General features: G+C 41.5%; 1 protein-coding gene across 1 annotated transcript; it reads left to right on the top strand.

Annotated features, from left to right (window-relative positions):
* Nucleotides 1–47,864: 47,864 nt before the first annotated feature.
* Nucleotides 47,865–234,282, top strand: LOC140482086 (uncharacterized). The gene is made up of 51 exons (XM_072579024.1): nucleotides 47,865–48,073; nucleotides 87,889–88,091; nucleotides 91,327–91,353; nucleotides 96,652–96,741; nucleotides 109,783–109,851; nucleotides 109,975–110,019; nucleotides 111,546–111,599; nucleotides 118,685–118,738; nucleotides 123,267–123,320; nucleotides 123,954–124,007; nucleotides 126,003–126,056; nucleotides 126,395–126,439; nucleotides 127,732–127,785; nucleotides 132,765–132,809; nucleotides 132,937–132,990; nucleotides 143,328–143,426; nucleotides 143,543–143,587; nucleotides 146,226–146,324; nucleotides 157,240–157,293; nucleotides 157,816–157,923; nucleotides 161,602–161,655; nucleotides 161,763–161,861; nucleotides 161,971–162,024; nucleotides 163,281–163,379; nucleotides 164,279–164,332; nucleotides 164,434–164,487; nucleotides 166,112–166,165; nucleotides 169,552–169,605; nucleotides 190,673–190,717; nucleotides 190,809–190,907; nucleotides 191,008–191,115; nucleotides 191,386–191,439; nucleotides 191,535–191,588; nucleotides 193,137–193,190; nucleotides 194,469–194,522; nucleotides 195,316–195,423; nucleotides 196,450–196,503; nucleotides 198,399–198,452; nucleotides 199,575–199,736; nucleotides 200,740–200,847; nucleotides 201,988–202,095; nucleotides 202,329–202,382; nucleotides 202,505–202,612; nucleotides 203,625–203,678; nucleotides 209,761–209,868; nucleotides 212,644–212,697; nucleotides 215,874–215,981; nucleotides 219,771–220,065; nucleotides 225,242–225,432; nucleotides 226,162–226,404; nucleotides 233,200–234,282. The coding sequence occupies exons 1-51, from the start codon at nucleotides 47,998–48,000 to the stop codon at nucleotides 233,344–233,346; spliced, it is 4,329 nt and encodes a 1,442-aa protein (XP_072435125.1). The 5' UTR covers nucleotides 47,865–47,997; the 3' UTR covers nucleotides 233,347–234,282.
* The last annotated feature ends 54,076 nt before the right edge of the window (nucleotides 234,283–288,358 follow it).

Here is a 288,358-nt window from a genome sequence, read left to right as displayed (position 1 = left end):
AAACTTTATACTTTATTTTAAAATTCGAAGAATATCTGACCCTCTTTCATAAAATGTCTGCAAGAAATGTCCATCACGGGAAGTAAAATGACCAATTTGTGTGCTTACCCCTCTCATTGATTTGTCCAGCATGTGCTGGTTGATTGTTGATTGTGTCTTAACTGTCTATAAATAGACATCAATAACAAGAACAGAAATTGCTGGAAAAATACAGCAGTCTATGGAGGAAGTCATATTTGCTGACTGTCTGCCCCACTTCCACGACTGCTTTTGATGGGCAGTGTCTGTGGAGAGAAAGCAGAATTAACGTATTGCGTTCAGTGACCTTTCTTAAGAAACAGATGCTGCCAGACCTGCTGAGTTTTTCCAGCAAAACCTGTTTTTGTTTTTGATTTCCAGCATCTGCAGCTCTTTTTTCTTGTTTCCTATAAATAGGTACGTTTGGTAATCCAGAACTATTCCGTAAATATTTATTGTGACTGGCGTTAATCATGCTCTCAGTCTATGAGCAAGATCATAGTGAAAATTACATAATCTAAACGCCATTCTTTTGATTGCTTGTCTGGGGCAGAGAAGAACTTCCTTCCTTCTCAGTCAAGGATTCATTTTATTGTTTGTTGTGACTCTTTTCAATGAATCTATAATGGGAACCCAGCTGGAGGTATAAGAATAGATGTAGACAATGCTTAATCATCATTTGTTATGCACATGAGGCAGACTTGATGGAACAGCTTGTCTTTTCCTACTCAAAATGCTAGAATGGTGGAAATCCCAGCAGCATCTCTGAACAAACTAAATTGATTTATTCATTTACCCAGGGCATGTCATGTCAGATTATTTGTGCACAAGGTCAGATTCTAGCTTGCCAATGGTACTACACTGCTTCTGCTCTCTGGCCTTTGCAATGGACTGATTTAAAGCACCCGGGAAGCTCAAATCTTAACAGTCACAACAAAGCTACAGCAGAATTTACAAGCTACATTTATACCATCAAATGTAGTCCAAATACCAGATAATTTTGACTCTGTGATTAGAATAAAAGTTAATACAAATTATTAAACTGCTGCTACAAACAAATATCAACATACCCTGAAATTGTTTCATATTTTCAGCCCTGTGATGCACCAGCTCTATATATATGATCAATTCTATGAAATTGTATGTAAATCTTAAACAGGATGTTCGATACTAAAAAAGCTGCTTTGCTGCAAAACTCCAAATTTGGCAGCGAGACTGAGTTGTTGAAGTGGCATGTCAGAGGAGATCACCTTACCTTGACAAGCACTTCGACATGTGAGTCTGAATATTTCTCTCGAGGCTGAAGTCCCATCACCGGGGCAGAAAGCCGAATGTTAGGCCAGCATTCGGGCAGCAGTGCCAACTAACAGCACTGCCCCAGAGTAGTCACCTAATTAAGAACAGTGGCCTGTCCTCAAGAGCTGTCAGGAACTCTCAAGGTGAAGGCAACCTTGAAGACATGGAGAAGCTGGGGCAGGTACATGGCCCCAGGTAGTTGGGTATGTGGAGCATTATTATAGCTCAGCTAAGCTCTCCTAGCCTAGAGTGTACCATATAGTTTAGGTGGAGGCCATAAGTCCATGAGGCTGTGGAAACGACTGTGCCCCAGAGTAAACATAGCTTGATTGATACTTTTCCTTTTGGATCTATCCAAAAATTGTGCCATATTTATTTATAAGATTGAGCGATCAACTGCTGGCAGTGTCTGTTACTGATACTTTAAAGAGCCTGAATGACTGACACTTTTACTGGGTTGCTGTAAAAGCAAGTTTTATGAATGGATGACTAGGTTTTTAAAGCCTTTCTACATATGCTACAATTACCAAAAGTTCTGTCATTCTGTACAGAGTGGATGTGGGGTGAGTGGGCATGGATGTGCCATAAGCTAGAGTGAAGGATATTGGCAGGGTGGGCCGTGTGCGAATGGAGAGGGAACAGGTTTGCATGGAAGGTATGAGGGGCCATTGGGAATGGGTGGGCATGAGACATTGTGAGGAAGTATGACAGGTAAGGGCTGGAAGCTTGGAGGACATTGCTTTTAAAAATGATTTTGTTGTAATTAGAATTACGTACAAAAAGGGATGCCGGTTAAAGAGTCATCCTCTGTATTGCACAGCCATGAGACTACCTCTGAACTCTTTTTATGGATGGCATGCCTGATTCCAGTTCCCACCAGCACCTACCTGCCCCCACCACACCCCACCCCAGAAAGAGAATCCCATCAATGCAGATACTTTTGTTAAAGGCTTTTTGGGATATTTCCTGATTCCTACGAAGTGTCTTGACCATAGAAATTCAGCCTGGTGTCCCAGTCAATGTGGGTGGCACGGTGGCTCAGTGGTTAGCACTGCTCCTCCAGGGTTCCAGTTTCGATTCCAGCCCTGGGTGACTGTTTGTGTAGAGTTTGCACATTCTCCCTGTGTCTGAATGGGTTTCCTCCCACAGTCCAAAAGTGTGCAGGTCAGATGAATTGGGCCATGCTAAATTGCCCATAGTGTTAGGTGCATTAGTCAGAGGGAAATGGGTCTGGTGGGTTACTCTTCAGAGGGTCGATGTGGACGAGTTGGGCCAAAGGGCCTGTTTCCACACCAAAGGGAATCTAATCTAATCAAATCATTTAAGTATAAAAGGGAAACTATATCTGGGACCACAGGAAGAGAGTGTTGTGATTGAGAGAGAAAAGAAATTCAGGAAGGTGAATTCCCTGGGATGGGGGAGTCCAGAGCTGGAGGGCATAGGTTTAGGGTGAGAGGGGAAAGATTTAAAAGGGACCTAAGGGACAATGTTTTCACGCAGAGGGCGGTGCGTGTGTGGAGTGAGCTGCCATAGGAAGTGGTGGAGACTGATACAATTACAATACTTAAAAGACATCTAGATGGGTATATGAATAGGAAGGGTTTGAAGGGATATTGTCCAAATGCTGGCAAATGGGACTAGATTAGGTTAAGATATCTGGTCAGTATGGATGAGTTAGGCCAAATAATCTGTTTCCTTGCTGTTCATCTGTATGAGTCTATAACTCTAATGAAGGGTTAAACTAATTTTGGGGGAGCAGGAACATTTATTTTACCTATAGTTTCTTTTTAGTTCTAAAAATCTATTAATTGTGAAATAATAAACATGTTGTCATTTAACAAGTAGAGTCTTTTACAATGTGTCCAAAAATGAACTGAGGAGGGGTAATATTTGGAAGGTTTAAAGTGTCCTTTGTCATAACCTTGTAATCATCGTTGAAATATTGTGTAAAGTTCTGGCCAAGATATGCAAAGCAGTTTCGCAAATTCACAGCAAATGTACTTGCATTTTAATGTGTCAGAATTCTTTGGGATCAATCTTTGATTTCTACAAGAACAGTTGCTGCTTATTAACTCTAATAGCAACAAATCTTTCAAACTACCTCTTGCTGACTGATTCCAATGTCCAGTGCACCATCTCTGCTGCTTTCCTGGTTCCGCCACTCATCGTCCTGTCTGTCTCCCTTCCCCCTCCTCACCCTCTCCCTCTCACTGTCTCTCTCTCTTGCCTGTCTTTGGCTGACCACCTCACATGTTCGCCTTCTCTCCTCTTTCCTGTTTGCTGCTTCACTCACTTGAATCCCTGGTCTGAGTGCTGCAGCAAGGGGGAGAAAGCAGGTGATGGAGAGTGAAGGTCTACAGTTGGAATGGAGTTACAGAGAAGTGATGAACTGGAGGAAGGTGAGAAAGAGAGAGACGTCAAGCAGGTCAGAGGCGGTTTGTGCAAAGGTGTGGGGGGGGTAGGGGTGCAGGGGTGTTCTGCTACTGACAGAAAAATGGGTCAGACTGGGTGGAGGAATTACCTTTCTCCATGCTGCACTCCTGCACTTTCTTCCTCTTGTCCTTGCAGGAGATAGTGGGCATGCAATACAAAGGAAAGAGCCAGACTAGCTCTTCTCCCTCATCCTGCTCTGCTCCTCCTCTGATGATGATATGGGACTTCCCTTGTGTTCCATCTCCTCAAGTGTCACTCTCCTTTGCGGTGTTGTATTATCCAGCTTACTGCATTCTGCCACCATGTATATTACAAAGCTTCACCAGAGCAGTCAAAGCAATGTAATCTCTCTCCTTGATTGCAAGTGGTTGTTGTTTAAATGGCAATCAGTCTCAGTTTATGGACCTTGCAGGGGTTTCAGGAGCTGCTCCCAATAGGTTTCCCTTGTCACTCAGAATCCAAATGTGTAGCTGGTGCCAGAGAGTAGGGCTGGAGTGCTGATGGAGTGATAGTCCCAAGATGGACTTGAACCGGTCAGTGTAAAATGGTTGAGATAGCTGCCTGGAGAGTACTCATAGAGATGCAACAAGTTCTTTTTGTGATCACATGCCAACTGGACATCTATGGAGTTGTTGGCCCTCTTATTGATGAATGGATCAAGTCTGTCTGGGGGTGCGTTGAGGGGAGCATGGATGCAGTCAATCACCCTATGACTGTGGGGGACATCTGGCTCCTCTGATGAAATTCACTTGGAAGGCCATGTCCAATTGGGAAGGTGAAGAAGTCAGCTACCATTGCAAGGAGGGTATCTGTGAGGGCCTCAAAGAAGCAGTAAGGCTGAGAGACCCCACACTGAAATAATCCCTCTACAACTGAGGGCCACCATCACCTCCCGTACTACCAGCAGGAAACATTCCCACTAAACCGCACGGATGCTCCACTGGTCCAGGCATGCCGGTTGGCATGGTGATGCATTCACTTCTGTATGGCTTCTTCAGCTGCTCACAACCACAGATGGATCGCAGAGGTCTTCAAAGTGGCTGGAGAATTTTGACGGGACGTAGCTGGCAGATGCTGTAGGTGAGTAGTGCAGACTGAGGGTCCATCATTAAAGGGAGACACAGTCATTCATTTGCACTCCTGGGTCAGTTGCAGTTTCTTCCTGCTCTGGTGCTTGGACAACTTCAGGCAAACAAACCAGTTGCAATTACTTGAGGGTTTTGATTGACAGTCCTTCTTCTTTGTCCTTGGCAGCTGAGGTTTAGCTTCTTCGTGACTGGGAAATCTTCCTCTAGCCACACAATACTGCAGCTGCATGGCCTCCATAGTCTGTTGTTGGATGGAGCTGGGTCTATTTTCACTGGCACTTGGTGCATAAGGAAATGTATCTGAAAGGGGGAAATGTTGAAACTGACATTAAGCTCTGTATAGTCTGATGATGTTATGTTGGCTAGTGTGGGAATAACACAGAACGTCCGAGGACATCATGGAGTGAAAATCTTCATGTACAGGCCTCCTCATAGTCATAGGATAGAAAAAAATGGGACAGCATCCATTTTGTCTACAAAAATAAGGGAAAGCTACCATTAAGCTACCAGTACAAAGACATACATTGCTATAATTGCACAATGTTTATCTTACCAATGTAACTTGTCATTGATTGCTCTCCTGCAATAAACTACCTCATATTTCAGATTCAAGCCTTTACCAGCTAGAATTCAATTGATGGCAGTAACCTACCCCATCAGTGGATATCAATGCTAAAACCTCAAGGAAACAATGAAAAGAACTCCTGTGGACTTAAGAGAATTCCCATATGTCTGGAATATTTACAGCTTTAAACACTTCCTGGCTTTCAGTACTGCCTGTAACCTTTTTAGTAGCTGCAGCAGCAGGAAGTGTGAAATAATTGTGCAATGAAACGACCTGCAGAGGAACTCAGGGGGAAATCCATAAAGGAGAACACCAATTGATGGAACAAGTGAAAATTGCGACCAGTAAGAAGTGCAATAGGAAGAATGCATTAAGGCTGCAGGCATAAGACATTCTGTGGGAAAGTTGTAGAAAAGAGTGGACATTAGTTATTAGATCTCAAAAGGTGGGAAATTATGTATTTTGCCCATGAATAAATGGGCAAGTTCCATTTTGTCTACAAAAGGCAGACCACAGAAAATCAAGAAATCCCCATCTCATCTGTAAGAGCTGGGAAGCCTCCATAATGACCATATAAAAAGCGAGGAAAGACTGAGTATCTTAGTAGAGAAGCAGGCCATTCAGTCCAAATAGTCCACACTAACCTCCAAAAACCATCCCATCTTTCTCCCCTCCATATCCAACAGCTAACCCATCTAGGATTGGACAAAGGCAGGATGTACAAACTCCATGCAGATAGTTGCCCAAGGGTGGGATTGTACCCAGGTCCTCAGTTTTGTGAGGTAGCAGTTGCTCACCACCGAGCCAGTATGTTGCAGTAAGCAGGCCACTGATAGAACATTCCCATATTGCGTTGTTTAAAAGCCCTTAAGGCAAAAAAACTTGAACAGTATTGCTATATTATAGAGATAAAAATCTTCCAACCAAGAGAATAAAGAAACATCGATACATTTCCAGATTGAAAGCTTTCAAAGAAAGCAGAATAAAGCAGCATTAAAATCCTGCAGAATATAAAGGTTTTAAAGTAAGAAGAAATACATTAAGAATAAATGGCACAGGAAATAATATTATCCAATAGATCTACTTTCAGAGATGAACCAAATAGAACCATTGGACAACTTAGAAATAAAATAAGGCACAGAATTGCTTCCAATTTAAATTCTACATCACAAACAGAACAAATAAACACTACTAAATTCAATAGGATGAATAGATCCCTTGCTATTGGTAGCAAACTGTGACTACAGAGCATTGAAATCAGAATTCATAGGAAACCGAATTCTGGGTGGAATTACTGATGTACTTATTGCAATCCAAAAGATTTGACTTTGAAGAGAACTATTCAGATTGTACAAAAAAATAGAAACAAAGTAGAATCACAGAGAGATACAAAGAGAAGAAGCCAGCCTTATCACAGGAGAGCAAAGGAATCCATTCAGTTCATAATGTATAGATATTCCTAAAGATACATTTGACAGGTGAAAAGTTGACAGCAGATATTAACATTCAGTGCCAGTGCTATAGATCATAAAAGCCCCACAGGCACAAGGCATACCAGATATTTAAAAAAAAATAAGGATATGTGTGTAAAACTATTGGCCCTTTCTAAAATACGTGTCAAAGTAAGTCATAGTTACGGAGCAACAAAGCACCAAATAGCTACTCTAAGTGAGATGTTGATATGGTATAGCCCCTGGTATTAGAAATGCATTCTTTGTGGGAAATAACCAACTTGGATTTAACAGACCTGTCCATGTCAATGGACATCTCATTAATTTTAAGATTGATATAGGGGTTGGTGTTCTTGTTTCACCTGTTTATTTAGAGAAGTTGCCCTCTACAGAAGTGAATGGTCCAGCTGAAAGAGCTTTGAAGATGGGATGTATGGTGCAACCAACACTGTAACACAAAGGATAAAAGATAGTGGATGTTGTACACGTACATCATAACCGAAAAGCAACACGCTTGAGCAAGAATGTTTGTTTTAACCCCAATCTTCTTTGCAAAGTTGAAAAGGTTGAACAGCACAAGAGTAGAAGTTCCTTTGAGAAGGGCTACCTTTAAATGTTCATATGGTTAGGGAAATTTAATATCAAACACAGCATTATGTTTCGACACACACAGAAGGATTATATACTGCATCTGTCCATAAAACAGATCTCGAAGCGACTTCAGGAAATGATCAAAATGGACTTCATTTTTAAACCAATTGACTGGTGTTTGGATATCTTTCTTTATCCTAAACCAATGTGTCCATCTGAATTTTTGTTGACCTGACAGTTCAACTCCATCATATTTCTACAGCGGTTAAGATTTTAGCCAAATTATCTCAAAGTAGAGATTCCACCAAAGTGGACAACAATAGTGGATTCTGGAAAGTGCTATTAAATGAGCAATCAACATGGTTTCCTGCATTTATATATCCACTTGGGAGGTTTTCCTTCAACAAACTGCTCCAGAATCTTTACAACTAAATATATTCAATCTGTCAGAAGGGTTTGAGGGTATTGTTTGCCACCTGCATGACATATTGATACATGGGGAGATGATCAAGGGACATAACCAGATGGTTCACACAGCTTTAGATTCTTTACAAGTTGCTAGGTTTGCTCTCAAGTATGAATTTTCCATGAAATCTGTTTGTTTCTGGGAAATATTGTCAAAAAAGATGGAGTAATGCTAAACCCACAGAAAATTAAGGCAGTTCAGGAGTTTCCCACTCTGAAATCTGTTCATGGCCTCCAGAGATTTCTACATGAAGTAAGCCAGTTGGCCAAATTCTTGACTCATGTAGTGACAGTGACTGAATAATTGAGGCAACTATTAAGAGAAAAAATAAACAAGGATGGAGCTGGAACATATGTCAGGAAGAGACTTTCCAATCACATGCTGCTGGCCTCAGATGTCAAAAGATCACTATAATCCATCTTTTCCAATTATCAAGGCTGCTGTTAGTTCAGCTACAGGGGAAGGAGCGGTTTTCTTTCAGCAGAACGAGATTGGTGACAAAGCTGGTATATTATGTCTCCAGGGCATTGTCAGACACAGAGACAGCACATGTAATTGTAGAGAAGAAGACTGTCAGTCATATGGGTGTATGAGCGATTTTCATAAAGACATAGAGACAAACCATAAACTGTTGGTCACATCTTCCTTCAGTCCAAAATATACCCACCAACTATTACTCTCTATTTCCTATTCCTCAGACAATTGTGTCTTCATCTTGTTGTTGTCCATTTTATTCCATGATTTACAACTTCTGTCATAAATCTGTTGTGTGGTCCTTTTCAAATGCTTGTTAAAACGCCATACATTTTTTTTCTTTCTGTTACTTCTTCAAACAAACTCTTAAAAGTTAGACAGATATGATTTTTTCTTTAGAAATCCATGTTGGCTCTTCCTATACAACTCAACTTTTTTACATGATGACTAATTCTGTCCTGAATAATTATTCCCAGCAGCTTCCCCATGACTGTATTTTAACTGACTGGTCTAGCATTGCTCAACTTATCCTCTTAACCTTTTTAGAACAAGAGTGAAAGGTTTGCAATTCTTCAATCCTCTGGCATCTTTGCTGGGCCTGAAGACTGAAAGTTTATGACCAGCATCCACACAATTTTCACTTTCACTCCCTTCAAACATTTTGGATGCATTTCATCTGATCATGGTGCCTTATCAACTTTATATATTGAAAGCTAAACAAACCATTTATCTCTATCAATTTTGAACCCATTGGTGACAGAGCATTGTCCCATTTCACCTTGGGTTGGGTAGCATCAACCTCCTTAGCAAGGGCAGTTATATAGAATTCATTTAACATCTCAACTATGCCTCTTGATTCCCTGTCCCTAATTAGCCTTACCCCTCCATTTACTACCCTTTTATGATTGATATGCCTATAGAAGACCATGGAATATAATTCCTTTATATTGGCTGCCAGTCTTTTTTCAGAATACTTCTGTGTTTCTCTAATATGCTCTTCCATTTCACCTCTGAACCTTCTCAATTCCTTTTGCTTCACAATTGTATTCTCATCCTGGTACTTGCCACAAGCACATTTTTTCTTCTTTATCTTAATTTCTATTTCCTTTTTTCATCCAGGGAGCTCTGGATTTGTTTGCCCTCTGTACTTTTTTGAGGGAAGATATCTTAACTGTACCTAAACCCTTCCAACCATGAAGGTAGCCTATTGTTCAGCTACAGTTTATTCTATCAACCTTTCATTCCAGTTTATGTTCTTGCCCCATTGATGCCAGCTCTCCCCAATGAAATATTCTTGTTCTGAATTGCGTATTGTCCTTTTTTAATATTACCACAAACCTCATGATAGAATGATCAACTGTCTCTTAAATAAGAATGAGGGTGGCATGGTGGCTCAGTGGTTAGCACTGTGGTCTCACGGCACCAGGGACCTGAGTTCAATTCAAACCTCGGGCAACTGACTGTGGGGAGTTTGCATGTTCTCCCCATGTCTGCGTGAGTTTCTTCTGGATGGTCTGGTTTCCTCCAACAATCCAAAGATGTGTAGGCCAGGTGGATTGGACGTGCTAAATTGCACATAGTGTTAGATACATTAGTCAGAGGGAAATGGGTCTGGGTGGATTACTCTTCGGAGGGTTAGTGTGCACTTGTTAGGCCAAATGGCCTGTTTCCACCCTGGAAGGAATCTAATCTGAATTATCTTCAACTGACACGTAGCCCATCTCATTTCCTCAAATCAGTGCATCCTTTCCATTGCATGAGACTCATACTTCTGTCAGAAACTTTGCTTACTACAACCTAGAAACGCTTGCCCTTCTCAGCCTTTGCCACTACCACTGTCCTAGTCTATATTCAAGTTTCACACTCTTCCGTTGAACTTCATCCATTAATTTGTCGTTGAATACCATTATGCCTTTTCTTTGCTGCCTCTTTCAAGAACCTAGTCTTTGTCTTGGTGCTGAGAAGTTTTTGATAAAATGATCTTGCATGTTTTGCTTTTTTTTTACACTAATCCCACCATTGCTAACTTACACCAAGATACCCTAGCTTTCTAATTAGAATATTTCAATAGGAGTCAGGGTGAATTAAAGACAATGTAATTCTTGCTACAGTATATTTATATATATAACATGTCCTTATTCTGTGGTTGGAGATTATAATTGAATATATGAATCACACTCAATTGAATTATGTCTTTTTGGCGAGTGAGGAGCTGAATTACTTGGTAAAAACTGCCCAGCTTTTGATCTGTTCTTGTAGCCACAATATTAATGTGGCCCTCCATACCCCAAAGAATAATGAAGAAACAGTGGACCTGAAACATTAATTTTGCTTTCTGTCCACAGATGCTGCCAGACCCTGCTGAGTTTTTTCCACCAATATTTGTTCTTGTTGTTGATGTTGATCGTGATGGATTTAGCAATAGAAATGCCATTGAAATGAAAAAAAAGTTCTCATAGCATGGCAGTCTGCATTTGATATGGTTATGTTGGGTACCTGTCTCAGTTTGAGCTGTGAGTATCTGGGAATTTCAGCTCTTCAGTCTGGTCATTGAGCACCTCTATGAACTGTTTTCATTCATAGATAAGCAGCAGCAGAGAGTCAGTTTTGTCTAGACATCCAAACCACACTTACTTTGATTCAACTCGCAGAGTTAACGTAATCTGATTGAAACATGATCAGCACCTTCCTCTGCAAGTATGCCTGTCCACACTTCACCTCAACCATGTTATATCTTTCAAAGGAACAAAGTGTAAGACATATAAACTGAACACCTGATGGATTTTTAAAATCCATAAATCACATCACTAATGCACCTCCAGCACTATTATTGTTTAGCCAATTTGCTCCTCTTTTCTACATTTCAATGATAACAATGGAATGCTGCAAAATCTGTGCCAGAATAATTGAGTAAACTAGCCCATTTTAATGTAGGGTTTTAGATTACTTACAGATTAGATTACTTACAGTGTGGAAACAGGCCCTTCGGCCCAACAAGTCCACACCGCCCCGCCGAAGCACAACCCACCCATGCCCCTACATCTACCCCTTACCTAACACTACGGGCAATTTAGCATGGCCAATTCACCTGACCTGCACATCTTTGGACTGTGGGAGGAAACCGGAGCACCCGGAGGAAACCCACGCAGACACGGGGAGAATGTGCAAACTCCACACAGTCAGTCGCCTGAGGGAATTGAACCCGGGTGTCTGGCGCTGTGAGGCAGCAGTGCTAACCACTGTGCCACCGTGCTGGTATGTGGCCTAAGAAAGTAATTGAAGTTTACATTGTGCAAACTGACTGCCTCATTTGCAGGATTACCAGACATAAAATAACTATTCAGTCAGCTGACTGTTGCAACATTTTTCTCACAATTTTAGCAAGTCAAATGAGGTTATTTTATTAAATAATTTCAAAGAAAAGCAAGGTCATACATGCACGCATGACTTGTATAGATTGTTTTCTTCAAGTAGATGATGCACATGTTTTATCAGAATGATAAGAATTGTAGGTCTTTTACTTGAGGATGTTTAACCCTGGTTCTGATTTGTGGAGGATTTCACTTCTGGGGAATATTTTGTCTCACAGTTATCCTTCATGGAGGGTAATACTTGCCATAGACATTGTTGCAGTTCCATTATCTTCTCTGGAGGTCCTTAATATCCTGAAACTTCTTCCTGGAAGACAATTGTTCTGTTGAAACAAGTGTTTTCTTCTTTGTTATATCTTGGATTTTTGGGTTAGGCATCACTTTCTAATCGAAAGAGATGATTTTTTTTTTACAATGTCCTCGATGCTAAGACCAGCGAGGTCTTCTTCTTGACCATTGCTGGTCATTCTCTGGATATTGATCTGGCTCAGTAGAGTCAGATGCAGCCCATCTTCCTCGAGTTGTTGATCAGGTTGAGCTTTCTCAGTAACCATTATGGTTGCTTGACTGGTGAAGCTCAATCATGTTGCTGAAAGATTGCTACTTAGCACTAACTCTGTCACTAGCATTGACTGCCTTGTTTCAGAAGACTCAGAATTGAACATTTCCTGCTATCCTGTGAAATCTGTGATTACCTCTATTTTGATATAAAATACTGGATGTTTTCAGGAAAAAGCTACATATAATTTTTAGGACAAAGGCAATCAAAGTATAAAAAAGAGGAAATGGAAAAAGGGTATTGACTTGGATGATCAGCCATGATGACATTGAATGGTGGAGCATGCTCAAAGGGCTGAATGGCCTACTCCTACTTTTATTTTCTATGACATTATTTTGTTTCCATGATACTGTTAAATAAATGTCTTAGGCTGACGTAAGTGACTTCACTTGACTATTTCCTTTTGTTGGTGCTCCACCATGAGCCTAGAAACTCCATGACCGATTGTTCAATAAAAATTTAATTCATGGACCACATTTGGACTGCAGTTTATTTCTGGAGCAGTTGTTCTCCTTGGGGTGGAGTGGCGGGGGTGGGGGGGGGGGAGCTGATGCACCCCTCCAATTCTTCTAATGAAGTTCAGGTCAAGACATGCCTACAAGTTCAAAAATGAAATTGGTTGATTGTGGACAATGTACAGATTTTCAGTCATTTATGTGTAGTGCATTGTGTGTTATATGGCATTCATATACCTTTGTCAGTTACACCACCTGCACAAAATAGTCTTTCCTATGTGGAATCTAACTTCTTTGGCCATGGTAACTGGTCTGATAAGACAGTAGCATTTACTCCTTATTATACTCAAAATCAACAGGATATCCATTGTTATAGAAGTGTTTTGTCCCTTCTGGTCTAATTGGATTAGTTAGTTTCCCTGCAATGCTTCAGGTATCTTCTCCAAAAGAAGCAACTGATTAAATGCAGATTTATTTTCTAATGATTTTGGGTACTCTACAGTGTGGGCGCCTTTGTGTGTATGGCCATTTATATTTCTGCTGTTTTAAAACTGTCTTGCTCGTGCACATGTTCTCGAAGTGAACTTCAATATCAAAAATGTAGCATTTCTTTGTGATGGCTGGGCATTGCCTGTGCATGTATGGCTTTGTTACTCCACAGCTGATATAGGTTTGTATCATCTTTTATTTGGCTTACTCTCTATGTAAAGATATCACATGCCTCCTAGGAGGGTCCATTCCTTAGAAAGTTAATAGATTCTGTTGCCTTCTTAATGTAGTGTAGGTCTTTACCTCTCAGGACATGCTTATTCTGCCTTCAAATCCATTTGAGTAGCTTTCTCTGAAGTAAGATATTCCATGGAGTGTGAGAAATCTGATAACTTTTCATCAAGAATTCCAGCAATGATACTCCCTCTTATGAATTATAATTTTGAAGCTCCAATTTGTTCACCTCTCCTAACCTACTCATAACAGATGTATGAGAGAGGGAAAGTGTCCATCTTACAAATCTGCTTTAAAAATATGGAGAAGCTGAATTTGGAAAGTACAGAAAGCCAACTTGTGATTAATGGATACCGGGTGAAAAGTAGCATGAAATGACAGGACAGAAATTCGTTTGTGGGTTATCTGTGGACATTTCAAGGATTGGTGTGTGGCAAATGATAATAAACTTGCGGCAGGGAAAGATATAGAAATTGAGAGGGAGATTCAAGGGATAGGACATCGAAGTAGTGGTGGAAGTGAAGGATTCTTAATATCAGGAGGGGTAAATAAGAAAGCAAAGGAGTGCAAAATATATTTGGAATGAAGGGGTGGAGAAGATTAAGTTAGTGCCAGAGAATGAGCACAACATCTTCTTCTTACTCAGATAAAAATTAATCAGTTCTGGTCCTTATGAGTCACTGTCACAATGCAGGAGCCACAACAATCAATTTGTGCTCAGTAAGTTTCAACATTCAGCAAAAATGAGTTGGATTTTATACACCCCTGGGGTTGGGAAGTCACATGAGAGGAGCTAAAAAAATTGGGTGCCATGCAATGGTGCCATGCTGTTGCTTGAACATGCCCACTCACTCCTGCAGGGATTTTATCCATATCAGGGAAGGTAGAGGGCAGCCTGATTGCCCATGAGCCACTTGAGGCCCTCAAATGGCTAATTAATGGCCATATAAAGCCCTTCATTTGCCACTACTTGAATTTTTCCCATGGAAGGAAAGGTCCAAACCAATTGTTTAGGTTACTCAGGAAAAGCAAACTGCTGGCCTTGTGACTGGATTAGAAGTTGGTACTTGTGCACCATGCACTCAACAGAGCCCACCCCTCACCCCCAACATGCAGACCCCTCCCCCCCCAACCACCCAAAACTAAAGAATTTGCCCCTTGACTAACTCCTACCATCCAGTTGACCTCTGCCAACCTGGCCTGAGCAAGACTCCAGATTTGCATCATTGGCTCCATTCACTGTAGTCCCAGCAGTGGCCAACACTCCGGGATAAATTCTCAAATAAAAGAAAGCTACCAGCCATCAGATAATGGCTCTCTGATGAGCGGTTTGGAAGTCTCATCTCAAATATGACAGTTTTAAAATTCACCCTGATATTAAATTCACTTGAAAAGCAGGGCCACAATTTAAGATTTCATTGCAGCAGGCTTTCAGCACTGTACTGCATTATTAGCCAAGATTATGCACTCAACAGTTGTAATGGGACTGAATTCACCTTCTTCTGTCTTAGAGGTCAGTGTTATCACTGAGAAATAAAAGAACACAGGAAATAATAATAGGGTGCCAAGAACATAGATTGTACTATTGGCTCATATTGTTCTGCCTTCTTTACTTTTTCTTTGTACTCCGACCAAGACTTGGCAGATCTGAAACTTTACAACTGAAATGTACTTTGATCTTAGCAAAGCTACCTACATAGCTTAGATTTATGTTTCAGAATGCACTTTAAATTTATGAGCTCATCAAATCTAGATTAACATTAAGCTTCAACTGCTATATATAAAACAAGTTTCGGCATCTGTTGAAAGTCTGGTATTTTTCACTTTGTTTGGTCAATAGAAAAAGTGTGCAGCCACATAGATATGACCAAAATAAACACTGTTAAAGTTATTATGTGAAAATTGGTGTAAAATCTTACTGGGTGCAGCTGCATGAGAATGGAAAGCTTTCAAAAATTACAAAATCCCTTTTCCATGATTCACCCACATAAAAATTGTTTGAATGAAGTTATATTAAACTAGAGCCATAATTACGTCATTGCTGACAGGGGCACTCTCTAAAATGGGGAAGAGTCTCGTGTGTGGATTCCAATCACCTGTGGATTCATGGTTAGAACTGTATTGGTGACTGAAATTTCCTTTCAACCATGGCAGAGTGAGGCCTGGCTTTTTGACAGCACAGAGTAAGTGGCAGAAACCCCAGTCATAAGAACCCATCCACAAGGTTATAGCAGGGTCAACTTCTGCTGCAGCTTATGCAATCTCGCATTTGGGTAAGTAGGAGCGAGTCTGAATCAGGGGATCTGAAGCTTTCCAAGTGGGAAATGACTACTTCCCCAAGAGAAAAATGCTGAAAAACCAAAGGAAGGTAAAAAGACTGACTTGTTGACTATGCGAGGAGAAACAGTTTGGTTATGAAGAGTGTGATGATGTGCAGAGAGCATACTGATGAAAATCTACATATTAACAAAAAATGAACAATTTTAGAAAAGATAAGTTGGACCTCAGCAACAGGAAAAGAATTCTTAGTCAAAGCCAAAATAATTATCCCTGACAAAACGAACAGAGGGGAAAGCAATGTGAATTTGTTAAAGAGACAGTGAAAGCTGAAGAGTGCTGGAAATCTATAATCATAGAGTCACACAGCATGAAAAATACACTTCAGTCCAACGAACCCATGCGGAAAATATTCCCAAACTAAACTAGTCTCACTTATCTGCATTTGGCCCATATGTTTCCAAACATTTCCTATTCATGTCCTTATCCAAATGTCTTTTAAATGTTGTAACTGTACTTGCATCCACCACTTCCTCTGGCAGTTTAATTCACACACCAATCAGTGTCTGTGTAAAAACGTTGCCCCTCATGTCCTTTTTAAATCTTTCTCCTCTCACCTTAAAAATATGCCTCCTGGTTTTGAAACGCCCTGCTCTAGGAAAAGGACTCTTGCTATTTACCTTACCTGTACATTCATGATTTTATAAACCTCCAAAAGGTCACTCCTTGACCTCCTGTGCTCCATAATAAGTCATAATAGAAATTTTATGTTATGTCCAGAACATTGACTGGCATCTGGAAGGAGACAAGAAACATTTTGGCTGTTAACTTTCAACAAACTGATAAAGCAGGTAATATGATTTAAGAGCAATTAGGTTTTTTTGAGATACTAATTAAAAGTTGTGCTAAAATCACAATCAACATAATCCTCTGAGGATGCAGTAAAATTAACCATCTAACAATTGATCTGTAATCAATCAACTCTGCATCATGTCTGAATGAGAAGGCTTAGCCTTCTGATTAGATTAGATTCTGTACAGTGTGGAAACAGGCTCTTCGGCCCAACAAGTCCATACCGACCCTCTGAAGCGTAACCCACCCAGACCCATTTCCTTCTGACTAATACACCTATCACTGTGGGCAATTTAGCATGGCCAATTCACCTGGCCTGCGGGAGGAAACCGGAGCACCCGCAGGAGACCCACGCAGACACCAGGAGAATGTGCAAACTCCACACACACAGTCACACACAGCTGGAATCGAACCTGGAACCCTGGTGCTGTGAGGCAGCAATACTAACCACTGAGCCACCGTGTTGCCCTTATTGGACTTATTTTACTGTCATTTAAAATCAAAAGCAATTTGGGTTCCTGTCATTAAAATAACATTAATGATAAGTCCAAGCAATATCTGGTAGACAACTAACAGGAGCTAGTGAATAATCTGATAATGATCAATTCCTCCAATGTCCCTTGGAAGTTATTGCTGCATCTTAAATCTATGTTCATCTTTCCCATTTCCCTGTTTGAGTCTCACCTTCCTACTACAATAGCTTTAACCAAAGTAGTGACTTACCTCATCTGTGACACACCACAAGGCAGACATTTTGTTAACAAGGCCAATACGTGGTACTTCATCAGACACTTCCTCAAAATCCATTTCAATAACATTCCTTTCATCAACATTTCCTGTAGATTCATCAAGAAATTCAATTAGTTTAGTCAAGCACAATCTCCTAATGCAAATCCATGCTAACTATCCTCAACTCAAACCTTTCCAGGACTCTTTGGAATCCATTTGAACTGAATACTGTTTCTAAACCTACTCACCACTAGTGATAAACTAACTGGCATGTGGTTCCCAGGCTTGTTACTCTCCCTGAGTAAGATTCTCTTTTGAATTAAAGATTTTTTTTTAAAAACTACACAGATAGTAAACTATTCAATATTAGGGGAGGCAATGCCCTTGTGGTATTGCCGCTAGACTATTAATCCAGAAACCCTGACAATGGTCTTAGGTCTGAACCCAGCCATGGCAGATGGTGGAATTTGAAGTTAATTTAAAGTAGTCTGGAATTAGGAGTCGAATGGTGACCAAGCAAAACCATTATTGATTGTTGGGAAAAATTCATCTTGTTTATTAATGCCCTTTAGGGAAGGAAACTGCTATCCTTACCTGGTCTTGCCTATGTGTGACTCCAGACCCACAGCAATGTGGTTGACACTTAACTGTCCACTGGGCAATTAGGGATGGGTAATAAATGCTGGCCCAGCCAATGACACCCTCCTCCTATGAATAAGTGAGAAAACAGTGGCATTTGCACTGACATTTTCCTCACTACTATTCCAGCCCTCGGAGTTACAATTCCAGAAACATAAATGGCTGAACAATGCAAGTTGGATAGGAAACCTCGGTTGCCGTCAAATTTTATTCTGTGATAACACTTATATGAAACAGTGAATTTTTCTTTGTTCTTGTTCTAACTGGATCTTCCCAGGAAGGGTCTGGATGGCCTGCACCTCAGTATTCTGACAGCAGTTCATTAACGCATACAAAAAGGAGACTGGTGCTTATTTCAGGTGAACTACACTCTTAAAATTATTCACAATGCGACCGACAAAAAGATGAAACAACACCCAATTTACCAGGTTATTCACGCGAAATATGGAAAAAGGCATGTCACACTCAAATTTCCATATGATAAACACCCTCAATTTCAGGTGCAGGACACAGTTTCATCCAAGTTACATACAACTCAGGGACACCCATGACCCTCTGGAACCTTCCTTCCCTCCTCTTCCGTCTGACTCCATCCCCTGCCCTAACCCCACCTCCTGTTAGGTATTCGCTATCCCTCCCAACATTCCATTTTCCAATGCTGAATGTTCTCTACTCAGCAAAGGTCTCAGCTTTATCTAACTGCCTTCCCAACTTAATAAATTTCAGGCATGACATGACATTGAGCTCTTCTTCCATTGTCTTCACCTCTGTACCCATTTCTTTAGACAAAAGTCGGCTCCCCGCTGCACAGCTCCAATACTCTCCCTCCACCTGGACCCCACTTGCACTCGATCTGTTCATTGAGAACTGTCAACTTCAATTTCACTGCGCCCCACCCCCCCCATCCTATCCAACCTATCTCCCTCCAAACTGACTGCACTGTGTATGCTTAGATCCAACCATGACTTTGTTATTAAATCTGCTGTTGTAGTCTGGAGTACTGACCTCTACATTGCAGAGGCTGAGCGCCAGCACTCATACCTCCTCCCATCTCTCCCTGGACCATGACCCCACCATGACACATCAGGCCATTGTATCAATGACAGTCACTGACCTCATTTCTCCCACTGATCTCTCCCCCACTGCCTCCAAGCTGATAGTCCCCAGCCCCACACAGCTTGCTTCTACCTCCTTCTGAAAATCCACAAACAGGCCTACCTGGGCAGACCCATTGTTTCTGCTTGCTCCTGCTCCACAGAACTCAGCTCTTCCTACCTTGGCTCAGTCTGTTCTCCCTTAGTCCAGTGCCTGCCCATGTTTATCTGTGCTTTCTCTGATGCATTATGCCAGTTTTGGAATTTCCAGTTTGCGGGCTCAAGCTGCCTCCTCTTTACCATGGACAAACAATCCCTTTATGCATCCATCCCCCACCAGAATGGGTTCAGGGCTCTCCCCTTCTTCCTGGAGCAAAGGCCTGAATCGTTCCAACCCACCACTCTCCCCCACCCAGCTGAGCTTGCCCTCACCCTCAACAACTTCTCTTTTAACTTATTTTCTTCAGGTCAGAGGGGTGGCCATGAGTACTCACATGGTCCCCTGTTATATCTGTCTCTTCGTGGGGTACATAGAACATTCTTTGTTCCAGTCCTTTTGTGGGCCCCACCCAAAGCTCCTCCAATATATTGATGATATTGATGCTGCTTCCCGCTCTCATCTGGAATTGCAAAAAGTTCATTGATTTTGCTTCCAAGTTCCACCCTGCCCTCACCTTCACCTGGTCCATCTCTGATTCCTCCCCTCCCCTTCCTCAACATCTCTGTTTCTATTTATGGGGTTAGACTAGCCACTAATATCTACTGTAAACCCACTGATTCCCACACCTACCTGGACTATGCATCCTCACACCCTGTTTCCATTAAAGACTCTATTCCATTCTCCCAGTTCCTATGTCTCCGTCGCATTTGTTCTGATGAGGCCAAGTTCAACAAGGGAGCCTCTGAAATGTCCATCTTCTTCATCAACAAGGGTTCCCCAGCACCGGCTTTCAACCGGGTCCAACCCAGCTCTCATATTTCCCCCCTCATCCCCTCTCCTCCATCCTGTAACAGTGATAGGGTTCCCCTTGTCCTTACCTACAATCCCAGCAGCATCCACATCCAGAGGATCATCAGCTGCCATTTCCGCCAAGTCCAGCGAGATCCCACAATCAGACACATATTCTCCTCCCCTCCCTTGTCCGCTTTCTGCAGGGTCCATTCTTCCTTCACTCCCAACACCCCCCAACAGCCCCCGTCACCTAACCCTGCAACTGCTGAAGGCGTAACACCTGCCCATTTACCTCCTCACTCCTTAGTATCCAAGGTCCCAAACACACCTTCCAGGTGAAGCAGCACTTTACCTGCACTTCTCACAATCTAGGCAAAATTGAGGACTGCAGATGCTGGCGATCAGAGTGGTGCTGGAAAAGCACAGTAGGTCAGGCAGCATCCAAGGAGCAGGAAAATTGACATTTCAGGTAAAAGCCCTTCATCAGGAATTCACTTCATCACTTCATTTGTTATCACATAGGCCTTGTTATCACATCGTCTGTCATCATACACTACCCATTGTTAGCCACTAACGGTTTCCATTAACAACTATTCACCCTCCCAGCCAGATCATTATCAACTCCTTTGTCTGTCCAACTGTTCTTCTCTCTCTTTGGACATTATCCCTACCTATCATTTAGTTCTTATCCCCTCTCCTCAACTTAATTTCTGCATACAAAACGCACATTTTCTTAGCTACCATCAGTTCTGAAAAAGGGTCACCAGACCCAAAACTTTAATTTTGATTTCTCTTCACAGATGCTGCCAGACCTGCTGAGCTTTTCCAGCAACTTCTGTTTTTGTTTCTGCATACAACAAATGTGAGTTCACTAACTTTGCAGTCCAGCTACAGCTTCTAATCATTTAAAACCAGCTTGATCTAGCAGGCCATGCTATTTGATGCCTGAAAGCAGATTCTTGGAACAATCGCTCTACTTTGAGCATGATCAGGGCAGGAGACAACCAGGAGACAATGGAAATTCCTTTGGGATTTTCTCAGAGCATCTCCGAAAATGTCAAACATCCCTGCTGACTGATGGGGACATCTTGCTTGTGACCAATCAAAATGGTAAACATTTTTTAAGAAGTCATTGGGCACATATGGGGAGGAATGTCAAGGGATTTAGTCAAAAATGTGTTTTTGCTTGCACTTGATTTGAATTTCGCTCGTGCTCTTTTATCCAAAATTACTTTATTAACACTGAGGTCTTGGAATTTGTGTGCCTTCCAAAAATTGTATCATATAATTAGCCATTGTGTGGAGTGAAATTACACTTCTTTTGGAGATATACATAAAAAAATAAACAAAGAGGCTGTATTTATTTCACACCCTTCATGACCTGAACTGTCTATAATAAATGAATGGTTTTATGTGAAGTATTGCCATGGTTGTAGGGTAGGAAATGTAGAAGCCAAATCATATACAGGAAGTTCCCATAAACAGCAATGAGATAAACACCCCGACAATATATTTTAGTAATGTTGGCTGAGAAAGAAACATTGGCCTGATGATCAAGGGAAATTCCTCCTCTCTTCTTCCAAATGATAGCATGTGCTCTTATATATCTTCTTGAACAGTGAGATTGAATGCAGGATCAACGATTTATATGAAAGACATGAGTATCAAAAACAGCATACATTAATATATAAAGACTGTGCTAATTTAAAATATCTTATACTTGGATTTTTTATTATGAAATAAATTTGATTTTGAATTTAATATAACAGGGATAATTTAGCCTTGAGCAATGGAAGATAATAAATTCGCATTTTGACAGAAGTACTGCATATTTACTACTTAAATACTTCTATTAGTTATGTTAAGCATGCTATTTTTACTCTAAAAGGTTATAATAATAAGCCATTAGAGACATAATAAGTGTTTGCCTCTGGTAGAGGAACAGACATGTTGTGATTTTAAGTGTCTGTGTAACAGAATGCCTGGTAAATGTAATCAAGTTTAAAGTTGAGGATGTGCTATTAGAATTCCTTCAGTCCATACTAAGAATGACACCCTGCTGAGGTATCACTAGGTCATTTCAATTGGTCTGTAGAAGTTGTATTCATGAATCTATTTAACACGACCAGCAAGTTAGAACAAAGCACTGCTTTAACCTTCCATTTCATCCTCAGACTGCAGTTTTCTTTTATCTCGTGTGATCTTCATACTATTGATACTTTTGACCTCGATGATAGAATTGAAAAACTCTCATTGTGAGTCTGATGGTTTCCTAAGTATGTTATTAACCTCAACCGCCTTTCTGTTTTTCTAAGTGTTTGACTTGTACTTGAACTTATGAAGATGTTCTCATTCCTTCACATTTAGACTAATGCATCTAAACTCTGCTCTGTTGGGTCAGCTGCAACAGGTTGAATCCTATTAATTATTTTCAATTCTTAAGATACAGCATCACTTTGTGCCGCACTTCGTGAAGTGTGGAAAGTTTGACAAAAATAAAATCGGCCAATGACTGAATGATAAAAGACTCATGGTTGCAGAATTATGGGTTGCAAAATATTAAGTCATGTCAGATCATTGGAAGAAATGCCAGGTAGCTATTTCACAATACATTCTGGGAGGACCAATTTAAATGGAAAATTTAAGCATCATGAAATTGACAAGCAATCTGGCATAAGGCAAATTATTTTCCTTGCATTTGTGTGGCAACTACAATGTAACAAACTGGATTCCTACATATTGCAAGTTGTAGGACATTTGAATAGAATTCAGTAGAGAAATTATTGAACTGTAATAATTATTAAAGTAAATCCTTTAAACTCAGTTTGAAAAGTGTATTGGCATGTAACCTAAGGCTGGTTATTATCTTCTGATACATTGCCCTAGGATTTCCAAAGGCCTGTTAGAAGTTTCTGAAGCATAGATGAGAGTAGGTGGGACCATGTGGGATTTCCATTATATCAGACTCTGAAGAAATTGCGTGGGAAATTGAAGATTCCATACATCGATAACCTTTTGAAAGTATCCATTGAGCTGATTAATTTGAAGGATTCTACTGATTAATAAATAGTAACTCAGGTAAAGTTAGATAATTAAATACCTAGTCTAACTCCAGAGTAACTATTGAACTGAGACTCCAGTTTACCTCACAAAACCCCCAACATACATCTCCCAGAACCTAACCCCACACCTCCCTGACTACCACATCCCAAACCCAATGATGCATCACACTCCTGCCCCTGGACCTGACACCATTCCCAACCCCTCCTATCCTCAGACGTGAATGCCCTTCACCTGCCATCGAATCTGATACCTCTCCAAGCCACTGGACTGTGCCACATGGTAGCACTGTGGCTCAGTGGTTAACACTGCTGCCCCACAGTGCCAGGGACTCGGGTTCAATTCCGGCCTTGGGCAACTGTCTGTGTGGAGTTTGCACATTCTTGCTGTGTCTACAAGAATGTGTAGACATGTGTCTACATGGGTTTCCACCGGGTGCTCTGGTTTCCTCCCACAATCCAAAGATGAGTCGGTTAGGTGAATTGGCCGTGCTAGATTGCCCATAGTGTTCATGGATGTGTGGGTTAGGAGCATTAGTCAGGGGAAGTGTAAAGTGATAGGGTGTGGGAAATGGGTCTAGGTGGAATACTCTTTGGAGGATCAGTGTGGAATGGCCTGTTTCTGCACTGTAGTGATTCTATGATTTCTCCACTACAGGATCGAATGCTACTTTCCACTTCCTCCAGACCTGACACTCAATGGACAGAAATGTGACAAATGTTGGTGGGTCTGGAGCAGATGGGGGTGAGGCGAAGGTGAAGGAGAATTGGCCCAGTGGTGAAAGATGGTTCCTGGAGAGTGGTGACTTCTACATTGGTTTGATCTGATGTAGACAGTGGAGAGACGGTGGAGGAGGGATGGCAGCACAGATGATGTTGGTGATGAACTGGCTCAGAACTGATGAATTCTCTTTAAGCTAGATCTTGCTTTTTTACTTCTTATTCTTCAATCATACAAGGTGGTGCTGGATCGTGGTGACAGTGGAAAAGTTTTTTACTGCATTTTTTTGTTTTTCTCACTGTAAAATACACATGACAATAAAATCATTCATTCATTCATTCATTGCTGCCATGAACCATAAGACTTGGAACAGGCCTTCCAGTACATCAAGTCTACTCCAGATTCATTGAGATTGTGGTTCATCCTTGATGAACAGCTTACGCTCGAAATGTTGACTCTCCTGCTCCTCAGATGCTGCCTGACCGGCTGTGCTTTTCCAGCACCACACTTTTTAACTCTGATCTCCAGCATCTGCAGTCCTCATTTTCTCCTAGCTGATCTAATAACCGTTAACTTCACTTTCCTGCTTTTCCCTATAATCCTTGAATTCCTTACTCATTAAAAATCTGTTGATCTCCAACTTGGTGATACTTAATAACCCATCCTCAATGGCCCTCTGCAGTAATGAATACCTCAGATTCACAACCCCTGAGGGGAGAAATCCCTTCTAATTTCTGTCTTAAATGCGTGATCCCTTATTCTGAGATTATGCCTTTTGGTTCTAGTCTCTCCCACAAAGGGAAACAACTTTTCCAAATCTATTCTGTCAAGTGCCCAAAGAACTACATTTGTTTCAGTGAGGTCTCCTCTCATTTGTCTAAACTACAATAAGTACAGGCCCAACCTATTTAACTACTCCTCATTCGACAGTCCCTGGTATTAACCTCGTGAATCTTATCTGGACATCTTCCAATGCCAATCTAACTTTCGTTAGATAACAAGACCAAACTGTTCATTGAGTTCCAGCTGAAATCTGATTAGTGCCTTTTATAGTTTTAGCAAAACCTCCCTGCTTTTATACTACATTCGCTTTGAAATAAAGGCCAACATTCTATTTGCCTTCCTTATTACCTGCTGAATTTAGATGCTAGCTTTTGTGATTCACAAACATGGACTCCAAAATCTCTCTGTGCTTCAGCTTTCTTTAGTCTCTCCCCAACTAAATAAGATTCAGTTATTCTATTTGTCCTGTCAAAGAGCATGACCTCACATTTTCCCACATTATACTCCATCTGCCAAATTGTTGCCCACTCATTTAACCTACTTTTATAACCCTCTGCGTACTCTTTATGTCATCTTCGCTACTTGCTTTCCCATATATTTTTGTGTCATCTGTAAACCTGGTGATAGTACATTCACTTTCATCATTCCAGTCAATAATATTTACAAATAATTGTGGACTCAGCACTGATTCCTGTGCCACTCCACCAATTACAGGTTCCCATCCTGAAAATGTTGCCTTTATCCCAAATCTCTGTCTTCTATTAGTTAGCCAATCTTCTATCCATGCTAATATAATACCTTCAACATCTTTGCTCTTAACTTATTAAGTAGCCTTATGTACAGTACCTTATGCAATGCCTTTTAGAACTCCAATAAATAGAAGTATTTCTACTTGTTTCCCTTTATCTATCCTGTTTGTTAAGTCCTCAATTTTTCCTTCATGAAGCCATGCTGACTCTATGTGATTTTATTATATGTTCCTAAATACTCTGTTATTGCATCCTTTATAAGAAACATTAACATTTTCCCAAAGACAGATGTTAAGTGAAATAACTCCACAGAGGCCAGCATCCTGCCTCCAAGTCACATTTTATTCACACATAGAGACTCCATGACACTGATCTAGCTCCATCAGAGCCAGCTCTCGGAGGGAACAGAACCTCTGACACTCCTGTTTATATATCAGTCAAAGAATCCCTAAAGTGTGGAAACAGGCCCTTCAGCCCAACAAATCCATACCGACCCTCTGAAGAGTAACCCACCCACTGGGGTGGCACGGTGGCTCAGTGGTTAGCACTGCTGCCTCACAGTGTCAGGGACCCAGGAACGACAACTGCCTCGGGCGACTGTCTGTGTGGGGTTTGCACATTCTCCCTGTGTCTGCTTGGGTTTGCTTCAGTTTCCTCCCACAATCCAAAGATGTGCAGGTCAGGTGAATTGGCCATGATAAATTGCCCATCTCATTAGGTGCATTAGTCAGGGGTAAACATGGGGGAATGGGTCTGGGTGGGTTACTCTTTGGAGGGTCAGTGTGGATTTGTTGGGCCATTCTTCTACCCTATTACCCTCCATTTACCCCTGACTAATGCACCTCACCTACACATCCCAGAACACTATGGGCAATTTATCATGGCCAATTCACCGAACCTGCACGTCTTTGGACTGTGGGAGGAAACTGAAGGAAACCCATGCAGACACGGGGAGAATGTGCAAACTCCACATAGACAGTCACCCGAGGCTGCAATTGAACCTGGGTCGCTGGTGCTGGGACGCAGCAGTGCTAACCACTGAGCCACTGTGCCACCCTAAAGCTCCATAACTAGACCAGATTAACAGCCCCAATCAGGTTCAATGATGTCTACATGGATGACCTTGTTACAATCAGTCCATTCCTCCCCCTCTGAATCCAAAATATAAGCAAATTCTTTTTTTTTAAAGCTTCTCCTGAGGCATTTGAGCACCAGGTCAGGTTCCTCCAACCTTGTCTAGGATACGGGCGATTTGGGACACACAGTGGCTTGCCTTTTGTTCCTGGAGCCTTTTGGAAGAAATTCATTCTCCTCTTCAGGCAACAAAGGTGTCAACATCTACCATCCTCACTACGGCACTATGGTGATTCTCAGATTCTGAGGGATCTTCAACACTTGATGAAGAGGGAGAACTCATGGATTCTGGAACAGTCGGAAAGGCTGTTGAGGAGCTCTGCACAGCTTTGCACTGCACTGTTTGTAAGTTTGCAGCTTTCATATGGTTCACATGCTTGTTCAGGACCATCACACCCACATGACCTTTATATGTCACTGGACCTGACCTCACTTCAACCATTCCTCGTTCCCATGCAAGGCCATTCCCGTGGTTCCTACACCAAACTTTATCCCCTTCCTCAATTAGTGGAGTCTTGTGTGCGGTGTTGCTGTTCCTGATTCCATTACACCATCTTGCCCAGGTCCAGGAAGATTAGATTTAACCTGATGTGGAGCCTTCTTCCCATTAGCAACTCTGCTGGAGCTATCCCTGCAGATGCACAAGATGGTCCTTTAACCAAATAGGAACTGGAACAGTTGGTGTTGAATGAAGCTGTAGGCTGTTTCTTTAAGCCTGTCTTCAAAGTTTGGAATGCACTTTCTGCCAGACCATTGGATGATGGATGGTATGGAGTTGCCCTTATACTATTTGACTGTAAGAAATACTCAATATCCCTGGTGGTAAATGATAGCCCATTGTCTATGATCAATAGTTCCCGAGCCTGTGCATTGCAAAAGATGTACACAGTTTTCCATTATCATTCCCGTGTTTGATGAATGAACTCTTGACACATCCAGACACTTTGAGTGGGCATCCACAATGACTAAGAACATGGAACCCATGAAACGCCTGGCATATTTTGTAGGGTCCAAGTTTTACCTGGCCATTCCCACAAATGTGGGGAAGCTGCTGACAGTAACCCTTTGTCCTGTTGGCACTCTGGGCACTGCCTCATCAATGAACTGTGTCTGCAACCAATCCTGGTTACCAGACATAGCTTTTCACCAACATCTTCAGTTTGAAAACCCCTGGATGATCCTGGTAGAGGCCAGTCAGTATCTGGCAGTGGCCTTTACTCAAGAGAATCACTCTTGTTCTCCATAATAATGTATCATCCTCAACTGTGATCTGGTCTCCCTGGGTGCAAAAAACGTTTTAGTTCTCATTGTGATGGCCTGTGGGTTTTTCCCATCGTTACCAGTTGTTTCAGTTTTGCCAGGACTGGATCTTTCTGTGTCCAAAGTCTGATCTTGTCAGCTGTGACTGGAAGGATGTCCAGAAAATTTAAAGCTATTACAGACTGTTCCAGTGACAGGACCACAAGTGGCATATCTGCCAGCTGGAGGCAACTCAATGCATTCACATTTGCTACTTGGCCTCCTGGATGGTGTTCCAACATGTAATTTATGCATTTAGTATTGGGACTGACAGCTGAATTCAGCCTGAAGCTATAGTGGGGACTACCTTCTCCTCTTTAATTAGACTGAGCAGGGGTTTGTTGTCTGTTAGTATTACAAATTTACGTCCATAAAGGTATTGGTGGAACTCCCTGACTCCAATTATGACTGCTGTACCTTCCTCCTCTATCTGGGCATATTTCTGCTCTGTATTTTCCAAAGATAAAGCCTGTCAGAGTGCCTGTTTGAAATCCACTTGGGCTTTAGCTGGACATGGATTAGTGGTGCTGGAAGAGCACAGCAGTTCAGGCAGCATCCAACGAGCAGCGAAATCAACGTTTCGGGCAAAAGCCCTTCATCAGGAATAAAGGCAGTGAGCCTGAAGCATGGAGAGATAAGCTAGAGGAGGGTGGGTTTGGGGAGAGAGTAGCATAGAGTACAATGGGTGAATGGGGGAGGAGATGAAGGTGATAGGTCAAGGAGGAGAGGGTGGAGTGGATAGGTGGAAAAGAAGATAGGCAGGTCGGACAAGTCAAGGAGACAGTAACTGAGCTGGAAGTTTCAAACTAGGATGAGGTGGGGGAAGGGGAAATGAGGAAGCTGTTGAAGTCCACATTGATGCCCTGGGGTTGAAGTGTTCCGAGGCGGAAGATGAGGTGCTCTTCCTCCAGGCGTCTGGTGGTGAGGGAGCAGCGGTGAAGGAGGCCCAGGACCTCCATGTCCTCGGCAGAGTGGGAGGGGGAGTTGAAATGTTGGGCCACGGGGCGGTTTGGTTGATTGGTGCGGGTGTCTCGGAGATGTTCCCTAAAGCGCTCTGCTAGGAGGCGCCCAGTCTCCCCAATATAGAGGAGACCACATCGGGAGCAACGGATACAATAAATGATATTGGTGGACGTGCAGGTGAAACTTTGATGGATGTGGAAGGCTCCTTTAGGGCCTTGGATAGAGGTGAGGGAGGAGGTGTGGGCACAGGTTTTACGGTTTTCCGCATCTGCAGTCATTGTTTTTACCTTTTAGCTGGACATAGCAACCATTCTCTTGGCATCTCATTAAGGGTTAAACCAAAATCACATCCCACTTTGGTCACCACTGAAATAACTCCACAGAGGCCAGCATCTCATCACCCTTCATTTAGAGCTGGAGAGTCCTTGGCACTGACCCAGCTCCCTGAGAGCAAGCTCTCAAAGTGAACAGGATGTCTCACATTCCTGGTTTTATCTGTCAGCCAGGGTTCCCTGATTGATGCTGGTAATCTGGTCCAATCAGGGAACTCATATTCCATGAGGTCCACATGGCTGACTTTGTTACAATCGCTACATAAAGCGAACTGGCTTACCTGTTTTGTTTGTCTCCCTCCTTTATGTACAAAAGTGTTATGCTGGCAGATGTCCAATTGTCTGGATATATTGGCATGGAGGCAGTTCAAAAGAGATTTACTCGTTTGTTTCCGGAGATGAAAAAGTTGATTTATCAAGAACAGCTCCCCTATTTAGACTTTTATTCAATATGGTTTAGAAGAATGAGGGGTAATCTTATTCAAACATACAAGATTCCAAGGGAACCTGACAAGGTAGATCTCGAGAAGATATTTCTACGAGTGGGGGGATCTTAAACCAGGGAACATAGTTAAAGAATAGGGTAACATTTAATAATGTTAAATATTTCATTATTAACCCCATCTCCAAATTCTGGCTCTCACTGATAGACAATTTATCTGCCTCTGCTTTACAATATTCAAGAACTCAGCATCCACTAACCTTTTCAAGAAGACCCCTTCAAAGGCTCATGAATCTCTGACACATATTTAAAGCCAAGATACAAAGGAACTTCTTCTCCCACAGGGCAGTAAATATTTGGAATTCTCCACCAGAGAGTTGTGGAGGATCACTGAAAGAGGTCGTTGATAGAATTTTGAAATGTAGGTGAGATGAGAACTACACTGAGCTGACATGAAAGTGGAGTTGAGACTTGGGGCAGGCCGGCCATGGTCTTAGCGTATAGTGGGGCAGATTTGTGGAGCCAAATGGCCTACTCCTTCTCCTGTCTCTTACGGGTTCATAGAGTCATACAGCACGGAAACGGACCCTTTGGTCCAACCTGTCCACGCCAACTACAATCCCAAAATCAACTAATCTCACCTCCCTGTGCTTGGCCAATATCCTTCCAAGCATTTCTTATTCACGTGCTTATCGAAATATCTTTTAAATCGTGGAACAGTATTTGTATTCATCACTTCCTATGGATGTTCATTCCACACGCAAGTCACCTTCTGTGTAAAACAATTGCCCCTCATAACTTTTACAAATCTTTCACCTCTCCTTAAAAATATGCTCCTTACTTTTGAAATCCTCCACCCGAGGGAAAATACATTCGCTGTTCACCTTATCTATACCCCTCATTATTTTATAAACCTCTATAAGCTCACCTTTCAACTTCCAATGCTCCAGCGAAAAATATCCCAGCCCATCAACCTCTCCCTATAACTCAAGCCATCTATTCCTGGCAACATCCTGGTAAATCTCTTCTGAACACCCTCCAGCTTATTTTCATTCTTCCTATAACAGGGTGACCACAACTGGACACAGTACTTCAGAAGAGGCCTCACTAATGTCGTGTACTACCTCAGTAGAATGACCCAACTCCTATACTCAAAGGTCTGAGCAATGAAGGCAAGCACGATAAACACCTTCTTAACTGCCCTATCTATATGTGACACAAATTTCAAAGAATAATCTACCTCAACTTCTTGGTCTTTCTGTTCTGCGACATTATCCAAGGCCTTAATTTTTATTCTGTAAGCCTTGCCTTTGTTTGTTTTACAATATTCAAGAATTCTGCATCCACCAAGCTTTTCAAGAAGAGCGCTGCAAAGACTCATGAATCTCTGACACATATTTAAAGCCAAGATACAAAGGAATTTCTTCCGCCGTGGGGAAATAAATATTTGGAATTCTCCACCACAGAGTCGTGGAGGTAGATTACTGAAAGAGGAGGCAGATAGAATTTTGAAATATCAGCGAGTTAAGGGCTACACTTCACATTTGTCCAAATTAAACTCCATCTAGCACTCATCAGCCCATTGACCCAATTGATAAAGATCTCTTTATAACCCTAGGTAACCTTCTTCACTGTCTACTAGACCACCAATGTTGGTATCATTTTCAAACTTACTAACCATGCTTTCTATATTATATTCTTATATTCCTATCTTCTGAAGCAATACACACATTATAATGATAGTGGTCACTTTGAATAGATTGTGGAGTATAGAATATATGAACATATTAATTAGGAATTTGAGTGAAGCCATAAACCATTTTTGTATCTGCTGCTTCATTTAATACAATCATGGATGATTTAAACCCATATCCAAATTCTGTCTACCTCTGATTATCTTTCACCCTTTGCCTACAGACAATCTATGTGCCCCTGCTTCAAAAATATTCCAGAACTCTGTATCCATCAATTTTTTCAAGAAGGGCATTCCAAAGGGAATTTCTCTGAGAGAAAAACTATTGACTAATCTTAGTTTTCAATTGGTGACCTGGGATTTTTAAACAGTGACCCCATAGTTCAACATTCTCAAATAAGTCAATACAAGGTTGCAAGTCAAAGCCAAAATGAATAGAGCTTCATCCAGTTCCTTCTAGCTGATGTTCCTCTTGCTCCAGGATAAATATTGCATGATTCAACAGTGGTTGCAGCTTTTCATTTGTGTAGTTAATGCACAACAGTTCAAAAGAGTTCAGCCTGAAGAGCTCAAAGCCAGCAATATCCAGAATGCCCACAAAATTCTCCAATACATGAAAGATCCCATCCATATCCACTTTGTCAAGGCTCCTCAGGATTTTATATGCTTCAATCAAGTTACCTCTTGCTCTTCTAACCTCCAGTGGATACAAACCTATCATGTCCAAACTTGCCTTGTAAGGCCATCCTTTCATTCCAGGTAAACCTTCTCTGAGCTGCCTCCAACCCATTCATATTTTTCCTTAAATCTTGTGCTCATTGCACCAAATGCATTCTCACCAGTGGCCTGTATTAGTAGAGTAGAATGGGACTAAGTCCCCTTTCAGAAAATTTGAATAATTAGGTATCAACAACCAAGAAAAGAGCTAAATGGCATGCGAGCCACCTTCTTCAAGATTATTTATTCTCTGCGGTACCATTAGGAAAGCAAAAGATATTTTTATTCATTTATTCTTTAATGAGTTGAGGGCTTCATTGGCTGGGCCAGCACTGAATTTGCATCCCTAATTTCCCTTGAGAAGGTAATAATTAGATAATTAGCCGCAGTGTTGAACCATGGCAGTCCAAGAGTGCAGCTGGACCTACATGACTAAGAGGAAAAGAGTTCCAAGATTGTAACCCAATGCCAATTAAGGAACAGCAATTTATTTCCAAGTCGGGATGATCAGTGGCATGTGGAAACTTTCAGGTGATGATGTTGCCAGGCATCCACTGCCCTTGTACCAAGGGTATTCAAACTCAAGGGTTTAGAAAGTGTAGTTTGAGGAGGCTTCCTGGTTTGCAACCATGCATCTTGTGGACAGTCTGTACTTCTACCAATAGTTGTCACTGGTGGAGGGGCTGAATGATTAAGGTGAGGAATGGGTTGCCAATCAAGTGAGTTACTTTGTCCTGGTTTGTGTCAAGCTTCTTGAGAGTTATTGGAGTTGTTCTCCCGCATGCTAGTAGAAAACATTCCACTAAACTTGTGCCTCGTGGATAGCAGATAGGATTTAATGAGGCAGGAGTGAATTATTTGCCATAAATTTTTTGGCTTCAGACCTGCCCTTATTTCGTCAGTGTCTATATGGCTACTCCAACCACATGGGATCAATGTGGATTTCACCAGTTTCCTCATTTTCTCTCCCCACCATCTTATCCCCGATCCAACTTCCAACTCAGCACTGCCCTCTTGAACTGTCCTACGTGTCCATCTTCCTTCCCACCTATCATTCCATCCTCCTCTCTGACCTATCACCTTCACCGACCTACCCTGGGACTGAAATAATTGATCTCCAATAACAACTGCCTTTGAGTGAGGTATGATTGCAACTAGTGGAGAGTTTTCCTTTTGATTATCATTAATTATAGTTTTGCTCGGAATCCTTGATGCCATATTGGTCAAATGCTACTTTGATGTCAAGGGCAGTTCCTCGAAAGTCACCTATTGAGCTCATGTCTTCTGACAATGTGTGGATCAAGGTTGTAATGAGGCCAGGAACTGATTGGCCCTAGTGGAAGTGAAATCGAGCATCAATGAGCAGGTTATTGTGATCTAAGTGCTGATTATCCTCAATGATATTTTTCATCACCTTGCTGAAGATTAAGTATGATCTGATGGGGCCCTTATCTATGGGCACCCTATGTGGAATGGGGGATTGGGTGACCTGATTGAAGGGACTTCAATCTGGGCCTGGCCATGGTGACCATTGAAATGGTCCAGGCAGTGGGCAGTGGAGGGGGTGGTAGGCCCTGACTGTCTGCCCCACTTCCATGTCCAGTATCTATGGAGAAGGAGCATGCAGAGTCCACTGGAACAATAGAGGCCTTCAGGATTGAGTGATCTCCTCAGTGGCTCGGGTGCATCATGCATCCAATGGTGGCATTTCAATCGAATTTCAATAGGTTTCCAATACAGTTCTGTACAATTCCATTGACTATGCAATTCCTATTTTCGATGCATGTCCCCAGCTAGCATTATCTAACTTAGAGTCATAGAGGCATAGGGTTAGAGAGATGTACAGCTCACAAACAGACCTTTCGGTCCAGCTCGTCCATACTGACCAGATATCCCAACCCAATCTAGTCCCACCTGCCAGCACCTGGATCATATCCCTCCAAACTCTTCTCATTCATATACCTATCCAAATGCTTCTTAAATGTTGTAATTGTACCATCCTCCACCACTTCCTCTGGCAGCTCATTTCATGCATGTACCACCCTCTGAGTGAAAAGGTTGTCCCTTAGACCTTTTTTATATCTTTCCCCTCTCACCCTAAACCTATGCCCTCTAGTCTAGACTCCTCCACCCCAGGGAAAAGACTTGTCTATTTATCCTATCCATGCCCTTCATGATTTTATAAACCTCTATAAGGTCACCCTTCAGCCTCCGATGCTCCAGGGAAAACAGACCTAGCCTATTCAACCTCTTCCTATAGCTCAAATCCTTTAACCTTGGTAACATCCTTGTATATCTTTCTGAACCCTTTCAAGTTTCACAATGTCTTTCTGATAGGAAGGAGACCAGAACTGCATGCAATAATCTAACAATGGCCTAACCAATATCCTGTACAGCCACAACATGACCTCCCAACTCCTGTACTCAATACTCTGACCAATAAAGGAAAGGATACCAAATGCCTTCTTCACTATCCTATCTACCTGCAACTCCATTTCAAGGAGCTTTGAACCTGCACTCCAAGGTCTCTTTGTTCAGCAACACTCCCTAGGACCTTACCATTAAGTGTATAAGTCCTGCTAAGATTTGCTTTCCCAAAATGCAGCATCTCGCATTTATCTAAATTAAACTCCATCTCCCACTTCTCAGCCCATTGGCCCATCTGATCAAGATCCCATTATAATTTGAGGTAACTTTCTTCACTGTTCACTACATCTCCAATTTTGGTGTCATCAGCAAACTTACTAACTCTACCTCTTATGCTCACATCCAAATTATTTATATAAATGACAAAAAGTAGTGGACCCAGCACCGATCCTTGTGGCACTCCACTGGTCACAGGCCTCTAGTCTGAAAAACAACCCTCCACCACCACTCCCTGTCTTCTACCTTTGAGCCAGTTCTGTATCTAAATGGCTCGTTTTCCCTGTATTCCATGAGATCTAATGTCAAGGTTTATTTAAAACAGTACACTGATGGAGTAGTAATTGGCTGGGTTGGATTTATCCTGCATCTTGTAGACAGATCAAATCTGAACAACTTTCTTATTGGTTTGAAGCAAACTGGATCAGTTTGAAAAATGTCAAACTATTGTATACCACAAAGCACAGACAACCTTTTATGACATATTATATCAATAATATTGATATTATTTCAACAAACTGACGTGATGTAGGTTTAATTATGAATGCAATAATTAGGAAGGAATTGTTTGCTTATAGCATGTAATTTGACTCCCTGGTCTAGTGTCTGACTCCATTAATTGCCTCAAATTAGATTATGGCTCCAGATTTACTAGGAATTCAACTGAAATACTTAATTGCCTGTATGATCCTCCCTATCAATTTGATGATAGATAAAGTCAAGTTTTGTGATGGGTAATGAATATAAATTCAAGGAGCTGGATTTGATGTTCTCTCACCATTGAGTTTGGGGGTGTGGGGCATGGTGGGGGGTGCAGAAGTGGGGCAGGGTGTGTACACAGCACAGGTAACCTGACCACTCCCACTGCCTCCATCACAACTGTACCAGTAGATGGTGTGGGGGGTGGGGTGAGAGTAGCGGATGTGACCAGCCTGCTAGTGGGTCAATTGAATCCTTAAGTGAGGAATTGTGCCTCAGCAACCAGAGTGTAGCCAGCAGTGAGTGAGAGAAACTAATGCCAAGCAGCCAGCCTTGCAGCTTTCCCTGGGGGTGGCTGCTAGAGAGAATAGAAAGGAATGGTCTCTCCTACACTAATCTACTGAGAATATCAAGGGAACTCCCCAGGGTGTTACTCCTCTTAGGTTCACTTCCGTCAGGATCTCTCAAATCCTTCCTGCATCACCTCCCTTGGTGAGACCACCAACTATTCCCAAGCCCTAATGAATATCACCTTTAGCCCCGAGTACAGTACCAATCATGACCATCGCTCTCAGTGGCACTGCCAGTTTTGGAGAGCTGTGGGCTTCTGCTCAGCTGCAACCTCCTATGGTGGGACATCTAGCCTAGGAGGGGAGAGAACCCCATTTCTGGTCTGTAAGCTCTTCAACATTGGCACGTTCTGCCAGACAGGTTGCTGCAATATAATTAACCAGAGATGGAGGAATCATGGTTTCTGAAAAATCAAACCAAAGATGTTGTTACAGTGATCAGTTCCCTACGTTATTGTATTTCAGTTGGCTATGAGAAAAATGATGTGAAATGGTTGGAGCTCTTCACTAAAGGAACTTCCACTTCTCACCCTTTGCTCTCAGTGATTCTATTGTCGCTATGTTGCCCCATGGCTTGATGAAAGTGTGCCTCAAACCTCAAAGGTTACCATTTAATAGCAAAACTAGAATACATATGTATTCTCGCATATGTGATTCTACAGCCAACGGCTAGGATACAGGATTTATGCCTGAAACGTTGACTCTCCTGCTCCTCAGATGCTACCTGACCTGCTGTGCTTTTTCAGCGCCACACTTTTCGACTCTGACTCTCCAGCATCTGCAGTCCCCTCTTTCTCCTAAGACCTAAGTTCTGTAGGCCTGTCACTTCCGGTTGTGAATGGTGGTGGACAACTCACTGGAGGATGAATTTTGGCAAATGTCCCCATCCTAAATGCTGGGGGTGCCCAACACATCAGTGCAAAAATAAAGTTGAAGCTTTTGCAACAGCAAAAAGTGCCAAGTAGATAATCCATCTTGGCCTCATCCAGTGGTTCCCAGTGTAATAGGTTCTGGATTAGTGGTGTTGGAAGAGCACAGCAGTTCAGGCAGCATCCAAGGAGCAGCGAAATTGATGTTTCGGGCAAAAGCCCTTCATCAGGAATAAAGGCAGTGAGCCTGAAGCGTGGAGAGATAAACTAGAGGAGGGTGGGGGTGGGGAGAAAGTAGCATAGAGTACAATGGGTGAGTGGGGAAGGGGATGAAGGTGATAGGTCAGGGAGGAGAGGGTGGAGTGGATAGGTGGAAAAGGTGATAGGCAGGTAGCGCAAGTCCAGACAAGTCATGGGGACAGTGCTGAGTTGGAAGTTTGGAACTAGGGTGAGGTGGGGGAAGGGGAAATGAGGAAACTGTTGAAGTCCACATTGATGCCCTGGAGTTGAAGTGTTCTGAGGCGGAAGATGAGGCGTTCTTCCTCCAGATGAGGGAGGAGGTGTGGGCACAGGTTTTACAGTCCCTGCGGTGGCAGGGGAAAGTGCCAGAATGGGAGGGTAGGTAAAACCTGCGCCCACACCTCCTCCCTCACCTCTATTCAAGGCCCTAAAGGAGCCTTCCACATCCATCAAAGTTTCACTTGCACATGCACTAATATCATTTATTATATCCGTTGCTCCCGATGTGGTCTCCTCTACATTGGGGAGACTGGGTGCCTCCTAGCAGAGCGCTTTAGGGAACATCTCCGGGACACCCGCACCAATCAACCACACCACCCCGTGGCCCAACATTTCAACTCCCCCTCCCACTCTGCCGAGGACATGGAGGTCCTGGGCCTCTTTCACCGCCGCTGTCTCACCACCAGACGCCTGGAGGAAGAACGCCTCATCTTCTGCCTCGGAACACTTCAACCCCAGGGCATCAATGTGGACTTCAACAGTTTCCTCATTTCCCCTTCCCCCACCTCACCCTAGTTCCAAACTTCCAGCTCAGCACTGTCCCCACGATTTGTCTGGACTTGTCCTTCCTGCCTATCTCCTTTTCCACCTAACCACTCCACCCTCTCCTCCTTGCCCTATCACCTTCATCCCCTCCCCCACTCACCCATTGAACTCTATGCTACTTTCTCCCCACCCCCACCTTCCTCTAGCTTATCTCTCCACGGTTCCGGCTCACTGCCTTTATTCCTGATGAAGGGCTTTTGCCCGAAACGTCGATTTCACTGCTCCTTGGATGCTGCCTGACCTGCTGTGCTCTTCCAGCACCACTAAACCAGAATCTGGTTTCCAGCATCTGCAGTCATTGTTTTTACCCAGTGTAATAGGTACCAGTCTTCAGCCAATTTGATTCACTCCACATGATACAAAGAAATGGCTGGAGACACTGGATACTGCAAAGACTATTTGTCCTGACAGTATTTTGTTCAATAGTATAGAGGAATTGTGCACTAGAAGGTATCAGATCTCCAGGAGAAAGTGAGGACTGCAGATGCTGGAGATCAGAGTCGAGAGTATGGTGCTGGAAATTCCTGATGAAGGGTTTTGCCCGAAACATCAATTTGCCTGCTCCTCGGATGCTGTCTGACCTGTTGTGCTTTTCCAGCACCACACTCTTGACCCTTTTATATCTCTAAGCAAGCTGTTCCAGTATAGCTACAACACTGGCTTCTACTTGACATTGTGAAAAATTGTCCAGGTATCTGCTGTACACAAACAGTAGGACAAATTCACCCTGGCCAATTTCAGTCCCAGCAGTCTGCTCTCGATCACCTGTAAAGTGATGGAAGGTGTTCCATCAAGCAGCACCTGCTCAGCAACGCCAGGACCACTTAGCTCCTGGCCTTGGTTCAAATATGGACAAAAACAGCTGAATTCCAGAGGGGAGGGGACATCAAGGCTGCGTTTGAGCGAGTGTGGCATCAAGGAGCCCTAGCAAAACTGGAATCAACGGGTATGAGGGGGCAAACTGATTGCTGGTTGGAGTCATACCTTTCATATCGGAATATGATTGTGATTGTTGGAGGTCAGCCATCTCAGCTCCAGGACAAGTCTGCAGGGGTTCTTAAGATAGTGCCCTAGGCCCAAGTACTTCAGCAATTACCCTCCCTCTATCATAGGAATGTCAGCCATACCAGTTGTGTGCCATGAGCAATGTGGCTTTGTGGCTGGTGTGCTATTACACTACTAGTGAAGGGTAATGCTGTACTGCAAGTGTTTGTCTGGGTGCACAATGGCTTTTTAGAGCTGGCCTGGGCACCAAGGGTGCTGGTCTTTCAGTGAATATCCAACGAGTCCCAAATTCTTCTGGGAAAAGTGGATGGAAAGAAGGGGCTAGAATCAGGTGAGAGCAGTGCTGTGGTGTGAAGCAAGTCATTAATGTGGTGAATTTGGTAAGATAGGGCAAGTGATCTCAATAGGCCTTACAGACAGCAACCATCTATGAAGCTTACCAAACTGACATGTAGCCAAAAGAAAATAACCCATTCAGTGTGATTTACTGTAATATCAAAAGCTAAAAACCATTCTAAATTAATAGTAATCATGTACAGTCATTAAAAGGAAAGATTTTTAAATCACAAAAATTAACTGATGAGTGCTTTTCCCAGCAAGCTCAAAAGGTAACATTAAATAAATTGTTCCACATAGGGCTTTGCAATTTATTAGATTAAAATTGCAGTTTTGAATTTGTTCTGAAGAAACAATTGCAATTTGTACTATTATATTTAAATTTGTATAAATTAGAATCGAATTTAAATACATATACAAATCATAACCCCTTTGCTACAGCTAGACACTACTTTTTCATGGTGTTTTGGCAATAGCCAATGTTCTCACTGAGTATGTATTTCTGGCAGTTGATTGAGTGTATTTTTTTTCCCGATGGGTTATTTGTTGGATTACAGCACTGTTGTTTATGCTCGAGCCTGAGATAACTCGATTGGTTTCTGAGTAAATTTAAAGCAGTATCAAAATCTGACCAGCCCAGCTCCTTTTATGTTTTCTGACTGTTTTTTTGTTGGCAGAGTTTACTTTTTGCATTTTTAACTGAACACTGGTGTAGGTGCTGCTGCAAGACTCAACTTCTTTGTTTATAACTCAGGTCGTGTTTTGGAAAGGAGATACAATCTCTCAGGGAACGTTACGAGGCTGGAAAAGGCTGAGATCTGGCCATTACAATTACAATGCTTCATATCACATTCCCTATTTCCCTACAGAGAATTCTAATCAGTCTTGTTATAACTCAGGAATTCCACAAATGTTCATGTTGATTTCAGTCATAGCCTAACAAAGGACCCAATATTGGACTGTTATCTGGATCTACACCAATTGAAAATTGAATGTTTCCTGGTTCATGTTTGATAGTGCTAAGATAACCAGAGGCAAACATCCTGTGGGTGATGAATGCTTTTTCTTTCAACTAGGGTTTCAATTGCCGTGCGTATTGTTACAAAAAGATGTTCCAATCAAATATTAATTTTTAATTCATTGGCTGGTGACAGACAAATTTTAAGAAAGGGTTATTTTAACCAGCTCAAGGACTTTGACTGAAACTAAAGGAAAAGTTGACAATCTGTGTTACTATGGAAACCATATTACACTACATTGGATTCCAAATGCAAAGTTTATGTTCATCCAACCAGAGACAAAAAATTGTTCGACAGTTGTAAGTAATTTCCTTCTTACCTTGTCAAAAATAAGGATCTATAGCATTTAAACATGGATAAGTATAATGAACCATTTAGCAGTTAATTTCTCAGACAAAAGACCCTGATTTCATTATTTTGACTATGCGGACATGGGTTAATCAAAGATACCTTTTGGAATAGGTAATGGATTTTCGAACTGTAGTGACTGTAACAAAGTTATGATGTGGAGATGCCGATGTTGGACTGGGATAGATAAAGTTAAAGATCACACAACACCAGGTTATAGTCCAACAGGTTTATTTGGAAGTACAAACTTTCAGAGCACTGCTTCTTCATCAGGTAGTTAGTGGGGCAGGATGATAGGTCACAGAATTTATAGTAAACAATCATTTTGATCTTTTACTATAAATTCTGTGTCTCATGATCCTGCCCCACTAGCTACCTGATGAAGGAGCAGTCCTCTGAAAGCTAGTGCCTCCAAATAAACCTGTCGGACGAGAACTTGGTGTTGTGTGATTTTTAACTTTATAACGAGGTCAGCCAGATGGGCCTCATAGAATATCAGTTCCCTGATTGGGGCTGTTAACTTGGTACAAACAGGAGTGTCAGAGGCTCTGTTCACTTTGAGAGCTGATTCAGAAGAACCTGGATCAGTGTCAAGGATTCTCCTCAAGTAAATAAGAGGTGACTTAGTGACAGGAGACAAGCCTCTCTGGAGTTATTTCACTAACTTCTCATGACAGCTAGAGAGAAGTCATGTGACTGGCCAAGTTTTGTGTAGGTTTAGGAAAAGTCCTGTTTGGCGAGAAGACCATTGGAAGCTCTGGGAGGAGACTATTACTCTCTATTTCTCTCTCAATCTTAGGGAGCATCATTTTTGCTGAGTTTGCATCTACATTCCTGAAAGCAAGCAAAAAACTCCACACAAATACTTCTGTTTCAACAGCAATGTTTCTAGAAGAAGACCGAAATATCACTCACAACTTTAGCAACTGCCTCAGCTGAGAACCAAAGCCTCTGGATCGATAACTAGTGAACCATTAGTTGGCCAAACTTAGCCTCCTTTAACCTGTTAATTCTATTTTGTATGCTTGGTTTGTGTCTGTTTGCTTGTGCACATTTTGTGGAAATCAAGATGGATCTTTACATTTTAAGAAATTTTGAAAATTATTTTACTTGGGTGTTCACATTATAAAATGTACCCTTTACTTGTTAAATCATGTCAAGTTAATTCTTTATACATAGCTTCATGATAACCTAGTGTATACTGAATTGTCATGACATCCATTTTAAATTGAAACTCTTTGTGATCTATAACCAAATGAAGAGTGGGAAAAGAAGGAGACCAATCCAGCCTCCTTTCTCAGACATACCTCTGGCACCTATGTGAACTGTCCACTCAAGATGGCAGTGGAATAGGGCTCCTCATGAAAGCTCATCTGCTCCGACTGCTTTTCTATCTTCCCCTTTCTTCTTTTCTCATTTTCTTTCTCTCTCTTTCTTTCAGTTCTTTAGTCTTTACAGCTCAGTCATGGAGGTGAGTCAGCAGCAGCTGGGGACTTTGACAGTTGACCATCAGGTGCTTGATCAGGGTTGGCGGCATCGTGTCTTCACCCATGTCCGGACTGGTAGAGTGGGGCTCTGCAGTGAGGTGGCTAACGCGGCAACAGAGTATGGTAGCGGATGGCAGAGTGGTGGCAACAAAAGATGGCAGCGGTCAGCAGTCAGTCGTGAAAGATGATGGCAGCAGCGGTCAGTGGTGAAGCAGCAGTTGGGGCCGAAGCCTGGTGTGCCTGATGGAGATCACCAGCGGCAAAGGCAGTTGGCAAACACAGGTGGGTCTTAGCAAATGTGGGAAAGCATGCCCAGTGCTAGGGATAGCGAGCCTTGTTGGAGAAAGCCCAGCTTGGAGCGCCTGCAAGCCCATGGCTTAAGAAAGGACTGAGATATTTGACTTTTTAACTTTATTTCTTCCACTTTTATACTTAGACTGTAGTGCCAAATATTTTAACTTTTATCTTTTTTTTAACTTCTGCAGCTATGATTTTGCACCTGGGCATTTTGTACCTAAGATGACACCTTGTGTGGCGACATTGTAGACTTTTCATCAGAAATGTCAATTTGAGTTCTGTTAAAAACTAACTCTATGTTGTCGTGGCTTACACTTGAAAAGCTATAAATATTTTTGGTAATGCATTGAAAGTCTGGGTGCCTTTGTTTCACAAGATTCCAACTGGGAATTGGTCAAGGCCTATTATTTAAGAAAGCAAGAGTGATGGTGATATGATACAGTTCACTTAATGTGTTTATGTTGTATGACAACAATTACATTTGTGAGCACATTGTAGCCTGGGGTTACAGGCAATGATGGTCAAGGCTGTAGCTTTCTTTTTATCATTTGGCCATCCAGGGATCCTTTGCAGCCTTACCACTTGCTATCAGCATGTTTTGGAAGGATTTAGTTAATTCTTAATCCATTTGGCCGGATGATAAAGCAATTTTCTTGGTTATCAAGTCATGGCAGGACTTTAACGTGGAGCTTTAACGTTAGAGGCATGGTTGCTACTTATTATGTCGCGGGACCTCCTGTTCAATAGAACACAACCAAATAAATCAATAAAAAGTGACACGTTTTGGCATGTACAGGCTTTGGAAGTCCAAAGACGACTGGATGAAGAGAAACATAAGAGTAATGTGAGGTTTCAGGCCCCAGAATTTGGCTGGTGTCACACCAGCTACATACGACCACCCTGGCACCACCATCTATCCCACAGCACTGAGAAAGTTAGAAAGCCACAAAGTGGTCAGTTCCATCTTTTACTTGTTTTTCATGGCATACTAGGGACTCAAGGGTTAAACATTCCCTTGCTAAGAGCAATCACTGCAGTATCAATTACATGTCTGTCCTCTTACAACACGAGACAGGACACCTCAGTAGGGGAGCTGGCTGACTCTCAGAGAACTGAATCTGGGGAGCCATACATGTGGATTCCACTTGCTGCTTCAGGCAAAGGTACTTATCCATAAGACCATAAGACCATAAGACATAGGAGTGGAAGTAAGGCCATTCGGCCCATCGAGTCCACTCCGCCATTCAATCATGGCTGCTGGGCACTTCAACTCCACTTACACGCATTCTCCCCGTAGCCCTTAATTCCCCGAGACAACAAGAATCTATCAATCTCTGCCTTGAAGACATTTAGCGTCCCGGCCTCCACTGCACTCTGCGGCAATGAAATCCACAGGCCCACCACTCTCTGGCTGAAGAAATGTCTCCGCATTTCTGTTCTGAATTGACCCCCTCTAATTCTAAGGCTGTGTCCACGGGTCCTAGTCTCCTCACCTAACGGAAACAATTTCCTAGCATCCACCCTTTCCAAGCCATGTATTATCTTGTACGTCTCTATTATGTCTCCCCTTAATAAACTCCAATGAATACAATCCCAGGATCCTCAGCCGTTCCTCATATGTTAGACCAACCATTCCAGGGATCATCCGTGTGAATCTCCGCTGGTCACGTTCCAGTGCCAGTATGTCCTTCCTGAGGTGTGGGGACCAAAACTGGACACAGTACTCCAAATGGGGCCTAACCAGAGCTTTATAAAGGCTCAGTAGCACATCGCTGCTTTTATATTCCAACCCTCTTGAGATAAGTGACAACATCGCATTCGCTTTCTTAATCACAGACTCAACTTGCATGTTGACCTTTAGAGAATCCTCGACTAGCACTCCCAGATCCCTTTGTACTTTGGCTTTACGAATTTTCTCACTGGCTTTACGAATTTCCTCCCTGGATAAGACTGATAGCCTTGGCCATAACCCTATTAACTACCTCCTGCTCCCATTATTTTGCTTCCTCTCCATATTAACATAGGTATGTGAATTCCCCATTGAGAACAAGGAAAGCCCTTCTGTTTTAATCTCTTCCCAACAACAACAATTATGAAGAATATGATAACCAGTCCCTGTAAACCATCCACTCGTTACCACATGTCATCGACAATCACAGGGCGTTTTAAAATAATAATTGCCTATCTTAAACAATGTAATGACAATCGACCATTTGACTTATAGGTCTTTGTTTAATCCCTATAAAAAATACTGTCTTTGTGTGTAGAGCAGAGATTCATGGAGAAGTGTCACCACAAGTACACACACAGCTACTTTTCAGGACATTGAGAATCTCTTGCCAGCTGTCCGATAATAAAGCATCTACTGTTGTACAGAAACTTGTGTCATCTGCATTTGTGGAACAAAATATGCATCAACATCACCTAATGCTGAAGGCTTCACTGTGGGATTTTGCAATGTGTGCTTTTAACTTCCTATTGTTGCCTTGTAGGTAGTGAAAAGATAGTGTTTAGTATAGTTGGAGGACCTTTGACTTGGTTTTGGAGTCAGTGGAGTTTGAAGGTCGGTCAGCAGAAAAGCACCTATATGGCACCTATATGGGTAATATAGTCACAGTCCCACTTGGCGTGCAAGTGCTCCCTGAGTATCTACAGTGTGCATAGTCCCTTGTAAAGCATGCCCTCAGCTTTCTATTCATGACTGCTCATGCTATATAGGCTGTTGCTCTTCTTTCTCCTCCAACCGTGAAGGCTGTTCTACCAGACTATTCATGACTGCAGTTAAGCCCTTCAGAAGGCGACTAACTGCAGTGAGTACAACAATCCTTATTTTCACTGCCAAGTGTAACTTTCTAGAATCAGACAAAAGACCAAAGCACCCAAATTAGTCAGCAACCTGAAATGTTAAACCAGCAATGAACCTAATTAATCACCAACACAATACTATCTCAGGATTTTGTTTGAGATCAAAGTTTTATGTGTAAACATTTTATTGTTCACAGGGAGCAAAAGATTAAAGTGTCGGCTAGTCAGGTTTGGCCTTGGAGCATTCCAAACAAGAAGTCACTCTTTCATTCTTGTCATCTTGTGTTCTTAAGATAGTTTTAATGAGGTTTAAAAGGTCAATGGTTAGGTACTGTTTTGTTGGGATGATGAGGTGGTGAAAGCAGATGATTGGCCAGCCAAGAAACAAAGAATACAATTCAAGAGAGGCTTCCATGGATGATAGGATGCTAACAACAGTGAAGTAGAGTATTTGAAAGGTAAAGTAGTGCCAACTTTTTTAGAATATTCTCAGAGTAAGCTGGGCACTCTCAGGCGAAGGCAGTTCTATCTGACTCTGATGCATGTACTGCATATTTTGTGTCTCAATATCTTACATGTATCGACTTTTGTATTTTAAGTTCGAGTATTATAGCTTTCTTTGTAACTCTGAGAATGATACATAACAAAAAGCTTTACTTTAGCCTCATAAAAGCAAGGACTGAACCTGGTGAAGACTCAGTTATGGAGTGATCAAGCATAGAACCAGGTCCTTCAGTCCACCATGTCTGTGTTGACCAACAAACACTAAACTACATATATCACATTTACCTTGCAATTGGTCCATTCCCTATGATTTCCTTGGTATTGAAAGTGCTTCTTCCAAGTCACAGGTTGTTGGGCAGGTCACCATCAGGTGGGTGGCATGGTGACTCAGTGGTTAGCACTGCTGCCTCACAGTGCCAGAGACCCGGGTTTGATTCAGGCCTTGGGTGACTGTCTTTGTGGAGTTTGCACATTCTCCCCAGGTCTGTGTGGGTTTCCTCTGGTGCTCTGGTTTCCACCCACTTCCCAAAGATGTGCAATTCAGGTGAATTGGCCAAGCTAAATTGCCCATCATGTTAGGTGGTTCCTTGCAGATGAGGATGACTCTGTTCCACTCTCAGGGTGAGTCAGTGGGTGGCCTTACAGATGGATGTGGCTACCACCGACTCAGTTACATGTGGGGCAGGTGGTGGTTATGGGAAGGGGTTGGTAGGGCATTGGTGTGGCAACATGTTCCTTTCACTGCTTTCGCCTAGCTTCCATATTTTCCTGACCGCAAGTCTTGAGGTGCTCAATGCCTTCCCGGATGCTTTTCCTCAACTTTGGATGGTCTTGGGCCTAGGTGGGAAAGCCACACTTTGCCAGTGAGGCCCTGAGGGTATCACTGAAATGCTTCCTTTGTTCACCTGGGGTTCACTCACCATTTCAAAGCTGAGAGTAGTGCACCTGTTTGGGGACTCTCTTGTCAGTCACACGGAAGACATGCCCAGCCCATCAGAGCTAAACAAGGGTGGTCAGTGCCTCAATGCTGGGGATGTTGGCCTGGTCGAGGACGCTGGTATTGGTGTGTCTTTCTTTCCAGCGGATTCTCAGTATCTTGCGCAGGCAGCATTGTTGGTACTACTTCAGCAACGTGAGGTGTCTCAGAGTCATATAGGAGGGCACAATCTACAGCAGCTCTGTAAACCATGATCTTGGTGTCAGATCTAATGTTGTTGTCCTCAAATACCTCTTTCATCAAGCGGCCGAAAGCTGTGCTAGCACACTGGAGGCAATGCTGGATCTTTCCTCAATAGCTGCTTGGCCAAATGGCCAAAGGTATTGGAAGTGAACAACGTTCTGAAAGGCTTCCCCTTGAACCTTGGTGCCCAGGGGATTGCTCCACAATGCCAGGCCAGGTTGGTGGAGGACCTTCGTCTTGTGGATGTTGAGCAAGTAGCATCAAGCAGAACATGCTGAAATTAGCGAAGAGAGGCAGAAAGTGGTGGTGGAGGGTTGCTTTTCAGACTGGAGGCCTATCACCCGCAGGGTTCCACAGGGATTGAGTTCTGGGTGTTCTTTGGCTTGTCATTTATACAAATGATTTGGGATGAGAATATAGGAGGCATGGTTAGTAAGTTTGCAGATGAAACCAAACTTTATGGCATAATAAAAATGAAGAGGGTTTTCTAAGATTACAAAGGGATGTTGATTAAATGGGTCAATGAGCTGAAAAATAGAACATGGAGTTCAATCTGGATAAATGTGAGGCATTGCATTTTGGCAGAAAAAACAAGGTAGGGCTTACACAATGAATGGTAGGGCCTTGGTTAGTGCTGTATAACAGAGGGATCCAGGGATTCAGGCATATATTTGTTTGAAGTTTGCATCACATATAGGGAAGGTGGTTAATAAGGCATTTGGCATGCTTGCCTTCATAGCTCAGTCCTTTGAGTACAGGAGTTGGGAAGTCATGTTGAGGCTATATAGGACATTGGTGATGCCTCGTCTGGAATACTGTGTCCAGTTCTGGTCGCTCAGTTGTAGGAAGGATATCATTAAACTGGAAAGAGTTCAGAAGAGATTTACATCGATATTGGTGGGTATGGAAGGCTTGAGTTATAAAAAAGGCTGAATAGGTTGAGGTATAGATAGAGTTAATGGTAGTTGTCTTTTCCCTAAGATGGGGGCTTTCAAGACTAGGGGGTATATTGTTAATGTGAGATGAGAGAGATTTAAAAAAGATATGAGCAGCAAAGTTTTTTTTACACCGAGGATGGTTCATTTAGTGCTTTAATTTTAAATAAAATTGGTTGCTGTTGTTTGCTTTAGATTTGCTTGTGATAAACTTACAGAAATAAAGCAAATTAGCTTGATTCATTTAAATAAGTTTATTATAGAATATCTGCGGTTTATTAAACAAATATAAATCAAAGCCAAAACAAGAAAAAAAATCGAGAGGCCCATTTCAGTATCAAATTTCAGAGAGGGGCGGGAGATATAGCATTGCCAAACTTCTTCCACTTAAAACTTTAGAAGCAGAAGAAAAATCGCCATGTGAACTGAAGCTGTGCTGAAGGAGGAAGAACATACTGGTTTGATGTTACTACACTGAAAACTGTCAGCCCATTTGGTTTCATGCAGCGCCCTGAGCTTAAAATTCAGATATGCAGCATTTTGTGCATTTGTGGTCCTTCCTACTTCTTGGGATAACACATGTGTCATTAACATCAGCTCAATCTGGTAAGTGTCATTCTGGATTTCTTTCTGATCCTGTCGACAGACATTATTGTGAATTAAGACTGTAGTCAATACATTAGATTATGAAAATGATCTTTAAAATTTCAGATTTATTTTTAAACAAAGCTAACTGTTATTATATTTGATTCACCATGCTTCGCATTTGTCATTTTTCTTCCTATCAAATTATTCCTATTTTATTGCTTTTCCTTGATGCTTGGTGACTCATGTATGTATGTAATACAAGTTGAGATGCAATTGCTTCCTGTTATTTCTCAACTGAGGTCATTTTTTCCCTCCTTGTCTTGACCTGGATACTGAGTGTCAACTGCATGTTGAATGTTGAGCATGCTCCTCTGTGCACCCTCTTTTCAAACACAATCATTAAAGATTACTGAATAGGGAAGAAATAACATCCTGGAGGATTTGGGTTCCAATTATTTTAAAACTTACCACTTTGACCAAGTCTGTTCACTTGGTGAAATTTTTCTCCATGCGATTCAATGTCAAATTTAATAACTAACATACCTTAGGGCAATTTTATTATGCTAAAGGTGCTACATAAATGTAAATTGCTGTTTTGTTGTATTATTGTGTTGTTCTGTTTGGCTGACAACGTAGACCAGGGATTGAGCATGGAATATGTTGGGTTTTGTGTGACTTAGTACAACGTAATAAATACAGTGTATTTATTTTAATGAAGTGAGATTTTTATATTTATGTGTCAATAATTCATTTTATTTTCTTAAGAACAAATTCAGGATGTATATTTTGGTCGAAGTATTCTCTTTTTTTATTCTTAATGAATGTTACAATTCAGTACATTGTACTGGATTGGACTTTGGCACTTCTTCGTGCTCTCAGTCTGATACGGTACTTCATCATAAATTTAACTGTTTGTCTTGTTTCTAAGCTGGCTTTCTATACTGTCCAAACTGGGGTTTAAATGATTGTGCTTTCTTAGTTTGGGAGAAACTTACTGATAGGATAATTGTATTTGTGCATGGTTTATACTTTCCGTAGTTCAATAAATGTTGGACAAAGGCATTTTAACCTTTAATATATCATCAAACTTAATATGGTTCAATTGAGGCAAACAAGTTGGCACATCAAAATGTGTTCCAGATATGACATAACCACATGTAACTAACAGTATCAGACAGCTCAACTGCAATACTTGCTACTTAGATCCACCCAGTTTTTAGAGAGGCAGCAGTAATTTCTGGACTACTCATATCAAGATCATGTTTCCTGCTACAATGTAAACTGGGTCGGTCTAAAGAGCAAAGATTGCAGTTGAACTGTTGGTTACATGTAGTTATGTCATAGCCAGAACACATTTTAACATGTCAACTTATTGTCATGGCATAGTACTGAGCATAGTGCCTTCCAACTCAACAACTTAATTCTAATAGGAAGTGTAAAATGGCTTAACTATGAAAAATCACATAAACTATCCTGATAACATTTAAAAAATAAGAATTTAGTTGAGTACATTTCCTTCATGTTGAGAATGATTGCTATTACTCTAGGAAGCTTACAGTAAGTACTGTAGGACTAGTGCCACTGACATGTAGTGTACTCTTGCTGTAAAAATGAAACAGCACATTAAGGCTGCTCCGGAAATACTTAAATCAGCACATATTTGAAGATATTAAGCTCTATTCAATAGAGATAATTGAAGAAAAGGGCAACATGGTGGCTTAGTGGTTAGCACTGCTGCCTCACAGTGCCAGGGACTTGGGTTTGATTTCCACCATGGGTGACTCTGTGTGGAGTTTGCACAGTGTCTGCATGGGTTTCCTCTGGTTGCTCCGGTTTCCACCCACAATCCAATGATGTGCATGTTAGGTGAATTGGCCATCCTAAAATGCCTATAGTGTTCAAGGATGTGTCGGTTAGGGGCATTGTCAGGGGAAATGTAGAGTAATAGGGTAGGGGTGTGGGTTTGGGTGGGGTACTCTTTGGAGGTTATTTGTGGACTTGTTAGGCTGCATGGCCATTTTCCACACTGTAGGGCTTCACTCAATTGGAACAATAGAGCCTGGCATGACTAAAAATATTCAAAAGGATATTATAATCTCATCATTCATTTATTTTATCATGACGCCTGTCATGGAATAATCAGACTAAAGCCATGGCTAATCAGGCAGACCAGAGATTGCACAGTAAATAGATCTCCTGTTGACTCCTAAAGCCAATCTACCACCAACAAGGCACAAGTACAATGTTCTTCACTTGGCTGGATGAAGTGATAACAATCAAGAAGGTCAAGACCATCTAGAATGAAGCAATCCTCTTGATCAGTATTGCCATTCATCACTTTGAAAATACACTCTATCCACCATCCACGTACAGACTCTGCAGTACCACTCACAAGCTGCACTGCAACAATTCTTCAATGCATCTCCAACAGCAGCCTCCAACCCTGGGATCTCGACCACTCAGAAAGAGCAGGGCAGCAAGTAAGTTCTTTCCAAGCCACACATCACCATTCTGACTCAGAACTATATCATTCCTTTACTGTTACCAAGTAAAATCCGAAAATCTTAAAATCCTGGACTTCCCTCTATAATGACACTCCAGGTATAGAAATCGTAGGAAGGTGAGTTAATGGGTTTCTGAACATAATCACTTACCATTGAATGAAGACATCTTGTAAATTTTGAATGGAATTGAGGTATTTTCCTGGAGGGAATCAGAAGCCAGATATGTTCCTGGAACATCAGCGTGTCTCTGCATTCAGTTAGCATTGACAAATAATTGATGGCACATCCTTCTTAGTTGGGACGTTAGGTGTGAAATGGTGGTCATGCTTTTCCACTCTCAGAAGGCAGGGTGAAAGACGGTGAGAAGAGCAAACATTTGGCTGAGTTGGCCCTGGATAGTCACTCATCCCCTTCTCACCATCTCAGTAATTAGGTGGCAGATTAAAAAGAAAAGTCTATTGGGGATTTTCCCTACTTATTGACAATTAAGGTCTATAGGTGTTCAATTACTGGATACTTAAAGGCCTCAGCTAGCCTAATACATGCCCATTTAGCAGGGAAAAAGTGGCTGCTTTCCTGATAAGGAAACCAGATTGAACTGCCTGCTAGAATGATGATGAGGACCTCCATTTACCCCAATCCTTGACAAATTGGAGAAAGAACTGGGGTCAAAGGAATGGCCATCTATCTCCCTTTTTCATCCCTTTTCATCCACGACTCCACGCCACAATAAGTGAAGGAGAAAGACTGAACTACTTGTCAAAAGAGGCCCTGAAGAGTAGGCCTCAACCAGTGGTTTTCAGGACCAAGAGGCCTCTGGCCTCAGATTGGCTCACAACCTTTGAGCTGCGAGGCATGACTGCACTGCTGAGGCCTGTGATTAGATGAGATGCTCAGCCACAGGCTCCTATGAAGCTGGTTGGAGCTTGATATGCTGAGTTTTCTTGATGTTGGCGATAGTGAGTCAGTCACCAATGAAGAAACCCACCCCCACACTCAAGTAAGAGAATCACAGCCAATGTTTGTCTGATTGTATATAAATATGCAAGCATTAAACAAAAAATACTTAATGCCACTGAGGAACCCCTCTCAGTTTACAAATGAATCAGTTAAGATCTTCATTGACATTGGTAGAAGTTGTAATGCTTGTCAAACAGTCTTAATTTTAATTGAATATTAGCCAAGCCTGCTTTGCAATGGTGTTGCCTAAGTGCTATTACTTGCTGGTGAGGGCTTGGAGGCACAATAATCTATAGATTTCACTTTGGTTTTTAAAACCTGCTGATGATCCTATCTGAATTCCTGGGAATGACAGGCTAGAAAGGCCTTGTCAGAAACAATGTGCTCTTGCATCTCTCGTTTCTAGTGGTCATGTGTTTAGAATGATGTTACTAAGAGTTTGCAATTAGATTAATAAGCAAAATGCACGAATGTGGTTGACAAAAATAAAAAAAAACAAAATTTTAGGAGGGCTGCTGAACAGAACAAACAAGAGCTGGGTTCTAAGCAGTATCTCAAAAGAAGGGTTACAAAGGCTGAAAGGTTGGGGATTTCTAGATGTGGGATCAAGGCAACTTGAGGCACCACTGTAAATGGTGAAAGGGGTAAAAGAACAAGAGACAAGACAAAGAAAAAGTTCAGTTGAGAGGTTGGAGAGCTAGAGAAAAATAAAGAAATAGGGCAAAGTAACTTCCATCAAATGAAGAATGAACAGTAGTTGGCCATTCAGACCCTTGAATGTGCTGTACCATTTAATACAATCATAGTTCATCTGATTGTAACCTCAAGTCCACAATCCTACCTATCTCTGATGACCTTTCATCCTCTTGCTTGAAGGGATTTAAAGTGAGAATGCACATTTTAGTTTCTAATATTTGCCAATGAGGCAGCAGTAATAGTCACATGAGCGTAAGGGTGAGGCTCCCAGTTCTGCAGGAGGCAAGAGGAGTGGTGGGACAGATAAACTGAACTGGGCAGCAATCATAAACTATGATTCTCTCCAGAAGGGTAATCCTCTGTAGAGGGTATTTATGTTCTCTTACCTCAAAAGGTGGGTTGACTTTCCCCATTGTTCATTAAAAGGACCAGAATTGAGTGGGCACTTATCAGTGCCTTGCCAGTGACACCCACGTTCCATGAATGGATTAAAAAAAATCTGATGAAGGAGACAGACTATGAAAATATTATTGTTAATCAATTTCAGGGCAATGAAACTACCAACACATGCTTGAATTCTCCGATTATTTTTCCAGTTGGCTGAGAGGCCTTTGGTTCCTCTTTGACATAATTCATTGAGTGAAACTGTTTCATTTTGCACTATTGTTTTAAATAAAGGGTGCATTTTTATGTTATTATACTTGTACTGTGATTATTGAGAAGTGTTACATTAGGTGCAGAACCTGCCCTTTGTGTAATTGCACACAACAATACCTGCATACTCCTATGATCTGGAGGCAAACATGATTACATGCATTACCTCAAGCAAACAACAGGTAATTGAGGACACATAATCACTAGAACATGTACCCCAGTTCTCTTACAACCTCTTTGTGATTATTTGCTTTATTCCTTCACTGTCCCTACTGTCTTGGAGCTAAGGCAAGGTAATAATCTTTCCCTCCTGCACCTTATGGAGTTCAGCCACTTTTCTCCATTACTTCCATAAATTGTCTCTGTGCTGTACACACTTGGCACTAGCCCTGCCTCACACTGACTTCATTGTCAAGGTTACTGTTTTTGAACTCAATCTTCCAAGCCTTGACGGTAATCCCCAATGCTAGGTCTATTCTTCATTAAGTCATGAGCACAATATTAATGACAAATATTGCTGATAACTGTGAGACAATGAAAGATGTCCTGAAGGAAGATCTGCATCCCATTCTAATGAAAGAAGATGCTCCATTCTTTTTCACTTCAGTCAAATATATCATAAATTAATGAGCAACATTTACAATGATGCAAGTGAATGTATCGTTAAAATGTGCTGTGCAGATTCATTAAAGATCACCCAAGCCACACTTGTACCCTCAAGACATAGATTCATGCAGCACAGAAGTTAAGTCTGTGCGAACCTATCTACATTAGTCTCACTTTCCAGCACTTAGCCCAAAACCTTGAATGTTATGAGATTTCAAGTGCTCATCAACATTTTTTGAAACGTTGTTGTGAGGTTTCCCATGTCACCTACCTGTCCAAGCAGTGTGTTCCAGGTTTCTACCATCCTTTGAGTGAAAAGAAAATGTCCTTAAATCCACTCTGTATCTCTTGCCCTTTGCTTTAAAATTATGACCACAGTTATTGACCCTTCAACTAATGGGAACAGCTGCTTCCTATCCATCCAACCCATGCCCTTGCATCATTTTATATACCACAATAACCCATTCCCACTTAGCTCTAAAGAAAATAATAACCTGAGCATATCTGGCCTTTCTTCAAAGCTGAAAAACTCAAATCCAGGCAACATCCTTCTGAATCCCTTCTGCATCCTCTTCAGTGTAATCACGTTCTTCTTATAGTGTGGTGACCAGAACTGTACGCAAGTAACCATTGTCTCAAACAGCTTCAGCATAACCTCCCTGCTCTGATAATTTTTGCCATTACTGACAAAGGCAACTGCCTTCCTAACCTCCCTATCCCTGCTGGTCCCCAAGATCCCTCTGTGCTTCCTGTTATACTGCCATTCTCTTGTTACTTCTTCCAAAGTGCATCAGCTCATATTTCTCAAGGTTAGATTCCATCCTCCACTGATCAATCCAACTACGTCATCCTGTAAACTAAGACCTTCTTAAAACCATCAGTCATAAAATCCCTGCAGTTTAGAAACAGGCCATTAAGCCTATCAACCCCCCAAAGAGCATCCCACCCACACCCACCATTCTCCATGGTTAATCCATCTAACCTACACATCCCTGGGCATTATGGGAAATTTAACATGGCCATTCCACCCAAGACGCATATTTTTGGAATGTAGGAGGAAACGGAGCACCCGGAGAAAACTCACGTAGACATGGGGAGAATGTGCAAACTCCACACAGTCACCTGTGAATGGAATTGAACCCGGGTCCCTGGCACTGTGAAGCAGGAGCGCTAACCACTGAGCCACATGACACTTAATATTCTTCACTATTATCCAGGAGAAACCTCCTGTAAAAAAGCTATCCCTTTTTCCCGCTTCTTTCGCCTCCGCCGTATCTGCTCCCAGGAGGACCCAATTCCACCATAAAACATCCCAGATTGTCTCCTTCTACAAGGACAACAATTTCCCCTTTCACGTGGTCAACGATGCCCTCCAGCACATCTCCTCCACTTCCTGCACCTCTGCCCTTGACCCCACCCCTCCAATCTCAATAATGACAGAACTGCCACCCTAGTCCTCACCTTTCACCCCACCAACCTCCAGATGCAATGCATCATCCTCGCCATTTCCGCCACCTACAAACAGACCCCACCACCAGAGATATATTTTCCTTCCTACCCTATCTGTGTTCAGCAGAGACCATTCTCTCTCCCTTGTTAAGTCCACACCCCTCCACCCCTCCCACCAACCCACCCTCCCCTCCCAGCACCTTCCCGTGCCACCGCAAGAAGTATAAAACCTCAGCCCACTCCTCTCCCCTCACCTCCATCTAAGGTCCCAAAGGATCCTTCCATATCTGACAGAGATTTACCTGTACCTTCACACACATCATCTACTGTGTCCATTGCTCCCGATGTGATCTCCTCTACATTGGGGACACAGGACGCCAATTTGCGAAACATTTCACAGAACATCTCTCTGACACACGAATGAAACAACCCCTCTGCCCTGTGGCCAAACACTTCAATTCCCCCTCCCATCCACCAAGGACATGTAGGTCCTGGGTCTCCTCCACCACCAGATTCTAGCCACCTGAGGCCTGGAGGAAGAACGCCTCATCTTCCATTTTGGGACCCTCCAAACACACGGGATCAATGTTAATTTCAACAGTTTCCTCATCTCCCCTCCCCCAACCTTGTCATAGATCCAACCCTCCAACTCAGCACTGCCCTCTTGAACTGTTCTACCTGTCCATCGTCCTTCCCACCTATCTGCTTCACCTTCCACTTCGACCAATCACCAAGACTCCCCACCTTCATCTGCCTATTGCATTCCCAGCTACCTTCACCCAGCCCCACCCCATCCCCTTTATCTCTCAGCCCCTTTTTGCATCCCCCACATTCCTGATGAAGAGTTCATATTTGAAACAATGACTCTCCTGCTCCTCGGATGCTGCCTGACCGGCTGTGCTTTTCCACCACAACACTTGTTGAATCATCACTATGGACAACCCAACCAATCCTTGTGTCATCTGTTAACTTAATTAGCACCACCCCACATTCTCACCTACAAGTTGTTCTCCTATAACATGCCCTTCATTAATGCGCATTCACTACAATGCGATTGACCAATTAGAGACGTTGTATCTAAAGTGCAAACGTGTGTTGGCTGTATATCCTTCATTAAATCTTGCCTCTCCCAATGCAGATTAATTCACTTCTTCAGAATTTTCTTCAGTAGTTCCCAATCACTAACATGTGACTTACAGTTCTATAGTTGCCTGGTCTATCTCTCCATCCTTCCTGAAAAGTGGAACTACATTAACTATCTCCAGTCATCTGCCACCTCCTCTGTGTTCATAGAGTCGCAGAGTCATACAGCACGGAAACAGACCTTTCAGTCCAACCAGTCCATGCCGACCATTATCCCAAACTAAATTAGTCCACCTGTCTTCGCTTGGCCTGAATCCCTTCAAGCATTTTTTATTCATGTGCTTATTTAAATGTCTAATGTACATTGTAAATGTACCCCCATCTACCGATTCCTTTGGAATTTCATTCCACATCCAAATCACTCTCTATGTAAAAAAATTGCCCCTGAGATTTTAAATTTTTTTTTTCCCTTGCACTTTAAAAATATGTCCCCTTTTCATAAAATCCCACACCCTAGGGAAAATACATTTGCCATTCACCCCTCATTATTTTATAAATTTCTATAAGATTGCCTTTTAACCTCCAATGTTGCGGTGAAAAAAATCCCAGCCTATCTAGCCTTTTCTTATAATTCAAACTGCCCATTCCCGACAGCATCCTGGTAAATCTCTTCTGAACCCTCTCCAGCTTAATAATATTCTTTTTTTAATAGGAAAAGCAGAACTGCACCACAGTGCTCCAGAAGAAGCTTCACCAAAGTCCTGTACAACCTCAACATAATGTCCCAACTCCTATACTCAAATATCTGAGTAGTGAAGGCAAGCATGTTAAATCCCTTCTTAACAACCCTATCTATATGTGACACAAACTTCAAAGAATTATGTCTCTGAACCTCCAGGTCTCTGTGTTCCATAAAATTGCCCAAGGCTCTATTTTTAATTATATAAGTTCTGCCTTGGTTTGTTTTTCCAAGAAACAATAACATCTTCTTTCGTCGACCACTATGTCTAGGTGTTGCCTGATGTGGAGGCAGCCTGCTGTTAGCTATAGCCCAGTGGTGATGATGAGTTTGGTGGGTGTCCTCTGGGAGTTTAAGATCTAAAGGAGCCTTCCTTTTTTTTTGTTGTCAGCCTAGGCCAGAACTTCAATTGTAGTGTTGTTGAATATTTGAGCCAGGTTTTGTTTAATGTGAGACATGCCTGGTGTGTGGGGCGAGTGCTGGTGCAGGTTGGTCAGCACAGTCTGAGTGATTCAGTCGGCTTCCCAGTGCTGATGTTTTTCACCTGGAATCATAGAATCATGGAATCCTTACAGTGCGGAAAGAGATCATTTGGCCTCTTAAGTCTGCACCAACGTTCCAAAGAGCATCCTACCCAAAAGCTCCCTACTCTATAACCATAATCTCATATCTACTATGGCCAATCCACCTAACCTGCACAAATGCTGGATCCACTACTTTTCATCATTTATATAAATGATTTGGATGTGAGCATAAGGGGTATAGTTAGTACGTTTGCAGATGACACCAAAATTGGAGGTGTAGTGGGCAGTGAAGATTACAACAGATCTTGATCAGATGGGCCAATGGGCTGAGAAGTGGCAGATGGAGTTTAATTCATATAAATGTGAGGTGCTACATTTTGGGAATGCAAATCTTAGCTATATACTTAATTGAAAGGGTCCTCGGGAGTGTTGCTGAACAAGGAGACCTTGGAGTGCAGGTTCGTAGCTCCTTGAAAGTAGATAGGATAGTGAAGAAGGCATAAGTCGGAGTATTGAGTACAGGGCATGTTGCGGCTGTACATGACATTGGTTAGGCCACTGTTGGAATATTGCTTGCAATTCTGGTCTCCTTCCAATCGGAAAGATGTTGTGAAACCTGAAAGGGTTCAGAAAAGATTTACAAGGATGTTGCCAAGGTTGGAGGATTTGAGCTATAGGGAGAGGTTGAATAGGCAAGGATTGGTTTCCCTGGAGTGTCGGAGGCTGAGGGGTGACCTTATAGAGGTTCACAAAATCATGAGGGGCATGGATAGGATAAACAGACAAAGTATTTTCCTTGGGATGGGGGAGTCCAGAACTAGAGGGTGCGAAGGGAAAGATAGAAAAGAGACCTAAGGGGCAGCTTTTTCACGCAGATGGTGGTGCGTGTATGGAATGAGCTGCCAGAGGAAGTGGTGAAGGCTGGTACAATTGCAACATTTAAAAGGCATCTGAATGGGTATATGAATAGGAAGGGTTTGGAGGGATGTGGGCCAGGTGCTGGCATGTGGGACTAGATTGGGTTGGGATATCTGGTCAACATGGACGGGTTGGACTGAAGGGTCTGTTTCTGTGCTGTACATCTCTATGACTCTAACTTTGGACTGTGGGAGGAAACAGGAGCACCTGATGGAAACACATGAGGACACAGGAAGACTGTGTAAACTTCACACAATTGCCAGAGGCTGGAATCGAATTCAGGTCCCTGATGCTGTGAGGCAGCAGTGATAACCCATGCCCAAAAAGTATGTTCCAGGTGAATTATGTTCATTCATCAAAATATAATTGATGAAAGAAAAGTAAAATTTTTTTTTTGTAATTATTATCACTCTATCTAAAAGGGAAGGCCATCATGGTTCCATGCCTCAGGTAAAAGGCAAAGTTGAGAACACAGGATCTTCATAGTAACCTCAGCTAATATGAGAACTGAACCCGTGCTGTTGGTATCAGTCTGAATCACAGACTAGCTATCTCATCTATTGAGCTAACCACCACATCATCCCAGCCCCCCTACCCCGAGTCTGATTAAGGTGAAATAATCCAATATCACCATACTGTCATGTAAGTCTAAGCTGCAATTGCTATATTAGAGAATGGGATATATTTTCCTTCATTTATTAAGGAACTGCAAAGCATTTCAAAGCCAGGGATTTATATGTTTTTAATATGTACATTTTTATAGTAATTTACTCCATCAGGACCTGCATTTTACATTTATACATTGTCAGTATTCCCAGTGAAGGTTTTAGTTGGGAACTCTTGAATCTCCAGCTGTTTTATCTCTGGCTTGCAATTGAAGCCAGCTTGAAATGTTAATGAATGTAAATAGCTGATGGCAAAATGTTGTCTTTATTTTACAATTGTTTATATTGAGTGTTTAATATATTTAACATAGCCATCTTAATTTCAATAAATCTCCAATCTTTTGCTTTGCAATGCAAATAGATTTTGGCTGCTATAAAGAGATAAAGATTTTGCTTATGATTGAGATGACAAATCTAAGTTTTGCATTTATTGTACTTAAAATATTAAACAATTAAAAAACACTAATTAACTTCACTGCTCCTTGTTTTAGTCATGCAGCACACACACACATCTGCCTCATCTTCCCAACTGCCAAAAGGTGAAACCATTTCAACTTTTTCAACTGGCTTTCTATTCAAAACCACCATACCTTAACTGGCTCTATCTCCATTGTTGTCCTATGTCAGCAAAAAGGAAGCCAAGAAACCCGCATTGCCCACCACTCACACTGAAATCCGAGCATGTATTCAAAATTCCTGCTATACATAAGGTTAAGTTCAAAGAATGAACCTAGAATTGCAGCAGTCTCTGTGGTGGAACTACTACATATATATGTAGTAGAAACAGTCATAATATCTTATGAATTTAACTCAGCCAGAATGAAATAAACACACAAAATATAACAATAGGCCTGATCTATTTAAAGTTAATGACGAAATGAAACAATTTTTGTTTCTGTTGTTTATTTAGACCAATATTGCTTGTTGCACTTATTGAGTGGAGGATAACACAGCCTAAAAGTATAAAAATGTGTCCATTAAGTCAAGTATTCAGCCTTCAGCAAGCAAATGAACTAAACAATTAATGGGAATGTTTTGATCAATCCAGTTTTGATTATGGACTTGCTTATTAAAAAAAAACTTTTGCAATCATTGCCATATAAAGTAATACAAGCTCCTTAACGCTGTAACTTTTTTTAATATCAGAGAGTCATTCAAATTGGCAAATATTTGGATTGGTCATACTCTTTGGAATGCAAGCACAGGTTACTGATTCTTTAATCTGTTTAAATTTATGTTTGATTTAAAAGCAAACCATTTCTTTGCCTATGTAACTGGCTAGATTTTTCAGATATTTTATCTGAAAATCCATTATGAAAATGAATTGGGTATTTAGTCCCAAATTTGTAGCTAGCTGGTAGTTATTTACGACATCAACTCTTAATTTTTAACTTTTTAAAAATCCATGGAATGCATCTATCACTTGCACAGACAGCATTCTCACCTACCTTTAATTCCTATTGAAACAGTGGGGTGAGTTGCCTGCCTGAATCACTACCGTGCGTATGGTGGAGTTGCTTCCTCAATGCCATCAGGAAAGGGTTCGAGAGTGGTGAGGCAGAGGTCCTCTTCAATACTACTGCCACACACACAATCTTCTACTATATATGTGCCAAAAAGCTTGAGCAACAGATATTTGGATCAGGATAACAATGTGTAATGTTGAGGCATCCCGATGTTTGGAGAATGCTACTCAAATGTTATTTGTGTGGTGCAACTGCTGAATGATGACATGACTGAGGTGCTGCTTTTGTTTTGAAATCGTCCACTAAGGCTCATTGGAACCGCCCCCAGTAGACCCAGGCTGTGCTGTCCATGTGTCTGTGATTTAAGTAAAAACCAAAAAAAAACTGTGGATGTTGTCAATCAGAAACAAAAACAGAAATTTACAGAAAACCTCAGCAGGTCTGGCAGCATCTCTGGAGAGAAATCAGAGTGATTCTTACGTTTCAAGTAACACTTCTTTAGAACCTTTGCCTCTGATTTCACTCCCCAGATGCTGCCAGGCCGACTGAGCTTATCCAGCTATTTTATTTTTTGTCCTGCTACATTGAAGGCTGCTACACTAATAGATGAGGAGCAAGCACATGCAGGTAGAAGCTTAGGACCAGAATCAATCTTCAGTGAATGAGCAACCAACCCCTACTGCGGAGTATCTAGCACATGGAAATGTGGGGTGGTGGTGTTATGCTCTGTCTAAATGGACATAAGAAAAATTGGTTATGCTGTCCAGCATTTCTACAATGGAACATCTCCTTCCAGTGGGACAGATGATGGCCCTCTTGATATCAGGTTTCTGTGTAGGTCATGTCTGGGGTTTTGTACTAATGCCATCCAGACAAAAGATGCCTCTTGATCCTCGAGATCTTTGCTCCAAACAACTGTAAGATCATGGAGGCTATGGGCTGGAAAATGGGAGTCATTGACAGCCACAAAATCCCGATGTTCAAATTACAATGTTCTTCAGACTGACCAGTATCTTCAGTATCTGACAGTGCAGCGTTGTCAGCCATAGCAACACAGGCAGGACTTCTTGCTGAATGTGGTTCAATGGAAGCAAGTTTCATGAAGACACCTTTCACTGACTGTAAATGTTTTGATACAGCTGATGCCAGCAACCTCTGTATAAACCCAACAGCAAATGCAGCTTTAAGCTTTGCTCTTTACGTGCAGTTCATACTGTTTCATAAAATATAAAGTAATGAATGTATAGAAACCTTCACAACATCCAATATTCCCTTAATCAATCATGACAACGATTTGTGTTTGTATGAGCACTGTGGAAAGGAAGGCTGTCGTTCAGTTAGGGTTAAGGCATGATGTGCTTCTCCTTTGCCTGGGGTCCTATAGGCACCACTCTGCCTCCTTGTGAGGAAGGGGCACCTAGACTGATGTCAAGGTCCCTCACCCCACTGTTGCCTTGCCAATGGTACTGAGCCCCAATGACTGGAGTGATGGATTGCAAAGCCTGAGGCCATTGGAGTTGACTCCGCATTGCAGCTGACAATGTGTCGATGGATGCAGCTGGAGGCTTGAATGCCAGCAGCAACATCGTACAACCAAAATTGTTTGCATCCTCCAACCTTTCAGTCAGTTTGCCCAAGGCCTCTGACAAACCTGCCTGCCGTGCCTATGTCAGCTTTTGCATTTTTATAAAGTTGCAATTAGCAGATCCAATGGAGTCACCTCCTGTCTGGTTTGAGCAGGTGCCTGGTCTCTGCCAGTCCTTTGAGTGCCAGTGATCTGGGGTGTTTCATCCTGTGGAGATGAGCAGTGATGTCCTCACACCCAGGTGCTTGCAACTGTAACCTAGCACCCCCCACCCCACGGTGCCAGCATCTGAGCTGGTACAGGGTGTAGCTTTGCTGGCACATTTTCTGAATGATGTGCGACTTTTCCTCAGAGGTGGAGAAGGAGATGCCAGCTGGCACTGTCTAGAAAGATGGCACTGGTGCCTGCAGGAGACAAAGTGGAGAATGGGTTATGAAATAGACTTTGAACATTATATACACTAAGAATACATACACTGTGGTAATGGCAAAACACCACAGCAATAAACACCAGATCTAACTTGATTACTGGGACCTAGAAGTGTTGGCATCACCACGTGAGCAATCACAGTCCTTCCTTGCTTGGACAATGATGCTGTCTTTGTAGGGGGCAGGGTATAAGGAGTTCGATATTGGGCATCCCACCAACCACCTTGGCTTTCTCATCCCTATTTTGGGATGCTTTCTCCAGGAATAAGGGGAGGAGAGGGATTGCGTGAAGTGAAAGGAGCTGGCAGAGCAGTTAGTATTGGCGCAGATGGGGGAAAGGTGGTGAGATGGTTTGAGTGTGTGAGTAGGCAGTGCAGAGGGCATATGCGGGGTCAGTTGTTTGGGGTGGTGGCTTTAGAATGGGTGACACTAAGTGAAGGAAGATGTTGCATTTAAGAGTGAGATTGACAGAAATTGACAGAACCTGAGCCTTGGTGGGGGATGGGTGCAGTAACAGAGATCGAGTGAGAGAAGACCCACTTGCTTTCATTTACCTTCTTGTAGCACTCTTGGGCTTTCCTCTAGATTATTGGTATTTCACTGAGCTTGATGTCAACCTCAACCCCACTGGCAGGGTTTGGCAGTCCTGAGAAAAGAGGTCACCTCTCCTTTGCAACATACAATCCACCAAGACCTCCAAGTCCCTGTCAGCAAAGCATAGAGCTAACTTGGTTCCCTTTGCTATTTCTGGGATAATTCACACGGAGCCATGCAGAGCAGCTCAGGACTGACATTGCTGTACCTGGTCCACCACTGCATTTTAAACACCGACCAGTGCCATCGTTCCCAGAGGCACTGACAGGGGTGAGTACATTCATCTGCAGCAAGCCAGAAGGTAGGGTCAGTGGGGTACCATGTGGATGTGATGCATAGCTAAGAAAAAGAATAGTGTGAAAAAGTTTAAGAGATCTCACCAAGAGAAACATTCCATGAAACTTCCTGAAATTGACACTTAGCCAATTTCTGGTTAAATCTAGCACATGGACTTATTGTTTATGGGGCTTCACTGTTTAAATCTGCTGTTATATTTACATACTTTCAACAATTACTACACTTCAAATGTACTTTTAGGTCTAAGGTGCTTTGGATTGTTCTAATGGCATGAAAGGCACTATGTGAATGCATAGTACTTTCTTTCTGTGTGTGGAAACATTCTCTATTGTCATAATTAATGATCAAATATCATATTTAAAATCAGAGATTACTTTTCTTGGAAAACTGGACCATGTTCAAGGCACATGTTAAGAAGATGCAATGTAAAAAAATAAATTTCTATTGAACATAGATCTGATTTCTCCAAGGCGATGTTGTAAGTAAATAGTTGAAACTAACAGGGGAATTTCTTCAGCACTTTTATTTCAATAAGGTTACAGAAAAAAACTTCCCTATTAGAAGAAATATTTTAGACATTTTGTTTGCTGATGAGCATTTGGAAATTGGGAGTATTGTTTTAATGTTTAGCTGTTGACCTGACCTTTAATTGAAACCTTACTTCTTATTTGACAAATAGTATTCACTGTATGGGCAATAGATCCTGAAGTTAACTACGTATTTTGGATTTTGTACTGTAAGTTTAATTTTCATCTGCAGGGCTGAAAAAGAGTGGGGAATATTGTTCCCCTTCTATGTACAGTTTTAAACTTAACCTGGCTTTTATAAAGCAACTCTGGTTGTGATAAAGTGCATCAAAGCTATTGAAGCACTTTTGATGTCTATTTTGTTATTTAGTAAGCAAATGCAAGGTACCATTTAAATCTGCTTCTGTCCAGCAGATTGTGTGTTGAATGTATTTGAAAACACTGGTATCATTTTTCGCAAAGAATGTTTTTGTTTTACTTTCAGCCAAGCATTCATACAAGGTTTAACATTTCATCCAAAAGGTGGCACTTCTGATAATACAAAATTCTTTTAGTACATTGCTTCGATTTTATACCCAACGAAGATATGGAGTTTCTACTGGATTTTTTTCTCAAGTTAAAATATCTTGTTAGCATCTTTCATGTGGGCTTCACTGGTTCAGCCAATATTTACGACCCAGGGGAGAATTAAGAGTCAACCACGTTGCTGTGAGTCTGGAGTCACATATAGGCTGGATCAGATAAGGACTGGAGGACATTAATGAACCAGATGGATTGTTATCACAATGGTCAACATGACATTGTCGCTATTAAGCTTGATTTTCATTCCAGGTTTTTTGTGAATTTGAATTTTCATTACTTGCCAAGAGAGGATTTGATTCCAGATAAACACGTTTCTGGTTTACTAGTGACATTATCACTACACCAACACCACCCCTTAACAACCTTCAACTCTGAGTCCAAGTTGAAGAGTCAAGTCAAAGTACGGTACCCTGCAACAAATTTTCAATTGGATGACCTTAATTCACAAAGTTGTGAACAGTCTGATCTGGGTAACCACAACCGCATGCTGGTGATTTTTTAAACAATTCGCTGTTGGGATATGGGCATCCCTGGCTGGGGCAGGATTTAATGTCCATCCATAACTGCCCTTTAGGAGGTAGTGGGGAGCTGCCTCTTGAACCATTGCAGTCCATTTTGTGTAAGTACACCACATACAGCGAGGAAGGAATTTCCAAGATATTGAATCAGTTGTCCTTGAAATTGCATTCGTAGGGGATGTGTGATGTTCTTGTATGGAGAGTGAAGATCCTTTTCAGTGTTTTCATGGGAAGTCAAAACCTAAAGGTTTTACTGTCAGATCATTCATGAGCTTGTTGTTAGCAATATTGGCATCAGCTCAAATTTACATCATTCATCTTTTTTGTCAAAACCTGCAACACTTCAGGGGTTCTAAGCATAAGTCAATAGTCAGGACTAGCGGTTACAAAAATAATAAAAAGAAAAAGAACAAACAGTCCTGAATTTGAATGTGTGTCAGTTTGAAGTGAGAAAAATATGCATGGTGGGTCTGTTAATAAAAGGTAGCATTGGTCCAATTGAGAAGGATGAAGGATGACCAAAATTCAGGACATCAGAATGAGGAAGGTGGAGAAATGATTAAGGGGTTTAGATCAGAGTGATACTGGAAAAGCACAGCAGGTCAGGCAGCATCCAAGGTTCAGGAAAATCGATGCTTTGGGCAAAAGCCCTCCATCAGGTGTAGAGGCAGGAAGCCTCCAGGGTGGAGAGATAAATGGGGGGGGGGGGGGGGTATGCTGAGGAGAAGGCTGCAAAGGGTACAATAGGTGAATGGGGGTGGGGATGGAAGTGATAGGTTAGAGAGGAGGGTGGAGTGGATAGGTGAGAAGGGAGATTGGCAGGTAGGACAGGTCATGAGGACAGTGCTGAGCTGGAAGGTTGGAAGTGATGTAAGGTGGGGAAGGGGAATGAGGAAACTGGTGAATTCCACATTGATGGCCTGGCGTTGAAGTGTTCCGGGGCGGAAGATGAGGCGTTCTTTCTCCAGGCGTCTGGTGGTGAGGGAACGGCAGTGGAGGAGGCCCAGGACCTGCATGTCCTTGGCAGAGTGGGAGGGGGAATTGAAATGTAGGGCCACAGGGCAGTGTGGTTGATTGATGCAGGTGTCAAGGAGATGTTCCCTAAAGCGCTCTGCTAGGAGGTGTCCAGTCTCCCCAATGTAGAGGAGACCACATCGGGAGCAACGGATACAATAAATAACATTGGTGGATGTGCAGGTAAATCTTTGATGTACGTAGAAGGCTCCTGTGGGGCCTTGGATGGTGGTGAGGGGGGGAAGGTGTGGGTGCAGGTTTTGCAATTCCTGTGGTGGCAGGGGAGGGTGCTGGGATTGGAGGGTGGGTTGTAGGGGGGCGTGGACCTGACCAGGTAGTTACGGAGGGAACGGTCTTTGCGGAAAGCGGAAAGGAATGGGGAGGGAAATATATCTCTGGTGGTGAGGTCTGTTTGAAGGTGGCAGAAATGTTGCCGGATGATATGGTTAATGCGAAGGTTGGTAGGATAGAAAGTGAGAACCCGGGGGGTGGGGGGAGCGGAGGTAGGGGGGTTCTGTCCTTGTTACAGTTGGAGGGGTGAGGTTTGAGGGCAGAGGTGCGGGATGTGGATGAGAAATGTTGAAGGGCATCTTCAACCATGTGAGAAGCTAAATTGCAATCTGTAAAGAGAAATTATTAAGGCAAGATGTCACTTGTGGGAGTAGGGTACAGGCCTCCTCATAATAGCCACGTGTTAGGAGCTTGCCAGAAAGATATAGTGAAAATCATGGAGATTTTTGTTTTCATATAGATTGGGAAAATCAGATGGGGATGTGTAGTAGAGAAAAAGAGTTTTCACAGAATGTTTTTGGGAAACTTTCTTAGCACAGAGCCTTTTTGAACCAAACAACAGTAGGCCTTAATAGATCCGGTATTATGCAATGAGAAAAGATTAATTAATAACCTCATTATGAAGCTGTCCCTTTATAGCATTCATTATATTATGTCAGTTTGAGGAACAGAAGAATATTTTAAACTTTAATGTGGACAGTTATGAAATCATGAAAGCAGAGTTAGGTGAAGTAAAATGGCAAACAACGTTAAGCAATAGAGATGAAGTGGCAGACATTTGAGAGTCTATTTCAGATTGCAGAGAAAAGAAACACTCTAATGAGAAAGAAAAATGTCAAGGGAGGACACATCATCCATGGTTACACAGGAATCATAAAATTGCACAAAGATTAATGGCAGCTGAGATGATTGAGCAGAATAAACAACAATAGCAAATAGTGACTAAAAGATTAATAAGCAGGGAAAAAAGACAGTAAGAGAGACAAATTGCTATAGATGTAAGAGCAGGTTGTAAGAGGTTCTATAGATATCTTTTAAAAAAAGTGTGTTGATCCTATATAAAATGAATCTGAGGAATTAATCATGGAAAATAAGGATTTGGCAGATGATTTCAACATGTATTTGCATCAGTCTTCACTATAAATTGGGAAATGTAAGGAACTCAAGAAAATTACACTCACCAGAAAGTGGCACTAAGTTTTTGGAGCTGATGGACTCATCCTAAGGTCTGAAAAGAAGTGGCTAGTGAGATGATTGGTGTGTTGGTTTTAATTTTCTGAAATTCCCTAGATTTGGGAAATGGTCCATTGGAATGGAAATCATTGATTGTAACTTCCTTATGCCAAAAGGGAGAGGAACAGAAACCAGGAAACTGTAGGCCAATTAGCTTAACATTTGTCATAGGAAAGACGTTAGAAGCTATTATCAAAGATGTTATAGCAGGGCACTTAGAAAGGTTCAAGGTAATCACACAGAGTCAACATAGTTTTGTGAAAGGAAAATCATGTTGAACTAACTTATTGGAGTTCATTGAGTAAATAACAGGTGCTGTGGATGAAAGGGTGCTTGTTTTATATTTCAGTGTCCAGAAGGTACTCATTAAGCTGCCACATCAATTGTGGAAAATAGAAATTCATGGTATAGAGGGTAACATATTCCTGGAAGGACAAAATGTTATTACCAGTCTGGTAAAAGTCACAAACCAGCCACTGTTGAAGACTCATTGACACTGCTGAAACCTGATTGGCCACCAAGAGGTTGACTCCTAGTTCTGTGCAGTAAGTAGCAGCCACATTCTAGTTCATTATTGCCAGTTGGACACAGCTTTCACTTGTAGCCTCCTTGTAAGCCAATACTACCTGTTGCACTTGTATCTTGGCAATGGCTTCTATTGTCATTGGATGTTGCGTCGTGCAGCTTTCTGGTTTTAATTTAATCATTTCCTCAACATGAGTTAAACTTTTCTTTCAAACTTTATTTCAATTCTAAACAGAATTGTGGATGTGAACTTAATCTTGGTTGAATTGTAGTGAAGATAGTTACAACGCATCTTCAAACTTCCATTGTGTAAAAACATAAAACCAAGGAAACAATGAAAATGTGCAATTTATTTAAGGAACAGTAATACTTGTTGAACACACAAAAATATGTAAGATTCATTTTACATATTACATTGTGTCTGATGCACATGACAATTATTTAAGTTTTAAATCTTGTCAACTATGTAGCAGTTAATTTATCTTTGTGACTTCCTCCCCACTTAAGCCTTGGGTGTAGAGGTGAAATGTGAAGCATGTGTTCTGGATACAAGACAAAACATTAGCCACAAGTGCAATAAAGCCTGCATTCACAAAGCAAAATAGACATTGCAGTGAGGCAAATAAAGTCAGTATCAGTCAACAACATGGATGCCTTTCACAGTGTTCACCTTGAGTTGGCAAAACCAGGACTTTGCTGCACTCCCAACTATTCAAAGCAAATGCATGGCATGCCACAACCTGAAAACTTTCAAAGCATTCAAACAGACAAAGACCCATTTATCCTGACTCTCTGCTTGAGTTAGCAAACCACTCCTTCATTGCTGCTGATATATTCACTACCACACATTGTGCTCTTATCTTGTGACAAATAGACAGGGAAAGAGAGAGAGAGAGACAAACAGACAGAAAGAGATTAGAGAGACATGGAGAGATCTGCAAAAAATGTAAACCTAACTTGCAAAATTTCCTGCAGATATAAGGCAATTGTTGTCTAAGTGTCATTTAGCTCAGTTTCTTTGTCTTCATGTCACATTTACAAGAATGATTGCAGATGAAGAACCAGGGATGAAGAACTTGAGTTCTGAAGATAGATTGAAAAATCTTTGGTGAGATCCAGGCTAAGCTAGGATCTAATAAAGGCTTTCAAAATAAGTAGTGGGATGGATAAAGTAGATGGCGACGAACTGTTACTGCCCATTTAAGGAACAAAAATCAAGGTCACAAATTTAGTGAGTCATGAGGGAAAAGGTTTTTTACAGAGTGAGTTGTTCCAATATGGAATGCACAGCCTGGAAGTATCATGGAGGCTGGTCCAACTGAGGCATTTAACAGAGTATTGGATGATTATCTTGATTTAAAAATAAATGTGCAAAGATATAGGGAGAAAGCAGGAGACTGCTGCTTGGAAATGATGCCCATTTTATGATTCAGCACAGGAATTATGGGCTGAATGGCCTCCTTCTGGACAATAACTATTCTGAGATTCTGTGAATGCTCCTTCCCAATAGTCACTACAAACTGTAGGAGCAAATTACTGTAGATCCTGGAATCTATACTGAAAACAACAAATGCTGGAGATCACAGTGGGTCAGAAGAGTCATCTAGACTTGAAATGTTAACTTGCTCTCTCCCCTTGGATGCTGCCTGACCTGCTGTGATCTCCAGCATTTGTTATCTTCAGGCAATACAAACTAATGGATGGCAGCAGCTAAAATAATATTCACCCAGTCCAATCAGCTTCTAGCTTCACTGTGAACTGGCCAATCAGCAAACAACAGGAGAAGGACCCCTGGCCCAAAGGCAAGGTCAGCAGTGGATGCCAATGAAAGCTGTTGAACAATCAGTTCCTGGAATGGATTAAGGTAGCAGGATCATCCATATTGATTACCCTTTGAAATATCATGAAACCTTTTGTCGGATTTGAGCCAGGGCTGAGAAGAAAAAAAGTGAGAAGGGGAAAGTGACTGAAGGAGGATGGGGAGAGCTAAAGGCTAGAGTGTAGAGAGAGAGAGAGAGAGAGACAGACGGACATCTTGAGGATGGGTTTAAAGAGAGAGAAAGAAGGAAAGACTGGGATTTTGGGTTGTGTTAGAAAGTGAGAGTGACTGAGAGAGACTGGGGACAAGGGCACAGACTTGGATTGTTGGGAGAGAGAGAAAAAGTAAGGTGGAGGTAAAGAATACGAGTCAGGGAGACTGTAGTTGAGGCAGAGAGAGTGGCTGGGTAGAATATGTGTGAGTATAAGATTGGGTAGCTAACAGACTATAAAGTAGATGTAAATTGTCATTTTCTGGTTGGCATATAACAAGTGGTATACCACAGGAATTAGTGGTGGAACCTCAACTGTGCATAACTTAGATAAAAAGCTGTCAAAGTTTCTGGTGACACAAGGAAGTAGAAAGTTAAATTTTGAAGATGACAAAAGGATGCTGCAAGGAGATGCTGATAGGATAAGTGAGTGGGCAACATCTGGCAGAGTGTAATATGGAAATTGTGAAATTGTCAATTTAGGCAGGAAGAATAAAAAGATGTAAAGTATTATTTAAATACTGAGAGATTTTAACGCTTTGAGCTGGAGAGGCATCTGATGTCCTACTCCATAACTCACAAAAGGTTAGTACATAGGTGCAGAACGTAATATTATTATGTGAACAATGGAATGCAAATGTAGAGAAATTATACTTCAGGGATTTGAGACCGTTTCTACACTAATGTGCAGTATTGGTTTATTTACTTAATGAGGGATATAAATCCATTGAAAGCAGTTCTGAGGCAGTATATACCCAGCATACCTGGAATGGGCAAGCTGTCTTACAACATCCGAGGAGCAAGAAAATTGATGTTTCAGGCTGGAGCCCTTCATCAGGGCTCCGGGCCGAAATGTTGATTTTCCTGCTCCTCGGATGCTGCCTGACCGGCTGTGCTTTTCCAGAAACACACTCTCAACTCTGATCTCCAACGTCTGCAGACCTCACTGTTTCCAGGCTCTCTTACAAGTCAAGGCAGGAGTTTTGAAGAGGAAGACACAATTTGATTGAAATAGATAGGATCATGAGGAATCCTGCCAAGATTGATATGGAGAGAATGGGCTTGTGACGTTTTGGCTAAGTGTCAGCTTTGGCAGTTATCATGGAGTGTTTCTCTCCACAAGCAAGAACAAGTTTTCTTGCCATGGCTTAACAAACTCGAGTCATGAACAACCACCGATAGCCATGGCACACTTTCTTGCACTTCTCATCTGATCTTGCCACCCACTATTCCCAGAGCATAGTGCCTCTCCTAGATATCTCCCAAATGACCAGCAAGCGAGCATAAGAGGTACAGTTAGTAAGTTTGCAGATGACACCAAAATTGGAGGTGTAGTGGACAGCGAAGAGGGTTGCCTCAGATTACAATAGGATCTTGACCAGATGGGCCAATGGGCTGAGAAGTTGCAGATGGAGTTTAATTCAGATAAATGCGAGGTGCTGCATTTTGGGAAAGCAAATCTTAGCAGGATGTATACACTTAATGGTATGGTCTTAGGGAGTGTTGCTGAACAAAGAGACCTTGGAGTGCAGGTACATAGCTCCTTGAAAGTGGAGTCGCAGGTAGATAGGACAGTGAAGAAGGCATTTGGTATGCTTTCCTTTATTGGTCAGAGTATTGAGTACAGGAGTTGGGACGTCATGTTGCAACTGTACAGGACATTGGTTAGGCCACTGTTGGAATATTGCGTGCAATTCTGGTCTCCTTCCTATCGGAAAGATGTTGTGAAACTTGAAAGAATTCAGCAAAGATTTACAAGGATGTTGCCAGGGTTGGAGGATTTGAGCTAATGGGAGAGGCTGAACAGCTGGTGCTGTTTTCCCTGGAGCATCGGAGGCTGAGGGGTGACCTTATAGAGGTTTACAAAATTATGAGGGGCATGAATATGGTAAATAGACAAAGTCTTTTCCCTGGGTCTGTGAGTGCAGAACTAGAGGGCATTGGTTTAACATGAGAGGGGAAAGATATAAAAGAGACCTAAGGGGCAACTTTTTCACACAGAGGGTGGTACGTTATGGAATGAACTGCCAGAGGAAGTGATGGAGGCTGGTACAATTGCAACATTTAAGAGGCATTTGGATGGGTATATGAATAGGAAGGGTTTGGAGGGATATGGGCTGGGTGCTGGCAGGTGGGACTACATTGGGTTGGGATATCTGATCGGCATGGACGGGTTGTACCGAAGGGTCTGTTTCTGTGCTGTACATCTCTATGACTCCATGATTCTATAACTTTCAAGGTGGCCATGCACATGGATAAGTTTTTACAATGTGGCTCATTCTTCATTAGCAGTGTGATTGTGCCCTGACTACAATCCTTCACTATATAAGCTTTGTCACTGTTTAACCACCAGCCTGGACAATTTATCGGTACTTTGTTAGATCCCACTGACCCACTTCTCTAAATAACTGCTACTCTGTCCCTTGTCAAAAAGTGTGCCACTGGAAAAGCTCAGCAGTTCAGGCTGCATCTGAGCAGCAGGAGAGTCAACATTTTGGGCATAAGCCCTTCATCAGGAATGTCCCTAGTGCCTACTATAGTGCTGTACTTCCTCATTGTACAGTAAGGTTCCACCTCATCCAGATAAGCAATTGGATAAATGCAAACATGAACTTTAATTTACCGTTAGCAGAAGTGAGCACGAACAACTGAATAGAGGCTGCATTTTGTCCCACAATTCAAGCCAGATGCTGGAATGTTGACCAATGACTATTTTACGATAATTCATTCGGAGGGATGTGGGCCGGGTGCTGGCAGAGGGGGACTAGATTGGGTTGGAATATCTGGTCAGCATGGATGTGTTGAACTGTACGTGCTGTACATCTCTATGACTCTCGGACTCTATCTACTGGACCTGAGTATCAATGAATCTCACCTCTGGCATGGACAAGGACAGCTTCCACTTCCCTAGTGTCCCAAGCAAGATGAATTGTGAGCAGCCCTGACTAATGTTTTACCACAGACCTAGTCAAAGTGCAGGCAGTATTTTATCCCTGCTCCCCATCAGTTAGGGAATTGTGCAATGGTGCCATAGACCATGATCACAGTGTATAGGACCCCAGTAATCAGCCATGAAAGGCACCAAGACTCTCAAATGCATAGACATTAGTGGAATGGACCCATTTCCAATTAATGAATTCAGTGGTGTTGTGCCCACTCAGTGCCTTATGTATGCAGTCAACAGCATTCTGGATTGTAGCATTGACCTCATTGTAGAGGAACAAAATGAACCGGTGTGATCTTTTACAGACGGCATCAGTCACTGTCCTGATGCCTGTGTGAGTATATGACTGAGAGATCCACACAGGTCACCTGCCGCTTCCTGGAAGGAGGCAGTTATACAGAGATTTAGGGCAGTTGTCATCCTTGCAGCCACCAGGAAAGGAGGGTCTCTCAGTCTTGTAGTCCTCAGTTTCTGCTTCAGCATCTGGCACAGTTCCGTCAGTGTCCTGGCACGTATGGGGCCTGAACTGCTGTGCTCTTCCAGCACCACTAATCCAGAATCTGGTTTCCAGCATCTGCAGTCATTGATTTTACCTGTATGGAGCCTGTATCTTCCAAATCTGCAGCAGGCAGGGTCAAAAAAAAAAGTGGGCCAACAGTGGACTCCACACATCTTGATGGACCCCGTGATTGTGATCTCAGCTTGAGCTGAGTGTACCTTGGCCTCCATGCTGACTTGTTGCTGATCTTGATCTTGACGTCAGTGTTTGGGTGGATGAAGAAATGGTCTGCATGAGTTTGTAAGAATGGGTATGGGGAGTGACCGAGGGCCTAAGGAGCTAATGTTTAACAGAATAATGGAGATGTGGTTCAGGAGAATCAAGGCAGGCATCTTAAACATATCACTTCAGCACTCAATAGCCCCTTTGGCCAGCTCTGAAATGTGTCTGGGAGTGACAGTCTGACATGATCCTGTAAGCAGTCTGCTTGAGTGAAGATCTCACTATTCAGACTGCTTTCTCACAAGGTGGGTGCATTGAGCTGAGAAATATTTCCAATGGAATTAAGTCAATTTTGGTCCAATTTCCCCTGGAACCCAACTGCCTTTACTTTTTGACCAGCTTGCAACGTGGAAATAAAACATGCTGGACATCACAGTGGATCAGGCAGCATCTTGGAGACAGAGCAAGCTAATGTTTTGAGTCTGGACAAATCTTCATCAGAGCTGGCACGAAGTGTGGAGGGGGCAGAGTATATTGTCCATGCGCAAGCATGACCCCAGAAAACATGCTGCCAACAAATTTACCTGCAACATCCCTTCACAAATCCACACTCTCTTGTGCATCATCCCAGCCTTCCTAAATGAACGTTTATACCATCACTCAGAACTGACTCCTAGAAATTGCCATTATCTGAATCTAAAACAGACAGGCCTATAATACTTTGGATTATTTGGATTATCTCTGTATCCTTGTTTTAAACAAAGCTGCAACATCGGCAGTCTTCCAGTTTTGGCACCGTTACTGCAGCCAAGGAAGAATAAAATGTGATGGTCAGAGCCTCCGCAATATCCCTCTTGCCTTTTCTCAGGAACTGGGATGCATTTCATCTGGCTCTGCCCTTTATGAAATCTCAGGGCAGTTCCCACATCTGTCAAGAAGTGGAGAGACATTGTGAAATAATTCAGAGGCCTGGACGAACCCAATGGATGGCGTGGGTTTAAATTCCAAAAGAGCAGCTCAAGGAATTTAAATTCAATTAATAAAACTCCTGTCATGGTGGCTGTGAAATTATTTACAATTGTAGTAAAAAAATCTATCTGGTCCACCAGACGCCTTTTAAGAAACGAAATCTACCATTGTTACTTTGTCTGTCCTACATAGAGCCATCGAGATGTACAGCACAGAAACAGACCCTTCAGTCCAACTCATTCATGCCGACCAGATATCCTAACCTAATCTAGTCTCATTTGCCAGCATTTGGCCCATATCCCCCTAAACCCTTCCTATCCATATACCCATCAGATGCCTTTTAAATGTTGTAATATTACCAGCCTCCACCCCTTCCTCTGGCTGCTCATGCCATACACGCATTACCCTCTATGTGAAAAAGTTGCCCCTTAGGTCCCTTTTAATTCTCTCACCGTAATCCTATATGAGTGCATTACCCACAGTAATATGACTCTTAATTGCCTTCTGAAATGGCATCACAAATCACTCAGTTTGAGACAATTAGGGATTGGAAACAAATACACATCTAACAAAAGACTGCCAGGGCTCTATTCAATCCAAACCTCTGAACAACTTCACTGAGCAGGCCTGACCCCTGACTGACCAGTCCCCTGATCGCAGTCTTTCCAGTTCTCAGATGGACAATACTTGCTTTCCCTGACTAATTGTGATGATCTTATAGGACAGATCAATGTCCAATTCCTGGACATATCCCCTGACTGTGAGTGGCCTAAGTGAATGATTAGGAGAATGGTTCATGTGTGGAATGAACTTCCAAAGGAAGTGATGGTTGTGAGTACAGATACAACATTTAAAAGACATTTGGATAAGTACATGAAGAGGAAAGATTTGGAGATTTATGGGCCAAGTGCATGTAGGTGAGGCTAGTTAAGTTTGGGAACATGGTCAGCATAGACTGATTGGGTCAAAGGGTCTATTTCCATGCTGTATGGCTCCATGGCTCTATGACCTTGGCCAAACCTCTGGTCTGCTTATGGACTGTGCCTGAGATTCATGATACCGGGACCCCTTGACTGAAAGTGGTCCCCCTGCCCCTTCACCTGGTCTGAGGATAGCCTACATCCTTTCAGAAATGGCCATTTGATTGAATATGAAGTGTGCTTGTTGTGCAGGCATCTGGCATATGCTACAGATGTTAGATTGATATGTAATACATCATGATGTGCCATACAGTTGGTACTGCCAAGCAGCCTGTTTCTCTGCAAAAGAGCATGTCAAACCCATAACAAACTGAGAGCGTTTCAGCTTGGGCTGAAGCGACAGTGCCCTAACTGGCATGGCACTGCAGGGCAAGGCAAGGATGCTCTGAGTGAGCAGCCCTGAGGTGCAGCCCTAACCCAATTTGTGAGCTGGGTACAATGTCTTTCCATTCAAAAAGGCTTCAGCTATTCAATACGGGTCTTAACATCAAACACTTCCAACACTTGGAAAGGAGAGATGCCATGAGGGTCCTGAGGGGTTGGTAACTGCTGGGATGTCGATGTCCACAGGCGAGTGGTAAAACCGGCTGGTGCCCAGGGGAGGATTCGCCCACAATGTTGCTGCATGGTGACCAAGGTAGCGATTCTTTGCTGAATTGGCCAGGTAACAGCTCTGATTTGCCTGTTGATAACACTCTCAGCATCTAGCTTGCTAGATGTGTTTAGTAAGAAAGGAGAAAGTGAGAATCGCAGATGTTGGAGATCAGAGTCAAAATGTGTGGTGCTGGAAACGTACAGCAGGTCAGGCAGCATTTGAGGACCAGGAAGTCAATGTTTCTGGCTTTAGCCCTTCATCAGGAATGTCAGGTTTGGTAAGATAGGAAGCTGTATACCAATGGGGTGAGCAAGTAATAAGGTTATTAACAATCTATGACCATCCTATCCCCAGAAATGGCAACAGAGATGCGAGAAAGGAAAGGGAGAGGTCAGAGACAGGCCAGGTGAAGGTGAGAGCAGAGTGAAAACTGGATGCAAAATTGATAAAGTTTTCTAATTTTGAACAAGAGAGGGAAGCAGCACTGAAGACATCGATGTAGCAGAGCAAGAGTTGTGGGGAAGGATCCGAGTAAGATTAGAGCAAGGAATATTTCACGTACCCTACAGAGAGATAGGCATTACTGGGGCCCATGCTGGGCTCAATGGCCACAACTTTGACCTGGAGAAAGTGAGAGGAGTTAAAGGAGAAATTGTTGAGGATTTGGCCAGATGGAGGAGGGTGGTGCTGGATGGGGACGATTCAGGCCTTTTTTTCCCAGAAGAATTGGAGAACCCTGAGATCATCCTGGTGGGGGATGGATATGTAAAAGGATCGCTTATCCATGGTGAAGAGGAAGTAACTAGTGCCCGCCAATTGGAAATTCTGAATCTCATGTCGCTGCCCAGCAGTTGCATAAAAAATGTCATGAGTTGCTCCTAACAGTGAGAGAGCATTGGATATCTTGTATAATTCTGCCGCATTTCTCAGCATAGCCCACATTGTCACTACCCTTATAGGATTCCTCCCTTTGTTTCTATTTCTGGGAGAACATAGAACAAGGATCGCAGTTGCAGCAAGGTTCCCACACATTTAATACAGGAAAGGAAAAAATTAGTTCACAGGTGGCCATGAATCTTTGTGACTCTTCATGACAAAGTAGTGGAAGCAGAGTCTTTGAATATTTTAAAGGCAGAGGTGGATAGATTCTTTATAAACAAGGAGGTCAAAGGCTCCTAGGGAAGACGGGAATGTTGAGTGATGAGGTCAGCAGTGATAGTTTGAATGGTGCAGTAGGCTGGTCTACTTCTGCTCATAACTTGTAAATTTGTTTGTCCATATATAGATGATGTGAATTATATATTTGGTAAATTCTGCAAGTCTTCATGGAATGGCAGGGGATTTACACTGTTTCAAACTATTGTCTTCACTTTGCTATATTCTCTTACTCATTTTGCAATTTCTGGAGACATTTCTGCAAATATGTGCAGCCTGTGCAGCTGCAATTGTTTTGTTATGATTCATTGCTGTTTTATACAAATAATGTCATCTACAAATTGATGTCTTAAATGCATCAAGCTTTCAAAAACTCTTCTATCAAGAAATTCCACATTAGGCAAGAGATTAGTTTTTTTTAATACTGTGAGAAATATTGTGAATTGGAAATATTGCCCGAAATGAGCAGAGGAAGTGTCATAGTTACATTGAATGGGGAATTAAATGTCTTCTGGAAAATGAAGGTTTATGTAGCTTTGGGTCAAGAGCACAGGAGTGAAACTACTTGGATAGTTCTATAGAATAATTCATTCATTCATAGGATGGGGTCACTGATTTCCTTCTGTAGTGTATAATTCCATGATCCTTTATTGATCATGAATGTGCAGATGAAAAGGAACAAAACTACAGATGCTGGAAACCTGAAAGAAAACAGAAATGCTGTGAATGTTTCGAAAGCCATTTAGCATCAATGGAGAGAACAAAAGAGTTAATGCTTCAACAGTAAATCTTCACCAGCATTATGAAGGAACTCAACCCAAAACATTACCTCTCATATTTTCTCCACAGCTGATGACTGAAATAGTGAGCATTTTAACATTTTGTTTTTATTTCATGAATTCACAAGTGTGAATACCATTATATTTCAGATTTTTATTTGTTATGGTCCAGTGAACAATGATAATGCACTCAACAGTATATATTTATATTTTTAATGCTCGGTAAATTTTGTTTGGAATTAAATTTGTCTTCCAATTTTTTTTACCCTTTCATGTTCTTGAAGACATTTGTTTTTTATTCAGTTTTCTCTACAGTGGTTTGAGTGAAGGGGATGAGAACTGCCTTCACCAATATACAGACAACTCACTGTCCATTGAATACCATTAGACTGGGATTGGGGTTGTGGGAATACTGGCTGATTTTTGATCTCCTGACATGAAACTGAGATGTATTGCAGACCTAACTGAAGATCTCTGATCTGAATTGTTCACTTGAACTTTGAGTTTAAGAAGTTAAGATACTAGAAACATGCTTGAGCAGTTTTTTTTTAAAAGATCGTTTTAAATGTGAAACATTCATCAATTTCTATAACTTGTTTGCCCATGTGAATTTGTCTTCTCTGATGAAAATTACTCAGTAGTTCAAGCAGAAGAACCAACTAATAATCCAAACGTGATTTCTTTTCTGAGAACATTGAAGATTCATGCAAACCTAAGAATGAAATGTTGTAGTGTTACTTTTACCTTTTGATTATGATTAATGTTCAATCCATGTTGGTTTCAACTTGGGTAAGATGGAATTCAACGAGCTGTTTCAATAGATTGTAATGAACAGTGCCCTCTGATGTAGAATAACAGAAATAACACCAAATAATAAAAGAGAACAAGCCAGACTTTGATAGTAAATAGAACACTTTCACAACAATGCACAATATTATCAGTGAGCAAACTGGACAGCAACTTGTAAAATGAGGCCAAGGTACTTCTGATTTATATTTGTTCTAATGTTAGTTTGTCTGTTAGAAACCAGAAAAAAAAAGATTCAGTAGTTGATAAGGAGGAAAAGGAATATGAGAATATTATATTTAGGATTATGGAAACAGATTGTAGGATTACACTTGAACAAGTACATAAAATGGACAAGAACAGTTAAAATAATTGGTGGTTCCTCTAGTGACTGGAGCATTTATCATGGGGAAGTAGAGATGGGCAATAAACGCTTGCCCAACCAGTGGAGCCCATATCTCCCTGAAGGCATTAATAAAATAAAAAAATGACATAGATACATATTTAGAGCTCTCACCTCTATTCCTTTCCTAACTTAAAAGTCAGGAGCAATCTCCTCCACAGTCCTGAAGGCTGCTCTGTAACAATTTAATTCTGGGAGCAATAGGAAATGCTTTCAGATGATTCTTCAGCCCCATTCTTGACAGGAGTTCTATTTTAGAGAGCTGCTGACAAATCCAGTTTGTTACCGCTGAGGACTAGAGCAGAGGTTTCTGAAGTTAGGAGTAAAGTACTGGCATGCATAAAGGATTGGTTATAGGACAGAAACCATATTGTGTGGATAAATGGGCATTTTCAAGTTCATTGACTGTGATATATGCAGGAGCTCAACTATTCGCAACTTTCCAATGCTGTACATCTCTATGACTCTATACACCAACCTAAGTGGGAATGTGTGTTGTGAGGAAGATGCAAAGCAGATTCAGGAAGGTTTCAACAGGTTTTGTGAATGTGCCAGAATATGGCAGGTGGAATCTATTCTGGGAAAATACACTTTGATAGAGGAATATTTCTTATTGAAGTAATTTAGACAAAGAGACAGAGAAATGTGACCATGTTCGCTGATGATACTTAGCAAGATAGGAATGTATACTGTGAGGAGGATATATGAAGCTGCAAAGTGAGTTTGCTAGTTTTCAAAAAGCTACTCAGCCTTATTCCACTTTCCAAGGTAAGGTCTGTAATGATGCAGATTATGATTTTTTAAGTAGACATCCAAAGACGTTTTAATTATAATGAATTTCAACATTTACCAGGCTTTCAGACAGTGAGTTACTGGTTCTTCTCACTCTTGGTAAAAGATGTTTTTTCAACTCCCCTCTTGATCTTCTTTCAATATTTTTAATTTAAAAGAAAAAAGATCAAGAGGAACCTATACAGTAGGTGACAAGATCCTTAAGAGCTTTAGTATACAGAAGGACCTTGGGATGCTAGTCCATAGCTCCCTGAAGGTGGCAACACAAGTGGTAAAAAAGACATACTGCATGCTTGCCTTCATCACCGAGGCACTGAATCTAAAAGTCGATGAGTGTATGGTGCGTATTCAGGGTGGATAGTCAGAGTCTCTTTTCCAGGGTGGAAATGTCAAACACTAGGGAACATAGCTTTAAAGTGAGATTGGAAAGTTGAAAGGAGGTGTGTGAGGAAAGAATTTTACACAGAGGGTGGTAGGTTTCTGAAGCGCAATGCCAAGGGAGAGGTAGAAACAGATATGATAGCAATGTTTAAGAGGCATTTAGGCAGATGCATGAACACAAAGGGAATGGAAGGATATGGACCACGTACAAGCAGATAGGATTAGTTTTAAATGGCATTATTGTCAGCACAGACACCGTAAGCCAAAGGGCCTGCTCTGTGCTGTACTGGTCTGTCTTCTAAACACCCTAGTTTTTAACATTTCTGCGACAATCAGGAAGTCATCACTTTTCATTCCCCCTCATAAGTTGACAACACTGTACTTAAGCCACTCTTCAGCTGTCAACTGGCCGTGACTTTCAACATTGAAAAACAAATGATGTCTGTTGTGAAAATTGAAATAAAATATTTTCTAATAGTTTGATATATCGTTTGTTGAAATAAACCCAAAGTACTATCATTACAACAATATAATTTAGTATTTTTTTAAAGGAATTAAGTAGTTGAGTTGATTTAAATGCTGTGAATGGTCTTTCACAGATAGGAAGATTTTAGTGAATTTTGTAATAGCTTTTGGAACTTATGTTTTATCTCAGCAAGGCTCCTGAGACCCTCATTCCCCAGAATGAAGATCTCACTGTTCAGAGTTATTTTTCCTGAGGCAGGTGTAATGTGCCACGAAATTTTGCAACTCACTCTACTCGACATAAAGGGAAAACTCAGAAGAAAGCCGATGTTGATCCAATTTGTCCCTTTTGCATAAATCACAAGAGCTTTCACCTCTTGACTAGTTTCCCATGGGGATGTTGTCAGAAGCTTGCTGAAGTCAATGTAGTCCACATTCACTGCACTGCTGGCATTAAACCTTTTTTGTCACTTGCCTTGATAAGTCGATTCTGTCCTAGATAATGGGTAAGTTCATGTGGTAGATACAAAGGGTAGTGGAAAGTGGTTTCTAGTTTGACATGAATTAACACTAAGCTTTCGGGGGCCTTGAGACTTGGATGGGATTCCTGAGTTGGCACTAAATTAGAGTACAGGCTATAAGGGACAATAGGAATGGATGGAGAGGTATCATGAGTTAGCATTATTAGTCACTAAGCTGTAGTACGAAAATAGGAGACCATGGGATTGAGGATAGGAGTTGTGAGTGAGCATGGAGGGTATGATGGACCAGTGGAGATGGGTGTCATGGAGTGGGTCGGTGCCAAGGGCATATGGAACTGTTGGGGTTGCTTGAGGGAATAGTTTGCATGGGTTTGCAACAATGGGCATGGAGAGTGGCTAAGGGGTGAGTTCTTAAGGAACTAAGGTTTAACAACTTAACTGAGCTGCAATCCAGAGGAATCGAGGTGGGTCTCGCAAACAAACTGCTTCGACACTCGACAGCCCCAGTGGCCAGCTCTGAAATGTCTTGGAGGCAATAGCTCGACATGGTCCTGCAACAGTTCCCCTAGAGCAAAGATCCCATGGTTCAGAGTGCTTTCTCACAAGATGGGACAACAAGCTGAAAAATTTTTGAACAGGACTATGTCAGTTTTGATCCAATTTTCCTTGGATTCCAACTGCCTTTACTTATTGACCAGCATGCAATGTGGAACATTGTCAGAAATCTTGTTCAAATCCATGTAGATCACAGGTACTGTACTACTGCCAGCAAATTTATCTGTAATGTCCCTTAACAAATCCCAGTTTCTTGTGCATCATCCTTCTTAAATGAACATTTATACCATCATTCAGAACTGACTTCTAGAAATTGCCATTAGCTGAATCTAAAACAAACAGGCTTGTAATAGTTTGGATTATTTGGATTATCTCTGTATCCTTGTTTTAAACAAAGCTGCAACATTGGCAGGCTTCCAGTTTTGGCACCGTTACTGCAGCCAAGGAAGAATAAAATGTGATGGTCAGAGCCTCAGCAACATCCCTCTTGCCTTTTCTCAGGAACTGGGATGCATTTCATCTGGCTCTGCCCTTTATGAAATCTCAGGGCAGTTACCACAGCTGTCAATTCATTTCTCAAGAAGTGGAGAGACATTGTGAAACAATTCAGAGGGCTGGACGAACCCAACGGATGGTGTGGGTTTAAATTCCAAAAGAGCAGCTCAAGGAATTTAAATTCAATTAATAAAACTCCTGTCACGGTAGCTGTGAAATTATTTACAATAGCAATAAATCTATTTGGTTCACTAAACTCCTTTTAAGGAACAAAATCTACCATTGTTACCTTGGCTGCACTACATGTGAGTGCATGCTCAAAGTAATGTGATTGACTCTTAACTGCCTTCTGAAACGGACTCACAAACCACTCAGTTTGAGGACAATTTGTTTGGCAACAATATTGGTTTAAACAATGATGTATGCATTCCATGAAAAATAAACTATCCTGACAGTTTGATTTTGTTGTTGATGATATATTTACTTTTCTAACAATGTTGTAATAGATTTTAGTTTCAGATTTTGACTTTATTGTCACATGTATTCAAGTGCACAAATACAGGAGTTCAGCAAAACATTTTCAATGTGACCACACAACACCATCTTAGGTTTAAGTACCTCGGTACAAAAACGTAAGAACAAGGTAGAAAGAAATAAGGAATTAAGTTAAAAATTAAAAATTACAGTCACAGCAGTGACTAATAATAGTTGCTAACAAACAGAATGTTTCATGAAGGATCGAAAATGGAGAAGATAGGGAATTCCAGAATTTTGTACCTAGATAGCTTTACATTCCTTCAAGGCTCTGTGCTCCTGAAATTTTGCCCTCCTCAGCATTCCAAATTTCCATTGCCACAATTAATGATTGTATTTTCATCTGCCTGAGCCTTAGGTTCTGTACTTCGTTCCCTGCCTCCACTATTATTTTCTCAGGCATTTCTTAACTAACTTTCGGTTTTCTTTCTGAATATATCTTCAAGCATTTTAGTATGAAGTCTTGTTTGATCACACTCCTGAGAAGAGCCATGGGAGCATTTTGACTATGTTAAAGATGCTATATACATGGAAATTGTTATCGTTTCATGTTATTGGAATACTGGCCAAGACTGAGACCGTTATATGTTGGCCTGTGCTCTGAGGTAACACTTTATGGGATTGACAATAATTTATTAAAATGAATGGAGGGCTGGTCAGCGGGGCAGAGACCAGTATTCCAGCTGATTGCTTTTCTTTCATGTTGACTTTTGACGACCTTGAGCAGGATCAACTTCCAGAAACAGAAATCAATGCTGGGAACGCTGTTGGTATGCTAATCGCCTGCATGGAACCTCAGAACAACAGTCTGCATGTGCAGCTCATAGAGAGTATTGTCATAGACCAAGAGTAACACGTATCCCAGCTTGTAATGATATGAAGTTAATCAGGGATGTTAACTATGAGGTAGACACAACAAAGCTATAAAAATTGTGAAGTGAGTGGGCAGTAAGGTGATTAACGCGTGATAACGTGGAGAAATATGACTTTGGTAATAATAATAGAAATGTAAAATAATTTTTAAAAAATGTATGAAACCTGTAAATGCTAATGTTTAGGCCAGCTTAAGTATGCTTGTACAACAAATGCAGGAAGTTTTCAACACAGATGTAACGAGCAGGAAGACAAATAGCATGTTGACTTGTACTGGGACAGGACTGGGGTACAGAGCAAGGAATTCATGTTGCAGTTTACAATTGTTTGCAGTTTTACAGTGAAACCACTCCTGGAGTACTGTGCACAATTTTGATTTCCACATTTAAAGAAGGCAATGCTTGTGTTGGAGGCAGTAGAGAGTGAAAGTTTTGCTTCCTCAGAGAGTGTGATCCTTTGATCAGACGCTAAGTAAAGTGTCTGTTTTCATTGCGGTTTAAAAGAATAAATGTGATCCCGTTCAAATGTAAAGATTCTGATGGGCATGACAGGGTAGATATTGAGGTTATTTTTTGTGCGGTAGAACATTCAATGAGTTGTTACATACTATTGAAGATTCCACCAAAGATGTCTCAAGCATCCATGCTAAATCTGACCACAGAAAATGATGCATTTCATATTTACAAGGCATAGGATCGCTTCAAAAAGCATTATTCAAGTACATTCAAGCTTTAAAAGATTTAATTGTCTTCTATAGGTCTTCATAAGATTGAAGAGGTTGATCTGGAATCGATATGAATGTCCACAGAACTGACAGTGCATGCGGTCGTTATTGGTTTTTTGGGGAAACTCTGTGCTTAAACCATCTTTGGTCTTGCTCTGAAATTATTTAAATGGTACTTCAAAAATTATGAACTGAATTTCGATTGGGCTTTAGTTGGACTGGTTGGCTGCAAGAGATCCCCTCCCCACCATCCCCCCTACCCAATGGGAGATGGTTCACAATACAGACTTAAGTAAAGCTCTTTAACAGCCATTATTTTATTGTTTGTACTGACCACCTTAGGTCCTTTGAATAGAATTAGAATAGAATCCCTACAGTGTGGAAACAGGCCATTTGGCACAACAAGTCCACACTGACCCTCCGAAGAGTTTCCCACCCAGACCCATTCCCCTACCCTAATACTCTACATTTACCCCTGACTAATGCATCTAACCTACACGTCTCTGAACACTATGGACAATTCAGCATGGACAATTCACCTAACCTGTACATCTTTTGACTGTGGGAGGAAGCCGGAACACCTGGAGGAAACTTACATAGACATGGGGAAAATGTGCAAACTCCACACAGACAGTGGAGGCTGGAATCAAAGCCAGGTCCCTGGCGCAGTGACACAGCAGTGCTAACCACTGAGACATCGTGCTGCCTCTTTGCTCTGAGGAAGGTGTCCGTAGAAGATCTGCTTGAGGTTATATAGTTACCCATGTAGGAGACATGACCTACCCATCTAACTTGAATTTTCTTGAAGGTCTCCATGCTCTTGGACACTGCAGAGAGTCATAGAATCATAGAGATGTACAGCATGGAAACAGACCCTTCGGTCCAACCCATTCATGCCGACCAGATGTCCCAACCCAATCTAGTCCCATCTGCCAGCACCCAGCCCATATCCCTCCAAACCCTTCCTATTCATATACCCATCCAAATGCCTCTTAAATGTTGCAATTGTACCAGCCTCCACCACATCCTCTGGCAGCTCAGTCCATACACGTACCACCCTCTGCGTGAAAAAGTTGCCCCTTAGGTGTCTTTTATATTTTTCCCCTCTCACCCTAAACCTATGCCCTCTAGTTCTGGGCTCCCTGACCTCAGGGAAAAGACTTTGTCTGTTGTAATCCTGTTGTAATCTGAGGTAACTATCTTCGCTGTCCACTACACCTCCAATTTTGGTGTCAGCTGCAAACTTACTAACTGGACCTCTTATACTCGCATCCAAATCATTTATGTAAATGACAAAAGTAGAGGGCCCAGCACCGATCCTTGTGGAATTCCACTGGTGAAGGACTTTATTGCTTCCGCTATTGAATCTCAGCAGTTGTAATATTTTTGGAAGTAATTGTTGATGCCATTAGTCTCTTTGACTGTAAGCTGTATATCTTGCAAACTAACTGATAAATTTCAACTAAATTGGTGCATTGATTGGGTTGGCCCAGGGAGAATTGATTCATTTTTGATGAAGTTACAGATTTAGATTTGGATCTTGGAATTTTTAAGGATCTGTTAACAGTAAGAGGTTGGGGTGAGTATACAGAATTGACATGGCTTAGAATGTTGTGGATTGTTATTTAAAAAGTTGATTATTTTAGCATTTCATACATAGTATCAACTGCTATGGTGGAATTTATCAGAATTGTCAAGTTGAGCAGTTTGGTGGAAGTGAATTCACATGATCTTTCTGATTATACTCTGCCGTCACTCCAAGTTGTAAACTTGTACCAAAATCATAGAGACAGTAGCTGGAGAACTTTTGATTGCAGGCGCATATTTGACGTATGTATACTATTCCTTGTGTGAACTAGTTACTTATTCTACTTCTTCCCTCGGACACTTACTCTTCTGTGTCTGCACCCTTACCTGGTCATCTGTGATAAAGTAGTTGCCATCTTGCCCTGTTAGTTCCAATGCCCTGTTAGTTCTAATCTCTGGTTATCAGAATGGCCAGGAATAAAAACCCCTCCACTCATCTTAACTCATTCCTTCATATTATGTACTGTCTTCTCCTTCAAGGATAAGGATGAATGCTGTTAGCCACCACACAAAGACAAACTCTACGCTGATTCTAATGGTAGTCCAATGGTTCGTGATGAAGCCAGATGAATGTTTCTCTCCCGGGTCACTCATGAAGGTGAGGGTGAGAGGGTCAGTAACACCAGGGAAGTGCTTCTCACCATGATGCAGCTATATCGCTGACAAGGCAGGCTGCTACTTAATCTCTTCCCCAAATACGCTCTTCCATGTTCCAACAGACATGCCCCAAAGGCAAAAGTGGGGTGGAATACTCACCTTGGGACAATAATGTCACTGAAACGCTGCTGCACCAATCCCTGTTACTTTGGATATTTTTAAGGTTGTTGACTTCCTTTCAGACTTGCTTGATCCAGCAGACTGATCTCATCCTTATTTCCAGAGTAAAAAGGATCTCCCACCTTACCCTACAGCCTAGAGCCAAATCTACTTGGAGACATCACCGATCCATGGGCTCATCTGGTGTCTTATTTCTGATTGTCTTTGCTGATTCACTTTCCTTTTGTACAAGTCCATGGAATTCCTATGATGCTGAGTGCTGGAGACATTTTGATATGGTGAGAAAGTGAGGACCGCAGATCTGGAGATCAGAGCTGAAAATGTGTTGCTGGAAAAGCGCAGCAGGTCAGGCAGCATCCAAGGAGCAGGAGAATCGGGGGGTGGGGTGGGGGGGCGGTGGCAGGTCAACAGAATTCAGTTTTGTTTCTAGAATTCTGCTGCTGGACACCTTATTTATATTTAATCTTGCCTGCACAGAACAAGTAACCATATTGCTTTTAGTTTACCTCTGCACCTATGTACAAACTAGAGTTAGTAATCCTTTTATAATCCATACTTGTTTACAGTATGTTTAAAGCAGTGTATTTCTCACATGTAGTGATATCCTTCTTGAAATGTAACTTTTCCTATGTGCATCATTACTTCACTTGTCAATTTAATTATGTATGGAATAATTTTTAATCAAATAATCTGTTGCTTTAATTCATATTTAGAGATACATATTAGTTGATTTCATCAATGATACAATTATGAGAGATTGATGAGGTAACAGTTTTGGTTATTTCATTCTCCCATAGACATATCTGCACAATTGTGAATGTCTAAACCTACCTTGGCCTCTTACAATAATTCTGAATCTACATCGAATAATTATGGATCTCACATGATTCCCTCAGTCAAATATTCCTGGAGTTTTCTGAATTTAATGCATATATGTTTCCTTTTTAGGTTCCCTTTGTATTCAGGATGGAACAGAATATAGTGATCAAAGTATTTGGAAAGCTGACCTCTGCACTCTGTGCATTTGTGAGAATGGAATCATCATTTGTGATAATATACAGTGTGATGAGGAATTGCCATGTGAAGATGCTGAAATTCCATTTGGAGAATGCTGTCCTATATGCCCAACCGTTCCTCCAACGGAAAACCATGTAAGAATCAGATGTTTTAGTTGTCATTTCAACTTGTCCGGAATAAAATATTACTACAATTTACTATAGGTTAGAATGAGTAAATGTTTTTGTGGGTGGCACAGTGGTTCAGTGGTTAGCACTGCTGCCTCACAATGCCAAGCGATTCTACCCTCGAATAGCTGTGTGGAATTTGCACGTTCTCCCAGTGTGCCTGTGTGGGTTTCCTCTGGGTGTTCCAGTTTCCTTCCACAGTCCAAAGGTATGCAGGTTAGGTGGATTGACCATGTTAAATTGTCTGAAATGTCCAGAGATGGCCATGGTAAAATGTGGAGGTCTGGGTCTGGGTGGGATGGACTTTGGAGGGTCAGTGTAGACTCAATGGACTGAATAGCCTCTTTCTACACAGTAGAGATTCTATGGTACTGATATATGTTGTATTGTTTTACTGTTAAGCACACATTCCTTATCACTAATGTAAAGTGCATGATTTATATTTTCAGGTTAAGCTAATTTATATTTCAGTTTGGAATTTTAAATTTTGAACTAGTCGCATATGGGTTTTCTGTTTGTCTGTAGGAGTTTACTGATGTTAGAATTTTTGTAGCAATGGTGATTTATTTTAATGTGCAGTGTAAGAGATAGTGTTGGAGGCTAATGGGAATGTGTTTACACTGGGAGACTTTACAAGAAAACAAAGTAAACAGTGTAGTACATTAAGTTTTTGAATAGAATATCCTAGTTTTTTTGTGTAGAAGCTTAGGTGATACACAGATCTACAAGTTTCTTAATTGAAACTAGATTGCAAAGCAGTTGCTCCTGAGAAAGTAAAAATGTAGTTTAATCCTGTTACTAGGTAACCTCAATGTAAGGAGTTTAGTTCATAACTTACTGGCTAGAAGTGTTTGATTATAGTCCAGGAGGGGTGATTTCAAGGTGAGAAAGTTTAAACTTAATATTACAATGAACTCAGAAAGAGAAGATCAGATTTTTATGACAGGAGATTGACACCGTGGCTAAATCAAACCTTATGGGGGATAAAAAGGGCATTCTACCCAAAGTATAAATACTGCAATAGGATATTGTTGGTCTAACTGGTGTAGTATTTTTACTATGCATTTTGAAATCTTTGTATGTGTGTGATATGAAAACTGTTTGGTTTATTCTATTTTATCTTCAATTCTTCTGCATAATAAATTTCTGTTTCATTGTTAAACCCAAGTCTGCAGCATTACATGTTTGTGTCTTAATGAATTACCACCTTACCAAAACCAAAAGAAAAACAACAACATATCATCTATCAAGCCAGACTAGAATCTGACCTGTCCCGTTATAACAGCAGCTTAGATCGCACCAGCCACCAAATAACTTCCTAAGCTTCCAAGAGGGCAAGCAAGAAGTGTTTGCTTATTTCAAGATTCCCAGCGTATTCATTAGGGCCACACAATTGGTGGATGTGCTCATATCTGAAATCCTTTTCCTTTTGCAAACTATGCATGTTGTGCCTATTTGAAGTTTCCCCTGGAAAATTAATTTGCCAGCAGTATCATTCATTCGTAAGGAACAGACAAGTTGGTTTCGCTTGGTCTGTGTAAATTTACTGCGTCAATGTAACTCAAGACTCTGACCCAATATTCGGGATGCTTTTATTTGAGATGCAAGAATCAATGCCTGCACCAAAGACCTACATCCACTCTCCATTCACCCAACCTGATCTTTGAGAAACACATACTGTTAAAAGGATGAATTTATTTACTGTAATATTTATATTTTAATTTGCACTGTTCTGATCCCTGATGAGATTGCTAAATCTATATTAGAATGTGTTGTGGAACAATAATATTTTTGTTTAGAGTAGACAAGTGTTTAGTGTCACATACTTAGTAAACGAAAAAGGTCACAAGATTCCACAATACTGAATAAATGAAATAACTCCATGAAGTTAGAAAAGTAAGTAAATCTGCTATATGTATAGCAATTTCCTAATTTCCAGAATCAAAGTGTGGTAAATATGGATTTACAGACAAACTGTGATTGAGCTGACTACAGAGCAAATCGAATGGCAGATACAGTCAAGACAAATGCTATGGTTTTCTCAGCCAACCATTACTAGAGTTTTTTTTCTTTCTCTGTCTTCTGCTGTGAATACAGGTATAATAATTCAAAATCTTTGCCATTGCTTATTTCCTATTATCAAATCCCCAGTCATATTCTGTAATGGACCAATTTCCACTGCTTCTATTCTTATTTGTTTATTTCTTGCGAGTTTTCTATCACTTTCTCATTTCTTCCTTTTCATTTATTTGTGTCATCCTCTTCTGGTTTCTAAAACTTTGCCAACCTTCCAGCACCCTGCTAATCTTTGAAATGTTTTTCTTTTTGTTTATTCTATCCTTAACTTCCTGAGTTGGAATACCAATGGTGCATCTTTCTTATCGTCTTTCACAGTAGAATACTTTTTTTGTTCAGTTATCAAATATCTCCTTAAACATTTGGTACTCTTGTCAATGGTCTTATCTTTTTACCTATTACCTAAGTGCACTTCAGTCAACTCACTCTTCATACCCTTGTAATTATTTTTATTGAAATTCAAGGCTTGAGTTTCAAACCCAAATTTTCCCCCTCTAACTGAATGTGCAATGTTTTCCTGTTATGATCATTGTTATTCTGAGGTCCTCTGCAATGAGGTTATTGATTGTTCCTATCTCACTAAATATTACTAGATGTTGAGTAGTCTGTTTGCAGATTGCTTCTAGATTAGATTAGACTCCCTACAGTGTGGAAACAGGCCCTCCGGCCCAACAAGTCCACACTGATCCTCCATAGGGCAACCCACCCAGATCCATTCCCCTACATTTACCCCTGACTAATGCACCTAACACTACATGCAATTTAGCATGGCCAATTCACCTAACTTGCACATCTTTGAACTGTGGGAGGAAACCGGAGCACCTGGAGGAAACCCACGCAGACACAGGGAGAATGTGCAAACTCCACACAGACAGTTGCCCGAGGTGGGAATTGAACCAGGTCCCTGGCGTTGTGAGGCAGCAGTGCTAACCACTGAGCCACCGTGCCACCCCTTGGATTATTCCAAGGAACTTGCCCAAAATTCTTTTTGAGTTCATCCTCTCTGCCACTATTACCCATTGGATTCATCCAATTTCCATCAATATTAATTTTTGCCATGATTACTGCAGTATCTGTCTTATAAACCTTCATTTTGTTGATTGTAAAATGTATGCTCTCATTACAGAATGACCTTGAACCTACCAGGAAACCAGTAAGTATTAATTTCTTGTTAGTTTTCTGTCACATTCTCATTTCTTCCTCTTCATTTTAATTCATCATCCTTTTCTGGTTTCTAGATTTTCCAGCCTACTGCTAATCTTTGGAATATCCTTTTCTTTCTTTGGTTTTTTTTAACATGTTGATTGTAAAATGTATCCTTCTCTCATTACAAATGTCCATGTGCTGAATGGGGACCCAGTAAGCATTATTTTTTGTTGCTTCTAAATACCTGAACAGCTTTTGATTTACATTAGATTTTGATTCTTGCTAATTTATACAGATGGACATATAAAGAATCAGATATTGTCATTCCCTTAATGTCTACTTCTCACTGCGTAACAGCAAGTCTAAAACTTTATTTTCATGTATGTGACTTTGTCGAAATAAATTGTTGCAGACTGAATGTGTGTACTCGTGATCAGTATGTTTTGTGAGGAAATAGGTATATTTTTTTTCAACCATTGCAGTGAGTATCCCCATTTAATAATTTAGCAACAAGCTTTTGGGTTACAGGGAATGGACAGGAAAGTGGAGTTGAGGCCATGATCATATTTAATGATAGAGCAGGCTGAAGGGGCTGAAATGTCAATTCCTGACCCTAGTTCTTTTGTTCTTAAGATGTTAGAACTTAAAAGTAGTTTATTTGTTCTCACGCAGTTGGTGAGATGGTGGCATAATGGTGTCACTGCACTAGCCACCCAGAGGTTCTGAAAAATGCCCTGAGACAAGGATAATGAAATAACTGCACAGAGGCCAAATCCCGTCATCAAGTCACCCTTTGTTTACAAGTGGACAGTATTCTGGCTGTGGCCAGCCAGCTCAGAGTCAATCGTCAAGTAGAACACAGACATAGAACATTACATCACAGTGTAGGCCCTTCAGCCTTGATATTGCACTGACCTGTGAAATCAATCTGAAGCCCATTTAATCTACACTATTCCATTCTCCTCCATATGCCTATCCAATGACCATTTAAATGCCCTTAAAGCTGGCGAGTCTACTACTGTTGTAGGCAGTGTGTTCCATATCTCTACTACACTCTGAGTAAAGAAACTAACTCTGACATCTGTCCTATATCTATCACCCATCAATTTAAAGCTATGTTCCCTCATGCTAGCCATTACCATCTGAGGCAAAAGGCTCTCACTGTCGAACGTATCTAACCCTCTGATTATTTTATATGTTGCAATTAAGTCACCTTTCAACCTTCTTCTCTCCAACGAAAACAGCCTCAAGTCCCTCAGGTTTTCCTTGTAAGACCTTCTCTCCATACCAGGCAACATCCTAGTAAATCTCCTCTGAACCCTTTCCAAAGCTTCCACATCCTTCCTATAATGTGGTGGCCAGAAATGTACACAATACTCCAAGTGCGGCTGCACCAGAGTTTTGTACAGCTCTAGCATGACCTCATGGTTCCAAAATTCAATCCCTCTACCAATAAAAGATAACACACCGTATGCCTTCTTAATAACCCTATCTACCTGGGTTGCAACTTTCAAGGATCTATATACCCGGACACCAAGATCTCTCTGCTCATTTACACTACCAAGAATCTTACCATTCACCCAGTACTCTGCATTCCTGTTACTCCTTCCAAAGTGAATCACCTCACACTTTTCCACATTAAACTCCATTTGCCACCTCTCAGTCCAGCTCTACAGCTTATCTATGTCCCTGTGCAACCTATAACATCCTTCATCACTATCCACAATTCTACTGACCTTAGTGCCATCCGCAAGTTTACTTACTCATCCTTCTATGCCTTCTTTCAGGTCATTTCTAAAAATGACAATCATCAGTGGATACAAAACAGATCCTTGTGGTACCCCACTAGTAACTGAACTCCAGGATAAATATTTCTCATCAACGACCACCCTCTGTCTTTTTTCAGCTAGCCAATTTCTGATCCAAACCACTAAATCACCCTCAATCCCATGCCTCTGTATTTTGTGCAATAGCCTACTGTGGACAACCTTACTATATACCTTGCAGAAATCCAATTCTACCACATCAACCACTTTATCCTCATCCACTTTCTCAAAGAACTCAATAAGGTTTCGGAGGCACGACCTACCCTTCACAAAACCATTTTGACTATCCCAAATCAACTTATTCCTTTCTAGATGATTATAAATCCTATCTGTTATAACCCTTTCCAACACTTTACCCACTACTGATGTAAGGCTCACAAGTCTATAATTTCCAGGATTGTCTCTACTCCCTTTCTTGAACAAGGGAACAACATTTGCTAACCTCCAGTTTTCTGGCACTATACCTGTAGACAATGATGACATAAAGATCTAAGCCAAAGGTTCGGCAATCTCCTCCCTGACTTCCCAGAGAATCACAGGATAAGTCCTATCCAACCCTGGGGACTTATCTATTTTTACATTACTGAGGAGGTTCTAACCTCCTGGCTGTATTGGTCAGCAAAAGCTTATCTGATTGGCCCCGGTTAACAATCCCAATCAGGAACCTGGTGGTCAATGAGGTCAACCTGGTCCCAATCACTACAGATTCAAATCTACTATGGCAGCTGGGAAAATTTTAATTCAAAATTTTAAAATCTAGGATACAAAGAAAATCTCAGTAATGGTAATCATGCCAACTATCTTTGATATCGTAGGTCATCATAAAAACCTAACTAGTTCACTCATCTCTTTTTGAGAAGACATCTTGCTGTCCTACATGATTCCAGATTTATAGAAACACTTTTAACTACCGTCTGAAATGACCAAATAAGCCATTTTACTTTAAAGGAAATTAAGGAGGTGCTCATATCCCAACTTTTGGAGAAAAAAAATCACCTTTAATTTGTACAGATACGAATACTTTTGCAGCTTACATTTAACTCAGACTCTGATTCATAATCTGTGTCTTCCAAGTGATTTCCAAGCCTATGATTCCTTGAATGGGTTCAGTCCTTTAAAGTTAAAGTACAATTCTTGTGAAGTGAAGGGTTGTAAGGTTTCTTGCTGTCAAACAGCTAGGATGTTGATTTGCATGTGAACCTTAAACTGGTTATGAACTTTGGCTGCCTGATACCTCATAGCTTGTACCCATGTCTGGTTCACAAACCGATTAATCTGAAAAAATGGCTGTCTCCAAGCTGCTTTTCACAAGTTCAAAGTCTAACTTTCTAGATAGATTTGTGTCTACCATATTGATTCCGCATCAAATACGGATGGGTGAGTCCCGAACGAAAGGTTTAGGATGAGACGGGAAAAATTTAAAAGGGACCTAAGGGGCAATGTTTTCATCCAGAGGGTGGTGCGTGTGTAGAATGAGTTGCTGAGGAAGTGGTGGAGTCTGGGACAACAACAACATTTAAAAGGCATCTGGATGGGTCCATGAATAGAAGGGTTTAGAGGGATATGAGCCAAGTGGTAACAAATGGGACTAGATTAAGTTAGGATATCAAATGTTGTAGGTTAACATCTCTGAGATCAAATGTAGTTTGGATGGGAAAACAATAACAATAAAAAGGGAAGTTTTGTTTTATTATTCATTTATGGGATGTGAATTGGTTCAGTACATATTGCCCATCCATAGATGCCCTTGAGAAGGGGGTGGTGATTTGCCTTCTTGAATGGCTGCAGTTGATTTAATATAAATACACCTACAATGCTCTAACGGATGAAGTTCCATGATTTTCACCCAGTGATGTATATGGAACAGTGATACATGTCCAAGTTATGATGTTGAGTGTCTTAGAGGGACTTTTGCAGGTGGCAAATTTGCCTGCTGTCCTTGTCCTTCTAGATGGTTGCGGTCATGATTTGGAAGGCGCTGTCTAATAATCCTATGTGGATCTCTGTAATGTATCTTGTAGTAGTATGTGCTGCTGCTATTGTACATCGGTGGGAGCGGGAGTGGATATTTGGGATGTGGTCCCAATTAAGTAGGCTATTTTGTCTTGCATGGTGTTACATTTCTTGAGTGTTGTTGGAGCTGCAATCATTCATGCAAGTGGGGAGTATTCCATCAAACTCCTAATTTGTGCCTTGGAGAGGTTTTGGGGAATCAGGAAGTGAGTTGCTCACCTCAGGAACCCTAGATTCTGACCTGTTCTTATGGCCGAAGTATTTGCATGGCTTGTCCAGTTCAGGTCATTGTAACTCCCAGAATGTTGATAGTTTCGGATTCAGTAACACCATTGAATGTCAAGGTGAGAAGGTAAGATTCTCACTTGTTGGAGATAGCCATTGCCTGCCAATTATATAGCATGGATGTTACTGGTCAGTCAAGAGTACATATTGTGAAGTCTTGCTGCTTTTAGCCATAGACTGCTCTGGTATCTAAGGAGTCGTGAATGGTGCTAAATATTGTGTTACCTACAAGGAACATCCCCACTTCTGACCTTATGATCAAGAGGAGGTCATTAATAAAGTAGGTGAAAATGGTTGGACCGAGGACACTACCCCAGGAGCTCCTCTTGGAGCTGAAGTGACTGACCTCAAATAACCATAACTATCTTCCTTTGTGCTAGATATCAATCCAACCTGCAGAGATTCACCCTGATTTCCATTGACTCCAGTTTTATTCAAGCTTCTTTAGGCCACACTCATTCAAATGCAGCCTTTGATGGCAAGGGAAATCACTCTCACTTCCTCTCAAAAAGAATTCATGTCTTTTGACCATATTTCAACCATGGTTATACTGAGCTTAGGAGCTGAGTGGTCTTGTCATAATCCATATTGATTATCAGTGAGCAGGTTATTGCTAAGCCAATCCTGCTTCTTAGCATTGTTGATGACACTTTCCATCACTTTACTGATGATAGAGTGTAGACTGATAGGGCAGTACTTGGTTGGATTGAAGTTGTTCTGCTTTTTGTATACAGGATATAACTGGCAATTTTCCAAATTGTTGGGCTGATGCCAGTGTTGTAGCTGAACTGGAGTAACTTAGCTAAAGGTGTAGGAAGTTCTGGATCCCATCTCCTCAGTGCAATTGCCAGAATATTGTTAGGGCCTATAGCTTTTGCCATTACCAATGCCTTCAGCTATTTCTTAATATCATGTGAAGTGCATTTAGATGGTTGAAGACTATCCGTGATACTGAGAACCTTTGATGGAGGGAGGAATAGATCAGGCAAGAAATGCCAGACGATTGTTGCAAATACTTCAGCATTATCGTGTGCACCGATAGGCTGATCTCATTGAGGATGGGGGATATTTGCAGAGCCTTTTGTAATTTGCAAAGAAAAATACACGGATTTGAGCATTATAGATTGAATTCCATTTCTCTGTCTTTGACAATGAATGTTTTTATCTTGTTTGTGTGGTAGAATCCACCTAAAAGAAATGGCAATACTGGACCTCCTGGACCTCCTGGACCACCAGGACCTCCTGGACCACCTGGAATACCTGGCAATGGGGTTAGTTAACCATCCTTTAGCATGCATTTCAAGCCTGTGAGTAGGCTATGTTAATAAAAGTTATGAATATCATTGACCTAATAATGTACGATAACCTTCATCTTCTATTTAAGTTCTGACTAACTACACTTATAGACATGTTGCAGTACTAGTCTACTAAAAGCAATATATTCTGTGCTGTCATCTGTGCAAACATCTTTCCCAATGGAAAATGAATGGGTTCATAAACTATATCATGTATAGACAACAACTATGTGTAGCTTTGGAATTCATTGGAACTATTCTGAGATTATCACAGAATCATGGAATCCTTACAGTGTGGAAACAAACCATTCAGCCCAACAAGTCCACACTAATCCTCCCACCAAGACCCATTCGTCTACATTTATCCCTGACTAATGCACCTAACCTACACATCCCTGGACACTGTGGGCAATTTAGCATGGCCAATTTACCTAACCTGGAAACTGGGGCACCCAGAGGAAACCGACACAGACATGGGATGCATTAGTGTTTCAGAAAGGAAGATAAATGAGTAAATCCCTTCCCACAAAAAGAGCAGGTATACTGCCTCTCCCCTGTATGACTGCATCAATTACCTTCTACCTGGAATGGTTATTTGAATCCTTTCCCAAAGTCTGCACATTTCCATGGTTTCTCTGTGGTGCATTTGCCCTCATGTCACTCCATACTGGATGATCAGCTGACTCCTCACCCTTACACAGGACAGGGATATAGCTCCCCTCCCCTCCCCTGCACGCAGTGAATGGTGTGATGTTATTCAGGCTGTGGAACTGGTTCAAGAACTAGCCACAATCAGTTCACTGGAACAGTTACTTGAGTGGAATATGGACATTGATGTAAGACCTAATCATAATTTCAGTATTTTTAATTGTTTGCTTTCATCTTTGGGAAATGGATGATTACACGAGTGCAGATTATGTCAGACAGCTTTTAAATAATGCTCCTTAAAATGAGCACTGCTGATCAGCTGCAGACAGGGAAGTTGCCTAAATTGAAATGGCTAAGTGATGTACAAAAGAGAACATTTTGATTCCACAATGCTACTTAACTGTCCTGATCCAAGTAATGTAGAAGTGTACAGAGATTCTCTTCCTTCATGGAGCAGAAGCACCTTCGGATGATCATACCAAAAGATGTTCAGTGATCTTGCCAGAAATGTCAAGGACTTCTTAAATAAAACTGTGATCTTATTTTCTACTCACAGTTGTATCACCTCCAATCTGAGGACTGACAATACCTCTTTCCACTTTCCTCTGAGCACCAATAATCATTGCATCACACCACTACATCTCATTTCCTAACTTTGCACACTCTGCTGTCTCTATTCTGGCCATTACTGCAATCTCTGCTTTATCTGGCACATTGTATTTGAAGTATTCAATGCACCTTGCAAGGAACTTGCACATATTTCCTGCTTGTTGGATACGTTGATAGAAAATGTTTGGTAGAAACCATGACTGGAGGAGGCTGCTTCCACCTGAACCTTCTGTCCAGTCAAAAAATGAGCTAGTTGTCACAGCCAAAGGCAAAACGCATGACTATGGGGGCAATCTCAGCAGTGTTGGAGGAGACATTCTGCAGGGTTCCTCACACTCTTGTTTTCTGTGCCCACATTCTTTTATCTTAGATCCAACATTCTCTCTTCTCACCTGCCATGAAAAGCTAATATTTATCCCTCTCTTACATTTTTAGCATCAGAAACATGTAGACTGCCTTCTGCCACATCAGGAAGAAGAAGCTAGCCTTTCTTAATGAATATCATTGCTCAATGTGACCCAATCAAGCACCAACTCAGTGACTGGAACCATGTGCATTATGTAGGGTAGCTAGATCCAAAATAACATGATGAATGATTGGACGTAATTGATAGAAGCTGGTGTAGATGGGCCAAATGCCAGAGGTAACTGGTCACCAAGTGGTGAGGTTACATAAAAGTCTGCCAGAGAGGACTCAGATGCAAACATTGAAGCCCGAGGCTGATGGACAGGTTGCAGGAAATGCCAATGAACATGGGCAAAGTGATTCATGGCTTAAAGAAGCCTAGTTCAAACTTATGCAATAGCAAAATCCAAGATGGAGAAGGTAATTAGCTCCATAAACATAAATTAGATGCCCAAGATCATGGAGACTCTTCTTGAAACTGTGGCAGATTTCACAGTTGCCAGGAAGTCTCAGATAGCTGTCAGAGTCAGAAGTGTGGCACTGGAAAAGCACAGCAGGTTAGGCAGCATCTAAGGAGCAGGAGAGTCGACGTTTCAGGCATAAAGGCTTATGTCTGGTCTACTATCCTTTTCCAGCACCACACTTTTTGACACTGACTCTACAGCATCTGCAGTCCTCACTTTCTCTCAGATAGCTATCATCTTGCTTCTTGGAGTCAGTGTTGCCAGGGAATTCCCAAGTATGGTGCCAAGCACTATCTCCTCTCTGGGGCCATCAGTCCTGTAAGGGAGAGAGAATGAATGAGTTGCAATACATTTGATGATATTCCTGTTGTTTTGAGAAAAGTCTTTGTATGTAGAAAATAGGAGTAGGAATAGGCTATTCAGCCCATCAGTCCTGCTCTACCATTAAGCATGATGTTGGCTGATCATCTATCTCAACACTGCCATATTCCCACTCTCTCCAAGCCCCTCAACTGCTGCAGCCATTAGATATATATAATATATCGCTATTTTTTTCTCTGTGGTCGGAACAGGCTCAACATCTATGAGTGAAGAAATTTTCCCCATTTTATTTTGAAGTTGCTTACTGCATATCCTGAGACTCTGACCCTTTGTTCTGAACCCATCAGTCAGGAAAAAACATCATTCCTTCATCTAATCCAAACAGACCTGTCAAAATTGTATCTGTTTCAGTGAGTGTCCTCTCATTCTTCTAAACCCCAGGGCATACAGGCCCATTAGGTCATGCACTAGCTAGCTTACCATAGTTACGTGTCCTCCACCACTGTGCTTACCTTAGTTTGTGGGGACCATTGAACACATTCCTTGAAACATGTCAGAAGCGCTGTGTTGAAATTTTTAGCATTGCAACAGGGCCAACTCCTGCGAAGTCTTAAGTAACTCTGAATGAATGACTGTGAGTTTTCCACTCCCTGCTGCTATGGATGTGAAAGGAGATATGCAACAGAATTGAACTTTTTTCATTGTCACTAACAAAATAGCTGCAGAATTGAAAAGAAACCAAATCAACATAAAGTTTGAACCCTGCCATCAAAATCACAAGATGTATTGCAACCTAACTCTCACAGAGATGCTGAAAAGCCAGACTTTTTTTAAATTCACTCATGGGACATGAGCATTGCAGGCTGGCTAGAACTTATTGCCAGTCTCTAGTTGTCCTTAAATACGTGGTGGGGGGTGAGCTGATTTCTTCATCCACTGCAGCCCATATGCAGTAGGTAACCCACAATGCCTTTAGGGAGGGAATTCCAGGATTTTGAACCCAACAACAGTGAAGGAACAGTGACATATTTCCAAATACATACTTCCACTACAGAGAATTTAAAGACTTTGAAGACATGCTTTGAACCCCACATTAATGTCGCTTATGAGCAAAGTGTACAACATCAGAGCTTGTGACCTTTGACCAGTACATGACTGTACATCCAGCAAATATCTGTGGTTTTGGGCAATTGGTGAATGATCTCATCGGAGATGGCATTTTCTTAGGCACAAAGAATCTCGTCATGAGAACACATCTGCTGAGAGAAGTGAAATTTACTTTCATGGCGGTTATTAACAGAAGTTGTGAAGTCAATCATCAGTTGTGGACTATTAACAGTGGAGCTTTGCATTATGCTGAGGACTTCATGCTAAATGAGAACAATACATTGGAATAAAGGAATAAGTATTTGCAAAGGAATAAGCGGAAAGTTTAAGGAGCAGGATGCAAAGAGATATCACACAGAAGAAAAATATGCATGTTAGGGATGGAACAAGTGCTGTAACAGCAAAAGCTTTGCATGCAAATGTATAGCTAGAAAGAAACAAAGCAAGTTATTGAAATAGCTGCTGGAGAGCTGTCAACTATTGATTCTTATGAATCACTATACATAAACCATAGGCTAGCATAATCAAGTCTAATGCTCATAAATGTGACCATTAGAACATTGACTGCAGAATATAAAGACCGTATCTTTTTATTACTCTGTGTTTTTGATTGTGAACTGAAATGGGAAAAGATTTGGTTGAAAAACCAAGTATTGTTGAAAGATTGCTACACTTTTTAAAAGCAAGCTACCTAACTTTCATTGATTATACAGTTGCTTGTTCAAACAGTAGTGGAAGTCAAGTTTGCAGATGAACTGGAGCCAAACAGTTTGGACAAATGGAGCTTTTGTTTTGCAACAAGGAGCTGATTGTTCTGTGCAATAGGGACCAGGCATTGATGATAAACATCTTTGCCTGATAAGAACTATGTGATTGCTGCCAGGTAGCTGAACAGCTTGAGGCTGTGAATGTTTGGGTCAAGCAATTGGACCGTTGTAAAGTCAGGGGTTGTCTCTTTTCTCTGCAGCAAAAAAAAACACGTTAAGTCTGAAGATAACCAGCTCATTTGCCTTTTCCAGTTGCAGCTAGACTTTTAATTGATAAGTCAAAGACCATTATAAGCGGGAACCACACTCCTTATGCTTCCTGCAAAAAAGAGAAAGTACCTAGAGAAGGAAGATCAAGAGTACGATCTGCTCAACACAAGGATCATCTCTGGAAATGCTGTTTCCCAGGGCCACTGAACTGCCTCCCATCCTTTCCTTCCATTCAACAGTCTTTGATGAGTATTCTGCTAAAATCGCTTGCCGTGAGACTACAGCAGCCTGTTCCCGGCACCGCCAAAGACACTCCAAGGCCACCCTCATTGCTCACTCCTCTTGTGTTGGGCCATGATGCCATCACTGCCATTGCTGAAGTTACTGCCTCGCTGATGTCCTCCTGCTGGCCAGGCAGGACCCACTCACATGCCAAGACACTGCCAACGCGGGGCTGAGAGACTGCCACAGACTGGGCACGGCTGAGAGGAACGCCTCATTCGGTCTGCGCTCACACTGGGAGTGGAGGAAAGAAAAGAAACACCAAGAGAGAGAAAACAAGAGACAAAAAAGAGAAAGAAATGAGAAAGAAACAGATGGAGTGGATGAGCTGCGGCTGAAGCGGCAAACTCTACTCCATCTTAGATTATCCATTTCCTCTTGCAATAAAAGGTAACATTCCATTAGCTTTACCAATGACTTGCCTAAAACTGCATACTAACCTCATTAGGACACACAGATCCCTTTGCATTTCACTACATTACAATCTGTCATAAATTATATTTTAAAAAGCCTTTGTTTGTAAAATGGTCAGTTCCACATTTCTCACTTCATACTCCATTTGCCAGAACCTTTTCCACTCACTTAGTTTATATATACGTATATCTTTGTAACCTCCTTATATCTTCTTCACAACTTACTTTCCTACCTATCTTTGTGTCATCAGCAAATTTAACAACCACATCTTTCATCATTTCATCCATGTCATCTATATAATTTGTAATAAGCGAAGGCTCTGGCACAGGTCCCAGTGACACATCACTCATTAGATGTTGCCAAACAGAAAATGACTCATTTCTGCCTACTCTCTGTTTCCAGTTAGCTAGGCAATATGATGGAACAATACTCATCCCAGCAGGACAAATGAAGCTGAGAACCCAAGGGAAAGGAAAGGGCAGAGATCCAGAGAGCAGTTGCTAATCAAAATCCATTCATCTCAGCTGAAAGGAGTCTAAAATTTGGACCAGTATCCCTAGGCATAGCAGAAGAAATTTACAATGTTACACATGCCACTAAGTTATTGACTGCTGGACAGATCCGAGAAGATGACGGGTGTTCTTTGCCTTCCAGATGAACAACATCTCAAAGCAGGTGAAAGTGTGAGCCCAACTCAGCCTCTACTGAGCAGAGTTGCAGCCACCCTCCAGTACAGTCGAAAAGACTAGATAGAGCAAACTGCATCCCCAATGCCACAGGAAGTTCTAAACAATTGAAAGAAGAATAAAAAGACAAAGGACTCATTCTTTTAGGACTTGGATGCTCAAGATAAACAAGTGAAAGCAAAAGAAGCAGACACGACAGAAAAGCAGAAGAAAAACTATGATAAAAAACAATGGAACAAGAGAAAAAAACGATGTCCGAAGTCACATTAGAGAGTTCATTTGCTGACAGTGAAATGCCTTAACTTGAACTCTCACAAGATAAGAGCTGTAGCAGAGATGTGGGGACCAAGAAATATGAAAGTAGGCCAATAATTTGTTGGATTCCTGAACTATCAAGAAAAATTCTTACCTAATTTGTGTTAGAGATCAGACCAGACCCCCTCAAAACCTTTCAAGAAAGTAACACAGACCCTAACTTTGATAGTTGTTTTAAGCAGCTATAATATGGATATTCCTGAAAGGGTGGAGTTGGTCAAGCCACTTAGTTTTAAACAAAACAGAATTTATTTACAAGATTACTGAATAAAACACAAACAAAAGAGAACAGAATACTGAATAACTTAACTTATCCAAAATCCAACAGATCATCACAATCTAATGATGCTGTTCCACATATTTTAATAATTTTGATGTTAAGTTTGACCCTTGATCTAAGTTTATCTCTGTGGGCACTTGGTATCTAGTGAAAAATTTGAGTAACTCTTCTACAATCCTTTTAGCTATGACATTGCACAATGGGACAACCTCTGGAAATCTAGTGGACACATCCATTATTGCTAGCAAGTACTGATTCCTACTTTTTGTTTTGGGCAGGGGTCCTACATAATCAATTAAGATTCTTGTAGAAGGTTCCTCAAATGCAGGAATAGGCATTGAAGGTGCAGATTTTATTACTACCTGTGGTTTTCTAATTACCTAACGTGTATGACATGTCTGGCAAAATTCAGTTGCATTCTTGTGCAGTCCAGGCCAGTAAAAATGTTTTTTTGTATTTTAGCTTGAATTTTTCTCACTCCAAAATGACCCCCTAGATGTAGCTTATGTGCCACTTGTAACACCTCCCTTCTACAACACACTGGCAATACGACTTGATGAACTTCTGCCCATTTCTCATCTGCCTGACTATGTAATGGTCTCCATTTCCTCATTAAGATGTCATTTTTAAGATAAAAATATTCAAAGATTCATTTGCATTCTTTTTCTTTGTATGCCTTTTGATGCAATTGCTTTAAATTTTCATCTTTCTGCTGTAACTAAGTTAATTTATCTGAGCTAAACACATCTACTGTGTCATCTATCTGCTCCTGGGTTTGTGTTAACCATGTGATCAAACAGGGTCTCTGCTAGTTCCACTGCACCTTTCTTACCCATACTCCTTGATCTTTCCTGTTTCAACCGGTGACTTTGTGACCTTGTTACCACACAGTCAGGAAAAATCCCAGGATGAGTGTCCTGCAATAGTTCAGTTGCCTGAGTTTCCACTGGCTTTTCAGCCACAGCAGGCAATACTCCTATTGGTGAATCAGCTATATCATTAGCAAGGGCAAATTGTATTCCTGGAACCGAGAGTTTGTCCAGTACTCCTATCATGACTTCTCCACTCTTCACTGGATACTGTAACCTCTAACTACATAATTGAGTGTTTCTTGTCTCACCTTAAATTCCCCCTGTTACTAATAACTTTTCTGGCAATAGTCCTTCAGAGGTACATATCCCCCCATCTTTCAACATCATAGGTTGAGAAGATCCTTTGTCTCTTAATATTGTAACCTCTCATTCTCTCTTTGTCTGCATGGGTTTCCTACGGGTGCTCTGGTTTCCTCCCACAATCCAAAAGATATGCAGGTCAGGTGGATTGGCCATGTAAAATTGCCCGTACTGTTAGGTACATTAGTCGGGGTAAATGTAGAGGAATGGGTCTGGGTGGGTTGCTCTTCGGACAGTTAGTGTGGACTTGTTCGGCCGAAGGGCCTGTTTCCATACTGTAGGGAATCTAATCTGAGCCTTATGATCTTCACTGAGACCTACCTTTCCCTTTCCACGTGAGGATTTCTCTTTTCCCCAATTTCTATCCATCACAGATAGAAATTGATTGTGGAAGTCAAACTTTGATTTATGGACCAACTCATAATCATCAGCCATTTCAGCTGCTAATCTTGCCGATTTAACTCTCTGCTTCTCCACATGAGTTTTCACTACTTCAGAAAGTGAATTTTTGTACTCCTTTAAAATAATTCTCTCTCTAAGAGTGTCATAGCTTTGCTCTATTTTTAATGCCCTTATTCACCTATCAAAATTTCTTTGTTTGATCATTTCAAACTCAATGTAGGTTTGTTACTGGAAAAGCGCAGCAGGTCAGGCAGCATCCAAGGAGCAGGAGAATCGACGTTTCGGGCATGAGCCCGTCTTCAATGTCGATTCTAAACGTCGATTCTCCTGCTCCTTGGATGCTGCCTGACCTGCTGCGCTTTTCCAGCAGCACATTTTCAGCTCTGATCTCCAGCATCTGCAGTCCTCACTTTCTCCTCAATGTAGGTTTGACCAGGGTCACTTCTTAGATTCATGAAATGTTGTCTGTAGGTTTCTGGCACAAGCTCATTTGTACTTAAGATGGCTTTCTTCATCTCCTCATATGCCCCTGATAGCTCCTCTGATAGTGATGTGAATACCTCACTCACTCTACCGACAAGTTTTGTTTGGATCAACAAAACCCACATTGTCACTGGCCACAGCAATTGTTTAGCCACCTTTTCAAATGAGATGAAAAAGGCTTCCACATCCTTCTCATTAAATTTAGGCAATGCTTGAATATACTTAAACAGTATCCCATCAGGCCTTTGGCCACGATGGGTTTGCTCGTCCTCACTCTTTTCCTCACTAAGCTTACCTCAGCCTTCAACCGGGGATGGCATGGTGGCTCAGTGGTTAGCACTGCTGCCCCACTGCGCCAGGGACCCGGATTTGATTCCAGCCTTGGGCGACTGTCTGTGTGGAGTTTGCACGTTTTCCCTGTGTCCTCTTAGGTTTCCTCCAGGTGCTCGGGTTTCCTCCCAAAGTCTAAGGATGTGCAGGCCAGGTGAATTGGCCATGCTAAATTAGGTGCATTAGTCAGGAGTAAATATAGGGTAGGGGACTGGGTTAATCTTCGGAGGGTCAGTGTGGACTTGTTGGGCCGAAGGGCCTGTTTCAACACTGTAGGGAATCTAACTTTCATCTCCATCCTTGTAAGTTGACTTTCTTGTGTCAGTGCCAATTTCTGAAGTTCAAACTCCCTCTCTTTCTACCTTTCCTCTCTCTCTCCTTCTTTTTGTTCTGCTAATGCAATTTGTTCTTTTTCTCTTTTCTCTGCTTTTAATCGTAATTCTTTGTCTTTTGCCTCTAACATAAGCTGCTTTATTTTCAATTGACTTTTAGCCATCTCTAAAGACTCTGATGGCATTTCTAGCAAATTTAGTTGCTCAGCTATTGCTGTAATTACATCTCCTTTTGTCATGGAGGGAGATGGCTCCAGCCCCAGCTTATCTACGAATTCCAACAGCTTGGCCTTAATTGCCTTTTACAAAGCTCCCAAGGCCACTTCTTCCACCTCCAGAAAACTCTTGATGACTGAAAGAGCCATTGCTATCCCCAAGCACAGTTTAAGCCAACCAAATTCAACACTCAGAACAAAAAGACATTAACACCTACCACTCACTGCCTTCAACTCAACAATCCTAATATGGATTTCCAACTATATAACAGATCCCACAAAGAGCCCCCAGTCTGTTATGAACCAGGCCAGACCACCTCAAAACATTTCAAGAAAGTAGCCCAGACCCTAACTTTGCTAGTTATTTTAAGCAGGTGTAATGCGGAAATTCCAGGAGGGATTGAGTTAATCAAGCCATTTAGTTTTAAACAAAACAGAATTTATTTACAGGATTACCAAATGAAACAAACAAAAGAGAATAGAATACTGAATAACTTAACCGATCCAAAATCCCAACAGATCATCCCAACTTAATGATGCTGTTCCCAATATTTGCAGCAATCCCCATGACCACCCCTTGGCACAAAAAGTAAAATCAAACACAGGGTCTTAAAGGAGAGATGTCAGAGAGAGAGGAGGATCAGCAGGGACCTGCTTCTTTGGGTACAGCAGCTTTTCAACTGCCCTGACTGCTTTCAGTGGATACCCAAACCAAACCAGAGAGAAGCTGAGCTGGCAGACCTGGCCACTCCTTTTTCATTGTACAAGTTTGTTTTTTAAACTTAACAGCCTTCTGCTTGAGGCAGTATTTGTTAACTATAGTCAAATTGGCCCTGAAACCCTTCAAACGTATACTTGCCAGGGTCTGTATCTTTTACAACCTCTCTGAGAAAGGACAACATAACCTTGTTAATGGAGCACCATCATTGCATTTGTCATTCGTGTATGAATATCTATGTAAATTTACCTCTCAGAATGTGCAGTGGTTTTAGGGTACACAACAAGTAACTTGAATAAAATAAATCTAGCAACAAGAAATCATTGTGTTCTGGAAGACACCAATACAACAGAAACATTGAAACTGAAAGACAATGGTCTTGCTCTGTTCAAGAACCCACTGTGGGAAAAATCATCATCTGAGGAATGAGCACAGAACTCCTAAACTGACAGAAACTCACATGTACGCCATTGCAAGACCTTTGGATCGTTGCTGTAGAGATAATGGATGAAATGCATGTGGTAAAAATGAGGCAGACGTAGAGTCATAGAGTCCTAGAGATGTACAGTACGGAAACAGACCCTTCGGTCCAACCCGTCCATGCCGATCAGATATCCCAATCCAATCTAGTCCCACCTGCCAGCACCTGGCCCATATCCCCCAAAATCCTTCCTACTCATATACCATCCAGATGCCTTTTAAGTGTTGTAATTGTACTAGCCTTCACCACTTCCTCTGGCAGCTCATTCTGTACACATACCACCCTCTGAGTGAAAAAGTTGCCCCTTAGGTCTCTTTTATACCTTTTGCCTCTCTCCCTAAACCTATGCCGTCTAGTACTGGACTCCCCCACCCCAGAGAAAAAAACCTTGTCTATTTATCCTATCCATGCCCTTCATGATTTTGTAGACCTCTATAATGTCACCCCTCAACCTCTGAAGCTCCAGGGAAAACCGCCCCAGCCTGTTCAGCCTCTCCCTATAGCTCAAATCCTCCTTGTAAATCTTTTCTGAACCCTTTCAAGTTTCACAACATCTTTCTGATAGGAAGGAGACCAGAATTGCATGCAATGTTCCAACAGTGGCTAATCAATGTCCTGTACAGCCGCAACATGACCTCCCTACTCGTGTACTCAATACTCTGACCAATAAAGGAAAGCATACCAAATGCCTTCTTCACTATCCTATCTACCTGTGACTCCACTTTCAAGGAGTTATGAACCTGCACTCCAAGGTCTCTTTGTTCAGCAACACTCCCTAGGACCTTACCATTAAGTGTATAAGTCTTGTTCAGATTTGCTTACCCAAAATGCAGCACCTTGAATTTATCTGAATTAAACTCCATCTGCCACTTCTCATCCCACTGGCCCATCTGATCAAGATCCCGTTATTTTGGTGTCATCTGCAAACTTACTAACTGTACCTCTTATGCTCGCATCCAAGCACCGATCCTTGTGGCACTCCACTGGTCACGGGCCTCCAGTCTGGGAAACAACCCTCCACCACCACCCTCTGTCTTCTACCTTTGAGCCAGTTCTATATCCAAATGGCCCTGTATTCCATGAGGTCTAATCTTGCTAACCGGTCACCCATGGTGAATCTTGTCAAATGCCTTACTGCTTACTTGAAATGGTTTTATTCATGACTTTTTTTGTTGCTGACCATATCTAACAGAACAGATTTGAGGAGAAACTTCTTCACCCAGAGAGTGTTGGATATATGGAATGCTCTGCCCCAGAAGACAGTGGAGGCCAAGTTTCTGGATACTTTCAAGAAAGAGATGGATAGGGTTTTTAAAGATAGTGTAATCAAGGGGTATGGGGATAAGACAGGAGCGGGATACTGATTGTGGATGATCAGCTATGATCAAGATGAATGGTGGTGCTGGCTCAAAGGGCCGAATGGCCTACTCCTGCACCTATTGTTTATTGTCTATTGAAAGAGTTCATGGAACTGCATTGGTTTCAAATTTAGTTAAAATGTGTAGAAGATTGGCAAAGTGTGCAATAAGTAAAAGCCATTCAGTTTGTTCATTTCACGGACCTTGACTAATCTGTTTTATCATGAACTCTGTTGAATTTGGCTTCTGAAGAAACTTTTGAAATGTTTCTCACTGCATTATAATGATGAACTGTGCACATTTCTGGAATATCTGTCATATCTGACATTGCACCTGATAGATTAATTAGCTTTTTGTGGTGATAAATTTCCACAGTGCCTTCAGAACCATCATATTCTGCAGACCATTAATCGACTTTAAGTATACTTCTAAGACCCATCATCTCAAATAACCTAGTGAAATTAATTAGTTGAGATTATTGACTGCATTCTTCAGATAAGTGGTCATGACCTTGAGCGTTTTTCCAATACTGTACAAATTAAATATTTGTGCTGATGATGTAACACATTTAACAATTCTTTGCAATGTGTATTGCTGAAACAAGGTTAGAGCTGGTTTTCCTAGTATGTTATTTTCCATTTGATAGGGTCTTTTCTACTTTGTCAACATTTCATTACATGTACAAAAGAATCAGAATATTCTATTTCTAAAGAGCTCTTAACTTCATTTAGCTAAAATCATATAGATCACGTTAAAATACGCAAACAGTGTCAACGTGATAGTACTTTCTTATCATTGTTCTTTCATGCTCAGCAAAAAATAAATTTGTAGATTAAGTTTCTATAACATCACACCCCCATAATTAAAACTAACCTCAAATATACAGATTTTTATCAAAACATTTCTCTCAATTACTTTTACCTAATTTTATAAGTTTTATTTAGTTTTGTTCTGTAAATGCAAAATAAAGTTTGAAGTTTGTGATCCAGAAACCATTCAATTTTGTTCTTTTTTGTAGGGAACTTATATGGGAGCGAGTGGCAAAGATGGATATTATGGTCCTCGTCCAGTCATGTGCCCCACTGAGGTATCATGATCCAACTTTGATGTTTATACTATATACCTAGATTATGCATGAATAAGAACATGCAACAAAACTACTCTGCTTTCATTTTAATATAACCTTGATTTATAATTCTTTATATTTTAGTGCCCTCCAGGATCTCGAGGTCCACCTGGCACAATTGGACGACCTGTAAGTATGTGTTAACATTTACTATCTGTTTCGCTTTTCCCTTTTGCATGTTTTCTCAATGAAGTAAAAGATCACAATAATTTAAAACAAATGTTTCAGTGAATAAAATGGATAGAATTAAGGATAATGTCAAACTTCTAATAAGCCATTGTCCAAATATTCCCCAAAACTTCCACATATAACAAGTGGGAAATAAATTGCAAAATAGAGCATAAATTTAGTTAACTATTTAAAATGGCTAATTACTGTGTCCAAATTGCCAACAACAGGGAAGGGGGGAGAAAACCAAAACTTAACGTCTCAGTATTCAGTTGTATTTGAAGATCTTGTATAGATTTGGAATTGGTACTTAAAATGAAAATAAATACAGAAACTTTGAAATTAGATACTTTTCAGGATGAATATATTTTCCCTTCTAATAGTTGCATTAGAATGGACTTGTTACCACTATGAAGTGCCCTTTATAAATAAGACCTGTGTCACTTATTTAATACTTGGTTGATGCAAAAAGTGAACAATTACCATAAATACCAAATCAGCGGAATACAGATATTTAATATAAATTCCAGACTGTTAGCAACAAATGTCTGCAATGAGACCAAATTTGTACTGTCTCTGTTCACAATGTTACTAAGTCTCACAGGTTGCTGCTTAAATGTTTTTCTTTCTGGAAAGAATGAATACATTCTTTGTGATTTATTAAAGATGGTTGTCATAATGTATGATTTATGAACACTAATAACATATGTAATAAAACTAACATATTGTAGATATTGATAAACTTTAAAGTTATAGAAAGTATTTAAAACAGAAAAACTGACATTCAACTCAAGATATCTGTGCTGACGTCAATACTCTAAAAAATACCTTGTCTAATCTCTCTTCTCCCAACCTAATAAAATGTCCTTTTATTCTTTTCTCTCTCATTTAATTTACCTTGTTGGTATTTATGTTATTCACCTGCATGGTGACTTGTCACAGCAAATTTCATATTCTAAGCACACTTAACTTTTGAGAAAATTCCTTAAAAAAATCTTTTGTTTTCGCTGAGAAATGTTTAACAATCAGAAACTTTGCAAATATTATCAGCCGTGTGAAGAAGAAAATATATCCATACCTTCGATCTGCAGCAACCAATTCATTCTTTACTGCACATGATCATTACAATTATGTAACAAATTTTCTTATCTCTTACATGCTTTGCAAACATCCTTTTAATTTAAAAGGTGTTGTGGTATGCAGTTACAGTTCCACTGCTTGAAAAATATGAATAGCGTATGATTTTTGGAAATGAAACATTCAGGTGATGTTATCTAATCAAAATGTTTCTGCTTTTTCTAAAACAAATTCAAGTATATTCCAAGTTGCCATTGTTTATGAATGTGTATATACTTATTCAAGGAAATAGTTACAATCATTTAGCTGTGCTATAACATGTATAGCAGATGGCATTTGACAAATATTTTTAATTAGAAAAACTATTGATCATTTATGTTTTTGTAATCGTATGTTTTGCTTGGTCCTAGGGTCCTCAAGGTTACCCTGGTGCAAGGGGTGAGACTGGACCTCCAGGTTCTCGTGTGAGTATTTAACAAAGACGACCAATTAGTATACTTGGAATGGTTAAAGTAAGACTTGATGTTGAGGCATTTCGCGTTTCTTCAGCCAGCAAGACAGCCACCAATGGAGCTTGCAATCAAGCTCGCAAGGGTACAAGCTCCACCCAGTCAATCAAAGGCCAGCAGCAGTGCCACCAAGTAGGCAGGAAGGGAAAGACAAATTAGAAGCAAGGACAGTGATGTGGCTTCTTCAGGGGGCAATGTGCGGTGCCTTGAGCTGGTACGAATTGTCTTTGATCGTCAGACATAATACCTCCATCCTGAGATGACAAGTTGCCTGTACAGATTAGAGTGGTGCTGGAAAAGCACAGCAGGTCAGGCAGCATCTGAGGAGCAGGAAAATCGACGTTTCGGGCAAAAGCCCTTCATCAGGAAAAGAGGCAGAGCGCCTGCAGAGTGGAGAGATAAATGAGAGGGGGATGGGGGTGGGGAGAAAGTTTTACCTTGTTGATTTTATCTCTCCACTCTGCAGGCACCACTCTAATCTAGACTCTGGTTTCCAGCATCTGCAGTCCTTGTTTTTACCAAGCTGCCTGAACAGGCAGGTCAACCTATCAGGTGTGCCTCATGGTGACAGAGTCGAGAGTGTGGTGCTGGAAAAACACAGCAGGTCAGGCAGCATCCGAGGAGCAGGCGAATCAATGTTTTGGGCATAAGCCATTCCTGAAGAAGGGCTTTGGTCTGAAACGTCGATTCTCCTGCTCCTCGGATGCTGCCTGACTTGATGTGGTTTTCCAGCACCACACTCTTGACTCTGACCTCCAGCATCTGCAGTCCTCACTTCCTCCTCATGGTGACAGGCCTGTTCATCCCAATAGTAGCAGACTTGAGGCTCTTAAGTAATCACATAACTTTTATCAATCAATGTCAGGTTAGGGACCTTGACTGTGGGTTAATACAGGGGTAAGTGCTGCCAGCTCACTATTTCCTTTATATATAAATGACTTGGATGAAGAGACTGAAGATATAGTCGCCAAGTTGCCAAGATGCAGAGATAGATGGGAAAGTAAGTTTTGAAGATATAAGGATGCTGCAAAAAGATCTGGAGCAGTTAAGCGAGTAGGCAAGGTTTTGGTAAATGGAGTATAACGTGGGTATATATGTAATTGTCTGTTTTGGTAGGAAGAAGAAAAAATGACACATTATGAAGAAGGATTGCAAAAATTTGAGATTCAGAAAGGTCTAGGTGCCCCAGGGCTGGTATAACAAGCAATCAGGAAAGCTAATAGAATGTTATCATTTCTGGTATAGGGAATTGAACTCTAAAGTTATTTTTCAGTTGTACAGGACACTGCTACAGAATTGGTCTCCTTATTTAAAATATACATTGGAAGTAGTTCAGAGAACATTTACCAGAATAATGTCTGAAATAAATAAATCCTACAAGGAAAGATCAGGTAGGTTAGGGTTATGTCTGTTGGAGTTTAGAGGAAAATGTGGGTGACTTGACTGTTTAAAAAAAAAGATCCTGAGGTGTCATGGCAGGATGGATGTAAAGAGGATGATTCCTCTTATGAGAAAGTCTCAAATTATAAATTCTAAAATTTTAAAATAAGCTGTTGACCAGTTATAGCAGACAAGAAGCAACATTATTCTCATAGAGGGTTTGAGTCTTTGGAGATCGCTTCCTGAAAATACAATAGCAGCAGAGTCCTTGAATGTTTTAAAATAAAGGTGAAAGGAGATCGAGGGGGTCAGGTGGGAATACGGATTTGAAAATTAAACATGCCATGATCTGATTAAATGGCAGAGCAGGCTCAGCCAGTTAAATAACCCCCTACACCTGCTCCTTGTTCATATGTTTGTACGGGCTTCCCACCCAGAATTTAATTTTAGCATAAGGTGGAAGTGTTTGTGCACCATCAACCTGCCTAAAGAATTGCATGGAAAATAGGAACAGATAGAGGCTATTCAGTCCTTTGAGCATGCTCCACTATTTAATATGATCATGGCTTATTATCCTACTCAGTACCCTCTTTCTGCTTTCACCCCAGACCCTTTGATCACTTTAGCCTAAGAACTATATCTAATTCCTTCTTGAAAACATTCAATGTTTTGGACTCAATTCCTTGCTGTGGCAGAGAATTCCACAAGCTCACCACTCTCTGGGTAAAGAGTTCTCTCCTCATCTCAGTCATAAATGGCCTATCCAGTATCCTCAGACTGTAATCCCTGTTCTCGACTTTCCAGTCATCGGGAACATCTTTCGTGCATTTACTCTTTTACAATTTGATATGTTTCTTTCAGATCCCTAAACTCTCCAGTGGATGTAGTCCTAACTGATCCTATTTTAATGTTTTATGAGCCTTTGTCTCTATGACTACAATGTAATTTGTCATATGCAGTGTCCTGATTAGCATATTACCGAATATGTATGTAGTTAACAAACATTATCACCACAGGAAGTGATACAAGGCAATGTTGGATTGCATGTCATAGAGTCATAGGGATGTACAGCATAGAAACAGACCCTTTGGTCCAACCTATCCATGCCGACCAGATATCCCAAACCAATCTAGTCCCACCTGCCAGCACCCGGCCCATATCCCTCCAAACCCTTCCTATTCACATACCCATCCAAATGCCTCTTAAATGTTGCAATTGTACCAGCCTCCACCACATCCTCTGGCAGCTCATTCCATACACGTACCACCCTCTGTGCGAAAAAGTTGCCCCCTAGGTCTCTTTTATATCTTTTCATTCTCACCCTAAACCTATGCCCTCTAGTTCTGGACTCCCCGACCCCAGGGAAAAGACTTTGCCTATTTACCCTATCAATGCCCCTCATAATTTTGTAAACCTCTATAAGGTCACCCCTCAGCCTCCGACGCTCCAGGGAAAACAGCCCCAGCCAGTTCAACCTCTCCCAATAGCTCAGATCCTCCAACCCAGGGAACATCCTTGTAAGTCTTTTCTGAACCCTTTCAAGTTTCACAACATCTTTCTAATAGGAAGGAGACCAGAATTGCACGCAATATTCCAACAGTGGCCTAACCAATGTCCTGTACAGCTGCAACATGACCTCCCAACTCGTGTACTCAATACTCTGACCAATAAAGGAAAGCACACCAATGCCTTCTTCACTATCCTATCTACCAGCAACTCCACTTTCAAGGAGCTATGAACCTACACTCCAAGGTCTCTTTGTTCAGCAACACTCCCGAGGACCTTACCATTAAGTGTATAAGTCCTGCTAAGATTTGCTTTCCCAAAATGCAGCACCTCGCATTTATCTGAATTAAACTCCATCTGCCACTTCTCAGCCTATTGGCCCATCTGGTCCAGATCCTGTTGTAATCTGAGGTAACTCTCTTCGCTGTCCACTGCACCTCCAATTTTGGTGTCATCTGCAAACTTACTAACTGTACCTCTTTTGCTCGCATCCAAATCATTTATGTAAATGACAAAAAAGTAGAGGGCTCAGCATCGATCCTTGTGGCATGTATTCCATGAGATCTAACCTTGCTAATCAGTCTCCCATGGGGAACCTTGTCGAACGCCTTACTGAAGTCCATATAGATCACATCTACTGCTCTGCCCTCATCAATCTTCTTTGTTACTTCTTCAAAAAACTTAATCAAGGTTGTGAGACATGATTTCCCACGCAAAAAGCCATGTTGACTATCCCGAATTAGTCCTTGCCTTTCCAAATAAATATACATCCTGTCCCTCAGGATTCCCTCCAACAACTTGCCCACCACCGAGGTCAGGCTCACCGGTCTATAGTTCCCTGGCTTGTCTTTACTGCCCTTCTTAAACAGTGGCACCACGTTTGCCAACCTCCAGTCTTCCATCACCTCACCTGTGACCATCGATGATACAAATATCTCAGCAAGAAGCCCAGCAATCACTTCTCTAGCTTCCCACAGTGTTCTCGGGTACACCTGACCAGATCCTGGGGATTTATCCACTTTTAACCATTTCAAGACATCCAGCACTTCCTCCACTGTCATCTGGACATTTTGCAAGATATCACCATCTATTTCCCTACAGTCTATATCTTCCATATCCTTTTCCACAGTAAATACTGATGCAAAATATTCATTTAGTATCTCCCCCATTTTCTGTGGTTCCACACAAAGGCCGCCTTGCTGAACTTTGAGGGGCCCTGTTCTCTCCCTAGCTACCCTTTTGTCCTTAATATATTTGCAAAAACCCTTTGGATTCTCCTTAATTCTATTTGCCAAAGTTATTATATATCCCCTTTTTGCCCTCCTGATTTCCCTCTTAAGTATACTCCTACTCTCTTTATACTCTTCTAAGGATTCACTCGACCTATCCTGTCTATACCTGACATATGCTTCCTTCTTTTTCTTAACCAATGTGTCCTGTGACAATGTATATCATCGGATTTCCATCAGAAAAAACCCAAGCATTTTTTACCGTTCTTCAATATGTGATTGGTGTGTTTCAGTAGGAGACCAATAACATTACAAAGCCCTTTTACTGCAGCTGCAGCCTCAGAATGGCAACCAAAAGCAATGGCGTTGTGGAAGTTGTTTGCCTGACTGCCAGCTAGCACTCTAACAGGGACCTGCAGCTACTTGGAGGTGACTGTATCCTTAATTGGACAGCGGCAGTCTATCATTGGCTACCACTCGCAAAAGGCCTTCCTCTGGGTCCCATTGTCCATCGCTTGCTATTGGCTCTGGCAACATGACTTTTGCATTCTTCAGATGATACAACCCATGGTAACTCTCACCAAATTTTTCATTTGTGTCCACCACGTGCCGCTATTAATTAGTAAGTATATTTCTGAAACTTTTGCAGTTGATCCTTCCCACCCTTTGTGTATTAGCAGCAAATTCCAAGTCAATATACTATCTCCTCTAAGTCCGAATGATCAACATATGCAGAGAACAAAAGCGAATCCAAGACTGATCCTTCACGTGTCCAGCTCTAATGCCTGTCCAACAATACCTCAACATTGCAATTGCAGCAGCATAAGCAGCAAGGAGATTCTGTTTGACAGTCTTCACGTTGACAGGAAAATTAACCTTATTAAATATTAGAAATATATCCAGTATATAAGTACAATCAAAATGAGATGCTTTTCAATTGTGCTCTTAAGGACTGACTTGACAAAATTGTATGTTCAGTTAGTCTCTCAACTCCAGGAAGAATATTGAGATACTACAGATGCATTTCTTACAATTTTCTAGTTAATTAAAATGGATAGAATTTTATGGGGGAATACTACTGTAATTTCCTAATGATACCCCAGCAAGTAAGAATCTCAACCATTTCATCATCATTTTGTCAAATCAGTCCTTTTAACTACCAAAGATTCCAATCAATAATAATTGAACACTTTTATGCTCACCATTGTTGTGTTTATCTTTAAAACAAAATATTATCTCAGTGCAAAAGTGTTACCACAGAATATGAACTTCTCTGTTCACCACCATTGACTATTACCAAGCCATGTTCAAAAAAATTACTTATTATTTTACTGCTTCTAAATCCAAATTGTTACTCAATTAGTTCCTATTTATTCTCAATTAGTATAATTGTAATAGGTAGGTCATAAGAATGATGTTTTTCACATTCTGTACACATTGAAGTTTCTGTACACATTCAGACATTTCTGCATACCAATCTCCCATATTAAGCACCACCTTGGTTGAAAGACAATTATCTCTAGCATTAAAAAAAAGTGTCATGTGCTACCTTTGATTGTATATGTTATGATTCATCGGGTCAATGTTCTGGAAAATCAAATCACCTTATTGCTGGAATCATCATAAATTTAAAGATTTTAAAAAGTACACAAAGTTTCCCAATTCACCTTGCATTCTGACCAAGATTGATAGAAATCACAGACCAAGTTTCTGTCCTTAAAGAAGAACCAGTATTTATTACAAATAGTTAGACTTAAGCTACACCTAATAGAGATAAAGCATTGGCATGCAATGTTACTAATTAGCTCTAATCCCCTTATACACTGTCCCTTACATACACAGACAGAGAAACGTACAGAGTAAAGATAGACAATGGACACAAGTAAAAAACTGGAAAGATAGTTCAGTAGACATTGTTCCCAGGTTCTGTCATTGAGAGACCTTTATGGCTTTTCTGCTGGCCCAAGTTTTGCTCCAATCATGATTAGATTAGATTACTTACAGTGTGGAAACAGGCCCTTCGGCCCAACAAGTCCACACCGACTCTCTGAAGAGCAACCCACCCAGACCCATACCCCTACATTTACCCTTTCACCTAATTTTAGCATGACCAATTCACCTAACCTATATATTTTTGGACTGTCGGAGGGAACCGGAGCACCCGGAGGAAACCCACGCAGACATGGGGAGAATGTGCAAACTCCATAAAGACAGCTGCCTGAGGCGGGAATTGAACCCGGGTCTCTGGCGCTGTGAGGCAGTAGTGCTAACCACTGTGCCACCATGCCGCTGGACATCTTTCTCTAGTTGCCTCCACTGGTCGGTGAGAGACACAAGGTGTCTGGTTCACTTATGAAAAATCTCTGCATTATCAATTAAAGGTCAAAGCATATAAAAACTGTTGCAGGTAAGTTAACTGGTTTTCTTTAGTTTTAGAGTGAGTTTTGACTGCAGAGAACAGGGACACCACTCCTGAGCTGGGGAAGAACTGAAAACGTCTTTCTCTCTCTATAATTTGTTCTAAACTGTTCAGCTACCTGTGAACTGATCACATAGTTATTGGCAAGAAAAAGGTCTCAATTATCACTAACTTGTCATTAGTCCAAAGACCAATCAACTTATTAGGAATAAAAGCTGCTTTAGTACACCCCCTCAGTTCCAAGCCGATGGCATTTGTGCACTTACAGCTTGTTCAAGCAGTTGTTTACATGATTCTTGGAATGGAAGTCAGGTTTCTTGCTTTCAAAACTGTAGCCGTTTTTTCAAATCCCTTCCTCTGAAGAACTGTTTCTCATTTCAGTATCCAGTTTTAAAAAAAACAACATGAAATGAAAAGACACGATCCTAGCACATAGATTTATGTGCTTGAATTAAAAATACACTGATTGACTTTGATAAAATATGAATAACATCTTTTCATTACAGGGTCCAGTAGGCCCACCTGGCAGAATGGGTCCACCTGGGCCGTTTGGAAAAGACGTAAGTATTATTTCCCTTGGTATTCACCAAACACTTTGAGTTCATTCTAGCAACTTTTGTTTTTTTGTGGATGAACCAGATCTGAACTCAAAGCAGCATGGCCAATCAAATTGAGGTAGTGGTAAAATAACTGATCTATCTCAGTTTGTTTTGTGTTCCTGCTAGGTTGAGCATTTACAAAAATGTGTATAGGATGATATTTACAGTTATTTAGTCAATATATGGTGATAACTGCAGTCAAGCCTACCGCTGTACAATATCATGTCTTGTTCACATCTAAGATAACAATTTGATGAATTATGTCGGAAGTGAACCCACAGTTTTCTTACCAGTAAGAGTACGCACTATTGAAAATGACCAAAACTATTTTCATTTTCATGGAAAACCTGTTAAAATTATGCAATGTTGTTCCTAAGGTTTTCATTGAAAGTATTTTGTGAATCCATCCAGTAAAAAATAAACTTGATAAATGTCTGTAATCTGTAGCCCTAAGAATTATTCAAGTTTTTATTAAATATTAAAATATAAAATTCTAAACATGACACAATTGATGCCATTGATCCTTACTCTGTAACTACTTACATAGGAGTGGGTTAACAGTGGGTTGTAGTAAGTTTTCAGACAATGTTATTCAAGCTGGACGTTAGGAACAGCACGATAATTCTTTTCAGAGCTCTTTCTAGAAGAGCTTGTACCATTAGGTGAAATCTTATTGAGATGTTGAAATCTTAACTACCAACTCCTGAGTCCCATGATGCCTCTTTACAGGAATGCTTGTTGATTTACAAGTCAGTCAGGGTCTTGCTAGGCCCTGACTGGTGGGCCTTCTCTAAAATCAGTGCAGCTCTAACAACACTGAAGAAGCTTGACACCATCCAGGACACATCAGCCAACTTGGTTGGCTCCTCCATCATTGACGCTTAGTAGCAGCAGTGTGTACTGTCTACAAAATGCACTGCAGAAATTTATCAATGATCCTTGGAGACTACCATCCAAAACTTATCCACTTCTATCTAGAAGGACAAGGGCAGCAGATACATGGAACCATCACTACCTTCAAGTTCCCCTCCAAGTCACTCACCATCCCTTCACTGTCGCTGGGTCAAAATCCTGTAAGTCCGCCCGAACGGCATTGTGGGTCAACCCACAATATGTGAGCTGCAGCAGTTCAAGAAAGCAGCTCACCACCACCTTCTCAAAGGCAACTAGGGACAGGCAATAAATGCCAGCCAGCTACATCCATATGAGTGAATAAAATGAGACAACTGTAGCACGGCATTGGAAGAGAACGGTATGGTTAACCATGTCAAAATTGACAGTTGAGTGCATTAAAGCCCACACAGATTTTTGATTATTTTTATTCCTTTATCAATTTTGAATTGTTAGCTGGGACCACTTGTGGTAAAAAACAGACCAAGAAAGCTTTATTTGTCAAACCCGACCTGGAGGGTAACTGTAGGCTGAGCCCTGATTAAAAGACGCTAACAGACACAGCAACCGCAGGAAGAGCACTGGGTTTAAATAGATAGCAGACATTGGCTATTAATAGGACAGTACCCAGGAACTGATTGTTGCATGTCTGCAAGTGACCCTTTGTCCAAGCAGACAGCAGTTGGTGAATGATAATAGAGGCCTCATGAACAGATGATCAGCATATCGGGATGGAACCAGAGTTAAAACTGTTTTTTTGAACAGTGATTTCTGTGAGATGGTTCTGGGCTGCTGTTGAGACAGCATGATGATTTGAAAGCTCTCTGCCTAATCTGATACACCTGCTTCTGGAAGGCCAAAGAGTAAAACATTGAATCAGAAATATTGCTGCCTTTGCCTGGGTGAAGCAAGAAGATGTCCCTAATCAAGGTTTCAGAAAAACAACCAAGGAGTCCACATTTATGCCTGTGAAACAACACATTGTGAGAGGTGTCTAAGTAATCTGACCAATTTTGTTATTATCTTTTATTTATCCCTTATTGGTGTGTCTGTGTCTGTCTGTCTTTTGTGAGAATGGGGTTGAGAACAAATGCTTCATGTTTGAAGCACAAACATTAATCAGCTCACTGTGTTGTTTAATTCTCTCTCAGTTGAAGTTATTGTGTATTTAATCAGTTGTTAAGTCTTGTGTTTGAGATACAAAACCAGCATCTAGAAATTAATTATTTACAAAGTCTTCACATTCACAAAGATTGGTTATTCACAAGTCTGCTTAGGAACCATTGGAGTGACAATTTGAGGGCCTTTGATGGTTTAGTTTTATTGTGTTGTGACTGCAGAGGTAGAAATTATTTTGGTTCAGCTGTGTCTCTGTGTCATAATAAATGGAGATGGGTGAAGAGGCTTTGCTTCTCCATGTTACAGTTGCAAAGGGTATAACTTGTGACATTAATAACCTTGGCAGGGACTGGAACCTGATTAGAGGGATTCAAGCATGAAGTTTCAGCAAAGATTGGAACAGGTTTGAAATGGGACGGTCAGTGGTGGAAACTCAATACATTCAAGAACTTTGAAGAAGAAAATCAGGTTGGAGATCAGATTGCAGTTTGCAAACATAGTGGGGAAGGGGGTAGTTTCCTTTGAGGATCTGATTAAATAAGGCAGAGATAGAGCACTCATAAAGAGGGGACTATTAACCATACAAAAGAGAAATAATGTTGTAAAATGTGAAATGCAAAATGCTGGAAATATACAAATAGTCTGGCAGAATCTTGGGAGAGAGAAACAGAAATAATCCAGGGCTGGAACCTTCTTCAACTTTGCTTTTGAGTTCCACCCATCTTTACTTGCATCTGATCATCTCTAACTTCTCCCTGCTTTTTCTTGACATTTCTATCCCTATTTCTGGGGTTAGGCTATTGACTATTTTCAGTATAAGCCACTGACTCCCACTGCTATCTTGACTAGGCTTCTCCAGAATCCACTTACTGTAAGTACTCTTCTACTCTCCCAGTTGCTGTATTTCCTTTTCATGTGGTCCAACATTACCACCTGCTATATAGAGCTCCTGATATGTCTTCCTTCCACATCAACTGTAGCTCACAGAACCTTCAGCCCTGACTACTGGATACCATAGCATATGTTTCCACTCCGACTAGTTTTCCTCCTTCCCAGAGTATGTTAGTTTTCCTCTTGTCCCTTTATTTAGTTTCAAATGGCAACTTCATCATCTGTCATTCATACTTCTTCAGAACATCGTTTTTGTTTCATTACTTATTCCATTATGACACACTTTGACCTTAAACCACGAGACCTTTTATCAGCCATCTCACTTTCCTGTCATCTTATCCTTTTGTCCTGTTTCCTGTCCTCCTCTTTTAAAGCCTATTATATCTCTAACTTTTCCCTGGCTTGATCTGTTAGCAATAATAATTTGAAGAGAAGTTGGGTGGTTATCATTTAGTGGGAATAAGTTCAAAAGAGTAAGAGATGGACAAAATAAGCTCAAAAAGGGGTATGATAACTGATAGTAAAGAAAATGCCACCGGGGAGCCAGCTTTGATTCTAACCTTGCGAGACTGTTTGTGTGGAGTTTATGCATTCTCACTGTGTCTGTGAGTTTCTGTGAGTTACTCCCACAGTCCAGAAATCTGCATGTTAGGTGAATTGGCCATGCTAAATTTCCCCATATGTCGAGGGATGTGCAGGTGGTTTTACTGTGGCAAATGTAAGTATTGGGTGGCGTTCTCTTCAGAGCGTTGGTACATACTCGATGGGCTGACTGGCCTCTATCTGTATTGTCGGGTTTCTATGATTCTCAAATAGAGAATGGTGCAAGGGTAAGGTTGGTGCAATTTGCTGATAGAATATGAAAGATCTGACCATTGAACTGGATCGAGTCTCACATATATCCCACCATCTCTCCAACTTTGTGGGAGCAAAATAACCTGTTTTTTTAAATATAGGCTAACAACTTTCTTCACACTTATTGACTTAACAGTGAATAAACTAGCCATACTTTGACTGACTTCAAACTGCAAAATTATTCGCCTGCAAAGGATAGTGAAAAACTGAGAGGATAGGAACAAGTCCTTTATTATTAAGATTTCCTAATTACAGATTTTGAATACACAGCAGTCTGATTTCCCAGGCAACTCATTTCTATTTGGATTTACACTTTTTACATGTCATCATGGTTTGTTTGCAACATGTGATGGTTTACAATAAGCTGCTATTAGTGTTGTTGAATGCTGGCTGAATTGTAACACAAAACTTTAAAATCTTTCAATTTCAGCCATACAACAACAGTTCTATTACTTTTTATGTGACATTTATTTGTAGCTTTTGAGGATAAGAATAAAAGCAACCCAAGAGATAACCCTCTTATTCAATGGTTCAGTATATCCATTTGATGTTAATGAATGGTCCTCAGGAGTCGAATAACTGCATGTTCCTCTCATCAGCATAGAAGTCAAACCAGTTCCCGATTGCAAATAGGGAATTGAGCAACCTCTTTTTACATTGCTATCACATCCTTTCACTATTGCCTTCTTATTAGATGTTTTTGGAGCTACTGATTTACAATGTTTATTGTTAGGGTGAGCCTGGCAAACAAGGAAGAATTGGTGAACGTGGACTACCCGGCCTTCCAGTAAGTAAAGCTTATGTAGAAAATAAGGACAATGCTTGCATCACTTTCATACTGCTCCAGGATTTCAATAAATATACCAGTGGACTATATAAATATAGAATGAGCAGAAGTCTGACTGAGTTGTTTAATTTGAGTCAGATAAGTGTTATACAAATTTAGAATTTCATTATTGTGTTTAAAGGGTCTCAAATACATCCACCTTCACAAGATATTGTGAGACTTCTGAACTTTTTTCTAATCTGTTAGTTATCGGGTTGCCTAACTCAGTCTTAGCTTGATACTTCTTGGCATTCAAAGATATTGTTGCTCACCTGACATGCCCTTCTACAATACTCGCTCAATTCTCATAGCATCAATTAAAATGTCTGCAGTAACAGGTCACATCTCCCATAAGACTATGATAGCTCTCCAAATTTGATGTTAACAAGGAATGAGAGATATGCCAGCCATTGTGGTCGCAAATTAAGATGCCTATCTCCATCGGTAGGATCTGGAAGAAAAATGTTATGCCAAGAGCACAGAGCTAACCTTGGGCATGATGTTGTGTGTTGATAGCTGTGTTGTAATCCATGGTGCACTATCAATGGAAAAGTGCCTTTACTTGAAGACCTAATGCTATTTCCTTCCTCATAGGGTTCTCCTGGTCGACCTGGTATGCCTGGCATGCCTGGAATGAAAGGTCACAGAGTAAGTACCTGTTTTTGTCCCGTTTAGTATTCCCAGAATATTTACCAGTGTGCCCACATTTTTAACACCTAAATATTAATGTGAATCCAGCAAAAGAAAATTAACCAACTTGGTAAGATTGAGTATATAATTATGAAAATTCACATGAGTTTGACACATAATAATGCATCATATAAGTATGAAAGTTTGTTTTAAGACACTTTATAAAAAATTATAACAGTTCTTAAAAACTTATTATGAATTTTATTTCTCAGTGACAGTAAATTCAGTGAAGCTTCTATCCTTTCCCTACCCATTGCTACAAAAAATGTAATAAATGTTTTGGTCCTCAACACAAAAACAGATTCAAGAGCAGCTTCTTCCCTACTGTTATCAGATTTTTGAATGAATCTCACACATGCTAATTCTGATCTCACTCTCTCTCTCTCTCTTTCTGTCTCTCTCTGCACCTTCTCTGTGGCTGTAACACTATTCTGCTATCCTGATGCACTTTGTATGGTACGATCTGCCTATAGAGCACACAAACCAACATTTTACTCTGTATCTCGATAACTGTGACAACAGTAAATCAACCAGTCAATGTGCCTCCTGCCTATCCACACACTTTCACACTCACTCACTCACCCACCCATTCCTCCACCACCCTGCCTACCTGCAACTCCATTTTCAAGGAACTGTGCACCTTTTATTAAAGAAGCATCTCTATTTTTTGGTAGCTCAACTTGATGACCTCCAGTTTCTTCCTCGCTCTGGGCATTGTCAGTCTCTGCTAGTTATTTGCTGCTCTAAGTTGATACACAAACATCTTCAGTCCATATGAACTTGCATTTTCTGGAGCTAAAGAGAAAATCTTTATCCATATGCAACGAAACCTTTACAATATCAATGTTTGGACTGAAAAGTGGCAAATAATGTTCACGCCACACAATTGCTAGGCAATAGTCATTTCCAATAAGAGACAATCTAAGCATTGTCCCCTGACATTCAATGGCATTACAATAATTAAATACCCAACTATCAACATCCTGGGGTTGCCATTGGCCAGAAATTGGCCAGAATTGGCCAGAAACTAGTCAAATAAATACTGTGACTGCAAGAGCAGGTGAGATTCTGGAACTCTACGGCATGTAACTCAGCCTCTGACTCCCCAAAGGCCTTCGTCCATCTACAAAGCACAAGTCAAGAGTGTGATGGAATATTCTCCATCTTTGTGGAGTGCAGTTCCAACTACACTTGCAAAGCACCATCCAGGGCAAAGCAATTGGCTTGAGTGGCACAACATCCACAAAATTTACTCCTTTGGTAACCAATGCTTAGCAAGTCTGTGCCATCTACAAGATGCACTGCAGGAATTCACCACAGTTTCTTCAAAAGCACCTTTTAACTCCACAGTCATTTCCATCTAGAAGGACAAAACCACAAATGCTTGGGAATGCCACCATCTGCGAGTTCCCCTCCATGCTACTCCCCACCCATTCTTTCTTTGTCATTGGGACAAAATCCTGGAATCCCCTCCCTAAGGGCATGGTGAGTCTACCTACAGCATGGGAACTGCACATTTTCACGAAGCCAGTTCACCACCACCTTCTCAAGGGCAACTTGAGATGGGCAATAGATGCCAACTCAGCAAGCAACACCCGCATCCCACATGTGAATTAACGCAAGAAAACTAAACATTGCATCCACGGTTTTCATTATGCTGCCAGAGTTGATTGTGTGTCTCCACAGCTATGTCAGTAGGGCCTCAATCATTACCTTGCAACAGTCACTGGAAAAGGGAAAGGGGTGAGGACAGTTTATGACCACAGATATAACACCTGTCATTTCTAGTTGAGTTGGTGATCTGTTGTTTAGAAACTTCTGGTGTTACTTTGTCTTTTAATTCCCTTCTTTTTATAGGAGACTATTAATATTAATTAATTATTCACAATATTCTAAAGCACTAGGAGGAACAATGTTACACATGTTATTTTGTCTTATCTGTATCTTTGACAGGGTTTCAATGGACTTGATGGTGCTAATGGTAAACCTGGTCTTCCAGGAACGAAGGTATTGTCGATAGACTCATAGATGTTTACAGCACACAAGGAGACCATTCATCCCATAGTGACCTTGCCAGTTAACAAATACGTGACTGCACTAATCCCATTTTCTAAATCTTGGGCCTATAGCCCTGGAGATTCTAGCAATGCAACTGAATATTCAATTATCTGTGTATATTTTAATTTATGTATTAATATGAGTATTAATAAATATTTTAGTTCAATATTTTAATATTAATGGTAATTAGAGTCTTATGTTTTTGTTTTCAAACAGTTGTAACCAAAACCATCTGAACTGGATGTCTTGACTGTTATTTCTAATGCTTTGTATCTGATTCTAAACAGGGTGAAGCTGGTTCTCCTGGAGGCAATGGCTTACCTGGTCCAATGGTAATCAGATTTACAAAATGATTCATTCTGATGGGCAGACAGGGTCTGAGTATTGGCACAGTTTGATCTTTCTTAACTGTGACCATCTGAAGTTTCTCTCCAATGGCAGGTTCCCCCTAGAACATGTTGATCTTGGTCTGTACGTAGACAGATCAACAGGTATGTCCAAGGTGAAGTACATATTTGTGCTGTGCACCTTTAAATCCTTTTCTTCCTTTGTTATAACTAGAGAATACAGAATATACCTACATTATGTTTATCATTAAAATTGGAGTACTGCACTACCAAATATTATGCATTGCACAACCATTTACAGGTAGAGGATCAGTCCTGATTAAATAAATATTAAAAGTATCGAACTAGCCTGACTTACACATTGCATGTTTACCTAGTCCAAACATAGAGACAATGTTAAAGAACAAGCCTTCATGCACCTTCCACTTTACAAGTGTAGAGAGTGAAAATGTATTTCAGGAGCTGATCATGGGTAATGGAACAAATGCTTAATTAATGAAGGGATTTATTGGAGCTGTATAGTGTGGATGATGTCATGTCTGTTTGACTACGGCTCCCAGAGTCTTGTGGTTCATTGTTAATGTCACCAATCCTGAACCAAAAAGTCTTATCCCATCTGCTCCAGATGTGTATCGTAACATGTCTGAATAAATTGGTACATTAAAACGATATAGTAATTTGAGTAAGCATTCAGACCAAAAGTTTATTTGCCCAATTAGGTAGATGATGATAACTGTTAATGCCACACAATTAGTCTTATTTTCATAAATAGCTAATATTGTCAGTGTTCATCTAGACTGATTCTTCCAAAGTATTGCAAGAACTACCATGTTAAAGGCATTATAATTCCGCTGTTAATAAAGATAATTCCCTTATTGGGTGGTCCTAGGAGAAGGGGCTCTTGAAAGGAGCCCAGATTCAAGAGTGGGTGCTTCAATATTCTAGCCACTAATTTAAAAATACAAAAATACCAGTGCTACATGCATAAACTCTCCTAAACTGCGGATCTGAGAGCAGTTCCTCAGCAAGGTGTCCAATTAGAGAGTCAGTCCTTACAGTTACCTCAGAGGCATGTAAAAATATAAAACCGACACTTCTTTTCACTTAACAAATTTCAAGTTGTTCCTTTTGTTTCATCCACAGGTGACCAGCTAACTCTGCATGTACAGATGTGGTTGATTTTCATAGTTGCAAATGTATGTTTCAGAAGCAACAAGCTGAAATGGCTTGTCATTTTTTGCAGTAAAGTTACTGTTTTTGTTCATCACATATCTCAGGGTCCTCGTGGTCTGCCTGGTGAGAGAGGGCGCAATGGCTCTCCTGGAGCAACAGTAAGTATAGTTATCCATTACAATTGAGTAAAAAGGGTTTCCCCTCAGACATCATTATTTTGTCCCAGACAATATTGTATGAACAAATAAACCAGGAGCAGGAATACACCATTTAGCTCTTTCAGTCTGACCTGCTGTCATTCAAAAGGATAGTGGCTGATTTTATTTTAACCTTGTATCCACATTCCTGCCTGCCCAGATAACATTCCACCACCTTACCTTAACAAGAGTAAATATTATCTCTACATTCAACCTGTCAAGATTCTTCAGGATCTTATATGTTTTAACAAAGCAGCTACAAGCCTAGCTCCTCTGATTTTTCTTTGTAGGACAACCTACTAAGTCCTACTGAGATACATGTCCAGCAAACTTTCTCTGAACTACTTTCAATATTTGTGCAGTTGCATTACCCGAAACACTACTCGGTTAGTGTCTCCCACCCATCCTCCTCCTCTAACCAAAAAAAAGGTTCTGTGCACCAGATTAGTAAGGTAACGAGTTTATTTTTTATTCCTTATTTTTTGACAGACACTTTAGGAATTTAGAATAGTGGGAATGGAGGTTAGGGCAGTTGAATGTTCCTTCTGCAGAATGTGGGAGGTAAGGGTCACCACTAGTGTCCCTGCTGACGACATCTGCGGGAAGTGCACCCAACTCCAGCTCCTCGAAAACCGCGTTAGGGAACTGAAGCTAGAGCTGGATGAACTTCGGATCATTCAGGAGGCAGGGGGGTTATTGACTGGAGTTACAGGGAGGTAGTCACTCCTCAGGTACAAGAAAAAGGCAGATGGGTTACAGTCAGGGGACAGAAAGGGAACCGGCAGGCAGTGCAGGGATCCCCTGTGGCCATTCCCCTCAACAATAAGTATACCGTTTTGGATACTGTTGGGGGGATGACTTACCAGGGGAAAGCAGTGGGGCACAGGGCTCAGAAGGGAAGGGGGAAGAGGAGCAGAGCAGTAGTCTTTGGGGACTCGATAGTTCGGGGGACAGATAGGAGATTCTGTGGGGATAAGAGACACTCACGGTTGGTGTGTTGTCTCGCGGGTGCCAGGGTTCATGATGTCTCTGATCGTGTTTTTGGGATCCTTAAGGGGGAGCAGCCCCAAGTCATGGTCCACATAGGCACCAACGACATAGGTAGGAAGAAAGGTGGGGATTTAAGGTGGAAATTCAGGAACCTAGGATGGAAGCTTAGAACTAGGACGAACAAAGTTGTCTCTGGTTTGTTGCCTGTGCCACGTGCTAGTGAGGCGAAGGATAAGGGAGAGAGGAGTTGAATACATGGCTAGAGGGGTGGTGCAGGAGGGAGGGTTTTGGATTCTTGGATAATTAGGGCTCTTTCTGGGGTAGGTGGGGCCTCTACAAGCAAAATGGTCTTCATCTGAACCAGAGGGGTACCAATATCCTGGGGGGGAAATTTGCTAAGGCTATTGGGGTGAGTTTAAACTAATCCAGCAGGGGGATGGGAACCAAAATTGTAGTTCGAGTATAGAAAAGGTTGAGAGTAGGGAGGTCCAAAATCAAGTTTCAGGGATACAAGATGGCACCGGCAAGCAAGAAGTTGGTTTGAAGTATGTCTACTTCAATGCCAGGAGCATCCGGAATAAGGTGGGTGAACTTGCAGCATGGGTTGGTACCTGGGACTTCAATGTTGTGGCCATTTCTAAAACATGGATAGAGCAGGGACAGGAATGGTTGTTGCAGGTTCCAGGATTTAGATGTTTCAGTAAGAACAGAGAAGATGGTAAAAGAGGGGGAGGTGTGGCATTGTTGGTCAAGGACAGTATTACAGTTGCAGAAAGAATGTTTGGGGACTCATCAACTGAGATAGTATGGGCTGAGGTTAGAAACAGGAAAGGAGAGGTCACCCTGTTGGGAGTTTTCTATAGGCCCCCAAATAGTTCCAGAGATGTAGAGGAAAGGATAGCCAGGAAAGACCTAAAGAGAGAGCGCAGAAGAGCCAGGAGGAGACATGAGAAGTTGTTGGCAGATAGGATCAGGGTAAACCCTAAGGCTTTCTATAGATGTTTAAGGAATAAAAGAATGACGAGAGTAAGATTCGGGCCAATCAAGGATAGCAGTGGGAAGTTGTGTGTGGAGTTAGAGGAGATAGGGGAAGCACTAAATGAATATTTTTCAACAGTATTCACTCTGGAAAACGGCGATGTTGTCGAGGAGATTACTGAGATACAGCCTACTAGACTAGGTGTGATTGAGGTTCACAAGGAAGAGGTATTAGAAATCCTGCAGAGTGTGAAAATAGATAAGTCCCCTGGGCCGGATGGGATTTATCCTAGGATCCTCTGGGAAGACAGGGAGGAGATTGGTGAGCCTTTGGTATTGATCTTTAAATCATCATGGTCAACAGGAATAGTGCCAGAAGACTGGAGGATAGCAAATGTGGTTCCCCTGTTCAAGAAGGGGAGTAGAGACAACCCTGGTAATTATAGACCAGTGAGCCTTACTTCAGTTGTTGGTAAAGTGCTGGAAAAGGTTATAAGAGATAGGATTTATAATCATCTAGAAAAGAATAATTTGATTAGGGATAGTCAGCATGGTTTTGTGAAGGGTAGGTCTTATTGAGTTCTTTGAGAAGGTGACCAAACAGGTAGATGAGAGTAAACCGGTTGATGTGGTATATATGGATTTCAGCAAGGCATTCAATAAGGTTCCCCACAGTAGGCTCTTTTACAAAATGTGGAGGAATGGGATTGTGGGAGATATAGCAGTTTAGATCAGTAATTGGCTTGCTGATGGGAAATGTCCATCCTAGAGTCCAGTTACTAGTGGTGTACCGCAAGGGTTGGTGTTGGGTCCACTGCTGTTCGTCATTTTTATAAACGACCTGGATGAGGCCGTAGGAGGGTGGGTTAGTAAATTTGCAGACGACACTAAGGTCGGTGGAGTTGATTGATAGTGAGAAAGGATGTTGTAGGTTACAGAGAGACATAGCTAAGCTGCAGAGCTGGGCTGAGAGGTGGCAAATGAAGTTTAATGTGGAGTTTAATACAGAGAGACATAGATAAGCTGCAGAGCTGGGCTGAGAGGTGGCAAATGGAGTTTAATGCGGACAAGTGTGAGGAGATTCACTTTGGTCGGAGTAACCGGAATGCAAAGTACTGGGCTAATGGTAAGATTCTTCGTAGTGTAGATGAGCAGAGAGATCTCAGTGTCCATGTACACAAATCCTTGAAAGGTGCCACCCAGATTGACAGGGCTGTTAAGAAGGCGTACAGTGTTTTAGCTTTTATTAATAGAGAGATTGAGTTCCGGAACCATGAGATTATGCTGCAGTTGTACAAAACTCTGGTGCGTCCGCACTTGGAGTACAGTATTGTGTACAGTTCTGGTCACCGCATTATAAGAAGGATGTGGAAGCTTTAAGTCATCATTGGACAAGCGTATGGACCTACATGGAATAGTGTAGGTTAGATGGGCTTCAGATTGGTATGACAGGTCAGCGCAACATTGAGGGCCGAAGGGCCTGTGCTGTGCTGTAATGTTCTATGTTCTAATACAATTCAGTCCTTCCTTAAATAAGGTGGCCAATACTCTACACAGTATTCTAGATGTCATACCATCAGTGCCCTGTTTAACTGAAGCATGACCTCTATACTTTGCACACAATTCCCCTCTATATGATAACATTCTATTATCTTTCCTAATTTCTTGCCTGCACCTGCATTGTTACCATTTCTGACTCATGCCCTAGAATACAGTAATTCTCCCCTGCATCTCAGAAAGTTCTCACAATTTAGATGCACGATTCCTTTTTCTATTCTGAGATTTTTAAAAAATGCAGATGCTAGAATCCAAATCCAACAAGCAGGAGGCTGGAAGAAGACACCAATCCAGGCAGCATCAGGAAGTGGGCAAAAGTGAGGACTGCAGATGCTGGAAACCAGAGTCTAGATTAGAGTGTTGCTGGAGAAGCACAGCAGGCCAGGCAGCATCCGTGGAGCAGGAAAATCGATGTTTCAGACAAAAGCCCTTCATCAGGAAGGATAGGAAGGGCTTTTGCCCGAAATCTTGATTTTCCTGCTCCTCGGATGCTGCCTGACCTGTTGTGCTTTTCCAGCATCAGGAAGTGGAGAAGTCGACATTTCGGGTATAAGGGTTATACCTGAAACATTAACTGCTCCACCTCCTGATGCCGCCTGGTTTCCTGTCTTCTTCCAGCCTCCTGCTTGTCTCCTTTTTTATTCTTCTTGCCAAAATGAACAATTTCATATTTTCTCAAATCGAGTCCCATTTTTCAGAACTTTACCTACTCACTTAACGTATCTCTATATTTTTGTATCCTCATTATGACCTCTTTGTAATTTACTTTTCCACCTATTATTGTGTTATCAGCAAACTCGACAACCAGATATTCTGTTCCTTTAGTTAAAACATTGATTGTAATTTGTAAACAATTGTTAATAGCACAATGCTCATTTAAATGCTACCAATCTTAATATGACCAATCTATGTCTAGTATCTGTTTCCTATTCATGAAACAACCTTTTCTCCATGAACCCACCCTTCTCTTTCTCACACATGCACACACGTGCACACATATATGTACTCACACATATAGGCACATACACGCACACTAAATGCAGTCCAACTACAGGTTCCCCTTTATCCATGGCCCATATAAATTCCTTCAAACACTCCAACAGATTGGATAAACATCACTGACAATATTTTGCATTAGAAAATTAAAGAAATCCTGTTACCTACTGGTGGAATGCTAAGTAATAATTATAGTAGCAATAAATAATTGGACTGATATGGACCTGAAAACTGGGACAGGCATTTAATATTGATCTTTAACATTTTGAGCAACCTCAATTTTTCATTTTGATAATATTTGTCATCTCATTCTTTGAATTTCTACCTGGTTATTTCCTGTAACTTTATTTAAATGCCATCTTATTCTTAATACATTCCAAAGAAAGCTGACTCTGAACATGAAGTTCCTTTTTCTTCAGGGTACCCGTGGGCATGATGGCAGTCCTGGTAAAGATGGTGCACAAGTGAGTAAAAGTATTGTTTACTATAATGTACTTTTAATATAAACATTTGATGCATTCTTTTTTTCCTGAAGTTTTTATTTTGTTCAGATATATGCATATAAAACTTTGTCTTTTTGTTTCAACTTAGGGCTCTCCTGGACCACCCGGTACACCTGGTTTTCCAGGTCAAGCAGGAGCTAAGGTATATTGACCAGTCAGTATTTGACAGGACTGATATTGTAAAAGTAACACCTTCAAATAGAGCCATGTTATTACTTGCAATGCATTCAGGTTTTTGCCAGATTTAGATTGTTAATGGTGCATGTAGCAACTGTCCCTGTGTGGTGGTTCAGTGGTTAGCGCTGCTACCTCACAAGGCCAAGAACCTGAGTTTGATTCCAGCCTTGGTTGACTGTGTGGAGCTTGTGCATTCTCCCTATGTCATGTGGGTTTCCTCAAAGATGTATAGATTTGGTGGATTGGCCATGCTAGATTGCCCATAAGGATGTGGTTAATAAGTGGATTAGCCATGGGGGCTGTAGGGATAGGGCTGGTTATGGATGTGGGCATGATGGTCTTTAGAGGGTCTGTGTGGGTTCAATAGGCACATACACGCACACTAAATGCAGTCCAACTACAGGTTCCCCTTTATCCATGGCCCATATAAATTCCTTCAAACACTCCAACAGATTGGATAAACATCACTGACAAACTGTAGAGGTTTTATGATATTCTAATCCTATTTTCTAGAACTTGGGCCATAGCCTTTTTATGCCATGACAACGCAAGTGCACATCTAAATATTTCTTTCTTGGATCTTCATCCTTTCCTTTATCCAACAGGTATGAGCGCCTACCTGCCTAAGTGGATGAAGAGCAGTTAAGTGGGGGAGTGACTGGCAGAGGGAGGGAAATGCCTCATCAGGAGCATAGGTTCTGTTTTCTGCAACAATGAGATGAAGGATTTGAAGGTTGGGTTGCCTGCGCAGTGCCAAGCTTAAAGACATTTTCTGAAGTCTAGAATGAACTTGGAATAGGAGATGTAGTTCTAGTTGTCATTCTGCATGTAGGACCTAACTCCCAGGTGGAACAAAAAGTAAAAATCTGCAAAACAAGAAGTGTCCAAAATGATCAGAAGAACCTCAAATGTAATAATTTCTGGCTTGCTACCTGAACTCTGTACATATTTTAATGGTCGAAGAAACTAGAGTTAAAAGATACTGAAAGAGTCCGGTGGGAAACAGAAAGATTCCAATTCATGAGGCATTGGTGCCAGTACTGGGAAAAGATGAAGCTGTTCTGATGGAATATGTTTTACTTAAACCAAGCTGAGACAAGTTGCCTGAGAAATTGGATAACTTGGATTGTTGATTGGAATTTAAATGAAAAGGGTAATGTTGATGTGTGGGTAAGTTCTCAGGCAAAGGAACAGTTCTAAATCTAAAGAGAAAAGTTCAGTCTATTGTACTGTGAGATGATTTAGAACAGAGTAGAGTGTGACAGAAAGAGAAGAGTTTGACAGTAATAATGCATTGATGAATAAGATCAAATCAGGGAGAATTGTGAGATGTTAGAATTAAATGGACTTTATTTCAACACACAAAACATTTGGAGCAAGGTAGCTGAATCCATAGAAACATAGAATGCTTCCTGGTTGTTACATCTGGGAATGCTCTCTTCAATAGCAACTCAGCTAGTTCTACATCCTGACCTTTTCCCCTAGCCCTGCATTTCTGGGCCAGGATATATAACTTGCTTTGATGTTAGCAACTGGATTGGAACCCTGGGCTGTATTACTTCTGCGAGTTTTACCCCTTCAGTGCTTAGTTTTTTAATCCATGTATTAGATTCAGGGATTTTACAAATTTGAAGTTGTTGGGTGGAAATCTGATGTTTGTCCCCTGTAGCATGTGTAGACTTCCACCCTATATCTCAGTCTCATTTATCCTGACATCAAACAAATTGGATGAAATGAGATTTAAAACCTGACTTTGTTTCTTTGAACTCCCACTGGGTAACTGGTTTTATCTCGCCCAGCTTCCCAGGTAATATTGACTCATGGCGTCTGTTGAGGGCCAGGTCCCTTCCCTTTCCCCTTTATGTTGGGAATTTTTTTTTCTCCCAACCTGTCCCACTTCCCCAGGAAAACTCTTAAGTGTATGTTCAGCCTCTACCATACTTCCTGTGGCTCTTTCACCAAGTGAGGCTTCACTTTCATTTGTTCTCTAAAGACTTCTTGGGTCTGCCTTTAAATTTACTGCAAAGGTATCTTTTAACCAGATCTCTGGCTCATCTTTTGTCACCTACCCTGGCCTTTTCTTGTCTTCCATTATGGCTATTTGTGCATCTTTATTGGGTTCGGCCCTGACCCTTCCTGATAATGTTCGCCCAACTTCAGCCCAATTTAGTTCCAATGACCATTCACAGTCACATCAAACCTCACACGTTTTATTCTTCCGGTAGGGTTTCCAAATCTCTCTCAGTTCTCTGCCTTAGGTTCTGTCCTGACCCTTTCAATACTTGCAGCCTATCGTCAGCTCTGTTTAATTCTATTGGCTCTTGTTGAGTCTCATGGATTTTACTGCTCCCTTTGGGGCTTCCAATCTTTTTTTTTAGATTACTTACAGTGTGGAAACAGGCCCTTCGGCCCAACAAGTCCACACCGCCCCGTCGAAGCGTAACCCACCCATACCCCTACATCTACATCTACATCTACCCCTTACCTAACACTACGGGCAATTTAGCACTGCCAATTCACCTGACCTGCACATCTTTGGAGTGTGGGAGGAAACCGGAGCACCCGGAGGAAACCCACGCAGACACAGGGAGAACGTGCAAACTCCACACAGTCAGTCGCCTGAGGCGGGAATTGAACCCGGGTCTCTGGCGCTGTGAGGCAGCAGTGCTAACCACTGTGCCACCGTGCCGCCCTTTGAATCTCTTTCAGTTCCCACCCTTTTTGCCTCTTGTTGTTGGCTTTCTCCGACCATTCCCTTCTGTCGTTGTGTCTGGCTCAATGCCTGTCAAACCATAACTCAATATAGTATCTTTTGTTTCTAATTATGGACTGCACCCATCAGAATTTCACTCCATACTCTTTTCTCAAGTGCTCTTTGATCAGCATATTGGAATTTGTCTTGCTTTCAGGTGGAAAACCTTTTATTTTCCCCAAAGTCTGAGAAAGCTGGAATCTCCAAGAAAGCTGATTTAACTCTCTGGCTGCTGAAGGAAGTAATTTGTCAGGATTTCTTTTGACACAAATTCCTGACATCTATCCTATTCAATGGTGATGCTTAAGGAGACACTGACCATCTTTAATGATACCACCACTAGTTTTGTAACTTGAGTTTCTGTGGAAACGTTGAATTCACTAATTTTCCATTCCATGCCTTGGGCATGCTGCAAATGAGGCGAAAGTGGGTACTGCAGATGCTGGAGATCAGAATCAAGACTAGAGGGGTGCTGGAAAAGCACAGCAGATCAGGAAGCATCTGAGGAGCAGGAAAATTGATGTTTCAGGCAGGAGACCTTCATCAGGAATCCTGATGAACTCCTGATTAAGGGCTCCTGCCTGAAACTTCAATTTTCCTGCCCCTCAGATGCTGCCTGACCTGTTGTGCTTTTCCAGCACCACTGTAACCTTCATGCTGCAAATGAGGCAATTGTATGGTTCACACATGTCTCCATCCAGTTCCTACCTTTCAAAGGTTGGTGACAGTTCTGTTTTCTTTCCTTATCTTCTCTTTTTCTCTTCAGCTCATCTCAGGATATTTATCTCACTCCTATCTCTCTCTTTGGTCTATGACAGTTTCCAGATCCCAGCATCTCTAACTTTATGATCTATGTGTTCACTCATTCCTGTCAGCCAGAATGGTCCTGCCACCCTCTGTTCATCTACATAAATCCCAGATTGGGTAAGGGTTGAGTTTTGGTGGCAGTTATTACAGTCAGATACAGTAAATACAGATTTTGCATCCATTAGAGATTGGAAAAATAAGAGGTCACTTGGTCAAAACATATAAGATCTTGAAGGGTATTGACAGAGTATTGATGTGGAAAGGATGTTGACTCTGGTGGGAGAATCTAAAATTCAGAGTCACTGTTTAAAAATTAGGGGTTGCCCATTTAGGGCAGAGGTAAGAGATTTTGTTTTTCTTTCAAAGGCCTGCAGGTTTTTGGAATTCTCCTCCTTAATTTGGTGAAGATAGAATCTTTGAATATTTTGGGGTAGATAGTACCTTGATATATAAAGGGCTGAAGGTTTACTGGGGGTAAGGCAGGAATATGGAATTGAGGTTAAAATCAGATCTGTCATGATATTATTGATTGACAGACCAGGCTTGAAGGACATAGTGGCCTAAATCCTACCTCTAATGTATAAAGTCATGTGTAATTGCCATTATGCAATTCTCTAGAAGAAAGTGAGGACTGCAGATGCTAGAGATCAGAGTTGAGAGTGCGTGGTGCTGGAAAAGCACAGCAGGTTAGGTAGCATCCGAGAAGCAGGAGAATCAATGTTTCGGGCAGGAGCCCTTCATTAGGAATTCTCCACCATCAACGTTCCTACATATTACCATTGACCAGAAGCATATCTAGATCAGTCATGCAGATACTCTGGTCTTAAGATCAAGTCAGAAACTAAGAATTGCATGAGGAGTAACCCTCCACATAATTCTCCAAGCTTTTCTACCATCTTAACTCAGAAGTTTTGTTTTAGAATATTGTCCACCTGGCTGAAAGAAGATACTCCAAGAATATCTAAAACATTCTGCACCATCCAGGGTGAAAGAGCCTTTAGACTACCATGATGATTGAGGAGGCTATCAAACATGTAGGAGGATGTCAGACAGCACCAAATGACTGGTTCAAGCACTGGAATTGCATTTACAGAATTCTGTTGGTAGAATTAATTATTTTTACTCTGTCTTGGACTCCACAGAGGTGTTGGTTGAAATTATTTTCAGGCATTTCACTTATCCTCTACAATCTGTCCTTACCCTTTGGAAACAGCAGTATGGATCTGAGGCTGCTTGGACTGGGAGGTGAAGGAGAAGTTATAATGACTTCCAGGAAAGCAAGGATTAGTATGGAAGAAGTACTTCCAGTTACAGAGTATTTAGATATTGAAGAAGTTAAGAGGTCAACTGTCCTTTGAGTGATCTCACTGACTGGTCACTGTCTATCTTGATGGTCACATGTGCAAATGATGATGTGCTTCACTTGGGGATGAAACCCTATGTCACCTTCACCTTCAAGGCCAAGACTGTCGATTAATGAATGTGCTGCCAGTTCTGGAAAAGAGACCAAAGGTAACATGTGGGATACAGCCACCAAGGGACACAATAATCCTTGGAATAAGCAAGCAAGTTCAAGACTACAGTTTTGGTAGTTACTTGCAAGGCATGGAGGCCAATGCTGAGAATGAAAGGTCTTTGAAGATGCGACCATTTGCTTGGATAGTTGCGATTTCCTGTCACACAGGATCTTGATCATTTCCAAGTAGATCCTACATTGTGAGCTTGATCCCTGCTCATTTCTGTCTCTCCTACCTCGATGCTTCCTGGACCTTATGTTTTACTCTTCTGCTGTCCCAGACTAAAAAAAATCTGGCAATCACGTTACCATTGCCAGTTGGAATTGTTTATTCTAGGTAGGTGTCCCTACCTGTGCTCTTCCTACAATTCACATGTGTGTTCACAGAATCACAGAAGTCTTACTGGACGAGGCCATTGGCCCATCATGCACACACCGGCTCTTCAAATAAGCATCATTACCTAGTGCCAATTTCTGATTCTTCTCCAATCCCTTGCACATAATGTGGCGCTGTGCAGTATACTCAATTTTCCAACTGGGATCTAATCATTATCTTATACATATTCAATATCAGCTTCTTGCTCTTGTACCCTATGCCTCTGTTAATAAAGCTGAGCATGCTGTATGTTTTATTTACTGCTCTCTGCAACTATCCTGCCACCTTCAATGGTCTCTGCATGTATATATCTATATCTCTCTGCTCCTGCACCCCCTTTAGAAATAGAAACTCCCATTTAGAATGGTCTTTCAATGTGTTTCCTACCAAAATGCATCAACTTATACTTTTCTGCATTGAACCTCATCTGCCACCTATCCGTCCATTCCACCAACATGTCATTGTCCTTTTGGAGTTGACCTAATGCAAAGCTGAGATGTTGAGAGCCAAGTTTCCCTGCACCCATTCCACTGAGTGGCTCTGCTGACCCTCTTTTGGGCTATGTTGATGCTCTGGGGCAGTTTTCAGTAGGTTTCAGAAGGTGTGGTAACCTATTCATTCATTTAAATAGGGGAATTTCCAGCCCTGGCAAACTACTGACAAGATTTTTAGCAGTCTTGATTGGTCCTGAGAAGTGCCAGTCTACCTCACATGAGCTTCGAAGTCTAATGTGTTTCAAAAATGTGAACATAGCTGAAAAACAATATATTTGACACTACTATTTGGCAGTAAACACACAAGTGATATTAGGAGACAGTGAAGTTGCGGATGCTGGAGATCAGAGTTGAGAGTGTGGTGCTGAAAAATCGCAGCAGGTCGGGCAGCATTCGAGGAGCAGGAAAATCGACATTTCAGGCCAGAGCCCTTCATCAGGAATGTGGCTGGGAGCCTCAGGGGAGGAGAGATAAATGGGAGTGGGGGAGGGGGGTGTTGGGCTGGGGGAGAAGGTAGTTGAGAGTGTGTGGATGGAGGTGGGGGTAAAGGTGATAGGTCTGTTTCTTCATTAGCTTGATGCTACTATCAAGTCTAAATGTCCTACCTTCCACACAAATTAATGATGTAGTGAATGAAATTTCACTGCCAGTGCGGTGCCAAGTATGTCAGCTAAGTGTCCCAATGTCTGGTGGGTGGCATCAAAAAGCACATGGCTTCAGCTGTTCATACAGATACTGGTTATAGAGGGTCTAAGGGTTTGAAAGGGTTAACACTGATGAGTGCTTTAAACACCACTGTCCATACTCACGTCATTTGGATTTGACTGCATGTACAACAATACTAGCTTCAACCAGAACAGTCCAGCATTAGATGTGAAGCCACTATTGACCAGTTATAGAAAAGTAAACAATTTACAATATTAATCAGACTCACAATGTGGTTCGCTTACACTTGCTAGAAGCTACAAGTATTGATATGCAAGGCCCTGAACTCAAGCGTTATCAGCCATTGCACCTTTCTCAATTAAACAAAAGTTTGGATGTTAATATTTTCTGGTGCATTCTCCATAAAACAAAATCTCAACCAATCAAAGTCAGCTTGTAATTCTTGAAATAAATTCAATAAAATATTGGTGATGACACAGTATTCCCGGTGGATCTCGAATGAAGGCGTTAAATTGGGGGAAGACCAGCTAGAACTGAAATTTGGCAAACTATAACTCAATTAGGCAAGAATTGGAGAATGTGCATTGGGAGCGGCTGTTTGAAGGAGTCTTTTAAAGGGCAGGCAATTAGAATGCAGGACTGGCATGTTCCTCTGAAACTGAAGGACAGGAATGGCAGGATTCAGGAACCTTGGAAGTCAGGGGAAATCAGCTTAGTCAAAAATAAACAAAGCATACCTCTGGTCTAGGGAACAGATAAGGTCCTCGAAGAATATAACGAAAGTAGGAAGGAGCTCAAATGGGAGGGTTAAGAGGGCCAAAAGGGGCCATGAAATGTCCTTAGCCAACAAGGCTAAGGAGAATCCCAAGGCATGTTATACATATATTAGGAGCAAGACGGTAGCTAGGAAAAGACTAAGCCCACTCGAGGATGAAGGAGGGAGGTTATGTGTGGAGCCAAAGGAAATGGGTGAGATCCTTAATGTGTATTTTGCATCATTATTCACTAAGTAGAGGGATGTTGAGGTTAGGGAAGGTGTGTGAATGTCCTTGAGCATGTTAACATTATGAAGGATGAAGTGTCTGCTCTCTTGTATTAAATTAGACAAGGCCCCAGAGCAAGATGGGAAACAAGGGAGTAAAGAGCTGGGGCCTTAAAAGATATTTTTGCATCCTCTTTGGCCTCAGATGAGGTTCCAGAAGATTGAAGAATGGCCAATGTTGTTCCCTTGTTTAAGAAAGAAGATAGAGACAATCCAGGTAATTACTGGCCAGTGAGGCTAACATCAATGGGAGGGAAGCTGTTGGAGAAGATACAGAGAGACAGGATTTATTCACATTTGGAAGCAAATAGACTTGTTAATGATAGCCAGCATGGGTTTGTGCAGGGAAGATCATGTGTCACCAACTTGATTGAGTTTTTTGAGGAGGTAACAAGAATGATTGATGAGGGAAGTGCAGTGGATATTATTTACTTGGACTTTAGTAAGGCATTTGAAAAAGTATCTCGTGGCAGGCTGGTATGAAAGGTGGAGTCTCAATGGATCAGGGGTATACTGGCTAGATGGATACAGAGCTGACTTGGTCATAGATGACAGAGAGTAACGGTAGAAGGCTGCTTTTTGGAATGGAGACCAGTAACTAGTGATGTTCCACAGGGATCAGTCATAGAATCTTTGTTGTTTGTAATATATATATATATATATATATAAATGATCTGGAGAAAAATGTAGGTGGTCTGATTAATAAGTTTGCGGATGATACTAAAATTAGCAGAGTTGCAGATAATGAGGATGATTGTCAAACGATACAGTAGGATTTTGATAGATTGCAGATTTGGACAGAGAAATGGCAGATGAAGACTAAGGGACGACCTAACTAGGTCAGAAAATTATGAGAGGCATAGACAGTGTGGTTAGTCGGAGGCTTTTTATCTCAGGTGGAAAAGTCAACTACAAGAGGGCACAGATTCAAGGTGAGAAGGGGAAAGTTTGCGGGAGAAATGCAGAGAAACTCTTTCACCCAAAGGAGTGGTGGATACCTGGAACATACTGCCGGTGGAGGTGGTAGAAGCAGACATGTTAGCAATGTATAAGGTTTATCTCAATAGACACATGAACAGTACATGAACAGAGGGATAGAAACGATGCATGGACAATAAGTAGCGTGTGTAAATAGGATAAAGAATCCGTGCAGACTTGGTGAGCTAAAGGGCATGCTCCTGTACTGTATTGTATCGTGTTATTACTCTTAAATTCCAAACCAATTCTGAAAAAGTGTCTTAATGAACTTGATACATTAATTCGGGCTCTGTCTCCAAGGCTGCTGCCAGATGTGCTGAGAGCACTTCTGCTTTTATTTCAACTTTCCAGTATACACAGTATTTTGCTTTCATTTGTGATTCCTATTCCTTGGTGCATTACCAATGACAATGTCTTGTCTAATCAGAACCCGTTTGTCACTCAGTCAGTGCCCTCTTTGTCATGTAGTATAAATTATTGTTCCCTTTCACAATTTGCTACTGTACCTGTCCTGAACTGCCAAACACCTACAAAAGTAAGTGTTACTTCTCCGAGAAGGTGATCAGTTGTTTGGAGTAGTGGGCTTTAGGTAGAAATAGATAATATGCTTTCAATTTCAAACTAAACGTGGTGTTATAGAAAATGTGCAATTTATTTCAATTGGTCTGCATTAGGGAGGTGCACTAGATGAATTGGTGGTCCCCTTTTTTAACGGAACGTATCTCAGTTGATATTTGTGGTGTGGAGTGGAACACTGATCCCTTTTGCGTTAATGATTGAGATCCAAATGCACTTGTTTATATAATCAATGTTATCAAATTTAAGAGATAACAGAAGAAAGGTTACTGAACCTGAGACATTAATTGTGCTTTCGCTCCTCAGATGCTGCCAGTCCTGCTGGGTTTTGCCAGGAGTTTCTGCTTTGTTTCTGATTTACAGCATCCGGCAGTTTGTTGTGTGTTTTAAATTTAAGGAGATAGATGCACTGTTACATGTTGATTCAATATCCATATGATCCAGCAGGAGAACTTTCTTACCTGTCCTTCTCTCATTGTGGTGGAGTATGGTCACGAATGACCTCCTTCCACTGTCCGATTGATACCTAAAAACGGCACTAAAACCAGTGCAGGATCCTGGTGAAACTGGTTTCTACTCATAATTACGGGGCTTTCAGGATGTTCCTGGGACTTTGCAGGCTGACTAAATGAGTATTACTCACAACAGGAGTGCTGGCATTTGACCTCGCTTCTGCTTTAGTTATGCTGGCATCGAAGACTTATAGTGGTGTATCACAACTTAGTAGGAGTAGAGCTAGCTAATGCTTTTGTAGTACGCTCCTACTAATAGAATGGCTGCAAGTAAGGCATGGATAGGAATTCCAAAGTGTGCTTGAGACTCTCGGAACTGGCAGAGACTCCGTGCTTTGGTGTCTTTGCAGTTGCACTTGTTTTGTACCAGTCACAACGGGGGAGCAAACTCTGATACTTTCTGTTCCAATCCAACAGGAAGAATGATCAATTTTAGCCATAAAATATACAATGTTGTAGCTAAAGAGCAAATGTTAGTCCCTATCTTGTCACCTTGAGTTTTTGATTCAGCTGAACTTTCCAGGAGGTCGCACTGTTTTCAAAGCATTCTTTTATTTTTCTCTTCTATTGATGTATCTTGCAGGGTGAAGCTGGTGAGAAAGGTTCTCGTGGTTCTGATGGGACTCCAGGGTTAAGGGGTGAACCAGGTTTGCAGGGCCATGCTGGAATTTCAGGCCCACCGGTATGTAAATAGTGATCAACTTCAACCTTTTACGCCTGCTTTTCAGTGACCGAATGATCAATGATAGAAAACTCAGAAAATGTTTCCTGACGGCCTGATCTTTGTTTATATTTCAGGGGAAACCTGGAAAAGATGGATCGCCTGGTGCTCGAGGTTTACTGGTCAGTTAGAACAAAAGTAAAGTGTTAATTAAAGAGTAAAGGTTTCAATAGATATTGTTTCCCCTTATTGAGTTTGGCCTACTATCTACTTTGTGAGAGGTGTAGATTATTTTCTAAATGGGGAAGGTTTCAGAAATTTGAAGCACAAAGGGATTTGGGGGTCTTAGTTCAGGATTATCTTAAGGTACCCAAGCAGTTTCATTTGGCAGTTAGGAAGCAAATGCAATGTTGGTATTCATTTCAAGAGGACGAGAATAAAGAGCAGGGGTGTATTGCTGAAGTTATATCAGCCTCTGGTCAGGCCACGTTTGGAATAGTGAGCAGTTTTGGCCCCTCAATCTAAGGAAGGATGCATTGGCCCAGGAGGGGGTACAGATGAGGTTTACAAGAATGATCCTGGGAATGAAGGGATGGTCGCAGAAGGAGTGGTTGAGGATTCTTGTTCTGTACTGAATGGTGTTTAGACAGATGAGGTGGGCTATTTAAAGAATGCAAAGAGGCCGGACAGAGTGGGGACATGGAGAAATGCTAGAATCCCCGCTAGAATTAGGGAGGGTCCCAGACCACTGGAAAAACATTAACAGGACTCCTCTGTTTAAAAAACGGCGTAAGGCAAAAAACAGAACATTAGTTTAAACTCAGTCTTGGCTAAGATTTTGGAGACCATTGTGAAGGGTAAGATTTCTGAATACTTGGAAGCGAATGGTAGAATAAGGAAAAGTCAGCATGGTTTCATCAAGGGGATGTCATGCCTGACAAATCTTCTAGAATTCTTCGAGACATCTTCTAGAATTCTTCGAGACATCTTCTAGAATTCTTCGAGACATAATGAGTAGGTCAGACCAGAGAGAGCCAATGGATCTTATCTCCATGGACTTCAAGAAGGCCTTTGACAAGGTGCAGCACATGAGGCTGCTGAGTAAGATAAGGGTCCATGATGTTAGAGGCAAGGTTATAACATGGATAGAAGCCCGGCTATCTAGCAGAAAGCAAAGCGTGGGGATAAAAGGGCCCTTCTCAGGATGGCAGCCAGTGACAAGTGGTGTTCCGCAAGGCTCAGTGTTGGGATTACAACTTTTCACTTTATACATTAATGATCTAGATGAAGGAACTGTAGACATTATGGTTAATTTACAGATGACACAAAGATAGATAGAGGGGCAGGTAGCATTGAGGAGACAGGGAGGCTGCAGAAGGACTTGTACAGGTTAGGAGGGTGGGCAAAGAAGTAGCAGATGAAGGACAATGTAGTAACCTGTGTGGTAATGCACTTTGGTAGGAAGAATCGAGGCTTGGACCATTTTCTAAGAGAGAACTCAGAAGCCTGAAGAGCAAAGAGACCTGAGAGTTCTAGTCCAGGATTCTTTTCAGGTAAAATTTCAGGTTGAGTCAGTAGTTAGGAAGGCAGTTGAGAAGACTTGAATATAAAAACAGGGATGTACTTCTGAGGCTCTGTAAGTTTCTGGTCAAACCACATTTGGAGTATTGAGCACAGTTTTGGGCCCCATATCTCAGGAAGGATGTACTGGCCCTGCAGCATGTTCAGAAGAGTTCATGAGAACAGTCCCAGGAATGAAAAACTTAACATATGAGGAACGTTTGAGAGCTATGGGTTTATACTCAATGGAGATTAGAAGGATGATGGAGGATCTAATTGAAACTTGCAGAATACTGAATGGCCTAAACGGAGTGGATGTTGGGAAGACGTTTCCATTGGTAGGAGAGACTAGGACCCGAGGACACAGCCTTAGAGTAACATGAAGATCTTTTAGAACAAAATAAGGAGAAACATCTTCAGCCAGGGAGCGGTGAATCTGTAGAACTCACTGCCACAGAAGGCTGTGGAGGCCAGGTCGTTGAGAATATTTAAGATCGGTTTTTGATTAGTAAGGAGATCAAGGATTACGGGGATAAAGCGGGAGAATGGGGTTGAGAAGCTTATCAGCCATGGTTGAGTGGCAGAGCAGACTTGATGGGCTGAATGGTCTGATTTCTGATCCTATGTCTTATGGTCTTATGGTCTTATAGTTTTAAGATGCTTCCACTCGTGGGGGACACTAGGACCTGAGGATGCAATCTCAGATTGAAGAGACAATCTTTAAAAACAAAATGAGGAATTGCTTCAGCTAGAGCGTGGTGAATCTGTGGAACACATTGCTGTGGAAGTTTGTGAAGGCCAAATAATTTTGTGTATTTAAAACAGAGATAGATAACTTCATGATTAGCAAGGAGATCAAGGGTAACAGGGAGAACATAGAAGAATAGGAGTTGAGAAACCTATTAGCCATGATCAAATGGGACAGCAGACTAGATAGGCTGAATGGCCAAATTTTCCTCCTATATCTTATGGTCTAATGGGCCTAAATATAAGTTGACAAAAGCCAGGCCATTTGCCTTGATTGTGCATTATTTTTTTCCATGGTAGAACAGATTGGGTAATGATTGTATTGTAACTGCCTTTATTGAAACAAAAGAAATATCTCCAAGGCCTTGTAGAAGCATGCAATGGATTTATTAATTTTCAATTTAATAGTTCAGTTTTTAATTCTTGTGTGATTTTACATGAAGGATTGAAAAGTATGAGCAGCATAGATTCCCGAACAGATACAGCATTCACAACATTGTCTTTCCATTCCAGGGTCCTCCCGGTCAACCTGGCAGCCCTGGCGGACCAGGTCCAATTGGTAGCCCAGGGCCAGCAGGTACTAATGGAGTTCCGGGTTCCAAAGGTCTACCAGTAAGTGTTTGCAATGCAATTGTCATTTCAGTGCACAAGGGAAATTTCATGCTCATCATAAAAGTTCATATTTTTAAAATAAAGACTCAACAAATATAATATCGTGAATTGAGGAATGATTGTTCGACAAAACAAAAAAAGGACAGGACTAAGTGGAGTAAGTGAGGACTGCAGGTGCTGGTGATCAGAGTTGAGAATGTGCTGCTGGAAAAGCACAGCAGGTCAGACAACATTCGAGAGGCAGGAGAATCGACGTTTTGGGCAAAAGCGCTTCGTGGGTTCATCTTTGAATTGGCAAGCTGTAATCAGTGGGGCACAAGAAGGATCAATGCTTGGGCTTCAGCTGTTTGATTTTATTTGATCTTATTTATTATAGTCACATGTACCTAAGTGAAAAGCTTTGTTTTGTGTACGGTACAGGCAGATCATAGTAAACAAGGACATACAGATCATAGGGTGCTTAGACAGAGTGAGACATACAAGGTTATGGCTGCACAGGAGATGCACATGGAAAGACCAACATTAGCAAGATCAGCATTATTTAAAGTTAGAGAGGTCCACTCCCTCAGTCTAATAACAGCAGGGAAGAAGCCGTTTTTGAACCTGTTAGTGTGCGTGTCCAAGCTTCTGTACCTTCTGCCTGATTGGACAGGTTGAAAAAGAGCATTATTGGGGTGGGAGGGATCTTTGATGATGTCAGCAGCCTTTCCACAGCAATGAGAAGTGAAAATGGAGTTCATGGATAGGAGGTTGGCTTTGGTGATAGTCTGGGCTTTTTGTAGTTTGTTATGGCCCTGGGCATACCAGGTTGTTATGTATCTGGATAGAATGCTTTCTGTGGTGCATCTGTGAATATTAGTGAGGACATGCCCCCTTGACCATTGCATCCACATGGGGGTCCAGGACAGATTTGTAATCTACATCAATTCTTTAAAATGATGCAAAACTCGATGAGAAGTTAAGATTGTGGATAATGTAAGGTGACTTTGGGTAAGATGAAGAATATTGGTGAAGAATCCACTGTGTGAAGTTATCCATTTTGGGAGCTGTACAGGAAAGCAGAAGCTGTTTGAATGGTGACAGAGCAGGAAATGCCAAAGTATTCAGAGAGATCTGTGTGTCCTTGTAAGAATCACAGGGAGTTGTCATGCCGGTAAAGAAAGCAATTGGGAAACCAAAGGGCCTATAAGCCCTTGTTGCAAAAGAAATTGAATCTAAAAATGAAGAAGTCTTACTCTATTAGCCAGAACTTTGGGAAAACCACACAAACATGCACACATTTGGTTTTCTTTCCTAAGCGAAGATATAATAGCCTAGGAGAGATTGCAATGCATGCTGATTTGATTGATTCCTGGGACAGGAGAAATTGAGAAAATTGGAAATATGTTCATTGGAGTTTGAAAGAATGAATGATGATCTTATTGAATCATGTAAAATTCTTGAAAGAGTTAAAAGACTTTTCTCCTGACAAGGAATCTAGAATTAGGAGTCAAAATCTCAGAATTGTTATTCAACTTCATAGTGAATTGATACAGAGCGGCTTGCCAGGCTATTTCAGAGGGCAGTAAACAGTCAATTTTCATGAATGAGACTTTGATATTTAGGATTGAGATTGTCCTGAGTTCACAGGACAACACCTTGTGTAGAATGTCCTTATTGAACGAGCTGTGTGATGCTTGCCTGCAATGATGCGCCCCATATCTGAAGTCACATGAGTATGACAAGTTTGGAAGGTCTTTTATAAATGATGTTATTTACATCTGAACACTCACTTTTTCATCACAAACAACAAAAACCAAAATTGCATGCACTATCATCATTACCCAAGCTCATCTATTAACATCCATCATCCATTATTCCATTGAGTCCCACTTTTGTCCATGTATTTACATATGTGACATCCTTAGCGTATTTGTGTCTTGCTATGTTACACATGTGGATTGTCAACTTTTCCTCCAACATCTGCTGTTTGGATTGATGTGCTCTCTGGTTTTGGTTCAATATCTCCTCAGTTGATGCTGCTGATTTATGCTTTCGGCACCTTTTTCATTTAGCTGTGTTATATAGGGAGGCAGTGGCACAGTAGTAAATCACTGGACTAGGCTGATGTGCATGGAAATGGATTTGAATCCCACCATGAATTACACAGATCTTGAAAATTGATTTCATTAAAGCCTAGAATTAAAAGCAACCATAATTGTCTCAGTGTAATCATGTAAATTGTCATAAAAATGGATTTGGTACACTGATGTGCTTTCGTCAAGGAAATCTGCCATCCATATATGATCTAGTGACTTCAGACACTCAACAATGTGGTTGACTTTTTACTGCCCTCTGAAATGGCCTGGCAAGCTGCTCTGTATCAATTCACTATGAAGTTGAATAACAATGGACGTCTCTATGATCCAAGGATGTCAGCTCACTACCACATTCTCCAGAGCAGTTAGACATGGGATAGTCAATGACACACACATCCCATGAACTAATAAAAGAAATCCGTGCCTGACAATGTTTCCTTTGTGGTCCTGAATTAGGATCATTACCATTGCAGTGTGTTTGTTTAGCTGCCAATGAATGCAAAACAATAAACCTCTTCTGAAACATGTAGGGTCATAAGTCCAAGCTTTTGACTTGTTTTTGCCGAGAGGAATGGCTTTAGCGTTGCGTCAAATATCTGGAATTTCAGATTTTCAATTTTGTCATAGCATTAAGCTCAGGTGCCAATTTGTTCAATTAGAATGAACATCATTCCATCACAGAGTGTCAATTTTATCTTTGATTTTTTTGTGTGCGTGCCTTGCTCTAAGACAGTTTACATTTAAGGACTCCATGTGCTTTTGAATAGAATGCTGTAAGCCTGCCTGACAATTAGTTGCAATGGGTTTTCAGAATGCGTAGATATAGAAATCAATTGGCTTGCTGTAACTTTTCATGTCTTATGTGCTTTTCAGTTTTAAATAAACTAACACATGGATTTGATCAAACCTTGAGGAATTGATTGATAATCAGGCAATTATCATGAAAATGGCCTGGTAATTTACATTGGAAATGACCAATCTGATGTGGCCTATTGTACTTGAAGTGTCAGGAAGCATGATTCATAACATTAGTCTCATACAAAACATCAATGTTATCAAACTGCCAAAACATGTGAAAATTCAAATTTTGTCAGAAAACTGGTTACTATTCTTTATTGACTTCAATTGATACATGACAAATCTTTTTGTGAAGATAACATAAGAACATCCGCCATTCACTAAGATCATGGTTGATCTTTTCGTGGGCTCAGATCCACTTACCCTGCCTCTCCCCATATCCCTTAATTCATTTATTGTTAAAGAAAATCTATTTTAGCTTTAAAAACATTTACTGAAGTTGTGTCAACTACTTCACTTGGCAAGGAATTCCACAGCTTTACAATCCTCTGGGTGAAGAAGTCAGACAATAGACAATAGGTGCAGGAGTAGGCCATTCAGCCCTTCAAACCAGCACCACCATTCATTATGATCATGGCTGATCATCCACATTCAGTATCCTGTTCCTGTCTTATCCCCATAACCCTTGATTCCACTATCTTTAAGAACTCTATCCATCTCTTTCTTGAAAGTATCCGGAGACTTGGCCTCCATTGCCTTCTGGGGCACAGCATTCCAAATATCCACCGCCCTCTGGATGAAGAAGTTTCTCCTCAACTCTGTTCTAAATGGCCTACCCCTTATTTTTAACTGTGTCCTCTGGTTCTGGACTCACCCATTAGTGGAACCATGCTTCCTGCCTTCAGAGTGTCCAACCCTTTAATAATCTTATACATCTCAATCAGATCCCCTTTCATTCTTTATACTCGAGTGTATACAAGCCCAGTCGCTCCAATCTTTCAACGTATAATAGCCACGCCATTCTGGGAATTGACCTCGTGAACCTACGCTGCACTCTCTCAATAGCCAGAATGTCTTCCTTCAAATTTGGAGACCAAAACTGCATACAATACTCCAGATGCCGTCTCACCAGGGCCCTGCATAGATGCAGAACAACCTCTTTGCTCCAGTACTCAATTCCTCTAGTTATGAAGGCCAGCATGCCATTAGCTTTCTTCACTGCCTGCTGTACCTGCATGTTTGCTTTCATTGACTGATGTACAAGAACACCGAGATCATGTTGTACTTCCTTTACCTAACTTGACTCCATTTAGATAGTAATCTGTCTTCTTGTTCTTGCCACCAAAGTGGATAACCACACATTTATCCATATTAAACTGCATCTGCCATGTATTTGTCCATTCACACTGTCTTCTCATAACTTCCTCCTCACATTTCACCCCTGCCACCCAGCTTTGTGTCATCAGCAAATTTGCTAATATTATTTTTAATGCCTTCATCTATATCATTAATGTATATTGTAAACAGCTGAGGTCCCAGCACCCCACTGGTCACTGCTTGCCATTCCGAAAGGCACCTGTTTATCACTACTCTTTGCTTCCTATCAGCCAGCCAATTTTCAACCCAAATCAGTATTTTGGCCCCAATACCATGTGCTCTAATTTTGCTCACTAATCTCCTATGTGGGACTTTATCAAAGGCTTTGTGAAAGTCCAGGTACACTACATCCGCTAGCTCTGCCTTGTACATCTTCATAGTTACATCCTCAAAAAATTCCAGAAGATTAGTCAAGCACGATTTCCCCTCTGACCTATCAGGTGACTTTGACCTATCCTGTTCCTGCTATCCAAATGAGTTATAATATTATCTTTTATAATTGACTTCAGCATCTTTCTCACCACTGACGTCAGGCAGTCTATAATCCCCTGTTTTCTCTCTCCCTCCTTTCTTGAAAAGTGGGACAACATTAGCCACCCTCCATTCTGCAGGAACTGACCCTGAATCTATGGAACATTGGAAAATGATTACCAATATGTCCACAATTTCTAGAGCCACCTCTTTAAGAACCCTGGGATGCAGACCATCAGGTTCGGGGACTTATCAGCCTTCAGACCTAACAGTCTATCCAACACCGTTTCCTGCTTAATATAACTTCCCTTCAGTTCATCCCTTACCCTAGGTCCTTCAGCCACTATTACATCTGGGAGATTGCTTGTGTCTTCCCCAGTGAAGACAGATCCAAAGTACCTATTCATCTCTTCTGACATTTCCTTGATCCCCATAATAAATTTACCCGTTTCTGTCCTCAAGGACCCAATTTTAGACTTAACCATTTTTTTTCTTTTTGCATACCTAAAAATGTTTTTACTATCCTCCTTTATATTTTTGGCCAGTTTGCCCTCGTACCTCTTTTTTTTTCTCCATGTATTGTCTTTTTAGTTATCCTCTGTTGCTGTTTAAAAGTTTCCCAGTCCTCTGGCTTCCCACTCATCTTTGTTATGTTATACTTCTTCTCTTTTATCTTTATACACTCCTTAATTTCCCTCATCAGCCACAGCCACCTCTGCCTCCCCTTAGGATCGTTCTTCCTCTTTGGATTGAACTGATCCTGCATCTTCTGTATTATACCCAGAAGTACCTGCTTTTGTTGTTCCACTGCCATCCCTGCTAGGATGTTGAACCATTGAACTTTGGCCAGCTCCTCCTTCATAGCTCCATTGTTCCCTTTGTTCAACTGCAATACTGACACTTCTGATTTTCCCTTCTCCCTCTCAAATTGCAGATTAAAACTTATCATATTATGGTCACTACCTCCAAATGGCTCCTTTACTTCGAGGTCCCTGGTCAAATCCGGTTCGTTCCACAACACCAGATCCAGAATTGCCTTCTCCCTGGTAGGGTCCAGTACAAGCTGTTCTAAGAATCCATGTCAGAGGCACTCCACAAACTCCCTTTCTTGGGGTCCAGTACCATCCTGATTTTCCCAGTCTACCTTCATGTTTGAAATTCCCCATAACAACTGTAGTAATACCTTTGCGGCAGGTCAATTTCGACTCCTTGTTCAACTTACACCATACATCCAGACTACCGTTTGGGGCCTGTAGATAACTCCCATTAGGGTCTTTCTACCCTTAAAATTTCTCAGCTGTATCCATACTGACTCTACATCGCCTGATTCTATGTTCCCCCTCGCAAGGGACTGAATATCATTCCTCACCAACAGGGCCACCCCACCCCCCTCTCTCCATCAGTCTGTCCTTTTGATACCACGTATAGCCTTGAATATTCATTTCCCAGGCCCTGTCCACTTGAAGCCACATCTCAGTTATCCCCACAACATCGTACCTGCTAATTTCCAACTGAGCCTCAAGCTCATCCACTTTATTTCTTATGCTTCGTGCATTCATATATAATATTTTTAATTTGTTACTCCCCTCACCCTTCCTATCAATCCCTATTTCACTTGACCATACTGTATGATCCCTTCTTAAGTTTTTTGCTCTGTTGATTCTGTTGTCTTTCTTAACTTCTCTTATTCTCACATTCCCTTTAACTTATTCTTGAATTTCCAGTTTGTCCCCTCCACCCCACTACTTAGTTTAAAAAACATGTGTTGCAGTGGCAAACCTGCCTGCCAGAATGCTGGTCTCCCACCTATTAAGCTGCAAGCCGTCCATCTTGTATAATTTATCCTTACCGCAAAACATACCCCAGTGATCCAAGAATTTAAATCCTTGCTTCCTGCACCAGTTCCTCAGCCACACATTCAAGTCCATTATCTCCCTGTTCCTGCCCTCTTCAGCCTGAGAAACTGGAAGCAAACTGGAGATAACCACCCTGGAAGTCCTGCTTTTCAGGCTTCTTCCGAGTTCTCTGAAGTCCCGCTGTACAATGTCCCTCCTCTTCTTCCCAACATCATTTGTGCCGACATGCACCATCACCTCTGGCTCTTCACCTTTGACCTTGAGGATTCCCTGCACTCTGTCAATGATGTCCTGGATCCTGGCACCAGGAAGGAAATATACTGAATCCCGCAGAACCCCTTTCAGACCCTCTCACTATGGAGTCCGTTATTATCATGGCTCTGCATGATATCTGACAGCTTGGCTCTGCCTCCATGCCAATTTTCGATTGGCAGACTTGTCCAATTGGACTGGCAATGTTGTCTGTCTCAACAGATTCCAACAGAGTCAACCAGTTCACGAGAGGTACTTCCCCTGGGGTCTCTTGTACTTGAATCATCTCTTCCTTCCTCATTGTTATCTCCCTTCTTCTCTCTTCTGGTATGCTCGGTGTAATGACCTCGCTGAAGGTCCTGTCCAGAAAATTCTCGTTCTCTCGGATGAGCCTGAGGTCATCTAGTTCTTTCTTCTGTGCTGTAATATGCTCCTTCAGAAGCTGAATATGTACACACTTTCCACAGCTATAGGAGCCAGAGACACCATCAGTTCCCTGACCTCCCATATCATGCATGCAGCACACTGAATCAGCTTGGCAGTCATGTCTTCACCCTCTTTAAACTGTGGCATAATCTCCTTCTCTATTCAGTCCTAATCTGCTCCCTCTAATCTTGAGGCTATGCCCTCTTATCCTAGTTTTACCTACCATCCTCTCAACTTCTATCATCTATTCTCCTCATGCTTTTCTGTGTTTATAAGATCCCTCCTCATTCTTTCCAAATACCAATGAATATAATCCCAATCTACTCAGTCTTTTCTTGTAAACCAATCCCTTCAACTCCAGAATCAACCTAGTGAACCTCCTCTGCACCCCCTCCAGTGCCAGTACATCCTTTTTCAAGTAAGGAGACCAAAACTGCATGCAGTACTCCAGGTGTAGCCTCACCAGCACCTTGCACAGCTGCAATATAATGTCCCTGCTTTTAAACTATCCCTTTAGCAATGAAGGACAAAATTCCATTTGCCTTCTGAATTACTTGCACCTGCAGAGCAATCTTCTGTGATTCATGCACAAGGACACCCAGGTCCCTCTGCCTAGCAGATTTAAGTAATAATCCTTTTTACTGTTACTCCTACCAAAATGGATGACTTCACATTTATTAACATTGTATTCCATCTGCCAGACCTTTGCCCACTCACTCACAGTATCTAAGTTCCTCTGCAAAGTTTCAGTCCCCTGCACACTGCTCTGCCCCACTCATCTTAGTATTATCTGCAAACTTGGACATACTACATGTGATCCTCAACTTCAGATCATCTATATGAAAAAGGAGGCAGAATGAACAACAAACTCTGTATCATCAGTCTAATGAGAAGATTCCTGATTTTCAGAAAGATCTGAAGCAACTTGCATTTAAAATAAATCAGGCTGAGCAGGAGCATCTATAGAAATATCATCTTGAGCTCCAAGCAACGTCGGAGAAAATGACTGTCCTGCAAAACAAGTGGAGATGCACATCACAAACAAGGAGCTAAAAACCACTCCTGAAGCGATCCTTTCAGAGAAAAAAAACACTTCTAGCAATGATGCTCCAGTGAAGAAACTAAAGCAGGATATATATGAAACCATACAACCACAGAAGCAGGAAGCGAAAGTGTCTAGGCTTTGAAGAAAGCAAACAAAAATTCGGAAAAGGTTGGGCGGTTATCAGAGCAGGAGAAAAGTATACTTGACCCATAAGAGGCTAAACTTTTGTTGGTATTGGAAGGATTCCGAGCATAAAGCTACAAGCTTTACAATTAGCTAGAAGCTCTGAAGGAACTGAACAGTAAGTGCCAAGAAGATTTGACCCACTTGAAACAGCTTTAAGGAAGAAGATCAGTCAATGCCAAATCTGAAACGAATGTTAACTATTATGCAACAGGATAAACATGTGCTGAAGCAGCAGCTACAGTCCATGAAAGAGCAACTTGACAACACAAACAGGAACAGCAGATAACATCATTGATGACTATAGACAACAAACAGCACCTCCAGACAAAGTTACCATCAGGAGATCCAGAAGTATCAGAAGTTCCCTCTGTATTATTGAGACCCATTAACTCACTAGTTATTGGATAGAGTTAAAACTTTATTTTGGAAAAGAAGGGACTTTTATATGTATACTTTGCCTTTAATGAGTTCACCTTTTAAGGTCTCCATGTGGTAGGTGTGCCTTGTGGACAAACCTACCACCCAAGATTGACGCCAACAGTAGATCTCTCGACTGATGGTAGATTTTCTGCTTGGAAAGATTCAAGCCCCCTTAATTTCACACTAAGATCCTACACCACTTTCGTCTGACTCTAAAGACCTCATGAGATCTCCCAATGCATCACATTGCACAAAACCTTCACTAACACATTAATAATAAATCACAATGCACAAAACCTTCACTAACATTTTAATAACAAATGAATATCGAAAAACCTTGGATGTTCCACGATAATTTGCTGAACTCATACGAGTGCAAAATCCTTCAAGTTCAACAGTCTGGATTTATGAGAGACCATTTAAACTGGAGTAATGCTAGGTCAAGCACCATAATCAATATTAGACATCGACTGATAATCTAGTCTGTTCACTCTGCAGACTTACATCACTCTTGCAACTTTGATGGGCTGTACCAGACGTAGTATTGCAGTTACAGGTTAGACAGTCCAGGTTAGACTGTCCGCTCTTGCTGAGATAATACAGTCTGAAGCCAGCAAAGGCTTGGAACAGCCTGAAGGCTTTCTGCAAAGCCACTTGAAACCTCTCCCATTGACAGTCAGCGCCTTGAGCCAATGTGTTGCAGAAACAGGGTAGAGCAAGTATTTAGCTGGATAAAAGACACCCTTGATAGAGGTACAGGTTGATCAATTGAGTTTAGTGCATATTATTGAAAAGGTGCTGCTGGATAAAATTATGATTGGAAGAGTTTGTATTGGACTGGGGTGTACAAAATTAACCAGGTTTAATCCAACAGGTTTAATTGGAAGTACTAGCTTTCCTGCTTCTTCCTTAGGTAGCTGTGGAGCAGGATCATAAGACACAAAAGAATGCAGTGTCTTGCAACTGAAATGATATATTGAAATTATGAAAGGGTTGTTTTGTATTTTAGTTTATGTCTGAACTATGGCCGCAAGAAGCTTTAATAGTTATAATGAAGGAATGGTATGTTTGGAAATGTTGATGAACAAAGTTTTGAGCTCATGGAACTGGATTCTGATGATTTGCTCACATGTAACTTGTTTGGACTGTAGATATACCAGCTTCCTTGTCCATTCATTCTCTGCCCTCTTCTCCTAAATTGATCACTGAATCAATGACTCCACCTTCAGAATGGCCACAGGCTGCCAACTTTGGATCACTGGATCCAATGAGTATCGGAGAGCTTCTTCCAACAGGTTAAGGAATCATGTTTCAGGATGCCATTGGTCTGCTTGATGGTGCTTGTTATATTGTACAGTCATGTATGTTACGGCTACAGAGTTGTCAGCCTCTTTGTACAGTGTTCTACAGTGAATAGTTGCTGAGCAACACCTTATCTGCTTTGACATGGTGCCTATGATGTTGCTGACACAGATTGAAAGCACTATGATTGCTGCCAGGACAGTAGGCATTCATAGGTATCATGACATTGCAGCTGTAATGCCACATCAGCAGCACACAGAGTCATAGCTCGTGTGGTTATGATAGTTCTGTATATTGACAAAGTTATCCATTGCTAATAATGTTTGGGAATGAGACTCTGTTTATTTAGAAAGTGCTTTGAGAAATATTAATTGGTCAAATATACAAAATACTCAAGCTCAGTCTGAGTGTACTTGTAACTACCTTGCATCATTTTAAAACACCGGAGTTTAAATTTCTAATGCAGTTCAGTGTGCTTTAATGGGGGAAAAAAAAATCGGTGTTCCTCATCTATTCTTATTGAAGTGTAGACTTTTAATTTTTCCAGACAACTTTCTGTAGAGGTTAACAATAAATATGTTATTTCCTTTCAAAATACCCAAATAATTCCTGATTCAGAATATAATTTCACGCAACTTGTTTTAAAAATGATTGCCTATCATTATCAATTTTGTTTTCTAACTGGAAACTCTTCACTTTCTTAGGGTGAATCTGGGAAACTGGGAGCAAAAGGAGACCCTGGTCCACAGGGGGAATCTGTAAGTCTCTTTATTTTGTACCTTTCTGTCTGGATGAAGGAAATAAACTGAATAACTAAACTTGTGAATTGGGATAATTTTTACTGAGCCATTTCAATAATGGTTTTAGGTATTGCAGTTTATGAAAACCTTATCAGAATAATGGAATTAGTTGACAAATCTAAATAAACATTAAATGTTTTTGTGTTTTAAGTATGCCTTTTTATGAGTCTAATTATTTTTTGTAGTAATAACAGAAAATAGTCATATTAACAAAGAACACTGATGAGCCTCTTCAGATCTAGTCATCTATGTTTACTTTTGTTTGGGGGAATTATGGAAAGACAAGGTGATAAGCTGCCATGCTTACTAACTAACAACTACTAGGAAGAGGTACATTACAAAGAAAGATCCAATTTCTCTTTTTACAATGGTGAAAAACTAAGCAAAATGCATGTTGTTCAATCTCGATTATTCAACAAAAGATTATAATATTTTGCTATATTTCACATGTTAAGCCATGTGCATTTTTCTTCTTGCTAGGGAACACCAGGAAGTCCAGGTGCCCCTGGTCCTGCTGGTGAAGAAGGTAAAAGAGGTCTCCCTGGTGAACCTGGGTCAACTGGTGCAATAGGCCCTCCTGGCGAGAGAGTAAGATAAAATCAATGTCATACACTTATTTTCTATGGTAAATATGTAACAGTTGGTACTAAGTATGGGCCATTACACAGCATTAATTAAAATTGGAGCTTTCTATATGAACATTAATGTCCATAAGTTCATATGCCTAACTGCTGTGTATTTGTAAAAGATAATGGGAACAATACACCAATGATGTTTGTATTCCCAAGAATATAGAAGGCTCTAGGCTGAATTATCATAATTTAAGATGTTAACAAAACAGCTGTCATAAATAGAGCAAAGATTTTTCCATTGGTAAGAAATTCTAATACTAGAAGGCACAACCTTTGGGGCGCCACGGTGGCACAGTGGTTAGCACTGCTGCCTCACAGCACCAGAGACCTGGGTTCAATTCCCGCCTCAGGCAACTGACTGTGTGGAGTTTGCACATTCTCCCCGTGTCTGCGTGGGTTTCCTCCGGGTGCTCCGGTTTCCTCCCACAGTCCAAAGATGTGCAGGTTAGGTGAATTGGCCAGGCTAAATTGCCCGTAGTATTAGGTAAGGGGTAAATGTAGGGGTATGGGTGGGTTGCGCTTCGGCGGGGCGGTGTGGACTTGTTGGGCCGAAGGGCCTGTTTCCACACTGTAAAGTAATCTAATCTAATCTAAAGTAATCTAATCTAAAATCTAATCTAACCTAAAACTTAGAGCTAGATGTTTGGGAGTCAATTTAAGAAATATTTCTACATGTAATAGGTGATAAAAATTTGGAATTGCCTTCCATCAGCAACAAGCAATAATGAATGAATGATTAATTTCATATTTAAGATTGGTACATTTGTGTTTCTGACAAAAAAATAAGTTTATTACACAGAAGGGAAAGTCAAAAATAAAACATGCTGAACTAGCTAGATATAGAGCACAGTTGGAAAAATCTTAAAACACTTAACAAAACAAAGTTTCAATGTATTCCCCAACATCATCACTTCACAGTGATTCAAATCTAGACAAATTACATCTCGATATCAAATCTTTAAGTTTGACTTAACTGATTCGCCTCAGTTTACGTCCTGTGAACTGTGGAGTGTTTGACCATAAATGCATCAAAATTGAGGGCTTATGTTTCCTCACATTTTATTAACCTGCAGATTTCTAAACAACAAATGAAACAGAAATTGCTGGAAAAACTCAGCAGGTGTGGCAGCATCTGTGGAAAGAAAACAGAGTTAACATTTCGAGTCCAGGGAGCATTCTGAAGAAGGGTCACTACATTTGAAACATTAACTGTGATTTCTGCCCACAGATGCTGCCAGAGATGCTGAGGCTTTTTTCCAGCAATTTCTGTTTTGTTTTTGATTTCTAACATCCACAGTTCTTTTGGATTTCTACACAAACTCTTTTAGTCTGTATAAAGTGCACAAAGTAACCGCACTGTGTGTTGGAGCAGAAAATAAAGAATGGTATTGGACAGGCTACGGCCCTGGCTCACTGCCTCCATTCACCCATCTTTTCTTCGTATCATGTCGATACTCTTGTCAGACAAAAATATAGCAATCTCTGTTTTGGAAATTTCAATTTACAAAGACTTTGGGAGAGAATTCTAAGATTTCAACTATTTCATGTGAGAAAAACTCCTTCCAGACTTCACTTCTAAATAATCTAGTTCCAGTCATGTTAGGGTGTCTTGTCTGAATTCCTCCACCAGAGAAAATAATTGCTGTGTCTGTTTTAAATCACTCACGAGATGAGGACATCGCTGGCTAGGTCAGCATTTATTGCCAATCCCTAATTTCCCAGAGGGCAGTCAAGAGTCAACCACACTGCTGTGGGTCTGGAGTCACATATCAGTCAGACCAGATAAGGATGGCAGATTTCTGCCCCTGAAGGACATTAGTGAACTCGTTGGGTTTTTCCGACAGTTGACAATTGTTTCATGGTCACAATTAGACCCTTAATTCCACATTCTTTATAGCAATCAAATACTGTCATCTGGTATAGTGGGATTTTTACCCGGATCCCCAGAACATTAACTGAGTATGGGGATTAATAGTCTAGCAATAGTACCACTAGTCAATTGCTTCCCTTATATCTACCCCTTCAAATCCTTACTTATTTTCTGAAGATCCAAATCAGATCATCCTTGAACTTTCTAAATTTAAGGTAATACAAGTCACATAATCTAAAATTAAACAAATTACAGCAGATGCTGGAGATCTGAAACAATAACAGAAATTGCTGGCAAAACTCAGCAGGTCTGCTGTTCTATGGTCTGAGACTGGCAGATTATAATTGGCGAAGGCTCACCAGACTCAAAGCAGTCTTAACTCTGCTTTCTCCCCACAGATGCTGCCAGACCTGCTGAGTTTCACCAGAACTTTGTGTTTTTGTTCACTTTAATCTAATCTATCCTCACAAAATAACTCTCCAAACCCTAGTAAAACACAGTGAACTTACTCTCCATCCACTGAAAGGGATTTCCTGAGTGTACCTGAAATATTCACAGGCACCACAACAAATGCTAACCTATCCTAGTGGCCTCAACAAAATGTCATCATCTACCGTCCATTCAATTCAGGCTAGCTTCCTTCCTTTAGATTAGTTTATACTTTTCCCAATTGTTTAATAACTTTGTTTCCAATGGTAGATTCTAATAATTTCCCCACATTTGATATATTCATAATTTATTTTAAATGTTAACAACAACTGATATCTTATGCAATTCTTTTAATGCTCCTTTTTGGATCTCTTCTTATATCTATTTCTGTTTGTAATACTCTCAGTCCACCAGCTTACCAATTTTCCATACATATGTTCAACTTATTAAGATCTTACCTTATTTTAAAAATATGCTTTCACAACTGGAGCCACTTTTTAAGAAGGATACAATTGTTATATATCAAACTAGATACTTTGTACCTGTTATGGACCAAGCCAGACCCCTTCAAAACATTTCAAGAAAGTAGCCCAAACCCAAAGTAGCCCAAAGTAGTTCTTTTAAGCAGGTGTAGTGTGGATATTCCAGGACTGATGCAGTTGGACAAACCATTTAGTTTTAAACAAAACAGAATTTATTTACAAGATTACCAAATGAAACACAAGCAGAAGAGAACAGAATACCGAATAACGTAACCTATCCGAAAACTCAACAGATGATCCCAGCTTAATGATGCTGTTCCTAATACTTGCAAAAGTCCCTGTAAACACCCCTTTGCATCAAAGGTAAAATCAAAGACAGGTCCTTAAAGGAGAGATGTCAGAGAGAGAGAGAAGGATCAGCAGGGACCTGCTTCTTTGAGTCCAGCAGCTTTTACAACACTCCCGCTAAACACCAGACGAAACCTGAGAAAAGCTGAGCTGGGAGAACTGCTCTTTCATTGTACAGTGCTTTTTCTTCAAAAATGTTGCCTCAGGCTGTATCTGTTAGCTATAATTAAACTGAACTTGAAACCCTTCAACTTAGACTTGTCAGAGTCTGTGTCTATTATGACCACTTTGAAAAATAAACCAAAGACGATATAATCTTGTTCAAGGAGCAGCTTCATCACAGTACCATCCCAAATCTTAATGGCAGCACAATTAATTACTTGCAGTTAATTATCTGTTTTGTGGATCACTGTGGCTCAGCAACATTAATAACTACATATAAGATAAATCAGTGGTGTATATATATTAATAATATTGGAAACCTGACTTTCTGTCCTGCTTCTAGGGACCTCAAGGCATGAGAGGTGTCCCAGGTACAAGTGGCCCACCAGGAGAACAGGTCAGAAGATCTTAATATACCTAAATTCAGCTTTAATTTCTTTTCCTCATTGTCATTTGGATAAATGATTCTGAATATTTAATTCTGAACTAACTTTTTGCTGCTAGGGTCCTGCTGGAGAAACTGGTCCACCAGGTCCCATTGGGCATAGAGGTGCTAATGGTGAATCAGGTCGTCCTGGAGATGCAGGCATACCTGGTCAAAGGGTAAGAAGCAGAACGTTAATAAAGACATAATAAGGAAAAAATGCTTGCAAAATTAATTTTAGAGACAGTTTTATTCACTTGATTTTGAATTCCTTTTCTGTGTTTTTAGGGACTTACAGGAAACCCAGGCAGTCCTGGTCCTGAAGGTAAACCTGGACCACAGGTAATTTCCAGAAGGATAGCAATAGACAAAGGGCATTATTTACATCATTAATTTCCAAATAAACATCTCCTTTCAGCTTATTGGGTTTATAATTGATGAAAATAAGAAATCATCTTGCAGATTGTCATCCAGTCTGTCAGAAAACCTAGTCACCATAATGAGTTTTTAAGTATCAAGCAACAATAACCAACAGAGAATACAGAGGGACCTCGATTATCCGAAGGACATGGGCAGGGAATATTTTGTTCGGTTAATTGAATGCCAGATAACATAGTTTAGCCGAGCATCAGGACTTTGCAATCTTGCCGAATAATCCGATATTCGGATAATCGAATGCCAGATAATCGAGGTTCCTTCATAATACATACATCAGTCAGTGATGCTACCAGTAAAATGGAAAGTGAAATTTCTGTATGAATTTTCTATACATCCCACTATCTATCAGAAACTTGCACATTTTCTTTCGTGTAAATATGTATAACTTTCTACCCACCATACTTCCTTCAGTTCAACTGACAAAAACAGTTGACACTGAATGACATGAATTGTGATTCATGAAATATTGGTTGACTTGCTAGCTGGATCAACTTTGCTCCCTTCCATTCAGTTATCCTTGAGAAATAACTTTCTTCTCCCCATATTAAGGATGGTTGTCATGTTGGAATTTGCGAAGGAAAGGGTAAGGACAGATGCTAGTCTCAGGAACAAGAATAAAGAATTACTGAATAACGCAAAGACATATAAAATAGTCGACAAGTCACCCATTATTTAATCTATGTGCTTTCATCAGGGACTCAGCTGGTAGCTGTCATGGTGGATTAAAGTAAGAGTAACCACAGCGATCTACCCTGAGCAATGTCATGGTGGATTACACCAAACATCCAAATTAATTCAAGTGTGGCCTCTGTTTGATAAAACAGAAAGATTAAAGGACCCAAGTATTGAGGTTTGAGGTGGGAGGGAGTCAGTGATTCATGTGGAAATTGATGCATTTTAAATCTACATTATTTGGCAATTGTCAAGATTCTGAGCATAAATATCTGCTTGTTTTCTGGTTTTCACTGCCTACTATGATGTATAAATATTGATTATCTATGCTGGTTGTTTATTGACAGTGATAATCATTTGTATATACTTGGCAATATTAATCTTTGTCTTTACTTTGTTTTGTTTTGGACTGATCTTCCCCAAGTTACATATGTTTGTGTGCTTAGGGGTGAATTTTATTATTTTGCAATTTACATTTTTACCAACAGGGTCCTTCTGGAGATCCAGGTCCTTCAGGCCAACCTGGTTCACCTGGACAAAGAGGTTCACCTGGTGTAATGGGGTTTCCTGGTCCAAGAGGAAATGATGTAAGTGCAAGTTATTTATAAAACGTATCTCTCGTCACTGTTTTGGCTGGGTGCCATGCTTTGTTACAAACATGATGTATTGTTATGCAAATGACATCACAACTCTGGAGTCATGTTAGCAATAACATTGAAACCAATTGTGAGTGAACAACTTTATTTGGTGGATCTCTATTCCAGAAAAAGCTTAGATTGAAAAAAGTTTCCAAGCAGTCAACAGTGCCTCATGGATTCTCACTGAATCTTTTAATGTGGCAAAAAGCTGTGCAAGTGGCCATTGATGCTAAATGCAGGAACACTGGAAAGCAATTAATTAGATACATTGCTCAAAGAGCTAGCACAGTAACGGTGGCACAGTGGTTAGCACTGCTGCCTCACAGCGCCAGAGACCCGGGTTCAATTCCCGCCTCAGGCGACTGACTGTGTGGAGTTTGCACGTTCTCCCAGTGTCTGCGTGGGTTTCCTCCGGGTGCTCCGGTTTCCTCCCACAGTCCAATGATGTGCAGGTCAGGTGAATTGGCCATGCTAAATTGCCCGTAGTGTTAGATAAGGGGTAGATGTAGGGGTATGGGTGGGTTGCGCTTCGGCGGGGCGGTGTGGACTTGTTGGGCCGAAGGGCCTGTTTCCACACTGTAAGTAATCTAATCTAAAGATGGGTTGATTTGTCTCCTGTGTTGGAAGATTCTACCATTGTATCTCCTAATATTAAAAATTGGGAAGCAGAAGATAACCCATACATAGGATTCTCATTAACTATCAGGACAATGTTGGAAATTGCTTTTGAACCATGCATAAAGTGACATCTTCTCTTTCTTCCCCCTTCCCGACCACACCACACCCCCTCCCCCACCCCCCACCCCCCCCCTCACCCACCACCCCACCCACCACTCCCAACACACCAGGGACTACCTGGTAAAGCTGGTGATAGAGGATTTGTGGGTAGCCCTGGTCCACAGGTATGTAAAGGCTGCAAATATTCAATTTCATTCTGTTGAAAGAGACTCTTTGCCAAATGTTATTTATGCACAGCTTATTAATACTTACACTATATTGACAGGGTTTACCCGGAAAACCTGGATTAGTTGGTCCTCCGGGCCAGCCTGGCACAGCTGTAAGTATGTTTCTGAATTCATATGTTTGAAATAAAAATGGTTTCTCTCTATCTTAAGTGGATTTATTTAAACAGTTTCTTAACCTTGATGTATGACAATTAATATTTATCTCTTTAATTTGCTGTACCAATCATTCCTTTGACAACACTGACAAAGCCAAGTTCATTGCCCAACTATTATTCACATGAGAGGGTGTTGGTGGGCTTTCTCTTGTAATGATTTGTTAGACCACTTCAGAATATAATAGAATCAACCGTGGAAACAGAACAGCATGTGATACAGATCAGGACAGGATCTTAATGAAGTTTTAGAATAATTTAGCTGCCTTCACAGTCAGTTGTCAACTATTGCAAAAATTGATTCATGACCTAAATTTTATGACTTGCCATTGCAAGATTGGAGTTACTGGGGTACTTATCTAGTACTATTACCTCCACATTACTGAACTACTTTTTGCGCAGAAATAGGATATTTCCTGAACTGGGGTACAAACTGACATTGATTACACCATGAATCACTCAAGACGGCATTGGTCTTCCCATTCTTTCATTATCATCAAGCTGTCAGCACCCATTAACTGCAGATACAGCTCTGTGGTTATGGTTTGTCACAGAAGGCTGTGGAAACCATGTCAGAGATAGGTTCTTGATTAGTAAGGGGATAAAGGGTTACAGGGAGAAGGTGGAAGAATGGGATTGAGAAACATATCAGCCATGATCAAATGGCAAAGCAGACTTGATGGGCCGAATTGCCTAATTCTGCTCCTACACTGTGTGGCCGTTTGGCAAGATTTGGGGGGTTTACACACGGTTGGTAAACAATGACCTCAGCCAGTGATGGACCCAAGCTGAGGCCAGAAGAATGGGAAGTCAGTGAGTATGGGAGGATGAACAGTGGCTGGCAGTTGCTGGTTGGATTAGTGAGGAGTCAAGATCAAAGTCAAGTAGCTTTACCTCCTTTGGCTCCTTATTAGAATATTTGTTTTATGAGAAACGTATATGCTGGAAGTCTCCAATGTATCTCTTGAGGATCTCTCAACAGGTTACATGGATTCAAGGTAATTCTGAATACAATATGACATTTGATTCAAAACCATGTATTAGACCAATTATAAACATACTCAAAAACCTTCATACTTATTTCATGAAGGCACCATGATGCCTTAACTGTGCCTGAACCAGGATGGGATCAGATGGTGCAATGGGGACTGTGTGTTCAGCATCGCCTAACTAACCTCTGTGCACGTCTTCTGCCTGTTCCATTCTTCCCAGGTATGTTTTGCTGAGAAAATTGTTAATCACCATTCTCCCCAAAATCCCGGCCACCATCCTCTGAATTGGTTCCCATCTCCGTCAGTCTCTACAACAGTTGTAGCAGCTGATTAGATAGAGCTCAATGAAGATCCTACTAGTTTCTTTTCTTTGATACTTTCATGGTCTGGAGAATTCCAGTTTTGTTCCAGAGATGGTTTATGCAGAAAATTGATTCTCAATTATGACAAGGAGATGAACTTTAGATAAAAACAAACTCATCATTTATTCAATAGTATAAGCTTGTTATTTGATTTGAACAAATGTATTCAGATAGTTTTTCTAAATTTTTCAAACATTTGTCTTTTCTCAGGGTGCATCTGGTGATAAAGGAGAGCCAGGTCCTCAAGGATTTCCAGGTCTTCAGGTACAATTAATTTGATTAACTCTGGTTTGAAATAGAAGGCTGTGGAAACCATGTCAGAAATAGATAGCTTACTGATTAGTCAGGGGATAAAGGGTTACAGGGACAAGGTGGAAGAATGGGATTGAGAAACATATCAGCCATGATCGAGTGGCAAAGCAGACTTGATGGGCCGAACTGCCTAATTCTGCTCCTGTATTGTGTGGCAAATAATGTTTTGCCCTTCTGTGGTGTTGATAAACTTCCTTTGGTATGCTATAAAATGACAAGGATGCACCATCTCGACTTGAGAGTTTACTCTTTTCAGGGAGAAAAGATTAAAGACACTCTTCAGCTGAAGAGTAGTTGAAGCTTAGAGGATAGTTTTATTTGGGCTCAGGGAAGGATTGTACTGTTGAAGAGTAGAGTGGTGTACGGGATAAGACAGAGAATGGCAACAGACCTCCTGGCAACGGCAGGAGTGTATCGTTTCTGAGAATGAAGGGAAAGACTACATGCATAGGTTGGAAATAACGGGCAAAAGAGAGCATGGATATACTATTTCTATGTCCAAAAGCCCTATGTCAATCAATAGCATTCTTAAAGTTTTTAGTGTAAATCATTACTCCGTCTAGTGATACACAACCAACCCATGATCTATTTTCAGGATTGGGGCAGCAGGGAAAGGGAAGAGTAAATCAGAGTGGGAGAGTAGGTTTGCACAGGAAGAAGAACACCAGAGTTAGGTATTGAAGGAGAACAGGGGAAATATGGGATTGCAAGGATCAGTTTGGTAACAGAGTGAAGAGTAGAGAACACAGGAAGAGAGAGCAGAGTGGGCGGAGGGGAAGAGAAAGGGAAAGGGAAATAATTAGACAGGAGAGAACAGCAGCTAAGAATACACCTCCATTTTAAAATTGATAAACAATACCTTTTTTCAACCTCCAGCTTTAGATTTTAAATGTGAGGCCACAATATTTGTTTTTAAATGCCAGATTCTGAACTTGCAAACCTTGTTTTCCCTCTGGCTTTCAAAATAAAAATAATTGATATGAGTTTCATGGTGAGCCTTGACTTTAGAGATTTCCGAGATTCAAGGTTGGGGGATGGACATACCTGGGACAGAAAAAAATGGAGGTGGTTTAAAAGGTGCTGTGTTTTGCCTTTGATTTCATTAACTGAGGATGTCTAAAGGAGAACCAGAGTCTAATGTCAGTCAGGAATGATGACACCTCCCTCCTTCCTCTGAGATGTCAAAAACCTGATAGCAACAACTGAAGCTTTGCGATTGTAGAAGATGTAGTCCACCACAAGCCTGGAGAAACATTCCATAATATGTGGCCCAAGCAGGGGGACCGTTTTTGGAAAATGTTGATGATCTGTTCCAAGACCTTCCTCCTTCCAGCACAGCTTGCAGTGTCAGAATGTTGTGGGAATCAGGAACCACATGAAGGTTGGGGAGCTTTCATTACCACATATCCATCCTCTGTTCTACACAGTGGCAGGGAAATGCTGGAATCAGCCAATTAACTCAAGATAAAAACTTCAAAGCTGCTTTCAAATTTAGCAGGAATGCACCAACATGGTGGCCTGTATGCCAGCTGCGCATTCAGGGAGTGGAATTCCTGGACATCTGCCTGCTAAGGGATGATGTCTACAGCCCTATGCAGATGATTGATAGCTCCCTGGAAAAACTACTTGCATATTCCTACTGCTTCTCTCTACTTTGAGAGAAAATAATATATTTCCCCTTCCTTATGTATAGAGTACCAGTGATCTGTGTGACACAGTGACACTGTAAAATGAGATGTTGTTGGTTCCAACCTGTAAGGAGTCTGAGACATAGAAATTTTGCTACATGGTAACTCTGACACGTACTGGGAGTGCTGTCTCTACTCTGCTCTGTGGCATTGGACGCTGTGGCAAGTGGCTGACACAATTCAGTAAGCACCTTGCTGATGAACTATGGCTATCTCAATCTGTGCCCCTGACCAGGAAGAAGGTCAGAGAAATGCTGAAGACACATGGTGAGCACAGTCTCCGATAGCGAGGCTTCCTCCTGCTTTGCATACAGCTCTCCAAGTCTGCTACCTCTACTCCACACCCCAGTCATGCTGCAGCCCAAAGAGATGCAGCTATAATCCCCAAGAGAGAAAGCAAGCTTTCTGGACTAAAACTTTCTCTGTTCTGACTCAAAGAGCCTGTGAAATTTTTCCAAAAACACAATCCATTACTTTTGCAGCAGGAAACCAAAGCTAAAAGCCATCCAACTGAAAGTTCATGGTAATACCTTTCAACAGCACTGGGGAAGAGGTTCTGTTCTATATATTTAAGAAAGTGTCCAAAATGACAATTAGCTATTCAAACCTAAATCAGGGATGACTGACATTACGTTTATTCACTCTGCATCTTTTTTGTGCATCTAATCTGTGGACCATACTATTGTCCTTCAGAACATGGCCATCAGCAAAAGCAGCATTGTATGTTGTCAGAAATAGGATCATTATCATTTTTACCAGTTCCACACTTCCTTAGTGCTGAAACCAATGCTGCTACCGAGTGGAACTTTTGGCCTTACAGCCCAATTAGACTTGTGCTATGACAAAGAAGCTAACAATACCATGGAATACTGTCACATGTCTCACAAAAGTCATAACTTACAGCTTTATCCGCACAACAGTAGCACTAACCAGTGAGCTAGATTTCCAGTGAACCCCAGTAGGTTCAAACCATATTCCAGAGATTAGAACACAACATTTTAGGCTATATTTCCCTGCAGTGCTGCACTGTCAGAGGTGCAAGCTTCCAGATTCACCATTCAATCTAGAAACCATTTGTTTTCTGTAATGAGTGAGAAGGATCCAATAACTTTATTTAAAAAGGAGGAAAGAAGTTCATGTCCTCTGTCCAATATTTATTCCTAAAAAAATGTTGCTAAAACAATGATCCTGTCAGTTTTCATTGAAGGTTGTACAACCTTGGTATGTACAAATTGATTACACAATTTTCTATACTACAGAAGGGTTTATACTGAGAAACATAGTAATAGGAGGAGGCCATTCAGCTCTTTGTTGCTGCCAGTCACTTACATTGTGGTTGATCTGCAAATTAACTGCATTCAACTAGCTTGGTTTCATAACCATTAATATCTTTGCTGTACAGAAGTCTCACCAAGTACAAATTTGAAAATTGGAAACTTAAAAAGTATTTAATTGGCTTCTGCAATATCCTGAATCATGAACAGTGTTATATAATGCAAATCATTATTTTGTGCACTTTCCAGGAACAGTTATAACATTATTAAGTCAGTATAAAAAATGAAATTGTGAAGTATTTGGAAGTGTTATTTTATCATCAATTTTCATGAACTTGTGGGTTTAACCATTATCCTTCACTTGGTTATTCATTAGGGTCTAAGTGGTGCCATCGGTCCTCCTGGTGAAAGCGGGAAACCTGGTGAGCCGGTAAGCTGTTTAATTTCATCAATGCTTAATTCGATTATTACAATTTTATCCAGGGTAACTCATGGCAATACATTGTTAGAAATATTGAAATGAAATACTTTGTTTAATGTAATTATTTACCCAAGATACAACTAGAAAATTACACAAAGATTTGTGATAAAAACAACTCCTGCTAATTCTGCAATTTCCAGACCCTAAAACAATGGAAATCTCCCCTGGGAAAGCAGACTGTGCTATCTTCATGTTAATCTTCACACTGCATTGCAGAAATTAACTGGATGCTGAGTAACATAATTGTTAATGTCACAACCTAAAGCAAAATGTAGATATGTTTACTGGATATTCACCGCGATGAAGGGGCTGTAGGTTGTGGTATACCTGGTTTCAGCACTTGTATGCTTTGGTGTCTATAACAATGATCAGAAACTCTACTTCTGAGTGAGTGCACTTTCTGCATACTAAAACTCTATGACTGAGGTTGGGTTTGTATTGAAGGCATCATGGATTAAATAGTTTCCATCAGTTCTGTAGGTGATCTTCACACATACAGATAATTTGCTAGAGATAAGTTTATCATTGCAGTTAGGAAAATGGTGGAGAGAATTGACACCAGTTTGATATCAATTCTCTTAAGGTACGGTTTATGGAGGTTTGGTTGGTGAGGTTTTTCATGTTTTACTGAGATCTGTCTTATGACTGAAGTTCATATAAAAGACAGGCATTAAGTTATCCCAGACCAGTGTTTTCAGCAAGAAGTCTGTACTAATGCTGAGTTCTTGAGCAAAGTGTGTTATGTTTGTTTTAGGTATATTCTGGGTCTGTAGATTGTTTACAGTGCAGACTTGATTTTTAGTAGAATGATGTGCTCTTTCCATCGGATGTGGGAGATCCGGGAGCATTTCAATGCTCCTGGAGACTATATCTGCAGGAAGTTTGTGAGTCCTATCAGATTTCATGGATCGGTTGGAGGAGCATTTAGAGGCAATAAGCAATTTACAGGAATTAGAGATTTTGATGGATGGCAATTTCAGGAAGGTGGATACCGCGCAGATACAGTCAGGTAGATGGGTTACTGCTTAGAAAGGTAGGAGAGGTAGGCAGGGAATGCAGGAGTCTCCTGTGGCTATCCCCATCTCAAACAAGTATGCTGTTTTCGATAATGTTGGGGTGATGGCCACACAGGGGAATGTAATACTGACAGCCAGGTTTCTGGCTCTACTGTAAAGAGGGGCACATCAAATTCCAAGAGATTGGTTGTGATACGGAACTTTAGTAAGTGGAACAGATAGACATTTCTGCGACCAACAGCAAGATATCAGAATGGTGTGTGTGTGTCCCTGGTGCAAGGGTTGGAGAAGGTGCAGAATATTCTCAAAGGGGAGAGTCACCAGCAGAAGGTCATTGTGCATGTTGGTATCAATGACACAAGTAGAGAAAGGAACATGGACTTGCAGAGAGAATATAGGAAATTACGTGGGAGATTAAAAAGTACATGCTTGAGCTAATAATATCTGGATTTCTCCCAGTGCCATATGCTCGTGAGAGTAGGAAGAGGAGGATAAAGCAGATGAATGTGTGGCAAAGGAGCTGGTGTAAGGGGCAAAGAGTTTTGGATCATTGGGATCTTTTCTGAAATAGAAGTGACCTGTAGAAGGACATATTGCACCTGAATTGGAAGAGGACCAATATTCTGGCTGGGAGATTTGTTACTGCTACTCAGGAGGCTTTAAACTAGTAAGGGTGGGCATTAGGATCGAAAGAGAGATCATGATAAGTCTGAGGCTGGTAGAGTAGAGAAGGGGAACAAGTTAACTAGTCAAGGCAAGCAAGAGTAAGACAAAGAATGATGTAAGATTCTGGATTAGAGTGGTGCTGGAAAAGCACAGCAGTTCAGGCAGCATTCGAGGAGCAGGAAAATCAACGTTTTGGGCAAAAGCCCTTCATCAGGAATAGAGGTAGAGTGCCTGCAGGGTGGAGAGATAAATGAAAGGAGGGTGGGGGTGGGAAAAAAGTAGCATAGAGTACAATAGGTGAGTGTGGGTGGGGATGGAGGTGATAGGTCAGGGAGGAGGGTGGGGGAAGGTAGCAAAGAGTACAATGGGTGAATGGGGGTGGGAATGAAGGTGATAGGTCAGAGAAGAGGGTGGAGTAGATAGGTGGAAAGGAAGATAGGCAGGTAGGACAAGTCATGGGGACAGTGCTGAGCTGGAAGTTTAGAAATAGGGTGAGGTGAGGGAAGGGGAAATGAGGAAAGTGTAGAAGTCCGCATTGATGCCCTGGGGTTGAAGTGTTCCGAGGTGGAAGATGAGACGTTCTTCCTCCAGGTATCAGGTGGTGAGGGAGCGGTGGTGAAGGAGGCCCAGGACCTCCATGTCCTCAGCTGAGTGGGAGGGGGAGTTGAAATGTTGGGCCACAGGGCGGTATGGTTGATTGGTGCGGGTGTCCGAGAGATGTTCCCTAAAGCGCTCTGCTAGGAGACGTCCAGTCTCCCCAATGTAGAGGAGACCGCATCGGGAGCAACGGATACAATAAATGATATTAGTGGATGTGCAGGTAAAACCTTGATGGATGTGGAAGGCTCCTTTAGGGCCTTGGAGAGAGGTGAGGGAGGAGGTGTGGGCACAGGTTTTACAATTCCTGCGGTGGCAGGGAAGGGTGACAGGACGGGATGGAGGGTTGTTTGGGGGGGCGTGGACCTGACCAGGTAGTCACAGAGGGAATGGTCTTTGCAGAAGGCGGAAACAGGTGGGGAGGGAAATATATCCCTGGTGGTGGGGTCCGTTTGGAGGTGGCGGAAATGTTGGCGGATGATTTGCTTTATGTGAAGATTGGTAGGGTGGAAGGTGAGCACCAGGGGCGTTTTGTCCTTGTTACAGTTGGAGGGGTGGGGTCTGAGGGCGGAGGTGCGGGATATGGACGAGATGCGTTGGAGGGCATCTTTAACCACGTGGGAAGGGAAATTGCGCTCTCTAAAGAAGGAGGCCATCTGGTGTGTCTCTGGTGGAACTGGTCCTCCTGGGAGCAGATATGGTGGAGGTGGAGGAATTGGGAATATGGGATGGCATTTTTGCAAGAGGTAGAGTGGGAAGAGGTGTAATCCAGGTACCTGTGGGAGTTGATGGGTTTGTAAAAAATGTCGGTGTCAAGTCAGTCATCATTAATGGAGATGGTGAGGTCCAGGAAGGGGAGGGAGGTGTCAGAGATGGTCCAGGTAAATTTAAGGTCAAGGTGGAATGTGTTGGTGAAGTTGATGAATTGCTCAACCTCCTTGCGGGAGCACGAGGTGGTGCCAATGCAGTCGTCAATGTAGCGGGGAAAGAGGTGGGGAGTGATGTCGGTGTAACTACGGAAGAAGCACTGTTCTATGTAGCCAACAAAGAGACAGGCACAGCTGGGGCCCATACGGGTGCCCATGGCTACCCCTTTGGTTTGGAGGAAGTGGGAGGATTCGAAGGAGAAATTGTTGAGGTTGAGGACCAGTTCAGCCAAACGAATGAGAGTGTCGGTGGAAAGGTACTGTTGGAGACGTCGGGAGAGGAAGAGAAAGAGGGCTTGGAGGCCCTGGTCATGGTGGATGGAGGTGGTGAGGGATTGGATATCCTTGGTGAAGATGAGGCATTGGGGACTGGGGAAATGGAAATCTTGGAGGAGGTGCTGGGCATGGGTGGTATCTCTAACGTATGTGGGGAGTTCCTGTACTGGGGGGATAGGACAGTGTCGAGGTAGGTAGAGATGAGTTCAGTGGGGCAGGAGCATGCTGAGACAATGTGTCTGCCAGGGTGGTCAGGCTTGTGGATCTTGGGAAGGAGGTAGAACCGGGCAGTGCGGGGTTCCTAGACTATGAGGTTGGAAGCTGTGGGTGGGAGATTTCCTGAGGTGATGAGGTTCTGTATGGTCTGGGAGATGATGGTTTGGTGATGGGGGTTGGGGTCATGGTCGAGGGGGAGGAGGTCTCCACGAGTTGGCGTCTGGCTTCAGCGGTGTAGAGGTCAGTGCACCAGACTACCACTGCTCCCCCTTTATCCGCTGGTTTGATGGTGAGGTCGGGATTGGAGCAGAGGGAGTGGAGGGCTGCGCGTTGTGAGGGTGAGAGGTTGGAGTGGGGGAGGGGGGTGGATATGTTGAGGCGGTTAATGTCCCAGCAGCAGTTGGAAATGAAGAGGTCGAGGGCAGGTAATAGGCCAGCACAGGGTGTCCAGGTGGATGGAGTGTGTTGGAGGCGGTCGAAGGAGTCCTCAGAAGGTAGGCAGGAGTCCTGATTGTGAAAGTAAGCATGGAGGCAGCGGAAGAAGTGTTTGACGTCACGGCGTGTATTAAATTTATTGATGCGTGGGCGGAGGGGGATGAAAGTGAGTCCTTTGCTGAGGACTGATCATTTGTCCTCAAAGAACGAGGTAAGATTGAATAATTAAACTGCAATTATTTCAATGTAGCATGCCTGACAGGTAAAGCAGATGAAATTAGGGCATGGTTGGGAACATGGAACTGGGGCATCATAGCTATGACAGAAACATGGCTCAGGGAGGGGCAAGATTAATAGCTTACTGTTCCCGGATAGAGGAAAGATAGGAAGGGGGGGCAAGAGATGATGATTAGATTTAGATTTAGATTCCTGTTTAGAGGAGGGGGAGTGGCATTTTTGGTTAAGATTAACATTCCAGTTCTACTTAGGGAGGATGTTCCTGGGAGAACATCCAGTGAAATTACATGGGTGGAATTCAGAAATAGGAAAGGGATGATCACCTAATTGGGATTGCACTGTAACCCCCAATAGTTAGTGGGAAATTGAGAAACAAATGAGAAAGGAGATCTCAGATATCATAAGAACAAAAGAGTTGTAATGGTAAGCAGTTTTTACTTTCCAAACATAAACTTTGGACTGCTATGGTGTTAAGGGCTTGGATGCAGAGGAATTTAAGTGTGTACACGAAAATCTTCTTACTCAGTATGTGGATGAACCGACTAGAGAAGGAGTCAAATCTAACCTTCTCTTGGGAAATAAGGCAGGGCAAGTGATTGATGTGTCAGGCACCGGGGGGTGGGGGGGGGGGGGGGGTGGTGGGTGGGTAGGTGGGGGATTGTGTGGAGATGGAGCACTTTGGGGCAAGTGATTATAATTCTATTAATTTTAAAATAGTTGTGGAAAAGGATAGACTTGATCTAAAAGTTGAAGTTCTAAGCTGAAGGAATGTATTAGGGAGGAACTTTCAAAGTTGATTCAGGGAGGCTGTTTGTGGTAAATGACCAGTTGGAAAGTGGGAAGCCATTAAAAATGAGAAACTGAGGGTTTAGAGACAGTATACTCCTGTGCGAAAGCTCAGGCTGCTAAGTCTAGGAATGCTGAATGACTAGAGAAATTGAAGCTCTGGTCAAGAAAAAAAAGGAGGCATTTGTCAGGTATGTCCTGTGAATCCATAGCGAAGTATAAAGGCAGTAGGAGTATATTTAAGAGGGAAATCAGGAGAGCAAAAAGGGGATGTGAGATAGCTTTGGCAAATGGAGGTAAGGTGAATTTAAGAAATTCTACAAATACACTAGCAAAGAGTAACTAGGGGGGAGGAAACAACCCCTTAAAGATCATCAATGTGTGGAACCACAGGAGATGGATGAGATACTAAGTGCATATTTTGTGTCAGTATTTACTGTAGAGAAGGACATGGAAGCTAGGGAACTTGAGGAAATAAGTAATGATGACTTGAAAAATTTCCATATTGAAGCTATCAATGGCTCAGTGATTTCTCCACAGCTAGAGTAACCAATATTCAACAACAGCTATGGGTGCCAAGTTCAAAACCATTTATTCTGCTCATCCAGTAGGAAATTAGATAGTCACAATAAAAGAGAAAAGCTGTCCAGTGGAAAATACGAGAATCAAAATCTCAGCATAAAGGTTGTAATGTGAACATTGAGTTACATCAACAGTTTGGACCAGCTTCATAATTTGAAGGGATAACAAATAAAACACACTGGTAAATGATTTAATACCTGTAATTCATTCACTTATACATTCCATCTCACTTTCACCTTATGCATTAGATAATTGAGTCTTCCTAAAGTTAACCAAGTTCAGAAGCAAATTATTTATTTGCACACAATGAAATATTAGATTGTCTCTTCAGAATTTTAATTACAAGTCCCAAAAGTTTAAGAAAAGAAACTCACTATCCCAGATATGTCACGGTAGGAGTACCATAAATTGGATCATGAAAATAAAATTTCTAAAAACCACCTGATCAGAACCAAAAATTGGACATTGATTCAAATATGTTTCCCTTCCATATTTTTATTCCATCTGCTTCGATTGGACAGTTTGTTTGTTACAACAAGTGTGTAGTTAAATCTAAGTTGTTTACCTTTAGAAACTTGCGGCAATTTCAAACCTATTGGCAGAGTCCAATTTATCTATTTGCTTCAGAATCTTGAATGTTCAAATAATGTTTCTTATGGACATAATGAACCACTGAGCTGGAGAAAGACAGACCAGCGCAGAAATCAGGTGATGGAGTAGAGTTCCAGTTTGTTGGGTTAGCATTGCAAATCCAGGACCACAAAAAATCACAGCCACTAATGGTGATTAGAAAGCTGGGATGTGATGGTGGATGAACAGACAGTAGCGTGAATCCTTGATGGACCAAGTAGAAAAATCTCCTGAGTTTGAGAAGCCATCATGAGAGAATCATTCCCCTTGTGCGTTGAAGAGCCAAATTTCTGGTATTGAGACTGGCTCCAATGCAATGAGGTGTATGTCGGTTTCCAAGAGATCAATTGTGTTAGGGGATTCTGTAGTCAGAGGTACAGACAGATGTTTCTGTGGCCAACAGAGAAAAAGCAGAATGGTGTGTTGTTTCCCTGGTGCCCTGGTGTCAAGCATGTCTCAGAGACGGTGCAGAATGTTCTCATGGGGGAGAGGGGCCAGCAGGAGGGTCATTGTCCAACGACATTGGAAGGGAAAAGGTTGAGACTCTGAAGGGAGATTACAGAGAGTTAGGCATAAATAATAAAAAGGAGGTCCTCAAGGGTAGTAATATCTGGATTACTCCCAGTGCTACAAGCTAGTGAGGGCAGGAATAGGAGAGAGCAGATGAATGCATGGCTGAGGAGATGGTGTATGGGAGAAGGATTCACATTTTTGGATCATTGGAATCTCTTTTGGGGTAGAAGTGACCTGTACGAGAAGGACAGATTGCACCTAAATTAGAAGGGGACTAATATACTGGCAGGGAGATTTGCTAGAACTGCTTGGGAGGGTTTAAACTAGTAAGGTGGGGGGGGGGTGGGACCCGGAGGGGGGGTGGGGTGGGATCCAGGGAGATAGTGAGGAAAGAGATCGATCTGAGACGGGTACAGCTGAGAACAGAAGTGAGTCAAACAGTCAGGACAGGCAGGGACAAGGTAGGACTAATAAATTGAACTGCATTTATTTCAATGCAAGTGGGCTAACAGGGAAGGCAGATGAACTCAGGGCATGGTTAGGAACATGGGACTGGGATATCATAGCAATTACGGAAACATGGCTCAGGGATGGGCAGGACTGGCAGCTTAATGTTCCAGGATACAAATGCTACAGGAAGGACAGAAAGGGAGGCAAGAGAGGAGGGGGCATTTTTGATAAGGGATAGCATTACAGCTGTGCTGAGGGAGGATATTCCCGGAAGTTATTTGGGTGGAACTGAGAAATAAGAAAGGGATGATCAACTTATTGGGATTGTATTATAGACCCCCCCCCCCCCCAATATTCAGAGGGAAATTGAGAAACAAACTTGGAAGGAGATCTCAGCTATCTGTAAGAATAATAGGGTGGTTATGGTAGGGGAATTGAACTTTCCAAACATGGACTGGGACTGCCATAGTGTTAAAGGTTTAGATGGAGTGGAATTTTTAAAATGTGTACAAGACAATTTTCTGATTCAGTATGTGGATGTACCTACTAGAGAAGGTGTAAAACTTGACCTATTCTTGGGAAACAAGGCAGGGCAGGTGACTGAGGTGTCAGTGAAAGAGCACTTTGGGGCCAGTGACCATAATTCTATTCGTTTTAAAATAGTGATGGAAAAGGATAGACCAGATCTAAAAGTTGAAGTTCTAAATTGGAGAAAGGCCAAGAACTTTAGGCAAGAACTTTCAAAAGCTGATTGGGGACAGATGTTCGCAGGTAAAGGGACGGCTGGAAAATGGGAAGCCTTCAGAAATGAGATAACAAGGATCCAGAGATAGTATATTCCTGTCAGAGTGAAAGGGAAGGCTGGTAGGTATAGGGAATGCTGGATGACTAAAGAAATTGTGGGTTTGGTTAAGAAAAAGAAGGAAGCATATGTCAGGTATAGACAGGATACATCGAGTGAATCCTTAGAAGAGTATAAAGAAAGTAGGAGTATACTTAAGAGGGAAATCAGGAGGGCAAAACAGGGACATGAGATAGCGTTGGCAAATAGAATTAAGGAGAATCCAAAGGGTTTTTACAAATATATTAAGGACAAAATGGTAACGAGGGAGAGAATAGAGCTCCTCAAAGATCAGCAAGGCAGCCTTTGTATGGATCCAGAGAAAATGGGGGAGATACTAAATGAATGTTTTGCATCAGTATTTACTGTGGAAAAGGATATGGAAGATATAGACTGTAGAGAAATAGATGGTGACATCTTGCAAAATGTCCAGATTACAGAGGAGGAAGTGCTGGATGCCTTGAAACGGTTAAAGGTGGATAAATCCCTAGGACCTGATCAAGTGTACCCTAGAACTCTGTGGGAAGCTAGGGAAGTGATTGCTGGGCCTCTTGCTGAGATATTTGTATCATCCATAGTCAAGCCAGGCAACTATAGACCGGTGAGCCAGTCCTCGGTGGTGGGCAAGTTGTTGGAGGGAATCCTGAGGGACAGGATGGCAAGGCAAGGACTGATTCAGGATAGTCAACATGGCTTTTTGCATGGGAAATCATGTCTCACAAACTTGATTGAGTTTCTTCAAGAAGTAACAAAGAAGATTGATGAGGGCAGAGTAGTAGATGTGATCTATATGGACTTCAGTAAGGTGTTTGACAAGGTTCCCCATGGGAGACTGATTAGCAAGGTTAGATCTCATGGAATACAGGGAGAACTAGCCATTTGGATACAGAACTGGCTCAAAGGTAGAAGACAGAGGGTGGTGGTGGAGGGTTGTTTTTCAGACTGGAGGCCTGTGACCAGTGGAGTGCCACAAGGATCGGTGCTGGGCCTCTACAATTGTAATTTACATAAATGATTTGGATGCGAGCATAAGAGGTACAGTTAGTAAGTTTGCAGATGACACCAAAATTGGAGGTGTAGTGGACAGCGAAAAGGGTTACCTCAGATTACAACAGGATCCGGACAAGATGGGCCAATAGGCTGAGAAGTGGCAGATGGAGTTTAATTCAGATAAATGCAAGGTGCTGCATTTTGGGAAAGCAAATCTTAGCAGGACTTATACATTCAATGGTAAGGTCCTAGGAAGTGTTGCTGAACAAAGAGACCTTGGAGTGCAGGTTCATATCTCCTTGAAAGTGGAGTCGCAGGTAGATAGGATAGCGAAGAAGTCATTTGGTATGCTTTCCTTTATTGGTCAGAGTATTGAGTACACGAGTTGGGAGGTCATGTTGCAGCTGTACAGGACATTGGTTAGGCCACTGTTGTAATATTGCGTGTAATTCTGGTCTCCTTCCTATCGGAAAGATGTTGTGAAACTTGAAAGGGTTCAGAAAAGATTTACAAGGATGTTGCCTGGGTTGGAGGATCTGAGCTATAGGGAGAGGCTGAAAAGGCTGGTGCTGTTTTCCCTGGAGCGTCGGAGGCTGAGGGTTGACCTTATAGAGGTTTACAGAATTATGAGAGACATGGATAGGATAAATAGGCAAAGTCTTTTCCCTGGGGTCGGGGAGTCCAGAACTAGAGGGCGTACGTTTAGGGTGAGAGGGGAAAGATATAAAAGAGACCTATGGGGCGACCTTTTCACACAGAGGGTGGTACGTGTATGGAATGAGCTGCCAGAGGATGTGGTGGAGGCTGGTACAATTGCAACATTTAAGAGGCATTTGGATGGGTATATGAATAGGAAGGGTTTGGAGGGATATGGGTCGGGTGCTGGCAGGTGGGACGAGATTGGTTTGGGATATCTGGTCGGCATGGACGGGTTGGACCAAAAGGTCTGTTTCCATGCTGTACATCTCTATGACTCTATGACAAGGTAATCAACGTCACATTATCATGTGCAGGAACTGCTTCAATTGAACCCATTATCCAGCTGACTAAAGATCAGGAGTTAAGGCTCTGCAACAATATCCTGGAAGCTCTGTAATATGAATGTCCATTATAAATAGTTTATTTCTTTAAGCTAAACTTTTCCATTAATGTTTATGAAGATTCATTGCCAATGGAATGAAAAATCCATCTTTTATAATAATTAAGGACCACGTGTTTACATCCCCTGTTACAATGAAGACAGCTGCTACTTGTAACATGACACTTTTCTATGACTTTACCATTTCCTTGGCTCCTCAACAGCCTCGGTGGTATAAAACCGTTAACCTAATATCCAGTTTTGGAGTAGTTCTGACTTCCTCCTACATATAAAATGTCTAAGAGAGTGTGCTTATTTGTGCGCATCAGCTTACTGCCAAACACAATGAGTGGATGATCCAACTCTGTCATATTCTCCTGTGCTGAAAATGTGTTGCTGGAAAAGCACAGCAGGTCAGGCAGCATCCAAGGAACAGGAGAATCGACGTTTCGGGCATAAGCCCTTCTTCAGGAATGAGGAAAGTGTGTCCAGCAGGCTAAGATAAAAGGTAGGGAGGAGGGACTTGGGGGAGGGGCGTTGGAAATGCGATAGGTGGAAGGAGATCAAGGTGGGGGTGATAGGCCGGGATGGGGGCGGAGAGGTCAGGAAGAAAATTGCAGGTTCGGAAGGCGGTGCTGAGTTCGAGGGATTTGACTGAGACAAGGTGGGGGGAGGGGAAATGAGGAAACTGGAGAAATCTGAGTTCATCCCTTGTGGTTGGAGGGTTCCTAGGCGGAAGATGAGGCGCTCTTCCTCCAACCGTCGTGTTGCTATGGTCTTCATCCCTTGTGGTTGGAGGGTTCCTATTCTCCTGTCCCCATCATTAGTTAGATGCTGCGAACCTCCCCCAGCTCTCTGCCATGCTCAGGTAACCCTGGGGCAGAATCAGGAGAGGAGTCATTAGCAAGAGAGGAAAACAGAAGGCATTGACTATATCTGTGCATGCCCTGTCTCTCTAAGTAGCCCCAATGAATAAATCGCTCTGCACTATCACATCTACCACTCTCAGGCAGATACTGCACAGGTTCGGTGCAGAGTAAAGATCACTAGCTCCCAAATTTTGCCATCAAATCAAAAAGTTGATAATTTGCTCTGTCTGGCATCAGCCTCCTCTGCAAAGTGGACCATTTGAGTTTGGGGCTTTTGTCATACTGGCACCAGGAGCACAACGGAGTTGAATCTCACAGCAATAACATTTTATTCTATCATCTCTGTCACTTCTCAATATCATGAAAAGCTGAGGCCAAATACAAATGACAACTAAGGGCATCTTCCAAATTGGAGTACTTGCTGTGATAACAGGTGTACAATATTTTCATTTTTGGAATTTGGATTTTTTTTAAAATAGAGGCAGATTGATGTTGGTTAGTCCTGTGAAGGTGTTTGTTTTTAAAAGAAAGATATTTTTAAAAGACAGGCTCAGAAAGTCATTAGGACTGTGACCTAAATATATAACCTCTAAGAGGCCATGTGACATCAAGGCAACTGCCTAACAGACACCTGTGGTGTTAATGGACGAAATGCTTATACTGCTGCATTTATGGCAGACAGAGTGAACAGATTAAGGCATTAGTTTTGCTTAGACTTCAGAATGGAAGAATCATGTCAGTTCAGAGGCTCCAGTCACCTCATTGGAACTGATTTCTAGTCTGTGGAGCCTCCAAGCCTAGAGAGCTTAAATAAAAAAAAGTCTTCATGTTGAAAGTTTAGGCTGTCAGAGTTGTGAAAGTTTCATGCTGGCAGACTCAAACAAGTCATATTAAAAAAAAACTCAGATGTTTAACCACAATGATAATCAACTGTAAAATTTAAACATATTATTCTCGTGCATGTCTCAGTTTAGCTTCTCCTAGGATGGATGTGTTGTCCCAGTCGAAGTGGTGTCCTTCCTCATCTGTATGTAAGGATTCTAATGAGAGCGGGTCATGCCGTTTCTTGGCCAGTTGATGTTAGATAATAGACAATAGGTTCAGGAGTAGGCCATTCTGCCCTTCGAGCCTGCACCACCATTCAATATGATCATGGCTGATCATCCTTAATCAGTATCCTGTTCCTGCCTTATCTCCATAACCCTTGATTCCACTATCCTTGAGAGCTCTACCCAACTCTTTCTTAAATGAATCCAGAGAGTGGGCCTCCACTGCCCTCTGGGGCCGAGCATTCCACACAGCCACTACTCTCTGGGTGAAGAAGTTTCTCCTCATCTCTGTCCAACATGGTCTACCCCATATTTTTAAGTTGTGTTCTCTGGTTCAGCACTCACCCATCAGCGGAAACATGTTTCCTGCCTCCAGAGTGTCCAATACTTTAATAATCTTATATGTCTCAATCAGATCCCCTCTCAGTCTTCTAAACTCAAGGGTATACAAGCCCAGTCGCTCCAGTCTTTCAGAATAAGGTAGTCCCACCATTCCAGGAATTGACCTTGTGAACCTACGCTGCACTCCCTCAATAGCCAGAATGTCTTTCCTCAAATTTGGAGACCAGAACTGCACACAATACTCCAGATGTGGTCTCACCAGGGCCCTGTACAGCTGCAGAAGAACTTCTTTGCTTCTATACTCAATCCCTCTTGTTATGAAGGCCAGCATGCTATTAGCCTTCTTCACTACCTGCTGTACCTGCATGCTTACCTTCATTGACTGGTGTACAAGAACAGGGTAAAAACAATGACTGCAGATGCTGGAAACCAGATTCTGGATTAGTGGTGCTGGAAGAGCACAGCAGTTCAGGCAGCATCCGAGGAGCAGTAAAATTGACGTTTCGGGCAAAAGCCCTTCAGATCTCTTTGTACTGCCCCTTTACCTAAATTGATCGCATTTAGGTAGTAACCTGCCTTCCTGTTCTTGCCACCAAAGTGGATAACCATACATTTATCCGCATTAAACTGCATCTGCCACGCATCTGACCACTCACCTAACCTGTCCAGATCACCCTGTAATCTCCTAACATCCTCCTCACATTTCACCCTGCCATCCAGCTTAGTATCATCAGCAAATTTGCTAATGTTATTACTAATACCATCTTCTATATCATTAGTATATATTGTAAAAAGCTGCGGTCCCAGCACTGATCCCTGCGGTACCCCACTCATCACTGCCTGCCATTCCGAAATGGAGCCGTTTATCACTACTCTTTGTTTCCTGTCCGCCAACCAACTTTCAATCCTCCAAGCTAGGTTTCATTCTGGAATTTTATTTGTCAAGTATTACCATCAGCTGGGATCAATTAAAATATTCATCATTCTGACTCGTGGTCACCAACCTTCAACGCAATTCCCTAACCCTGTCAAATGTTCTGTCTTACCATGTCAGTGCACCTCCATTCAACCATTTGATTTTTTTTTTGGATGAGGTAATAATTTACTTATGGGAGACAATGAGGTCTGCAGATGCTGGAGATCAGAGTTGAGAGTGTGTTTCTGGAAAAGCACAGCAGATCAGGCCGCATTTGAGGAGCAGGAAAATCAATGTTTCAGGCCGGAGCCCTTCATCAGCCGTTCCTGGACCCTTTAAACATACCCCACCATTTAATAGTATCATGGTTGGTCTGACTTTAAACGTATCCCCGATGGTCTTTCACTCCCTTCGTAATCAAAAATCTATCCACCTCTGCCTTAAAAATATTTAAATGTACTGTACCCTTTTGACAAAGAGATTTCCGAATACTCTCAACTTTCTCTAAAAGAGAAGGAAATCCTTGCCTCTGTCTTAAATGGACAACCTCTTATTTTTAAACTATGGCTCCTAGTTCTAGATTCTCCCACAAGAAGAAACATCATTTCCACACCCACCTGTTTAAGTCCCCTCAGGATCTCAGAAATCACCACTACTACCTCACAGTGCCAAGGACCCAGGTTCGATTGCAGCCACGGGCGACTGTCTGTGTCATGTTTGCATATTCTCCCCATGTCTGCATGGGCTTCCTCTGGTTTTCTTCCACGGTCCAAAGATGTGCCGGTTAGGTGGATGTATATGTAGTTTAGGGGGTTGGGTAAGATTCTCTTCTCAGGGTTAGTGTGGACTTGACAGGCCAAATGACTTTTTCAAACATTTGCAGGATTAGAGCATCGCTGGCTAGGCCAACATTTACCTGCCCCTCAGAGAAGCAGGCGAGAGTCAATCACATTGCTGTAGTTCTGGTGTCGCATATAGACCAGACCAGATAAACATGGCATTAGTGAACCAGATAGGTTTTTCCCTGACAATTGATTTATGGTCATTAGACTCTTAGTTCCAAGTATTTAATTGAATTCAAATTCCACCAACTGCCATGGCAGAATTCAAACATGGGTTTGTAGCACATTACCTGGGTCCCTGGATTAATAGTCCAGTGATAATACCACTAAGCCATTGTCTCCCTACACTGTAGGGATGCTATGATTCTATGATAGCCTGTGCTACTTTAATCTCAGATTTCAGCTCCCAAAAGGTACTACTCTAAATGATGTGCAGGGGGGCTCAAGGATGGACAGCACTGGAAGCTTAATGTTCCAGGGTATGGATGCTATGGGAAGGATAGAGTGGGAGGCAGGCGAGAAGGAGGAGTGGCGTTTTTGATTAGGGATAACATTACAACTGTACTTCGGAAGGATATTCCTGGAAAAATGTCTCGGGAAGTTATTAGGGTGGAACTGAGAAATGAGAAAGGGATGAGAAAGGGATGATTGTGCTATTGACACCCCAATAGTCAGGGGGAAATTGAGACACAAATTTGTAAGGAGATCTCAGTTATCTATCAGAATAATAGGGTGGTTATGGTAGAGGATTTTAACTTTCCAAACATTGAGTGGGACTGCCATAGCGTTGAGGGCTTGGATAGAGAGGAATTTGTTAACTGCGTACAAGAATTTTTCTGAATTAGCATGTGGATGTACCTATGAGAGAAGGTGCAAAACTTGACCCACTCTTGGGAAAGAAGGCAGGGCAGGTAACTGAGGCGTCAGTGAGGGAGCACTTTGGGGCCAGTGACCATAATTCTATTGTTATTAAAATAGTGATGGAAAAGGATAGACCAGATCTGAAAGTTAAAGTTCTAAATTGGAGGAAGGCTAATTTTGACAGCATTAGGCAAGAACTTTCAAAATTTGATTGGAGGCAGATGGTCACAAATAAAGGGATGGATGGCACGGTGGCTCAGTAGTTAGCATTGCTGTCTCACAGCACCAGGGACCCAGGTTCAATTCCTGCCTCAGGCAACTGTCTGTGTAGAGTTTGTACACTCTCCCTATGCCTGTGTGAGTTTCTTCTGGGTGCTCTGGTTTCCTCCCATAGTCCAAAGATGTGCATAAATTGCCCATAGTGTTAGGTGGACTTGACAGGGGCAAATGTAGGGGGGTGGGTTGCTCTTTGGAAGGTTGGTGTGGACTTGTTGGGCTGAAGGGCCTGTTTCCACACTAAATGGAATCTAAAATGGGAAGCCTTCAATAATGAGAGTCCAGAGACAGTATGTTTCTTTTAGGGTGAAAGGAAAGGCTGGTAGATGTAAGGAATGCTGGATGACTAGAAAAATTGAAGTTTTGGTCAAGATTAAGAAGGAAGCACCTATCAGGTGTAGATCACAGAAATTGACACATTCCCTAGAAGAGTATAAAAACAGTAGGAGTATATTTAAGAGGGAAATCAGGAGGGCAAAAAGGGGACACGAGATAGCTTTGGCAAATAGGGTTAAAGGGAATCCAAAGGAATTCAACAAATACATTCAGGACAAAAGAGTAACTAGGGTGAGAATGAGGGCCCTTAAATATCAGCAAGGTCACCTATGTGTGGAATACCAGGAGATGGGGAGATACTAAATGAGTATTTTGCATGGAAGATATAGAATGTAGGGAAATAGATGGTGACATCTTGCAAAAAGTTCATATTACAGAGGAGGTGGTGCTGGATGTCTTGAAATGCATAAAAGTGGACAAATCCCCAGGACCTGATCTGGTGTACCCTAGAACTCTGTGGGAATCCAGGGAAGAGATTGCTGGCCCTCTTGCTGAGATATTTGTATCATCGATAGCCACAGGCGAGGTGCTAGAACCTGGAGGTTGGCTAACGTGACGCCACTATTTAAGAAAGTGAAGGAACTGTAGATTGCTGAGCCTGACATTGGTGGCTGTTGGAGGGAATCCTGAGGGACAGGATGCACATGTATTTGGAAAAGCAAGGACTGATTAGGGATAGTCAACATAGCTTTGTGTATGCAAAATCATGTCTCACTAACTTAGTTGAGTTTTTTCAAGAAGTAACAAGTATATTGATGAGGGCAAAGCAGTGAATGTGATCTATATGGACTTCAGTAATGCATTTGACAAGGTTCCGCACAGTTGACTGGTTAGCAATGTTAGATCATATGGAATACAGTGAGAACTAGCCATTTGGATACAGAACTGGCTCGAAGGTAGACGACAGTGTGGTGGGTTGCTTTTCAGACTGGAGGCCTGTGACCAGTGGTGTGCCACAAGGATCGGTGCTGGGTCCACTGTTTTTCATCATTTATATAAATGATTTGGATGGGAACATAGGAGGTATAACTAGTAAGTTTGTAGATGACACCAAAATTAGGGGTGTAGTGGACAGTGAAGAAGGTTACCTCAGAGTACAATGGGATCTAGATCAGATGGGCCAATGGGCTGTGGAGAGGCAAATGGAGTTTAATTTAGATAAATGTGAGGTGCCGCATTTTGGAAAGGCAAAGCAAGGCAGGACTTATACACTTAATGGTAAGGGCCTGGGGAATGTTGCTGAACAAAGAGACCTTGGAGTGCAGGGTGGTTCCTTGAAAGTGCCACCTCAGGTAGATAGGATGGTGAAGATATTGTTTGGTATGCTTTCCGTTATTGGTCAGAGCATTGAGTATAGGAGTTGGGAGGTAATGTTGCAGTTGTACAGGACATTGGTTGGGCCACTTTTGCAATACTGTGTTCAATTCTGGTCTCCCTGCTATAGGAAGAATGTTGTGAAACTTGAAAGGGTTCAGAAAAGATTTACAAAAATGTTGCCAGGGTTGAGGTGTGTGCTTTATAGAGAGAGGTTGAATAGGCTGAGGGATAATCTAATAGAGGTTTACAAAATCACGAGGGGCATTGATATGATAAATAGACAAGGTCTTTTCCCTGGGCTGAGGGAGTCAAAATCACAAGGGTATATGTTTAAGGTGAGAAGGGAAAGATATAAAAGAGACTTAAGGGGCAACTTTTTCATGCAGATGGTGGTGCATGGATGAGGGTAGAGCAGTGGATGTAGTGTACATGGATTTTAGTAAGGCATTTGATAAGGTTCCCCATGGTAGGCTTATGCGGAAAATCAGGAGGCATGGGATAGAGGGAAATTTGGCCAATTGGATAGAAAACTGGCTAACCGGTCGAAGGCAGAGAGTGGTGGTAGATGGTAAATATTCAGCCTGGAGCCCAGTTACAAGTGGAGTTCCGCAGGGTTCAGTTCTGGGTCCTCTGCTGTTTGTAATTTTTATTAATGACTTAGATGAGGGAGTCGAAGGGTGGGTCAGTAAATTTGCAGATGATATGAAGATAGGTGGAGTTGTGGACAGTGAGGAGGGCTGTTGTCGGATGCAGAGGGACTTAGATATGATGCAGAGCTGGGCTGAGGAGTGGCAGATGGAGTTCAACCCTGCCAAGTGTGAGGTTGTCCATTTCGGAAGAACAAATAAGAATGCGGAATACAGGGTTAATGGTAGGGTTCTTAGTCAGGTGGAGGAACAGAGGGATCTTGGGGTCTATGTACATAGATCTTTGAAGGTTGCCACTCAGGTGGATAGAGTTTGTAAGAAGGCCTATGGAGTATTATCGTTCATTAGCAGAGGGATTGAATTCAAGAGTCGTGAAGTGATGTTGCAGCTGTACAGGACTTTGGTTAGGCCACAGTTGGAGTACTGTGTGCAGTTCTGGTCGCCTCACTTTAGGAAAGATGTGGAAGCTTTGGAGAGGGTGCAGAGAAGATTTACCTGGATGTTGCCTGGAATGGAGAGTAGGTTGTACGAAGATAGGTTGAGAGTTCTCGGCCTTTTCTCGTTGGAACGGCGAAGGATGAGGGGTGACTTGATAGAGGTTTATAAGATGATCAGGGGAATAGATAGAGTAGACAGTCAGAAACTTTTTCCCCGGGTACAACAGAGTGTTACAAGGGGACATAAATTTAAGGTGAAGGGTGGAAGGTATAGGGGAGATGTCAGGGGTGGGTTCTTTACCCAGAGAGTGGTGGGGGCATGGAATGCGCTGCCCGTGGGAGTGGTAGAGTCAGAATCATTGGCGACCTTTAAGCGGCATTTGGATAGGTACATGGATGGGTGCTTAATCTAGGTTAGAAGTTCGGCACAACATCGTGGGCCGAAGGGCCTGTTCTGTGCTGTATTGTTCTATGTTCTATATGTTCTATGTATGGAATGAGCTGCTAGAGGAATTGGTAGAGGCTGGTACAACTACGGCATTTAAAAAACATAAGGATGTGTATATGAATAGGAAGGATTTCGAGATATATCGGTCAAATGCTGGCAAATGGGATTAGATTTATTTCGGATAGCTGGTCAGAATGGCCGAGTTGGGCTGAAGGATCTGTTTTTATGCTGTAAATCTCTATGACTCTCTTGATTCTATGGATTGAGAGACCTGAGTTTATAAGTGCATAAGTCATTAAAGATTGCAGCAAAGATAAAGAGCGCAGGTAATAAAGCATACAATATCCTAGCTTTATTAAGTGACATAGAGAACAAGTGCTGGGAGGTACAGCAGAATTCGTATAAGACCCCATTTCAATCTCAACTGAAATATTGTGTATAGTAACGGGAACAAAACCTGAAGGTGAAGGCATTGGTGAGAGTGCAGAAGAGGTTTAACAAAATGTTTCCAGAAATGAGAAACTTCAATTATCAGGATAGATTTTAGAAGGCGGGACTGTTTTCCTTGGTGAGGAAAGGTGAAGAGGAGATTCAATCTGTCAAAATCATGAGGTGTGTAAACAATGGGGATATGGAAAAACTGTACCAACTTGTGAAAGGATCAAGAATGAGAGGGCACAAATCTAAAGTTACTTGCTAAAGAGAAAAACATGATGCGAGGTAAAAAAACATTGTTTTCATACAGCAAGTGACTTGGGTTTGGGATGTACTGCCTGGAAATATGTTGGAGGCAGCTTCAATCAAGGGTTCGATTCAAGAGGATCATATGAATCGAAACAATGTACTGGGGAAAGGGGAGAAAGCAAAAAGGTGATGCAAAGTCATAATCATTCGGACAGCCAGTGCAGATACATTGGGCTCAAGAGCTTCCTTTGTCACTGCAACAATTTTAAAATTCTGATTCTGTGGTTCTTGGGTGCATTTTGGCTGGAATAGGGACTGAATTTGCTGTTCAAAAGCATCTAGTCAAAAAGAATACTACAACATGGTGCATCAAGACAGAGAGTAGGATCCAATGTTCTCTGGCTCATCTCTGCTGGTCTTGCTGCAAGAAGTGGACAAGAGGAAAGAGAACCTTCATCAGATACAGCAATGGTAGTGGGAGCACTCAGCTACTGTCATCCTTGGCATACAGAATGACAAGTAATTCAAAACACAAACATAAGAGATGGAGCTGGAGAGGATCATTCAGATTCTTGAACTTGCCACCAGTCAATAAGATTATGGACGATCCAATTCTGACCTTAATTTCAGTGTTCTGATTGCCCCACTCCCCCCACCAGTCCACAAATATTGCTGCCCCTTGTAGATCCAAACTCTGCTTATCTTACAGTCAATGGCCCAGCCTTCACTCCTCTCTGAACCAGGTTGCTAAGGTTTTAGTAATTAAATCTTATCAAATGCCATTTTACTTGTTGCTGTCATGTAATAAACCTTCTTGTCTTATAAGAACCATTTTGTTTTCTGTAGATCATGGATAAAAGTCAGGTAAAAGTTGTTTCCACTGAATCCATGGCCTGAGATGGGTTTGTTATCCTTTTTACACATGGGTCATGGCAGTATGGCAGTTCAGGATGCAGAGAAATTTAACAAAGAGACTGGATAGTGAACAAGTTATTGTGTCTGGAGTAATCTATTAGTATCTGACAGGGTCTTCTGGATGATGAGATATTTAAGTGATTTATTTCCAGGGGGCATCTCTCATTTGACCCCCAGAGGATTGACAGAAACCCCATTTACGCACATGAACCAAACACCCGCTGAAGTTATGGAGCAATAGAAACCTGAAAAAAATTTACATCTTATGGTATATAAGGGATTCAGGAATAAAATGCAACATCTGCTGGATATGCCATGCCAACAGAAACTCAGGGTAAATGCCTGGGAACCAGTGAAACAGGAACCTATAATAATCAAGATTTGAAGGAGCCAGTGTTGGACAGGGTTGGACAAAGTTAAAAATCACACAATACCAGGTTATAGTCCAACAGCTTCTTCATCAGGTGGTTGTGGAGCAGGATCATAAGGCACAGAATTTATAGCAAAAGGTTACAGTGTCATGTAGCTCAAATATATTAAATAAACTTAGATTAAGTCTTTCATCTTTTAGAATGGGTTTACTAGTTTTATTTCGTTAATATGTAAATCCCAAATTCCTTTTAAGTCACATTTTCAAGATAACTTCAGAGTTTCTAACAAAAGGTGTCCTCTCGGCTCAAACAATGCATTAAAATTGTGAGGTTAAAGCAGAGAATAAACTGATCCACTTCTCTGCCTTGTAATTTCATGTCCAACTATTGTGTCCACTACTTAAACCATTCAGAGTTGTTTTTATTTTGATAGGAGTACATCATTTTGACAATTTGCTTTTTGCTAGGGTCCCCGTGGTGAAAATGGTTCCCCAGGAGCGCCAGGTTCAAAAGTAAGTTTCATGTCAGATTCGTTTTGAATGCGGGCTTCTTGTTAAATAAAAGAGTTTTAGCATTATTTCATGTTCCATCTTTAAACTCTAGGGTGCGGCTGGTCCTGCAGGTGAGCGTGGACCCCCTGGTTCTTCCGGGCCTACAGGGCCACGTGGGCTTCCTGGTGACAGTGGATCAGCCGGAGCACAAGTAAGCAACTTTGTTGCTTTTTTCAGAAAGAAATCATGTATATACACAGACAAGGAGAGCCAGTACTTATGTTCATTGTTGCTTCATCTTTGAATGTCAGGGTCTTCCTGGGCCTGCAGGCCCACCAGGCCCAATCGGCCCTTCAGGATTACAAGGTATGCCAGGTGAAAATGGTCAGCCAGGTGGTATTGGGCCTAAAGGTGAAAGAGTAAGTATTGTTCTTTATTCCATTTGTTTAACCCCCTATTGAATATAATTCTTTTTGTTTTAAATATAAAATATTTAAGTCTTTCATCTTTTAGAATGGGTTTACTAGTTTTATTTCGTTAATATGTAAATCCCAAATTCCTTTTAAGTCACATTTTCAAGATAACTTCAGAGTTTCTAACAAAAGGTGTCCTCTCGGCTCAAACAATGCATTAAAATTGTGAGGTTAAAGCAGGTTTGCACAGAACTAAGTCTGTATTTTCTATGACAGGGGGAGGCTGGTCCAATAGGATTTGATGGTGCACCTGGCAAAGATGGTACCTCAGTGAGTGCACAGAATTTTGTCTGCATCTTGTTAGTCACTTTGTTTTGGTAACAAAATCTGTGCTCAACGTTTTTACTATTTCTATTCTCCTGCAGGGGCAGCAAGGCCCAATGGGTCCACCAGGTCAACCAGGCCCTACAGGAGGGCGGGTAACTTAACATTTTCCAAACATTTTTTGATGTTTGTCACCTGAGAAAGATTGATTGCTGTTTAGTGTCAATAAATAAAATAAAGGCTGAAGAAAATATAACAGACTCTGGTAAAGAAATAGTGTCATATGTATACAAATCAATATTATTAAATAAATTGGTCACACACTGTAGTGAGGAAGAGATACCCTAGAAGTTATAAATACCACAAGTTGTTGGCTAGTGTGTACTGGGTCTCACTAGGTTTCACAAAAGTGACATCTCAAGTTCAACATCTTCATAATCTCTGCATGCATTTGTGCATTAATTGCTCAGTAAACATGCCAGCCAAAGTAATTAATAACATAAGTTCCCTTTTAATGTTGATCATTGTTAATTAATGCTAATCAAACACATAGAAATAAACCAAATATAACTGTGGAGTGTTGTGTGTTAGCTTGTAAATTGTTGTTGGAGGTTTTAAAAATATCTAACTTTAACTACTGTTTGAAACTGTTATCTTTCTTTTGTTTTTCTCTCCAAAATTTTCCAATCCTTCATTTATTTCACTTACTGCATATTCACTCACTTTAATTTCCCCACCTTTATCTTTAATCCTTCCTCTATTTATCTCTTGATTCTAAAACTCATTAAGGTTTTCTGTTGGTCATTAAAATGTCTGATGTCATTTTGCAGGCATTGTCCCATTATCTACTTGCACTTATATCAAGCTTGTTTCCACTTTAACAAAAATCATTGATCAATAACCTGAATTAAGAGGGCTTGTTGTGAAATGCCAGAACCCTGAATAATTTGGTCGAATATGTCTGAAATGTTCTTGTCAAATAAACAGGAATCTAGCAGGAGATTAAATTAAATCTCAGCAGCCTTAAAATCTGTACCAGAAGATGAGCTAAACAGTATGTACCTCAATGGTTCAATTCCTGCCTCAGGTGACTCTCTGTGTGGAGTTTGCACATTCTCCCCGTGTCTGCGTGGGTTTCCTCCGGGTGCTCCGGTTTCCTCCCACACTCCAAAGATGTGCAGTCAGGTGAATTGACCACACTAAATTGCCCGTAGTGTTAGGTAAGGGGTAGATGTAAGGGTATGGGTGGGTTGCGCTTCGGCGGGGCGGTGTGGACTTGTTGGGCCGAAGGGCCTGTTTCCACATTGTAAGTAATCTAATCTAATCTAATCTAATCTAATCTAATGGACATTGCTTCAATGGAAATGACAATAGGATTAGGTGTAAAACAAATATTTACAACTGTCCCTTTTGCTCTGCGTTAATAAGTTGCATTTTTGTAAATTGGTAAATTGATGTCTTTGTTGGGTCTTCACCAGAGACACATATCCATTAATCTAATAGGCACTATAATGGAATATGATCATTGCTACAAATCAGTTGGCTGCACTCCCTGATACCCAGAAGCATGCACACTAGTTGCAAAATCTCTCATACGCTTATGTAAATAAAAAGTGAAAAATAACCAACAAATAGTTGAAATTTTTTAAAAATTCATCAATTTGTAAACCTCTTTAATTATCCATTGATTTTTCTGATATTAGGGTGAGTCTGGCCCAGCTGGTCCTCCAGGTCCTATTGGTTCTCGTGGTCTTCCTGTAAGTAAATTTTATTGAAGATTTAATTGAATAAATGTTTATGCAGTTAAAAATCAGGTAAAATAATTTAGGCTGCAGAAATGCTTTATGATGATTGTAACGTGCTCTCACTTTAAGGAATGTGGAAAATTGATCTCAAAGAAAGTTAGTTCAGCAGCATTCTGATGGAACTCTGTCAGCCAAGCAGCTTCTTTCTGTTTTAAAAGCAGACTGACAAAATGGTTATCTCATCGTCTGACCTGTTATAAGCCCAAAGGTCTTTACTGAACATGGGACATGCAATGATTGCACATCTTATGTTACTGTTTGAGACAGCCAGTGCTTTTGTGTTTGAATGGCTCATCCAATTTGAGATTATAGTTTTGAACTATTTTCGGGAGAAGACCTTTTTACAACAGCTATTGGGAATGTTTCTTTCTTGAGGGACAAAAGTGGTTTGAATCCACTAAAGAAGTAAGGTGATGCTCCAAAGGCGATCTTTTGCCATTTTTTGTCATCAGTATAAAAATGTAAAAATATAATAAAACATTTTTTAAAATGCCGCTCTCTGTAATCAGTTTAGAACTTCAAATATAATCACCTTGTGTAACACAGAAAGAGAAATTAAGCAGGGATGATTGAGTAGCCAAATGCAACCTGTCCAATTATCTGCCCATGTAATTGTAAGTGCATTTAAGATCAACTAGGCTACATTATAAAATGGAACCTGGCCTGGTTCTCCTCGAAGAGAAAATCTACTCTCTCCTTTGTAATCAAGGGATTTCGTTTTGGTCAGGCATTTTGGAGCAGACTGGTGAGCCTGACTGTCAGGCAATAACAATGTGCTGTTCCTGTGCAGCTGAAGCTAGGATCTTATTTCTTCTTCAAAGCCATTTAGATCACTTGAGGGTAGTTTTAAAGTTAGATCTCCTTGCAAAGCAGAGTCTAGCACAAAACATCTTGCCCCAATACCCCTGTGGACACTCTGTCTCAGCAGGACTTCAGCTGTAGACACCCAACAAGATTCACAGTGAGAAATAAAGCAAGAGATTGAGAAAGCTATATGCTACGGTTAGGCCTATGCTTACTTCAGTTTAATTATTTGCACCTAATTATGGTACATATGCTGAAATAAAATACACATGTAACAGATAAAGATATGCAGACTTCAGATTTATTAAGAGCAATTTAAACAAAATTACAATTGTATCATCAACAATTAATATGAATTGTATGTCATGTATCTCAAATCTGAAGAAAATTATTTATTATTAAAAGTATCTCAATTATTTTCTTCAGGGTGAACGAGGGGAAATTGGTCCTAAAGGTCCTAGTGGATTTCCTGGACCTCCGGTAAGTTGAGACTTAATAACGAGTCTGTGAAATATTGTAAATAGGGTGCCTATTTCTGGAATATCAATAATAGCTATAGTTTACTGTCAGGCAGAAAATAGCCTTTCGATTATTTCAGGTTAAGTGGGAAATGGACATCAATACAAATGAAAATATTGTGGGATATTTTGTTAGGAAGGATAAGGAGGATATACATTCTTGGGCATATACCAATAAAGTGAAAAGCATGGAAAAAGAAATGCACAAGTCACGAAAATAAACGATTCTGGTAAATAAGGCCCTGAAAGGCAAAAACAAAATCAAATTGAACAATATGGTAATTGTTAAATTTATAGGGAAACTTGATTAGAGCCATAATTTGGGTCGTGTGGACAGTTCTGAACATAATAAAGAGGCATTGGAGGAGTTGCACAAATCATTCAGTAGAAAGATGCCAGGACTCAGACATTACACCTGAAAAGCTTGGCTGTTTTTGCTTGAGAAAAATGAAAAGAGAGAGTGACCTGACACAGCTCTTTAGAGTTATGAAAAAATTATATCATGTCTCCATAAAAATGTTTTTCTTACTTGAGTGAAAGAATGGTTACTAATAAATTTGACAGTTTGAACAATGCAGCTGAGATCTGATTTTGATTAAGCCTCAGGCTGACCTTTCTGAGAACATGTTGATGTTGATATTGATACTATGCAAAGAGCCTGGTGCAAGTTCAATTTTGCTGTCTCAGAATTTAAAGATGAAAACTGTGTTAACTTTCATTCCAGCGCATGACTAATCTGTAATTTATTTAATTAGGGTCTTGATGGTCAGCCTGGTCCTAAAGGCTCAGATGGGAACCCTGGCCCAAAAGGCAGCTCTGGCGTACCAGGTCCTACAGGTATAATTGGAATACCTGGTCGACTGGTAAGCAAATTTTCCAATAGTATACAGTAGTGCCTCGACATACGAACGACCCTGTTCATGAACAAATCGATTTACGAACAGGATTGTATGTAAAATTTTGCTTCAACATACGTACGAAATTCAAGGTACGAACAAATGGAGTGAAGTGCAGGCTTTTGTTGAGAGGCATCACCCAACAAAACTGTGACCAACAGAGCATTGAACATTTTAAATGACAATGTGATGTCCCATTTTCGGAAAACTCTGCAACAAAGGAAAAAAACAAGTTTCTCTGGATTGTTTTCTTGTGGCATCACCAACCTCCAAGAGACAAAAAAGAGAAAAGACTCCGGAAATATCCAAACAATGGAAAAATTGATTCAGTTCGCAAACTGGGTCCTGGAACGGATTAAGTTTGTAAGTCGAGGCGCTACTGTACTTACTGAGGGACGCACTGAAGCTTGGGGTAGCTGCTGCCAGCGACAGTGGGGAAAGGTCACCATCTAAGGTCTTCCTGCCAAAGTATAGTGAAGGCCCATTCTTGCTGCCTCAGAATGAATGCAAAAAGGTTCCTGCTTAAGGAAATGCCTTTGCTTTTGAAACTGCAGAGAAACTCTGAGAAATGTCAAAATTTCAATGTTTTGTTTGTTCTTTGTTTCCGCAAAATCTGTACACAACCAATTTAGAAATGTGGATGCACATATAAATGATTTTTAGGGAAAAAAATGCAAAATTTTTAGTTCTGCCTAAATATGAGAGTGTTATATTTCACAATAGCCTTGTAGCCTTAATTTTGTGTTTATAAAATACTGTTTTTGTTGCAAAACTGGATTGAAGCTCTAACGAGGAATGTCAAAATTTCTTTTTTCTGTAAAGTTTGTAATGAACTGTTTTGTCTCTGTTCTGTTTACTTATAGTAATTTATGAATACAGTATTTTTTAAAGAATAAACAAAAGTTTATAATCTTGATGATCATATATGGTTAATTGCGTTTTGATTTTTCAGAAAATAGATGAAATTAGTTCACTTTTTTTTCGTTATTTTAGGGTCTTCCTGGGAGCAGAGGAGAGAAAGGCGAACGTGGCTCAGCAGGGCCTCCTGTGAGTATCAGAATTACTATTAAACAACAACTCAGCTGATATTCATATTTACCACCACCTTATTTAAGTTAATGTCCTACACGAGTATTGCATTTGCTTTGCGAAATAATGAGCAGCCATCCATTCATATAGTTACTTAATCCACAAGAATATAATGTCCATTCCATAGCTTTGTTTCTCAGCATTGCGTACACAAAATATTTTATCTCAATTTAAGATTCTGCTCAACTTCCTTTAAAATCTGATCAATTTTAATAATATTCCCCCCTCAAATCTGCAGGAAGAACTAGGCTGGACTATTGATAAGGATTTTCCATGGTAAATTTGTGTTCTTCAAAGTGTGCATCACCTTCAATGTGAGGCTAGATCGAATTAAAATATAAATATGGAGACTCATTTTTGTTGGATGACTGAATTACAGTATATAGGACTAAGATCTGTAATGAAAGTACAGATCCACTATGATCTAATTGAACAGGGGGAGAATACTTGAAGGGCTCAATGGCCGACTCATGCTCTGGGTGTGATCACCTTATAACGGGCAGTAGGTTTAAGAGTGGCTCAGCAGGAGCTTCCTTGGCCCATAACCCGAAAACCATCTTCTACTGAAATTCTCGTAGGCCTGTTTTGTCAAGTGTACATCATGGCACTCAGTTTGGCATGCCTCAGAGGAACTTCTTTCACATGAAGAAAATTAATTATGCACTCTGATGCATCCTTCTTGAAGAATCACATTGCAGGAAAGGTAGATGGGCTCACCACTGCCAGGCCTTAGAGCTTCCTGTTCCACTGGCACCATTTTTAAGAGCTCAGCAGTACACCAGTTCAGACGCTGCAACCCAGGAATCAGTCCTAACATTGTGTTGCTCAACTATTATAATTGAGACCTGGTCCAATTCCTCTTTGTCTTTACTGATTTTGATCCTTTAACCTTCTAAATGCTAGATAAAACATCTAATTTGTACAATCTCTCCTCATAATTTAACCCCCAAAGTCCCCAACTTGGGTGGACAGCCCTGACGGATGCTGACAGACCTTTCATTGATCTCTGTGCAGCTTCTTGACTGACAATCCATGAATCCTCAGACTGGTTGCAATGCACCTATGAGACTGACTCAGATCACTGCCCAGATCGCAGATGTCCTGACCAGCCTAAATGGATTGCCCACCATTTCCAATCTCCAGACTGATGCCCTAAAGTGACTGTGCCAGAACCTTCTAACAAATGGCAGTCCCTTTCTTTTACTGAGGACAGTCTGAGACATGGACATTTGGTTAAAACACATGCAGTATGTTTGTCGCATGGACTATTGGCAGATGTTGTAAGTATGTATTTGTATAGGAGTGCGTGTGTGTGTGTGTGTGTGTGTGTAGTGCAATGGTGGTCACCTGTAGTGTGACATGAACCCAAGGTCCCGGCTGAGGCCCTTCCTATGGGTACCAAACTTAGCTATCAGCCTCTGCTCGGCCACTTTTCGCTGCTGCCTGATCCGAAGTCTGCCTTGGAGGATGGTCACCCGAAGGTCTGAGGTCGAATGTCCTGGACCGCTGAAGTGTTCCCCAACTGGGAAGGAACACTCCTGTCTGTTGATTGTTGTGCGGTGCCCCTTCATCTGTTGTAGCCTTTGCTCGGTTTCCCCAATGTACCATGCCTCAGAGCATCCTTGCCTGCAACATGTAAGGTAGACAAAGTTGGCTGAGTCATATGAGTACCTGCCATGTACAAGGTGGGAGGTGTCTCCACGTGTAATGGTGGTATCCATGTCCACACTCTGACACGTCTTGCAGCGCCTACCGTGACAGGGTTGTGTGGAAAGATGTGGTTTATGATAACTGGGCTGTACATTACATAAGCAGCTTTGAGAATTGTCTAATTGAGATGGTCTCTTTTGTAGGGTTCTTCTGGTTTTCCTGGCAGCCCTGGCCCAATTGGTGCAACTGGACCAGCAGTAAGTAATGTCTACAGTTACACTCAATGTCAGTATGAATTAGTTCTCTTGTTACATTAATCTATATTTTGTACAGATCTTGAAACATCTCATATTTTTCTGACCAACGTCTAAAATGATTTTCACCTTTGCTTATTTGCTATTAAATACATTATTTCCTAACACTCTCAGCATATCCATAGCTAGTATGAAAATCATTTTTGACACACCTTGCACATGTTTGAGGATCTATGATCTTTTCTCCCAGTTTTTCAGAGGTAGGATATGGCTCAGTAGACAACATGCAAAGTGTTGAAACATTCTTGTCTATGTATCAATGAAATATTTTAAATTCAAAATTACTACTATGCAATGAAATATTGATATTAATGTTGATAAACCTAAAATACAATTTGACAAAATGAATGAAGTTTTACTCATGAAAACTTGAGAATTCCCTGTGATCTTCAAGCATGTTTTATTCCCATTGGGACTCGGCCAAATATTTGCTTCTGAGTCAAGTGCACAGTCAAAAAATATCCCCCAGCCATGGAGAAACTTCCCTGAGTGACAGGATTTTTATTTCAGCAGAGGGAAGGTGACATCAAAAGTCACATCCACTAACCCCTGAAACAGTATAGAGACAGCCACAGGGCCTACCGACCTTCCAAGTGAGTTGTGGGAAAGGCTGGCCTCAGCGATTTAGGATCTTGTTCAAGTTTACAATAAAAGCAATAAAGAATAAAAACAGCCCTGTGGCCATCACTCATCCCATCTCTGTACTCAGTAGACTCTCACTCACTCCTAATGCCTCTCTCTACCCCTCCACTGTCCCCCATTTTCCTATAAGCCCTTACACCACTCACTACCAATCTATGCTGACCCATGACCTCCTCTTCCTGTGTCCCCATGACCTTTTATAGTACCTGTACTTTGGTAGAAAGAACATTGAAAGACAATTAAAATGGGGTAGAATTATAAAGGGAGTGCAAGAGTGGAGAGACCTTGATGTTTCTGTGCACAGATCACTTGAATTAGCAGGTTTGATAAAGAAAGTAGTAAGTAAAGTATACAGTGTTCTCAGCTACATGAATAGGGTCACATCCTTTTAGGATTTCTCTTAACCTTTATTTTTCCCAACAGGGCAGCGCAGGTTCTCCTGGTCCTCCAGGTCCCCCTGGTAAAGATGGACCTGCTGGTCCAGCTGGCAAAACTGGCGTACGTGGTGAAATTGGACCTCCTGGTAACAAAGGTGAACCAGGTAACCCTGGTGACAAGGGCTCACTTGGTGAATCTGGCCCTCCTGTAAGTAAACTAGTGGTGCCTAAAAAAAAAGTGCTAGTTATCAAAGATGGATTGAGATACGGGAGATAATTTCTAAAATACATCAAATAAAAAGATTCACTATGATTTAATACTTAATGCATTTTCTTTGTGTAAATGTAATTTAGATTCCTCAGATTCTAGATGTAGTTGAATCAAATTTGCTGTGACCATTGTCACATTTCCCTCAGCCACATATCATTGTAGGCTAATGACAAAGTTGCTCCATAAATCACATACGTTAGTTTTTCTTAATATCAGGGATAGTCAGAAACATGAGAAATTAGACTTGTTAAAAGAGAACAAGATTAGCATCAAGTAGTGCATCTTCTTTTCTTTCATTGGATATGTCAGCCCTTGTATAGTGCAGTGGTAGTGTCCCTTCCTCTAGACTGAGGGGCCTAGGTTCAAGGTCTGCACATTCCAGTGGTGTGCAATAATGTTTCTAAGCGGGTTGATTGAAATATAAAAAGGTGAGTTAGATATGCAAACCTTCTGGTGGTGCAATGGTCGTGACCTTACCCTGGAACAGGACACCTGGGCTCAAGTCCCACCTGCTCCAAAGGTGAGTAATAACAAAGGTGAGTCTGAAAAGGTTGATTATGAAAAATAGGTTAATTTTTTTTAAATACTGCAATGGGTGGGCCTTATTGTGGTGCAGTGGTAGTGTCCTCACTCCTGAAATGAGAGACCCAGGTTCAATCCCAGCAGTATGTACTAATATCTCTGATATTAGATTGGTTTAAAAATAAAATTAAATTGGATACATGGGCTCTTTTGTGGCACAGTGGTAGTGTCCTTACCCCTGCATCCAGAGGCGTGTGTTCAAGTTTCACCTGATCCACACAGGTGTGGAATAACATCCCTGAACAGAATGATTAGAAAAATAGGTTAATTGGATATGTCTTAATAATGTTTTGCCTCCACTATTACACATAGAAACTAAAAGGCCAAGTTATTTTCTAAACCACGTTGTCTTTAACAGGGTCCTCCTGGCACACAAGGTCATCAAGGAATGCCAGGTTCACGAGGTTTGGCAGGTTTACCTGGTTCAGTAGGGAAACCAGGCCCTACAGGTCAAAGAGGACCATCAGTAAGTACAACATCTTCCAATGACATTAATTTGGCTTTCATGTCTTTAATTCACAGTTACATTTATGGCTTCTAGACACAGAAAGGAAGCTATTTCTCTACTATTATCAAACTAATAAACAACTTACCACATAGTTCCTTCTGGAAACAGGACATATCAGGTTTTCATTACCTGAACGCAAAGGAAAATGCAATGGTACGTGATTAAATAGTATTTATACACCACACTCAGTTTTCAGCTGTGAGTTAAACTTTAGCCATGTAACCTCCATTTATTTCCTTCCCATACAGCTTTCAGCCATTCCCTGATATCTAGACCAATCTTTAATTATTCGTGTAGCACACTAAGAACTTCAGTTTCTTTGTTTTATTCTGAAAGTTCTGATACCTTTACTGTCTTCTCTTGCCTCAGTAGTTCTAAACATGATAGTGATCGTTACCTCTTCGAGGTTGAAGTCAAAATATTTCCTTTATTTTTTGAATACTTCCACTTCTATCCTTTAAAAAATTCCTCATTGTAACTTTCGACACAGTTTCTTGCATTGGCACTTCCTGTCTCTATCTTGATTTAGGAGAAAGTAAGGAGTGCAGATGCTGGAGATGAGAATCAAAGAGTGTGGTGCGAGAAAAGCACAGCAGGTCAGGCAGCATCTGAGAAGCAGGAAAATCGATGTTTTGGGCATAAGCCCTTCATCAGGATAAGATTCCTGATGAAGAACTTATGCCTGAAAACTCGATTCTCCTGCTCCTCAGATGCTGCCTGACCAGCTATGTTATTCCAGCACCACACTCTTTGGCTCCATCTTGATCTATGCCATTATACACAGGCAAAGACAGCTGCTCCTTTTCAAGAAGAGCAGATAATTATTTGACGCAGCTGTGGACACAAAGTAGGATGAGAGATATGAGATTACTTCTTTGGTTTTCTCTCACTACCCGGGTAGAGGTCACCAAGCAGCTGTTTTTTGTGCTGTAATTTGTGATGTTTCTGTTGTATTAACTGAGGAGCACTCACTTTTTGGAGGACCTGACTGAAAGACTTGCATTTCAGATTTTTAAAATATAGTTGTATTCTTTTTAAGAAGGTACACCAAATCATAAGGGTGTTTGCTCAAATTGGTATAAACCGTGTGTTATTCAGGGTGAACCTGGCAAACAGGGTCCCCCTGGTGGTCCTGGTGAACGAGGTCCTTCTGGTACGGCCGGTCCACCTGGCATAAGTGGAGTCCCTGGTCAACCTGGCAGAGATGTGAGTAGTTCCACTCATGTTTTTATCCTTAAATAGAATTATTGACATCACATGTTAGACTATGTTATCAAGACAGTTAGTATCCTATGCATCTTAGCACAGAATCTATTTCTAAATAGTAATGTTAAGTTTACAAACAACCATCAATTGGAAATCAGTTTTCCCATTAGTCATTAAGACTTCCTAGTCTTATTGGTAGTGTTGTTTGCTAAGTATTTTATGTTACACTTTAGGGTAATCCAGGCTCTGATGGACCTCCTGGCCAAGTTGGAGCAGCTGGTCCTAAGGTGAGGAGGACGAAAATTCAACTTACTTGCAATTGCAAATTTACCAAAGGAAGTAGGAGTTTAAAATCGGTGTTAGGTTGTTTTTCCCATCAATGGTAACAATTGCCATTTTGTTTTGGCAGGGAGATCGTGGTGAACCTGGTCCAGGTGGTCATCCGGGTCACTCTGGACCTCCTGGATCTCCAGGGCAGCCTGGTCCATCTGGTAAACAAGGTGACAGAGGTTCCTCTGTAAGTTGAAAACTCTATGTTGCCATTATCATTTAACAACGTGTAAATTGCAATAATGAATTTGGTTCGAACAAACATTGTTAATTTAATTTATTTAATACATGAGGAATTTGTTAAAAATGTTAACTTCCTTGAAGTATTCTGATTTACTTGAGCATACCATAGCTTTTTGCTTGCCTAATATTTTTGAAATAAGAGCCATTGAAATGAAGGTGTACTTTTTCGGCAATCTTAATATCTATCTGATGTAAACTATTACATGACTGAAACTTGGTTAGCTCAGTTGGCTGAATGGCTGATTTGTGATTCAGTGTGATGTCAACAGTGTGCCTTCAAATCCCAGACTGGCTGAGGGTACCAAGAAGGTTACACCTTCTTGACTTTGCCCATTGTATAAAGTGTGGTAACCCTCAGATTATACCACTTCCCATTGTCTCGCAAATGAGGGAGCAGTGCTATGATCCATGAGGACTAGGGCAACATTTATTCAATGATACGTATGAAAAAAGAATTGGTTAAATAGTTTAATGTGCTGGGTCATGGAGAAAGAATTGAACAGTTCTCTAAAATGAACAGGTTTATTTTGTGGAGCACTATTACATGAACCTATGATTACAGTTTAAAAGAATTTGAATTTTCATCCAAGTTTTCCTGGTTTGATGTATAAGCTCTTCTTCAAAGAACCTGACATTTGCCGTGGCCATCTCGTATTCATTCATTCTCAACCATATAGAGTTCAGGTCTGGCTGCTGGGAGAATGTGTTCTTGCTGGTTTTAAAAATATGCACAAGGAATTCTATGATGGCCTGTAAATCAACCAATCTGTGTCACTGCTTACACCTTATATGGAGAAATCTTTTGTCCAATGTATCCTTTGTATTAATTGCTTTAAACCTTATTCACAATTGACTTTAAATTCCTGCAAACATTATTCACAATAATTTTATGTAAGATATAATGTTTGAACACAAATGTTTTAACTTTTTGTTTTCCTACTTTCAAAATCTTTTAGGGACCTCGAGGTGAAAGGGGCTTACCAGGCCCACCTGGGGCTGCTGGACGTGTGGTAAGTTGGTGGCAGTCTGTTTCAGGAAATCGCATCCAAATAGTCTCATGAGACAGTAAGTTAGTGTATGTCAAAAAAAGGGCATGGTCAGTGAGAGGGAGACATCACCTGAATGAAATAGAGGACATGTGAGTACATCAAAGAGGGAATTCAATGCAGACGGAGGAAGATGCGCTTTAAGTAAAGTTTTCTGCAAGAATTGAAAAGTGCTAAGTGTGGAGTTTGGTAAAGGGTGGGAAAGAACTTCTACTTTTTTCAGTAAGTTTGTTGGTTAGTAAGAATTAGGGACTGTTTATAAATTGTTATAAATTAGAAAAGCCCATTGTTATGAAAGCAGAAGCCATACTCTGATTTAACTGAAGAACAGCAGGGAACAGGGAAGGTTCATGTTAACATAATAGAATAAACTAAGGAATCAGAAACAGAATAACATTGACATAAGGGGAATAGGGCTAAGACAAGGCAGCGCAGTTCAGTTGAGTGGAACACATGATCTGGAATATGTGGGAAGCCATGGACCCTACTTCAGAGTCGGTGTGGAATTGTTGGGCCGAAAGGCCTGTTTCCACACTACAGCCACATGAGCAGGAAATGATGCCAGCTGCAGAAACTTGAGCTTCATGTTTCAGAGCTCAAAAGGCAGCTGGAGTCAATGTGGTGCATCCACAAGACAGAAATACATGGATAGTATGTTCAGAGGTAGGTCACATCACACTTTAAGGGTCTGGAAGCAGAAAGGGAATGGATCACCGCCAGGTTGTGCAGGAGTTCCCTGGGGTTCCACTTACAAATTAAATGTATGTTTTGGAAGCTGATGAGCGCATTGGTTCCTCAAGAGAATGTAGTCAGAGCCAGGTTTGGGACACAATGAGCTGTAAGCGAAGGGAAAAAGGAAAAGGGAGGAGCAATAATGCCAGGGGAATCATGACTCCAAGTTGGTGTGTGGCCTCCCTGATGCCAATGTCAAGGATGCTGTGGAGTAGCTGAAGGACTCTCTTCTGGGGCAGGGTGACCAGCTATGGGCTGTGGCCAACACTTGTACCAATGACTCAGGTAAGGAGGAGGATGTAGTCCTGCAGTCACAATTTATGGAGCTAGGTAGATGATTAACAAGAGTCAAAAAGTGTGGCGCTGGAAAAGCACAGCCAGTCAGGCAGCATCCGAAGAGCAGGAGAGTCGATGTTTCAAGGGTGAACTCTTAATCAGGAAGATTAGCAAACACAATCTCAAATACAGTAATCTCCAGAATACAGAGAAAGGAGGATAAAACAGATGAATGCAAGGCTGCAAAGACAAGGAAGGAATGAGGGCTTTGGAACCCTGGAACACTGATCCTGGCTTTTGGGGAGATGACACCTATTCAAATTGGATAGTTGAACAGATCTGACACTGAGTTCCTTGCAGATCATTTTGCTAGTGCTGTTGGGAAGGATTTTAAACTAAATTGACAGGAGTGTGGGGACCAAGAGCGAATGTAAGAGAAGAATACCATAGTTCACAAAATACTTGGAGAGACAGATAATGTGATATTAATAGGTGAAGGCAGAGTATAGGATAAAACAATCTAAATCAGAGTCACTGTGCTTGTATGTGAATGTGCAAAATAGTTAATAAGATTGGAAAGTTACAGATTCAGATTGTCATGTGAAAATATGATGTTGTGACAATAACAGAGACCTGGCTCCAGGAAGGGCAGAACTAGGTGTTAAATAGTCCTGAGTATAAGATGTTCACAAAAGGCAGAAAAGGAGGGGAAGCAGGGTTGGTTATGTAGAACAATGCAGAGTTGGAGAAGGAGGATGTTCCAACAGTTAGGAGGACAGAATCAATTTGGCTAGAGCTGTGGAATAAACAGAGATCTAGGTTTAGTCTATAGACCATCAACGAGTGGGACAAAGCAAAGAAAAAAAAACTGTAAAAAAATTACATAAAAAAAGACATTATAATGTAATTTTATTTTGGGCCTTTAATGAGCCAAATATAGACTGTAAGGAACAGTGAGTGGTAAGCAGTCTTAAATTATGTGTAGGAGCATATTCTACAGGAGTACACAACCTTTTTTTTTTATATTTCAAAAATATACTTTATTCATAAATGATTTGATGGTCTGTACATTGGATCATGCCATACATATGTCCATATTTACAAACACAGATTCGACTTTATCCTTGTCCTTTACAATCCTGTGCATTTTTCAATCTTGTATATATACATATATTTGGCTGAGGCATCAGCAGAGCCCAAAAAAACGTCTGTATGGGCCCCCTGTTCTTCTTTAGGCAGGCCGATCTTACACGGTGGTCTTTCCCCACCGCGCCTTGGCGGCAGCTGCCCCAAGCTTCAGCGCGTCCCTCAACACGTAGTCTTGGACCTTGGAATGTGCCAGTCTGCAGCACTCGGTCGGGGTCAACTCCTTCAGCTGGAAGATCAACAGGTTTCGGACCGCCCAGAGAGCGTCCTTCACCGAATTGATGATCCTCCAGGCGCAGTTAATGTTCGTCTCGGTGTGAGTCCCGGGGAACAGGCCGTAGAGCACGGAGTCCCGCGTCACGGCGCTGCTCGGGACGAACCTCGACAAGCACCACTGCATTCCTCTCCAGACTTCCTCTGCATAGGCACATTCCAGAAGGAGGTGTGTGACAGTCTCGTCCCCCCCGCAGCCACTTCGAGGGCAGCGTGCGGTGCGGCAGAGAGTCCGGGCGTGCATAAAGGATCTCACGGGCAGAGCCCTTCTCACCACCAGCCAAGCCACGTCTTGGTGCTTGTTGGAAAGTTCTGGCGATGAGGCATTCTGCCAAATGGCTTTGACAGTCTGCTCAGGGAACCGCTCGACAGGATCCGCCCTCTCCTTTTCCCGAAGGGTCTCAAGGACGCTACGTGCTGACCACTTCCTGATGGACTTGTGGTCAAAGGTGTTTTTCCTCATAAATTTCTCCACGAAGGACAGGTGATACGGAACGGTCCAACTACTCGGAGCGTTCCGCGGCAGCGAGGCCAGGCCCATCCTTCGCAACACCGGGGACAGGTAGAACCTCAGTACGTAGTGACACTTGGTGTTTGCGTACCGGGGATCCACGCACAGCTTGATGCAGCCACACACAAAGGTGGCCATCAGGGTGAGGGTGGCATTGGGCGTGTTTTTTCCCCCATTGCACCGGTCTTTGTACATAGAGTCTCTTCGGACCCGGTCCATCTTTGATCTCCAAATGAATTGGAAGATGGCCCGGGTGACTGCGGCGGCACAGGTCCTGGGGTGTACACAACCAGTCCAACAAAGAAGGATGCACTGTTGGACCTGGTTCTTGGAAATAAGTTGGGCTAAATAGATCAAGTGTTCGTGGGGCAACATTTAGGCGACAGTGACTGTCACATCCTGAGGGATAGGACAATCGTGGACAATGTTAGAGGTCATTTCAGAGTTGGGAAAACCAATTGGCAGAGAGCGGACTTCAATGGGTCAAGAACAGAACTGGGCCAGATAGACTGAAATAAAAGATTGGTAGGAAAATCTGTAACTGACTAATGGGATAACTTCAAAGAGGAAATTGTTCAGGTACTATCAAAGTATTCCCTCTAATGGAAAGCTGATAAAGGATGAGAAAGGAAATAGAAATTGAGATAAAGAAAAGATGTACTTATGACAGGTGTCACGTGAAAAATATAATTTAGAACCAAAAGAAATATAGAAGGTTCACAGGGAAGGTGAAAAATTATATCAGAGAAGCTAAAATGAATTATGAGAAAAGGCTAGCAGCCAACATAAAGACAATCCCAAAGTCTTTCATAAGCAAATAAATAGTAATAGAGTGGTAAATGGAGGGGTAGGGATGATTACGGTGTGAAGAGGAGGTTTATACATGGAAATGAGGGCATGCTAAGATGGGAAATTAATATACTACATCTGCCTTTACCAAGGAGGGAGATGCTACCAGGCCACTAAGGTAGAGAAGGAATTCTGTCACTAGAAGGTTCAAAATTGAAAAGGAGGATGCGTTGATAGACTATTGGCACTTAAAGTTGACAAGACACAAGAACCGGATGAGATACATCCCAGGATATTGAGCGATGTGAGAGTGGAGATTGCAGGAGCACGTCCGCCATCTTTTAGTCTTCCCTCCACTCAGGGGAGGTGATAGACAACTGGAGAATTGTAAATATCATCCTTTTTTTTAAAATAGGAACGTTTTCAAGAATAAGTCCAGCAATTATAGCCCAGCCTGTTTCATTTCAATAGCAAGGAAGCTTCTAGAAACAGATCTTCATGATTGATTTAGTAGTCGCAGGGAAAAGGAAAAGTCAGCATTGAGTTAACTGACTTGCTGGAGTTCTTTGAAGAAGTAACAGAAATAGTTGTTGAGGGTAATGTTGATTTTTTTGGGGGGCAGCATGGTGGCTCAGTGGTTAGCACTGCTTCTTCACAGTACCAGGGACTCAGGTTTGATTCCAGCCTTGGACAACTGTCTGTGGAATTTGCACGTTTTCCTCATGTCTGCGTGCATTTCCTCCCACAGGTGGGCAGGTTAAGTGGATTGGTCATGCAAAATTGCCCATTGTGTCCAGGATTGTGTAGCTATGGGAAATGTGGGGTTATGGCATACAGGAGAGGGCTGGATCAGGGTGGGATGCTCTTCGGAGGGCCAAATGGCCTCCTTCCACACTGTAGGGGTTTGTTAATTCCACGTGGTATGCATGGATTTCCAAAAAGGCATTCAATACTGTGCCACACAAACCCGTGAGAAAATATATAAATCACGGATAAAAGGAACAGTAGTAATGTGGATAAAGAGACTGTCTGAATGATAGGAAACAGAGGGCTGTCGTCAATGGATATACTTCAGGCTGCAGGAAGGTTTTATAATAGACCTCAGTCACAATTGGTGTTGGGACTCTTGCTTTTCCTGATTACATGTTCAGTGTGAGAGACAGGGTGTGTGTGTGAGAGAAAGTGGGAGTATGTGTATGTGTGCATGTGTGTATTTGAGAGTGTGTGTATGTGTATATTTGAGAAAGTATGAGTGTGCATTTGAGAGAGTGTGAGTGTGCATGTGTGCTATTGAGACAGTGTGAGTGTGCACATATGAGTGTGTGTGTGTATGTCAGTGTGATTGTGGTTGAGTGTGTGTATGAGAATGTATAGTGTAGTGGGGTCACCTGTAGTGTAACATGAACCCAAGATCACCTTTGAGGCCTTCCTTATGGGTACAGAACTTAGCTATCAGCGTCTGCTCAGCAATTTTGCATTGTTGCATATCTCAAACTGCATCTTAGAACACACTCACGTTCTCTGAAATACATGCATACACACACCCTCTTTCTCGCGCGCACACACACACACGCATGCGCGTGCATGCAACACACACACACACACACGGTCAGAGGCTGAACATACAGTGTCTTAGACTTTATTAAAGGAGAAATAGCATACACATGTGCAAGGATGTTATGCTTCGCTTGTGTTACACATCCGTTGAAGTACTGTGTGCAGTTCTGGGTGATACATTACAGGAAGGATGTGAAGGCATTGGATATCACACAGAAGAGATTTACAAGAAGGGTTTCAAGGATGAGGAACTTCAGTTATGAGGGTGGTTTTGAGCAGTGGGCCTATTGTTCATGGAGAGAAGAAGGCTGAGAGAATATATGATAGTTTTCAAAATAATCAGATGGCTATAGAGAATGGATAGGGAGAAACAGTTCCCACTCATAAAAGGATCAAGAATGAGATGGCATGGATTTAAAGCGATTTGGAAAAGAAACAAAGTGAAATACAGAGAAAATGTCTGTACACAATAAATCAGTTAGGTCTGAAAGTACTACCTGGAAGTATCATGGAGGCAGTTTCAACTGAGGCATTCAAGAGGGCATTAGATTGTTTCTATTCAAATAATGTGCATGGCTATGGGGAAGAGGCAGGAGAAAAACACCGAGTCATAATGCTGATTTAGAAAAACTTTGCAAATACAGTGTGTTATTGGCCTCCTCCTGCACTGTAGCAATGCATGGGATTTTGTAATATGACGTATATTGAAATTATGTTACATAATACATCTCCATGACACAATGGTTTTTCATTTATTTTAAGGGCCCACAAGGTCCAAGTGGCAATAAAGGTGAAGATGGACAGCCTGGAAGTAATGGTATCAAGGGTCATCGGGGATTCCCAGGTGCTCCAGGAATGCCAGGCCCTCCTGTAAGTATCTTGTATTTCTGGGACTTCTAGATTAAATACAAGAGAAAGTAATATGCTTTCAGGTTCCTTACTCTGAACACACTTAAGACCAGCAGCATATCAATCAAGGGCAAATTTGATATCACAGGTTTAGACCATCTTACCTGATAGATCTTCCAGTTTAGCACAGCAATTTATTTTAGTGGTTCCTAAGCATGGGGTAGCATTATATATCATTTCTGAGGAGAAAAAAAAAAGCAAAAATAGACTCCATCTTCCTGAAATATTCTTGTCTATGAGCTCACAGCAACTCAATATTATTCATAGAATCTGGATGTGTGCAAAATTAATATCTTATTTGCAAAGAAAATGGTGGGTTTATTTCATAATTCATCAGTCAAAACACTGATATTTCAGAGAAATGTAATGTGCTGTACATTTTGGTGGAAGTTTTTCAGTCTGAGAGAAATGGTAGTAATAGGATTTAAGGCTATGTGTTGGGAGATGTGATTGAATGAGAATATTGATTTAGGAAATTGAATGTGAACCTACATCAACTGAAGTTAGAATAATCTTACTATTATTGAGTTACTTCAGCTACTGTTGCCTTTAAAGTTTGGGAGAAGTTTTGTAGCTCGGGTGCTCGTTGTTGTGGTTTTGTTCGCTGAGCTGGGAATTTGTGTTGCAAACGTTTCGTCCCCTGTCGAGGTGACATCTTCAGTGCTTGGGATCCTCCTGTGAAGCACTTCTGTGATGTTTCCTCCGGCATTTATACTGGCTTGTTTCTGCCGCTTCCGGTTGTCAGTTCCAGCTGTCCGCTGCAGTGGCCATGTATATCCCATGCAAGGACTGCACAAAACACTACATAGGACAAACAGGAAGACAGCTAACAATCCGCATCCATGAACACCAACTAGCCACGAAACGACACGACCAGCTATCCTTAGTAGCCACACACGCAGATGACAAGCAACATGAATTCGACTGGGACAACACTACTATTATAGGGCAAGCCAAACAGAGAACAGCCAGGGAATTCCTAGAGACATGGCACTCATCCACAGATTCAATCAATAAGCACATCGACCTGGACCCAATATACCGACCACTGCAGCGGACAGCTTGAACTGACAACCGGAAGTGGCAGAGACAAGCCACTATAAATGCCGGAGGAAACATCACAGAAGCGCTTCACAGGAGGCTCCCAAGCACTGAGGATGTCACCTAGACAGGGGATGAAACGTTTGCAAGACAAATTCCCAGTTCAGCGAACAGAACCACAACACTGTTGCCTTTAATTTAGAAACATTCCTTTTTGCTTAATTCATAAAAGTCCTGGAAAGGAAAAAAAACATATGGAGAGTGCTTTCTCTGAATGAGCCTGTCTTCATACTGGCCGATGGTGTTGTACAGACCAACCATTGTTTGACAAGGATACTTATGTACCTCACACCCTTTGGACACAGGTGAGGGCAATCCTGTGGAAATGTCAATGGGATTGTGCTGCAGTCCTCTTTTGTGTCACTATGGAATTCTCCTCACACCTACCTTTGTTGGGACATTTACTGGCAATCCCTCCCCTGTTCACTTACGTTAATTATGGAGAGGTGAGTCAAGGACAAGTGTCCTGAGCAGATTTCCCCCTTTTATTCTCCGTCTGTGAACTCCTCCTCGAAAACAGGAACCGAAACAGAGCAGGTGAAGAGGGATTTGAAGCTGCCTCAACACCTTGCCTTTCCCTACATTGCTCAAATTAGCTTGGTGGGTGTGTAGGAGAACAATAGCAGAAGTTAAACAGATGTGGTGAGGTCTCTTATGGTTGACTGGTGAAGTCAGCCAGCTGGCTTCCTTTCTAGCAGTGGAGGCCAAAGGCATTTTGACTCTTCATACACTTTTTAATTCAAACGACAGCCTGCAGAAGCCAAACAGAGTTGTTGATGCAGCTCTGTAGATTTGGGACATGCAATATCCAAGTCAAATCATGACATGGCTGAGGAGGGTTTCAATTAGACCATCAAATCTGAACTGACTATCCAACTCACCCCACTCTCATCCCTTTCCCTATATTTTTCTAAGTTTCTCCCTTTTCTCCTTGAAAGTTAATAATAATCTGTTTCCATTACCTTTCCAGGCAATGCAGATTCTAATAACCTGCTGGGTAAAAGCAACTTTCTCTCAACCTGCTTTGACTTTTTGCAATTTATTTCAAGACTGACACTTTTGCCACTGTCAACAGTTGTTGCTTCTTTATTCTAGAAACCACAAGACAATTTTGAACACCTCTATTCAATCTCCCCTGAACCTACCCTGCTCTAAAGGGAATAATCCCAGATCTTCCAGTCTCCCCATGTAATTAGTGTCTTTCGTCTCTTGTGAAAGTCTAAAAAAGTCTCCTCTGGATATATTCTAAAAGTTCTTCCTAAATTTTGTTGCCAGCAATTGAACACAATGTTCCAGCTAGTTTAATTAAAATAATCACTGGAACCTTCTTATATTGTACTGAATGCCTCTATTTATCAAGCGAAAAAATCCCCTTCGTATTTTTAAGACTTCTAAAGCTTCCCTGCTACTTCCAAAGATGTGTATGTGGGCCCTCTGTGCCTGTAGAATTCATTTACCCTACAAAATATATTGTTTCATGTTACATTTTTATGTCTGTATATACCATTATGAAGTCTATTGTTGTTCTCCTTCCTGCTTATTATATTTAAGTTTTGTATCATATTCAAAATTCAAATTTCTCTGGTTTTCTCCTTTGTATTGCTGTAAAAAGTCAAATTGTTTCATTCTCTCCAGGGGAATTCTGGAGAACCAGGCCCACCTGGAAATGTTGGAGCTCAAGGTGCAAGAGTGAGTAAAAGTGAACATTACTACAAAACTTCATCAAACTCTAAAACACTAACCTTTCCAATCTCTCACCATAATATATCTTGAGTATCATATGAAAATAGGCAGACAGATACTTCCATTAATATGAAGATTATCAGATAAGTTATAGGTATTTGGGTGAAAATGAATCATTGATCAGGATTTTCCCAACCTTGGACACTGTCAGGCAATTTCTAACAGTTGGATTGGCAGTGTCTCAATTGCCTGCTGACTAGAGATGTGTTGCAAATGTGAATATTTAAAGGCCTTTAAAGCCTATTTTTTTCAGAATATCAACATTTTGCATGTAGTGAAACAACTTCTTGTCAGTTATACGGGGAGGAGGCCAACATTGGAGCCAGAGGCCTGTGGCAAAGGAGCTGTGAAAAGAAAATCCTAACACTGCCACCCATGTCAGGTCATCTGAAAATGGAGGTGCCCTCACATTTCCCCTCCTGCCTCAGCAGTGACCACCTCTGATTGAACCTGCCTTCTGCAGTTGGTCCTCTCTCATGGCTGAAGTTGAGCCTCTCACTTAAATTGCTGACCACTTGGAAAAAATTTCGTCATAATGACTGACACCACTCTGGGAAGTTGCCACTCAATAATAAGGACATTGGCCATTCAGGTTTTCAGGCCTGACCCAACATTCAATTAAGAATGTAAGGAACAAAGTTTGAACTGGTTCAATTAAGACACTGCTTTTCAATCATCCAAGAGCAGCTGCTAGGTATCAATTATATGACTGTTATTCCAAATGTTTACGATCACCAAGTCCATGCATTTGATGCACATCAATGTTTATACAAAGCCAATGGAAGCTATTGATGTCAGTTTGTTTTCTAAGCATTCAATGGATAATGTGGGATTAAATTTTCTTCTCGTCCCTCTACTTGTTCATGCTGGACAAAGAATGTCAGAGATTTCTTCTCACCATGGACCTGAGCATATCCATGCTCCTGGTCTCAAGCCATTACAATTCCTGAGTATTCCCGAGCTGCAGGAACATCTCCAGGCATCCAAATGGTAAAGCAATGGTATGAATGTTAGACTGTCGGCCTTCTGCTAGCTGTCCAAGAACAGCAACCAGATGGCTCTTAGTTCCTTACTGGCATTGAAATGCAACACACAAGTACAGGTCTTCAAGGCTCTGGACAGTTGGAGACCAGATGTACCCTGACAGATGTGCATTGGGACACAGAATCATACAGAACAGAAATGGACACTTTGGTCCAACTGGTCTGGATATCCCAATCTAACCTAATCCCATATATCAATATTTGGTCCATATTCATCTAAACCTTTTACATTCATATATCCATCCAGATGCCTTTCAAATGTTGTCATTGTACCTGCATGCACCACTTCCTGTGGCAGCTCATTCCATACACACACCACTCTCTGTGTGAAAAAGTTGCCCCTTAGGTGCATGCAGCTCAATCTTTCCCCTCTCACCCTAAACCTATGTCCTCTAGTTTTTGATTCCCCAACCATGGGGAAAATACCTTGTTTATTCACCCTCTCCATGCTCCTCATGATTTTATAAACCTCTGAAAGATCATCCCTCAGCCTCCGATGCTCCAGAGAAAAAAGGCGCAATCTATTCGGCCTCTCCCTATAACTCAAACCCTCCAGTCCTGGCAACATCCTTATAAATCTTTCCTCACTCTCTCAATTCTTTCCTATAGAAGGGCGACTAGAATTGTACACAACATTCTGAAATTGGCCTCACCAATATTCTGTATAACCCGCAACATGACATCCTAACTCCTGTACTCAGTGTTCTGACCTAAGAAGGCAAGTGTGCCAAATGCCTTCTTCCCTACTCTGTCTACCTGTAACTCCACTTGCAAGGAGCTCAGTGTTCCCCAGTGTCCTGCACTGGTTTGCCTTATCGAAATGTTAACTATTTATCTCAATTAAACTCCATCTGCCACTCCTTGGCCCACTGTCCCAGCTGATCAAAGTCCCATTGTACTTTGAAGTAATCTTCTTCCCTGTCCCACTGCACTTTCTATTTTGGTGCCATCTGAAAATTTACTAACCATAACTTGGAAGTGCCAGCCCACTGACTGAGCAGTAATTAGCCAAGAAGTTTGAACTTCTAATGGACAATCACCCTCTGTCTGGAACCATCAAAACAAGTTTTCAAACCTCGATAATTAGCCAAGAAACATTAGATGATTAAAACTTGCTCCGAGTTCTGGGTAACCATCCTACTGATCCCTCAACACACTCACTAACTCTAAATCATTCATGCTTCCACAAATCTCCATCACTCTCTCGGACAATTGTCCCTCTCCAATGCCTCCAGATGTCTGACCAATCCCCCTCTGCACATGGAACAGTGGAATACTTTACCCCCTTACCCACACTCTCTCCTGCAACCAGGTTGTAAGCATTTTTGGCCGAATATATTCTCCAGCAGAGTCCATTGTATTTCTTCAGGATTCCCTATATTTATTAGATTAGATTAGGTTAGGTTACTTACTGTGCAGAAACAGGCTCCTCGGCCCAACAAGCCCACATCGACCCTCTGAAAAGCAACCCACCCAGACCCATTCCCCTACATTTACCCCTTCACCTAACACTAAGTGCAATTTGGCATGGCCAACCTAACCTAGCATGGCCACCTAAGCTGCACATTTTTGGACTCTGGAAGGAAACCGGAGCACCTGCAGGAAACCCACACAGACACGGGGAGAATGTGCAAACGTCACACAGACATTTGCCTGAGGCAGGAATTGAACCCGGATCTCTGGCGCTGTGATGCAGCAGTGCTAACCAATGTGCCACTGTGCCGCCTAGGATTGCTTGGCTATCCTGAGAATGAGATGGATAGAAATTGTTCTACATTGCACCCATTTTTCAGAGGGTCTTGCCCAATTCACACAAAAATAAGCAACAGCCCCATTACCTAACAGTATAGGTGCCTTGGTAGGACACCCAAGACAAGTATTTAAATATGTTGTTGAGTGGCCTAATACCTGGAGAAGGATTTATTTTCAAAATCGATCACCCAGGATCAAGAAACGAGTGCATGTACAGCAACCAACAGTAAGTAAGAATGCTTTTTTGTGAAGTCAATGTTTTTGTCATTTATCGACAATACAGTTTTGCGCATTAACTTATTCAATTCCATTTTAAATGTTTTAAAGGGTCCTCCAGGTTCAACTGGTCCCCCTGGCAAAGAGGGTACCAATGGTTATCCAGGCCCTATTGGTCCTCCTGGTCCACGTGGATTACGAGGAGAATCTGGCCCCAGTGTAAGTAAACAGCAGAGACCTGACTTAATGAAGCAGAAAATTGGAAACTTAACATTCCTGGCCACTCATTCATCAGGAAAGATACAGTAGAAAGGGAGGTGACAGGCAATCTAATGATCAAATAAACTATTGCAGCTCTGAAAGGCATAATGCAGAATACAAAGACAAAGTCTATTTGTTTGAAGTGAAAGAAAAACATACAGGGGAGCTATTGCACAGCTGGGTATAAATTATCAGAATTAATGAGAAGGACTTGGAAGAAGGAATCTGCAGGCAACTTACAGAAATAATTAGAGATGTCATAGCAACAGTAAAAAGGGCAAAGTGGGTAAGGACTTCTTGGAATGTGTACACAGCACTATCTTCATCAGTAACTATTTCCAGCACACAAGGCAGGGATAGCATAGGATGTAGTTCTGGAGAATTAAGTGTAGCAAATGGATCATGTTTCAGTGGGAACAGTGATCACATTTTTTTGCTGATTTAGTATGAGTTATGGTAAAGAAAAAGTGCAATCAACTATAAAATACTTAGCTAAAGGAAAACTAACTTCAGTGAATCAAGAAGGGATCTGACACATGGATTGGAATTTAAAGTTAGTAGGCACAACTCTAATTGGCCAATGGAAGTCCGAAAAAGTGGAGTTGGTTTGGATACAGTTACCATAAAAGGAAAGGATGGCATTCAAAACTAGAAATCATTAGATGAGTAGAAGTCTAAAGGTGAAAATGAGGCAGAAAAATAAGATTTATGACAATATTCATAATACAGAGAATTAAACTAAATAGAGGAATTAGAGTTTGGGACGGCATGGTGACTCAGTGGTTAGCACTGCTGCCTCTCAGTGGGAAGGACCCAGGTTCGCCTCGGGTGACTATCTGTGTGGAGTTTGCACATTCTCCCCATGACTGCGTTGGTTTCTTTTGGGAGCTCCAGTTTCCGCTCACAATCCAAACATGTACAGGTTAGGTGAATTGGATTTGCTAAATTGCCCATAGGGTTCAGGGATGTGTTTGTTAGGTCCATTAGTTATGGAAAAATGTGGAGTAATGGGTCTAGATGGGATACTCTTCAGAGGGTAGGTGTGGACTTGTTGAGCTAAAAGTCCTATTTCCACACCATAGGGATTCTTATTCTAATTCAAATCCCTGCAGTGTAGAAATAAGCCCTTCGTCCCAGCAAGTCCGCACTCTCTGAAGAGTATCCCATCCAAACCCATTACTCCACATTTTCCCGTAACTAATGGACCTAACAAACACATCCCTGAACCCTATGGGCAATTTAGCAAGGCTAGTTCACCTGATCTGTACATGTTTGGACTTTGGAATGCGTGGTCTCCACGCAGACACAGGGAGAATGTGCAAACTCCACACAGAAGGTCACCCGAGGATGGAATTGAACCTAGATCCCTGGCGTTGTGAGGCAGCAGTGCTAACCACTGAGCCAACAAAGGAAAAGAATGGAAATACAGAGTACACAAAAGTTTCACTGATTACCTACAGGATATATTAAAGATTATATATTTTGCCAACAAATTTTGGCATCACCCTGAGTGCAAGCATTGAGTTAGCAGAGTCTTCTCTTTACTAGAGAAACAAGCCCCAACTTGTTCACCCTTTCCTGAGAAGTATGATGTGTCTGTTTCTAATAAATTATTTTTCTATCTTCGCATAGTAATGGAGACCAGAGAGTACTCCAGCTATAGTCTGACAATGTTCTTCACAAGTTTAACATAACCTTTTTGCTTTGTAACTCTGTCCCTTTCAATAATGAGTCCTAGTGCTTTGTCTTTTTTTGTTTTTAGTTATCATATTAACCCATTCAATTTGTACCCTCAGATTTCTCTATTATTTAAAAACTTAGCATCCACACAACTTTTTATGTATCAACGTCTAAGTAGGCACATACCTAGATTAGGTCAGACTTCCCACTCTATCCAGTTCCCAGTATGGTGGAAATCTCACTCCAGAGAGCTGGCAAATCTCATGGGGTTTGGTTGGTACCCTATCGTACAAGGAGACCAGTTAAAGTCTTATTTAATCTCGATAAAATCCTGGTGGGTTCTACGATATTGGATGTGAGTGTTTCACCAGCAAAACAACCCTTCCCTGAATACAGGAGAGTTTCCTACCGCATGATCTTCTGAGCCAATTTCCAGACCAGCCTGCTATCATGCCCTTTTCAACAGTCTCCACTAAAATCCTCCCTATGTTTAACTCCCACTCTCTGTTTCTGTTTTGTAGCTAGCTTGCTGTCCATTTGTCACTTGACCCATGACTCCTCATGTCCACTAGTCAACTATGTAGCTCCTTGTCAAATATGTTTTTTCAAAAAAAGGTATGTCACCTCTCTATCATTATGGTTACTTACACTTTTTCACACATCCTTACAAAATTCAATTTTGGAGACCTTTCTCATAGCTCTTTATCATCAGTCACTAGATGTTTTTCTCTCACAACTTTGAATAAGGATTCCATTACCCTTCCTACCATTGACATTACAACAGACCTACATGTAGTCTTAAATATTAAGTAGTAGTAGTGAAAGGGATGGGGTTGTGGATAATTTGAGACTAAAATTTTGGGTTGTTTTTGGAACAAGGATAGGCTTAGTAACTAAATTTGTATTTTATATTTTTCTTCCTTAGAGAAGAGGATTCTGCCAATGAACCAGTAAAGCAGAAGGCAGTATAGGATGGTCATACAAAGGAAGATCCCTACTTTAAAAAACTGGCAGTCTTCAAAGTCTAAAATTAATTTGATCTGGATGAGTTGCATGCTAGGTTACTGAGGGACATCGGGGTGGAAACTTTAGATGGTATGCCCACGATTTTCCAAATGTACTTCAAAATGTTGGTGCTAGGAGACTGAAGGATTACAAATGTCTCATCCCTTTGTAAAAAAGGGGAGAGGGGTAATCCTGGCAATTATAGACAAAGAAAGCTTTTAAAAACACTAATCTGGGAGAAAATTGATTGACATTTAGATAAAGGAGAATGAATAAATGAAAGCTGGTGTGCAATTTTTTAAGGCAAATAACGTTCAAGTAACTTTACTTGGTTGTTTAATAAAGCGATGGCCAATGTTGATCATGGTGCACAGACTGATTCCTGGGGTGGCAGGGTTGGCGCATGTGGGAGACTGGATCAGTTAGGACTATCAAAGAATGAGAGAGGATCTTGTAGAAATTTATAAAATTCTAACAGGACAGATGGAGGAAGGATGTTCTCAATAACCAGAGAGTTCAGAGCAAGGGGAGAGTGAGGACTGCAGATCAGAGTCAAAGAGTGTGGTGCTGGAAAAGCACAGCAGGTCAGGTAGCATCTGAGGAGCAGGAAAATTGACATTTCGGGCATAAGCTCTTCATCAGGAATTCCTGATGAACGCCTTATGTTCAAAACATCAATTCTCCTGCTCCTTGGATGCTGCCTGACCAGTTGTACTTTTCCAGCACCACAGTTCAACTCCAGGGGCAAGGATGAGGATCACAGTCTAAGGATAAGCTGTAGGCCTCTCAGGACAGAGAGGAGGAGAAATTTCTTCACCCACAGCACGCTCTTGTGGAATTCCTTGCCATAGGAGACAGGAGGCTAAAATATTGAATACTTTCAGAAAAGGTTTAGATATAGTTCTTAGAAGTAAAGGGATCAAAGGATATGGGGAGAGAGCAGAGAGATGACACGGAGTTGGATGATTAACATTGAATAGTGGAGCAAGGTCAAAGGTCATTCAGCCCTTCATCATCTCCTATGTGCTATGTTTATGTGTTTCTATATTTTGAACTCTGTAGGGTCCTTCTGGTAACCATGGCCCTCCTGGTACTCCTGGTGCCCCTGGTCCCCCCGGTCCTCCTGGCCCCTGTTGTGGAACAGCAGACAGTGGTGGTAAGGGTGTAGTGTATCCAGGAAACTACTACTTTAGTGATCAACCTAGTGAATCTGTGAACGAACAAAGGGACGAAATAATAGCTGCTCTGAAATCCCTCAACAGCCGAGTAGATACAATCCTGATCCCAGATGGATCACAGAAGAGCCCTGCCCGAAGTTGCCGAGATCTAAAATTTTGCCATCCTGAATTCAAGAGCGGTAAGGAAGTTATTTAAGATAATTGCATTTCTTTTGTCCTTTAGATTAAATTCATTGTAACTTAGAAGTAAAAAATTAGGGACAATATACGAACAATCACTTGGAACTTGAGTATTGTTGAAATCAGAGATATGTTGCTGAAGCTTTTCGTCTTGATCTTATCAAGGCAAATGCAAGAGTACCAAAATATAAGCCAGCACAACAATTTATACTTCAATATAGAAGGGTGTTGATTGGCTAACAAGTCAAATGATTGACCGAGGCAATATACTGAAGAAAGCAACAGAGATAAATTGAACCAAACAGCATGTCCCTTTAACTGTTCATAATAAATGGAGTACAGATCATTCCCCTGTAGTAAAATTGTTCCTGTCATGTGAAAGCTGACATTCTTGCATTTGTCCTGAAGAAAAAGCATGTTTCAGTGACATGAATCATTTTTCAATACTATCTGATATTTGACATGAACATACAAGATTACCAGGCAGGAAAAGACTGGATCATCAAACCTTCTCCACACACGATTGCTTAGGTACTTCCTGCCTCTTTCCCCTTGCATCGTGCTAGCTCACAAGAAAAAAACAACATAGAGAGGAAATTCACTGCCAATAAGAAGGAAGAGCTTTGGAAAATTCCTCTCCAGCTCCTCACTTGATCAAAATCAGACCAAGGATTGCTCAAACCGTGTACTTATTATCCAATCTTTATCATTCAGTTTAATTTGCCCATTTTCTCCTAATAAAGATTATTTCCCATTTTCATGTCATTGGTAATTCTAAAATTAAATTGACACAGTTTAAAAGCTGAGGTATCTTAATTTTTTTAGGTTAATACCATACAAGATGTTATCACACAAAAGGTTAGAAGCTGGTATCATGTTCTCCTTCTATTTTAATATAGGTGTTCAAAATGAAATAGTTGAGTTAATATCTCCCTTAAAGATCAAAGGGAGAAATATGTTAATCAATAAATTAATAAAAATTACTTGTCGCTAAATCTTAATTTTTACTTTGTTCAGAGGCATTTCAGAATTAGACTGCTGAATAATTTTACAATTCCCGTAAATTCATAGAATCCCTACAAGTTGGAAGCAGACCACATCAACCCTCTGAAGACATCCCACCCAGACCTACACCTCTACCCGTAATCCTATATTTGCCATGACTAATCCACCTAGCCTGCACTTCCTTAGAACAATGGGCTATATAGCATGGCTAGGTAAAAACAATGACTGCAGATGCTGGAAACCAGATTCTGGATTAGTGGTGCTGGAAGAGCACAGCAGTTCAGGCAGCATCCGAGGAGCAGTAAAATCGACGTTTCGGGCAAAAGCCCTTCATCAGGAATAAAGGCAGAGAGCCTGAAGCGTGGAGAGATAAACTAGAGGGTGGTGGGGGTGGGGTGAAAATAGAAATGACCTGGGAGTTGCAGTGGGAGAGGGACTCCCTGAGATTCTTGTAGAGAGAGGAGGAAAACTTCTTCAAGGCAGGCATTCTTGCAAGAGGATTCGCAGTAGGGTTAAAATCAGCATGGCTAATCCACCTAACCTGCATATCCTTGGACTGTGAGAGGAAACCCACGCAGACATGAGAAGAAAATGCAAACTCCACACAGACAGACACCGGAGGCCGGAATAGAACCTGGGTCCCTGGCACTGAGGCAGCAGTGCTAGCTACAGAGCCATCATGCTTCCCTTGGCTCAGTAGTCAGAAAGATTTCCACTTATGCCTTTCACAGCTGCCAAAAGACAAACTTCATATCCAACAAAGCTGCTTGACTGGATCTGTGCCTCTGGCAGTGAGGAGACCATTGGCAACACCAATTCTTATTAAGTAAGAAGAGGGAAAGAACGGATTTAGAAAAGACACCTACTTGTGAACATATTTTACTTCATAAGGCAAAGATTTGTATGCATCTTTCCACAAAATTACTCTGCTGTATTTCAGGAGTATTTCTGAATAACCACAGCAAACCATGGGATTCAAAGGAATTAGATACTTATGATGTTTTTTATTGTATTGGTTATAAGAAGATTAAAAGTATAGGCACGTACCAGAATGTCAGAGTAATTATTCCATTTCAGGAAATTATACATCGCAACCTTTTGATTTTCCATCAATCAAGTTAATAAACAGAAAATGGTTTGTCAGTGTGCCATTTCTTAATCTGTACACCCAGTGTGGTAGGTGGAAATGAACAGTATGAAGCTATGATTTTCAGAAATTATTAAATGCTGTTGAAGAATTCTCAAAAGATATTTAGTGGAACATACTGTTATTGTTCATCCTTGGGAATGTGGTGACTAATTTAAACAAGAAAAATAAGTTCCAAAGATGGCACGTTATATACATATTATCAGCTTTGTTGTAATCTAAAATTGAACTGCCATAAGATAATATATGTCGGGAAAATATTGTACTGTTGTGGATTTTTGAAAGGCTCTCCTCAACCATAGTAAAAGTAAGCCATCCAAATTGATTCAATTATTTTCAATTACTCAAAAATAATTTCCAATTTGCCTTCAAAGTCAACATTATGCTCCCAACATTACATGTTTGATTCTCTGCCTTACGACTGTTGTCCACTAATACAAAAGCAGCATAGTAGAATGTGTACTGTCTTGTGAATTACTTTGTTTGCATCTTTTGGATTACTTACCGTGTGGAAACAGGCCCTTCGGCCCAACAAGTCCACACCGACCCTTCAAAGAGCAACCTACCCAGACCCATTCCCCTACATTAACCCTTCACCTAACACTGCAGGCCAATTCACCTAACTTGGACTGTGGGAGGAAACCGGAGCACCCGGAGGAAACCGACGCAGACGTGGGGAGAACGTGCAAACTTCGCACAGACAGTTGCTTTAGGCGGGTATTGAACCTGGGTCTCTGGCACTGTGAGGCAGCAGTGCTAACCACTATGCCACTGTGCTGCCTCCATGTGTCATATTATATAGGAAAAAAGAACAAAATTAAAGGCATTGCTACCTTTGAAAACACATTTGAAAATATATTTTTGTATTAGGTTAGAATTTTCACTATTGGCATTTTAAAAATCCCTGCTAATAATGTTGAGGTCTTCCATATCTGGTTTAATTAAAGGACAAGTAGTCAGAAATGATTTTAATTTGGGCACATGGAAGATGATAACAGAATTGCTAAAGGCATAAATTTCCTGGGATTTACTAGATAATGCAAGAACTAGAATAGACTTCAGGAAAGCGTGTGATTTGGAGATGTAAGGAAATACAATATAATACAGAATAATGTGTTTGAGGATGAACAACAATAGTGAGAGCAAACACAATGGAAAGTTGCTCAAAGGATGAGATGAGCAGAGAGACTTGGAAGTTAAATGAGATAAACCAGAAATCAGGTATGATGGTCACAGTTTGTAATTACTACATGTGCACCCAAAACGGACGAAGGCAATGATACATGTGCTGCTGCTTGTGTGAGGTTACCCACTAATAACTATCCAGCATCACCTAAAACAAGACTTCATCTTTTAAGGGCAGGTCGATTCTACTGCAGGACATGGACTTTAAGGTGGATGATCAGAATGGAAGTATAAAACTGATTCACCAAGCTAAAGAGTGTCCCCAAGTTTCTCAGAAGCATTTAGAGGTCTTGGTGCAACAAGGGAGTAGTTCTCTTCCTTCAGCAAATGGGTGGCACTGTAATTAAATACTGGGAAGGCCATGGGATCACGTATCAAGTAATCAACTCCAGTCATCTATGCCCAGAGTTGACAACCTTCCATCTACTAGGAGAAAGTGAGGACTGCAGATGCTGGAGATCAGAGCTGAAAAATGTGTTGCTGGAAAAGCGCAGCAGGTCAGGCAGCATCCAAGGAGCAGGAGAATCGATGATTTGGGCATAAGCCCTTCTTCAGGAATGAGGAGGGTGAGAAGGACTTATGCCCGAAACGTCGATTCTCCTGTTCCTTGGATGCTCTTCATCCTTCCATCTACCTAATATAACAGAAATGAAGCAGATCGGTTCAAACGATGTGCTTGATGGTTTAAAATCAAATCAGTGAAAGGCAGGTTCTTCTACAAGTGCTGCAGATTTGAAGGTTTGTGTGATTGTGACTGCTGTCCTCTGCATCGTTTGTTGTCAAATTGTTGATCATTATATCAGTCTGCAGTATCTACAGTCAGTATGCAAGTCTATAGGTCATGTTGCCATTTCTCTCTGTTATTGAATAATCTCTCCCACATGTAAAATTGATATTTAGGACCATCATGTTACCCTTACAAGCATCCTTCAAGAGGAGCTTTGGGCATCCTACTAGCCTGCAACTAGCTACCTCACCAGACAGAAAACCTGTGGGAAGATAACCTGTAGGAATCTTCCACATGTAGAACAATGGTGTTTATTTCTCTAATATTTTTCATGTCTGCTTAAGGGATTACTTTTTGAAGAGTAGCCAATGTTTCTATGTTGGAAACTCAGCAGCCAATTTTCACGTTGCAAACTACTACAAACAACAAAATGGTATTAAGCAGGTCATTTGTTTTTTTAAATGTTGATTGAGAGATAAATATAGATCAGATCATTGCAGGTCAACAGATTAACTTACCTGTCCTGCTATTTCCGCAGGCTTTTCAAACACTGTATATCCACCAATATAAGCTTGTTTCATAGCTTCAGTTCTTCTTTTCTGCGTGCTTCTAAACAACATGGGTAACCTTCTGAACTGCCATTTGTTTTAGGTATTCTAGCAACCATCAAGTCCAGCAATTTAATTATCTTATTTTGCAGTTGTTAATTTCTTAAAGCAGTATGGCACCAACCTTTTGGTCCCATTTTTTAATGCTAAGCCTGAATTAAAGACATGCAACTAGATATTCACATGTGCCTGCTATAGCCAAATACCTATGAGATATACATGTGAGTCTTACAATATTGATAAGTATAGAGAGTAAGGTGGAACAATTGAATGTTACATATGAGACTAGATTACTGATAGATGGCTAATGGGGCCTGGTGCATTGAGCAACATGAAAATTTACATTTCTTGCTCAGCTACAATGCCATAACTATTAAGTTGAATAGATGCAAACAATCCATCAAAAAAGTGACAACTTGTTTCTCCAATTTAATGAAAGTACTGAATTTTAAACCTAATTGGTAGATCAGTGTGTGGATTTTGCTTTGTTCTTACTATTACAGGAGAATACTGGATTGATCCCAAGCAAGGCTGCAAATTGGATGCTATCAAAGTACATTGCAACATGGAGACTGGAGAGACCTGTGTGCCTTCCAACCCCAGCAGGATTCCACGCAAGAACTGGTGGACAAACAAAAACACAGAGAGAAAGAAGCATGTGTGGTTTGGAGAGTCCATGGATGGTGGATTCCATGTAGGTACTTTTCGACTATAATGAAATAATGTAAAACAAAAGCATGAGGCGAGAAAACTGAAACAAATAGGTAAAATATGTTTAATTGGCCACCATTGGACAACTGTAACAATGTTAAACAAATTGAAGTTCACTCTCTTTGTAACTCGAGATTAGATTTTATACTCAGCCCCTGTACGTTTTTGAAACTTTTAAAACATATGATCATTATTTTCATATCAGTGCAGACCAAACTACCCTAGCTTTTCTACTAAAAGATACTATTTCTTTGGGTGGCCTGGTGGCACATGATTTAAAATGAGAATTAATACATAAGTTCCTGTATCCAATGGAGCAGTCACCATAGTGATGAAGGTGGGGGGACCGGTGAAATTAGACTTTTTCCAGTATCAGAAAATATGATCAGATTGATACAGCAGCTTGTTTTGCATAACAGGAAAGAAATTCAGGCACAATGCTGACTCCTCAAGTTTTACAATACTGACATAAGCCATTTTTGTGTTCTGTGATACTTAGAATATGCATTGTTGATATGACAGTCCGTAGTTGTATTCTCTGTAATGTTCTTTACAATTAAAGCAGAGGTTCTAAACAAAGGCCCATTAATACCAGGAGTGGCTAATAAATGATGACCCTGCCAATGACACCTGTGCTATGAAAATGAGTAAATAACAGAAATATCCCTTGAGTATAATTGAATGAATTCAGTGAATAATTTTATTTCTGCAGTTTAGCTATGGTGTCGATGCGCTATCAGAAGATACTGTTGAAATCCAAATTGGATTCCTTCGCCTTCTTGCCACTCAAGCATCCCAGAATATCACCTATCACTGTAAGAACAGTATTGCCTACCTGGATGCTGAGACTGGAAGTGTGGAAAAAGCTTTAAGGCTGATGAGTTGGGTCGATGTGGAGCTCAAAGCTGAAGGACGCAGCAGATTCACATACAATGTCCTTGAAGATGGTTGTAACGTATGTATCAAAAAGATGCTTATGCAAAATATATGTAAGAATAGGCCATTCAGCCCATTGGTCATGACTGGCCTGATTGTGGTGTTAACTCCACCTAGTGGTCTGTCCCGAAAGCACTTAATTTGCAATCATCAAATCTGTCTGTCACAGCTTTAAAAATATTCCATGATCCAGCCTCCACTACTTTGTATGGACGAAAATTCTAAAGTTATGACCTTTTAAGAAAATAAAGTCCTCTTCATATTTGTTTTAAATAGGAAACCTATCCTTTTTGCATTTACCCTGTTGAACCCCCTCAGGTTCTTATATAATTAATTAGGATCGACTCTCATTCTTGTAAACTCCAATGAGAATAGGTCTGACTAATCCTCAAACATTAATCCATTCACCCCAAAGATCAGCCAACCAGATATCTTATTTAAATCCCATCCTCTATAAGCTGCTTCCACTGCAAATATATCCTTCAATAAGTAAGGAAACTAAAACTACAGAGTATTCCAGATTGGTAAAACCTATATGCTGTACATTTGGAGTAAGATTTTCCTATTTTTATAGCTCAGTCCCCTTTGAAAAAAACAACATTGCATTTGTGGCTCTAATTACTTTCTGTACCTGCATGCTAACTCTATTTGATCCATAGAGTCATAGAGATATACAATATGGAAACAGACCTTTGGGTCCAACCCGTCAATGCCGACCAGATATCCTATATAAGTCTAGTCCCGTTTGCCAGCATTTTGGCCATATCCCTCCAAACCCTTCCTATTCATATACCCATCCAAATGCCTCTTAAATGTTGCAAGTGTACCAGCCTCCACCACATCCTCTGGCAGCTCATTCCATACAAGTATCACCCTCTGTGTGAAAACATTGCCCCTTAGGTCTCTTCTAAATCTTTCCCCTCTCACCTTAAACATATGTTCTCTAGTTCTTGACTTCCCCACCAAGACCTTGCCTATTTACCCTATCCCTGCCCCTCATGATTTTATTAACCTCTATAAAGTCATGCCTCAGAGACCTGACACTCAGAGAAAACAGCCCCAGCTGATTCAGCCTCTCCGTATAGCTCAAATCCTCCAAACCTAGCAATATCCTCATTAATCTTTTCCAAACACTTTCAAGTTTCACAACATCCTTCCTGTGGCAGGGAGACCAGAAGGAGGAGAGAATGCTTCTTTTATGTTGTAGCATTCTCCAACCTCTCTCCATTTAAATATCATTTTATTTTTCTGTTCTTCCTACCAAAAGTGGGCAACCTTTTCCTTACTTTCATAGCTTCCAAATATTCACTTCACCAGCATATGTCCTTTTGAAGATTCATTGTAACTTCCTTACAATTTGCTTACCTATCTAACTGTATATATTCAGCAAAGCTATTACAACATAGTCAACCCCTTTATTCCAAGTCATTAAAAATAGTAAATCATTGAAGCCCCAGCACAAATCCCTGTGACACTGCACACATTAGAATTGAACCTGTTTATCACAACTCCCTATTTCCTGTTAATCAGCCAATCATACACATGCTAAAGAATCAACCGAACCACCATAATAATCTTATAATCTGCAGTCCCTTTTATGTGGTGCCTTATCAATACCTCTCAATAATCAAAATAGATTGCATCTATGTCCTTGTCCATCTTCTTACTTTGTCAATGAAGTCTAACAAATTTGTCAAAAACAATTTCCTTTTCATCTTCTTGATTTTATTATAATTTTCCTGTTACTACGTATAATAAAGAAGTTAAGCATTTCGCCATAATAGGTTTTTGGCTAACTAGAATGAAGCTTCAGCTTTATTTCTTCCTGGTTTCTTGCATCGAATTGTCACTTTTGAAGATGTCCTATCGACTGAGATCTTTTCACTATCTGGGAAATTTTGGAAGGATTACAACAACTGCATCCACCTTTACTAGACAACTTCTTACACAAATTTTGATTTTAGTGTGAAGGCTATTGTACCCAAAGAACTGGTCAACCTTCTATTTCTATTAGAGCATTTAGTTGCCAATCAGCCTTATAGTATATTTTCCCTAGTGATCATGATTATTTTAAAAACCACACAACACCAGGTTATAATCCAACAGGTTTAATTGGAAGCACTAGCTTTCGGAGTGTTGCCCCTTCATCAGGTGTTTATGATGAAGGAGCAGTGCTCCGAAAGTTAGTGCTTCCAATTAAACCCGTTGGACTATAACCTGGTGTTGGGTGATTTTTAACTTTGTCCATCCCAGTCCAACACCGGCATCTCGAACTCATGATTATTTTAATTCTCCCTTCCTTTTGCATCTCTGACACCTCCTTCCAACCCCCAATATCACACACACTTTTTTCTACTATTCTTAGGATGCTTTTTGTGTCTGTCTTCCACAGAGGTGATAGATACAAAATAATTGTTCTAAGTCTTTGCCATTTCATTGTTTCCTGAGACTGACTCTTAATGAACAAATGATCATTTTCATAACTCTGTCCACTTCGATATATTCATTGAGCTTTTCTTAGTTTTCTATGATTCTTCTATTTATCTCTCTTTAATTTTTAAATGATCTTTTAAGTTTTCAAAATGTGCCCAACCATTATTAGGCTTAGTATTAATCTTTGCAGCAGTGTAGACTGTTTCTTCCAGTTTAATATTATCCGTAACTTCCTTAGTTAGCCACAAATGATGTATCCTTCTCATCATGTCTTTCTTTCCCAAAGGAATTTCCATGAGTTGAAAGTTATAAAGTATTTCCCCAAATATTTGCCCCTGTTTTTGTTTCCCATCTTACCCTATTTTTCCCATACCAGATTTTCCAACACTAAAATAAAACAACGAACAGTAGCTGCCAGAGATCTGAAGCAAGAACAGAAATTGCTGGGAAAATTCAACAGGTCTAGCAGCACCTGTGAGGAGAAAGCCAACTTAATATTTCAAATCTAGTTCTGATGAAGATTCACTTGACCTAAATCTTGTTTTCTCTCCACAGATGCTGCCAGGCCTGCTGAGTTTAGCCAAACATTTATGTTTTTGTTGCAGTTTTTCCAATTCTGTTTTCAAATATTTTTAATGTCTTTATTTAAGTATAAAGCTCTAGTTTCAGATCTACATTTCTCACTGTCAAACCAAGTGTGATATTTTTAGAACAGACATGTTATAATTATTCTTATTAAGCGGATTCTTGGTTAAGAAGTTGTCAATGAATCTTGTCTAAATACAGATTGCTCTGTCTAAAACAGACATTCATATTTAATTGCAGAATGTGTTCTCCAAAATTGTCCAACCTTCACTATATAAACTCTTCTCCAGGGTATATTTGCCAGTTTAATGTGCAGGTGAGGTGGATTGACTATGCTAAATTGCCCTGTAATGTCCAGGGAAGTGAATTAGCCATCGTAATTGCGGTGATGGAGTGGGTCTGGGTGGGATGCTCTTCAAAAAGTTAGTGTAGTCTTGTTGGGCTGAATGGCTTCTTTCTGCACAGTAGGAATTCAGTAATTCTGTTCTATGAGTCTGTCCAAAGATTAAATCTCCCATTGCAATACATTTCTTAAAAGCTCTTATTATTTATTGATTTATACTCTGCCCTACAATATAGATCCTGTTAGGTGCTATAAATTAATCCCAGTGATTTATTCCCTTTTAATACTTTGAATCTCCACAAAACCTAATTCTACATCTTGATTATTTTTCACTAAGAGTAAAAGTGTCTTAGTTCCTAATGGATAAAGGCTTCTCTCTGATTAGAGATAGACAGAGTTTAATATAATATTCATCATGCATCAGATAATGGACAGGTTTGAGAAGTGGGGCCTTCATGGAAATCTTAGCTGATATGCGAAATGAGCCTGAACTGTTGTGTTCACTTTGCATTGCAAATTCAGCCATCTGTACTGATTTTAGAGGCTGAATAGACTGAGACCAGTTTCCCTGGAGCACCAGAGGGTGAGGGGTGACCTGATAGATATTTATAAGATCATGAGAGGCATGGATGGGGTGAATAGTCACGATCTTTTTTTTCAGGGTAAGGAAATCCAAAATTAGAGAGCTTAAGTTTAAGATGAAAGGGAAAATTTAAAAGAGACCTAAGGGGCAACTTTTTCACGCAGAAGGTGGTGCGTGTGCGAATGAGCTGCCAAAGGAAATAGTAGAGGTTGGTTTTACAATTACAATGTTTAAAAGTCATCTGGATGGGTATATGAATAGCAAAGATTTAGAGGCACATGTGCCAATGAGATCAGATCACTATCAGATATCATTTAGTGGGCGGTGCAGTGGCTTGGTGGTTAGCAACACTGCCTCACAGCACCAGGGACTCAGGTTCAATTCCAGCCTCAGGCGACTGTCTGTCTGGAACTTGCACGTTCTCCCCATGTCTGCGTGGGTTTCTTCTCGGGGCTCCAGTTTCCTCCTCCAGTTCAAAGCTTTGAAGGTTAGGTGGATTGGCCAGGCTAAATTGTCCAGAGATGTGCAGGCTAATTGAGTTATCCATGGCAAACACAGGATTATAGGATGGGGAGGTGTATCTGGGATGGAAGCTTTTCAGAGTGCCATGTGGACTTGATGGACCAATGGCCTGTTTCCACACCATAGGAATTCTATGATATCCAGGCAATGCAGATGAGTTGGATGGAAGGGTCTATTCCGTGCTGTATAATTCTATAACTAGCCAACCGCCTGCTCCTTTCTTTAATGTTGCTCCAAAATGTCAAATCACTTTGATTATTCATATCAACCAAGGTCATTTTGAAATCATGACTCCGTAATTGCTATGGAAAACTCGGTTATTTCTATTTATGTTATCAATTCATCAATCTTGTCATGACTATTCTGTGTGTTTCAGAAAAGGGCCTTTAATTTTGACATTTTACCATTTTTCTGTGCTCCAAACTTTGTCACTGGTGCATTATGATCCTTGCACACTCTGTATCTCCTTGTCACACTATGCCATGCTGTACTACTGCCTTATTCTGCTTATTCGACTTGCAAACTTCCCTCGTATGTAAGCCCTGTCAACTCCCACTGTTTAAAGCTTTGTCTACAGTCAAAGTTACACAATTCATCAGGACACTTCAGTCAGAATTGTTCAGCTGAAAGCCATCCCAACAATAGACCTCCATCTTCTCCTTGTACTGATACCAATGTCCTCTGAATCAAAAACCCATTTCTCCTACACCAGTCAATGAGCAATATATTTAATTCTTTATTCCTATTTCTTAATGCCAATTTGATCAGTAACTTTGTAGTTTTATAATTAATATTAGCCCTTAGCTGCTTGCACTCCCTAAGCAGAATGTCTTTCTGAGGCATTCTAAATTTTTAAAAAATGTGTGTATAGTGCAGTGATCCTACTGCACTGCACACACACACAAACATACACACACACATACACACACCCCTACAGACCTATACACTCACACAGACCCTCCCTCATACACAAGCTCTCTCTCATACAGTCTCCCACTCTCACCCACAAACATGGGGTGGCACGGTGGCTTAGTGGTTAGCACTGCTGCCTCACAGCACCAGGGACCTGGATTCGATTCCTGCCTCAGGCAACTGTCTGTGTGAAGTTTGCATGTTCTCCCTGTGTCTGCATGGGTTTCCTCCCACAGTCCAAAGACGTGCAGGTCAGGTGAATTGGCCAGGCTAAACTGTCCATACTGTTGGGTGCATTAGCCTGTGGTATATATAGGGCAGGGGAGTGGGTCTGGGTGGGTTGCTGTTCGGACGGTCGGTGTGGACTTGTTGGGCCAAAGGGCCTGTTTCCATACTTTAGTGAATCTAATCTAATCTAAACACACCCTCTCATGGATTTATACCCCGTTACACTCACATTCATACATACTCTCTCACAGACACTCATAAACCACACACACACATATATAAGTTTGTGGGGTGAATTTATACTTGCAGAATTACATTTTATTTTGCTCAAAAACTGCACAAATCTATGTAAGAATCTGTAAACCCCTTTTTTAGATGAGAATCAGTCTGAACATTGGGGCACAGACAGTCTCACACAGGGCACCTCACACCTTGAATGCGTTATCTGGGCCGACATGACACCTATTGTTCAAGTTCACTTGAGAATGTAATTTTAAAAAGGTTCTGGGATTTACATATGAAGGAACTGAAACCAACATGGTCATTTTAAAATATGAAAGACTTAATGAACAATCCAGGTCTTTTTTCAATGTATAATTTACATCACACTGTAAACTTTTGCTATTAATTCTGTGTCTTATGAACTTATGCTCCACAACCACCTGATGAAGGAGCAGTGCTCTGAAAGCTAGTGTTTCTAAATAACCTGGTGTTGAGTGATTTTTTAACTTTGTACACCACAGTCCAACACCGGCATCTCCAAATCATTTCTTAGTTCTGCCAATGTCGATAGTATAAACATGGAACATTACAATTGATTTCTTCCCCATCAACATTGCAAGTTCCTCTCCAACCCAGAAAATATGTGCTTGACCCTGGTATCACACGGGCAGCACAGCCTCATGTCTGCTTCAAAGAATCATGTCCATTCCCCTAACTACACTGACTGCTATTAAAACCAACCTTGGGAGGTCCAGGCAGCAGGAAAAAAGTTGATCACAACTATATTGTTCCTTTTTACTCCACCCATTTGAACGTGGCCATCACCATTTTGTTTTATATTTGCAGGAATATAGAACTTGTGAGCAGGAGCAGACTCATTTAAACCAATTAATTTAGAATCCTGACATTCATTCCAACTGATATGATTTATGTCAACAATATAGTTTATGAGATGAAACTAAAACTTTATTTCTGTTTGCTTATAGAGACATACAGGAAATTGGAGCAAGACTATCATTGAATACAGCACACGGAAGACTCTTCGCTTGCCCATTGTGGATATTGCACCTCTGGATATTGGTGCTGAGCACCAGGAATTTGGTGTTGATATTGGGCCTGTCTGCTTCTTGTAAAGTTCACTTGAGAAAATTTTTTTATCAGTGCTTAACTAAAACCAGACACAGCCTAACTAATTTCCATACTGCACTTATCCGCATGCTTTTGTTTTGGACCTCCCAGGAGGAAATAATGTCCAAATCACTGCTCATCATTTTGACAGAAATTATAGAAAATATCAAGATGGAATATGCATAACAAGAGAATATTTTCACGTAAGTGTTCAAACAATAAGTTATCTGTGGTGCCTAACACTGGGGTGAAATCAAGAAACATAATTCATGTGTTGAACATTCCCAACATAAAATTTGACAAACCTTTCTTACCAAGATGAAAATCAATATGTGCAGAACTTGCCCAGTTTCAACTACCTCATCATTGACAGAGACTGGGGTAGGTTTGATACTCCCACAGAAATATTGCACTAGTCTTTTAAAGTTTTCCAGAAGCAATAAATTTAAGGATAATTCAAGGACAGGTGCTTTGTATGAACAATAAAGATATTATTGATACTGCTGGTAGACCAAAGTGAGCTAAATGTACTAAGTGCTCTGCATTTACTATATGTGTTCAGCCAATTATTCATTGGTGCTTGTGTTCTTGAGCCTGACTTTGGCTTTAAATTGGTGCTATTTTAAGTACAGACTTTCTAAAATTTTCTCACTCCTTCATAATTTCTAACTTTTGCTGCAATGACTGCTCAACAATGCATTCCTTTCACATATATTCATTTATTGTTCAGTGCTAAGTCATCATCACTTTATCAGCTTGAAGATAACTGTTGGCCATTCATAGTTCTAAAACTCAGCAAGTGGATAAAGGATATCAAAGATTCCATTGACTTACTTACAGAACTATCAGTTTGTTGTGAGATGAGGTCAGGTTTTTTTCTGTAATGGTATTTGAGTGCATATTTGTCATAAAAAAATTAAATAAAATGTACTGAAAAATTACTTGTTTTCATTTCACTATTTTAAACTGGGTAACACCAGGATGGCATGACAACAATATAGTGTATTGTCAGTGGAGCCAGGTTGGGAATTCGGAAAAATAACAAAAAGTAAAAATAGTTTTTGGCAGTGTGCATAACTAAATCATATTAGGAAGGATTTGAAGCCACATCCTTGAGTCACATTATCTTCTCTCCATAAATTCAATTTATGCAGCAAAATGTTCCAAAATGCTTCACAGACGTGCAATCAGATATCAAGCCAGAAAAAGATAGAATGAGCGATGACTAAAAGCTTGTTCAATCTGGTAAGTTTAAAAGAGAGGCTTAAAGGACAAAAAGTGTACAGTGATTTGAAGAGGAAATACCAGAATTTTGGTGCAACCAAGGACATCAACATACACAAGAGACCAGAAATAGAGGAACACTTCAATTCTTGGAGGGTGAGCACTGGGGGAGATTACAGAGTTAGGGACTAGTGATGAAAGCCATTCTAGGTCAGTATGTATATTTATCATGTTGTAGTGTCATAAGATCTTTCCTTCTGATTGATTCAATATAAATCTGGCAAAAGGAAACTTATGTCTTTGCCAGCTGGGAAGGAAAATATCAATTTTATGGTAGAGTTCCTATTTAACTATGCCAAACCACACTGGTTTTAATAACATTATCTTTCTCTTCTGAATCATATTTATGATGTAGAATTTGTACTATTTAAAGCAAAGGGGAAAATTATAATAATCTAATGTTCGAGAAGCAGAGAAGGTCTGAAAGCAAGCAAAAAACCAGAAAAGCTGGGATTCCACACATGGCATTTTAATGCCAAAATGTGCATCTTTCATTGTTGACAGTTTGCCTTTCTGACTCTTCTCTGCAAGCTGTCCTTGACTCCTGGAGACTGCAGTTAAACCTACAAAGCAGTTTATATCCGAGACTTCCAGATTCACCATCATTATTAAAATGCAAATCTGGCTCCTGGGAGTGAATTACGTACGTTTGTCCCAGTTGAAGTCAAACATGGATTTTCGCAGGCCAGAATCAGCTTCCAGACATGCAACCATTCACAAAATAGATCTTACCTGCTCATATGTGTTACAACTCCCCCAAAATCTACCAATTAGGAGGTACATTGTGCTTAACTTTGTTCCCTTCTGGCATTTTATTTACTTTGTACTTTTAAGAAAGTTCAGCACTGTTATTGCAAAAACTTGGTTCCAAAATATCTACATGGAGAAGCAAATTTTTTTTTATCATTTCTTGTACAATTGGAGTTAGAAAGCAAATCAAACGGAGCTCTTGGAATGCTATGTTGCAGAGGTTGGCAGTTAGTAAAGTGATACCTGCTTGAGCTTAACTTTAGAACTACAGAACTGTTAATCCCAGAAAAATATAGTCCTGATGGAGCTTGTTTTGGATGCACCATTGTTTCCCTACAACATTGTCCTGATCTTTTGGAAAAGTATTGGAGAGTTTCCTGAAGCAAACATAACCAGTATTGTCTTTCAAATTAAAATATAATGCCACTTTTGGTAGCAAAAGGAATAGTATATCAAAGGGTGCAGAGTTTGCCCCTTGGGATTCAAGGGATAGTTGCCAAACTGCAAGCCAAGAAATTATTGTCAGCAGAAATCATTTCATTCCTATAGCATACAAAAAGTGTAGATCAAGAACTTGTGTGTAGATATCTTAACAGTGTTAAAGGAAAAGTGAATCATACTGATGTGTAGAACATGCTAAAACATCAAACACATGAATGACCAACTTAAACAACAAAATGTGAAGATCCTGGGAAATAATATTGAAAGTAAAATATTAGGTTAGACTTAAACATAACAAGTTTAGAACATTTTAATTTCAAGTGGATCAAATTGACCTAAATCAAATCACATGCTTACCATTGCAGATGATTGTAACAGATTCTGCTTTAGGCAGCAAATAATCTGCGAATTGTAAACGGTAATGTCATCACAGTCCAACTAGACCATAGAGCTGCTCTCTCAGAGACAACTGACGGTGGTTTAACTTGAGCTAAAACCTGAGGGTCAACACACTTCAGGCAAGGGGAGAGGTGAGGAGGAGGTAACCTCCATGGTGATCTTAGCCAGTGTGGGAAGTTGGTAAATTGTACAAGCCACACCAAATAATGTGCAACTTTTTAATGCAGATGAATGGTGTGTTGTGGTTATGCATAATCCATTAACTAAATAACCATGTGCAGTACCTTTGCCCTAATTGGACCATTAGTCCCATGAATTGCCAATATGAACATGTACTCATTATTTCCCACTGTTGTTGCCAAATACAACATGCAGGCAGTCCAGACACAGTCCAGTGATATTGTTCAGTTTAAAAGGGTCTTTGCACAGAAGATTGAACAGTAAGAGCAAACTTCAATGCCCACATTTCTAAAGGAAGCCTTTGTTGATTCTGATTCTTTACATTGACTGAAATTGAGCAAAAATTGTGCAATTTCCATATCATTCCTGCTAATTCCAAATTTACCACACTTCCATAATATTTCTCTCTTAGTTCAATTCATTTACACAACAAAAATTCATTTTCCTAGTCCACTATCACAGTTTATTCTGTCAGCAAAACAAACTCCCACTTCAGTATTCAAGTCAGGTATTGTCAGAGTTTGTTTTGAATGTTTTGATTAGATGCTTAAGAACTAGCCTATACATTATTAAGTTCTTGCAAAGCATAAAGAATTAGCACAAATGAGAAGTATTCTTTATGCTTTCAGAAAAGATTTACATGGATATTGCCAGGGTTGGAGGATTTGAGCTATGGGGAGAGGCTGAACAGGCTGGGGCTGTTTTCCCTGGAGCATCGGTGGCTGAGGGGTGACCTTATAGAGGTTTACAAAATTATGAGGGGCATGGATAAGGTAAATAGGCAAAGTCTTTTCCCTGGGGTCAGGGAGTCCAGAACTAGAGGGCATAGGTTTAGAGTGGGAGGAGAAAGATATAAAAGAGACCTATGGGGCAACTTTTTCACACAGAGTATGTGTATGGAATGAGCTGCCAGAGGAAGTGGAGGAGGCTGGTACAATTTGGATGGGTATATGAATAGGAAGGGTTTGGAGGGATATGGGCCGGGTGCTGGCAAGTGGGACTAGATTGGGTTGGGATATCTGGTCGGCATGGACGGATTGGACCGAAGGGTCTGTTTCCATGCTGTACATCTCTATGACTCTATGACTCTATTGTGAAAATGCCATTTCAAACAAAAATGTGAGAGACTGAATTGGAGCAATTCCTTACAGAAGGTACAACCCTCTCAAGATACTGAAAAGGGAGAAGATGTATTTGGTGTTGGTATCCTTCTGGAAGTAATGGAACTGTCAGGGGATAGATTATTGAATGTAAAGAATGGAAGGTGAGGGAAAGGGGAATAATATCATGATTTTGGAAGGGGAAGAAGCAGATGAAAGTGGCAGTGTGATAAACTAAATGAGCATAACTGAGGGCTTTATCTACTACGGTGAAGGTGACTTCTCAATTGAGGTAAAAGGAAAGATACAGGAAAGGAAATGGTCGAACAAATGTAACAGAGATGGAAAAGTGTACAGAAGGTCGGTGTGTGGAACTCTTGTTGATGTACTGAGGGAGTCAAAGATATTGGGTCAGAGGCTAATTCCAGGAACAGAGAGAAAGAAAGACGTTGAGCAAGTGTAGCATTAGGAATACCTTGGGTTTCAACCTATGACTGCACATTTATGGAACATGTTGAATATTCACTGTTTCAGTCTTACTTGGGTCCCTTCCTTATTATTTTAGCTGTTACATCAATAACTGTGTTGGTCCCATTTACTCCTCACACCCTAAACTTGAACAGGACATCAACCTTGCTTCCAGTTTCTACAATTCTCTCATGTTCGCCTCATTTCCTCAATATCTACTCTGTGTGGTATATGAATTTCAGTGATACCAAGAATGTAGGCCAAAATCTCAACTACGAGTGGACTAGAATAAATGGCATTTCCCTCTGACTGTTTGGAACTGGTAGAGTACTCGGCTAACAAACCTACATTGCAAATCTCAGGATATAGGTTTTTACATTTGACATGATTCTGAGATTGGTCAGCGCTTAATAAACCACGAGTAAACTAGGAATTACCAGTCAATTTAAGATCCTTAGTTGTGCTTGCAATGTGGCTTATTTGTGCATGTTAGAAGCCGCACACACTCGTAAGCAGGTACTTGACCTCTGCAAACAGAATGAATATTGTACTTTTATTAATTAAATTAAAACTTTTAGAGGACAACTATTCACTGGTATTTTCCCATTAACTAATCATTATCAATTTACTTTAGAACATAAAAGCTTGAGAGATTAATGACGTCCTGGTACATTCTCCGTGGCTATACTTTGACACTCCACTTGCAATTAATCAGCCCCCATTTGCTCGCACAGTATCAATTATTATTCTCTTTGAAGTTTGGTATTCTTGCCACTGCACTGTTAAGCTTTAAGGGCATATCTGTTCATTAAAGCAATTAAATACTTTTTGGTTATGGTTCAGACAAAAATGTCAGCAAAGCAACTTTTTTCTTCCAATGCTGTCATGGGATTTTCAATGTTCCCTTAAATAAACAGGCAGGGTTTTGGTTTAGTATTTTACCTATATGGAATCTCAATGGCATTTACAGAATACTTCAGCATAGCTAATGTGCACACATCCTGAAATGGAAATGGAACCATTGACTTAGAATTAAAGGTGCTATCACTGAACCAAGACTATATTATGTACATAAAATCCAAACAGAAAATATATATTTTTAAAAATGGTGTCTTCAATCTATTAGTACTCAGTATAATATACAGCATGAAATAATTTTCACATTCAAACTGAATTTTAAGGATGACTCAGGCCATGATAAATTTATATTAATTAATGAACAAAATGTTTAATGAACTGAACATGTGCCAGAAAGGCATGAGGAAGCCAGAAAGTTATTATGCGGAACAGAGAGACAGCAGACTAATTGAATATGTACTTTAATTCTGTCTTTACAAAGGAGAACATGAACAACATACTAAAAATGTCAGGGAACACGAGGTCTAGTGAAAAAGAGGAACTGGAGGAAATCAATTTAGTATGAAAATGGTGTTGGGGAACTTGATAGTATTAAAGCCTGTTAAATCTCTAGGGCCCAATAACCTACATCCCAGTGTAATAAGAAATGGTTCTAGAAATAGTACGTGCATTGGTGGTCACCTTTCAAGATAATTTCTGAAACAATTCCAATGGATTGGTAGGTTGCTAATGTAATCCCACTATTCGAAAAAGGTGGTTAAGACAAAACAGAGAATTATAGACCATTTAGCCTGACATCAGTAGTGGGGAGATTTCCAGAGTCCATTTTGACTTTGGCTGCAAAAACAGGAGGGAATTTAACTTAAAGGTGACAGATTGGGAAAGGGAGGGTAGAGCAACAAGGCTTGTCTATTTGTGTGTACTCCTGTCGCTATTTTTCGATATTTCTAAAACCGTGCATGCTTTACAATTTGAAGTCTGCTCCCAAGGAGCTGTATAGAGAATTAAACTACTGATGAGAAAAAAATTTATTTGGCACGGAACAAAGCTGAACAGCATGCAGGAAACTTTAGCAACAACAGATGTGAGGATTGAGGATGGGATTATAATTTGGCACAGGACATTAATTATCTAGGCTGTGAGGCAGCCAGAATGGCGAGGAAATGATGAAAACCAACAACAGAAGCAATAGCATAAGAAAAGTAGCACTGAAAGCCTCAATGTTTCCACAAAGTGGCCCTTCACTTTTAGGGGGGTCACCTCTCAACCTCATGGCTCAAGGAGCTACATTGTGCTTGTTCATGGTACCTGGTCAACTCTAACATACAACATAACAAGTACTCGTGGAGAGGTTCTTTGTTTCACTACCAAGAAACAGTATGACTAGTCTGTCAAAAACGACTGAGAGATACGGAATTTATCCAAACAGAAGCACAAAGCTTTCACACATGGGAAACTTCAACACACCTCGAGAGCAAAGCAGCAGTCCTGCAGCTAAAGGAAGGTAATGACAGAAAAAAAACTGCAGATGCTGGAATCTATGGTAGACAAGCAGGAAGCTGGAAGGACGTGGTTGGCACGGTAGCTCAATGGTTAGTACTGCTACCTCACAGCGCCCGGGACCCGGGTCCAATACCAGCTTTAGACGACTGTCTGTGTGGAGTTTGCACATTCTCCCTGTGTCTGTTTGGGTTTTTTCCAGGCGCTCTGGTTTCCTCCCACAGTTCAAAGATGTGCAGGTTAGGTGAATTGGGCATGCTAAATTGCCCATAGCATTCAGGGATGTGTAGGTCAGAGGCACATGTAGGGAAATGGGTCTGAATGGGATACTCTCCGGAGGGTCGGTGTGGAGTTTTTGTGCCAAATGGCCTATTTCCACACTCTAGGGATTCTATGAAAATACAGTAAGCTCAGCAGCATCAGAAGGTGGAGAAGGCAATGTTTTGGTTGTACCCCTTGTTCAGGGCTGGGTGTAAGGGGAGCTGCAGATAAAGCTGATGGGGGGAGGGGGGTGGAGGTTTTGGGTGGGATGGGGTGGTACAGTAAGGATAGGTGCAAAGAGCTGGAGGGCTGAAGAGATCACAGTGCTGCAGCCTCCTACTTGTCTGCTTTGGATTCCAGCATCTGCTTTTTGCTTGTCTCTAAGTTTGCACCACTGCAAAGTCTCTTCAAAGGAGAAGAGACTTTGAAGAAGTTCTCTGCCTCCCTCAGACATGCACTCAGTGAGTCCCTTTCTCACTGCCACAGCGCTGTGACCTCTTCAGCCCTCTAGCTTTTTGTACTATACCCTACCTCACCTCCCCACCCTTTATCTGCAGCTCCCTTTACATCCACACCCCATCCTGAAAAATAGAAGTAATGGCAAAGGAAAGTAAAATAACAAATACTAGATAGAAAGAGGACAGGGTATCAAGAACATGCAAACACCACCACCGTGTGTTGTTCCAAGACAATTTATATCCCAAGGGCCGCCCACTACACATCCAGCGCTTAGGGAGCTTATAAGGGCCAGGGAGGGAATCTATGATGACTAGAAAAAACATTTTGGAGAACTCAGCTGAGATTCTCTGTTTGACCGCACACCCTCACCTCCAGTCAATACCACATCTGGATTAGTCTTAGTGCCATCTTGGTGCAGACTGACATTGGAAAATTCCGTGAACTGCTAAAAAAAGGCAATGAAGTGTCTGGAGCAGACTGAATCCCTGCTGAAATTCTAAATGCAACAGAAATGTATTCCTAGCACCATCTTATATCACTCATCTAGTAAGAGAAGTGGATGCCATGGAATCTCAGGGACATTGTGTTCATGTCTGAATTCGTAAACGGAGACAAGTCCCTGCACGACAGGACAGTTTCCCTATTATCCCTCACAAGGAAGACTATTGTAAGGATTCTCCTAATTTGCCAAAGCCTAGCAATTGAAGAGTTCCTTCTAGAGATGGAATGTGATTGCTGTGCCTCAAGAGAAAACACAGACATAACCTTGGCTTTGTGACACATCCAAGAAAATGCAAGAATCAGCACCAACTCTGGACATGACCTCTTTGACTTCAGAAGTGAGAATACTCCTTAACTTTGATTGCCCTTTTTGAAATTTGTGGCTATCTTTTGCCTACACCACTCCCAAAGCAACTGCTGTAGTTCAAACTCAGTAATGAGGAGATTCTCAGGTGGACAACAGAACTGCTTTATGGATGTTCTCAAACAGATTGAAAAAGTCAAACATTCCTATCAACGAGTGCGAGACAATGGATTATGACTGAGGAAAATGGAGAAAGCTCTTTAAGGAAGTAACAAACTCAAAGTGACTTTGTCAGAAACATACAGAAGCAATGTTAAAGCATCCGGGAAAGCACAAAAACCTCTTTACAAATTCGAACTGCCCAAGAATCACTTTCCCTACTGTGTGTCAGAGCCTGTAAATTGCATATTGGATTTTGTCAGCATTGATCAGATGGAAAGCAAGCAAGACATCTTTGATCCTGAGGGACGAAGTAGTTTAAGAAGTACGAAAAAATATAGAATTCACTTAACGATGAGATAAACATTTCTTACTGGCATAGAGTGTGGTAAGCAGCATGCAAACAACTTCAATAATAGCAGATTCAAGAATTGAAGATGAGATTATATAATTGGCAGAAGACAGCAATTATCCAGATGTGAGAGAGATGGAACAGTGAGAAATTGATGAGAAACCAGAAACTAAAAAGTAACCAATGAAAACTCATGGAAAAAAAAAAGACCACAGCTTGAAACAAAATTGTGTTTTATAAAACCCCAAGCTGTCATCCTTAATTACTTTCTTCAACATCAAAAGTTGCAGAAATGTATGATCTGTTTGGGAAGACTTGTTGGTCTAGACTCCAATTACATTAAATAAACATTGGAATGAGTCTTGTATAATCTCCCACATTTTGTTCTGACATCGAGACCAACTGTGTGGGCCAAAGGCATGCAAATACAGATCCAGAAGCTGATTGCTGAAAATGACAGCCGTATTAGAAGAACAGGAGGAGCTTTGTTACTTCAAGTTATAGACATTTTAATGACATTGTGGTGAAGTAGAAGGCATCTTGATTGTACCACTCAATCATTTCACAGTCAATCTGGAACAACAATCTGATGCTCTGTGTTTGTAAAATGACATACACAAGCCACACCATCTCTAATTTGTAATTGTCTTGTTCAATTCTTGGAAAAACAGAAGCACCATATTTTCCGTAAGTTCCGTAAGTAATATCACAACCTTTTTAATTTGATCATTGTTTTAATTTTGTCATATCCTTATTATGAGAATGGAACTCTAGTGGTTTGGCCTATTCTCTTCCTGGCTTCTCAGTTTCCTGTCATTCCTAATAGTGTGTATGGGGTTTTCCAGCTTGTTCAGTTCTTTCTTCTGGTTTCTTGCTTTCATCCATATTTTCTTGGCTTTGCTTTTCTGCTCTCTCTCTTATTCTCCCTTTTCAAATTCCTGACTCAATACCGCAACAAAAGGTAACATAAAGTGTACTAGTTAAAGTTTATAGGATTGAAAGTACATTACTCATTCCAGGTGAGTATAAGGTTCCTTCTGGAAACCAGGCTTCAGAGTCGATTTAGAGGAGAAGCAGATTTAGCTGAGCTTGGAGTCCATCTATAGTGTGACCAGTTAGATCTTAGCAGATTGATTTGACATTAACAACAAGCTTTTCTTCACAGATTGAAACAAGGGAGTCCAGAAATTACGATTCAATCATTTAAAAAAGAAAACAAATGGAAGCACATGGCTGGGGCCCTCTTGTGGCGCAGTGGTAGTGTCCCTACTCCTGTACCTGGACACCCAGGTTCAAGTCCCACCTGCTCCAGAGGTGTATAATAACATCCCTGAACAGGTTGTTTTGAAAAATAGGTGGAAAATACATTGCTGTCACTGAAATGTATCAGCTCCTGTACAGAGAAAAATGATGAAACAAAGGATGGGATTGTTGATTGAAAGCTGGAACCTGAAATTCAGAACTATTATAAGGTTGCAAATGTGAATTCAAGGAGAAAGAGATCTTCAAGACTCATGTGACCAGCCGTTTGATTGATTTGGAGATGGGTTTGCCACCCCATTAATGGCTGATGGGGCGAGAACAGAGGTGGGTCTGATTTCACGTCACCATGGCAACCGTTAGCATGGACAATCAGAAACTGCTTTATTGTCCCAATAATCTGGGAAGTCAGAGGCTTGAACTGGGAAGGACAGCCCTCGAATTTTCAGGGGCAGATTCCGACGTTCTGCTGTTCGAAGCTGTGAGAGGTTATAGGGAAATGTGTGGCATAGAAACAGGTAAAGGATTATCATTTTTAATTCCAGGCTTTCACTAGGGAAATCCCACTTTTGGGAAAAGAGACCTTGTTTAAAACACAATCTGTTGGTCCCAAGAGAGAAAGGATTAAATTTTTCAAATAATAGAGTAAAACCAACCCCATCTAACAGAGACTGAAAACAACAAACGCTGGAGATCACAGCAGGGTCTGGCAGCATCCATGGTGAGATAGTATGCTAGTGTTGGAGTCTAGATGACTCTTCATCAGAGCTGAAGTGAAGTGTGGAAGGGTCCGCATTTATGCTATAGCAGAGGGGGAGTCATTGAAGTGCTGGGGGAGAAAGGATGTTGATAGTTCAGATTAAGTGATCGGAATGTGAGAATGGCAGAACAAAGGTGTGTCTAACTGCCAAACAGTCCCCCTGGGGTGGGGAGAGAGGACATGGTGACAGAGAGTGTAACAAGTAAAGATAAAAGAAAGGGAAGGAATTGGTTCACAATTTGGGGTGGCATGGTGGCTCAGTGGTTAGCACTTTTGCCTCACAGCACCAGGGACCTGGGTTTAATTCCTACCTCAGACAATTGTCTGTGTGGAGTTTGCACATTCTCCCTGTGTCTGTGCAGGTTTCCTCTGGGTTCTCCGGTTTCCTCCTGCAGTCTAAAGATGTGCAGGTTAGGTGAATTGGCCAAGTTAAATTGCCTGTAGTGTTAGGTGCATTAATAAGGAGTAAATGTAGGGGAATGGGTCTGGGCGGGTTGGCGCTTCAGAGGGTTGGTGTGGACTTGTTGAGCCGAAGGGCCTGTTTCCATGCTGTAGAGAATCTAACCTAATTATTAAACCCAGAAGGTTGTAAAGGGCCTGGTTTGAAGAGGAGATGTTGCTCCTCCAGTTTTCACTGTGATTTTCTGGAGCATTGCAGCTAGTCATTTGAACACAGCATCCACCTGCCTGTCCTCAGCATGCTGCAGTGTTCCAGTGCATCACAACACAAACTGGAGGAGCAACATCACATCTTCAAACCAGGCACTTTACAACCTTCTGGGCTCAGTATTGAACCCATTCAAATCGTGAACCCATTCCTTCCCTTTCTTTTACCGCTGCTTGTTACATGCTCTCTCACCATGTCTTCTCTCCCCTCCCTCCACCCAAGGGGGACTGTCTGTCCGTTCCAGTCTGGCAGTTAGATGCATCATTGTTCTGCATCCTCACTTTCTGATCACGTAATCTGAACAATCAACGTCCCTTCTCCGCCAGCACTCCACAACCCCCTCTGCTATAGCATAAACACTGACCCCTCCACATTTCACTTCAGCTCTGATGAAGAGTCATTTAGGCTCGAATCATTAGCTTGCTCTCTCTCTCTCTCTGCATGGATGCTGCCTGACCTGCTGTGATCTCCAGCAATTTTTGTTTTCAGTTCAGATTCCAGTATCTCTAGTATAAAGAACAAAGTACAATGAAAGTTTACAGCCTAGGAACAGGCCCTTCGGCCCTCCAAGCCTGAGCCGATCCAAGTCCTATCCTGCATCCCTCTGCTCCCCACCAACTCATACATCTGTCCAGATGCATCTTAAAAGAATCTACCGTGCCTGCCTCTACTACCTCTACTGGCAACACGTTCCAGACACCTATCACCCTCTATCTAAAGTACTTTCCATGTGTACCCCCTTATACTTTTCATCTCTCACCTTGAACGTGTGACCTCTCATTATTAAATCCCTCATCCTGGGAAAAAGCTTATCTCTATCCACATTGTCTATACCCTTCATGATTTTGTCGACCTCAATCAGGTCCCCCTTCAATCTCCTTTTTTCTAATGAAAACAATCCTAATCTACTCAACCTCTCTCCATAGCTAGCACCTTCCATACCAGGCAACATCCATGTAAACCTTCTCTACACCCTCTCCAAACTGTCCACATCTTTTTTGTAATGTGACCAGAACTGTACACAGTATTTTAAATGCGGCCGAACCAAAGTCTTGTACAATTTTAACATGATCTGCCAGCTGTTATACTCAATACCCTGTCCGATGAAGGCAAGCATACCATTTGCCTTCTTAACCATTCTATCCACCTGTGCAGCCATCTTCAGGGCACAATGGACCTGAACTCCCAGATCTTTCTGATCATCAACTTTTCCAAAGGCTCTTCCTTTTACAGTATAGTTTGCTCTAGAATTAGTCTTCCCATAATGCACCACCTCACATTTGCCTGGATTGAACTCCATCTGCCACTTTGCTGCCCAATTCTCCAGTCTATCTATATTCTCCTGCATTCTCTGACAGTCCCTTATGCTTTCTACTACTCCACCAATCTTCGTATCATCTGCAAATTTACTGATCAGACCAACAGTGCCCTCTTCCAGATCATTTATGTAAATCACAAACAACAGTGGCCCCCAGCACTGATCCCTGTGGAACACCACCTTTCTCCATTGCAAGAAACTCCCTTCAACTACTACTCTGTCTCCTGTTGCTCAACCAGTGCTTTATTCACCTCGCTAGAACACCCTGCACACCATATGACTTCACTTTCTCCATTAGGTTACCATGGGGAATTTTATCAAATGACTTACTAAAGTCCATGTATGAGACATCAACAGCCCTTCCTTCATCTATCAACTTGGTCACTTCCTCAAAGAACTCTATTAAGTTGGTAAGGCATGATCTCCCCTGCACAAAGTCATGTTGCCTATCACTGATAAGGAGGAGAAAGTGAGGACTGCAGATGCTGGAGATCAGAGCTGAAAATGTGTTGCTGGAAAAGCGCAGCAGGTCAGGCAGCATACAAGGAGCAGGAGAATCGACGTTTCGGGCATGAGCCCTTCTTCAGGAATGAGGAAAGTGTGTCCAGCAGGCTAAGATAAAAGGTAGGGAGGAGGGACTTGGGGGAGGGGTGTTGGAAATGCGATGGGTGGAAGGGGCATTTCCAACTCTCCTCCCCCAAGTCCCTCCTCCCTACCTTTTATCTTAGCCTGCTGGACACACTTTCCTCATTCCTGAAGAAGGGTTCATGCCCGAAATGCCGATTCGCCTGCTCCTTGGATACTGCCTGACCTGCTGCGCTTTTCCAGCAACACCATTTTATCACTGATAAGCCCATTCTTTTCCAAATATAAATAGATTTTATCCCTCAGTACCTTCTCCAGTAACTTTCCCACCACTGACATCAGGCTCACTGGCCTGTAGTTACCTGGAATATCCCTACTACCCTTCTTGTATAAGGGGACAACATTAGCAACTCTCCAGTCCTGTGTTTAGGGATGCTACAAATAGATCTGTCAGAGTCCCAGCTATTTCCTCTCTCAACTCCGTCAGCAACCTGGGATAGATCCCATCCAGTCCTGGGAATTTGTCCAAATTAATATCCTTTAACCTACCCACCACATCCTCCCTCCTTATGTCAATGTGATCCAGAGTAAACAAACTTCTATCTCGAATCTCAACATTCATCATGTCCCTCTCCTCAGTGAAAACTGAAGCAAAGTAATCATCGAGAATCTCACCCATTTTCTCAGATTTGACACACAACCTTCCTTTCTCATCCTTTAGTGGATCAACCCTTTATCTTCTTACCCTCTTGCTTCTTACATATGCATAAAAGGCCTTGGGATTCTCCTTAATTCTGCTCACTAAAGTTATTTCATGCTAGCTGGATTCCTCATTTAAGATTGGCCCTACTCTCCTGATATTCATCCAAGGCCCATTCTGTTTTTAGCTGCCTGGACCTTATGTACACTCCCCTTTTCCTCTTAGCTAGTTGCACGATTTCTCCTGTCATCCACGGTTCATGAATCTTGCCTTTTCTATGTCTTGTTTTCAAAGGGACATGAACTGAAAAATGTGTTGCTGGAAAAGCGCAGCAGGTCAGGCAGCATCCAAGGAGCAGGAGAATCGATGTTTCGGGCATAAGCCCTTCTTCAGGAATGAGGAGGGTGTGCCAAGCAGACTAAGATAAAAGGTAGGGAGAAGGGACTTAGGGGAGGGGCGTTGGAAATGCGATAGGTGGAAGGAGGTCAAGTGATAGGCCGGAGTGGGGGTGTGGGTGGGGGCGGAGAAGTCAGGAAGAAGATTGCAGGTTAGGAAGGCGGTGCTGAGTTCGAGGGATTTGACTGAGACAAGGTGGGGGGAGGAGAAATGAGGAAACTGGAGAAATCTGCATTCATCCCTTGTGGTTGGAGGGTTCCTAGGCGTAAGACGAGGCGCTCTTCCTCCAGGCATCGTGTTGCTATGGTCTGGCGATGGAGGAGGCCAAGGACATGCATGTCCTTGGTGGAGTGGGAGGGGGAGTTAAAGCGTTCAGCCACGAGGCGGTTGGGTTGGTTGGTGGTGTCCCAGAGGTGTTCTCTGAAACGTTCCGCAAATAGGCGGCCTGTCTCCCCAATGTAGAGGAGGCCACATCGGGTGCAGCAGATGCAGTAAATGATGTGTGTGGAGGTGCAGGTGAATTTGTGACGGATATGGAAGGATCCCTTGGGGCCTTGGAGGGAAGTGAGGGGGGAGGTGTGGGCGCAAGTTTTGCATTTCTTGCAGTTGCAGGGGAAGGTGCCGGGAGTGGAGGTTGGGTTGGTGGGGGGTGTGGATCTGACAAGGGAGTCGCGGAGGGAGTGGTCTTTCTGGAACACTAATAGGGGAGGGGAGGGAAATATATCCTTGGTGGTGGGGTCTGTTTGGAGGTGGCGGAAATGACGAAGGATGATACGATGTATCTGTAGGTTGGTGGGATGATAGGTGAGGACCAGTGGGGTTCTGTCCTGGTGGCGATTGGAGGGGTGGGGTTCAAGGGCGGAGGAGCGAGAAGTGGAAGAGATGCGGTGGAGAGCATCGTCAACCATGTCTGAGGGGAAATTGTGGTCTTTGAAGAAGGAGGCCATCTGGGTTGTTCAGTAGTGGAATTGGTCCTCCTGGGAGCAGATGCGGTGGAAGCGAAGGAATTGGGAATATAGAATGGTGTTTTTACAGGGGGCAGGGTGGGAGGAGGTGTAACCTAGGTGGCTGTGGGAGTCAGTCGGTTTATAGTAAATGTCCGTGTTGAGTCAATCGCCCGAGATAGAAATGGAGAGGTCTGGGAAGGGGAGGGAGGAGTCTGAGACGGTCCAGGTAAATTTGAGGTCGGGCGGAAGGTGTTAGTAAAGTGGATGAACTGTTCAACCTCCTCGTAGGAGCACGAGGTAGCGCCAATACAGTCATCGATGTAGTGGAGGAAAAGGTGGTGCCAGTGTAGCTGTGGAAGATGGACTGTTCCACATATCCGACGAAGAGGCAGGCGTAGCTGGGGCCCATGCGGGTGCCCATGGCTACTCCTTTGGTTTGGAGGAAATGGGAGGATTGGAAGGAGAAGTTGTTCAGAGTGAGGACCAGTTCAGTCAGTCGAAGGAGGGTGTCAGTGGAAGGGTACTGGTTGGTACGGTGGGAAAGGAAGAAGTGGAGGGCTTTGAGTCCTTCGTGATGGGGGATGGAGGTGTACAGGGACTGAATGTCCAAGATGAAGATAACGCGTTGGGGACTGGGGAAGTGAAAATCATGGAGGAGGTGGAGGGTGTGGGTGGTGTCCTGAACGTAGGTGGGGAGTTCTTGGACTAAGGGGGACAGGACAGTGTCGAGGTATGCAGAGATGAGTTCGGTGGGGCAGGAGCAGGCTGAGACAATGGGTCGGCCGGGGCAGTCAGGTTTGTGGATTTTGGGCAGGAGGTAGAAACGGACGGTGCGGGGTTGTGGGACTATGATGTTGGAGGCGGTGGATGGGAGATCCCCTGAGGTGATGAGGTTATGGATGGTCTGGGAGATGATGGTTTGGTGGTGGGAGGTGGGGTCATGGTCAAGGGGGCAGTAGGAGGAGGTGTCCGCGAGCTGGCGTTTAGCCTCAGCAATGTAAAGATCGGTGCGCCAAACTACTACCGCGCCTCCCTTGTCTGCTGGTTTGATAGTGAGGTTGAGGTTGGAGCAGAGGGAGTGGAGGGCTGTGTGTTGCGAGGGTGAGAGGTTGGAGTGGGTGAGAGGGGTGGACAAGTTGAGGCGGTCAATGTCGCAGCGGCAGTTGGATATGAAGAGATTGAGGGTGGGTAAGAGGCCAGCATGGGGTGTCCAGGTGGATGGGGTGTGTTGGAGGCGGGAGAACGGGTTGTCAGAGGGTGGGTGAGAATCCTGGTTGAAGAAGTAGGCGAGGAGGCGAAGGCGGCGGAAGAATTGTTCGGTTACTAGCCGCGTGTTGAACTCGTTAATCCGGGAGCGTAGGAGGACATACCTATCCTGCACGATCTTCAACCTATCTTTGAAAGCCTTCCACATCTCAAATGTGGACTTCCCTTTAATTAGTTGCTCCATATCCACAATTCCCAACCCCTGCTGAATTTTGATATAATTACCATGGCCAAGTTTAGTACTATTCCCTTAGGACCATTCTCATCTTTGTCTATGAATATTCTAATACTTACAGAATTGTGGTCACTATTCCCAAAAACTTCTCTTACTACAACTTCTACCACCCGGCCTGACTCATTCCCCAACAACAGGGTCCAATATAGCCCCTTCCTTTGGCAGACTGTTGACATACTCCTCTAGAAAACTTTCCTGGATGCTCCTCACAAATTCTGCTCCATCCAGACCTCTGACACTAAGCTTATCCCAGTCAATGTTGGGAAAATTAAAATCTCCCATCACCACCACCCTGTTGCCTCTACATCTTTCCATAATCTGTTTACTTATTTGTTCCTACCCAAAAGAGACATTGATCACTTCATCACTGGCTCCAAATTAGCTGGAGAGACAGTGACAGCCACCAGTTTGATATCATCAAGATGGCAGAGCCCATTAAAAGGCAGTTCACACATCGTACAAACTTCAAGGCTAGAGATTCCCATCGTTCCTCAATACCACAATATGCATTCAAGCCAAAAAGAAACCGTGGATGCTGGAGATCTGAAACAAAAACAGAAATAGCTGGAGAAAGTCAGTGGACCTGGAGAGCGTCTGTGGAGAGAAAGCACTCAAACAAACCTTTCCGCTACAGGACCAGTTGGGGCAATCTTTGTTTGCTTTCACAGTCTGAGGAGAGCAATCAGAAGACGATATCAAAGAAGGGGTTTGAACAGCAGGAGAAAGGAAAGAAGAAACACGAGGCAGCCAGCTGTACAAGGCTGATACAACAAAATCACATCTCTCTCTACAACGAGGATGGAAGGAACTCACATAACCCAAGGAGTGGGTGCAGCCCCAAGGACTTTGACCAGAGAAGACACAACAGAGTGAATGCTTTATCTGTAGCCCACAAATCCATCAACCCAATGCTCTGTGCAGAGCCTGTATCACCCAACAACCTTTACATAACTTTGGGAGTTCAACAACTGAGAGGAAGGGAACGTGAAGGGGCTTATTTCAATAAAGTCTAAAGAGAGGTAACCTGCTTTGTTGGTGTCATATAATAACATCCGGTGTCAGTTATGCCATATTGTGATTCACTCTAAGTTTTAAAAATATTCATTTTATTTAAAATCTGAAACCTGTGTTGATTACTTTATTCTTCATCTCTCAGTGTGGTTCATAAAGGTAAGCCCAGACCTTTGACCATAACACAGTGAGTCAGTGTGTGATCAGCGGGGTTGAATGACCCTGACAAGATTAGAAACACTTTCCAGGCCATATGGCTGAGACAGTTTTTGCTGAAGTTTGTGCTTCACTCAAAATTCCTCCCATCCTTCCACATCTAAATGTACCATTGTAACCCCATTCCCTTTTCCGTCATGTGCTTTAATGCATCTTTACTATTTATTTAAACCTCTGCTTGTAACAGTAATTACACACGCCCAGCACTACACTTTAGATAATAAAGTTTCATTTGATTTTCTTGTGGGTTTCTTGATAACTAATTCATGTTGAAGGTCTCCAATTATGCCCTTCTCCACAAGAGAGAATGTTCCGTATTCACTCTATGAAATCTTTTCATAACTTTAAGAATCTCTATCAGGGTATACCAGACTGCAGCCATTGTTTTCAAGAGAAAAGAAAACCAGGCTGAAATGTACTTCTTCACATTTTCCATTCTTGTAAACCCTCCCTCCCCAAGGGCTTCTATTATTTTTCTAAAATATAGCAACATGCACTAAGTATGATCCAACCAAGTTTTATTTCTTTCATTCACATGAAGTATGTTTCACTGACTTGGCCAGCATTTATTGTCCATTCTTAAAGTTTAAGACATGGTTAGAGTAACTTCCCTACTGATATTTTATGTTTTGCAGTCAATACACCTTTTTAAAAAATGCTCATACCATCATTGTACCATAGCATGTGGCCCAAGGGTATATAGGTCTCAATGTTATCTTATTTGGAGTATTACATCTTCTGGAAGCTCTTCCAGTACTAGCCCAGACATTTGTGTATCTGTAAATAGAATAACTATATACAATGGCCATCTGTAATAAATGTCTGCTCAACCCTTCAATATCATATTACCCATTTCTGACTTTTTTATGTTATGAAGTTTGTTATAAACATTGTCATATAAAGGTAAAGCTACCCTTAAGAAGGCAAAATACACAGCACAGTTAGCAGTGGTAGGTACATAAATAAGAAGAACAAACTCCAAGATCTTGGTAGTAGATTTTGTAAACCTCAGCAAAGACGAAGAAGACAATAGCCCTGGAGATTTGTAAATATGAACAATCAACAACATCATCTGAGTACAAACAGCTGTGTCAATTTCTGGATAGAGCACCAACTAACCACCAACAAAATTAGTTCCTTTCCGATTAAAATCAATTCTTTCAAGTTAGAAAAAAATTCTGACAGTGCTTTTCTTAAAAATGAAAAGAGTGAAGTTACAAACAGAATCTGAACCAAAAACAACAGGCATCTGTCAGTAAGTACCCTGTCAAAAGAAATGAATCAACATCCTGTTGTTCTGATTTTAAAAATATTCAATGGACCTCTCAGCACAACTAAATCGTGGGCGGCACGGTGGCACAGTGGTTAGCACTGCTGCCTCGCAGCGCCGGAGACCCGGGTTCAATTCCCGCCTCATTTGCACATTCTCCCCGTTTGCACGTTTCCTCCGGGTGCTCCGGTTTCCTCCCACAGTCCAAAGATGTGCAGGTCAGGTGAATTGGCCGTGCTAAGTTGTCCGTAGTGTTAGGTAAGGGGTAGATGTAGATGAAGGGGTATGGGTGGGTTACGCTTCGGTGGGGCGGTGTGGACTTGTTGGGCCGAAGGGCCTGTTTCCACACTGTAAGTAATCTAATCTAATCTAAACAGCTTGCCTGAACAAAAACACTAGAACAGCAATTTTCTAAACTAAGGCTTACTTCTGTCCAGACCCAAGTCCTCCATTTTCCAGGCTACCTCCATTTTCTTGCTTCAAATTTGCATCAAAATGAAATAAAGAGGCCCACATTACATCATTACTCTTTCCTTGGTGAGAATGCCACCTAGAGGCAGAGTTAAAAATCACACAACACCAGGTTCTAGTCCAACAGGTTTAATTGGGAGCACCAGCTTTCGGAGTGTTGCTCCTTCATCAGGTGATTGTCCTAGAGGCAGGACTTTTAAGAAATGTCAAAAGGGAAAACTCAAAGGAAAGAGAAGCAAAACCTGTAAAATATGTAGACAATCTTGGAATACTGTGTCCAGTTCTGGTCGCCCTATTATAGGAAAGATGTGGATGCTTTGGAGAGGGTTCAGAGGAGGTTTACCAGGATGCTGCCTGGACTGGAGGGCTTATCTTATGAAGAGAGGTTGAATGAGCTCGGATATTTTTCATTGGAGAAAAGGAGGAGGAGAGGGGACCTAATTGAGGTATACGCGATAATGAGAGGCATAGATGGAGTCGATAGCCAGAGACTATTTCCCAGGGCAGAAATGAATATCACGAGGGGTCATAGTTTTAAGCTGGTTGGAGGAAAGTGTAGAGGGGATGTCAGAGGTGGGTTCTTTACACAGAGAGTTGTGAGAGCATGGAATGCGTTGCCAGCAGCAGTTGTGGAGGCAGGGTCATTGGGGACATTTAAGAGACTACTGGACATGCATATGGTCACAGAAATTTGAGGGTGCATACATGAGGATCAATGGTCGGCGCAACATCGTGGGCTGAAGGGCCTGTTCTGTGCTGTACTGTTCTATGTTCTAACTCTGCACTGCTCTCTCCTACTGAAAAGAAGCTAGGAGTTCCAAAGAGAAAAGGAAGGTGCATTTATAGACTGCAATTATAGACTGGGCAGATTTGAATAGGTTCATACACAAAGCAACTCAAAGAGTTTATTGACTAGTTTGTCAAAAAATACTGCACTAAAGGTCATGAGTGTGAATTTGGTGATTATTTCTTACCAATTAAACTTGTTGGGAAGATGTTTGGGACAATAAACAGGGCCATACCATTGATGCAGGTCCTTGAGGGTGGATGTAAGAATGAAGTGGCAGATCAACAACTATTGCATACTTTAGGTACAGCCAGTACTATTGTTATGGTCAGCAAAGTGCACCAAACTATCAAAATAGGTAACAGATATGGATTTCATACCTACTCAAATGGTTGTTCAACCTTTCTGGCTACCTGTAAAGCATGTGACACAAAGGGACATTGACTATACAAATGCAAGAAATCTAGTTCCAAAGGCCAAGCTAGAGCCGAGACCAAAAAGGTGATTAGTAACACAGTACAACATCACACCATTGGCAGCAAGGAAGGTATTAAGAACATGCACAAATGCAAACACATCAATGAAACGAAGAATCAACCAAGAACAAGGAAAATTTCAGAAGATGACCGAACTTTCCTTATTGCTAGCCTCATCCACCATGTCAAAGGTGTCAGGCCTCTTGTTTCTGGTGTGTGCTGACTAACTGAATCAGACTAATTTCTATCCAAATGTCTCCGTTTTAAATCACATTTTGAATACACTTCAAGAGGACGTGGTGACAAGTCCCTTTCAAAGGTGGGAAGACTCACATGCTGATTCACTCATAGATAATCATAAATATTGAGTTCAAAAAGGTCACTGTGTGACTGTTGATGTGGAAATTGTTTGTCACAATATGGATAGTTAGGTTTTGTAATACAAGATGAGAACTATTTTAATTCATCAAAATTATTTTCACTGTTTTGCAAAGTCTGCAATGTATTTCTATTCTGTGAGCACGTTTGAATATTATTGAACAAGTTTCATAGATCTACAATAGAATATGTTCTAGATTCCTCAGATTTCCCTTTTGAGACCCTTCAGTTACTGTTTGGGTTGGAAGTTGTAGAGACCATGACATAGGAATGGAATGTTCCTGAAATGTAACAGGAAGGAAAAGACCTTCAGCCTGTTTAAATTGAAAACGGCATCAATTTGAAAACAGATTTGAATTTGAACTTGCTTTTCAGACCAAAAAGAAAGTGGATCAGTTATCATTACTGATGAGAGAAAAACTGATCTCATTTTCACGTCTTGCACAAGGGGATATATATTTATATATATTTGAATTGTACAATCAATTTAAAACAACACATGAATGTAAAAGTGAATATTCCATTATTAATAGGATCAGATAATGAAGGAGTACAAAGACTACAAAGCTTCATTTACGATGCACAGATATAAACACCAAGAGTGTGTTGAATGGAGTTGTTGAGCTGCAAGCGCAAAAGTAAGTGTGGGAGTATGATGCAGTCACAGTACCAGAAAGGCAGAATCATAATGACAGACACTTAGGGTTGAAACTTGTATTGTTTTTGACTAAACCCAATTTGCATCAAGACTTTGGAGGGATTTTTGCCATGAGGAGTAGTGAAATTTCTCACCCATCTCCCCAATTTACTTCATTAATTACCTATCCTGACCCTATTGTATCTCTAACATCTGATTTCCATCCCATTTTACTGCATGCAATTCTCATAACAACTCATCATTCAATCTGTTGAAACACCAGCATCCCTTGAACTTGTGCCAATTTTGAAAGGCCGCTGTGCACCCAGATAACCATTGGTAATGTGGTCTTGCCCCTCACTGGCAACACAATGGCACATCAGCCATGAAGCCACAGTGCATGGACAGCATTGCTGACACTCCCTTGCACATACAAAACCATTACCTCATCTTTGTTGCTGTTTAACATCAGGTCTTACATTTGACCATGGCTACATCTCATCTAAATAACTTCTCTAAGTCTGCCCGATCCTTCCCTAATGCCCAATGCGCAACCGATTCCTGTCATTATCCAGTAGGAGAATATCACATGCAGGCAAGCAATTGGAAAGATACAAGACAAACATAGGCTTTTATTTACAGATGGAAATGGGAACAAAAAGAGAAGCTAACCTCATGCCCCACAATGCCAACATATTTTAGCAACATGACCAAAATAGCTTCGAGACAACGATTTACTGCTGCACCCTGTTCTCGTTGATTGGAAGTAGGTGTTCTGGTGAGGATCCATCTGAATTATAGTACCTGTTGCAGCTGAACTCTGTCATGGACATTGTCAGCTTCCCCGTCCCCTAAGTCCTTGTCTTCCTCATCTCGAGACTTCTCTCGGTCCCCCTCAGCATCCAGCTTCATTACTTGTTCAATTATGAAGGACACAGTACACCAGGATGATGCAGCACACTCTGTCCAGATTATAATGGAGCACACCTCCACCAATCACACAGCCCCCCGCACCCCACTCCCCCTCGCCCCCCAAGTAATGTAACTTCATCATCAGCTGCTCCATCACGGCCCTGGTTGAGATGTGGGTGACATGAAACCTACATTCTGCATCAGTCTGGGAACTGTACAATGGTGTCAAGTCTACAGTCACAGTGGGTCATCCAGTAACCTACTTTATAAAGCAGCTGCACTTTTCAAGTGCACCAAGTCCATGAGAGTACTCCAGGATGTAGGAGTCATGGCAACTGCCAGCGTAATGGGTGTACACCTCTAGGCAGTGATAATGGTGATCACAGGTCAACTGAAGGTTGAGATTCTGAAGGGAGATTACAGAGAGTTAGGCAGAAATTTAAAAAGGAAGTCCTCAAGAGTAGTAATATCTGGATTACTCCCGGTGCTACGAGCTAGTGAGGGCAGGAATAGGAGAATAGAGCAGATGAACGCATGGCTGAGGAGCTGGTAAACATAGACTGGGACTGCCATAGTGTTAAAGGTTTAGATGGAGAGGAATTTGTTAAGTGTGTACAAGACAATTTTTTGATTCAGTATGTGGATGTATCTACGAGAAAAGGTGCAAAACTTGACCTACCCTTGGGAAATAAGACAGGGCAGGTGACTGAGGTGTCAGTGGGGGAGCACTTTGGGGCCAGCGACCATAATTCTATTTGATTTAAAATAATGATGTAAAAGGATAGATCAGATCTAAAAGTTGAAGTTCTAAATTGGAGTAAAGGCCAACTTTGATGGTATTAGGCAAGAACTTTTGAAAGCTGATTGGGGGCAGATATTCACAGGTAAAGGGACGGCTGGAAAATGGGAAGCCTTCAGAAATGAGATAACAAGAATCCAGAGAAAGTATATTCCTGTCAGGATGAAAGGTAAGGCTGGTAGGTATAGGGAATGCTGGATGACTAAAGAAATTGAGGGTTTGGTTAAGAAAAAGAATGAAGCATATGTCAGGTATAGATAGGATAGATTGAGTGAATCCTTAGAAGAGTATAAAGAAAGTAGAAGTATACTTAAGAGGGAAATCAGGAGGGCAAAAAGGGGACATGAGATAGCTTTGGCAAATAGAATTAAGGAGAATCCAAAGGGTTTTTACAAATACATTAAGGACAAGAGGGTAACTAGAGAGAGAATAGGGCCCATCAAAAATCAGCAAGGCGGCCTTGTGTGGAGCCACAGAAAATGGGGGAGATACTAAATGAATATGTTGCATCAGTATTTTCTGTGGAAAAGGATATGGAAGATATAGAGTGTAGGGAAATAGTTGGTGATATCTTGCAAAATGTCCATATTACAGAGGAGGAAGTGCTGGATATCTTGAAACGGGTAAAGATGGACAAATCCCCGGGATCTGGTCAGGTGTACCCTAGAACTCTGTGGGAAGGTACAGAAGTGATTGCTGGGCCTCTTGCTGAGATATTTGTATCATCGATAGTCACAGGTGAGGTGCCAGAAAACTGGAGGTTGGCTAACATGGTGCCACTGTCTAAGAAGGGCAGTGAAGACAAGCCAGGGAACTATAGACCAGTGAGCCTGACGTCAGTGGTGGGCAAGTTGTTGGAGGGAATCCTGAGGGACAGGATGTATTTGGAAAGGCAAGGACTGATTAGGGATAGTCAACATGGCTTTGTGCGTGAGAAATCATGTCTCACAAACTTGATTGAGTTTTTTGAAGAAGTAACAAAGAGGATTGATGAGGGCAGAGCAGTAGATATGATCTATATGGACTTCAGTAAGGTGTTCGACAAGGTTCCCCATGGGAGACTGATTAGCAAGTTTAGATCTCACGGAATAAAGGGACAACTAGCCATTTGGATACAGAACTGGCTCAAAGGTAGAAGACAGAGGGTGGTGGTGGAGGGTTGCTTTTCAGACTGGAGGCCTGTGATCAGTGGAGTGCCACAAGGATCGGTGCTGGGTCCTCTACTTTTTGTTATTTATATAAATGATTTGAATGCAAGCATAAGAGGTACAGTTAGTAAGTTTGCAGATGACACCAAAATTGGAGGTATCGTGGACAGCGAAGAGGGTTACCTCAGATTACAACAGGATCTGGACAAGATGGGCCAGTGGGCTGAGAAGTGGCAGATACAGTTTAATTCAGATAAATGCAAGGTGCTGCATTTTTGGAAAGCAAATCTTAGCAGGACTTATATACTTAATGGTAAGGTCCTCCTGAATGTTGCTGAACAAAGAGACCTTGGAGTGCAGGTTCATAGCTCCATCAAAGTGAAGTCACAGGTAGATAGGATAGTGAAGAAGGTGTTTGGTATGCTTTCCTTTATTGGTCAGAGTATTGAGTACAGGAATTGGGAGGTCATGCTGAAGCTATACAGGACATTGGTTAGGCCACTGTTGGAGTCCAGAACTAGAGGGCATAGGTTTAGGATGAGAGGGAAAAGATATAAAAGAGACCTACGGGGCAACCTTTTCACACAGAGTATCTTGCCCCTGCTGGTCTTGTCCATCCAGGATTCAGTGAAGCAAGGAGTGATCTTCTTATGCTTTGCAGACATCTTGACAAGACAGAGAGTTAGTGAGAGGTTGATTGTTGTGGGTGAAGGAGCGTCCAGCTGGTCATTAAGACCAGTGGGGGCAAGATACTCTGTGTGAAAAGGTCGCCCCGTAGGTCTCTTTTATATCTTTTACCTCTCATCCTAAACCTATGCCCTCTAGTTCTGGACTCCCTGATCCCAGGGAAAAGACTTTGCCTATTTACCCTATCCATGCCCCTCATAATTTTGTAAATCTCTATAAGGTCACCCCTCAGCCTCCGACGCTCCACTCATCATAGTGTATGGAATGAGCTACCAGAGGAAGGAGTGGAAGCTGGTACAACTGCAACATTTAAGAGGCCTTTGGATGGGTATATGAAAAGGAATGGTTTGTAGGGATATGGGCCGGGTGCTGGCAAGTGGGACTAGATTGGGTTGGGATGTCTGGTTGGCATGGACGGGTTGGACCGTAGGGTCTGCTTCCATGCTGTACATCTCTATGACTCTATGAGTATTAATCGAATGAATCCCTTTCCCATTGATGACCTCTGCAGTGTTGTGGCATAGCACTCTCAATGCACGTGTACAGTCGAAGGCACTCTTCTTGGAAGGAGCCAGTCACACAGAGGTCAGAGCAGCAGTGATTCTCACATCTACCGGGCAAGCGTGGCCTCCCACACCTGCAGCCCTCAGCTCCTGTTCCAGCTTCCAGGAGCATTCTGTCACCATATGCCAAGACATATAGAGGCTATGTTGGCACTGAGCCTCATTCATCCTCAGGAAATGGAGTCAGAGTTGGAAAGTTCGGAGTCTCCTGCGGCCCTTGTGCATCCCGAGGAACCCTGTGCCTACAACCTTCTCATTAGCTCATTACTCTTCATCCTCTGCAGGGAGCTGCTGCTGCTGCTACTGCTGGGCTTGCCATCAGTCCTGGTCCCCTTACATCTGCCTTCAGCTGGTTAGGAAGGCAGTCACTGTGACCAACATGCTTCCAAGTGACAGAGTGGGAAGGACTTAAATCATAGAATTAAAGAATCCCTACTGTGCGGAAGTAAGGCATTTGGCCCATCAAGTCCACACTGACCCTACAAAGAACATGGAGAATTCCATCCATCTTCACTCTATTGTGGTGCAAGGCTTATCTCTAAAACGTTGATTCTTCATCTTCTTTCATAGCCCTCCATCACATCCGGCGCAGATCCGACATCTACAGCTAAGAATTAGAGATCTGCTGACTGGTATACCCCAGTCTGTGATGACTTTAACAATGTCTCATGTGTTCTTAGAGCAAAAATGACACCAGGTTTATGAGAGTTTTGTGCATATTTGTAGATGCAGCCTCCTCAGTCTGACCTACTGCAGGAAATGGGGTCACTGGCAGATGGTCACTGAAACTGAGCACTTGGCTAACGTGATGAAGTGCAAGGCTGAACACATCTCCAACAACTACTGACTGCTCCGGGTTTCCAAGCCAACCATCTTTTCCATGGAAGCTGCTAAGTGCTCACTTGTCAGAGGCGCCATAATAGAGTGAAGATCGATGGACTCCTCCATGTGAGCCCCTCCTGCCTGTCTCTGAGATATCAATGCCACTTATGACCAGATCCTGAAGCATTTTTCTGCATGAGGTTGAGAAGGTTCTTGGTCTCCAGCTTTGCTCTGAGTGCCAAAGACTTAGATGGTGAAGAATTATAAAACCTTATCTCGAGGAATGTGTGAGAGTGGCTGTATATCTGAGAACAACAGACTGCAATGTTCCTTGAAGACTGAAAGTAAACGAGCACTCGATGGAATGGGGTAAACGAGCACTCAATGGAATGGGGTAAACGAGCACTCGATGAACCCTGCCAGATATTGAGCCCTCACCATATGGTAAGTGAATATGAAACGCAATGCTCGGAATGCGTTAACAATTATAAATTGGTTGTGAGCCCTTCAAAGCACACCATGTATGTGATGGTTAAGTGGACAAGCCTGTGTCACCAGAGTTAGACTGGGTGATGGCCCTATGAATGTGAGGTGAGAAGATCTTTAATGAAGTGCAAAAGGTTGTACATCTGTTTACTACACAGTGTCCAGATTCCTTTCTGAGGACCTATGGGACTCATCATAGATCTGATCTGGGGCTGGGATATCTAGGTTTGATTGGGGGGCTCCTTTCACCCACCATTGGCCAAGAAAATCTCCTTCCTGAATCAAATGGTCACCAGCAGAGTGTCCATCCAGGATTCAGTGAAGCAGGGAGTGATCTTCTTATGCTTTGCAGACATCTTGACAGGACAGAGAGTTAGTGAGAGATTGATTGTTGTGGGTGAAAGAGCGTCCAGCTGGTCATTAAGACGAGTAGGGGCAAGATGTTCTGCTACCAGCCACACACCATTCAATATTTTGATGGCCAAAACCCTCTTCGTACAAAATGAACCTAAAAGTGAAAGATCACATAAGAATACTTGCCACTGCTCACGGTAACACAATCTCATCGAAAATGCTCCCTGCCTACTTTAATTTCAAAATGGAAAAGCCTGGCATATTTATGAAGCATGTAATGTAATAGAAGGATCTGGGATGCATGTGTATGGATTTCGGAAAGTGGCAGGACTTATTAATGAAAGCATATAGGTATTTGGTTTTCATTAATGAGGCATAGAACATAGAAAAGTACAGCACAGAACATGCCCTTTGGCCCACAATGTTGTGCTGAGGTTAAGATTAGATTACTTACAGCGTGGAAACAGGCCCTTCGGCCCAACAAGTCCACACCGACCTGCCGAAGCGCACCCACCCACACCCATTCCCCTACATATAGGCTGCACCTAACACTATGGGCAATTTAGCATAGCCAATTCACCTAACCTGCACATTTTTGGACTGTGGGAGGAAACCCATGCAGACACAGGGAGAATGTACAAACTCCACACAGTCAGTCGCCTGAGGTGGGAATTGAACCCAGGTCTCTGGCGCTGTGAGGCAGCAGTGCTAACCACTGTGCCACCGTGCCACCCATAAATCCTAATGTAAAAAATAATAACTTAACCTATGCACCCCTCAACTCACAGCTCTCCATGTGCATGTCCAGCAGTCACTTAAATTTCCCTAATGACTCTGCTTCCACCACCACAGCTGGCAACGCATTCCATGTATTCAGAACTGTCTGCGTAAAGAACCTACCTCTGACGTCTCCTCTATACCTTTCTCCTAATATCTTCAAACTATGACCCCTCGTACCTGTCAATCCTGCCCTGAGGAAAAGTCTCTGGCTATTGACTCGATCTATTCCTCTCATTATCTTGTATACCTCGAGAGAGAAAAGTCCAAGCTTTTTCAACCTTTCTTCATAAGGCAAGCCCTCCAGTCCAGGCAGCATCCTGGTAAACCTCCTTTGCACCCTTTCCAAAGTCTCTGTATCTTTCCTATAGTAGGGCGACCAGAACTGGTTACAATATTCCAAGTGTGGTCTCACTCGGGACTTGTAGAGCTGCAGCAAAACCTCGCGGCTCTTAAATTCGATCCCCCTGTTAATGAAAGCCAAAACACCATATGCTTTCTTAAAAACCCTATACACTTTGACGGATCTATGTACTTTCACACCCAGATCCCTCTGTTCCTCCACACTGCCAAGAATCCTGTCTTTAATCCTATATTCAGCATTCAGATTTGACCTTCCAAAATGCATCACTTCGTATTTATTCAGGTTGAACTCCATCTGCCATTTCTCAGCCCAGCTCTGCATCCTGTCAATGTCACGCTGCAGCCTGCAGTAGCCCTCGATACTATCGACAACACCTTCAACCTTTGTGTCATCTGCAAATTTACTAACCCACCCTTCAACCTTCTCGTCCAAGTCATTTATAAAAACTACAAAGAGGAGAGGCCCAAGAACAGAGCCCTGCAGGACCCCACTCAACACTGACCTCCAGGCAGAATACTTTCCATCGACAACCACTCTCTGCCTTCTGTCAGCCAGCTAATTCTGAATGCAGATAGCCAAATCTCCCTGTATCCCATACTTCCTGACTTTATGAATGATCCTACCATGGGGAACCTTATCAGATGCCTTGCTCAAGTCCATATGCACCACATCCACTGCTCGACCTTCATCAACCTGTCTTGTCACTTCCCCAAAGAACTCAATATGATTTGTGAGGCATGACCTGCCCCTCACAAAGTTATGCTGACTGCCTTTAATCACACTATGCTTGGCCAAATAGTCATTGATCCTATCCCTCAGAATTCTTTCCAAAACTTTGCTGACCACACACATAAGACTGACTGGTCTGTAATTGCTAGGGATTTCCCTATTACCCTTCTTGAAAAGAGGAACAACATTCACCTCCTTCCAATCCTCCAGTACGACTCCCGTGGAGAGTGAGGAGGCAAAAATCTTCGCCAGCGGTTTAGCAACCTCCTTTCTCCCTTTCCGGAGCAGCCTAGGATAAATCTGGTCTGGCCCTGGGGACTTATCAATCTTAATGTCTTCCAAAATTTCCAGCTCAATAACTTCATCAATCTTGATCTGTTCAAGCCTGTATCCCAGCTCCTCAAAGTTCTCATTCACAACAAGGTCCCTTTCCTTAGAGAAAACTGAAGCAAAATACTTATTTAGGGCTTCCCCTATCTGCATCAAATACTAAAACTGGAGAAGTCATGCTGACCCTATATGATGCTCTAGTTAGGCTACTGTTAGGTTTTAGTGTCTTATTCTAGTCACTCCACTAATGGAAGAATTATACTTTGTGAGGGCCTTTGAGAGAATGCAGAGGTGCTTTATCAGAAGGGCTCCATCGTCAGGTTGGAGAATCTGGGTTGCTCTCCTTCAAGTGAAGAATACCAATGAGACATTTGATAAAATTATGATGTTTTAAAGATGGGAGACAAAGAAAAACTATATTCATTAGCTGATGGAACAATGACTAGGAGGCACATGCTTAAGATTTTGAGCAAGAGATACTTATAACTTAATGGCTCGTGTAGCAGAATGGAATTTATCAGATTGTGCTGCAAAGAGCCAGTATAGACTCAGTGGGCCAAATTGTCTACTCTGTTACCATAATGATTCAATGACTAACTTCACCAGCAGTCACCTTTATACAACCTCTTGAAATTTCCCACCAAGCCCTTTTGCCCGTCCCTTCTGACTTACTGTTTAGAGTCCATCTTGAATCTGTCCATTTCTAAGCTTTCTAAACACTGAGATATTCGAAAGATGGTCATCAAATGCTTAGAGATGGAGGGATTAAAGGTGGACCTCAAAGTGTTTCTGATATCTCTGTGTGTTCACACATCCATTTTAATGGCACCACATAAAATGTCATTTGTTGTTCTTGCAGCTGTTGGAGAAATATGATTCAAGTACTCCATATATTTTGCTGGGGTGTAACATTGATATTGAGTATTAGAAAATGAGTTTGCATGCAGCTAGTGATGGATGCAAAACATCCACAATTGATTTTCTGGTAAGTCATCAGAAATTTGTAGGGCTCCATCATTAACATTAACATGGAAGGTCAAAGTTCTATTCCTGAATGCTTTATTTATTAGGAAGTTAAAAATCGCACAACACCAGGTTATAGTTCAACAGGTTTATTTGGAAGCACTAGCTTTCGGAGCACTGCTCCTTCATGAGGAGGTTGTGGAGTACAAGATTGTAGGACACAGATTTTATAGGAAAAGTCTACAGTGTGATGTAACTGAAGTTATATATTGAAAAAGACCTGGATTGTTTGTTAAGTCTCTCATCTTTTAGAATGGTCATATTGGTTTCAGTTCTTTCATATGCAGAATTACAGTTTATTTTGCTCAAAAACTGCATGAATCCATGTACGATTCTGTAAATCCCTATTTTTAGAATACAATCAGTCTGAATATTCGGGTACAGACAGCCTCACACAGGGCACCTCACACCTTCAATGCATTATCTGGGCCAACATGGCACCTATTGTTAAAGTTCACTTGAGAATGTAACTTTACAAGAGAGGTCTGGAATTTACATATGAAAGAACTGAAACCAATATGCACATTCTAAAAGATGAGAGACTTAACAAACAATCCAGGTCTTTTTTCAATATATAATTTCAGTTACATCACACTGTAAATGTTTGCTATAAATTTTGAGTCCTACAACCTTTACTCCTCAACCACCTGATGAAGAAGCAGTGCTCCATAAGCTAGGACTTCCAAATAAACCTGTTAGACTATAACCTGGAGTTATGTGATTTTTAATTTTATACACTTCACTCCAATACCTGCACCTACAAATCATTAAGAGGTTTAATTTTGGAGGGTGCACTTGTTACCTTGTATGTTGTTGACTCTGTATTGTATTAATGCTGACTATATTTTAAGAAGACCCTTCGAAGCATTAATAATGTGATTCTGATGTTTGATTTCCAGTGTATTTGTGAAAAGGGAAGATCTTTTAGAATGGAGATAAGGAGGGACGTCTTTTGCCAGAGAGTGGTGAATTTGTGGAATTCATTGCCACAGAAGGCTGTGGAGTTCAGGTCATTGAGTATATTTAATAACAGAGATAGATATGTTCTTAATTGCAAAAGGGATCAAAGATTGCAGGTAGAAAGTGGGAAAATGGGGTTGAGAACCTAAAAGTCATGATTGAATGGTGGAGCAGACTTGATGGGCTGAATGGCCTAATTTCTGATCCTATGTCTTATGTTCTTAAGGCCTTAAATGAGGACCCTCTGTTTGACCCTAGGGGTCATGTAGATGTTTAAAATTCTACTATATGATGCAGCATGGAGTTCTTTTGACATTCTGACCAAAATGTTTCCTTTGTCTACTACTAGAACTATATTCTTCTCGATGCCATTTTTTAATCTTGTTATGTTCTAAGCGAATGTAGCATTTGCCTAATGACTGCAGTAGTCACTGTATATGAGGAATTTTGTGGCAATGAAATAAACGTTAATTTAATGTCATTTGCAGACTGCATGCTGTATTGTATTTTTTGAGATTTGAATGAAAGGATAGGTTGACCCTTTGTGTAAATTCTGATACCACGATTAATGTTTTGCAAAATTTGCTGACTTCTAAATGATAAATGTTGAAGACAATTTATATAAAAGTGTTCAGGAGGAAGTGGTTCTTTTAAAGTCACACCATAAATTTGATCCATGTTAATTATTCATTGCCTTTCTTTTCTTGCAAATTGTAGCAGATCCCTATGAAGGTAAAAGAAAGATTCTGAGATGATTAGATTTTGAATCTAAGGTTTAGAAACACATGAGTCCTGAGCTGGAGGGTGGGAGATTTGTGAATGTCGAATTCTAAAGAAAATATGGCAAGCTGGATTCTCTGATTTGAGATTCACTAAGTTAATTTATGTTTTTCCTTCTTGCTGCACAGCAGGGGTGTGATTAAATGGCAAGCTGACCATTTTAAAGACCAATACAAAAATTGAATCTGGTGGAGCTGGATATAAGTTAGCATAACTCACAAAAGAATAAGAACAAATTCTCTTGAATTCTTGCTGTGTATAATCAGAAGTATCAGGTTTATAATTTTCACCAACAACGAGACAAAGGAACTTCAGGTGATGCCTAAGAAGGTGTGGACACAGCAGGAACATTGTCCCCTTCAGTTTGATGCAGTGCAGGAAGATGTCTAATCGTGCAACCAAGCCACGAAAGGTAAGATTCACCTATATCCTGTAAATCGCACTGCTAAGTTTACTCCATCACTTCACATCACAAGTTTCAGCATCATTAACTTTCAATCTGTTCCCCTACCTTCCCAGTTATCCATCTCCTTGTCCATTCATACTGCAATCATTGGGTCAACTTATAAATTATGGTCACACTTATAAGTCTGTTCTTTTACTTCATGTATACAAATGCAAAACATGAAATGAAAGGAGAGGACTGGAGATGCAACTCATCGAACCAGAGAAGGAGGCGATGGGGTTTAGTCTGTAATCTTCTCCATGAGGGGTAGAGAGGTCTGCTGGCCAAACTTTGATAAACTTTGTACCAGGAGCATCGCTGAGTTATGTGAAACTTCATGATGGTTTAAAATGCCTACACAGCCAGGAATAATTCAGATCATTTCCATTTCTGATTTGGGACCTTCAGGGTCAGAGTAGGTTTGTAAGTATACATGTTGACAATTACTCAGGGGACCTTATTCTTGCGGAGGATGCACTGTCACCGGATGTTCAGCCATACACTAGTTCTGGTCTCACTCTTATAGGAAAGGTATTATTAAGTTGGAGAGGGTTCAGAAGAGATTTACCGGGACTTTGCCAGGAATGGAGGATTTGCCATATAAGGAAAGGCTGGATAGGATGGGACTTTTTCACTGGAGCATAGGAGGTTGAGAGATGATCTTAAAGAGGTTTATATAATCATGCAGGAAACTTCCTTGAAATTTCATAGAATCCCTACAGCATGGAAACAGGCCCTACAAGTCCACAATGACCCTCTAAAGAGTATCCCACCAAAACCCATTCCCCATTACTCTACATTTGCCCCTAACCTAGACAACCCTGATAACTATGGGCAATTTAGCTTGGCCAATTCACCTAACCTGCATATCTTTGGATTGTGGGTGGAAACTGGAGCACCCGGAGGAAACCCACGCAGACACGGGGAGAACGTGCAAACTCCAATGGACAGTCACCCGAGGTTAGAGTCAGACCCAGGTCCCTGGCACTGTGAGGCAGCAGTGCAAACCACTGAGCCACCATGCTGCCCTAAAAGATATGGTGAATAGCAGGTGTCTTTTCCCTGGAGTGGGGAAATTTCAAGACTAGGGGCAAATTTTTAAGATGAGAGGAGAAAGACATGAAAAAGACACGAGGGCAATTTTGTTACACAGAGAGTTGTTTACGTATGGAATGAAATTCCAGAGAAAGTGGTGGATATGGTACAGTTACAATGTTTAAAAGACCTTTTAGATAAGTACATGAATAAGATGTACTTGGAAGGATATGAACTAAGCACAGGCAGGTGGGACTAGCTTAGTTTGGGATTATGGTAGGATGAAAGGGTCTGTTTCCATGCTGTATGACTCTATGACTCTGGTCGGTCTAGTTAGAGAATTGGTTGGGTTTTCACCTGGTGATTTATGCTATTTAAGTCAGTCTGAATCATCATTGGTGGCAGGGACAGTGGTAGCAAGTCCACATTCTGCTTAGTGGAATATCAATGCAGACCTTCATTGGGAAGGAGAATAATAAAGGTACGGCCGGAATGTTGTGAAATCTACTTTCTGTTCCAAAAAGCTAGTTAGTAATGTATAGAACTGGTGCCAGTTTTTATAACACATTTTCATAAGCAGTCATTCACAGTGTTGCACATTGCAATTATGCCTACTAATCAAACAACCACAGATGTAGTTTGTTTCTATTTACGGGGAGGGTGGAGGTACATGCTCAGGTGAATGTCCAGTTAATGTCCACTGCGTGCAAACAAATTCAACACAATGAAAATTGATTGACATGCCGTTTGCATAAGAGCAAAGAGGATAAACATGTTCACCTCCAGCAATAGTAGATTGCTGTCACTGGTGATCACAAGGCTGCCTATTATAGAGAAAGTTAAAAATCACACAACACAAAGTTATAGGCCAACAGGTTTAATTGGAAGCACACTAGCTTTCGGAGCGACGCTCCTTCATCAGGTGATCAGAAAGTGACTGCTGCAAGGCTTCAAGTACTTTACACAAATGCGTCCAAGAATCAAGCCATACTAGAGGTTGATGTTGAAGATACTTTATTCACTACCTTAAAACACTATGAGCACCACTGACCTTCACTAACGTATTCTGCAACAGAACAGTTACGTGTTTTGGCTTAAGCTAAGGGGTTAGAGGTTGCGTGGTGCTGTCTCAAGAGAGGGATGAGAGTGAAAGGGGCCATGGAAATGAATGAACCCCCTCTGCAAAGTAATCCTCTCAGCAGTCACCACCCTTCCCCACCGTTACCCCAGACATAATCATTTACTCGTTTGGTAGTACAGAACTTGAATAATACTGAACATAGATTTATTTTGTTGGGAAACAAAAACAGAAGTTGCTGGAAAAGTTCAACAGCATCTATGAAGAAAGATCAGAGTTAACATTTTGGGTCCGGTGTTCTGAGGAAGGGTTGCCAGACTCAAAACATTAACTTTGATTTTGCTTCACAAATGTTGCCAGACCTGCTGAGGTTTTTTTTTGTTGTTTTTGTTTCTGATTTACAGCATCCACAGTTCGTTTTGTTTTTATTTTGCTGAGGCTTTCTGTCTAATACTCATCAGAACAGTTTTCAAGAAATATGAATGTAAAGGGAAATCCATCTTTTTATGCCCTGGGAGAAGAGATTGCTAATTGATTGGCAAGTGGACTCTAGTCAGCAGAGGTGTTACAGTGGAGAATACACCAGTTAGATGGTAACAGGCATTTAACTGTCAAATTTTGCATGAATTTAAATCAGGCCCACTGACTCTAAATGGTCAAGGCATTTCTCTGAGAAATTAACAAGAGCATGGCTGTCTGTTATTTTATTGAGTTGAGACAGGCACAATGTTCTTTTTGTTTGTAATGTTCATGTGTCTGTGGATTGCCATATGCATATTGCTTCCATGTATGCCACATTGTGAACCCCAATGATAATCTTACATTGGTTGTCAGCATAACTCAAAGCACATTAGGATTGTTAGCAAATGATGTCCAGTCATGGAATCACATCTAATAGAGTCATAGAGATGTACAGCATGGAAACAGACCCTTCGATTCAACTTGTCCATGCCGACCAGATATCCCAACCCAATCTAGTCCCACCTGCCAGCACCTGGCCCATATCCCTGCAAACCCTTCCTATTCATATACCCATCCAAATGCCTTTTAAATGTTGCAATTGTACCAGCCTCCACCACTCCCTTTGGCAGCTCATTCCATACACGTATCACCCTCTGCGTGAAAAAGTTGCCCCTGCGGTCTCTTTTATATCTTTCCCCTCTCACCCTAAACTTATGCCCTCTAGTTCTGGACTCCCTGACCCCAGGGAAAAGACTTTGCCTATTAATCCTATCCATGCCCCTCATAATTTTGTAAACCTCTATAAGGTCACCCCTCAGCCTCCAAATCTCCAGGGAAAACAGCCCCAGCCTGTTCAGCCTCTCCCTATAGCACAAATCCTCCAACCCTGGAAACATCCTTGTAAATCTTTTCTGAATCCTTTCAAGTTTCGCAACATCTTTTCCGATAGGAAGGAGACCAGAATTGCACGCAATATTCCAACAGTGGCCTAACCAATGTTCTGTACAGCCGCAACATGACCTCCCAACTCCTGTACTCAATACTCTGACCAATAAACGAAAGCATACGAAATGCCTTCTTCACTGTCCTATCTACCTGTGACTTCACTTTCAAGGAAATATGAACCTGCACTTCAGTCTCTTTGTTCTGCAGCACTCCCCAGGATCTCAACATAAAGTGCACAAGTCCTGCCCGATTTACCCAACAAAAATGCAGGACCTCGCATTTATCTGAATTAAACTGCATCTGCCACTTCTCAGCCCATTGGCCCATCTGGTCCAGATCCAGTTGTAATCTGAGGTAACTGTCTTCGTTGTCGACTACACCTCCAATTTTGGTGTCACCTGCAAACTTACTAACTGTACTACTTATGCTTGCATCCAAATCATTTATGTAAATGACAAAAAGTAGAGGACCCAGCACCGATCCTTGTGGCACTCCACTGGTCACAGACCTCCAGTCGGAAAAACAACCCTCCACCACCACCCTCTGTCTTCTACCTTTGAGCCAGTTCTGTATCTAAATGACTAGTTCTCCCTGTATTCCGTGAGACCTAACCTTGCTAATCAGTCTCCCATGGGGAACCTTGTCGAACACCTTACTGAAGTTCATATAGATCACATCTACTGTTCTGCCCTCATCAATCCTCTTTGTTACTTCTTCAAAAAAACTCAATCAAGTTTGTGAGACATGATTTCCCACGCACAAAGCCATGTTGACTATCCCTAATCAGTCCTTGCCTTTCCAAATACATGTACATCTTGTCCCTCAGGATTCTCTCCAACAACTTGCCCACCACTGAGGTCAGGATCACCAGTCTATAGTTCCCTGGCTTGTCTTTACCACCCTTCTTAAACAGTGGCACCATGTTTACCAACTTCCAGTCTTCCGGCACTTCATCTGTGACTATCGATGATACAAATATCTCAGCAAGAGGCCTAGCAATCACTTCTCTAGCTTCCCACAGAGCTCTAGGGTACACCTGATCAGGTCCTGGGGATTTATCCGCCTTTAACCATTTCAAGATATCCAGCACCTCCTCCTCTGTAATCTGGACATTTTGCAAGATGTCACCATCTATTTCCCTACACTCTATATCTTCCATATCCTTTTCCACAGTAAATACTGATGCAAAATATTCATTTGGTATCTCCCCCATTTTCTGTGGATTCACACAAAGGCCACCTTGCTGATCTTTGAGGGGCCCTATTCTCTCCCTTGTTACCCTTTTATCCTAAATATGTTTGTAAAAATCCTTTGGATTCTCCTTAATTCTATTTGCCAAAGCTATCTCATGTCCCCTTTTTGCCCTCCTCATTTCCCTCTTAAGTATACTTCTATTTCCTTTATACTCTTCTAAGGATTCACCCGATCTATCCTGTCTATACCTGACATATGCTTCCTTCTTTTTCTTCACCAAACCCTCAATTTCTTTAGTCATCCAGCATTCCCTATACCTACCAGCCTTCCCTTTCACTCTGATAGGAATATACTTTCTCTGGATCCTTGTTTTCTCATTTCTGAAGGCTTCCCACTTTCCAGCCGTCCCTTTACCTGCAAACATCTGCCTCCAATCAGCTTTTGAAAGTTCTTGCCTAATACCGTCAAAATTGGCCTTTCTCCAATTTAGAACTTCAACTTTTAGATCTGGTCTATCCTCTTCCATCACTATTTTAAAATGAATAGAATTATGGTCGCTGGCCCCAAAGTGCTCCCCTACTGACACCTCAGTCACCTGCCCTGCCTTATTTCCCAAGGGTAGGTCAAGTTTTGCACCTTCTCTAATAGGTACATCGACATACTGAATCAGAAAACTGTCTTGTATGCACTTAAGAAATTCCTCTCTATCTAAATGTTGGACAATGTTTTGAGTTTTGCAAGCATGGGCTCATTAGATACCACCCTTACCTTGCTTATTACAAACAACTTAATGGTTATGCAATTTCAATGCAGTCTACCAGTCTTTGGGAAGAACAGGCCTACATATCCAACATCACACCATATACAACATTATTCATCTGTATGACAGGCAGAATATATTTTTGGCTTGATTGCAGCATTCTCCTTACACCCTCATCTTGTTACTGCTGGACGTTGCTCATTCGTTTGAGCTACTTTATCCTCCAAGGTAATGTGAGATAGACTGGACACCTTTCAGAATTAAAAATGATAGCCTTTAAGGACCATTCATGAGTTTGCATGATATACAGCAAGAAATGATCTGATCAGAGCCACCATTATCCTGCAAGATTGCTTTGATACATCCTTTTTCTGTAGCCAGTTTGCATGACGAACAAATGGCCTGGGTCCCATGTACAAGATTAACAATAAGACCAATCTTATTCCTCTTTGAATTATTGGAATCCCAATCCATATATTAATGAGTGAAGATAGGCTTGTGGTAGTCAGTGGTGGTGAACTCCCTGGAGTTCAATTTTGTCATCTGATGGTCAAGTTTTTCCCCTGGATAGCTAACGATGGCACATTTTTTTGATGGGACTCCCAGCTGCGCCATATTTCAGAAGGTGTGTTCCGAATGGTATGTCAGCAGTCAGGGAATGACCTACGTCTACCTCTGCTGAAGCTGCACAGGACATATAACATGGTAGTGATGAAGATTCTAATTTAAAGGAATGGTAATTCACTGATGGAATATTGAAGAATGGGAAGAAAAGGAGAAGAAGAATGACAAGCACAATGAGATGGAATACCCATAGCCAGATCATGGATTGATATTCATCATGAAGCAAGTCAAACACAAGAGAACATAGGTTAATATGAGCTCTGATAAAAAATAAAATTTAACAGCCTCTCTCTAGTCCCAGGAACCCCACCTATGAAAAACATTGCAGCCTGTTTTGCCTTGCAATTGTCACCCTCATCTGATTTTAGATTGATGATATTTGCCTTCCTCCGGTTAGCAGGTTTCTGAAATGCAACCAAACGTGCCTCCGTTAAATCAGGAAATGAGCAGATTGAGTTGACATGTGGTCATCTTTGAAATCTTTGCTATTTTAACTTGCCACAGTTCAGCTATTGTTTGGTCAGGGACTGTAACATGCTCACCTGTATTGCATTACATTTAGTGCATTCTAATTAATCGATTTTTAAAAATAAGTTAACATTGACGACATTTTCTAAAGCTAAACTCTTATACAAAGTTTAATTCTTCGAACAGTGAAATGTAATCTACACAAAACAAACTTAAAGGATAATGTTAAGCATAGTTTTTGAGCACCAAAACCTCAACTATTACATTCCCTGACAGTGCTACCAGACAGATGATAAGGAAATGTCATTCAACTGAATTAAGTTGACTGGCTACAAGTTTACATGACAAAATAAAATAGACCCTGAGGAATAATTATTTTCCAGCAAATTAAAAATGCAGCAGTTCATTTTGTTTTGTAAAAGTCAAATAGCACAGGGGTACCTTTTATGAGGATTTAAAGATATGACAGGAAATCAAGAATGAAAAGTGAATCAAATGCAGATGTAGGTAAATATCGCATAATCTTTAAACAATGCCAGTTGGGACCATTGACGTCAATGGAAATGGAAATTGGCTCAAGTGCATAATGGGTTGCTAATACACCAGCAATTTTGGCTGGTGCCCAAGATGAATTTCAAACCTTTTTATTCCAAGCATGGTTCTTGTTTAAGTTCATTTCTTGAGAACATTGGAGCTCCTTTCAATTACTCCCAGATTACTCAGCATTTCAAAATTTGGTCATGGTGTGAATCACCTCTCTCAAGATGATTAGTGGAGGGGTACATTGGAATGCAAATAGTTTGAGTGATTTTTAATGGCCTTGTTTTTTGATTTAATTGAGCAGCTGTATTTTTAATATTCATTCCCACAGTCTCGTTTTATCCACAAGAGATTAACAGCTCATCATCAGCCAACCACAGACTGATCAAGATAAATACTTGTTATTATTTACATCTAGCAACTGAGTCTGAAAGTTTTCTTCCTTGGAAGATGATTGCATTAAACTTGGAAACCACTCCAAAAAATTAATTTCTTGTTAATTTGTCTGAAACATGAGTTTATATTATGGCAGGCTTGATAATAACCCAGGAATAAAAAATCATTGACAGAGGATACTAAATATCTTGGGCATTGTGAGATATAATGGTCAAAGATCCATAGATCCATTCTGTCTCAGCTCTCATAAGTGTGAAATTCAAATATATTACTGAGAGAAACAAGGGAAAAATCATGCTTGGCTCAAATAACTGTACAATAATTTATAAGGTTAATATCTTGAAATATTGTGCAGATATCCTTGTGGTTTACCCATGAAACGATCAAAACTGGTTTCATTCATTAGACAGGAGACAAGTGTGGTGAGGTCAATCTCAATGATGGGGTCATCCTGCCACATCTTCTATACCTTTCACACGCAACGAGGTAGGATTCAGACCTGAGCAATGGCAAGTTGCTTATTGGCAGTGTCCAGTTTGGCAAGCTCCTAATTAATATTCAGGTTCTGAACAAATCATGTTGGGAATATTCGGCATGGAAATCAGAGCAAGACCCTGATGGATTCCGCTCGCTGCTTGCTCCAAACAACCTCCATACTGGAGCCAGGGCATCAATATATCCGGGGAACACTCCATGAACACCAGCCACATGCAGCCCATTTCCACAGACACTGGCATCCAATATGTGCCAGCCTCTGAAAACCCTCTTGGCACTTCCCAGTCCACTTACAGGACACTTCTGCATTTCAATGCTGCACCTCAAACTGCACCAACAGTTTTGGTAGCACTTTGCGTGGGCACTGGGTGTTCAGGTATGTACACCCAGCTCGTGGACTCAACCAGGCTGCAACTATGGTCTCTCTGCCTGCTCTCATAGCAGTTACTCACTCTGAGTGCCCTGGGATCCTCACAGTATCACTGCTCTTCTGTTATCTTGCCTTCACCTTTTGCACATCTCCCCCTCAGCCAGAGATACCGGGTTCATATTACTGCTGTCCTGCTGTGCCTTTAAGAACCGATGCAAAACCAGGGAGTATGTTTATTTGTTAGTAGATCTCAATTAAGTCAATGGGTATAGCCTTTAGTCAGTGGTCTTCGCAAAGTAAGTCACAGGTAGCCTCTGGTATCAGTATACACCATTCTTTGGCTGGTCAAGTTCAGGCTGAAGGGAGGAGGTGCTGAAAAAAGGGCAACACACCACCCATCTTGAATCTTTATGCTCCACTGGCTGCCAGTTTCCTCCTGGAATGAGAAATATGTCGGTATTACAGAAGATGAAAGTTGTGGGGGGCACTTGTTGCGGATGTGGAGATGTCCTGAGTAAGAGAGCAGAGGGCATGCAGAATGAGCAATGTCAGGTTTGAAGTTGGTGAGAGCAAATGGGGAAGATGTAGCAGACAACAGTAAGAGTGGCAGAGGACCAGCTTTGGTGAGAGGTGGCTACAGTAGTAAGTATAGCGTGAGTATGAGGTATTGGAGAAATGTTGGTGGAACTTAGATTGGTGGAGTGCAGAATTACATTGATCTTCTTCCTATGATGCCAGGCATATGTCAGAAAAATGCCAGTATGAGGTGGGAAGGAAGTTCTCATTTCACTGGAGCATTCTCAATTCCATAATTGACAGGCAACATATTTGGAAAGCACCCCTAGACAGTATTTTGCAATCCAGAAGCATCAACCAAACTCGACTCATAACCATCTTGGCATGTCACAATGCTGACAAAGAGCAATGCTACGGTTCAGCGAGATGGCCCAGGATTGCTGCTGAAGTAAGCTTGTGAATGAAGAGAAATGCTTTTTATAAGGGATAGCAACAGCAAGTCACAATAACACATAAAGGAGCACTCTTATGGAGGTGCCTGCAGTGGTTTATGTCCATGGAACCTAAAGGCTTGATTAGATGCAGTGTCGCAAAAGAATGAATGATTTCTTGCAGTCCATCAGTTATAAATGCTTCATGTTTCTTTAAGCGTGGGCTGGAATTGCATACCTGTCACTGCATAATAATTTCATACACAGGATTAGATGCAAGGCATCTCCTTCAGATGCCCCTTAGATAGTCAATGTCTGTCACTTCATTGCACGACTTGGCTGAACTGCTTCTGAGGTGCACCTGCCTCTCCCGATCTGCTAGGGTAGCTCTTAAAACAATAAAGGAGCTATATCTTCCATCAGCTCATGCATCACTAGCTCACTGACCTTTTCTGACAACAAGGGGAACCTGCACATCACATAAGCTCTAACCAAAGTCTTGCATTGGTCATGAAAACCACGACAATGTGGCTTTAGGATCGACAGCTCACATGAAAATCAGTCACACATATATCAAAGAAAGTTTTATTGACTTCCAGCATATCCAACTCTTTCTCCACATACAACCACCTTTCATTCTGAATCCTCACACTCATAACTTTCCCCATATCACATTCTTCATGCTGATGTCACACAGGGTCAATTACAACTCTGGGAATTCTCATCTCTATCTGTTTCTATCAAAGCAGACAAATTGTTTGGGTATCCATGCTGATGTCTCTTAATGTGTCTATTCTTCTACAGGAGAAGAAATGCACAGTTAACAAAAGGAGGCATGCACAGAGGGGGGACCTACCTGAAATCAGGATGTTCACAATATTTAAGGAGCAGGTTGCCAAAGTTGAGGAAACTGAAAGAAGCATAGCATGTGTGGTTAAATAGATTGGATATTTGTAGCCATTTAGTGAAAATCCTTCAAACAACTAGATTGTTCCACTTTAACAGTTGTTTCGTCAGCATGAATTGATTATAATCCGATTGACGAATTGTGTATGTTGTTTGGACAATGCAAACTTTCTACTGAATGGGTATGGCAATTTTCTATTAGCAATCTTCTACAGTGCGATTTTCTATAGAGGTTTTCCACAGTGTGATTTTCTATAGCATGAGATTGCAGAAGAACAGAATATCGAGTTATAGCAGAATGCCCTGTACTCCCAGTTGCAGAATGTGAGGGCTGCCCATGTTTGAAAGACACAAAATGGCCGACAACGGATAAACAGAATTAAACAGCCAACTCCAGCATTTAAGACACAAAGTGGAGGACAAGTATTTAAAACAGAATTAAACACCTGCTCCAGCATTAAGTGAAACATAATGGTACCTTTGAACAGGGCTACTTGAAGGTGAATGGGCGACCCTACGCAAACAGCCATCCAAGACAGTTTGATAAGAAGATGCCTAAGGATAGACACAAGTTTATTAAACCATGACAAGTGATTGATTCCAGCCTCAGCAATGAAAGGATGTTGTCCCATTAGGTGAACAGGTTGGAACAGGTGATGTAAATCTCAGTCCATGAGACAGTCAGACTAACTCATCATACTGCTGTGAAAACAGCAGCTGAAATTGTTTTGGAGTAACCAATTGTTTCTTTAAAGTTATTCACAACATTATGAAATAGGGTCTAGTTAAAGCTTCTTCAGAAAATCACAGAATTAAATTTCAACGTAATTATAGATACACACATATGAACAAAATATGATAGGATTATGAGGGAAAAAGCATTCAAACATAGATGTGAAAGTTAATGAGTCTCAGAAAACACTTTCCTTATGTCTAAAAAGGTACCTGGTGTGAAATAGGTTGTTTACAACTCATTAGTTAAGAAGTTGGAAAGGCAAGGACTGATTAGGGATAGTCAACATGGTTTTGTGTGTGGGAAATCATGTCTCACAAACTTGATTGAGTTTTTTGAAGAAGTAACAAAGAGGATTGATGAGGGCAGAGTGGTAGATGTGATCTATTTGGACTTCAGTAAGGCGTTCGACAAGGTTCCCCATGGGAGACTGATTAGCAAGGTTAGATCTCACGAAATACGGGGAGAACTAGTTATTCGGATACAGAACTGGCTCAAAGGTAGAAGACAGAGGGTGGTGGTGGAGGGTTGTTTTTCAGACTGGAGGTCTGTGACCAGTGGAGTGCCACAAGGATCGGTGCTGGGTCCTCTACTTTTTGTCATTTACATAAATGATTTGGATTCGAGCAAGGATGTGGCCAGGGTTGGAGGATTTGAGCTATAGAGAGAGGCTGAACAGGCTGGGGCAGTTTTCCCTGGAGCATTGGAGGCTGAGGGGTGACCTTATAGAAGTTTATAAAATCATTAGGGACATGGATAGGGTAAATAGATAAGGTCTTTTCCCTGGGGTGGGGGAGACCAGAACTAGAGAGCATAGGTTAGGGTGAGAGGGGAAAGATATAAAAGAGACCTAGGGGGCAACTTTTTCACACAGAGGGTGGTATGTGTATGGAATGAGCTGCCAGAGGAAGTGGTGGAGGCTGGTACAATTGCAACATTTAAGAGTCATTTGGATGGGTATATAAATAGGAAGGGTTTGGAGGGATATGGGCCGGGTGCTGGCAGGTGGGACTAGATTGGGTTGGGATATCTGGTCGGCATGGACGGGTTGGACTGAAGGGTCTGTTTCCATGTTGTACATCTCTATGACTCTATGACTCTAAGTGCTAACAATAGAAGTAGTTGTATAACTTTACATACAATTAACATTATAATAGGAATTAATACTACAAATCTTATAGCAGGTAGTTAAAACCAACTGTCTTTTGTATTATATATATATTGGGACAGTGGAAAATATGAGATGTAACAGAATTTGTTAGAGACAGTGAATAACAGAATTCAAGCAGTCCTTCGAGATAAGCAAGTCTGGGACAGGTCTGAAGGTGTATGACTAGTAACTTTGGAGTGTGAATTATTAGGATGCATAGAAAGATCCCAATAGTTGGCAATTATAATGTATGTGAAACATCATGAGATCATGGGAACCTGGAACTATCCATAGGAATGCCCATCATTGAGTAGGTGTATCACAGGATTGAATATAAAGAATAAGGGGAAGGACACAATGACAATGTTGTAAGTGATTATTGTAACACAAAATGTACAAAAATGCTGTAATTAACTGTAAAAATCAAAGCATGTCATTGATCTCTCTTCTGAACTGAGACAAGGATTAAGAGAATGACTGGGTTCTCACATCAAGGCCAGATTCGGGGAAGATTTTTGGCCCTCCCCCTGCATTAACTGGATGCTGCTTGAATAAGAATAAAGTCTGCCACTTGCCTGAATCCTGCCTGCCTCCTGAGTCTCCATCTCCAGTCAGGGCTTGGGGGGAGTGGGTGGGGGGAATGTGGGTTACACTCCTACACAGAAAAAATCACTGTCTTAATAGAACATTGGGCAAAGGCAGTGTCTCACAACACCAACAATTCTTGATGTTTTTCTCTGCAGCACCTGGATTCCACTCCAGGGTGTGAGAAACTATCGCCCAATGAGTGGCATTGGACCAGGACATCTCATGTCAGGATCAAGGAATTTTCCAAGTGGTTCACAAATTTTGGACAACTCTACAAAGCACCAACGATTTCTGCCAACTTAGACAGAACCAATAGAAGTTACGAACATGAAAAACATAAGAAATAGGAGCAGGAGTATTCAGTAACACCCACTGAGCATGCTCTACCATTCAATACGATCATGGCTGGCCTTTGGCTTCAACTCCACTTTTCCACCAGTTGTGTCTGCACCCACCAAGAAGGAATTGTTAAAAGTCAGCTTCCCATTCCAATCCTATCTTCTCGTGCTTGGATCATAACCTTGCAGGTTAAAGCCCTTCTGATGCACATTCAGGCTGAGGGCCTCTCCACCACTAACCAAAACAGTGCAGGCCAGACATGTCTTCCCTCTCCCCGGGAGAAACAGGTCTTTCCTGTCTACTCATTCTATGCCCATCCTAATTTTGTACATCGCAATTAAATCATCTGCCAACATCTCTGTTTTAAAGAAAACAATCTGAATGTATCTCATCTTTCTTCAACACTGTAAATGTTAAGTCCTGGCAACATTTTTATAAATCTCTTCTCCACCTTCACTTGAGCAAATTATATCCTTCCTGTGATGCAGTGACCAGAAACTTCATATAATTCCAGATGTAGCTTAACCAATTTTTTCTAGAGTTTCAACAATACATCCCTGCTTTTTTAAATTTTAAACTTCATCCACGAATGGAAAACATTCCATCTGCTTCCTTTTGCAGCTTATCCAGCAGCCCTAAAAACCTGACGTGGAGGCAAGGTATCTCTCGCTCTTTCCCCCTTTCAATATCCTCTCATTTATTGGGTATTCCCAGTTTGTTTTCCTTTACTAAATGCATTACCTCACACTTATCAGTTTGACTTGCATTTACCATTTTTCTGCCCACTGAAACAAATCATTGATAGAATTCTGGAATTGACAGGTATCCTCCTCACTATCATCTGCAGGGATGACTTTTGTGGCACCCACAAGATTACCAGTCATGCCTCTCACATTTAAACCTCAATCATTAATATATAGGAAGATACAACAGCAAGGGATACAACAAAGAACCCTGTGGGAATCCCATTAGAAAACACTTGCCAATTCACAAAAATATCTGTCAGTCATTACATTTTGTTTCCTTTCATTGAGCCAATTTTAGATCCAGCTCATCACATTGTCAGATATCCTATGAGTTTTTACTTTTCTGAACAGTCTGCCATGTGGGACCTAGTCAAATGCCTTGCTAAAATCCACATAGAAAATATCCATTCCCCTCATCAATTGTCCTTGCTACTTCCTTAGAAAATGCAATTAAATTAGTAAGATATGACCTTCCTTTAATAGAACTACTCTGCCTCTAACTAATTACTCCCTGCCTAAGTATCCTGTTTCCCAAACTGATTTTAATAATTTTCTTACCACCAAATCAGACAGACTGGTTTATAATTAATTAATCTATCCATCACAACTTTCTAAAATAATGATAGAATATTTGCAGACCTCCAATCCTCTGATACCTTGTTTGCAACATGTGTGGATTGGAAAATAATTATTTTTATTTCAAAAATATACTTTATTCATAAAATTATTTTGATATCTATACAATTGGTCATGCCATACATACGTATACATTCCATTTCTTTACATACAGAGGTCGGAATTAATCATTCGTATGTACAAGTCTGTACATTGACCATCCAGGTATTCTGCTGAGGCGTCAGCGGGGCCTGATTACTGAGTGGGCTCCCTGTTCTTCTTTAGACAGGCAGATGTTACATGGTGGTCTTTCCCCACCACGCCTTGGCAGCAGCTGCCCTAAGCTTCAGCGCGTCCCTCAACACGTAGTCCTCGACCTTGGAATGTGCCAGTCTGCAACACTCAGTTGGAGTCAACTCCTTCAGCTGGAAGATCAACAGGTTTTGGACAGACCAAAGAGTGTCTTTGACTGGATTGATGATCCTCCAGGCACAGTTGATGCTCATTTCAGTGTGTATCCCGGGGAACAGACCGTAGAGCACGGAGTCCCACATCACCGAACTGCTCGGGGCGAACCTCGACAAACACCACTACATTCCTCTCCAGACTTCCTTTGCGTAGGCACATTCCAGAAGGAGGTGTGTGACAGTTTTGTCTCCTCCACAGCCTCTTCGGGGGTTGCGTGCGGAGTAGCAGAGAGTCCGGGCATGAGTTAAGGATCTCACAGGCAGAGCCCTTCTCACTACCAGCCAAGCCATGTCTTGGTGCTTGTTGGAAAGTTCTGGCAATGAGGCATTCTGCCAAATGGCTTTGACAGTCTGCCCAGGGAACCGTTCGACAGGATCCACCCGCTCCTTTTCCCAAAGGGTCTCAAGGACACTACGTGCTGACCACTTCCTGATGGACTTGTGGTCAAAGGTGTTTTTCTTCATAAATTTCTCCACAAAGGACAGGTGATACGGAACGGTCCAACTACTTGGAGTGTTCCGCGGCAGCAGGGCCAGGCCTATCCTTCGAAAACCAGGGATAGGTAGAAGCTCAGTACGTAGTGACACTTGGTGTTTGCGTACCGGGGATCAACGCACAGCTTGATGCGGCCACACACAAAGGTGGCCATCAGGGTGAGGGTGGCATTGGGTGCGTTTTTTCCCCCGTTGCCCAGCTCTTTATACATTGTGTCCCTTCGGACCCGGTCCATCTTTGATCTCCACATGAAGTGGAAGATGGCCCGGGTGACTGAGACAGCACAGGTTCTGGGAATAGGCCAGACCTGTGCCACATATAACAGCAATGACAGTGCCTCACACCTGATGACCAGGTTTTTTCCCGTGATGGAGAGCGACTGTTGCTTCCATCTGCCCAGTTTCTGCCTCACTTTCCTGATATGCTCCTCCCAAGACTGGGTGCACGCCCCAGCCCCACCAAACCAAATACCCAGCACCTTCAGGTGGTCAGTCCTGACGGTGAAGGGGATGGAGCATTGGTCGGCCCAGTTCCCGAAGAGCATGGCCTCGCTCTTGCCTTGGTTTACATTGGCCCCCGAGGCCCGTTCGAACTGGTCACATATGCACATGAGTCTGTGCACGGACAGTGGATCCGAGCAGAAAACAGCAACGTCATCCATGTACAGGGAGGCCTTAATTTGTAGGCCCCAGCTGCCAGGAATAGTCACCCCTCTCAGGCTCACATCCTTCCTGATGGACTCAGCAAATGGCTCTATGCAGCACACAAACAAGGCAGGAGAGACTGCAGATCTGGCTGATAAGCTATCTGATTCCCACCCATTGATTGAGACTGCACTAATCCTCAGAGCAAACATTATTTCCTTCCCGCATTCCTTTAATGGTCTTTAATACAATCCAGCCAACCCTGGTGATTAATCCAACTTCAAGGATGTTAGCATGCCCAGTACTTTCTGCCACAATGCTTATTGTATCAAATATTTCAAATTCCTCCTCTTTGGCTGGAATGTATGCATATTCCCTCTCCTTTGTGAAGACAAAGTATTCATTAAGAATTCTGTCAAGTCTTTTGCATCCATGCGTATGTTATCTTGTCCATCTTTGTTAGGCTCTGCACTTTCCTTGTTATTGACTTGCTGTCCTGATAAGACATTGTATTTTTGTAGATTTATTTTTTAATTCAGAGCTACAGCAGGTGATAAATTCTGAAGATCTCTGCCACTAACACTCAAAATGAGGCAGATAGCAATGTGTAGGATCAGAGCTGTAAGTTATGGGTGAGCAGCCATGATAATTAGATTTCCAATCAGGATATTGACTTCCATTTTCATCCTATACTATCTCAATTCAAAACTACATTTTGAATTAACTTAGTTTTGATCCACACACACCATGTACTTCTGTGCAGAAGTCTAATGAATATTTTAGAGATAATGATGATGCAGTTAAATTTAGCATCATCCTGAAGGCCAAAGATAGGAAAGGGCTAAAAGTTCTAAACTGGGGGAAGACAAACCTTACAAAGCTGACAGTAATCGTGTGAAGGTGTATTGGATGCAGTTACTTGAACAGGCATTTAAAAGCCAGTTTCTATGAACTCAGCAAAGGACTCACCTTCATCCCCCTCCGTTCACGCATCAATGAATTAATACACATCGTGACATCGAACAATTCTTCCGTCGCCTCCACCTCCGAGCTTACTTTCACAATCAGGACTCCCGCCCACCTTCCGAGGACCCCTTTGCCCACCTCCAACACACTGCATCCACCAGGACACCCCGCGCTGGCCAATTACCTGCCCTCGACCTCTTCATTTCCAACTGCCGCCGGGACATTAACCGCCTCAACCTGTCGACCCCCCTCCCCCACTCCAACCTCTCACCCTCACAACACGCAGCCCTCCAATCCCTCTGCTCCAATCCCAAACTCACCATTAAGCCAGCGGATAAAGGGGGCGCAGTGGTAGTCTGGCGCACTGACCTCTACACCGCTGAAGCCAAACGCCAACTCGAGGACACCTCTTCCTACAGCCCCCTCAGCCATGACCCCACCCCCTATCACCAAACCATCATCTCCCAGACCATACAGAACCTCATCACCTCAGGAGATCTCCCACCCACAGCTTCCAACCTCATAGTCCGGGAACCCCACACTGCCTGGTTCTACCTCCTTCCCAAGACCCACAAGCCTGACCACCCTGGCCGACCCATTGTCTCAGCATGCTCCTGCCCCACTGAACTCATCTCTACCTACCTCGACACTGTCCTATCCCCCCTAGTCCAGAAAGTCTCCAAATACGTTCGAGACACCACCCACGCCCTCCAACTCCCCCAAGACTTCCGTTTCCCCGGCCCCCAACGCCTCATCTTCACCATGGATATCCAATCCCTCTACACCTCCATCCACCATGACCAGGGCCTCCAAGCCCTCCGTTTTTTCCTCTCCAGACATCCCCAACAGTACCCTTCCACTGACACTCTCATTCGTTTGGCCGAACTGGTCCTCACCCTTAACAATTCCACCTTTGAATCCTCCCACTTCCTCCAGACCAAAGGCCATGGGCACACGTATGGGCCCCAGCTATGCCTGTCTCTTTGTTGGCTATGTAGAACAGTTGGTCTTCCGTAATTACACCGGCACCACTCCCCACCTCTTCCTCCGCGACATTGATGACTGCATTGGCGCCACCTCGTGCTCCCGCGAGGAGGTTGAGCAATTCATCAACTTCACCAACACATTCCACCCTGACCTTAAATTTACCTGGACCATCTCTGACACCTCCCTCCCCTTCCTGGACCTCTCCATCTCCATTAGTGACGACCGACTTGACACTGACATTTTTTACAAACCCACCGACTCCCATAGCTACCTGGATTACACCTCTTCCCACCCTATCACTTGCAAAAATGCCATCCCGTATTCCCAATTTCACCACCTCCGCCATATCTGCTCCCAGGAGGACCAGTTCCACAATAGAACACACCAGATGGCCTCCTTCTTTAGAGACCGCAATTTCCCTTCCCACGTGATTAAAGATGCCCTCCAACGCATCTCGTCCACACCCCGCACCTTTGCCCTCAAACCCCACCCCTCCAACCGTAACAAGGACAGAACGCCCCTGGTGCTCACCTTCCACCCTACAAACCTTCACATAAACCAAGTCATCCACTGACATTTCCGCCACCTCCAAAAAGACCCCACCACCAGGGATATATTTCCCTCCCCACCCCTTTCTGCCTTCCACAAAGACCGTTCCCTCCGCGACTACCTAGTCAGGTCCACACCCCCCTACGACCCACCCTCCCATTCTGGCACTTTCCCCTGCCTCCGCAGGAACTGTAAAACCTGTGCCCACACCTCCTCCCTCACCTCTATCCAAGGCCCTAAAGGAGCCTTCCACATCCATCAAAGTTTTACCTGCACATCCACTAATATCATTTATTGTATCTGTTGCTCCCGATGTGGTCTCCTCTACATTGGGGAGACTGGGCGCCTCTTATCAGAGCGCTTTAGGGAACATCTCCAAGACACCCGCACCAATCAACCAAACCGCCCCGTGGCCCAACATTTCAACTCCCCCTCCCACTCTGCCGAGGACATGGAGGTCCTGGGCCTCCTTCACCGCCACTCCCTCACCACCAGACACCTGGAGGAAGAACGCCTCATCTTCCGCCTCGGAACACTTCAACCCCAGGGCATCAATGTGGACTTCAACAGCTTCCTCATTTCCCCTTCCCCCACCTCATCCTAGTTTCAAACTTCCAGCTCAGCACTGTCTCCTTGACTTGTCCGGACTTGTCTGACCTGCCTATCTCCTTTTCCACCTATCCACTCCACCCTCTCCTCCTTGACCTATCACCTTCATCTCCTCCCCCACTCACCCATTGTACTCTGTGCTACTCTCTCCCCACCCCCCCTCCCCACCCCCACCCTCCTCTAGCTTATCTCTCCACGCTTCAGGCTCACTGCCTTTATTCCTGATGAAAGGGTTTTGCCCAAAACGTCGATTTCGCTGCTCATTGGATGCTGCCTGAACTGCTGTGCTCTTCCAGCACCACTAATCCAGTCTATGAACTTAGTGTTGAGATGCCCCTTGAATTTACTTTCCAATATCATTTCACATCCTCTCTCTACTTCACCCTAATTCCCTCGTTTTTTTCATTTGTACTCCAGGCATTCTGCAGTGTTTTGTAACTGGCTTAGTTGTCTTTTTCTGTTTATCGTACTCTGTATGCTTTTGGATAGTATGGAGGCTCAGGAGTGAGCATTCCGATCCATTCTCTTTGTGGGGACATCTCAATACTAAGTTCATAGAAACTGACTTTCAAAATGCTTCCTACTTAGTTTTGCTCAAATAGCTGTATCCAATGCACCTTCACACTGTCAGCTTTGTAAGGTTTGTCTTCCCCCAGTATAAAACTTTCAGTCATTTTCTATCTTTGTCCTTCAGGATGATGCTAAATTTAACTGCATCATCATTATCTCTAAAATATTCATTTGACTTTTGCACAGTACATCATATGTGTGGATCAAAACTAAGTTAATTCAAAATGTAGCTTTCAGGATACTATAGGGTGAAAATGGAAGTCAATGTCCTGATTGGAAAGCTAATTATCATGGCTGCTCACCCACTAATCATTGCTCTGATCCTACACAACGATATCCATCTCATTTTGAGTGTTAATAGCAGAGATCTTCAGAATTTATCACACTGCTTTAGCTCTGAATTAAAAAATAAATCTACAAAAATGCGATGATAATGCAATTTTAGCAACTAATTGCAAATTTCAGACCTTTAACAGCTGCTAGCAGAGGGACAAGGTATCTTAAATTGCAATAGTGATCAATTCAAGGTATGAGTTTAAAAAATAGCTCTGGACTATCAGTACTGCTATAAGGAGAAAGATTCTGAACTACCTCTTACTTCAGCACTCTATTTATAAAGTGTCACATAATGCTTGAAGTGAAATAATTTATCAAGCATGATTACATCAGCAGATTAAACTGGCTTTAGCAATGTCTTTAGAATGAGGATTAGTTGCTGAAATGTATTGACTCTGTGGTTAAAAATCATTTTTCAAAACTGCCTGAATGACCTGAGTTAAGACTGTTCATTGGAGATTAGTAATTGGCAGATAACATGCCACATTCAGAGATATGTGAACAGAATTACAATGAGGTATTGTAAACCACTGACCACAAGGCTCAGTGTCCAATAGGGTAGGAATTGGGAAATAGCCACAGCAGGTAGTATTTGAAGAGAGAATATAAGCAAATCAACTTATGAAATGACACGTTTAGCATCAAATTTACACAAATTGCATACAGCACGTAACAAAAGCACAAATAATAAAGCACAAATAAAAAGTCAATTTCCAAAACATTACAGTCCAGCAACAGGCCCTTTGGCCCACCATGTCTGTGCTGACATGATGTTATTCTAAACTAATCACATCTGCCTACAAATGGTCAGTATTCCTTTATTCACTGCCTGATCAAGTGTCTGTCATTTGTATCTTCTTCTACCACCTCACTGGCAGCTTGTTCCATGTAGCTACTATCCTCAGTGTAAAACATTTTCCTCTCATATCTCCTTTAAACTTTTCCCCCTTCCACCTTAAACTTAAACCTCCATTGTACTGACATTTCCACTCTGGCAAAAAGACCCTGACTATCCATCCTATCCATGCCACTCATAATATTATGTAATTCTATCTGATCGCCCCTCAGCCTCTGACACTCTCGCTAAAATAATCCAAATTTGTCCAACTTCTCCTTCTTGCCAATACACTCCAATCCAGACAACTTCCTGGTAAACCTCTTTTGCCCCCCTCTCCAAAGCCTCCACATCCTTCCTATTGTTCGGCATTCAGAACCCCAGACGGAATTCCAAATGTGGCCTGACCAAAGTCTTATACAGTTGCAACATGGCTTGCCAACTTTTATACATAATGCCCAACTGATGAATGCAACCATGCTGTATGCCTTCTTTACTATCTTATCCAGTTGTGTACCACTTTCAGGAAGCTATGGACTTGAATTCCAAGATCCCTTTTGTATATCAATGCTCCTAAGAGTCCAGCCATTTA

The sequence above is a fragment of the Chiloscyllium punctatum genome, chromosome 10 (genome assembly GCF_047496795.1).
Source record: "Chiloscyllium punctatum isolate Juve2018m chromosome 10, sChiPun1.3, whole genome shotgun sequence".
In the NCBI taxonomy this organism is placed as follows: Eukaryota; Metazoa; Chordata; class Chondrichthyes; order Orectolobiformes; family Hemiscylliidae; genus Chiloscyllium; species Chiloscyllium punctatum.
Note: the sequence above shows the minus strand (reverse complement) of the source record. Positions and strands in the feature narration are given on the sequence as shown.

What these genes read in the sequence shown, in the direction of transcription:
- LOC140482086 (XM_072579024.1), top strand. Translation starts at nt 47,998, where the DNA reads ATGCAGCATTTTGTGCATTTGTGGTCCTTCCTACTTCTTGGGATAACA. An exon ending in TTGGAATACCTGGTCGACTG is followed by an intron (nt 195,424 to 196,449) that starts GTAAGCAAATTT and finishes TCGTTATTTTAG; the next exon opens with GGTCTTCCTGGGAGCAGAGG. An exon ending in CCATGGATGGTGGATTCCAT is followed by an intron (nt 225,433 to 226,161) that starts GTAGGTACTTTT and finishes TTATTTCTGCAG; the next exon opens with TTTAGCTATGGTGTCGATGC.